Genomic DNA, 233,514 nt, shown 5'->3' with positions numbered 1-233,514 from the left:
TGCGAGGAGGCTGAGAGTTCTGTAGATTTCAGAGAGGTGAAGAAGGAATGTGTGACCTGAACTCTGTCTGAGCTGTCCACCTTGAGGACCTAGAGTGTCCTCGCAGTCAGACAGGAGAAAAACTCAGAAAACCCAGCTTTGCAGCTCTCCAGGCACCCTTGCAGGGTGAAGGTGAGATGTTCCTGGTTGAAAGCCTTTCAGTATTTATTTCAATGTAAGGCTCTGGTGGTTTGGGGGGGAAAGGTCTGTACACATTAATACTTGATTTTTGATTTGTTTTTGATGGTTTCTATCTGCAATTATCGTCATGTATATTTCAGTGTCTGTTAGAGAAAACCCACGCCCACTGTCTTGTAAACTTTTCTCAAGTGTCCAGACTCTGTGTAATCACATTTTAATTGCCACCTCGTATTTCGCCTCTACTTTTGAAATCTGGCATCTGTTTCAAGCCAGTGCGTTTTTTTTCTTCGTTCTGTAATAAACAGCCAGAAGAAAAGTGCCTCTATGTTTTTATTTTTCAAGGGAGCATTCAGTACCTACAAAACCATGTCAGCTAAGCCAGCCAGTGCCTTTGGGTCTTTCAGCAGCTACTGATGTCCATCATTGTCCATCGTGTGCATTAGAAAGGGGCTACACTGAGCAGTGAGGGGTGAATAGTTTGTGTAGGCGTGCTGCAATCCTTTCACAGCACAGCATAGAAGCATGCCATTTGGACGCCAGCCCCTCGTTTTATAGAGGAGGAAACAGAAGGGATGGGGGGGCACGCAGGTTAACTGTGTGCTGGGGACACAGGGAGACTTGCATTGATAATGTACGCTCTGTACCACCATTCTCTTTCCGCTGAGGGCGGCAGACCTCGGTAAAGCGCCAACTCCTCCAATGTAAGGGACACCAATAGAGGGCAGCTGGAGGATGGGTGGGGACCCTGAGGCAGGTGGCAGGCTTGCTACATGCGACAGTGAGGTTTTCTCACTTCACAAAGACAGCCAACAAGGCCCTGGTGAAGCCACGGGGCACCCAAGGTGCGTGGTCCCAGGGCAGGCGGGATGTCCACCTCCTCCCTCAAAACCCAATTCATCCTGAGTGCTGGAGCCAGAAGAGCTTCGTGGGCCCAGGGTGCAGGGGCCACAGGGGTGCAGGGGGTGAGTGAAAGTCCCCCATGGCTTGGCTTCATGTCCAGGACCACAGTGGAAAGGGCTTTGCTCCAGTTTGTCAGGCTGTCGCACCCTTGCTGAGCTCCACACTGCCCCCTGGAGCCCTGCCCCACCCCTCCCCTCCTCCCAGCATTTGCAGCATGCGGTTTGGCTGCTGGTTATTTCCAAGCTAAACTGCACAAAAACAACAGGGACTCCTGTCACCTCACAATACGGCAACCCCCTTACAGAATGAACATGGCTTCCCGAACTTCATCCGAATTGGGCTTACAGTTGGGCCTCATTTCCAAGGGGACCCTAGTAAGATGGCTGGGACCTGTGTCTGTCCCACAGGGTGGTCAGGACGTGACATGCAGGTGACAGGCTGCAGGTAGAACCACATATCCCCAAAGGTAGCGAGGAAGCTAGTTGGGACACACGTCTTTGCCATGTGCTGTAAAAGCGCAGCTGAAGCACCCGTGAGGATCAGATGTAGTCACAATGGAGTACATCATATTTGTTCCCCTAACTGGTTGGGGCAGTTTAGATCCTCATCCTCAAGGTACAAAATGTTCCAACACCATGGCACGCTTGAGTCGCTAAGGGAAGCCCATGTACTGAGACAGGCCTGTCCTGTCCGGCAGAGCCTAAAATACTCTAGGAAGATGCCTGCGCCCACCACTCAATGGCTGTGACTGAGGGCAAAGGTTAACAAGGGTGGAAGCAGGTCTCTAGCCCATGGGCTAGTCGTTACCCAGAAGCCCTGGCTCTCAGCCCAGCTGTTCACATGGGCCCTTCCCCCTTCCTGCAGAGCGTTCCTTATAGGTCTGGGTAATGGATCTGTCCCACGGGTGGCCCTCAGCTGCAGTCATCACTCCCTAGCATGGTCTTTGCCTCCGTTCCCCCTGTCCCTCGCAGGCAGCGCCTCCTCAGGAAGCCTTCCGGGAGCCATCCTCACTATGGCTCTCGGTGTTGCTTCCAGTAACCCAGTGGTTCCTGACCATGGGCAGGCCCTGGATTCCCCTCAGGGCCACACTGAGGCACTTGGGCCCACCTCTCCTGTCCCCTCTTTCCAGTGGGCACAGGGGTAGCAGGGGTTGGGCCAGGTGCCCTTCCTTGGCTCTGTGTTGAACCCAGCTGCCCAGTGACTGTTACTCACAGCCAGCCAGTTGGGGTACTGAAGCTATGCCCTGTAGACCGCCCAGCCCAGCCCTCCCAATGGGGCTTCCTCAGCTTGCCAGAGGGATTCAGGGGTGACAGCTATCCTCACTCTGCTCTGCTGGTCCTCAGAGCCCCAAAATAAAAGCCGAACTTGGCTCACTGAGCTGGTTTCATCTTTCATTCCCAGAGTATTCACTTCCCACCCCAACCATGCGGTGACCTCAAGGCTAAGCCAGTGTGGACAGCAGTAGAGACAGGTCCCTGAGCACTTCCTGCCACTTGACTCCAGCCTGGCCTCACTGCGCCCCCAACAGTCCTTTCTCACCCCTGTTCCCACTGTGCTGTCCCAAGCTGCTCCTTCCTGGAGATAACAACACCCACCATTCTGCCAGTGTACCATGAGCCTCTCCTCTGCTGGGTTTTCCCCGGGGCTTTCAGCTGAGCTGTGTTAAAAAGCCTCTCAACACCACAGCCCATCCAGCTTCAGGCTCGCTCCCTGTAGCCTTCCCTCCCACTCATTCCTCAACCTCAAGCGACTCGGCTCCAGCCCCCTCTCCTTCCCCCAAGGAGGCTGGTCAAAATACCAACATCCTCCTGGCCATAAAACCCATGGAAGCTCTTCAGTCCTCAGTGGACTTACCCCTTCAGCAGCACTGGACTCTCCCTCCTTCCAGAAAAGCGCTGCCCCTTGGCTCCGGGATGCCACAGTCCCCTCACACCCTCCTTACCCTCTGGCCTGTGGCCTGGCCCTCTTTCCTGCTCTGAAAGCCATCCTCTCCTGCTCTTTCCATTACTTCCTCTCTCTTGACTAGGCCTTCTTCACCCTCTCCCTATCTTCCAGTTTCTGCTCCTGGGCAGACAAACACGTTCATGAGCCTGCATGTCAGCATCTCAGTCTGATCAAGAAGAGCACGGTGCATCTGGGCAGAGCCCTAAGTTTCAGTCTCCAGGGGAACGCTGCTGGACTGGGTTGTGCAGTGGCTTGAAGCCCTTTAGGCTCCTTGAATAAAGAATGCAAAAGCTTGGAGGCTGTTGGATTGCCCCTCATTCTTCTTTAGACAGCACCCTTGACGGGAGGTCCTTGTAGGCCCCCAGCCTGTACAAGTCCTTCCCTGAGAGGGCTGTGAAGTAGAAGACACTCAGTTGCCCGTGTCTCCTCGGGAGTTTGCAGGGAGCGGCCTGAAGACCTGTCCATGGGGGTTGCAGAAGAACCACAATCATTAGGGGAGAGATGCTGTCTCCACACCTTATTCCATCACCTCCTCCCTAACTCTGAGTCCAACACCAGGAAAATGCCAGAAGTCCCAAAGGAGGGAAGTGAGACCCTAGGACTTCCCTCCTCCATTAGAGCAGGCTCAAGGTCGCTGGAGGCCCCAGGGCCAAGGTATGTGGGTAAAGTACTGTCTCTCACTTGCCCTTCAACCTAGAAAGTCAGAAGATACCGCAGTGGACGTGGCGTTCTGAAGAAGCACCTACTGTGGCCTTCCCTAGTGTGTGGCCAAGGATGTGCCAGGCAGAGGGAACAGAGAGTGCAAATGCTAGGAGAAATAGAAAAGAGGTGGGTGGGTGGGGCCCAGTGATCCAAAGGAGGGGAGGCAGGATTGGGAGGGCAGAGTTGGGCAGGACCAAAGCACGCCGGGCCCTGGAGGCGGTCTTTGCCTTGGGTCACTCCACTAGTCGTGTGGAAGATGGACTCCAGCATGAATGAGGGAGGCCAGTCAGGAAGGCCTCTATCTCCCGGTTTCTCTCTGTAGACTTCCCACGGACATCTCCAATTGATACGTTCCAAACTGAACTCCTCATCATTCCTCCAAGCCTGGGTGTCCTCCTGCCCGGTGTCAGGCAGCCATCACACCCGACTGCCCACTCTTAGAAAGCCCCAAATCCACTTGGTCTCCAAGTTCAGAACCTGGGAGTCATCCTGGATGTTTGTCTTTTTCTCATCCCTTCTGTGTCCTGGAAAGATGGGATTTCTACCCCAAATTAAACTGCAAAATCTCTGTGATCACAGTAAAAATCCCAGCAAGATGATTTTCTGGAACATGACAAAGTGATTCATCTTGTGGGACAACAAAACAAAAATAGCCAGGAAATTTCAAAAAAAGAAAATGAAGGAGAACTGACTCTGGCTGGTGAACACACAATGTAATTTATAGATGATGTAATACAGAATTGTACACCTGAAACCTATGTAACTTTACTAACAATTGTCACCCCAATAAACTAATTTAAAAAAGAGAGGGCCGGCCTGGTGGCTCGGGTGATTGGAGCCCCGTGCTCCTGAACGCCGAGGTCGCCAGTTCGATTCCCACATCGGCCAGTGAGCTGCGCCCTCTACAGCTAAGATTGTGAACAACAGCTCTCCCTGGAGCTGGGCTGCTGTGAGCTGCTGGACCGACCACTGGTGACTGACTGCCTCAGCGTGGGGAGCGCAAGGCTCATAATACCAGCATAGGTCAGGGAGCTGTGTCCTACACAACTAGACTGAGAAACAACGGCTTGAACCTGAGTGGGGGTGGGGAGGCGGAAGAAAGGGGGGAAAAAAAGAAAAAAAATGAAGACAGAGTTCTTAGCCCTGCCAGATAGTAAAACGTGTCATGAAGCTACTGTATTTAAAACAACATGGCAAACAACATGGCCCTGACACAGAAAGAAACAGATGAATCAGTGGAAAGGAAATAGAAGCACACGTGGGAATTGAGGCACTGAGAAAGGAGGCATTTCAAATCAGTGAGGGAGACTCAATACACGGTGTTGAAAAAGACTAATTTGCCATTTGAACAATAAATATGTCGTCTATCTCACTCCTGACATCAAAATAAATTCAAATGATTGAAAGACTAAAATATGGGGGGGAAAAACACGAAAAACAAGAAAGCACTATAAGAAAACAAGGGTGGATATTTTTATAATATCAGGGTAGATCAAGCTTCTCCAATCATGACATGAAACCTAGAAGCCATAAAAGAAAAAACTGATGAAATTGCCCACAAAACTTGCATAAAGAAAACGCACCATGAAAGTCAAAAAATAAATGACAAATTCAGAAAAAAGGCATTTGGGGCACATGACAGACAAAGGCTGATATTCCTAATACTAACAAATAAAAGTAGTTAATTGTCCACAAAAAGATAAGTACAAGACTTTCATAGCAATTTTATTCACAGTAACCAAAACCGTCGCATAGCCTAGGTGTCTGTCAACAGGAAAATGGATAAAGCAATTCTGGTATTTTCGTGCAATGCAATAATATTCATCAGTACAAAGTGATACTCCTCAGCAATGAAAAGGAATGGACTAATGATACAGGCTACGACGTGCATAAATTTCAAATGCATTATGCTGAAAAAAAGCCAGACACAAAAGCATATGTACTGTATGACCACATTTATATAAAGTGCTAAAATAGACGTAAGTAATCTACGGGAGAAAAATGACAACAAGGCTCTTTCAGTGGATGAGGCTTATGAGTAGTCAGCAGGTGGTGTTAGGCCTCAAGGTGCCCTGGCCCTTTTGCTGAGCTGCCTCAGTCCCGGTACTAGTGGCAGCCAGCCTCTGTTTGCAGCATGACCTCTCCCACATGCCTCCAGGTCCAGTGGCCAACTGCAGATCACTTTGTAGCTCTTATCGGGTAGCCTGGGGCTGGTCACAGGCAGTGGCTGACCTTGGCCTGCACAGGAGCCCCTGCCAGGAGGCCCCAGAAACAACACACCCAGAGGCTGGCTTTAGACCACAACAGAGCACCACCCGAATAGCCCCACAAGCGGCACACCTGAAGGGTGGTCTTGGCAGGCACCAGAGCCCATTGGGGCAATCCCTGCTTCATGGGGTCAGCCCCCGTACAGCAGCTCATATGCTGTTGTCATGGCCAATCCTTATAGCCAGTCATCCTAAGGGTCAATCTCACCCACTGATGTGCCAATAGCAATCAAGGCTCAACTACAACAGAAGGACGCACACAACCCTCACAAGGGACACTCTTGGAGCACTTCCCTAATCTGGCAAAGGAAATAGACATACAAGTCCAGGAAGTGTAGAGAGTCCCAAACAAGATGAAGTCAAAGAGGCCCACACCAAGACAACATCATAATTAAAATGGCAAAGGTTAAAGACAAAGAGAGAATCCTAAAAGCAGCAAGAGAAAGGCAACTAGTAAATTATAAGGGAGTTCCTCTAAGACTGTCAGCTGATTTCTCAACAGAAACTTTGCAGGCCAGAAGGGATTGGCACGAAATATTCAATGTGATGACAAGCAAGGACCTACAAACAAGATTACTCTACCCATAAAGTCTATCATTTATAATAGAACCGAAGGACAGATAAGGAGCTTTCCAGACAAGGAAAAGCTAAAGGAATTCATCACCACCAAACAAGCATTACAAGAAAAGTTAAAGGGACTTCTTTAAGAAGAAGAATGGGAGGGGCAGAAATACATAAGGATGAATAATAAAATGGCAATCACTATGCATCTATCAATAATCACTTTAAATGTAAATGGATTAAATGCTCCAATCAAAAGACATAAGGTAGCTAAATGGATAAGAAAATAAGACCCTTACATATGCTCAAGAGACTCACTTCAGATCGAAAGACACACACAGACTGAAAGTAAAGGGATGGAAAAAGATATTTCATGAAAATGGAAATCAAAAAAAGCTGGGGTAGCAATATTCATACTTGACAAAATAGACTTTAAAAGAAAGGCTATAACAAGAGACAAAGAAGGACCCAGCAATTCCACTTCTGGGTGTTTATCTGAAGAAACCGCAAACACAAGCTTGAAAATACATATGCTTCCATATGTTCATTGCAGCATTATTTACAGTAGCCAAGATATGGATGCAACCTAAGTGTCCCTCAATAGATGACTGGATAAAGAAGTGGTACATGAATATTACCCAGCCATAAAAAAGAATGAAACCTTGCAACATGGGTGGACCTAGAGGGTATTATGCTAAGTGAAATAAGTCAGAAAGAGAAAAAAATACCATATGATCTCACTTATATGTGGAATCTAAAGAACAGAATGAACAAACGAAAAAAAAACAGAAACAGACTCATAGATACAGAGAACAAACTGATGGTTGCCAGGTGAGAGGGGGTTTCGGGGGGCTGTGTGAAAAAGATGAAGGGATTAAGAAGGACACACAAACTGGTAGTTACAAAATAGTCACAGGGATGTAAAGTACAGTATAGGGAATAACTATGTATAGTGCCAGGTGGGTACTAGACTAATCAGGGGGATCACTTCGTAAATCATATACATATCTAACCACTATGCTGTTCACCTGAAACTAATATAAAATAATATTGAATGTCAACTGTAATTGAAAAATAAAATAAATAAAGCAGCACAATAAAAACTTTGGAACATAAAAAAACTTTCAAATATGGTAAAAAGCTAAATCTTTGATAAAATAATTTGTGAAAAGACTAAACAAAAATCAGAACAATGGGAGCCTCAGGACAGGTATGGGGGTTGACTGAAAAGGGGCACAAGAGAACCTTCTGTGGTGATGGTGAATTCTCTATCTTGATAGGAATATGGGTTACTGTGGGGACAGAGTCCCAGAGAGCAGTTTCCAGGCTCGCAGCCTCACGTGCAAAGGTGCTGGCTCAGGTAGTAAATGGCCATCAGCTGTTACCAGTTAGCCATTAGCCACTAATATAACTGCCATGGGTAGGCTGGGGGTGGGGTGGGTTGGTTGGCAGAGAAGCAGACGGTGGATTGCGGATCGTGTGGCTCCTGCTTCCTGTGTCTCCAGCCCAGCCGCCAGCGAGACCATAGTGGTATGACTCCCCTATCTATGGCTCCGTGCGTGTTCCTTTTTGGCCTCACCATGTCCTGCGTTCTTGTGCGGGGAGCGGGAGCTGAGTCCTTGCATGACACTGGCCCTGGTGCCTGCCTGGCCCTTGGTGTCTGCCTGGCCCTGGGTACCTGCCTGGCCCTGGTGTCTGCTTGGCTGTGGAGACAGAGTCCCAGAGAGCAGTTTTCCAGGCTCTCAGCCTCACGTGGAAAGGTGCTGGCTCAGGTAGTAGATGGCCATAAGCTGCGACTAGTTGGCCGTCAGCTGTTACAGGTTAGCCATTAGCCACTGATGTAACAGCCGTGGTTACGCTAGCAAGTGCGGATTGCAGTTAGCAAGTGGGGTTGGTTGGCAGAGAAGTGGACGGCGGATGGCGGATGGCGGATCGTGTGGCTCCTGCTTCCTGTGTCTCCAACCCAGCTGCCAGCGAGACTATAGTGGTATGACTCCCCTATCTATGGCTCCGTGGGTGTTCCTTTTTGGCCTCACCATATCCTGCATTCTGGTGCGGGGAGCAGGAGCTGAGACCCTGCATGACAATTACACAGGTGTATGTATTGCCCAAACTCAGAGTATATTTCACTTAAGATCCAGACACTTCATTGCAACTTAATTTTATCTGAAACAGAAAAATCTCAAATAAATACTGAGCTCTAGTTAATGATCTGCTGGAGTTAGAGGTGATGTGTACCCATGTCTGCAACTTACTTTGAAACCATAAAATAAAAGATGATTAATGAATGGATAGAGAGATGGGTAGAGAGAGAGGGATGTGATAAAGGAAGGAGAGTAACATGTTAGTGGTAGAATCCAGGAGGTCGGTGTGTGACGATTCAATGTATATTTCTTTAAACTTTTCTGATTACTTGAAAATTTTCATAATAAAATACTGGGGGGAAATAATTTTTAGAAGTACAGAAGTACCTTTAAAGTACAAGTCTAGCAATTTGAGGTGGAGGGAAAGGTCACAGTGACCAAATTTATATTTGGGAGGAGGAAGAATAGTGTTCAGTTTTCCTACAGCCTCTTTTCCAGGAGCCAGTTTAGCTTAACACAAAACCATAGGGAGCGCAACAACCACTTGCTATGTGAGAAGACCAGACAGATAGGTCTTATCTCACCTATTCTAGCAACAATTTGCAGAAACTGATTGCTCAAACCATTGTTCACCTGTTTTGCTCAACTGAATTGTCTCTGTATTCTCAATATTTTGGAAATTATTCTTTTTAAACTTTTCCATTTTCATCTTTTTAGTTAAATTACTTACCTTGATAAACATGTATTCTTTTGTATGTACTATGTGAAAAATAAAAATGGAGCTCTTTTAAATCACTAAGAAAAATATGAATTACCCAATAAAGAGCTAATGAGGAAAGAACATGAATAGTCAGTTAATAGAAGAAATGCAAATTGCCAGTGAACACAGAGAGGATGCTAAGCATCCCTCATAATGAAAGTAATACCAATAACACCAGTGACATTCTGTCATGTCATCTTGACAAGATTGGCCCCAAATGTAACAACTGACAAAAGGTGCTGTAGCTGGAGTATGGGCACACAGGCCCTTTCTCTCCTTCACTGCTGGTTGGAGGGCAAACACATGCAACTCTTGTGGGGGGCAGTTTGGCAATTCCCAGTAGAGTTTCAACTTTGGCTGTTCATCAGAACCACCTGTGGCACTTTTGAAAACTATCCCTGTTTGGACCCTAACCTCAAAACATATCACGTAGAGGGGCTAGGGCCCAGATTCCAAGACTGAGGATAACTGGCTTGGATTTTGACATGAGAGGAATCTGTTATAGGAAACTCACATGGGTGTTCAGAAATGTGTGCACAAAATCATTGGGTACAGATTTGTTTGACCTAACCAAACGTTGGGAATAACCCAAGTGTTAAAAAGCACGTGGGAATTCCCATTTGTTGGAAGTCTGGGTTCCGCTGCCCAAACTGGAATCCTTTCCAGGCCAACTTGTACCAATTTGAGACCTTGAACATCACCTTCCGAATCAGACCCGATGATTCAAATTGTGATTGGACTTCCATGGAGCCACCACAGAAATTCAACCCAATCTTGGATCCTGAGTCTTCCCAGAGGACTTCAAGAGGAACTTCTCAGGAAGACACAGCGTCGTGTCACCCTTCCTCCTCAGAAATGCTGATAGAGGACTTCAGTAACTTGACCCTTAGTCCTGGTACCAACTACCCATCCCCCGCCCACACCTGAGTTTACCCCAAGAGCAGGACAGTGAAGAAAAGATGCAACAAAAGACACCCTTAGAGCAGCCACAGTTACTTTGGACATTGAAAGACTAATAAAACAGAAAGCCCTTGCTTGGCGCCTAACCCTCACAAAGCATTTCTATTATCAGAGTCAACTGAGATTTTAATTTGAATATCATCATTTCACAAAACGTTCTTCAAACCTTAGAGTAAGGAAAGCACCCTCTCACCTGTCCGCCACATGAATGCCAGTTAAGGGCCTCAGTGACTTGACTGTCAGTCCTTCTACTGTCTTTAGAAGAGTTCTCCCAACAGCAGGACAAAGAGGAAAATATCCAACCAAAAGGGCAGCGAAAGTAGGGCTTGGCATTTCTCCATGGAAAAGAAACTCCGAAGTGCCTGAGATTTGCATTGAAAGGCTTCTCTTGCACATAAGGTGGGGATGCAATTGAATACAAGTGTGGATGTCCATGGCACCTTGGCAAAGACGCTTTCTGGGAATTGAAAACAAGGAAGAATGGGCAGGTAGCAACAAGAGGCAGAATTATGCCAAAAAATTGGGCTCATTAAAGTCATTGGCCATTCTTTTGGCACATCGCATGTTTGTCTTCAGATTCTAAAGACGATGATAACAAGAAACCCAGTAGTAAGGGTGTGAAGCAAAAGAACGTTGAAGCAAAGAGATGTAGAAATAGACATTGGTGGTTTTACATGGTACTGTTTAGGTAAAACACGATTGCAATAAGGTAAATATTTTTCTGCTCCGTACCAATTATCTCAATTTTCGGTACTAAATAAATGTGTTTAAAGGAACCTACTGAAAATAATCAGTTTTGCTTTTAAAAAAAAAGTATGTGGCAAGAGTCCCACCCGCAACCCCACAGACCTGATACCCATCGCAGTACAAGCCCTTCTGCTCTGCCCAGCCCAGCATCCTGCATCTTCGCTTCAATGCGCTTTTCAGATGGTAGGAAGGAAAGTGGGCTTCAAGGCCCTATTGCTTGTTTTCTAACTTCCCCTGAGGCAGGGATGCCTGAAGAAGCTACGCCAGGCCCCCTGCCTCAAATTGGGTGCTGTAAGGAAAACAAGCACACATACACACACACACACACACACACACACACACACACACGCTGATGTTTTCATGAGGTTCTTGCTCCCTGTAGTAACCTAGTCTGTCCATCAGGAAGAAGGCACCCAAGGCTGTTACCAGAGGTTGTCCCCGAAGTGGGGGCAAGGAGGAGTGTGCTCCTGCTTATGTCGTTGTGGTTTCTGAAATGGAGGAACTCTGCCCCCAACAGGTTTCATTTATCCCAGAGTCACCTAGCCCACATCTGAAAGGGGTTCAGGCTGGACTTTCCCAAGGCTGAGATGACAGCGGAGCTGTTGGTTTAGACGCACAGCTTTCCAAATCCCAGACTGCGTCAGAAAACTCTTACCGGCCCCATTTGCCTGGCTTTGGCTCCGGCCCCCAGGCTACCTTCATGGGCACGGTCAGCTCCATTTTTCTTACAGCGGATTTTTCTCCTTCTCTTTCCAACGCCCCCCTCCATGTGGCCACAGGAGGGGGCTTGTCCATTAGAAGATCTGGAGGCTCACCATGGCTGCCGAAGCATCTGCTTGTTTGCTGTACATTGAAATCCTCTGGTCATTGACGATGCAAAGCACAGAACATGGAGCCTCCTCAGGCCTGTTCTCTGGGTCTTTTTGCCTTTGAATTTGATAAATCCGTCTTCTCGCACTCAGTAACGTGGCCCACAGTCAGCAACAAATGAGGAGACTTGGGGGCCTTTCAAAGAGTCTCCCAGAGCCCTGGCCACCCTGTCTGCCTGCCCACCTAGACTCCTGCCTCCTTCTGAGTGTCTGTGGCTGCAGAGCTCCTCTGGGGACAAAGGAAACAAGCTTGGCACGTTGATCACTCTGGCCTGCAGGCAGCAGTGGGAGGACTCTGCAAGTGTGGACTCAGACCAAAGGCAAAGACCCAGCTGCCCCAGGGCCTTATGGGACTTGGACACAGTCTGTGAGCCAAGGGGCAGCACAGGACAGGAGTTAAGCCAGAATCCGGAGCCAGAATCCCTGGGTTCAAAACATGATTCCTCCACTTGTTGGCTGTGTGGTCTTGGGCAGGTCAGCAAACCACTTAGCCTCTTTGTGCCCCAGTTTTTACATCTGTCAAATGAAGATCATAATGGTATCTCCCCCTCACAGGGCTGTCGTGAGAGGGGAAAGAACGAATACATTCCTCAAAGATTAAACCTAGAGTTACATACTACATGACACTCCCAGGCAAGAGCCAAGAGAAAGTTAAACAAATGCCCATACAAAAACTTGTACACAGATGTTCATAGCAGCAGTATTCATAGCAGCCAAACGGTGGAAACAACCCAAATGTCCATCGACATTAGTAGCTGAACAAAACGTGGTCATTCCATACAATGGAATATTATTCATCCATAAAAAGGAATTCAATTCCGATCCATGCTTCAACTTGGACGGACCTTGAAAAGAGTATGTAAGTGAAAGAAACCAGACACAGAAGGTCGCATATTATATGATTTCATTCATTTGAAAGTCCAGAATAGGCAAATTCATAGAGACAGTGAATAAAGTAGTGGTTGCCAGGGGCTAGAAAACACGGAGGGACAGAAGAGTGACAGGTAAAGGGCATAGGGTTTCTCTTTTACGGTGATAAATACGTTCTAAAATCGACTGTGGTGATGGATGCCCATATATGTGAATACGCTAGAAACCACTGAATTGTATACTTTAAATGTGTAAGTGTATGCCACGCAAATTCTATCTCAACAATACATTTAAAAAGAATTGATACATGGAAAGCCTGGAGAACAGTGCCCAATACCTGGCTGCTCTCCTCTCCTAACCCTGTCCCCTGGAGGGGATTCGAATGTAGAACCCCAGCACGTGGTTCCCTGACTCTGGGCAGAGCCTGCACTGGCTGGGCTGTGAGGATCAAGGCATCAGAACAGGGCCTGGCCCCAGAGGGGACCTCTGGTTGGAGGGACAGAGGCCTGCAAGAGAAGAGACAGTGATGTGGGTTCAGGGAGGCTCAAGCAAGCATCTGGTTTGGAAATCCTTCTTTATATTTGCAGAGATCAAAAACCACTTTGGGGGCCAGCCCGGTGGCTCAGGCGGTTAGAGCTCCATGCTCCTAACTCCGAAGGCTGCCAGTTTGATTCCCACATGGGCCAGTGGGCTCTCAACCACAAGGTTGTTGGTTCAACTCCTCAAGTCCCACAAGGGATGGTGGGCTCCGCCCCCTGCAACTAAGATTGAACACCGCACCTTGAGCTGAGCTGCCTCCGAGATGTCTCAGTTGGTTGGAGCACGGGCTCTCAACCACAAGGTTGCCAGTTCGATTCCTCAATTCCCGCAAGGGATGGTGGGCTGCACCCCCTGCAACTAGCAACGGCAACTGGACCTGGAGCTGAGCTGTGCCCTCCACAACTAAGACTGAAAGGACAGCAACTTGAAGCTGAATGGCACCCTCCACAACTAAGATTGAAAGGACAACAACTTGACTTGGGGGGAAAAGTCCTGGAAGTACACACTGTTCCCCAATAAAGTCCTGTTCCCCTTCCCCAATAAAAAATCTTTTTTAAAAAAACAAACAAACAAGTTTTACCGTGCACAGGCAAACCACATCACTTCCTCCTCAAGTCTTCCAGGAGCCCAAGGTCATGAGCCAGGGTCACTCTGAGCCTGGAGACAGACATCCCTGAGGGAAGCTGGGGGTTGCTGTCCACCCCCTCTGCCCCACCATTCTTTTTCTCAGGTGGCCATTTCTCCCTGGTGACTTTAGCCAGGCCCTTTGCAGCATGGGCTTGGGTCTTGGATGAGAAGTAAATCAGGAATTGAGATGTTTTTGCTACATCTAGCAGCTGGTACTATTAGACGTGCCTCCTTAAGCAACAGGCTCATCCCTTCTGGAGTCACCAAGTGTGAAGCAGGGCTGAAAACATGCCCTTTGCTCTGTCCTTGACGTCTTCCATGCCCCTCATCTCTTTCTCAGCTTTGTCACTTCTGGCGCCTTTCCAACAGTCTGTGCCTGCCATGCCTGGGGACAAGCTCCACCTCCCACCCTCATATGTGCTCTTTTCAAATGGGAGCTCGCTGGTTTCATTAGTTGTTTCTTTTTATTCTCTAATGAGATGATTTGTAATTGTAAAGACAAAATGTCCTTTCTTGGGCATTGTCACACTAAAAATTTATTAATGTGTTTTTCTCATTCTCATTTCCTTGTGGGTGATATTCCACCCACAGTATTCCAATCACAGGAAGAATATAACAAGAAATATAACAAGAAAGATAGAGTCGGCTTTTGATACCCAAAATAAGATTTTTGTGTCCAAGACCAGATAATAATCTTGAAAGCCAGGTTTTATCTACAGAGAAAAGATTTTTCTTCTCAATTCCTTTGGCTCCTATGATGGTCTGTTTTATGTGTCACCTTGGCTAGGCTGTAGTCTCCAGTTATTTAATCAAACACTAATTAAGGTGTTGCTATGAAGGTATTTTGTAGCTGTGGTTAACATCTCCACATCTGGATGGGCTGCGATCAGTTGAAAGGCTTTAAGAGCAAAGAGTAAGATTTCCCTGAGGAAGAGGAAATTCTCCCTCAAGTCTGAATCATTAACTCCTGCTAAGTTTCTAGCCTGCTGGCCTGTCCTGAAAATTTTGGCCTTGCCTAGACAGCCCCTATAATTGCATAAATCAATTCCTTACAATAAACACACACACACACACACACACACACACACACACACACAAAAAAAAAAAAAAAAACACACACACACCTTACTGGTTGTGTTTCTCTGGTAGAAGCCTGACTAATACAATTTTCATTATTATCGTATCAAGAACCAAACACATTTTCTTTCATGCCAGGAGTAGCAAAAACTCAGGATATGATGAAAAAGACGTGGAAAGCACTCCTCTCCCCACCCCACTCCACTTCAGGCCAAAAGCATGGTGGGAAAACGAAAGAAAAAGGAGAAGTAGACATATGGGTCTAGAGTCCGGTGAGGGCTGTGTGCTGACTAAAGGCACATCGGAAGGCGGCTCAGGAAAGCTGAAAGCTAAGAATGCTGTCCCACTCTCTGCTGTCTGAGAGCCTAGGAGAAGCCCAGAGATAGCTGGAGGCTAGGTTAGGAGATCTGGGCCTGCCTCGGATGCCATCTTAGAGACGGTGCAAGGAAGGGCGCATTCACCTCCAGGTGTGGCTGGGGTGTATAACCTGCCAAGGCCGTGGTACCATCGCTTAGCAAGGATAAGGCTCATGAGCAAGAGTAGAGCTGATATGTCACCTGATGAAATGCCCTTTTTCTTCGTATATGCACATACTTTGAAGAGTTGCATGGGTGTACATTTACAATACCACTTAGGCACTTAGAATATCCCAGACCCTGAGCTCAGAGCCTTAAGGGTATGTGGTCTTCCTCACTTCTCTTACTAACACTCAGGAGCTGGTGCTATAACGTCTTTTTCACACAGGAGGAAGCTGGCACTCAGAAATGTAGAGTGGCTTGCCCAAGGTCACGTAGTTCATAAAAGTAGTCAGGAAGCGCCCTCGGGTGTGCTCTGTCCCCCCACTCTTAGCCATTAGGCACCACAGCTGTGGAACAGCCAAAGACCATTTTGATGCTCTGCTCCGCCCAGGCACAGGCATATAGAGCCACCACCTGCCCACTCCTGCTCAGAATGTTCACCTTTGGGCGTTGTTCCAGATACAGAAGAGTTACAGTCAGAATGGTGACCACCATTTCCTCCTTTACCAATAAAGAAGCTGTAGAACGAAAATGAAGTGCTTTAACTAGGGCCAGAGAAGTCATTCTCCCTTTTCACAATCCACTGGCCCAATGGAGGATGATTGTGCAAGGGTGTGCTACCTCTGTGCCAGGACGTGCTCGGTACCTGGATAGGGAGACCCCGCCAAGTTGTCGGTCCAGGGCACCATAGTTCTGCCAGCCTGATATGGGGACAGTCTCTGCCTTGCCACACCCTGAAATGAATGGATAGCTTCACTAGGCCAGGAATTTCAAAGGCCAGTGGGCATTTCACCACAGCCCACCAGGCCTGCTGTTGTGACAGGATTACTGGGATAATTGGGATGGGGCTACCAGCTCAGCCAAGGGAGAGCTGTGAGGAAGACCCTTGTCTTAGCTCGGGCTGCCATAACAAAATACCATAGATGGGTGGCTTGAACAACAAGAATTTATTTCTCACAGTCTGGGAGCTGAGAATCTAAGACCAAGGTGCCAACAGATTCTATTCCTGGTGAGGGTCCTTTTCTTGGCTTGCAGATGGCTGCTATATTGCTGCGTCCTTACATGGAGGAGAGAGAGAACTCTGATGTCTCACCCTCTCCTTATATGTAAGAGCACCAACCCCATAGGCTTAGGGCCCCATCTTTATGACCTCATTTCACCTTCATCACCTCTTCAGAGGCCCTACCTCCATAAACAGTCACATTGGGGGATTAGGCCTTCAATGTGTGAATTTGGGGCACACAAATATTCCATCTACAACGGAACATCTACCTGTCATTGTGATAGTCCCAGGTTGTCAGTGTTCCTGTTGGAGGCTTTCCCAGGTAGAACACAAAACACAAGAGCTTTGCCAAGCCCCAGCAGGCCAACGTGCTCCATTCTGTAAACGCCCTTGCTCAAGGCTGTCCCGTTGGGACAGAAACAAAGCCCATAGGTGTGGCCAGACTTGATGGTTTTTTCACTCTTGTTCTAACCCTAGCAGGCAAATCTGACAGTCCTCAGCATGTACCCACACAATCACATTGCAGTGTGGGGGACATGTTCATAAATGTCAGCAGAACAGAATTCTGTCACCATCAAAATGGCCTCCCACAGACTAAAAGGAAGACAGGCAACACTAGAACATCAAAAGGACTCCAGACAGTCTCTACAAATCCTCCCCGATGAAACAGATCTTCAATTCACCCATCCAGTCTACTGGACCCCTCTGGGATTCTTTTGGGTTCTATGAATGTCTTAAAGACATGGTGGCCATCGTCTCCAAGTCTCCAAAGGGGCTCATGCTCTGCTGGCAGGAAACTATGACAAGGGCCTGGGACACTTCATATGGTGTTTCTGACTTGAGTTCATTGCCAACATTTTTTTTTTTTAAAGTGGAAGATTTCACCCAAAAATTCTGAGAGAGATTTTGTCTTTGGCCTAAAATATCTTTGCCTCTAAAGTTCTTTTCAACACCAATTATAGTGCTTGCTATGTTTTCTAAGTGAGCACCCAGCACCAAGCCCAGCATTTTTAATGGGTACCTGGTGGGGTGGAACTAGAAAACCTTGCCCCTCTGCCAGTGTCTTCGAGATCCTGAGAGCAATTTGTTTTTGATCATCAGAGAGTCCCAGGCCTGGCCCCTCTTAGTTCTGGGAAAGTGAGGGAAGGATCCCACAGAGCCTGACAAAGCCTGCCTCTCTTCAAAACTCTTGATGCACAGAGCTGAGCTAGACTGGGATGGGTTCCAGGCCCCAAGAGAGGGGCTTGTAGGTGCCAAGGACAAGTTGCTCAAGGGTTGGGGAGAGGAGAAAAGCAGAGCCTGGGAACCTGGCAGAGGCAGGCCAGGGAGGATCCCATAATCTCTCAAACCCAGGCTGGAATAACCAGAAATGAGCACGCAGCAAACTACAGGGTCCCCAAAGTCACACTTTCCCAAGCAATATCTTAATGGCAGAAGTGTTTTGGCTATTTCTTGATATTTTACATTTTCTCTGGTGAACAGAGGCCACATGGCACAGGAGAAAGGCTGGAGGCTCTGATGACAGCTCAGTTGCTTTCTGCTTGTGTGATCCGGGGTGACTTAAGTAATTCAGTCAGGGTTCCCTAGCTAGGAAAGGCCAACCCAAGAAGCAAACATTCAAAGTCAGTGCTCTTAACCATGATACCACATTGCCAAACAACAATGTCTAGAAATGGTGCTATTTCAGTCTTATAACCATAACCATATACACCATGTGCGCCCTCAACAGTGTCCAGTATCTTACTGCACTCCTCAAGTACAGGTGCTTTTCCACTTCCCTAATCAATAATTTCACATTTTCACCATCCTGTCACCTGAAAGTAGAAAGAATCGGACCAGAACTGTCTCATCTTCTGGCGACCATACCTACCAAGGACTCGCATCTTTACCTGATGTGACCACAGAAGACATGTCCCTGTGCCTCTCCATATGCCTCCTGGCATCCCAGGCACCTTCCCTTTGCAAGGCCTTTTCTCCTATCCCCTTTCACTGCTACATACTGAAGTTCTCCCTTCTCTGGATCATTCTCGTTCTATTACCCCACCCCATCCGTATCTCCTTCGAGCTAACTGCCTCCGTTCTTCAACTTCCCTTCACAGCAAAAATTTTTGAAACAGTTATTTATACAGGCTACTGCAATTTCGTCATTCCCATTGTCTCCACAATTCACTCCAGTTGAGTTTCCATCAAGAGTTCTCACAAAAGCCACCAATGCCCTACATCTTGTCGAAACTACTGGCTAGTTTTTTTTGTTGTTGTTTGTTTGTTTTAAAAAAGCAGTCTTAAATAAATAAATATAATAAAATGTACCCATCTCTGAAGAAAAACAAAAACAGAAAACTACTGGCTAGTTCTCAGTCTGCATCTTCCTTGATCTGTCAAGAGCATTTGTCCATTTGCTGGCTGCTGTTCACCAATTCAGTCTTTAAATGTTGGAATGCACCAGGGCCCAGTTCTTGGACTTCTCCAATTTTCTATCTACACTCACCCCTTTAGATAATCACACGCAGTCTTGTGACTATCAAAATGTATCATTTCTCAACTCTCAAAACTCAGCAACAACAACAAAAAAAATCCCAAACAACCTTAGTCAAAAATGGGCAAAGGACTCAAATAGACATTTCTCCAAAGGAGATATTTAAATGGCCAATAGGTGCATGAAAAGATGCTCAACATCACTGGCCACTAGGGAAATGCAAATTAAAACTACAATGAGATATCACCTCACGCTCATTAGTACGGCTGCTATTTTGAAAAAAGAGGCAGAAAATAACAAGAGTTGTCGATGATGTGGAAAATTGGAAGCCTTGTGCATTGGGACTGTAAAATGGTGCAGCCACTGTGGGAAACAGTATGGAGGTTCCTCAAAAACTTAAAAATAGAACTACTCTATGATCCAGCAATTCCACTTCTGGGTATATACCCCAAAGAATTGAAAACAAGGTCGGAATGAGATGTTTGTACACGCATGTTTAAAGCAGCATTATTCATATTAGCCAAAACAGAGAAGAAACCCAAGGGTCTATAGATGGCTGAATGGACACGCAAAATGTGGTATGTCCATACGATGGAATGTTATTCAGCCTTAAAAAGAAAGGAAATTCTGACACATGCTATAACATGCGTGAACCTTGAGGACGTTATGCTAAGTGAAATAAGCCGGACACAGAAAGACAAATACTGCATGAGTCCACTTATCTGAGGTACTTAGAGTAGTCAAATTCAGAGAGATGGAAAGTAGACTGGTGGGTGCCAAGGGCTGGGGGAAGGCATGATGGGGAGTTGCTGTTTAATGGGGATGAAATTCCAGTTTTACAAGATGAAAGAGCTACAGAGGTGGACGCTGGCGATGGTAGCACAACGTTATGAATGTATTTAATATCACTGAACTGTGCGCTTCAAAGAGGTTAACACAAGATGGCCACGGGGCTTGAAAATTAATCTGGGGAACGTAATTTAGTGGTTACCAGAGGGTAAGGGGCTTGGGGGGTGGGAGATGAGGGTAAGGGGGATCAAATATATGGTGATGGAAGGAAAACTGACTCTGGGTGGTGAACACACAATGTAATTTATGATTTATAGATGATGTGATACAGAATTGCACACCTGAAATCTATGTAATTTTATTAACAATTGTCACCCCAATAAATTAAAAAAAACTATAAAAAAAATAAATTTTCAATGAAATTCAAAAAAAAAAGAGGTTAAGATGGTAAATTTTATGCATATTTTACCACCATAAAAAAAAATACTGAAAAAAAGTATATCATCTTACAGTGACAACTCCCTAAATCTACACACCCCCGTCAAGGTCCTCTCCTAATTCCATACTCAAATATCTGGCTGCCCCCTCAACCTTGCCTGGATGTCTAACAGGTATCTCAAAGCTGACCGGGCCAAACACACTGTCGACTGGCTTCTCCCAAGGCTTCCCCTCCCAATCTTCCTCATCTTGGTGCACGGCACTGTTGTTCCTCCAATTACTCAAGCAGAAAATGTTGGGAGTCTTCTAGGATGACCAGTTCATGTAGAGTGCCCATTCGAGATTTGTAACTAGGAATTTCCTCCCTTTCCCTCATCCCTACATCCAATCCAGTTAGCAAGTCCTATCAATTCTGCCTTCAAAACACATCCCAAGCTTGTCCATACCTTTCCAACTCCACGACTACCATCCTGCTCCAAACCACCATCACCTCTACCTGGATTATTGCAACAGCATCTGTATGAGTGTCCTAGGGCTGCCATAAGAAATTACCACAAACTGAGTGGTTTAAAACAACAGAAATTTATTCTCTCACAGTTTGGAGGCTAGAAGTCCAAAATCAAGGTATCTGCAGGGCCACACTCCCTCTGAAGACTCTAGGGGAGAATCCTTCTTTGCCTCTTCCAGTGTCTGGTGGCTCCAAGTATTCTTTGACTTGTGGTAACATCACTGCAATCTCACATGGCCTTTTGTTCTCTTTGCTTTGTAAAGATACTTGTCTTTGGATTTAGGCCCACCCAGGTAATCCAGGATGGTCATTTTGAGATCCTTGACTTAATTATATCTGCAAAGACCTTTTTTCCAAATAAGGCCACATTCACAGGTTCCAGGTGGACATATTTGGGGGAGGTACCATTTAACCCCCTACAGCATCCAAACTGGTCTCTCTGCTTCTACTCTTGCCTCCTCCACCAGTCTCTTCTCCACAGCCATCAGAGTGATCCTTCCCCTGGCTTACAAAGCCCCACAGGCCCAGCCCTTGTTCAGTTCTCTCACATCTACCACCTGCCCATGTTTGTTATGCTCCAGCCACATGGGCCTTCTCTCTGTTCCTCAACACAGCACGCTCCTCTCCATGTGGGACCTTTGCACTTATTGGTCCCTCTGCCTGGAACGCTCTTGGATGTCCTTGTAGCGCTGGACTCTTCTCAGTTTGCAGGGCAGCTTGTTGAAGCCGTTCCGGATCACCCAGTCTACTTATCCTCTGCCACTTCATACCACGTTTGGTCTTCACTTGGGCCTTTCCTTTGTTTCCCAGCTTATTCTTGTCTCCACACTAGCACATACACCCCATGAGTGTGGGGGCTTGTATCTATCTTTGTATCTTCCCTGGTATGTAGAACAGTGCCTGGCACATATTAGGTGCACAATAAATATTGGGAGGATTGAATAAATGCACAGGTATGAAGATGGAGCAAGGCCTGCAGGAATAATTTTCTGGGTTTCTGTCCCTTTCAAAGAAAGCAGGATATTTGAGAAATGATTTAAAAGTCTTGGGAATGGTTAGAGCAGAAACAACTCAGAGACAACTCTGAGAGCAAATGGCCTCTCCTTTAAATCTCTGAAGGGCTCACCTCATTGTCCACTGTGGTAACTTGTGAAATCACACTGGCCTGTGTCTCCAACTACTCTATGAGCTCAGGAAGATTTCTTTCCCTCCCTGGGCATCAGTTTCTCCACCTAGAGATGAAGGGGTTGGATCATATCGTCAAGTACTTTTAAGCGCCAACACTCAATTTAGCTGAGTCATTCTATTCTGTGGCTCTGGAGCTAGACTGCCTGTGTTTGAATGTGGCCACTGCCACGTCCTAACTACATTATCTCAAACCTACTCACCTCCTCTGAGCCTTTGTCTATTCATCAGGAAAATGGGCATAAGACCTGCCTTGGAGGGTAACTGCAAGAATCAAGTGAGATACCCCATCACAGAGGAAGCAGCTGGCCCGGTGCCTGACACGTGGTCAGTGCTCAGTGAGTGTTGTCTTTTAGCATCTTATTTTCACACACTCTTGATTATCCTTAAATGCACCTAACACTAACAGGATCACTGAAAACACTGACCAACTTAAAATCCAAAGCTGCTGTGCAGGAGAGGCAGCCTCCCTTCAGAAACCCTTTGAGAAGGATCCAATCAAAACTGATTTCATTTTTCACAGTGGCAGGACCTGGGGATTGGAAAGCCCACCAGGCACAGGTCTCCTGAGGTGTAGGGTAATGTGGCTGGAAAGAGAGGACTGTTTGCTCAGCATCTGGGCACTTGGCTGGATTCTGTTTTCCTGGGGAGGCTGTTTCTTGATACAGAATTGATTATTCTAATTAAGATACTTCAGTGTTCAAACTGTTAAATATAAGTAGGTTAGAGCAGTGTGAGAGTGTGGCTGAAAGGAATTAAATCGGACCTTGCTTTCCTGGGATGAGTCTAAAATAAACGCATGGTTAGTGTGCAGAAATGGCAGTAATAGAAACCTCAGGCTCTGACTGACACAGATCACAGCAAACAAGGAGGCACGTTTCCAGGGAAGGACTCCACCTGGTCCCCCAAGCAATTGCTCTTCAGGATGCAATCTGGAGGCTTCCAACAAACCCAGAAACCTGGGCCAGAATGACATCTCTCCCAGTCTAGAGAATGCCAGAAATGGGTGTGACAATGAAACGCAGTAAGGGTGCCCATGGCAACCTAACCTGGGTGCCACCAGGGACGCTCTGGGGCTCTGGGTAGTAGACCAACAACAATCTTTTCTGCATGGGGGCTCTCAGGCCTCCCTTTTGGAAGAAAGGCTGGAATACCAAGATTAGGACTCTAAAACAGTAGTTGGCTGGGGTTGGGGTGGGAAGCTTACAGGACGCAGGAGACCCAGGCATGTGAAGCGGCAGTAGGCGGCCTTGAGCAAAGTCATCATAGGAGGGCTGTACTGGGTGATCACTCAAAATCCCTGCCCCCGTTTGCACCAGTGGATACCACGTGAGGTGCTGCGTCTCACTCTTTTCTGTTGTTAGGGAGACTCGGTGGCAAAATGTGGAACATAGCAGCATGCTGGGATAAAAGGTGGCCTGTGGCATCAGATGAACTTGAATTTGCGTTTTACTTCTGTTACGGGTTGAATTGAATCCCTCCCCTGTATTTTCATATGTTGAAGTCCTAACCCCCAATACCTCAGAATGTGACCTTATTTGGACATGGGGTTGTTGTAGATGGAATTAGGACGAGGTCACAGTGAAGTAGGGTAGGTCCCAAATCCAATATGACTGGCGTCCTTATCAGCAGGGGAAATTTGGACAGAGATGCGCACAGAGGGGAAAGACGGCCCTGTGAAGATGAAGGCAGAGATCAGGGCGGGGGATGTTTCTATAAGGCAACGAATACCAAGGATGGCCAGTAAAGCACCAGCAGCGAGAGGTATGGAACAGATTCTCTCTCACGGCCTCAGAAGGAGCCAACCCTGCTGACAGCTTGATCTCAGACTTCTAGTCTCCAGCCCTGTGAGACAACACATTTTTGCTGTTTACAGTTTGTGGTATTTTCTGAGAGCAGCCCCAGAAAACGAATATCACCTCCTTCCGTAGCTGGACCTCACCATTGAGATCGTCGGGGCCTTGAGCAGGTGATGCTAATACTTAGGAATGATGACACCTGCCTTAGAGATCGCTGTGAGAACAAGTTACAAAGGAATAAAAGCAGGCCCTGTTCAGACCGCAGCCTGGGTTCCTGAACCTGACGACCACCCCACGTGGAGACCCGAGAGTCAGCATGGCCAAGTAAGTGGAGTGGGGTATCAGGCTGATATCTTGGGGTCACAGAGAAGCCAGACCAGAAAAGGCTTCCCCACAAGCTGAGTTTGCCATGGAGGGGAACCTCTCCAAGGCTGGGAGCAGTGAATTGGCACTCAGTGTCCAAGCTAGAACCTTCCTGGGCTGTCAGGGCCCTGCCTACTCGCCTCCCCAACGCCCCAGAGGTACCCGGTGTCTCCTGTAGCTGGTGGGAAGATGGCAAAAATCGTGGGGGTCAATTGCTCATCCCAGTGCCTGGCACGGTAGACACAACATAGGTTCAGGAATGCCCATGGCCCCACCAGGTGACAGAAGAAGAAGCCAGGGCAAGGCTCTCAGAGCAGTGCTGCCCAGAACAGTAGGCACTTCCAATCTGTGCCCATGTGAGGAGGTCATTGTCAGGTTCATGGACCAGGTAAGGGTCTGATAGGGGCTGCTTTCCTTCCTTTGTCCCTTGTCTTCACACCAGTCTCTAAGGCAGGCATCACCGTCCCCTAGTATTAGAATCACCTGCTCAAGGTCCCAGCAATTTCATCAATGGGGAGGTCAGGCTATGGAAGGAAGTGGGATGGAAATTCAAGTCCATCTGATGCCAAAGACCACCTTTATTCCCCATCAACGTGCCCTTGCTGCCCAAGTTTGTCCACTGGGTCTCCCTAACAGCCGAAGAGAATGAAATGTGGACCCCAAAGATGGTCTGTCGCCCTTTTGGTACTTTATGTTATAGCTCAAAAATTCACACGAACCTTTCATTCAAAGGCATACTACATCCACGTGTGTTGAAATATAATAAAATAATCTTTGTTACCAGTTAGAGTAACTATTGCCCCCACCCCAGTTTTGGAGCAAAATTGACCTTCCAGGAAGACAGGTTATAGGCTGTAGGGAATCCCAGCTGGAGAGGCCTGGAGTTCTACCAGGCTGCCATTCGATACTAACAAGTGCTCACCGCTTTCCCTTTCCCCAGGGAATAGGAGGTGCCTCCTTGCACACTGTCTTTAGGACGCAGGCCAAGAGGGTCACCGCTTCCCCAGCCGTCCTGGCCTTGCTCACTCCCCCTCCCAGAGCTGGCACCAGTTCTTCCAGCAGGCCCCATGCTGTCCTTGGCAAGCCCTGCGTGTGTTCCCTGTCCCTCTGAGGTCTCAGGGTCTTGCATACCTCACCCAGGTTCAGGGATCTGTGGGAAGAAGAGAGGGTGTGGCTGTGTCACTGGTGGGGCATCCCCCCTAACTCCAGATGCCCATGTCCATGGCAAGGGAAAGTGGTTGCTATGTACGGAAAGTTTGTGCTCTCCCCCCAGTTCATATATTGAGATCCTAGGCTCCAATGCGATGGTGTTAGAAAGTGGGGTAATTAGAATTAGATAAGGACATGAGGGTGAAGCCGCATGAATGGGATTAGTGCCCTTGTAAGAGTGACGAGAGAGCTTGCTTCCCCTCTCTGCTCTTGGCTGTGTGAGCATATAATGTGAAGGTGGCCATTTATAACCCGGAAGAGGATTCTCCCCAGAATGTCATCATCATGGCACTCTGACCTTGGACTTCCAGACTCCAGAACTGTGAGAGATACGTTTCTGTTGTTGATAAGCCCCACCCCCTCAGTTTGTGGTACTTTGTTATAGCACCCTGAATGGACTGAAACAGAGAGCCCAGAGAGCCCAGAAAGCCACTCCAGGCTGCAGGACACAGATACATCAGCAGTTTTGTAGAGCAAATGTTCTCTTCCCCTCAGCCAGAGTAACTGAGTCGAAGGGATTTCAGATTCACAGTGGAGGGAGGGGTTCTCCAGCTGCCTGAGTCGAGCCCCAAAGGGCTTACCCAGAGTGGCCCCAAGAGGGCCCCCTGGGCTCAGGACTGGCCAGCATGTGTGGGCATTCCGTAACCGAATGGCTGAGGGCACCAGAAGAACCCTGGGAAAAGCCTGGCAAAGGGAAGGGTTAGGAGACTGGCATCATTTGCCTTCTCCCAGCAGCATGAGGGCGCATTCCAAAGCCTCCCCAGCAGAAAGTGTGGGAGCCGGGGAGGGGGGGCTGGGTCTCCATCATCCGTTTAACAGCCTGGGGAGATGTGAATGGATTTGTCCTGTGGTACTTTGTAGGGGTGAGGGGTGATGCTTCTCTGGTCCAGCTCTCCTGACATGGAATGGTCACAGCTGCACCATGAGGGCAGAGACCTGGGGGGGTCTTCAGGGTCCAGCTTGTTGTCTGGCACATAGTAGGTGCCCAGTGGATATTTGTCACATGAATAAATGGGTGGGTGGATGCATGGATGGGGAGGTGACTGGGGTGATAAAGGGCAGGTTGGGACATGGTAGGAAGAGCTACAACAGAAAAAGTGGGCTTGCATTCTGAAGGGAATCTGCTGTTTTTACACTGTACCGAGCCCTGATCTTGGCCTCAGCTAATGTTCTTTCTGTCCAGGCCCAGCAACAGAATCGCAACCTCTCAGGCAGCCCCTCTCTGTCTGCCCCCACAACCTCTGGGAATTGGGGCGATGATTCCTCTGTCACCACACGGTTAGGAGGAGATCCAGAGCCTGATGCAGCCCCTAGTACAGGGCCTAGCACTGAGAACGCACTCTGGGAACAGGCACTGTTAGCATGACCCTTGAATATTATTAGTAACGAGATAGAGGGCACCAGTGTGTATGAAATCCACGGGGTGACACAAGGACAGGCAAATGAAGGAAGGGTGAAGTCAGTGGCCAGGAAAGGCCAAAGGGAGGGAGGGAGGATGGGTCAGAGCTGGTGTGGGTCCAGCTGCTTAAAGGAACCACAGCAGGCCAGCCTCTGGTCACCCAGAGGTGCCTGTGGCTGCAGCTCAAGACTTGCAGATGGAAAGAGGATGCTGGAGACTTTGAGCTGCTCACACATAGGCACATCCTACATGACTCTAACCTCTACACACCAGAACCTGCCTGTAGTAATGGCCTTCCCACACCTCCGCTCCATCCTATTGCATCCAATGCTCACACTACTCAAGGTTTACACCCATCCGACCATTCATTCACTCATTTTCTCATTGACTCATCAAATAATACAAAGCAGCTCTTTTAGGGCAGCCCCCAGGGCCACAGAGCACCCAAGACAGCTCCCTGCCCCCATTTTCCCGGAGCTGACAGTCAAAACAACCTCAATGACCACACAGTGGCAGCAGTGCTATGACAAAGAAGGCACAGGGACCAGGGGAGCCCTGAGAGGGGACTGCCTGACTCGGCCCGGGGGTGTGGGACAGGGACTGGGCAGGGCCTGGTGACACACAGTTCCACAGTTCAGGGTGAAAAGTAGGAAACTAGGTTTAAACCCAAATGCACGTGGTATTTCCTTCCATGACAGTCACTGATCTGGTGGTGAGCCTGTGAACTAAGTGAGCCCATCAAGACTTCTCTATAGGCTCTCTTGCCCAGTGGATGCCAACACGAAATCAGCAGCCAAAACTGCTATCAGCAGCCATATTAGGGCCACCAGGGGAATCAGCCTTTGAGTGAGTGCCGTGGATGACAGCAAAAAGAGGCAGAATCAAATCTGAGTGCTTGATGGTATTGTGGGGCCTGCACTATCTTTGGACTTCCTGTTATGAGTTAATAACTTTCCTTATTGTTTACGTTGTAAAAAGTGCGTATAGGGACATTACAAGCTGAGACCATGGACAAAGGCCAGGAAGCCGTGGTCAGGAAGGCTCCAGAAGGTTGTCACACTATTAACAGTGTGACAGGGCCTCTGTGCCAACTTTAAGATGAGGCAAAGTAAAACCCAGTAGCCCTCTACCCAGCCCGGCAAGGGCAGCTCAGGGCAGACCTTGAGCATACCTGCGCTGGCTTCAATCACCAAGCCTATTGTCCTAGGGCCCAGGCCACGTCTCTGCATGGCTGGCAGCCTCTCCCAGAAGCCTCACGCCTGCCTGGCTCACCAAGGCCCACTCTCTGCTCTTCCACTCCAGATCTGCAAGCTTTAGCTGGAGTTCTACCAAGCTCCTCTTTGGGGAGGTGGTAGAAGGACGGACTTGGGGGAGGGAGTCAGGCAAGTAATGGAAGACGAGCCTAGAGCCAGCGGGATGAACCCAGGATGTACGAATGTTCTGAAATACAGGCTGGGGAGCTTGCATTTGACCCTGAAGGCAATGGGAAGGCCTAGGAGAGTTTTAAGCTAGGGCTAGCTAGACATGTTGAGACCTATACTTTAGAAAGATACTTTAGAAAGATCTCTAGCATCAGAAGGTATGATTGAAAGCTATGTTAACTCATGTCTGAATTAGTCCCTATGTGCTTTTAAACTGGATTCAAGGTGGAGTTCCAGATTCAGAGCAGACCTGGGTTGAAGGGGCCCCTGTTGGCCTGAGCAGGTGGGAAGGATTAGCCCAGCATTGGGAGATTCCAGTTTCCAGTTCAGGGTTGACCTGAGGACTTGGCAAGGCTCTGGCTTCTAACGAAGGTGGCCTTTTTTTTTTTTTTTTTTTGAGAGGGATTAGGAAAGATTTATTTTTATTTTTATTTTATACTTTGCTGTAATGTATCAAGCAAATAGATTAAATAAAAACCGGTCTGGAAATAACTGACACTATATGTTATACAATATATCATTCCACCAATCTCTTAGGAATTCAGAGCATTTTGGATTGATGGGCATTTAACCAACTTTTTCAGTTATTCGGCACCTGGGAAAGTAAGTAGTACTGAGTCAGTATCAGGCAGTCACAGGTAAGACCAGTGATAGACAATGATCCCAAGGGACACACACACACACACACACACACACACACACACACACACTGCTTCTCAAAGCTTGGCATCTGTTAAAAAACTCATGTGAAGAAAAAAAAATCAGCATGGATGGACTCATAGTCTCCAATTCTAAGAAGCAGTTTCTGTCTCTTTAGCTCAATAAATGGTGGGGAAAAACAAAATAAAACAAACAAACAAACACTAGAGGAGGATGAAATACCACTTCTGTTTTAATATACCAATTCCATGCTGTTAAACAAGATCCATCAATGGTCTATTAGTTTTCAATGGCTGTTGTAACTAAGTTCCACAAACGGGATGGCTTAAAACATGAGAAAGTACTGTTTGACAGTTCTGGAAGCAAGACATACAAAACCAAGGTATCAGCAGGGCTATGTTTCCTCTGAAATCTGTAGAGGAGAATACTTCCTTGCCACTTCCTAGCTGATGCTGGTTCCCAGATAATCTTTGGCATGCCTGAAGGTGGCCTTTTGAGGCCTGCAGCTGCCTGAATGCCCTGGGAACTTCCCTGTGAAGGGAGGGTGGCCCCTGAAAGCCTAATTGCTCTTTTTGCACTTCAGAAAGCCTTAGGGAGAAACAGAGCCTAGCTTAATAGCTCCGCTCATCTGAATAGTTGCCCACTAGTCAAGACCATGCTTCTCGACTATTCCTCATGCTATGAGTCTGGAGCAGAGATTGCTCTCTGAAGTGACTGTGTCCACCTCCCAACAGAAGTTGTCTTTCACTATTTTCCATGGCCAAATTGAACGTGAGCCTTTCTACACTTTGGCTATGCGCCAGCCCCAGAAATCTCCTAGGGGTTACCCAGATGTGAAAAGCCATAGGTGTCTCCAATCATGTATTTTCTGGACACTGGCTCACAAGGGTACATGCAATAGGTATTAATTTGGTTACCTCTCTCAAGAGTGCAAATTCCAAGGGAAGTTACCAGAACAGGACAGTGGGCCCTCTCTTGTACTCTGTGGGCACTTATGCCAATGCCCAATGATTCCTGCCTAGAAGCTGCCTACCATTTTCTTGCCTTTGCCTGAAACTGAACCCTGATGAGGATTTGCAATCCTAAGGCCTAAAGGGGCATGAAGTAGAGAAGACTGCTTAAAAAAAAAAAAAAGAGGTGATATTCACATAACATAAAAATTAGCAATTTTAAGTGAACAATTCAGTAGCATTTGCTCTATCCACAATACTGTGCAACCAACATCTCTACCTATTTCCAAAATATTTCCATCACCCCAAAAGGAAATCCTGTGGCCTTTAAGTCATTAGTTCCCATCTCACCCCCAGTCCCTGGCAGCCAGCTTTCTGTCTTTGTGTATTTGCCTATGCTAAATATTTCTTATAAATGGAATCATACAATATGTCAACTTTTGTATCTGATTTCTTTCACTTAGCATAATGCTTTCAAGGTTCATCCATGTGGTAGTATATATCAGTACTTTATTCCTTTTTAAATTTTGATATAATTGACATATAACATTATATTAGTTTCAGATGTACAACCTAATGATTTGATACTTCATTCCTTTTTATAGTTGAATAATATTCTGCTGTATGACATTATCACATTTTATGCATCCGTTCTTTCATGGACATTTGGGTTGTTTCCACCTTTTGGCTATTATGAATAATGGTGCTATGAAGATTTGAGTACAAGTTTTTGTTTGAACATCTGTTTTCAGTTCTTTGGAGTATAGACCTAGGAGTGAAATTGCTGGGTTACATGGTAACTTTACGTGCTTAACTGTTAGAGAAACCACCAAAGTGTTTCCCGAGGACTGCCTTTGGAAATGCTCATGGAATGCCTGTGTTTGTTGCAGTGCCAGGGAGCAGGGGCTTGACATCTGTGGGCTGTATGGGACCTGAGGTACCCAGGATCTGCAGCCTACAAGGTCCATCATGCCCCATCCTAGAGCATGGGACAGTCAAGCCAGGCAGGCTAGAAGAAGCCCCAGCATCACCAGCTCCCCCTAAGCCATCTCCCTCCTCCACCAGGCAGTGGGAGGAGCCCCCACCTGTGTCTTTGCAACTGAGGGACAATGACCAGGAGCTACACCTGAAGAGGTTCAGTCCCCCAGGCCATTAGCCCAGAGTCTGGTCTCCAAATCCCAAAGGAACATTCATGAGATGGGGAGGCCAGGCCGGAAGGAAATACCCAAGAGGCTACTACAGAAGGAGTTAAAAGGAGACTGCAGAGGAGCCCCTGGCCTGTGAGCCAGTGCTTCTGGGGTGCCTTTGCCTTGCTTGCTCACCTCCCTGTAATCCCCCACTTGGAGCAGGTCAGTCCTTGTCATGGGCTGAGCCCCACTCTCGTTCCTGCTTCATTACTGCAGGTCCCATGGAAGCAGGACCTGCTCTGAGCCCCAACCCACATGGCTAGGATCCCTCCCTTTGGGTGGTCCTGAGAGCCTCTTCCTCTGGAGGCCAGATCACTTCCCAGGGTCATTGGGTCAGGATATGCAATGCACTGCCACTGCGGGCCTTCTCTATGCTAGGCCCTCAGCTTTGAGTCCAGGATTCAGTGAGAACAAATTCACTCATGTATTGGCTCAACCTCCATGGGTTGAGAACCCACCATGTGCCAGAGGTAGGTGCTGGGTATAACAAAGAACAGGCCAGACATGACCCCTTGGCCTCATGGAGCCAACACTCGGGAGGGAACGACAAGAAGAAATAAAAACAAATACCACAACCAGCTCGTACTTGACACCCACTAGGATGGCTATAATCAAAATAATCAATAATAGTAAGTGTTGGTAAGGATGTGGAAACAGTGGAACCTCTGTACACTTCTGGCGGGAATGTGAAAGGGTGCAGCCACTTTGGAAAACAGTTTGGCATTTGTTCAAAAGTTAAACACTTAGTCATCATTTCAACCAGCAATTGCACTCCTAGGTATTGACCTAAAATAATTGAAAACAGATGTTCATTCAAAAACTCGTGCACCATGAGGGTAAGGGGGATCAAATATATGGTGATGGAAGGAGAACTGACTCTGGGTGGTGAACACACAATGGGATTTATAGATGATGTCATACAGAATTGCACACCTGAAATCTCTGTAATTTTACTAACAATTGTCACCCCAATAAATTAAAAAAAAACAGTGGGGGTAAGGGGGAAGGTGAGGGGATTAGAAAACAATCAGTAACCACAAGATGGCCACGGGGTTTGAAAATTAATCTGGGGAACGTAATTTAGTGGTTACCAGAGAGTAAGGGGGTTGGGGGGTGGGAGATGAGGGTAAGGGGGATCAAATATATGGTGATGGAAGGAGAACTGACTCTGGGTGGTGAACACATAATGTAATTTATAGATGATGTGATACAGAATGGTACACCTGAAATCTATGTAATTTTACTAACAATTGTCACCCCAATAAATTAAAAAAAACAAAACAAAACAAAACACAAAAAAAACACATAACCTAAAATTTACCATCTTAAAAAAAAATGGATTAAAGATGTAAATGTAACACCCCAAACCATAATTCTGGAAGAGAACATAGACAGTAAGCTCTCTAACATTTCTCTTAAAAAAAACAAAACAAAACAAACAAAAAAAACAAAACAAAACTCGTGCACCAATGTCCATAGGTGCACTTTTCGCAGTAGCTAAAAGGTGAAAACAACCCAAATGCCCGACAACTGCTGAATAGACAAACAAAATGTGGTCTATCCATGCCATGGAATATTATCTGGCCATACAAAGGAATGAAGTACTGATCCATACTAAAACTTGGCTGAACCTTGAACACCTTATGCAAAGTGAATTAAGCCAGCCACAAATGACCACATAGTATGTGATTACATTGATATGCAATGTCCAGAATAGGTAAATCCATACAGACAGAAAGCAGATTAGTGGTTTCTACGGGTGGGGGAGGGAGGATTTAGTAGTGATCACTAATTGCTATGGCGTTTCCTTTTGGGGTGATGAAAATCTCTTGGAACTAGATAGAGGTGATTGTTGCACAACATTGTGAATATCCTAAATGTTAATGAATTGTATACTTTGAAATGGCTAATTTTGTATTATGTAAATTTCACCTAAAAGAAAAACCAATATATGATTTGACTTCAGCAGTGATGCGTGCTACGTAGGCACTGAAAGAGAATAACCAGTATGAGGTTTTAGCCAGGGAAGTCAATAAAGGCGTCTCTGAGGTGATATTTAAGCTAAGACTTGAATGTCATGAGCCTGTCATGTAAAGAGCTGGGAGAAGATCACTTCAGGATGACAAGGTGAAAAAGACTTGGACTCCATCTTCACAGCCCAGTGAGGGAGAGAGATGCTGAGACAGCGAAATCAGCACTCCTCTGAGAGTAATAGGCACAGGGTATCAGGGGCACCCACAGGAGGGCGCCGACTACCTGGGTGAGCATGTAGGGCAGGGCAGGACACCTGCGATGATTCCTGAGCTGGGCCTTAAATAACGGTTAAGAGTTAGCCAGGGAAAGGAGGAGAGGGGAAAGCTATGAGCTCCTGAAACCACAATGCTGCCCCCACTCAGAAAGAGCACCACGTCCTGGTCCCCAGCCTGCCCAGGCCAGTTCCAGTTGCCGCCCTGCTGTGTTGCTGATGAGCAGGTACATGGTGGCATCTGTGAAGAGTCTTGGCCACTTGGTGCACGGAAGCAGGTCTCGGAGGGGAGGGCAGAGCAAGTCTTTCAAACTTGTGCTGTCCTTTATTCTCCTGATGGCTGAGGGAGTGTGGAGTCCAGGTGCAGAGGCCCATGCTTCATAACTTATAAGTAGGTTACGTGTATTTTTTGGCACTTAGTTAACCCTACTGCCCCATTCCTATTCAGACCTGGGGACCAAGGGTTCCATGCAGCGGCCAGCAGCCTGCAGAGGAAATACTGGCAGCCCTTGACATTCGGTGCGAATATACAGCCACTAGGCCCATGCTACGGGGGACAGGCAGCCCACTACTTGCTGGCCGAGCTTTGCAATATGAATGTTCACCAGTGTTTTCACTCTGGAGCAAAGAATAATATCCTCAGAAGTCTCTGTGTCTGCAACAAGCACATGCATGAAAATGGTGAGTGAACTCGTGTTTTTGGTGATCTCCGTGAAAAGAGAATCACTAGAGAGATCTCAGGGGTCACCTGTCTATCTCCCTCTAATTTAATTAGAATGGGGAAACTGAGGCCTGGAACAGGGATGGATTAAGCTGGCGGGCACAATATTTCACAGAGAGGATAATGGGGGAGAGTTTAGATACTGGATTCAGAGAGAATAGAGTCTGGTCCACAGCCTCACCACTCACTTGCAGTATGATCGCGAGCAAAATGTTTTCCCTATGTGGGCCTCAATTTCCTCATCTGTAAAATGGGAATAATAACATGGCCTCTCAGAGTTGTGAGGATTAGAGATCGTGTAACATAAAGGGCCCAATACTTCAGAGGTGCTTGGAAAATTGAACTATCCTTTTTAAAAACTAATGATAATAGCTGTACCTTAGTCTGTGACTCAGGCCACTTAGGAGCCTTGTTCTCGGAGCATCTCCCCCCAGGAGAACAGGGACCTCTGGAGAGACAAAAGGCCGCTGCGCATCCCATCCTGAGTATATTCCAACTGGGACCCAGAGTAGTGGGCACCAACCATTAGAAGGAGTGTTACAGAGAAAAATGAAAGAGCCACTTGTCTAACAGTCAATGTCCCTTTCAGAATCTAGGCATGTTCCGGGTCAACATCAATAGAGCAAGGCAGAGAGCTGAAATTCACCGTTCTGTTTTCTTTTGAGTGACATGGAATGCTTTTTTTCTATGCAAAGAAAAACAGAACAACCCATGCCATTGTTCTGACATCAATTCAAAGTGATTTCGGTGGGAGCAGTTCCCTCCCACTCCACCCCCCAAGGTTGATTCCCTTCCAATCCCCAGCAACTGGACAAGCTCCAGCTAGATTTGCCAGGGAAAATGCAGGGAGTCCACTTACATGGGATTTTCAGATAAACAACAAATAATTGCATAGTGTAAGTATGTCCCAAAGATTGCATGGAACATACTTATACTACAGAACTATTCGTTGTTTGTCTGACATTTAAATTTAACTGGGCATCCTGTGTTTTTATTTGCTAAAACTGGAAACTCTATCTCCAGCCAAACCAGGCGGGAGTTAGACCGGCGCCTGGGCACAAATCTGGGTCACTAGGCAAATTGCAGCAGGGGATAAAGCCTGCCTGAGCTCCAGCTCTGTGGCCCAGACCTCCAGAAGCAGCCATCTTGTGGACAGCACTGAAAGAGGGAGATGGCCAAGCACGCTGATTTCTGTCTGTGCTGGGCTGCAGAGGTGAGCCCTGTCTCCTTTCCCTCAGCTGAAGGGAGTTAATCCCTCTGGACACCCAATGCTAAAAGCAGTTGGTTTTGGTGGCAGGTAGTTTTCGAACTACTACCCCCAGACTGCCTAGCCCCTGCCTCCCTCCCCCAGCCCCAGGAGCAGCCTGCAAGCACAGACCTGCCCAGTTTTAGAACCACTCCTCGCCAAGTAAGACAGTGCAGCGACAGCTCACTCAACACATTTTCCTGGAATGCCTATTCACACTGGGCTGTCTATGAGGCACCAGAATGAAGAAGATACAGCCCTACCCTGCCGAAGCCCGGACTGCCATTTGCCGAGGACCATTTCTGTGCCAGACTCTTTATATGAGTCACTGTGTTCGTAATAACGTTAGTGCTATTAAGATCACCCCATTTTAGAGGTGCAGGTGAAGTGGCTCAAGGCGTAAGCTAGCAAGTGAGGGTGCCAGGATTTCAAACTAGGTTTCTCAGACTCCAGGAGACAGGACGTGCCCGGGGTGGAATCACAACGCATTGTTCAGGGAACATCGAGGGTGAGGGAGAGGTCTGTTGCTTTTGGTGGAGGGACGCAGGAGGCTTCCTAAAGGACTGCGCATGTGCAGCTGGCTTGGCAGAACCGGAAGTGTGGAGTTAGGGACCCAAGGCATGCTCCCTGAGTGGAGAGTCCCGCAGCCCTGCTAGAGGACAGCAACGCTGGGAAGAGTGGACATTGGGACAACAAGGAGATTTATTTCATCACATTGTTCAGACTTATGATGTCCCCCCAAAGTGGGCACTGTAATTATTTGGCTCGAGCTCACCCTTCTTTGGCCTGAGAGAACAACAGGTTCCTTTTCCATGGCCGTGTTTCAAAACGCACACTGCACTGGAGAATTACACAGCCCCCCCTCCCCCCATAAAGGCACTCACCCCAAGGGGCCAGTCCTCAGCCTCAGCAACAATTGCGAGGCTTCCGTCATTCTGTCATTTCTTCAGCAACAAACATTCCTGCAGCCCCTACTAGGTATGAGATCCCATGTTTGGGGTGGGGGACTGGTCCTGCCCTTGCTGTGTTGATAGTAAAAGACAGTGGGGCTCCCTCATAAACCATGCTCTAGGGTTTGGGTACCTCTCCTGCCACTGTTTCAGGTTCCAGGTATGTGGAACCGGGCAGGAGGGTTCTCAGAAGCTGCCCCTGGCACAGCATGACGGTGGGCTTTGGAGCTGTGACTTTCAGGGGCCGTCCCCAGGGGGAGGGCAGGCAGGCCTACAACCTAGAGCTCCCCGGACAGGCCCGCCTCCGCCTCCCCCTCCGCGGCTGCACAGGGAGTGTCCTGTTCTCTCCGGGCTTGGCTCGAGGGGAAGTCCCACCCGGGTTCCTGGCAGTCACTCGCGTCCCGCTCCCACCCACGCAGCGACCAACGGAAAGCTCGGCCCTCCCAGCTGGGGTGGGTGCCCAGGGGTCCAGGCGGCCGGACAGCCCAGAGTGCTTCTCCAGCGCCCCACGCCCCATCCGAGGACCCGAGGGCTAGGCACCCCCATGACCTCCCCAGTTCCTGCCGGGGCTCCAGGCTCCGCGCCCCCCTGTGCCCTTGACCACAGACCTCGCCGCCTCGCCATTGGCCAAGCGGCTCACATCCTCGCTGCCGATCCCAGCTGGCGACAGAGCAGCCGCCGAACCGGGTGCTCGCAAATCCCCACCGTCCTCGGGCCGGCAGCGCTGGCGCTTAGCCTCCCAGCGCTCCCTTTCCCAGCGCAGGGCGGCCGGGAAAGCCAGCCTGCCGCCGCCCTAGCACCACCGCCTTCCCCGCGGTCTCCAGCCGCCCCTGGCCGGTCTCTCAGGACCTAATCGCGCTGCATCAGGACGGGTCACTGCTTGCGTCCAGCCTCAGTGAGCCCGGTCTCCTTTCCGTCAGCTGAGTGTGTGGCCTCCTCCAGGAGCGAAACTCCCTCCAGATGTCCTCTAGCCCTTGTGACTGCTCTGTCTCTCAATGCCTTAGAGGCAGTCACTGTCAACTCATTCCTCCATGGGAGATGCCGCCGGGCACCTGTGAAACGTTGACGGAAGTGGGCAGGAAACAAGAGGAACACAACTGCTACTGAGTGTTTACTGAGCACCTGCTGGGTGTTGGGTACCTGCGAGGTGCTGGGGATAGAGTAGGGAGTGAAAGAGAGAAGATGCCGGACGTTAGGGACCCGCCATTCTAGTGGCTAAAGCCGGCCAGGCCAGGCTTTAACTTTCACAAGTCCGCCCCTTGGTCTTTAGATTCAGTCAGAGGCATTGGCTCTTTTATCCACGCATACGTTCCTCTAAGCTCTCCATCCTGGGTCGCGAATTCTGCTGGGCACCTGGTGCAGGGGGACAGAGTGGGACATAAGCGCCCGGATGAATCAGCCCCAGCTCCAGCCCTCAAGAAGCTCAAAGCCCAATGGAGACTCAAGTGTGAAAACCCATAATTATACTGGAAGCCAGTAAGTGCTGTGCTCAAGGCATGACTCTGGGCACAGAACACGATGAACAGGCCCAGGCTTTCTGTGGAGAGCGACAGCAGAGCCATTTACTGAGAAGGGTGGGAAAGCGCAAACTGTTTACAAACACCACAGTCCTTTTATTCTCCATTGCAGGCTGGGAGCCTGACTTGCTGCCTCGTGCCAATACCAGTGGGGATGTGAATCTCGCGGCTGCCAGGTGGGGGTGTCAGATTAAATTCAGGATGGCCCGTTCACATTTGAAGTACAGATAAGCAAACAAACAAACGGGGGAAAATCATTTTTGATATAAGTGTATCCCAAATATTGCATGGGGTATACTTATACTAAAATAATCGTTGTTTACACGAAACTCAAATGTAACTGGGTGACCTGTATTTTCACCTTCTAAATCTGGGAACTTTGGGGAGTGAGATGTGGGAGTGGCCCAAAGGGACCTGGTCTGGGAAGAGGGGAGCCCTATTGACTAGAGTCCTCAGGCTGGTGCCCCCTCAGATGAAAGTGTCTCCCCAGTGTCTTGGAGCTCTGGATCAAGTGACGGTTGGTGTGCAGCCTATTGTTGTTCCCTCAAACCCGTGTGATAAAGGAGAAGCAGCCTCCAGCGGGGGAGGGGAAGAATAGAGGAGGTAGGACGAGCCACACCCAGGGAATAAAGGCATAAGAGCTAGAGGCTTCCTGGAGATGATTTCTAAAAGGGTCCCAACCTCCACACCAGGCAACATGCCCTAAGAGCCCCCAGAAACTGTGAAATGTATCATTTGCCCCCACGTGGGAAGACGGAAGACACTGGCTGCCTGTCTGCCTCCCATGGGGGCTGAGCTATGAAAAAGGGAGAGCAAGCAAGGGCAATGCTAGAGTGGACTTAGGGTCCAGTGGGAGAGGGGAGTGTGACAGCAAATCGAGGCTCCCTCCCGTAGTGCAGATGTGACACCCCCGCAACTGCAGCAGCGCCTGAGGACGTTATCAGAGGCCGTCCCGCTTGACATCCTAAAGCCCTGCTCTTTGTTGGTCATACTCGGTCCTTGTGTCTCATCTCGTCCCTTCTCTCCAAGGCTACCTGCGGGAAACCTGGCAGGCTTTCCCTCCAAGCTTTCCTCTTGCTGGTGGCAGAGCAAACTGCGGGTCCAAGTCTCAAAGACAGCAGCCTACGTGTTTCCCATATTAGGGCTTCCTGACCGAGTGTCTGACATCTGATGAACCATAGCTATGACCACCATGTACCCGGCCAAGCAGCTACCTAAACCTGGAGAAAAAGGGGTTTGGGGGTTCATCAGTGGGCACCGGTGTTCTCTGGACATGGGTTATTCAAGGCCCAGGCCACACAAAGTGTACACAGTTCACATAAAACCAGAACTTAATTTGGCCTAAAATAAATACGCTAGCCACTGTAAACAGGAAGAAATGGGAAACTAGCAATGATTTTGTTTGCTTTTTTACAAGTTAGAGACATTTGGGGAAATTATTTTAAAGCTCCAGATCTCTCCTGAAACAGGCAAACCCCCAGGATGGTTGAGGCAATGCCTTCCTTTTAGCTCCCATAAGTTTCCTGAATTGGAGGCCTTGGGAAGCAGCCCATCAGTCTTAGAGGCGAATATTAAAGTAACAACAAGCAAAGAGAGGCAGCTGCTCACTGGAGCTGCTGCTGAAGCTCATCCTCTACAAAGCACATCTGAAAATGAGGGTGCAGCGGGCAAAGTGCCAGCACAGGGGCCCTGGACCTGATCGGCCCTGGGTTCAAATTTCTGTGTGCCACTTAAGAGCCATGTAACCTTAGGAAAGTTCCCAAACCTCTCTGAACTTCTGTTTCCTCATCCCTAAAAAGGGTATAGTAATCCTCCTGACCTTGCAGGGCAGTCGTGAGAATTTAATGAGGTAACATATGGGAAGACATGTTCAGGGCTCACATTTGACTGAGATAGATTTCTCAAAAGGAGTTGCCTGACAAATCGCTCCCACAATTAGAACAACCCAGACCCACGTGGTGTGGGCTTGACTGCACCCCCCTTCCTGTTGGCCTGTTGCATGCCATGCGATAGAGGGTGCAGAATAGATGGATGGCATGTGGTGGGGGGAGAGAGGAGTGGGGCTGCCTTGGTTAGTGTTTGTCACCAAGGTCGTGCTGTCAGTCTGGGTTGGTGCAGCTGGGGTGCACAGAAGAGCTAGGGCTGCTGTGGAATGACTGTATGTGAGACCGGTGTGCCTTGAGAAAGGAGGTGTGGGAAGCAGAAATGATCCAGATTTGCCTTCCCTCTTTGTCTAGACTTTTCTCAGTGGCGTTCTGGAGCTGAAGGACCCCCAGCACTCGTGGCCAGCCCTTGCTGAGAAGGTGAGAAAAAGGATGAGGAAGCGAGAAAGCAGCCAGTTTCTCTGTTTCTGCAGAGCTGGTGGCTAGGCTACAATATGTCACGAAGTATATGGAAGCTGCTGTGCTCTGTCCCTCCTCTTCTGAGAGGAGGCTAAATAAATGGTCTGGAAAACCTTGGTACAAGGCCTTTCTAGAGCTGCTGGTACCACAAACTGGTTGGCTCAAAACAGCAGAAATTTATTGTCTCGGTTCTAGAGGTTAGAAGTCCAAAATCAAGGTGACAGGTTGTGCTGTCTATGAAAGGTTCTAGAGAAGAATACTTCCGTGTCTCTTCCAGCTTCGGGTAGCCTCAGGGGTCCCTTGCTCTGTAACCACATCACTCCAATCTCTGCTTCCCTCTTTATATGGCCTTCCTCTCTTTTATGTCTCTCTGTGTCCTCTCTTGTATAAAAACACCAGTCTTTGGAGGTGAGCCCACCCCAAATCCAGGATAATTTCATCTTGAGATCCTTAGATAACTACATCTACAAAGATCTTATTTCCAAATAAGGTCACATTTTGAGGTTCTGAGTGGACATGAATTTGGGGGCGACACCATTCAACCCACTACATGCTCCTCACTGAATTTTGTGCCTAAGGGGGCATTTCAGAAGTGATCTTTATTAGATATTATTTATGACGATATTTTTGATTGAGAAAAATGTGCTTCCATGTAGCTTCCATTATCACCAAATTGCCCTCCAAAGGGGTAACCACAGAAACACACCCTGCTCACTGCTGTATGCTAGTCCCCAGAGCAGTGCCAGGTGTGTATATAGTAGGTGCTTAATAAATGCTTGCTAGATGAATAAATATAGTGCAATTCATTCAATGGCCAAAGGGACTTGCTCTTCAGCTGAGAGAAGGGGACCATGAGCACAAAGTCCCACATTTCTCAGCTTTTAACAAAAGAATGCAAGTCATCTTTCAGACAAATCTGACAAGCACAAAAGCAGACTATGCTGAGCCCCAGGGTACTTACGGGGGCTCCAAGAGCCATGTGGAAATCCCTGTTGTAGGTCAGGAACCAAAGGTAAATGAGAAGTTTAAGTGCTGGTGATACATCACGCACAGCACTAAGGCGTTGCCAACCATCCCTAAAGTTCTCTCCGTAAAATTAAACAGCTTTTTATTCTACCCCACAATCATTTACTGAGAGTCAGCCTATACACTGTGTGTTCTAAGAGAGAGCACAATTGTTATATTGCAAGCTGGGTGGTGAAAATGGTTTGAGGGTGAGGAAATACCCTTTCTATTAAAGGGATCCCATTGTTTTCAGGATGCATATTTTGCTTTCTTTGATTTTCCAAAGGGAAACGCAATACGAAAAAAAGGTATTTTTGTAACTGTGAGGAGGCAAAAAAAAGAAAGGCCAAGAAAGTATTGTTCGTCTCTAATTGAACTAAATTGGGAAGCTGGTAATAATTCCTCATGACCTTCAGAATAGTCTCGACTCGTAGTGTGGCACTCTTTCACAGCTGTCACCATCTTCTGCTTCAGTGTTAAGGACTGAATTATGTTCTCCCCAAAGATGCTGAAGCAGTAATACACAGTACCTGCAACTGTGACTTTATTTGCAAATAGTGTCTTTTCAGGTGACCAAGTTAGGATGAGGTGGTTAGGGTGGTCTCTGATCCAATAAGACTGTTATCCTGTGATAAGGGGAAATTTGGACACAGAGACCCATGCACAGGAGAACACCGTCTGAAGATTGGAAGTTTGTTACCACAGGCCAAGTAACTAACAGAAGCTGGGAGCGAGGCCTAGAGCATATCCTTGCCTAGCACCTTCAAGAGGGAGCATGCCCCTGCCAACAGCTTGATCTCAGGTTTGTTGTCCTTTGTTATGGCAGCTCTAGCAAACTCATACACTCACCTTCCATCCTGACCCCTCCCTCCGCCACCAATCCTGTATTCTAACTGCTCCGTTCCCTAAATGCTCCCTGGACACTTCCCTGCATGTGCTTTGGCTAGTAGCCTAGGTTTACCAGGGGCAGTCCCAGCTTACACCTGTTATCCCTGCATAATCACCAATAGTTCTCCCTTTCAAAGGCATCCTGCTTTGGACAGTATATTCTGTGGTCATCTTAGCATTTGTCTGTGCTAACTCCAGCTTTCCGCGGTCTTCGTCACCTTTTCTTCTGGGTAAACTTCTACTCACTGGTCAAAGCCCATCCCACACATCACTGCTTTGGTGAAACATACCCCACCTCAGCCAAGAGTTCATCAGTTTGTTCTCTGGGTTCCCAGGGGCACTTTATACATCTCCAACCCACAGTGCTCATCCCTACATCACGTCAGCTCAACGGTGCCCTTCTCAGATATGCCCCTCTGACGTCCTGACTGGCCTCGGGCCCTGGTTACTACTCTCATAGCACCCTGGACTCCTCTCGCTTCGTGGCCTGTAGCCCGGCTATAATGAGGTATTTGGAGGAGTTCATATTCGTTACAGTAATCCATTACTTGCTGTTAACCAGTGATGGTGGGGACCATGTCTGTGTCCTGGCACACGATTTGAATGAAGAAACATCACAGGCATTCGTTTAAGTGCTTGTCCTTGTAAAGCTGTCATCTTTTGCCTGTCTTGTCTGCGTCTTAATCCTCTCTGTCCCCTCACTACTGTGTCTAGAACATCAGAGGTGTTCAATGCCTGTTTATTGAGATAGTGTTTGATTGAAAAAGTGTAACTCAGTGGCTAAACAATGACTGTGAGTCAAAAAAGGATACTGTATTTACTTCCCTCCCTGAAGGACTACCATGTGATATGGGGATCACCCTGAACAATAAACACAAGTGGGACAATAATGGGTCTCAGAGTGACTGTTGTACTGGGACACAGAAGTGATATATTACAGTAGTCTGCTGTCCAACAATAGCTGCAGTGTGGGGGAAGGTGTGGGAAACGGCCCATTTCAACCTCTGATCTAGATGATTTCAGGCAAGAGCTGTTGTAGAAACACACGACTAATAACTCCTAGTGTGTATTTAGTCCTTGAGAGTTTCTAAAAGGTTTTCACTTACATGAGCTACACTGAGTCTTACAGCACTTCTATAAACTAGCTAGGGCAGGGAAAGGAGCCCTGGGAGTTGCCTTTATTTAAAAGGGTCAAATCGCCATTTAAAGAGAGGTGTGCTATCCAGGAAGAAGCTTGAATTTACAGTGGAAAACTGGGGTTCTGGTCCCAGCTCTGCCATCTACCAGCACAGTTTCCTTGAGCTACTCACAGTCTCTCTGAACTTTGCTTTCCTCATCAAAAGAAGGATGATCTCCTTAATTTTGTCTTCAAAGGCTGTTGTGTGGGCCAAAAAAGAAGAGGGGTTGAGAAGGCTTGGGGAACTTGAAAGGACTGGATATATTAGGGGCCATTTCAAGATAGGCCTTCCCAATGAACCTGGAGAGAAAAGAAAAAGAAAGAAGTGTGGTACGGGCATTTGGATAGGCATATAGATCGATAGAATAGAATTGAGAGTTCAGAAATAAACACATATGGTCATTGATTTTCCGCAAGGGCACCAAGCCCATTCGGTGGGAAAGAACAGTCTTTTCAATAAATGGTGCTGAAACAATTGGATGTGCACATGCAAGAGTATGAAGTTGGACCCCTACCTCACATCATATAAAAAAATTAACTCAAAGTGAATCATGGACCTACATGTTAGAAGAAAGCATGGTAAATTTTCATGACCTTGGATTTGACAATGGTTTCTTAGATATGGAAACCAAATCACAAGTGACAAAAGAAAGAACCCATCTAGAAAGCAAAAATACCACCTACAGAATGGGAGAAAATTTTAGCAAATCATATATCTGATAATGGATTTGTATCCAGAATACATAAAGAATTCTTACAACTAACAATAGAAAGACAAATAATTCAGCTTTTTTTAATGGGCAAAAGATCCGAATAGACATTTCTCCATAAGTGATATGCAAATATCCAGTGAGCAAATGTAAATATGGTAAATATCATTAGTTATCAGGAAATGTAAATCAAAACCACCATGAGGTACCATTTCACACCCACAAAGTGGCCTAGAATTTAAAAAGATGGACGATAACAAGTGTTGGTGAGGATGTTGAGACATTGGAACCCTGACACATTGCTGACGGGAATGTAAAATGATGCAACCACTTTGGGAAACAGCCTGGCAGTTCTTCCAAATGTTAAGCATAGAGTTACCACAGGACTCAGCAATTCCAGTCCTAGGTGTATATATCCAAACAAATGGAAACATAGGTCCACACAAAAAATTGTGCGCAAGTGCTCATAGGAGCATTATTCATAAGAACCAAAAGGTAGAAACAACCCAAATGTTCGCCGATGGATGAATGGATAAACAAAATGTGGTAGTATATACCGGGGGTGCCAAAAAAATGTATACAAGTGGACATTTGGTCAGCGTTGCTCAAGCAGTAGTTCGCCATAATCAGGAGTGTCTGGACGCTGATGGTAACCACTTTGAGCACCTCTTGTCATTGCAGAAGTCAAACGTGACTTGTATTCATTTTTTGTTATCGGTATATATTGAGTATTACAATTTTAATACAGTTTTCCTTTCTTAAAATGTGTATACTTTTTTGGGCACCCGCTGTATATACAATGGGATATCATTCCGCCATAAAAAGGAATGAACTACTGACACATGTTATAACATGGATGAACCTTGAGCACATTATTAAAGATGAAAGAAGCCAGATACTAAAGGCCACGTATTATATGATTTAATTTATATGAAATGTCCAGAAAAGGCAAATCTATCTATAGAGAAAGAAAGTAGATTGGTGGTTGCCAGGGCATAGGGGGGAGGAATCAGTAGGGAACCACTGTTCATTGATAGAGGTTTCTTTTGGGGTGATCAAATGTTCTGGACTTAGCGAGTGATAGTGCTTGTACACCTCTGTGAAAATACTAAAACCCATTGAACTGTATACTTTACATGGGTGAATTTTATTATGTATAAATTATATCTCAATCAAGCTGTTAAGAGACACAGAGAGCACATGCAATGTTCTGTGTTGGGGGCAGGGGCGAAGAGGGTGAAGGCCGAGGATTTGGGAGGGAGAGCTTAGTCTAAGCAGGTTTCTACCTTGAGCACTGACTTGGTGACTTGAGACTTGCCTGGTGCTCTATTAGCAGTCTGAAAAGTTGCCAATGCTCTCATTCCCCAGAACTTCAGCTTTGTTCCCATGAGCCCCATAGTGAGGAAGGGCAGCTGGTTGGTCTACAGCTGTCACTAGAAACACTGTTGCTAGAAACAGCACATATTTTACTCCGTAGGGGCCTGACAGGTCGAGAGCTGAGGTGGCTGAGGCTCCATCCTGCTCATAGTTACCCCTGGATGCCCTCACTTGAAGACTCATAGGATTAACAAGTTTCTTTGAGGGATACACATGCCACCCCCCTTAGTTGATGACCTCTTTGAAGTAATCCCTAGTGGCTATAATTGGAAAGGGACCACCTATCCCAGATTCTCTCTGGGCCATTTTCCCAAAGAACTCCCCACCCCTCCCGTTCCTTACCCCTGATGGCTACGGTTCTTAAGAGGTGGTTTCCAGGGCGGATTCCATTTGTATCCTGCCCCCTCCTCAGCACACCTTAGCCTTCTCCCCAGCTTTAGGAAACACTCTGGGGAAGGATGCCCCTTCACAACTCTCATGAGTTTTTGGCAGTCACACAAAGAAGAAAGAGGTGGTAGTATTTCTTTTGGAAAGGACATGTGCTCTTGCTTCCCCCATCCTCTCAGCCACCTGGGACTTGAGCTCTTGGTGAATTCTGGCCCCCTGTGGGAGGCTTTGTTTCTGAAGAGGGACCCGAGATCCCTGTCCTGGTGGAAGCAGACCTTGAAGGGTACAATCACATCCGAGATGAACCACGTAGGACCTTGTCAGCGAGCCTAGATTCTTGGTCCTCCTAGCTCGGGCTACTATGGGGGCATAATTAATCTTTTTTTTTTTTTAGATTGAGGTAATTACGAGGTCAGAGAATGAAGTTCACGAACTCTTCCTGGAAAAAGTGCTACATACCTCATTGCTGAATATCACTACGGTCACCTTCGAAGTACCCCCTTTGGGAAGCTATGTACCGACGCCAGCACCTAGTCCACCCTTCAAAGCAATTTTGGAACTCTTTTTCTGGAATGGCCATCAGAGTTGTCGTCGTATTACCCTTGATGTCCTGAATGTCATCAAAATGTCTTCCTTTCAATAGTTCCTTTATCTTTGGGTAAAGAAAGAAGTGATTGGGGGCCAGATCAGGTGAGTAGGGAGGGTGTTCCAATCCAGTTATTTGTTTACTTGCTAAAAACTCCCTCACAGACAGTACAGTGTGAGCTGGTGCATTGTCGTGATGCAAGAGCCATGAATTGTTGGTGAACAGTTCAGGTCGTCTAACTTTTTCACGCAGCCTTTTCAGCACTTCCAAATAGTAAACTTGGTGAACTGTCTGTCCACTCGGTAAAAATTCATAATGAATAATCCCTCTGATATCAAAAAAGGTTAGCAACCTCGTTGCAACAAGTTCGCGAACTTAATTGTCAGACCTCATGCACATAATATCAAATTTACCATGTTAACCATTTTTAAGCATACAGTTCAGTAGTGTTAAGTACATTCACACTGTTGTGCAACCAATCTCTAGAACTCTTTGCATCTTGCAAAACTGAAACTCTGTCCCCATGAAGCAATAACTCCCCATTCCCCTCCCCTGATCCCCTGGTAATCACCACTCAACTCTCTGTCTCTATGAATTTGACTTCTCTCGGTATCTCATATAAGTGGAATCATACAATACTTGTCCTTTTGTGAGTGGCTTATTTCACTCAGTATAATGTCCTCAAGGTTCATCCATGTTGTAGCGTGTGTCAGAATTTCTTTGCATTCTAAGGGTGAGTAACATTCCATTGTAGGGATGGAGCACTTTTTGCTTGTTCATTCATCAGCAATGGGCACTTGAATTGCTTCCGCATTTTGGCTACTGTGAATAATGTTGCCATGAACATGGGTGTGCAAATATCTCTTTGCAACCCTGCCTTCAATTCTTTTGGTAAATACTCCGAAGTGGAATTACTGGATCATAGTAATTCTATGTTTAATTTTTTAAGGACCCTCCATACTGTTTCCCATAGCGGCTGCACCACTTTGCGTTCCCACCAACAGTGCACAAGGGTTCCAATTTCTCCACATCCTTGCCAACACTGGTTATATTCTGGGTTTTTGTTTTGGTTTGGTTTTGATAGTAGACATCCTCATGGGTATGAAGTGGTGTCTCATTGTGGTTTTGATTTGCATTTTCCTAATAATTAGTGATTTTGATCATCTTTTCATGCGCTTATTGACCATTTGTATATCTTCTTTGGAAAAGCATCAGTTCAAATCCTTTGCCCATTTTTTGATTGGGTTATTTAAGTTTTTGTTGCTGAGTTATAGTTTTTTATACATTCTGGATATTAATCCTTCATCAAATATGTCATTTGCAATATATTCTCCCATTCCACAGGTTGCCTTTTCACTCTGTTGATCGTGTCCTTTGATGCACAAAGGTTTTTAATTTTGATATAGTCTAATGTATCTATTTTTACTTTTGTTGCCTTGCTTGTGGTGTCATATCCAAGAAATCACTGCTAAATCCAATGTCAAGAAAACGTTCCTCCATTTTCTTCTAGGAGTTTTATAATTTTAGCTCTTACATTTCGGTCTTTGATCTATTTTGAGCTAATTTTTGTATATGGTGTACCATAAGGGTCCAATTTCATTCTTTTGCATGTGAATATCCAGTTTTCCTGACACCATTTGTTGAAAACATCGTCCTTTTCCCCATTGAATGGCCTTGGCACCTTTGTCAAAAATCATTTGACCCTATTATGCAAGGGTTTATTTCTGAGCTTTCTATTCTATATGGAAAGCTATATGGTCTATATGTCTCTCTTTATGCCAGTACCATACTGCTTTGATTACTGTAGTTTTGTAGTATCTTTTGAAATTAGGAGGTGTGAGACCTCCAACTTTGTCATACTTTTGAAGACTATTTTGGCTATTTGGGGTCCCTTGAAATTCCGTATGAATTTTAGGATGGATTTTTCTATTTCTGAAAAAAAAGTCATTGGAATTTTGACAGAGATTTTGTGAAATCTGTAGATTGCTTTAGGAATATTGATATCTTAACAATATTAAATCTTTGGGTCCATGAGCCCAGCATGGCTTTTTATTTATTTATCTTTAATTAGGTTTTCAGCAATGTTTTGTAGTTTTCAGTGTACAAGTCTTTAATCTCCTTGTTTAACTTTCTTCCTAAGTATTTTATTCCTTTTGATTGAATAATCTTAAATAACAAAATTTCATTTTGGTTCAGCAAATATTGCTGACATTCCAGTTTTTCCTCTTTCATCTCTCCTTTTCTCATTATATTCTCTTTCAACTTTAATCTTGGGTCTCCAAATCTTTCAGTGTTTGAGAAGTAGCATACTCTTCACCTCAACATGAATCAGGCCAACCCCTTCAAATAAAAAGATAAAGCTCTTTTTAAAAAATCTGTTTTGAATAAAACACACATGAATGTATCATGAAACAGTTCCTCATGGGTCTTACTTCCTCAAAAAAGTTTAGTGTAAGAAACTGAGATTTTAAAAATAAAACTCATAATCGAGGACAGAGGGAGGTTATCTTGTGAGTTGGCCTTTCTTCTGAGTGATTTTGGTTTGATTTGTGATCTGACTGGGACGTGGGGCAGTTTTCTCATCATGCTGCTTGTGGACTAAACCTCAAATCCATCCCTGAACACTCTGTATTTGCCTAGCAATGAGGGAGACAAACAGGGCTGGCCCTTGGAAACATTGTGATGTCATAATAATCATCCTTGTGTGTCTGGCCCCTGTGTCCAAAAGGTCCTGGGACAAAAAAAAAAAAATCTGGGTTTTTCTCTGTGTGTGGGTGTTTGCATGTCCCACTACTTGGCTCCAACTTCCACCCAGCACCTGGGAAAATAGACCCTGCTGACTGGTGGGGCCTCTCCGAGGAGGCTCCAGCTCAACACTGAGTTACTGAGTTCTATGATTAAGTGGAAGAGAATCACCAGCAAAAAGCAATAGCACTCTCATCTGTACGTGAACACAGAATCCAGGTGGACCCCTGCTGTGTTCTAGAGCCCCACCGTGTGCCCACAGGTCACTGGCAGTTCCCAGAGAGAAAGTGGGAGAAACTTCTGATCCTTGGGGTTCACAAGTGTCGTGCTGTGTCGGTCCAGACTCGGCTCCCAGGCCTCCTCCATCCAGGAAAGCACTCCCTGTTCTGCCCCCAGAGGGCTGGGCCACCATCTTCTCCTGGTGGGTGCTTTCCCCTAGCCCCACTCAAGCTTTTGCTTTGTAGCACACCGTGGGGATGTGTAGGGCAAACTTCACCCCTTCTCCCCTCAAGGCCCTGGGCCTCTTAAAACTGATCAAACAACCAAACAAAAACAGATTGACAATTGTGGGCAGCCTAAGGAAACTTAAGTGAGAATACATCCTACCCATTTTAAACCTCAGCTTTATTGAAATATAACTTATCTGCACTGAAATTCACTCATTTCATGTTTAGAGTTTAATACGTTTGGGCAAATGTATACAAGGTCTGACAATTCAGTTTGTGAATTTGTTGCAACAATGTTGCTAACCTTTTTTGATATCAGAGGGATTATTCATTATGAATCTGTACCAACTGGACAAACAGTTCACCAAGTTTACTATTTGGAAGTGCTGAAAAGGCTGCGTGAAAAAGTGAGACAAAAACTACCTGAATTTTTCGCCAACAATTCGTGGCTCTTGCATCACGACAATGCACCAGCTCACACGGCACTGTCTATGAGGGAGTTTTTAGCCAGTAAACAAATAACTGTATTGGAACACTCTCCCTACTCACCTGATCTGGCCCCCAATGACTTCTTTCTTTACCTAAAGATAAAGGAAATATTGAAAGGAAGACATTTTGGTGATATTCAGGGCATCAAGGGGAATACGACGACAGCTCTGATGGCCATTCCAGAAAAAGAGTTCCAAAATTGCTTTGAAGGGTGGACTAGGCGCTGGCGTTGGTGCATAGCTTCCCAAGGGGAGCACTTCAAAGGTGACCGTAGTGATATTCAACGATGAGGTATGTAACACTTTCTCTAGGATGAGTTCGCGAACTTAATTGGCTGACCTCGTATGTCACTCATCACCATCACAATCAAAGCTTAGAACACGTCCGTCACCCCTAAAACTTCTTTCTCTGCCCCTTTGCTGTCAATCCCCTTCACACACCTCAGGCTCAAGTCAAGCACAGATCTGCTTTCTATCACTACAGTTTGGCCTTTCTCCAAGTATAGCAGTGTAATTTTGCCTTTTCCCCATATAAGTGGAATCATACAGTATATAATATTTTGTGTATTGTTTATTTTACTTAATATAATCTTTTTGAGATTCATTCATGTCGTAGCATGTATCAATGAGTCTTCCTTTTTATTGCTGAGTAGTATTCCACTGCATGGACATATCACCATTTAGCCATTTATCCATTGATGGGAATTTGAGTTGTTTACCTTTTTTACTACTATTTTTAAAAGGATGCTATGAATATTTTAATGCAAGTCTTTTATGAACCTAAGTTTCCATGTCTCTTGGGTAAATACCTAGGGGTGGTATTGCTGGGCCGTGTGTACATTTAATTTTATACATCACTGCCAAACTGTTTTCCAAAGTGGCTGCACCCTTCTGCTGGGGCTACCTTTCAAATAAAGGGCGGGGGTGGGCACATCCGTCTTGTGGTTCTAGAAGCAGAAGTTAGTCCTAGGCATTCGTGTGGTTATTCCTCATAACAAGCTCATGAAGTAGATAGTAATATTCTTATTCCACAGATGAGGACTTTGAGGCTTAGAGAGATATCCTTCCTCAGGGTCACATAACAAATGGAAGAACTAGGAGTTGAGTTCAGAGGCCTTCATGCCAACGCCCAGTAGCTTGTACCCTGCTCTCTCTCACCTTTCTTCCCATTAACCAGCCTGGCAGCTTGGGAATGCTGCTATCTTGTCTTTCTGTGTGCCGCACTCACCTCTGTCCTTGCTGTGCTAGGACACAGCAACCCTGGGAGGTGGCATATGACTCCTCTTTTTCAGAGGAAACAGGTAATGATCAGAGGGATGAAGTAACTTTCCCAAGGCCTGCAGCTTGTCTACAGAATTGCTGGGATTGGAATTCAGGCTTCTTGTTTACATGTGCTTTCTGCCAGGGCACAGTGCCCCTAGCTACATTTAAAGTTTTCATTTCTGACCACCTCTTTCTTCAACTTTCTCCTTCCTCTGTAAGAATGTCCTTCATTTTCCTCCACCTTCCTCCACCCCAGGCCCAGCATAGTGAACCAGGTAGAAGCAGGTGGTGGCAGTCCCCAGCCTGGCAGGGGTGGGGACTGGGAGTTAAGAGCACCTGCACTAGGGTCCATGTGGTGAGTGTGCCAAGGGAGAGAAGCAGGACACAGGTAACTTCCTTTCTCAGGCCTTCTTCTCAACCAGGAGGCTAGGGGTGGGGGTAAGAGGTGTGCCTGGCCAGGCCAAGGGTGGCGGCCCATCCTAGTCCTACCTGCTCCACTTCCCCCAACTCGGGAGAACAGAATGGAACCTCAGAGGATAAGCGATACCTCCAACCTGTGCCTTAGCAAAAGCAGGAGGACACTGGGGGAATGGGTGAAGGATGTCCCACCCAGAAAGATTATTGAAGAAGCAGCCTTATGTCACATCTATTGCTGGCCCTCCCTATTGTTCAGGAGCCCCTGGTTGGGAGGCTGACATCTCTCCCCAGGCCCCCTGCAATTGAGGTGTGTGTGCACTTGTGTGTGTGTGATGCAGGGAAGCCTGAAGAACCCCCGACATACACAGAGACACTCATGCACATACTTTGAACGATGAGATGCAGCCCCAGCCTGAGAGAGGTCAAGAATACAGCGACCTGGCCAAGGGCAAGGTGGGAACTCCTGGATGGCACTCAGCCTTTATAGTTTTCAAAGTGCTTTTATCTCCATTCCCTGCTTGATCCCTACACCTACACTGTGAGGCAAGCAGGGCAGGACTGACTGTCTCCATTTCACAGGCCAGACACTGGTCTTCTACACTGGCCCTTTCTGCTTTGGTTGCCTCTTTCTGGAGCTGGTGCTAGACTGGGGCTGGACCCAGATTGGAGGTGCTGGAGAAATCTTCTCCAGTAACTGCAGCCTTGGGATGAGAAGTGTCCCTGCTCCCCCCAATTCCACCCCCATGGAGCAAAGGGCTTCAGCCTCATCCTTGAACACAGTGCCTACCATGTGCAGGTTCTCCCACCCAGCTGCTGCCCTCCCTCCACCCACCCACATTTTCTTCTCTCCCTCTCCTCCAAGACTCAGAGAGGTGGGGATCCACTTATGCAGTAGCCCACCAGGGAGACTTTCTGGCATGCAACGTACGCAATCAAGAAGCTCTTACTGAACACTCTTTCAAATCAAGTACCAATGTGAATGTGATTAAGGAAGTTCACAGCCTGGGGAGGGGAGTTGGTGTGGCACACAAGTAAACAAATGATGACAAAGATACTATGAGAAGGGCTCTGGGGACAGCTTCTAATTCTATCTGTCCTAGGAGCATGTGCTATTCTGCCACTTTCTAAGCCACTCTGGCCACTTTGGCCAATCCAGGACAAAGGAACAACATGTGTGAAGGGTTGGAGGGAGGAAAGAACCTGGTGCATCCAGAGAGTAGAAACAAGCTCCTTGTGACTAGACCAGAAGCTGGGGTGAGGGGAGAGAAGAGACGCGTTAGAACTGGCTAAAGAGAAGGTGGGGTTGGAGTCTGAAGGTCCTGTTACCCATTTAAGAAGTCTGTATTCTTCCACAGAGTTAATATTGTGTGTGTGTGTATAATGATATAGGATTATACACACACTCACACATACATATATTGGTATCATGTAAAAGAGCTGCTTTAAGATGCTAGAGTACTAACAGATATAAGAGGGAAAAGGTCATGTTAAAGCAGTCCTATTTATCATCACTTACCAGAACTGCTTATGTGTAATTATCGTGCGGCACAAGAAATATTACACATATTCTTCTGTGCCCGAGTATTTTTTTTTAATTACATACTGAATTGTCTTCTGAAATTGTCTTCCTTCTTTCTCTTTTTTCTTTCCCTTTCTTTTTACTGTATTAATGGTCGCCTGCTCCAAACTTCAAAAAGTGGAAGGAACTCTGTCCTGAAATGTTTCCTTTCACTAAGTCTCAAGAGAGTTCTTGTAAAGGTGCTGGCACAGCATGAAGAATGCGTCAGCTGTTAGCTGGGTTTGTGAAATGCAAATTCTGTATCAGTCAGTGAAATTTCTTTTTCCCTTATTGTATCTCAACTTCACGCAGCCAACCGTATGTACCCAATATTAGCTAAATTTAGTAACATCGCTAAAGTTTTATCTAGGGAAGTTTTCCCTCTCGGTTTCCCCTTTTTGGAGAAAAACAGTGAAACACAGCCAAGAGTACTAGGACTACGCTTCCCAGCGGCCTCTTCTGTGAGCCTACTCCAACTTCCCTTACAGGGGTGGGTCCCTCTAGCATCTTGGCCCTGCCCATTCCCGGCACCACATTTAGAACTACAACTCCCAGCGGCCTCCACGAGCCAGAACCTTCAAAGGGTTTCCCAGCAGCCTCCCGGGCGAAGAGCCCCGCCCCCGAGACTGGCTCCCCAGGCTCCCTGGCGCCCTCAGCCCGCCCCAGCCCCTGTCACGTGACGCACCCTCGCCAACCAACGTGCGGAGGAGGGCGGCGGGCGGTGGCCAGGGGCGGGGAGGCAGCAGGGGGCGGGCTCTGGAGGGGGCGGAGCGGGGCCCGGGAGCCGAGCAGCCTGGCAACGGCGGTGGCGCCCGGAGCCCAAGGTGGGTGCGCGCTTGCGGCTGTCCTGGCTCCCAGCCGGACTCTGCGGGGATCCGTGGTGGGGGGGCCGGGACGAGGAAGTTGGAACCCCCCTGGGCGGGCGGGTCCCGCGGGGCCTCGCAGCACCCTCGGGGGTGGGTGAGTTCGCCCGAGCGTCTTGGCTGTCCCTGCCGGCCAGGGCTGAGGCCGGGGAACAGCAGGCAGGTGCCTCCGGCTTCCCGGTTCTCCTCGCCCAAGGTCCCGGGCCCGCGGCAGGCGAAGGTCGGGTCTGGAATCGGGGCTGTGGGGCCGGGGAGTGGGGGGAGGGGGCGTCACGGCCGCTGCCCTGACTTTACTTCCCGGTCCCGGGGCGGCGAGCGCGCCGGGCGACCGCCCTGCCTCCCCGGAGACGCGCCTTGGCTGGTCATTGCCCTGGCTCTCCGCGCGGGGTGTGTGCCCGCCGCATCCCCTGTGGGTCCTGTCGAGCGGCTGCAGCCCGTCATTGGCCGCAAAGCCTCGATCGATCGGCGTTCTCGGCCAGTGTTTCTGTGTCTCACACGGGAGGTTTAACTGTTTTTGCAACAGTTGAGGGAAGATCTGAAAGGGAACGGTTAGTTCCCTGATACGCAGTCGGAAGTATGCACAGGCACGAGCAAGCGCCCTTTGCCGAGTTGCCTCCCTTAACTGTCTTTTGCTGCACTCAGGAAGTGAAAACTAATTTTAGTTTTTGCCTAAGCAAAGATGAAATGAATCTGCTGCAAAAATTGCATTATGGGCTTTTTAGACGCATACAAAGTATGAGGCGAAGTGGATTGTAACTGGCTTTGAAACATACTAAACCTTCACAAGGATGGACTCATGGCATATTAGAATTGATTGGGACCTTGAAGTTCATAGAGTTCATTTGTTTCTCAGATGGGGAAACCAAGGCCCAGAGAAGATAACGAATGTGACCCAGGCTTCCTGGCAACTTCATGGCAAGGCTAATATCATAAGCCAGGTCTCTAGGGGATATCTTGGTGGCTGTCTAGCCTGGGTACTTTTTTTTTTAAAATCACAGCCCAGTTTTTGTTCCTTGTAAAGTATCCACCTTAGAGTCTTGAGACTGAGCCAGCGATTTTGCTATAGTTCATACTGTTTTGAATTTCCTTCAAAACCAGTTTACCAGCCTTATAAATAAGAATCAGGCCTGTTAATTTATAGACACATTTTACTTGCAGCCCACATACCACCATTAGGTCGTAGGCATGACCACTTGATCACCAAATTTGACTCTGAATGACTTTTGGCTATTTCATAAAACCAAATCTACCCTTGAGAGATTTCATACCATGGAGTAGATTCAAACCATTGGTGCTGCCAGGGTATAGCAGCCTCCTGAGGTGCTTGAAAGTGGAGAACATTCATTGGGGCTGTTAGATTCCAGTACAGTTATTAAAGGAGGATTGGTCTCCTTCCCTTAAAGTTCTAACACATTTATCAAGTTGCCAGTGGTTTCATTCATTTGTTCAACCCAGAATGTCCATGGTCTTCCCACAGTGTCCCACACACTGGGAAGATGGCAGACAGCACCACTGATGAGGTCCCAGCCTTACAGAGCTAATGTGTGGGGAAGCAGACAATTACACACACACACACACACACACACACACTGCTGTATATTCTAGTGGAGATGAGCAGTATGATGAAAAATAGAGCTCTGGAACTCTCTGATGACAATAAAACAGGCTGGCATGAATGAGAGTGACTTGGGCATTACTTTGAATGGCTAGTTTTAGACTATCAACTGCTGCTCCATGACAGCAAATAGATCGCAAAGTAAATCTGTCTGAAAGAGATTCTATGGAGTCCATCATTTCTCCAGCCATTGCCTTTTGGAGGATAGGTTCATCACAGCCTCATTTTTACTTGGATTTTCCCCCCTTACATGGAAACAGTGAGTAGTTTCAAACACCTAGAGTGGTGGTCTTCGAGTCCCTTGCTATCTGAGTAGTTACCTCACTCTAGCTACAGAAGACTGCTGTGGTCCGTATGGCTTGTTGATTCCATGCCAGTGTCTGCTGGCCTCAGGCTATCTTACATGAGGATTTCTTTTCCTGCACACTGGTTTGTACTGGGAACCTACTATATGATATGCTTGTCAATCTTCATATTGTGTGGTTTGTAAAGAAACAAGTTCATTTTGAAATTACAGGCATACCTCGGAGAAATTGTGGGTTCAGTTCCGGACCACCGCAATAAAGTGAGTATCGCAATAAAGCGAGTCGTCATCTTTTTGCTGGTGGAGGGTCTTGCCTTCAATTTGTAAACAAATACAGCATCTGTGAGGCATGATAAAGGGAAGCACAACAAAATGAGGTATGCCTGTAGCGCTAGAGGAAAGAAGCACTCAACTTAAGAACAAGAGTGCCAATAAAATGGCATTAAGGATAGCTTACTATGAAAGTTTATCTATTTAGTGCCTTTTCAGTTCTCTCATATGCTGTGTGTTCATTGGCTTCAAAGCAAATGCTTTCATTGTACAGGTTCTGAAAAATGGTTCAAGTTACATAAAATACTCCAGTATTCTTTGTTCCAAAGTGAAAGGAGGATTAACAAAGTGTAGTTACTTTTAAACACACTGAAAGAACATGTGGTTCTTGCTCTTATTGAAGGCTTCAAAATAAGGAGAAAAGCTAGCGCCTCTTCAAAACTTAATAGGTGACATTTTGAACTGGTCGCCAAAGGATTTCAAAGGCCAGAGATTGTTGTTATTTCTAAAGTTTTTAAAAATGTTATAAAAGAATAAATAAGAGGTTGTTTTCATTATTCTTTAGTAATTTCCCTTCCCTGTTTTTGACCTCTTTGAAGTTCTGCTTTCTTTATTTTCTGGTTTCTCAGTTCATTATTCCTTTTTGGCAGATGGCGGTGGGCAGGGGCTGTCATTTGCCTAGAAGCTGTTGACTCCGGATTTGAATCCTGGCTCTAATATTACCTGTGTGATTTTAGGCGAGTTACTTGCCCCTGTGCCTCAGTTTCCTTATCTGTAAAATGGAAATAATCATAGTACCTTCCTCAGAGTGTTGTTGGCAGCACTGAGTGATACTCCCTGTTAAGTGCTTAGAATAGCATCTTAACATAGCAGACACTAAAGAAAAGTTGAACTTGAACTACACGGAACTCCATTCTTTAAAAAAAAAAAATGATTCCAGGCGTGTTCTAATAAACTTTTGGGAATCTAGTAAACCTGATTTTCTGGACATTTCTCTTCATTTCATTATTGACTCGAGCTTTTAGTTTCAGGTGATGCTGGTAGCAGTGTTCACAGTTCTTGCAGTGTTAAGTTCCTTTTACTGTTTCGACTTTAAATTACTTGAGGCCATATTTTGTTTGTTTCTACAAACAAGAATAGAGCAAGAGAGGGCTTCTTCCAGTTCCTCTGCTTTGAGAGCGAGAGGTACCAGGAGACCCAGCTGGAGTCCGTCCGATGAGATCCAGTTGCCGCCCGGTAGTTGGAGGCTGGTTTTTCATGTTTACAATGCATTTTAAAAATGCATTTAAATGTTTACAATGCATTTTTCCATAGGAGCACCAGGACCGTTTCATCTTTTTTTGTTTTGAAGAATGTGACAAGCTTCTCTTTAGAAAATTGGCATCCTGTGCTAGTGCTTTCTTTCTGTTTCTACCTGAGGAACAGGAGTGGGAAAGAGCCTTGTGTCTGTGTGAAGTAGAAAGCTTCCTGAATTTGGATTTCAGAAGCCAGGTTCAAGTCCTAGTTCTGCCTCTTCTTAACTCTATGACATGGGACAAGTCATTTCACTTCACTGCTGGTGAGTCTTCCATTTGTACGACAGAGCTAAGAAAACCTGCCCTACCAAACTCCGAGAGCTCTTCAGAGAGTCCAGTGCGCCTCAGTACTCTTTGAAGACTATGTGGTATTATTATTACTGCACTCATGTGTTACATAAGCCATCACTATTTGGAGAACTGGTATTAGAGGGCAGTGTCCTTCCTGTTCTTGGCCCATCTCCCCTGTAGCTGTCTGTGGAGCCTCTGCCTTCTCGCTCTCCCTCTTCTGTCAGCATTGAGATATGCAAGCGTTTGTTTGCCTCTCTCAAATGAACCTGAAGCCACTGGTACACCTTCCAAGCTTCTATGTTCTTTATTCCTAAAATGATAGCACTCTATAGCCAATAGTCAAAAGGTGAGCAAGGCCTCTGTCAGGGAATATTGCCTGCCTTTTTCTGCAGGGCCTCAGAATGAAAGTCTCGCCTTATTTCGAATCAACACCTTCCCTGAGCTCCTCAGTGCAGCTTGAGGCCCTGCCGAGTTGCTCCGTCCATGTTAGACTAGATGCTCGCACTCCTGGGTCTGGGACAAGAAGAAAGCCAGGGACTTGATTGTTCTCCAGGTCCACCTTGTCTTGCTTGTCTGAACAGGGCATGCAACGAGTGCTCTTTTCGTGTTATTTGAATTTGTTTCTCCATATCTTGAAATGATTCCATATGTAGTTCCTGGAAATTTCGTGTACTTACGTGTATATTCGTTTGGTATTGTGTTGCTCAACTCTGTGATACCTGCGTACTTCAGTATTAATTTTGTTCATCTTTCAAGTTTGTAATAAAGACGACTGAGGTTGGAGACGTTGTTCTGGGCAGGTGAAACCTAACATGGCCTTCCTCATGCCGTAAACACTTAGGAAACATTCTCTGACTTGAACTGGACAAGGGGGGATCATTTAGAACTTGTTTGGATGTGTTCATTTCAACGAATTGTTTTGTCTGTCTGGGATCATATTCCCTGACTGCAAGATGAAACAACTGAGCTCATGCTTAGCCTTTCTTTCCACGGGCAATTAGCAAATGAATAAGAAAGTTCTTTGAGTCCAGTGCTGGGAGAGGTCTCACACATTGCTTTCCCACCCTTTTCTTCCCAGCTTCTGGAGTTTTAGGCTATTGTCGTGAGCAGTTTGTGTTTAGGTTCGTTTTTCTTTTTTGCTTTGCTTGTGGGTATGTTGGGGGCGGGAAGGGCTATGGGAAGTTGAAGGGTAATAATTGAAAGTAAAAAGAAAAGTGACTTGTTTGTAACTCATGCGGCTTGGACTTCCTGGCCTGCAGACCTTGACAACAGAGAGATAGCCTTTCTTTAGGTTGTCATCATCGTTAACATGTTGCTATCACGTCCTTGAGCTTTCTGTGAGAAGGAAACACTTTCCCAGAGTCTCTTACAGTGCAATGGACTGCGGTATCAGGGTGTCCTGTGCTCCCCTTCAGGGGAGCGCTGGAGGCAGAAGTGGGTCCTGAGGGGGATTCTTGGCATCAGGTCATGGTGCTTGCGATATCCTCTCACTTTTAAGTGGCTTTATGGCCCTGAGACGGTGTAGGTGGGGACGGAACAGAATGGGCTGTGCTGTCACGGTTCATTCCAGCAGGGCTGCAATGGGCCCGAGCTGTTTCACTGAACTAAGAAATGTCCCTGCACAGCAGTGACCCCCGGCCATGACATGTCCGTCTATTTATGGGTCACAGTGAGAAGGAAGACTTGTGCTGGGTTTCGGTGAGACTCCAGGAGGGCACTGCCTTTGACACTGGTTATGTGGCAGGTAGGATAGAAGAAACCCCAGTCAAGATTCCATTTTGAGCTTCCTGGTCCCGAAGTGTCCCTTGCACACATCGGTGGTGCCGACCTGTGAGAGTAAGTATAAGGCCCTGTCACCATTACACACAGAGGACAATTGGAGCTCTTTGTCGCCCTCACTTTGAGACATGATAACTGATTTTTGAAAGTTGAGGCTGAGTGTAACCCTGCTGCCCATTTCCTATCTTCATTGTTCTCCACTCTGAGATGACGTGATCATTCCTCCAGAGGTTCCCATCACTTCTGTACCACCAAACAGTGTTTCCTTTTCGATAAAGAGTGTCCTGATGCTTCTTCTCGGCTCCTGGGAGTGTAGGAGAAATGCAGAATCTTAGGCCGCCCCCAGACCGACACAGCCAGAAGCTGCCTTTTAATCAGCCCACGAGGTGATCTGTACGATCTGTACGTAAGCAAAAGTTTCAGAAAGCTGGACTAAGTAGCAGTTCACATCCTGGCTTCCTGGCCGATTGTGCTGTCCCCTGGAAACATAGTTTGAGCTACAGGTGTCATCCGTTTTCGTAGCAGTCCCATTAAAAAGTAAGGAAGCACATATTTGAACTGACTCTGGGTGGTGAACACACAATGGGATTTATAGATGATGTAATGCAGAATTGTACACCTGAAATCTATGTAACTTTACTAACCATTGTCACCCCAGTAAACTTTAATTACAGAAAAAAGTGAAGAAGCAGATGAAATCGATTTGAATAATAGATTTTGATTTAACCCAGTATATCCAAACTATCATTTCAACATGTAATCAGAATAATAATTACTGAGCTGTCGCTCCCTTTGTGTGTACTAAGTTGTGGAAATCCGGCATGTACTTTACATTTACCGCACTCCTCAATTTGGACTAGTTCAGGAGCTCCACGGCCTAGTGGCTCCAACGTGGGACAGCGCAGCTTGGACATACATTTTGGCCTTGATTTGCTGGTGGTGCCAGCAGATTCACTGGCAGCGGCACTGCCGCCGCAGGTAAACGTGGTTAATGGTCGGTGTAATCCGGGCCAAGCCCTTTGCTCAGTGCTATGACATACATTTGCATCCTCACTTGCATCCTCACAGCATCCCCACCGAGCTCCAGAGAGTACTTTTCTGGGATTCAGTTTGGTGAGCCATCTTAAGAAGTCACCATTGGTCTACATGTGAAATGTAAGCTTCTTTCTTGGGGCTATCCTCAAAAAGTGCGAGGACCACCTCCTTCTCTGGCTCCTTGGCGAGGACGGGAGTTCCTCAATAGAAGTTTCCTTGGGCTGGAAAAGCCTGTGGTTTGCCTCGCTGGCTGCTCTAACTTCACCTAGGGAGGTTTAAAGATCTGCTCCTCAGACCCCACCCACAGACCTTCAGATTTTGTTTGATCTGGGGGCGATCAGACATCTACATTTTGAAAGTACTCTGGGTGATTCCCGCATGCGGCCCGGCGGGAGAGCAGCTGTGATAGGAGCCCAGGACGGCCCTGCCAATCACCTGGACTTCCTGTTGAAATTCACTTTCGGACTCTGGGTCTGTGAGGGCGGTAGAACCCTCCGCAGTGGCAGCACGGTCCCCCGTGAGGCTGGTGTGCTGCTTTGAGTCACACTTTGACTTTGAGCAGCCAGCCCAGCAGAATCACCTGAGGGCGTGGGCCAACCAACGAGTTCCCTGGCTGGGAGCCTGGAGTGTCTGATTCAGTAGGTTTGGGTGGGGCCCAGGATCTGTGTTTGGAAAGGCGCGATGTTTTCTGTATTTCACCAGAAAGGATCATGTTTACTCTAGATTTTGTGTAGGCTCACTTCTAGTGCACATTTTTTAAGATGTTGAATTTTATCAACCCCTTTTTCTGCCTTTACGGAGATACTTTTTGTGCACCTCTTTAAACCTGTGAATGCATGAACTATTAGAAGGGATTTTCTAATATAACTTTGCAGCATTCACCAGGTTTGCACTGCTGGTGTGAATCCAATGTGTTTCTTACTGATGGATTTGTTTGGTAATATTTTCTTCAGGATTTTTACATCTGTATGTGTGAACGAATTTAGGCTTTAATTTTCCTTTCCTGTGCTATCTTTTTCTCGTTTTTGCTAGTCTTGTAAAGTGAGTTGAGAGTACTGGATTTTTCTGGTCTCTGGAAGTTTGTATAAGATTGGAGTTACCTGTTCCTTGAATGTTTGGTAGAACTTGCTCTAGAGCCACCTGGGCCTGGTGTTTGGTGTGGGAAGATTTTAAACTACCAGTAAATATCTGCCATATCTGTAGTTACGTCTGTCTTTTCATTCTTAAATCGTAATATTGGTCACTTGTGCCTTCTCTGTTTTTTTCTTGATGAGTCTCACCACAGATTTGCAGTATGAGGTTTGTCAATACGTGGAAATGAATGAGGATAATTATGTTCTCAAGGTGTTTTGATTGACTTTTAGTGAGTAAAAACTTCATATGATTTTAAAGTCAAATTTATATCGAGGTGTATTCTGAGAAGCCTTACTTTCAGCCTTGTCTCCTGCCAAGTGTGCTGTCCCCTCCCCCCACGATATTATTCATTTTTAGTTCAGTCTTCTGTTTCTTTTGCAAATTTGAGCACGTATACACACATTTACATTTCTCCTTTTTCTTACACCAAAAAACAAACAGAAAAACACAACAAAAACCCACACACTACATACACTATTTAGCCTCTTGCTTTTTTCACTTAAAATATATCCTGGAAATAATCACTCTTCATTTTCTCCTTCCTTCTTTCTGTCTTTGGATTTATTCTGCTGTTTGGATGTTTCAAAACATAGTATTTTTATTATTGCTTAGTTGTAGTATGTCCTCATGTCCATTGTAATTATTTAATTCTCCTGTTAGTCGTTTAGTCTCATGTCAGTCATTTAGAAGTCTATTTTTAAATTTAAATTTACATTTTCTAGCTATTTTAAAAACTGATCTCTAACTTAATTGCATTATGGTCAAAGCATGTGGTCTGAATACTTGTAGTTCTTTGAAATGTACTGAGGGTAGGTTTATATAGTATTTTGTGGTTTTCTTCTTTTCCTTAGCAGAATGCGTTTTGTATCCATCCACATTGTCTCATACATCAGCAGTTGGTGACTTTCTGTTGCTGAGTAGTATTCTGTAGTGTGGCTGTAATAGAACTTGTCCACGTCGAGGAACGGTTGAGTTAATTCTTTTTGGTTTTTGGCCAGTATGAATAGAGCTGCTGTGAACATTTGGTTACAGGTCTTTATGTGGACTCGTGTTTTCATTTGTCTTGTGTAAATATTTAGGTATTGCTGGGCCATATGCTTAGTATATGTTTAACTTTACGAGAAATGTCAAACTATTTTTCCAAAGAGGCCGTGCCATTTTGTATTCCCACTGGCAAAGTAAGTAAAGTATAAGAGTTCTGCGTGGGCCGTATCCTCACTGACACGGTATTGTCTTTTTTTTTTTTCTTTCTTTTTTTTTTTGGTGAACTAGATTGTTTCCCTTATTATTCAAAGCATAATTTCATTTATTGTTATTTTAATTTTAGTTTTTATATTAATTTCAAGTGTATAAAACAACATACTGGTTAGACGTTTACACCCCTCACAAAGTGATAACCGCCCCAATTCTGCTACTGCTCTGACATCGTATATAGCTGTTACAGTACCGTTGACTATATTCCCTATGCTGTACTTTACATCCTGTGACTATATACATATATTAAATTATAGTTGACATTCAGTATTATTCTACATCAGCTTCAGGTGTATAGCACAGGGGTCAGGCATCTACATAAACTATGAAGTTTTCCCCAATAAGTCCAGTACCCAGCTGACACCCTACATAGTCTTTACAACATTAGATTATATTCCCCATACTGTATTTCACATCCCCGTGACTGTTTTGTGACTGCCAGTTTGTACTTTCTAATCCCTTCACTTTCTCCCCTGCCCCCCAAACCCCCTCCCATCTAGCAACCAGCAGTTTTTTCTCTGTATCTCTGAGTCTGTTTCTGTTTTGTTTACTCATTTATTCTGTTCTTTAGATTCCACATATAAGTGAGACCATTGGTATTGTCTGTCTTGTTAAATTGCAGCCATTCCAGTGGGTGTGTAATGGTAGCACATTGTGGTTTTAATTTGCGTATTCCTAATGACTAATGATGGTGAGTATGTCTTCATGGGCTTATTGGCCATTCATGTATCTTCTTTGGTAAAGTGTCTGCTCAAATCTTTTGCCTGTTTCTTATTGGATCGTCTGTCTTATTATTATTATACAAAGTCTTTATCTATTTTGCATACCTTTATCAGATATGTGATTTGTAACTACTTTCTCCCAAACTGTGGCTTACCCTTTCATTTTCTTAAGTGTGCCTTTGAAAGAGCAAAGGTTTTCATTTTGATAAAAATCTAATTTATTATTTTTTTCCTCTTATGGTTTATGCTTTTTGTACTCTAAGAAATTTTTGCCTAACCTAAGTTCACAAAGATTTCCCCCTATGTCTCCCTCTAGGACTTTCGCAGTTTTAGCTCTTGTGTTTAGCTCTGTCATGGCAGACAGACCCTAGGTTGGCCCCCCTGATTTGCATCCCTCAGTGCTCGTACCCTGTGTAATCCCCTTCCTTTGAGTTTACAGCCTTGTGAGAGCTGGACAGAGCATCCAGCTAAGTGGTGCTCAGACTTCTGACCCACGACCCACGGAAACTGTGAGATCATTAATGCGTGTTGTGTTTAGCTATTGAGTTTGTCATGCAGAAATATAAAGCTAGTATGTCTGTGCTTCATTTCAAGTTATTTTTGTGCATTGTGTGAAGGGTCAAGATTCACTTATTTTTCCATATGAATATTAAATTGTTCCAGCATCATTTGTGGAAAAGACGAACCTTTTCCCATTGAGTCTCCTCAGTATCTTTGTTGAAAATCAATTGATCGTTGCTAGGACCTCCAAAACATAGCCTAATTCTGGACTCTATTCTGTTGCATTCATCTGCATGCCTATCTTTATGCCGGTACCACACTGTCTTAATTACGGAGCCATTATAGGAAGTCTGGAAATTGGGTAGTGGAAGTACTCCAACTTTGTTCTTTTTCTTTCAAGATTATTTTGGCTATTCTTGGTCCTTTGTCTTTCCATATAAATTTCAGAATCATCTTGTCAGTTTCTGTGACAAAGCCCAGTTGGATTTGGTAGGGATTGCATTGAATCTATAGATTGACATCATACCAATATTAAGTCTTCTGATTCTTGAGCATGATACATATTTCCATGTGTTTGCGACTTCTTTAATTTCTCTCAGCAGTGTTTTATAGTTTTCAGTGTGTGGATCTTATACGCATTTTGTTAAATGTATCTCTATTTCATTTTTATGTTATGCAAACGATATTTTTATACTTTAATGTCCATTTGTTCATTGCTAACAGTGTAAATACAATTCATCCTTATGTTGACCTTGGGTATCATGCAACCTTACTAAATTAACTTACTAGTTCTAATGGTTTTCTGTAATAGTCTTAGGATTTTTTACATGCATGCTCATGCCATCCACAAATACAGTTTGACTTCTTCCTTCCAATATGTTACACCTTTTGTTTTTCTTTCTTGCCTTATTAAACTTGCTAGGATCTCTGAAAGATATTGACTGCAAGCAATAAGAGCACCAACGTTGTGTTGTTTCTGCACTTAGTGTGAAAGCATTCCAACTTTAACCATTAAATCCGATGTTACCTATAGGTTTTTCATAGGTGCCCTTGACTATTCCTAGTTTGCTGAGAGTTGTTGTTATTGTTTTAAATCATGATTAGATGTTGAATTTTGTTTGTAGAAGCCATGTCTCAGATAACATCTTCAGGAAGATAGTATACCTCATGAGTAGCCCTGTTGGGAATTCTTTTTATTCTTCTGTGGAGCTACATATATTCCTCCTTCAAAAGCCATGCAAATTGTGTCGGATTCATACGTGTCTTTGTTATAGTACTGGAATTTCTTCATCTTGCCTTTCTTTGCCATTCTTTTGACACTAGTTTTGCTTTCTGTTCATCTCCTTGCCTTTTTTCCTCCTCGCTTTTTTTATTTCCGCCTTTTAGATTTCATTTCTTCCACATCTGTGAAAACTTCCTCCCTGCTAACAGTGCCAAGTTCTAGAGGTGCGTGTGTGGGCGCATGCACACGGGAGCGTGCACGCGCACGTGTGCACACGCACAGTCGTTCATTCGGTTCTTTCACCTAATTCTGTAGCAGGGATGGGTGGCCACTTGTATTTATGGCGGAAATAATACGAAACTGCCCCTGGTAGGAAGATAACCATTTTCCATACTCTGGGTCACTGTGAGTCTTTCTCTTTCTGAATTTCCAAGGCTTTTAATGAAGCCAGGCTTTGGAGATTCCCTTTGGGCACTCCTCTAACTACTATGGCAAACTGCCTATTGGGCCGACTACTAGTTCTGCCGCTGATCACTGTGAACCTTTGCTGTCAACCTGCTCTTCTAAATTAGGACTAATTAAGATGTATCAAACCTACCTAGCATTTTCAACAATTGGGAGACCTTAGGCAACATTTGAAAACCTCACTTGCTGCTTTATTACTTCTAGCCCACGAAGAGAAGGGACAGGAAGCTCCAAATCAAAAGTAGCCAGCTCATGTTTGGAACTCGTCTTTGGAATTGCCTTAAGAGACCATGTCACCATTTAAAAAAAAATACCCTCAATGGTGTCAAATCTTTGAGTGAGGACTTCGCTTTTGGTTTTAGGCCAAAATCATTTTGAGGCCCATCTATTAAATAGAGAGAGTGGGCATTCATGCTATGGGAAACATCGTTTTTCATTTAAAAATTGAGATATGGTAAAATGCATGAGATGGTATCTTGTGTGGCTTTAAACTCTAAAGGCAGTTTCAAAAGAAGAATTGGAGGAGTACTTGGAATAGTGACAGTGTTGCTGGAATAAGTGTATTCCATCTAAAGGGACTGCTTTGAAGAATAACTCGACTAGCTACATATGCACTGATAGTCATTTTAACAAAGGCCTCATTATGTCATAATTGTGCCTCATGGGGTATTTTACTCTATTGTTGTCCATTAGTAATCAGTTTTCCTTCTTTTTAATATAGTTTGAAAAAAACTTTTCCATGCCACAAAGTAATATTGCAGTAGACAAACAAGAAGGAATGTACTGGTTCAGTGCCTCACAGACATGGATTTGGGGGAAAAAGTCACTATTTGTTTACTTGTCTTTAAAATGAAGGCTACAGTTCTTTGTGACCATCTGATTTGGTAACATAGAGATGGAATTCCAAAAAACCCAAACCAAAAACAACCACCAAAAAAAACCCCTTTTTTATTCAGCTGTGTAAGCAGAAAACATAATGCCCTCATGTTTTATTTGCTCATCTACTAGATAATTAGAGCAACAACTGTCTGTTAGTAGATAGGACGGCCAGACTGAGTGGGTTTGAATTCTAACATTGGCAGTTCTTAGGGGACATGTTGTTTAACCTTCCTGTTCCTTGGGGTTGTGTGGTTTAATATTAGTTGCCTTATGAGCTTGTTGGGGGGATTGAATGAATTCATCCATGCTTAGAACAATGCCTGACACACAGTAAAGGATTAGTAAATGGAAGCCATGGTCGTTATCCATGAACGGATGTTCAGTTTTGCCTTAATTATATAGTATCACCTGCATTAGTGTCTTTACCGTGTCTCCCCGAAAATAAGACCTAGCTGGACAATCAGCTTTAAGGCGTCTTTTGGAGCAAACATTAATATAAGACCTGGTCTTATTTTACTATAACATGGTGTTATTATTATTTATTTGATACCTACCCATTTTTAATTGCTATTTAACTTGTCTCATATTTAGTCATCTCCCCAACTCAATTGCTAGCTCCTTGAAGATTTATCTCAGTTTTTTAGAATTTCCCACTTTGGACTACAGCGGTTACCCAGTATACATTTACTAACTGATTTTTCACTTCTTTGGAAACAGAATTAAACAATTATGTATGCTGAGTGAGGAGTGTCTCAGAAATGATTGGCCTGATGTCATTTCATTATTTCTTCTAAGAAGCTTATGTTAATCTTCCAGTGCTGGTTAATTTAATAGATGTTCAGTGAATGCTTATAGGTGGATTGACAAACTGGATTATTGTGAATGTAATCATGTTGACATGACCATTTTGTAGATTGTTAATTTCTATAATGAACCTCTTGTCTCTGTTGTTCATTGGATTGTGCCCCCCAGAAAGATACGTTGATAGGCCTAGCCCCCAGTACCTTGGAATGTGACTTTATTTGGAAATAGGGCCATTGCAGATATTACTGGTTGAGGTCATACTGGAGTAGGATGGGCCCTTAATCCAATATGATCGGTGTCCTTAGAGGGGAATACCATGCAGAGAGACAAAGAGAAGGCCATGGGACAACAGATACAGAGATTGAAATGCTGGAAGAGGCAAGAGGGACACACCCCTTGAGCCTTCAGGGGACCATGGCCCTGCTGACACCCTGACTACAAACTTGTAGCCTCCAGAACTGGGAGAGAAGAAATTTTCTGTTGTAAGCCCTCCAATTTGTGGCACTTTGTTACAGCAGGCCCAGGAAATTCAGATCCTGCCCAGCCATTATTTTGCCATTTTCCCTCTTGCTGCTCAAATTACAGTGTTGACAATGCTGGATTTTGTTTCATCTCAAATGGATGATGTGCTCACATTTTCATCCATTTTCTCCAAAAAATTTGATTTATATATATCATGTTTCCCTGAAAATAAGACCTAACTGGAAAATAAGCCCTCGTATGATTTTTCAGGATGACATCCCCTGAACATAAGCCCTAATGCATCTTTTGGAGCAAGCCTTAATATAAGACCCGGTCTTATTTTCGGGGAATTCACAGTATATATATATATATATAAGTATATATATATATATATATATATGTATATATATATATATATGTATGTATGTATATATGTGTTTGTGTGTATATATGTGTGTATTTAGTACTGGAAAACTTAGCACCAAATACAGTTGTAGTTCTCACACGTGTGCCAGAAGCAGGAGACATTTATACGATTGTTCATAACAGCACTGTTGGTAATAGTGAAACGTGGATCCAGTTCAAATGACCATTGAGAAGAGAATGGAAGCGCAAGTGTGGAGTAATGAACTACTATGCAGCCATGAAAATGAGCGGAGCCCCACTCCACACATCCACATTTATGGCTCTCTCAACAATGTCATGTGAGAAAGTAAGGGATAGAAAAATGGGTAATGATTCTGGTTATATATAAAAGTTCCAAGCCACACAAAATCAACATAATATTTAGGGATATATATTGCATATGTGGAAAATGATACAGATAGGCAGAGGAGTTACAAATTCAAAGCTCAGCCCTAGGGAGGGAGGCTGGAGTACCTTTAATGACTGAAGTCTGATGTCTCCAAAGCCATGAAAGTTTCTGGGGGTGATAACTGTGTTCATCATTCATCGACTGGGGGCTGAGAGCTCAAGCTGCTCTGTGCTGGTGCCACCACATGAAACAGCCTTGGCCGTTAGGAAGCTCAGATCGAACAGAGAAACCCAGAATTTCAATGGATAAATACAGTACAGCATGAGAAGTGAGCCAGTAGAAGTTTGTGCGACGTACAGAGAAGTGAGGGGTGTGTGTGTGTGTGTGTGTGTGTGTGTGTGTGCACACGTGTGCGTGTACGTGAGGAGGTCTGGAAAAGCTTCCTGTGTCTTGAAGTGGGTAAATAAGGACCCCCATGCCAACAAAGCTCCTGTTTGTCCGCCCACTGAAAGTGCCTGGAGGAATTGGTCCGAATGACAGGTTATCATCTCCAGCCTTTTCTCCTCGCTTTATTTTTCTAGAAGCTGCACACCTGCTCTTTAGTTCCGTTCTGTTCCTCCGCCTCCACCATTGATTGCTGGAGGAATGTTTGTCAGCAATGCCCAGTCTGAGAAGGTCCTTGGAAAGTAAGATGATTTGAACTGGCACCTCCTTACTATTACAGCTATGACTGTATAGCATATACGTATATTTACTCTTGCCACCAACAATTACCATTTCACTTTTGTTAGGCTACTTTTTACTTATAAATTTAAAATGTACTTTTTGGGAACAGTTTCTCACAGGGGAAAATAGTTCCACAAAAGACAATTTTATCATGGAGCAGATCAGCTGGGTTCATGAGTTTGGGAATTGGCAGGTGGATGGGGAACTTGATCTTGTTCCTATTTTAAAACTTTGTTTACTGGCAGGTATCTGATGGTTACAAAATCCATCGGTGAATTTAAAGATCTGTTTAAATGTATGTAATATCATTACTAGGCAGTCTTTTTACATTGGAAAAAAGCTAACCTGGTGGTGGTTGACTTTTCTAATGGTTTATTTCGCATACCAATTTCAATTTATGAAGCGTTTCTTAAGTTACTCTTTTCCATGGCCACAGATCATGCTGCTAAAGCCAATCAGCTGTCTTGAAGATATGCCATTTGTCTGGAGGGGACCAAGTCATAGGGTGAATAGATCAGCTCAAATCCATCACTTAACCACTGGAAAAAATGATTCAAAATACATTCTCCACTGGGTTTGAATAATATTGTTTTTAGCCAGAGATCTTTGCAACATTTAAAGAAGTAGAAGTAAGTGTAGTGTGATCTTTAAAATGAATAATAAATATCAAAAAGATTCGAAGAGTGAGTTTCTAAATGAAATGCTGTTTACTATTGCACAATTTCCAAAGAAGAATCATCAAAACAAATCCCCTCTAGCCCTGAGGTTTGATGTGGCTGAGACAAATTGAGAAGCTCTAATGCATATGTGTTGCATGTGTCTCTGTGGACAGAAGCCACTTACTTTGACGGGGGTACTGTTTTGGAATAAATCCAGTTAGATTTACTCTAAGAAACCTCTCGTGTATTTCTAGATCCTTGAGCCAGAATCGAAGGTAATGAGGCGAGGTCTCCGTGTCAGAGATCCCATGGAAAGTTTGCCTGGGCTAGGCGTCAAGTGTTTTCTTTTTCTAATGGAAGTAGGCATGCTTTGAGGGTATACTTCTTGAAGGCTGTTGGAGCCTTGCCAAGATTATATGGACCATCTTAGACAATATGCATGCATGGCCGCTAAGCAGTGTTACAGATGCATTTTATGAGGAATCCAGCCAAGTATGTTAGTGCCAGCTTGAGGAATGACTTAGAGTTCATCAGAACATCTTGTGTAGGAGGAAGGGACCTGGAATGGGAGTGTCTCTGTGTTGCCATCTGCTGTGCCAGCATTTTACACGTTTGTCATCATGACTCCGTGAGGTAGGAAGTATCATGCCCATTTCATGAACAGGGAACTACAGTTTGTCCAGGCTTGCATGACTGTTATTATTAATCAGGTGACAAAATTGGGATTTGAAGCCTAAACTGGTCTGAATACAGAATCGCCTCCTTTTTGCAACCACATCGCACAGTGTTGCAAGTGATCGTAGTGCGTTTTTACAAGGTATAAGCTCTGAATGGTGGAGTTAATAGCTTATATTTTAGTTTAAGAGGACATAATTATTACTTGCTTTGGTCGAAGAAAGTTCACTTGGAAATAACTTATTTTCATAGTTTAAGGCAGAGGGTGACAGCCTGTTTTTGTAAATAGTCTTACTGGAGCACAGTCACACCCCCCTTCATTTCCGCATTGCCTCTGGCCCTTTTCATGCTACAACACAGAGTTCAGTAGCTACGTGGCCCACAGAGCCTAAAATACTTACTATCTGCCCCTTTACAGAAAAAAGTTTACCCGCCCCTGTTCAAAGGAAAATGTAGAGAAATGAAATACACCCCTGGTGTTGCAGATCGTTTGTTTTCCTGTGGGTTAGGCAAATGTAGAAGACGAATTGCCAGTATATCGATCTTAAAATGGCCAGGGTGAACATTTCTGTGCTGAGATTGGTTTGGTTGAGGGCATCCTTTTCATTCTTTTGCCTCCTTGGTGGCCTACAGTCAGAGCAACCTGAATGCAAAAGTCAGAATACGCTAATTTAGTAAATCCTGTGTTTACAGGTACTCCAGGTACAGACTAGAAAACTCTGCTAGTGGTTCTCCTTGGGGGTAGGGAGTGACACTCCCCCTAGAGGCCACATTGCAAAGGGGGGGGGGTGATTTTGTTGTTAGTGTAATGTATTGAAAAATATTATGTATCAGTGTCCTTTTATTTCTCCTTTATATTGGAGTTAAGGCATTATATTATTTTTTGAAATTGTGTTTAGGTTGATAATATCTATGATTTTCATTTCCGGCTAGCAAAGGGATTTACAGAAATTTGTTTTATAACAAAGGGAGCATTCCTAAGTATTTGGCATTTTTTTCAAAACAGACTTCCAAGTAAAGAGAGCTCCCTTAGAAAGACCTAGAGTTCTGGACTCAGAGGCTGCTCATGCATAACTTCTTGCTCACTGACCGGCTTTAGAAGTCAGTTTTCAGACTGGGTAGGTTTCTGCAGCTTTCAAGGGAGCGTCCAGAGAAAGACTGTCTTTAAACTGCATTTAAACATCAACACAGAATACGAAAGCACAGTAAGTAAGATGCAAAGAGGAGGCCTGCATACCTTTCATCGCTGTGCATGGAAAGTTCAGAAGAACCACAAATGCAGGGCCATTGATCTCAGATCAGGTGACCATGGGAACTAGAGCTCCCCTTGGAGTTTAGATTTTGCTCGAGAAGGCCCTGTGAGGCAGCGGTCCAAATCATTTTCTGATTCTGCTTTTAGATGTTTACAGTAGGGCAAACATGGCCTGCGTGTGTTTGAAAGTGTTTACAGTTATGTCTGCTGCAGGTATTTTATGGAATCTTGTCTTTCATGGTCAACAGAGAGCGAAACAGTTTCTCAGTCTGGAAGGAAGGGCGTGGTGGAAGAGGTTTTTGTACCTTAATTTGAAATGTCTGTTTCTTGGGAAAAGTGTGGAGCCTAGGGCGGAGGTGGTCAAGTTCTTTTTGGCGCAGATTGCCTCAAAGCAGCCTAAGTCACTGCTGCCCAGAGCCGTCCAGCCTTGAGTTTCTTGATTAGCCCAGGGTTTGTTCTACCCTTTTTGAAAGCTTGCATGAATTTCTGGCTTAAATGAAACATTGAACAAACAGCAGTTAAGTTCTTTGGCCAAGTCTTTATTGCCCAGTTCATTCATTCATTTAACAAATACCTATTCAGTACCTACTGGGTGCCAGCTTGGCACTGTTACCGGTGTTGGAAATGAAGCAGTAAGTAAAACGGACCAGAATCCCCGTCTGGTGGGGGCTTGTATTCTGGTGGGCGGAGGTAGACAGTAACAACAGATACCTGAAAGGTGGTAGGTAAGTGGTAGGCAGAGGAGATGGAGAGGGGCAGAGAGGGAGGGAGACACAGAGGGAAAGGGGGAAGAGAGGAGGAAGGGGGACTTAGCGGGGCAGAGAGTGGGATAGCATAAGACCACTGAGGTTAGTTGTCTTGAATTTAAGGAGAGACACGATTAAGGCCATGTTGTGACTTAAAAATTTGATGTGTTAAATAATACCACCATTATTTGTAGGGGTTTGGAGGCCCCAAAGATTGCTTGCCTAGATGAATCGAGTTTTCTTAACTATGTTTCTTAGTCTAAAAGTCCTCATCTGCTGAGCTTGAGACCAGGCGTATCCAACAGGTTTTGTTTGTTTGTTTGTTTGTTTGTTTTTTCAAAATAGAGACCACTTGGAAGCACTTTTCCCTGTGTGGAAAGGACACTGCAGTGTTGGTCAGAAGGCCCGAGGCCCCTCCACTAACTCGCACGGAGCCTCGTCAGACCCTCTAGGCCAGCGTTGTCCAAACTGTGGCCTGCGATCCATTTTTTATTGGCCCGCAGCAAATTCCAAAAATAGATTTAGTTTACTTAAATAAACCAGGTGAGGCAGTCCATACTTCACCTCGAGTGAGCGGCCCGGCTGTTTGTGTATTTTACCGCATATGGCCGTTGGTGAAAAACGTTGAAAAAAGTTTGGATACCCCTGCTCTAGGCTCTCCTCCTCATCTTCTCTGTAATAGGGAGGATTGGCCTTAAATCATCACAAAAGGTTTTTGTTTTTTTTTTTCAGGATCAAAATGATAAAAAGCTACCTTTGGTTAGAATCCTCTAATTAGCATATATATAGGGAATTAAGTTTCAATTTTCACTTTAAAGCCGAGGTAGCCCAAATTCAATGTTTTTTTAAATAAAAAGGATTAAAACTTCATCTTTAGGGGTTTGGGGCAAAATACTCTATACATAAACAAAAGGGTCACTGACTTTTGTAAACTTCACTGCAGATTCTAATTATTGAACTGCATTTAGACCAACATAGACATTTTATAGACGAAGATACGGATGAACTTTCTATATCTGATAAGTTTGAGGCAGCGTAGGGCCTGCACTCACCCTTCTGGTACATTTTCCTCAGCACTGCACTGCTTCCCCTGGTCCTAACGACACATGATTTTCATGTCCTTTTTAGAGAGAAGCTTTATAAGGAGGTCAGCACCAGCCACGCACTATCCCTGTGGTAGTTAACTTTCTGCCTAGTACTTGTAGCATTAGGACTGATTTATAGACGAATTTGTGACAGTGTCAGCATTCGGTAATTATCCTTTCATAATTGAAAAAAATGCTAATCGTTTGTTAACACATATACCGGGCACTGTCCTAAGCTCTTCATAGGTATCACTATGTTCATTTTGTTCCCAATTATGTTGCAGTAAAATAAAGATAATAGCTACGTAAGGCCAGAGAAGTGACATAACCTGCCCCCGATCCAGGGGTGAGTTGCGGAGTCAGACTTTGAACATCTGTGCTCTCCAGCATCATGCTGTTCTTGCTTCTGTACATTTCAGGGATCAGTGGGAACCACTCAACAAAGAGAGGTTCACTGATAAGATTTTACAGCTGACCTCATCATGGAATTGACCATGTTAACCGAGCCTTTGGGTTTCTCAGATTGGTACTTGGTCCAACTTTTAATAGTCGTCATTTCTCGTGTACCTCTAAAAATGACGGCTGTAGACATAAATAATTGCATATTATAGGAGTCCGTTTATACGAAATGTCCAGGACGGGCAAGTCTACAGAGAGCAAATTCGTGGTAGCTTAGGGGCGGGGGACTGGGGAGTGATGAGTGACTACTCATGGTTTGAGGTTTCTCTTTTGGGGTGATGGAAATGTTCTAAAATTGATTGTAGTGATGGTTGCATAACTGTGGATGTACTAAAAGCCATTAAATTGTACACTCGAAAAGGGTGAGTTGTATAGTGAGTTATATCTCAATAAAGTAGTTTAAAATAAAGGGAAAGCGAGGACTTTCCTCTGTTACATTTAGTTCATTTTAAGTTGAAATTTTAAAATGAGGAATGAAGAAAACAAGACGACTCGCCTTCTTTTATGGTTTATAAACAGGAACAGGAAGGTGAGGCCTGAGTTGACTGAATAACCCAGCATTTTAAATTTTTTCTGTTGACTTGACAGTAATAATTTAACTTGTGTGAAAACACTGACTTGTTAAAATGTGTTAAATATTACAGGATCTGATTACTAAAAAGGAATTTTATATCTGTTACTGAGAAAATTCCCCTAATATACAACCATGTCTAGTGAATAGAATAATTTCGTGGCGAAAACATCCCGACTTGCTCTATCTAGCACGTCTCATCCCTTTCACTGTCTCTGAAAATACTGCATTATTTTGCTTAGATTCGAATTTAAGATTACAGAGGTTTTTCAGGGCTGTTTTGTCTGAACTATTTTGTCTGAATTTAATTCATTATAGAGTCATTGTTCATTAATCTTTTTAAAAAGCTATTTCTAATTTTAGGTTGTGCCACGTCTTAGTGGTTTCAGGTTTTTGAAGTTTAGTATCCCTTTCTGTAAAGTATCATATAGTGCCCTAATTGTTCATTTTTAAGCCTCAGCAGTAGTCCCCTAGTTCCAGTGTTCTGGGATTTGGTGAACCAATATACAAGCTAACCCCATCATGATGTTTCACAATATTGTGCATTTTGCACATAATCATTCATTCGTTAAATAGTTAAGAATGTCAGCTGTGTGCCAGGATACAGACATGACCCAAACGGATCCCCTAATCGGCCTTGCTCTTGGAGGGCTGAACTCTGGTGGTGGTGGGGGAGGCCTAGCAGTCCTAATCTTGTAAGATTGTCCTGGCCATCTCTCTGCCACTTCATCCGGTATCTGCATCTTTTCATCTCTCTTGGGCCTTACTTAAGAACTGACCGGCACTGCGAAGCTATCGCATCACTAGGTTTGTGCCAAGGTGTGTGAAGATTCTCCGTGCCAGGTTTTGTTAGCAAGTGGTTGCTCTTTCAATGAGCCTACCAAAAAGATCCCATAAATACCAACAGACCTCATTGGATTGGATGTGGTGTACCTCCCTGGGACTTCATGTGTTTCTCTGTCATTAACTTTGGTAAATACAAAAACCAAAGCATTGCTTAGTTTCCTGTTGTTGCTGTAATCTTCACAACTGTAAATCTTGCATTAAATGACATAGTGTATGTTCTGAGTATGATGCTTTCGTTTATGTCTGAATTGTGATAAATATGCATTATTTAAATGAAGTGTATACCTTCCCTAGAAAATACTGATTAAATCAAATCTTACTAATTTGATTTCTATCAAATCCATGCCACTGTAAGTTGCCTTAATTTGGAGAAAACAGAATTCTTAAAGGGGAAAGACTGTGAGTTCAATTGTCTACCCTTTTTATCACTCTGCCGCCTCTAAATAACCTTTAAAAATTAAGAAGTGTGGAAATGTGAGGCCTAGAACTTAACTAAGCATTAAGTTCTTTTACATGACAATTTTATTTGCTTTATTTATTTATTTATTTATTTTAACTTTTTTTCAATTAGTTTCAGGTGCACAAAACAATACACTAGTCAGACGTTTATCATTTATATCCCTCACAGTGATACCCCTCTCCCCCATCCACTACCCCTCTGGCATCGCACACAGCCATTACATTTCTACTCTCTATTCCTAATGCTGTGCTCCGCTTCTTGTAACCATATATATATACACACACATATATATGTATAAAATTGTAGTTGACAATTTGAATGCTATGAAGAGAACGTCCAGGGATCTGTGTGCTGTCTGCCGCTGAGCTCCCCCGTCCATGCGTCCTTAGCTGCTGTTCTGCGTTCTTCCATAATGCCCTGCACCTTTAGCAGAGCTCTGTCACGTGACCTGTGCTGTGCTTCTTCCTATGTGTGTGTCATTCCCACTGGAGACTACTGTGGAAATAGGGCCTGGAAAGTGGAGTACCGTTGGTTTTCAATTGCAATATTTAAATATCAGGTATCACATATGTTTGGCATTTCGTACAATTCGGTTGATATTAAATGTTGTCTTTCTTGGTAGAATTTCCAGTATGGCTTCTGCACCAACTTCTAAATATAATTCACACTCCCTGGAGAATGAGTCTATTAAGAGGGTAAGTTGAGTTTTCAGATTTATCCTATCTCTTTCTCTGTATTTCTCTTTTCATAGTTGAATATTAGGTGGTTATTTTCGGTTTATTGAATTCTTAATTTCATTATTCATTCACATACTATAAATATTTTAATACATGTGGTTTTATTTATAATCGTACCTTGTTCTAGAAAAGACAGATTACCTTATATGTGTTACATGAGTTTTGTTCGTAAATCCTTTCACATAACTTCATTTTTGAGAACCTCTGTCTTGTGAATTTTACATTTGAGGTAGTAGGCAATTCCTCACCCCTGAAAGTTTTCTGAAAGAGATATTGGAAGGCCAAAGCCCACTGAGAAGCCTTCCTAAATATTGGCATTATTTTCTAATTATGATGATAAAATAGTTACATGACCAAGACTAACGCTAACAGAAAATGGTTCAAAGTATTGAGGAGAAAACTGTGTAATTAAAGGGAGATTTTAGAACGTATATTGAAAGGAAGGGGTGAAATTAAAATAAGCTTTATCCATGGCCCTTTAAGTTTTTGATACACATTGCCAATTATCCAGCAGAAGGTTAATTGACACTCCCACTGGCAGTGTAGGGAGGTGCCCATGCAATCAGAAGGGAGCAAACTGGTGTGTTTTAGTTTGTATTACTCTGATTACTAACGAGGTTGGCCTTTTTAAAAAAGTAGACATCATGTGTTTATTGTCCATTTGTATTTCTTCTGTGAAGTGGCTGTTTGCGTGCTTTGCCTATTTGCCTTTGGGGTGTTTGGGGGGGATTCTCTTTTATTGATTTATAAGTATTCCTTATATATTATAAACAACTCTTTATAATATACAAGTCTTTGCCCTAGTTATTTTCTTTGTTTTTTTATTGCCTGTGTTCCCTGAGCTGTATACTGCATCTTTGTGGCTTCCTTATTTTATAACTGGAAGTTTGTATTAATACCTTTTATTCCCCTTTACCTTTTTCTTTTTCACTTAGTTTACTGTCAGCCTTTTAATGATAGTTATAGTATTTTGTTTTGTTTTGAAAGTCACAGGTTTAAAGTTTTTATGTAATCACGTCTATCAATTTTTTCCTCTATATTTTCTGCTTTTGGTGTCATGTTTACAAGGACCTTTTCATCCCCAAGATTACCTGAGTGTTTATTGTATATTAGTAATGTTATGGAACAAGAATCAGTTCTAAACACAAGAGTAGCTTCAAGAAGGTAATTCTTCAAGATGGTAATTATAAGTCCTTGTGTCATATTAACATAAAGTATATCTTATGTGAATTCCATGTTATCCTGTGTTAAGCAAACATTTGTTTCCCTTATTTTGTGGTGGAATTATGCTTCCTTCTGACCCAGAACTGTGGTACTCATATTTGAAAGGTATACTGAATATTAAATTTGCTCGTTATCCTTGTTTTTAGTTAGTACGAGGCGGTGTTAAAGGATGATGATAATTTTTTTCCAGTTTTATTATTTACATAAGGTGTGTGGTTTTGCTCCTTCCTGAGGAAGGCATTCCTGGCTGGGGACTATTTGTCTTGCCCTCCTAGTTTAAAATGCTTAGCTTACAAGTGCTAAAACATACTGAAAATGGGCTAGGAATTTTTATTTTGTGCCCAAATTTTAAAAAAAGATACAAACATTAAAAAACCAGCAAAGCACCCGTCTTTGACAGCTTATATTTTACCTAAATACACAATGCGCATTTCTCTTGTTTGATAATACTTTACATTTGCATAGCCCTTGATAATTCATAGACGTGTGCTTGTTGCTTGTGTGTTTGGTTTCACTTAATAGTCACAGAACCCCTTTGAGGGAAGTTTTCACACATGAAATGATTGCAGTGTGACTTTGGAAATCAATTAGAAAAAAGTGAATGAAAAGTAATGCTGAAAAAACCCTTGGCCCAAACAGATGTTCATGATTGTGCCTCACACGCCCTGCCGTGGACACGGGCAGCCCATCAATTGGTGCGGCTCCGCTAGGGCAGCTGAATAGACTGAGAGACACCTTTCCAGGCATCCAGCTCGCCATGGCCAGCTATGGCAAGTTAGACTCCCAGATCTCCCCGGGCGAGTGAGTACTTGGCTGCCTGGGAGAACCACTGTGGCCATTGAAGGAGGCGCAGGCAATACCTCTAGACCCAGGAGACTTAGAGACAGTACAGCAATGGGAAGGACTTGTCTAAATGGTTCCTACGGCCCTTGTCAGAGCCAAAGTTCAATGACAGACCACCCTTTCCTCTTACCAAGTTACCTATGTGAGGAAGGATCCTAGTAAAATAAGAAACCCAATATGTACTAACGGCTCTTTTCTGGCATTGTAAACAGATTCTGTGATTACTGTTGCTCAGTTAAGGCCCCATTGAAAGTTTTCATTCCTACTCTTAACAAAAGATAAATGACTAAATGTTTACTATGAAAAAAAAGCTGTCACGGTATACATGTAGCCATAGAATATACTTAATATTTACTTTACATCATTTTCCTGAATGCTGTGAACTGTAAAGTGCTTAGAAGGGGTGTTTAAAACTTAATATTATTAAACAGTGTGCTAACATTATTGGCAGACTAAATGTGAACACAGCTGATGAATTTTGAGGGTAAGTTGTATTTTTCAGTTGTTTGAATTTTCTGTGCCAATTTTCTCTAATGGCAAATCTCACTCTAACTTTTTTCTTTGAAAGGTGTATTTCTGGTCGGTTTTGTGCCACGTCACTTAAAAACATGTGCAAATGTAATGTCCTTACTTCTGATGCCACTGTTTCGTTTCCAGACTTCTAGGGATGGAATTAATCGGGATCCCGCTGAGGCTGTTCCTCGACTTCCAGGAGAAACTCGCATTACTGGTAAGGGTCGTATGGAGTTAGGATTTGCATCACTTGATGAGAGGTCCAGCAGGATGAGCTGGCTTCAATCCCTCATACTCTTTAGAAGTCAAGTTGAAACAAATAGGCTAGCTTTGTTTAAAAGTGTTCATCTAGAGAGAACTTTCTGTGTTAGTTTCTTAATCGAAGAGTTTTTTCAACAGCTTCACGCTCTCCAGGAGAGTAATACATTTTTCTCTGTACCAAAGACAGAATTATTTTAGAAAAAAACAATGTGTATTATCTCTTGAAAGTATCTTATTAGAGCGATAAGCTCTTATGGTTTGAGGTTATAAGAACAAAACGTTATTAAGGTTTTTCAATCTGTGAGGTACGCTTTAACACGGTCAAGTTAAAGGTTTAAAGTCTCAGTATTCTCTTTTGTGGAATATAGGAGACCACATTGCTTTAAAATATCTTTCTTTTGCCAGATAACTGAAGTTAGTAATGTTGATGTAACAATTTGATATTTGGCTTAATTTTTCATGATAAATTCCTATTAAGAGGATGGTATCGACTTTCGAAGGACACGATCATTGTGGCTTAAGAATACAGAAGCATCTGACAGCTTCTAAGCCCAGGGCCGATGTTACGGGCTTTCACATTTTACATTAGGGTCGACCCCTCCTCTCATTCCCATGTATTTGGAGATGATACAGTTCCCACTGTTTCAGGGAACCTTTTGGTTTATTGACTCCGATCTGGGTTGTTTTCGCTTAAATGGCTAAGACATGGCGCTAATTAGATTAAGGTCATAGATATGGTGCTTTTGTGAATTAGTTAGCCATGCACCACGCGAAACTATTCTAAGTCCACAGACTTGCACGCATGATCCCCAGTCTTGAAAAAGAAAACATCCTGATTTCTGGATAAGAGCGAAGAGGGTAGCTGCCCTTTGGTGATCTTCATGTATGAAGTTTTGGTGCTCTGCTCAGTGCCAGAACCTTAACTGACATGTTGTAACTGATTGACTTAGCATGAGGTAGCCTTACTGGGTATTTTTTATTTAGCACCTGAGGAGAAAGGAATTTCGAACTTGTTTAGAAAAATGAAAAGCCATTAACACATTCAAAAACCTTCCTGAAAGATAAGAGAAAGATATATTTTTATACCAAATTAGCTCTGCTAATTTAGTTTCTCCTTATGTTTGAGCCTACCAAAGATGTAGTAGCCTCTTGCCCATCTGTTTTATATCATTTAAATGTTTGAAATGAATCTAGCGAAACTCTTGTCTGCACTATTAAAAGAGAAAGAGTAGACTCTAGAAACAGCTCTACTGCTGACATTCATTTATCAAAAACATCACAATGCTTGTGTGATTAGAGGTTGGTAGTCCTCAAACCCTATCTGGCGGTTAGTCCATGAGACTGTCCTACGGGAATTGCCACCCTCTAGTTGAAGTAGCTCACGTTACCTTGGTAACCCCCTGAGGGTAGCAGCAGCAGTACCCTCATTCACTTCTGCTTTCCAGCTGTTTTCCCCTTGCCCCAGGTAGTGACAGCTTTGTGGGCAAGCTCAGGGAGCTCATGCCTGGAGGTGACATGTGGCCCCCGTAGTTCCCTCACGGCCCCACTGGACCCAGGCCCACTCGACCTAGCATGGTAATGCAGAAACATTGCCAGTGCTTGCTTTCAACCTTTGCAGTGATTTTTTTTTTTACTGTAGTTATTCATAGCCAAATAGTTTATATTAAATTAGTGCCATTTGTTGTGTATCTTGGTATATATTTCCATTATTTTAGGGTACTTTTTTTATCTTAATAGACAAAGAAGTTATTTACATATGTCCTTTCAATGGCCCCATTAAGGGAAGAGTTTACATCACAAATTATCGCCTTTATTTAAGAAGTTTGGAAACGGTAAGTAGAATCTAAGACCATAAAGATGACCCTAATTGTTAAAGATAATGCTAAATTGTTTCTCTTCTCCCTCGCAAGATTGACTGTGGATCAGATTAACATGGGGGATATATTTGCTGCTCAACTCTTAATTTTTGGCTTATGCAAAGCTTATTTAGCACTAACACCTGTGTATGTAGGAATAGAGTGAATTAAAAAAAATAAGTTTTGTCTTGCATAGTAGTGGGGAGGGGTTGGTAACTACCCGTTTGCTTGTTTGGAGAAGCTAGGCCTAGGACAGTGGTTCTTTAGCAGATGCACAGAGGAAAACACTTGTGGAGCTTAAAAACACGACAGATACCCTAGCTGTATTGCATCAGAACACCCAGGCCTATGGTTCAGGCACACATGTAATTTTTAAAACTTCACAGAGAAGGATGTTGATGTGAATCCCTTGTTCAGACTCACTGCTCTAGAACTTTCCAAGTGTTCAATTACAAAGCACCAGCGAGCAGTTTAGAACTAGGCTGACTATGGTGTGGCCTAGTGCCCCTCTACTTTTTCATTCCATGGCGATGAAATGTTTGCCACAACATTTCAAGGAATGTCCCTTCGGTAGAACAGTGAGGTGGAGACGACATGCTCCAGAAGGGAGAGAAGGAGTGAGTAGCCCCTGTGGATGTCACAGAAGGACCTATGCTAAATGTGGTGGTGGGTCACCGTTGCCTGGGCTGGCCTGAAGGAACAGCTCTGTTTTGATGAGATGGACCAAGGAGGGGTAAAAAGGTCCAGGATACATGGAAGAGAGCCCAACAGAAGCTTGTGCACAGGAGACATTGAGAGTGTTGAGAGAATCTAGCTTTTGTTTTATTGCTGTTACTCTGCAATTTCTTCAAGATGGTTCTAGTCTAGATTAGTTTGCATCTTTTGATTTTTTTTTTATGTTCAGCATTGTATCAGTATTCTGAAAACTGCTATGTATTACTCCTATTGCCTTAGCTGTGGAAGCCCACTTCTATAGTGTTTATAGACCCACGGGGTCCTGAGATGGGGATTTTATTTATGTGAATCTATTCGGGCCCCTAAGTCAGACAGGAACCGAACAAATGTTCTAGTTTCCCAAAATGCCAAAGGAGAGTCTGCAAATTGACAGCAGTGTGAGCTGGATGTCAACCCTTGACCACAATTGGCAACAGTTCTAGAATTAATCATTTAAACAGATGATTTTTAAGTACCTAGGAAAGAAAGAAACCATTGGGAGTGTTACTCACCTTGCCTTGATTAAGTCAAGGCGTGTGAGAGACCCCGGCAAAGAATCATGGGCCGAAGGGTGGCGGTACGCTTAGGTGGGGTTATAGACTGTGTGCGACAGGCTTGACGCCAACCAGAAAGGGTGGTCATTCATGTCTTGCACTACGGGCCCTTTATCTCCAGCATATTTAATGCCGTGCACATGAGCACGTAGAAACCATGTGTGTCCAATATGTGAAAAACACCCGACTAGCCAATGCACTAGATGACCGAGTCAGGCTTTGAAATGATCTCAGTCAGCTAGGATATTGGCGTGAAATGAATAATATGAAGTTTAGTGTAGATAGCATTTACTTCATAAGAACGACTTGTGTCCACAAAGGTCAATAAAGGATGGAGGAGGTCTGTCTTAATGGGGCCTAAGCTTATTTGGTCCAGTGATTGGACATGATTGACTAAAAAGTTAATAGACCTGTAGGCTGAACTAACAAAAATATAATAACTGCCAGATGAAATGAGATGGTAGTCCCATCTGAAGTGTGTTCAAATCGAGGTGCCATGTTTTACGAGGGACATTGACAAACTAGAGAGAGTTTCAAACAAAGGAAACTGCAGGAGGAGTGATGATCGAAATAAAGGTTGACCTTGGATCTGAAGAAAAGAAGATGAAGGGAGACATGATAGCTATCTTGGAATATTTGAAGTGCCTTCTGTGGAGCAGGGGTTAGACTCATTCTTTGCAGCTCCTGAGGGCCAAATTGGGACAGATTGAGAGACTTTATGCTAATGTGTGGGAGACTCATCAAAAGTTAGAATTAAGGCAAGTGTTGCGGTGCCTTTCACCTCTGAGACTCTCAGCTCGTTGACCAGCCACATGTGCCTGCTTCTGTTTTATGCTGTCACTGATGACGAACAGGGGAAATTATTTCAACTGTGGTGCGACAACAAGATTATGTATCCTGTCTGATCTCAACAACGTAAAACAAACAAAAACTGTTTGTAGAAAAGAGGCCAGAAGGAAATCCATCAAAAGTTTTAGTACTTGGGATATTTGGAGAGTCGAATTGGGCATGCTTTGTTTCCTCCTTTCCACTTGGAAGGAGCGTGTATTCCTTTTATAATTGGGAGAGCACTTAGCAAGCTTTATTTTGTTCTTATATGGCACTCTAGAAGGTGGGTGTTAGTGCTGAATGGGTGAATGAAATGCCCATTGGACACTGACCATCAACTTTTTTCTTCTTCCACTAAGTATTACATAAACATTTTACCAATTTGCCACAACATTTAGTCCAAGTATGAAAGCAAGCAGCTAATGGCAGAAACCATATAAGGAAAGCCATTTAAGTGTTTATGAAGAAGCCTAAAACATCATCATGATAGTGTTTCTTACTTACTTAAAGTCCCAAATAAGAACATTGATTGTGGATTCTGCTGCAAAATGTGACTTTTGTGTGTGCGTTTGACAAAGAGCTAACATCTCACTGGCATTTTGAAGTGGGCACCTGTTTGTTTCAGGTATGTAAACACTGCAGTGGAAGTGCGGTCCGACTCAGAATCCACTCTCCAAGCACAGGGGTCGTTTCCTTAGATTGGCACAGGGGTCTTCTTCCACCTGGCCCTCCTTCATGGTCTTGCCCTGCACGCTGCCTCTGGAGTGGTCCTCCTTAGAACGAAGCTGACCAGCTTACTTCTCAGTTCCAGAACTCTTGGTGGCTCTCGATTGCCCATTGAATAAAATCCACTCTCCTTTATATGGCATAAAAATCCTTCTGACTTGTCTTTCCATGTCTCCCAGACTTTTCTCAAACTACACAAACCCTTTTGCCAACATACGAGGCCCTGCTGTGCCTCTGTACCTCGCATGTGCTGTTCTCACTGTATCTGAATGCCCTTTCAGAAGCCACTGTTCATCCTTCATATTCCACCTCCAAAATCATGTCCTCTCTGAAGCCTTCTCCAGCTTCCCTTGAAGTAATCACTCCCTCTTTGTGTCCTCACAGCCCTTTTTTCACATGTCTACATTAACACTTGTTATGAAACCTGACCTGGCCACCCTATCTAAACTTGTAATACCCCTCCCAGCACTTCCTCTTCCCCTTCCATGTTTATTTGTTTCTTCTGAGCACTTGCCACTACCTCCAATTTTATATATGTTACTGCTTCATCTTATTCCTTATCTGTCTGAGGACAGGGATGCTTGTTTGTCCTTTCACTGGTGTCCCCTCAGCACTTAGGACAGAGCCTGGCACATGGAGGTGCTCAACCAGGAATGCTATCTCACTTCTGTGCTCTTTGTGTGTGGTTGTAACTCATGGCGAGTCCTTTTGGTCCTCTGTGCCTAGCTAGCAGTGTCCAGTAGACAGGAGGTGTTCAGTAAAAGTGTATTTAACGAGGAACTCAGGAGAGAACAGACCTCGTCACTGTGGTTTGACCTCAGCGTGGACCCTGCCAAATGGTGGTGCCTTGAAGACCCAGAGCCACCTTTTGACCTTGAGGGTGCTCAGAAATTTGGCTCGCAAGAAAGTTGATCTCGTGAGTCCAGTAGGGGCTACTTAGGCATGTAAGGAGTGGTAATCTGGTCGACTACCACGGGGAACAGTGCTTCCAGACTCCCTTCCAGGAACACTCTGGGTTCAGCCGCTATCTATAGAGGATGAGAAAGACAGATTAACCCTTTGACCATTCGTGCATTCATCTCTTTATTCCAAAAACATTTGGCGAGTCCCATGGTGAATCTAAACGCCACGCTAGGTGAATGATGTGGAGGTGAGTAATTGGGGTATAATGTGGCCCAGCCGGCGGCGATTGCATCATGCTGTGAGGTTACAAGGGAGAGGATGAATAACCGTGTGATGAGTCAGAGAATGCTTTAGAGAGGAGGTGATATTTGAACTGAGTCTTCAAGAATGGTAACAATTTCCTGGACAGGAGGAAGAGAGGGAGGAGCCTGTCAGGTAAAGAGTTTCCACATCCCATGTGGAAAAATACCATGTACTGCGGAAATGGCTAAGTGATCTGTTGGAACTGGAATATAGAGGGGAGAGGCAGGAGTAGGGAATAGGAGACAAAGCTGTTTGCACGTTACCTGGAGAGCAGATGTGTATTGCGGGAAGAGAAGTCAGGTTGCAGCATGTATGATGGATTAGGGACGGGGAGACTGGAGGCAAGGAGTTACTGTAGCTTTCCAGGTAAGCAGTAAGGGCCTAACATAGTCATGGTGGGATGGAAAGGAGGGAACAGCCGTGAGAGATTCAGGAGGGTTTGAATCTCTCAGGTGGTCGTTGGAGGTGGGAGTTGAAGGAAAGACTCGAGCCGAGAATGACTTCTGTGATTTTTTGGGCTTGAATGGTTGGAGCTGCTCCCAGTCATCGAATTAGACATTACAGGAGAAGGAATGTGTTGGAGATAAGCCCCCGGGGAAATAAGTCTGAATGTGTGGACTTACAGCTGTCCGACTACCAGGTGGAAATGACCCAGAAGCAGTCGGAGACGTGACTCTGAAGCTTCCAAACGTATTAGCATATCACTGTTGGGAAAATTGTGTACATGCACGAGATTACCCGCTAAGAATATGTGACCAAAAAAGAGATGTGGGCTGAGGAGAGACCCCGAGAGGGCATGGACATTTTTCCGCGGTGGGGAGAGAAAGAAGAGTCACTGGAGAAGAGAAAGAAGCCACAGTAGAAAAATCTCCTGAGAGAAGGCTTTGGTGGAAGTCACTAGAAGAGAAAAATCAGAAGAAAGGGAGCATGGTGTGAAATGTTGCAGAGTTCGGTACAAAGAAAGAATGAACAGGGGCCATGGAACGTGGCCATTAGGAGGCACTGGGACCCCCGGGGAGAACAGATTGTATAGCGACAGGAGTCTGATTGGTCTCTCTTCGTTCTCCTATCTCCTGGTGGAAGGTTCGCCAGCACCGAGGCCTGAGCACACTTCTCTCTATTCATTCTTCGCCACATGCCTTCCTCTATCCCCTGGCTTTAGTCCCTTCTCTACAGATAACACCAGTGTTAACAAAGCTTCTTGAGTTTCCCGCGTCCTTTCCCACACTGTCATCCCACCTGACCACAGCTGACAGGCAAAGCAGACACTATCCTAGCACATTCCCTAGTCCTCCCATGGCTCTGGTTTCTAGTGCTGACCTTTCTTCTGACCCCAGTTTCTCATATCTTCCTGCTTGCTGGAGATCCCTTGACTTTCCACCTGGCATCCCAGAGGCCAAGCCCAAATTCTTCAGCTCTTTCTCCCTTCCCAGTCAGTTCCTTTTTCTGGCTGTTCTTGTTTCTCTTGATGGTGCTACTTTTCTTCCTGTCACACTGGGGTCACCTCTCTCTTGCCCTTCTCTCTCCTTTGCAGGCTTCTTCACATTCGCCCAGTTCTCTCTAGTCCTGTCGCCCCACTCTCGTCCAACGTCTTATCAGCAGCTATCTCCCAGGCCATTCTCGCTAGCTCCATAAGGCATTCTTACATTCTTACCATTGCCCTGCTCAGAAACTCTGTGGCCCCTTTCCTCCCTCATTTCAGATTCCTTAGCTAGGTATTTACATCCTCTACAACCCACCCCTGACTCATCACCCCTAATCCATCATACATGCTGCAACCCGACTTCTCTTCCTGAAATACACATCTGCTATGTTGTTCTCCATGTAACGTGCATACAGACAGCCTCGTCTCCTCCCATCCCCCACTCCTCCCTCTCCCCTCTGTATTCCAGCTCCAACAGATCGCTCAGCCTCACCCCACCACGCTCTGGCTCAAGTGCACTACTCGCTTTCCTACAAGCCCTATGATTTCTCCCCTCTGGACTTGCCTTCAAGCCATTTTCTCCACCTAGGACACCAGTCAAACCCCAACCCCCGCCCATACACACACTTTAAAAACTTATTTTGAAATATTTAAGATAAGAAAGTTTATAAAGGATAACATAAGCATCTGTGGGTCCACCACCCAGCTGAGGAACTCCCATCTCCCCTTCACTCCCGAGGTAACCGCCATCTGAAAATTGGGATTTCTCATTCCTGGTCATTCCATACACCCGTTTTTAAAATCGAATGGAATATAGGAGCTGTGTAGGACGCTAAAGGAGTGGAGGCTTTTCAGCCTTCGGAATAAGCAGATGACAACACTTGGCAGTATAATTTGGTTCTCGGATTGACCGCTGATGAGATGGGAAACGCATCGGGTACACAGTTTTCGTTTTCTGGTGGTAAGTCAGAATTAGTACATTCTTCCTGGATTAAATTCAAGGAGAAATTTGTTGTTAGGATTTTTCTCTAAAAGATAGGAACATAGTGATTCAGTTCTTCAGGTAGATTATCACCCATAGATTCTTCAGTACCATTCAAGGGCCTCTGTAAAGACAGAACGCATGTTAACTTTTATCCAGTCAAGGTATTTCTATGAGGAACTGGATCAGCAGGGTCTCTTTCCTTTGCTTTTGGATGGTTTACCAGTGCAGAGGCTAGGGCTGGAAAATTGAGATGGCTGGATGGCCTGCATGTCCATCAGACTCTCTCAAGTATGTGGTTCTGAAATGAGCTTTGGACAGGTGCTACATATGCATCATGCCACCTAAGAGCTGGGCATCTAATAAATGTGGCAGCACTTAGGTCCCATAATTTCTTTAATTGGCTGCAATTGCAGCTATATGCCTTGGACCCCACCCTGAAGGGAGGCAAAGTTAACCTTCCAGTGTGGACATTTCAAAGCCAGACCTGTATTCTTTCCCAGAGGGAAGCCGCGCCCACATCATTACAAGCATGAACAAAGAGGATTCCTATAGTTTTCAGGAAAATGCACGGAAAACTTTTCAAGACTGTTCTTTTTTTAGGTTCTTCTGTCTCGTGGATTTGGTACGTCTTTTCATTTTAAAGGAGGTGAAATAATTTTAAAAAGACTAGAATAATAAAACAGTCTAGTGTGTCTTAGGTAAGAACATCAGTGGGAATATAAAATCCATACTATAGGTATTCTTTTAAACTTTAGTCTTGAATCATCTCCTTATATTGCTGCTGCAAAACGAATGCTGTTTTGGGGTTAAAACAATTCCTATTAATACTCTAGGTCCCCCTTGCCCCTTCTTGTTGTACCATTCCCAATTTGTCAGTTTCTAAACTTGAAACCCTGGGGGCTACTGAGTTCCGCTGAAAGTTGAAAGTCACATAGTGGATTTAATTATTTCCACTACAAGTTCAGGCTTTCAGGCCTCGGAAAGGGTCCCATCGCTGCTCTGGCAATTCTTCTAATCTCAAATTGACTTCTCGTTACATCCCCCATCGCATCAGTGAGAAATCCTCCATGTTCATTAGCTGATCGAATCTCTTCGAAAAGTTGCAAGTCGTCCTCATGGAGCTCCCATAAAATTCCCCTCGGTACCTGATGATGTCTGTTTTCACTCATCCTTTCCTCATCCTCTCCCACCTGAGAGGAAGGAACCAGACGTCTTCTCATCCAAAGCAAACCCCTCTACTTGAGCTTTTCTCCTTTTATTGCCTCTGGAGCCTTAGTACCCCACCATTCTTCTGTGGTTTACATTTGTGGTTTTCATTGCCTCCTCCCCTGTCCCCACCCCACCAGACCTGCTCTAATGTCTTTATTTTAAAGCACCTTCTTGTATCCCTGCTACCACCTGATACTACCATTCTCTTTCTTCCCCTTCTTTGCCAGATTTCTTTTAAAAAATTACTCCGCAGATGCTGTTTCCCCTTCCAGACTATTAACTCCTTCACTTCTTGTGGTCTGGCTTCTATTCCCTATTGAAATTAGGCTTCTGCTCAATTCCAGTGGCCTTGGTTGAGTCCTCAACTTTTTAATTTCTCTGCAGCTGTGGATATTTGTTGATTACTCCTTCCTTTGTATTTTTCTCCACGCATTCTTGACTCTTTCACTTCTTTCTGCCTTTTGCCTTTATTACAGTTCATTTTTTCCTTCCTACATCCTTAGTGTATATTTCCCCAGAGTTCTGTCCTCACCTTCATCTTTCTACATTGTCAGTTGCTTTCCAGTTCCATGGCTCCAGCTCCAATCTTTCATTTTTAATTTATTGACTATTTGAGAGCCTGCCATGTGTCAAGCACTGTGCCAGGCATTAGGATATAGTGGTGCACACAGCCGACGCAGTCTTTCCCTCATGAAGCTCTACTTCTGATGAGACTGGCAGACATTAATCAGATAACCTCACCAGTATATGAGGTGTGATCAAAAAATACAGGGAATGTTTAAAAAATGTTATTACAGTAAAAGACACATTGCCATTAATCTCCCTCAAAATACTCCCCCTCGCTTCGAACACACTCATCCCATCCTTCTTGACACTTTCTAAAGCAGTTCTGGAAGTCCTCTTTCATGAGTGCTTTTAGTTGCACTGTCGTGGCTGCCTCGGTGTCCTGAATTGATTCAAAATGTTTCCCTTTCATGGTCATTTTGACTTTGGGGAAGAGCCATAAGTCACATGGTGACAGATCCGGTGAATAAGGTAGATGAGGACACACTGTAATGTTTTTATTTGACAGAAATTGCCATATACCAGAAGCGATGTGTGACACAGAGCGTTGTCATGATGGAGGATAAAGTAAAGACACTCACGAAAGAGGACTTCCAGAACTGCTTCAGAAAGTGGCCAGAACGATGGGATAAGTGTGTTCAAAGCGAGGGGGAGTATTTTGAGGGGGATTAATGGCAATGTGTCTTTTATTGTAATAAATTTTTTATTGAAACATTCACCACATTGTTTGATCACACCTCATAGTAAGCTGTGATAAGTGTCGCATGGGAGTAGTACAGGGATGCAACAGTTTGAGGAGCCTGCACAATTGTCCTGTGACAATGAGGCTTCACCCCTGGTCTGAAGAATGAATAGGAGTTGTCTAGATGCTGGGCAGGGGCTGAGTTGGAGAGAATAAGCTGAGAGAACAGCACATGAGAGGTTCTGAAACCAAAAGGATCATGAAAAGATGGCAGTGTGGCTGGGTGGGGCCAGGGGGAATGGCGAGAGATGAGCAGGAGAGGTGGGTGGTGGCCAGGTCATGTAGACGTCACGGCCTGCTAAGGATTTAGGTGTTTAGAGGGAAGCAGTGAGAAGCTTCAGAAGTGGTTTAAGCAGAGGGATGATAGCATCAGAGTTACTTTTATAAAAGATCACCCCAGCTGCTGTGTGGAGGGCAGATGGGAAGGGGAGCAAAGAGACTGCTGTGCCTATTTCAGTGGTCCAGAGAAGTTGCTGGTAGAGTTGGAGAGGTTGACAGATTCGAGATCGACTTAAGAGGTAAACATGGGAGGTTGGCTTAAGGATAATGGAGCAGGGGCGGTCACTGCATGGATGGAGTGCCAGCCACGGAGATAGGAAGATGGAATTCAGAGAGAGACACAGCACATGTTTAATTCTGGACATTATGAGTTTGAGGGGCCGTTGGGATCTCTTCCAGTTCTGTATTTCCAGCTGCCTCCTGGCCCTATACTTGAGTCATTTATCATAACCTCACACCTAGTGTGTCTAAAATGGACAAATGTTAATCTTTCTCCAAAACCCCCTCCTATGTTCTTCACATCTCTTGGTGGGATACTGTTGTCCCAGACACTCGAGTCTAATCTGAGTTATCTTTGATTCTTTCCCAGTAGCTCATCTTCTGTTGCCTTCCACCTCGGTCACTCTCCACTTTCAGATCCTTGTAGCCTCTCACTTGCACAAAAACATTAGCTTCCAGGATTCCAAGGAATGAGTGGAGAATGCTCAGTGCTCCTAGATGAAGCTTCGTAAGCCATCAATCTGTCATTGACTTCCTCTTCTCCAAACACATTCCATGGGACACAGTCACGCTGATCCAAGCCCTGGGGTACTCCCTGGGAATTCCCCTGCTACCCTATCTTAAACCCGGCACACTTAAAAAAAATAAAATAAAATTCCCATGCTTTTCCCCATGTGTAGCTGATGTCACCGTTACCTGTTTATGGCAGGCTATTCTCCAGCTGCTGTATTCTGTTTTTTAAGGATCGTCTTGAATGTGACCTTCACCACAGAAACTTCATGTGACCCAATCAATAGGGAATTGTCTTGCCCTCCTCTGACCTCTTGGTCCACTTGGTCTGGACCTTTTTTTCTGGCTCTTGGCACTTGCACCCTAGCATTGTGGCTGTTTGGGTACATGTGTCTTGTCTTGTAGGCTGAGCCTTGAGCTCCGTGAGGGCAGTGTCCGTATTTTATTTAATCTCCATGGTCCCTAGTGTCCAGTACAGTTTCTGTGAGTGTACACTCAAAAGAGAGTGAATGAGTGTACCTTTCTAGATTGTTATATTTACTGCTCTAATATTTTAGATACTTAGAGGTCCACAGGCACAGAATTTTGAGTTAGAATGGACCTCTGAGAATACTTAAATATTTAACGGTATTTAGATAATGATGACTCAGGTTTCTAGAGAGTTAAGCTAATTTTCCTATTCCTGGATCTCCCAGTTGGGCCTGCTTGGTTATCTGATCTTGGACCTGTCATTCAAGGAGAATGTGGCAAGTAGACTCATTAGACTGTGGGTGCTTTTGGTCAGGAGCTGGCTGGTTTTCCTCAGTGTCCCATTTTCAGTTTTGTTTTGGGTCAGGGCAATCAGAGCTATAGAATCCTGTCTATACAGGGACAAGAACAGCACGGTCTCATCTCACTTTAATTCTTCTTCTGCCTTTTTTTTTTTCATTCTTGCTTCCATGTTAATACCAGAGTATCAGACTTTTATTTAGTGTTTACTCTGTATTTTTAGGTATAAGTTTGACATTTAGGAGTGCAGTTATAAAGACACTCATGCATCTCAGTATAATCAAAGCATCATAACAGACTGCCTGATAGTATGTTTTTAATAATGAGACTATATTGAGAAGTAAATATGTTGTAATATGCAGCTGTATATGTACAGTTACTGAATAGTGTCTTTTTCCCTAGGGATTTGGATTTCAGTCATGTAGTGAGGTGTTTCACCCCATGACAACAGCTAACAACTGCCTCCTTCTAGGTACAAACAGAAAGACCTATAGCTGCTGCCAGAGCATACTGACCCATTACAGTTACAGAGCCCAGTTATGTTTTCCAAGTATGTTTTCCAAGAGAGTCTTTGCTATAATAATAATAATAACTTCCATTGTTTTGTAGCTACCAAGTGACAGGTACCATGCCAGGTGCTTTAAGTCCATTATCTCTGATCATCCCTACTTTCCAGGTATACGTGGCTGAGAGATACAGTAACTTGCTGAAGTCATCCAGCTAATAAATGCCAAAACTCAGATCTGAACCATTTTTGTCCAACTTAAGCACTTGCGTTCTTTTCTCTACACCATGACAACTATCCTCTTACACTTTTTTAACTTTTTCTTTTGACATAATTATGAACTCTCAAGAACTTGGAAAAATAGTAGCAGTCCTGTACATATCACCCAGCTTCTGCAATAACTATACTGCTTTACCCAAACCAGGAAGTTGATTGGCACAATGTAGTTAACTCTGTACTTGAATTTCATCAGCTTTTCATGCACTCATTTTTCTTACGTTTTTACATACAATTCTGTGAGATTTACTCCCATCTATAAATTCATGTAGCTACTACCAACAGTCAAGATATGCGACTGTCACCACAAACCAACTTCCTCATCCTGTCCCTTTATAGCCACGCCCTCCTTCCCCTCAACCCCTGGCAACCGTGTCTCTATTTTCCATCTCTACAATTTCGTCATTTCAAGAATGTTAGAAATGGAAGCATGCATCACATGACCTTTTTAGATTGGCTTTATCCACTTGGCATGATGCCCTTAAGATTCTTCCAGGTTGTTGTACGTATCCATAGTTCTTTCATCTTTGCAGCTGAGTTGTAGTCCATGGCATGGATGCACCACAATCTTACACGTTTTGAATTTCTAGACTGCCTGTGAGCTATATTTATATTTTATGAAGAAATGCTTAATTTTTTTAGTATTGCGTTTGAAGGGCAAGGATTTAAAGTCAAAGGAAACAAACCTAACTTTATTTGTAGCCCCCCCCAAAGGACATCTTTTAAAGAACAACAATTTAATAAGCACCTTTAAATTTTTTTTTTATTATCGAAGTCACCTAACACAGCATTAAAGAAGATATTGGATTTAAAAAATAGTGTAGCCCCTCCTATCTGTCCATGTGAATATGTATTTTACCTTATTTTAGTCACAGTGTATTTTGTATGTTGCTTTTTTTCCATGTACCATAATTATTTGAGTAGCTGCATGCTAATTCCATCAAGTTGACTAAATGTAAATTTCTACATCCCGATGTCCACCTCTGGCTCCACTGAACAGCTTCACGCATATAGCATTTCCTCTGGTTGCACACTAGCTGTAATGTAAGTTCTTAGGAGTGCAGTTATGGAGTCAAAGGGTAGGACCATTTTTATGGCCCTTTTGATGTGTATTCCCAGACCTCATCTTGAATCTCTTCCCCATATTTACTAAGCAAGTTACTGAAGCTTTTAAAGCCTTGCTTGTCACATCCAGAAATGGGAATACTTCACCTCCGTTCAGAATGGTTGTGAGGATAAAATGAGACGATGCACGCCAAGCCCCTTGTTGCAGTACCTGGCACAGACGAGGAATTCTGTACATGGAAGCTGCTGTTAACTTGTTGCGAGGATTGTGGTATGACTTCACTAACATGATTCCGTCATGCCAGCAGCCTTATGGACCCCTTGCAGCCAACATTGGATAAGAAACGATGGAGAAGTATTCCTATGCATTCAGGCCCTTCCGCTTTGGGAAATGCACTCATGCTTAAGATAGACAAACCTTCCAGATGCATGGTTTGTCGTGTGGGAATACAGACATGGAAATTTGTGGTAACAAGACAGAGTGAAGCAAACGGTGTAACAGCCATCTGAATCAAGTGTTGTAGAACTTCAGTGGAGAAAGTGGTCAGTTCTGTCTGATCTAATTGAAAAGCAAGGCTTCGTTAGAGGTGATGCTTGCTGAGCCAAGATTTAAGCCATGGGAAGTATTTTGGTAGTTGGGCAAGATAGATATCCTGGGCAAAGGGAACACCATGCACAAAGCACATAGGCCTGATCATACATGAAATATTTGCAGAATGGTGAAGGCATTCACTTAGTTGGAGCACAGATGTCGTGGGATAGAAGCCTGCAGAGACAGGCTGGAAGTGACATAACGGGTCCCTTGAATTGTGTACCTAGGAGTTTAGTCTTCACTGCTTAGGCAAGGCAGAATGGCACGTGTTTGGGGATGCGTTTTGGTTGCATACCTGATTATTTTAATGCTTGCTCTTTCATGTGTGATCTGTATCATATTTTTGTTCATAAGAAGTGGTAAAAGGGCCAAGGTAAAAACGCCCTGAAAGCATATGATTGTTTTAATTTGCTTTTGATGTTTTAATTATACTGACAGAAATAGTGACTTTTGTGTTTTTGTCCATTACAGGATTCTGCTCTAATACTTGATGTTCCTCTGGGTGTGATCTCAAGAATTGAAAAAATGGGAGGCGCGACAAGTAGAGGAGAAAATTCCTATGGTCTAGATATTACTTGTAAAGTAAGAGATTCAGTACTTTCTTGCGCGAAAAAGGGCACATTCATGTTGAATGATAGATAAAAGTTAAATGTGGGTTTATTGAGCATCTATGTCAGTCCAAACACATGCTACATGGTTTGCATTCAGTCCTCAGGGCAATTCTCTGAGGTGAATAGTGGCATCGCCATTTTATAGATGGGGAGCCTGAAGATAAGAAGAGTTAGGTAACTTAGCTAAGATTACCCAACAAATGTCAAAGTTGGGATCCGAATACAGTGAGATAATCATTTTGCAAACAACAGAATAAACCTTCTGGGAAGAAAACTTGTTTTCTAGGGATTGAGTATCAGAAGACTACCAACTGTAGAAGAATGCTCAACCCTAGAAAGAGCTACAGGGGTTTAGATGTCATCTGTCCAGTGGATTTTACACCTAGATATGCATCAGGATAACCTGTAAAACCTCTTTAAAAATGTAGATATTTAGGTTCTGCCCCAAATCCTGCTGTAAGATGATCTCTGAATGTTGGGTTCCAGAAGGCTGGGACTCTTTCAAGTGTCTCCAGTGACTGAACCATCAATCTAGTGCAGGATGCCCCAAACTGTTGCTGTAAAGGGCCAGATAGTAAATATTTTAGGCTTTGTGGGCCAATGGCATCTCTGTCATATGTGCTCCTTTGTGTTTTATTTTGTTTTAACCCTTTCAAAATACTTAAAAAAAAACATTTTGAGCTTGAAGACCATAACAAGCACTGACCAGGGTTGAAGTTTGGTGACTCCTGGCCGGTCGTAGTCCTTTAGTCTATGGAGGAGGAAATGAGGTCTTCGCTAAACAGGATTACTTGCCTGGGGTTGCCCAAGGAGCCAGTGGAAGAGCTAGAATGAAAACCCAAGTCTCCTTGTCCTAGTCTCATGCACTGTGATTTCTTAAAACCAATCTCCTACACTTTTGTTTGGATTATGAATATGATATGATTTTCTTGTCTCTGGTTTATAAAAGATGAAGGCTAGTACACTCTATCAGAAACCAAAGGATTATGTCATTATTACACTTAAACTGAAATTCTCCATGACTCCCCACCTTCTTTTTTGGTTTTGGTTTAATCCAAGCTATCTATGACCCCAGCTGCTGTCTACCCTTTGGGGCCTAGAAATATGGGGAATTACTTTTAAGGAAGATTTTTGCATTTTGCGTAAAAGGATCCATGGGACTAGAGTGTTAAGTCACAGTACTCAAGGGAAAATGGGGTTGCGATTTTGATGATTTTGAAGTGACTTTCATGCTAATAGAGTTTTTTTAACAAATTCTATCTGTTTTCTTATCAATAGGAAAAACTTGTGTTTAAATAGTAATTTCTGAAAAAATAAGAGAAACACACTCTTACCTTTTGACTGTTTATTATAGGAACAAAGGGCTTAGGAACACCTCACCAGGCATAATTCTGAGATGTTTTATATATATATATATATACACACATACACACACACACACACACATGTATTTCTTGGAATTAGCATTGAACTCAAAGATGATGGCTGAGAACAGTGTTGTAGCACAACCTTTTAACTCATTTATCTCCCCGGAAACACCAATGTCACGAGAGTCAAATTCTGATTTCTCAGTAACAGATCTGAAGTTGATAAAAGGGGATCTGCTGCAGTGGGATAAAGTCTCTCTCTCCTGCCTTCACAGGTCAGCTGTCATCTGCAGTCAGTAACCATAACACAACTGTGTTTTCTACTGAAGCAAGTAGTCGTAAGCCCTACACATTTGGTTCTACCAGCTCTGAACATGGGGATTTCTGTTTGCCTGTAGCAATTTCACATGGTGGATATACATTCCAGTGGATGTTGTCCAGCCGCAAAAGCAATAGGTGAATTCTGAACCCCCGCCCCAGGTCCCAGGCCAGCCACTGCTCACAGCTTGGAGCCTAAAAATCAAAAAGCAAAGCCAAACCATATCCCCAGAAAGCCTTCTCTCTTCTTGCACGCCTTGCCCCCATTTGCTCAGTTTAAAGACTGTGGTATTTTAAAGTCAGCAGTGATGGTGTTGTTTCTTTAGAAGTGCGTTCTAGAAATGATACCTCAATCAGTCAGCCCTTCCGTGTTGTTACAACTGGGGTGTGTTTCCTTCAACTCATTTATTACAGTGAGGCTTGGCACATCCGCATGTGACCCAGTTGTTAAACTGGCCGAGGGTCTGACTGGGAGACTCTGATGCCATAAGGCTCTTTCTCAGGGGTCCTTCCCTGACGAGGCAGTTCTGAGGAGACCAGGTAGAACTTACCAGTTAGTATATGCTCGTATTTCTGTGACAGATGTGATCATCTGCTGCCTGTGAGTCATTTGCCTTTTCCACTTCAGTTTTCTTATTGGCAAGATAAGGTGATACCCTGTTTCCCTGAAAATAAGACCTGGACGGGCAGTCAGCTCTTATGCGTCTTTTGGAGCAAAAATTAATATGACTCGGTATTATATTATATTTACATTATATCATATCATACTATATAATATTATAAAGACCCAGTCTTATATTAGAGTAAAATAAGACCGGGTCTTACATTAATTTTTGCTCCAAAAGACGCATTAGAGCTGATTGTCTGGCTAGGTCTTATTTTAGGGGAAACACGGTAGTTCTTTCTGTCCTTTCATTATATCTACATCAGATGGCAAAACGAAGTTTCTGGAATCACTTCTACTTTGGCACATTGAAAGTAGTTGCTGGAATCACTGATAGGTCAGAATAGTATTTATTTAAAAGCGGTCTGACGGCTAAGTGGTTAAGAGAATGATGGTAGAGAGTTCTCATCTGACCCAAGGCCGTTAAGAAGAAAGCTCCTCACAGCTCTTTGAGCCCTGAGACTCCTTGTTGATCTAGTGCTGTACGTGTGGCTCACGGCAAACCTTTTAAAAGCATATCATCTTATTGAAAGTATAAAGAACCAGACTCTGAGACCTCTTGGTCTGCCATTTGCATTTGGGGATGTCTTATGCATGGCAAGGCCTTTGCTGGTCCTTCACATCGGAGACTTAGAAAGCTTGAAGAGTCCTCTGGAGGTAACAAATGAAAAAGCACTTTGAAAAATCTGGTGACATCCAAGAGGGCAGGGACCGGATCTGTCATACTCCTGAGTTTCTGTATCCCCAAGGTCGAGCACAGGGCTCCCTTTTCTGATTGAAAGTGCAGTGCACAATATAACTTTCTTAGCGCCATGATTGATTTAAGCAACAACCTGAAAACTCCAGCTTTCAAAATAAGATAGAATGTTACTTTGATGTGAAATACAAATTGATATTTAAGGGAGCTTATTTTGTTTGGATTTGGTTTAAAAGAAGGGTTCCGTGCTTGTTAAAGAGACATGGATTAAAAGCTACTCTTAAAATCTGGTTTTGAGCATTAATTTTTAGTTCCTGGAAGCATAGTTATTCCTAATATGGGTACTTGAATGTGGTTTATATAGAACCCTGTGAAAGTACAATTGTATAGTAAAAATGTATTGAATTCCTTGTATGAGAGATTAACTTGCCAATGATTTCCTAATTTTTAAGAATAGGACTTTAAAAGCATGAGGAGAGGAGACGGCTTCTGTATTTTAATGACATGTTTGACCATTTTGAGATTCTGTTTGATAACAGATACACATTCGAAAAGTTCCATGAGTAAAATACAGTTTCATAGTTAAAAATACCCCCAGAAACCAGTTAAAGTAGATAGGCCTGGTAGAATGATGTACAAGGCAAGGTTTGACTTGTTTTGCAAAATGCATTTCAGCTCTGTGTTCTCTTTAGCACTTGTTGCTTTTTTTTTTTTGCATTCGTGACTCTGATGGGATATTTTCAGGGGTTCTCAAACTGGATATTTCCAAGCATCATACCAAACAAAGTGTTTTTTTTTTTTTAGTAATTTAGGTTAATGACCCTTTCAGGTAAGTGAATCTTTTACTCCCTTCATTGACTAGAAGGGTTTTGCTAACGAATATGACCTTATTTGAAGACTGAACTGTCACATTGCTCCTCTGCTCCCTAGGACATGAGAAACCTGAGGTTCGCACTGAAACAAGAAGGCCACAGCAGAAGAGATATGTTTGAGATCCTCACGCGATACGCCTTTCCTCTGGCTCACAGTCTGGTAAATTCCAGGGTTCTCCTCAGCATTGGAACGTTCTCGAGTGTCTCCTCTTTCATACACTCTCTGTGCTGCACTTCCCCATGTGGTGTGTATGTGAGGGTGTTTATTAGAGATTATTGGACCACTCCCAGAGGGACCAGGCCTGTCCTCTGCCAGTCTGTGTAGGATGGCTTGCCCCAGGTGACTGCAGGGCAACCCTCGAGGCAGTTTAGAGCCCCGAGCGAGCCTGGGAGCTTGACCCGGAGCAGCTTGTGTTCTCACACTGCTGAGCATGCGCCCTATAGAAGTCCTGGCCAGCACTCTGTAAAAGGCATAAGGTACTGAGGTGGGCTGTGGGGGCCTTAGTGCAACACCGTGACGTCACATCCCAGAAGTGATTGCTCTTAGCTTGGGAGCTAATGCATGATGCGTGTCAGGCTGTTTTGGCACCAGTTATAAGTGGGAAGAAGTCCTCTGGGCCTAAACGCACTTCTACAATCAGGTACTTTGTCCAGGTACTGCAGGCAGTTGCTGAATAAGGCAGGATTCTTTTTTTTTTTGAAGGATGACATTTTGAATGTCATTTAGCATTTAGTATATATTTGGCAGGACAGACTTATGTGTGCATTTAATTACTTAAATCTATCATTTGGTTCATAATAAGATTTGGGATGTGTATACCTAGAACTTTTCCTTCCTGTTCACCAAACTATTGGAGTAATCTAACTCTATTTTACCACATGATTGAAATAAGCGTTCCGTGCATCTTGTTCTTAAAACAATCTATGTATCCTGTCTTGGTCTTGCCTTCTTTTTTTCTGTCATGCCTTCCCCGCATCTTCTTACCCCTCTCTTCCTCTGCTTGACTCTAAAGAAAGTTGGAGGCAAACACCTACTGAGGGGTAAAAAAGGAAATACACTGTAAGTCTTTTAAAAATACACACACACACACACACACACACATATATTATATATATATAAAACACATTATATATATTACACACATATTATATACATATAATACACACATTATATATATATTACACACACATATATATATAATACACATTATATATATACATTACACACACACACACACACACACACGTCTGTATTTTAAGTATAGGGTAAATACACTGTTGGCTAGACTGAAGGTGATGAAAGAGGTCATTAACTAGAAGAGCCGCTTTGTAATGTAGCTCTTCTTCCTTATGGCTGTCTTTTAATTAATGAATGTATTTATTTGCAATAAATGCCTCAGATTGTTTTCTAGGAGACAAGGCTTCTCTCTTCCCAAATTTCATCAGCAGTTGTTTCAGTCAAAGGAAATTCATGGTTGATAAAAAGGACAATGACACAAAGGCTGCGGAGGTCTGGAAGGATATGAAGTACTCGTCATGAGTCATGTGCTGATTATAGATTCAAATGTGATGCTTAAAACAAATGCAGTGAAATCACAGAGTTGAATACATTTTCAGCCTTTTCTCAGTTTCTGATGAAATATGTGATTTAAGAGATACTTCTGTATTAGGAGAAAAATAGTTTTATGGGAGCACGTCTTTGAAATTATTATGAAAGTGAGAATGTAAGTCTAATCCATGAAAATTCACTTAGGGAAAATGTTTTGTCTTGGGTTTTACATATCTGGCTCCAGTTCATCTCCTACAAGACCTTGCTAGATCACCCAACCCCTTTCTCTGGCATCTTCTGCCCCGTTTAGGGTTTACTCCCCTCAAAAAATAAGTCAAGTATTCAACCAGCTTTCCCCTAAACTACTGTCCCATCTCTCACTTCAATCCAAACTTCTGGAAAGAATATTCTAGCCTGTCCTCATCTCCAGTTCATTCATTCCTCCAACCCATTCCAGTATACGAGATCTGACAATGAAGTTCGCGAACTTGCCACCATGCGCTTACATTGGCAGCACTGTACAAACAGCTTGGTAAGGTGTATCAGTGGTATATCAGTGTCTCACAGCTGTGTTTGTGTTGACGTGTGGCGGTATCTTGCTAAGTGACGTTCATTGTTGTTGCGTGTTTTTGTGTGCCGTCACGAGAATAGCTGAGCTTTACTTAGATCGATGAATAGACATTAAATTTCTTGTTAAACTTGGCAAGAGTGGAAGTGAAATCAGGGACATGTTAGTCCAAGTTCATGGGGATAATGCCATGAAGAAAATGGCAGTGTACAAAAGGGAGTAAACGTTTTTCTGAGGGGAGAGAATGCGTCACTGATGAAGAGAGATCAGGGTGGCCAGTAACGAGCAGAACTGACGAAAACATTGCAAAAATTAATCGAATTGTGCGTCAAAATCGTTGGCTGACTGTGAGAAGCATGGCAGACCAAGTAAACATCGATAGAGAAACAGAAAAATCTTAACTGAAAATCTTGGCATGAGAAAGGTGTGTGCGAAAACGGTCCCGAAGGAGCTCTTGCATCACGACAATGCCCCAGCTCACACGGCACTGTCTGTGAGAGAGTTTTTAGCCAGTAAACAAATAACTGTATCGGAACACCCTCCCTACTCACCTGATCTGGCCCCCAATGACTTCTTTCTTTACCCGAAAATAAAGGAAATATTGAAAGGAAGACATTTTGATGACATTCAGGACATCAAGGGTAATGTGATGACAGCTCAGATGGCCAGTCCAGAAAAAGAGTTCCAAAATTGCTTTGAAGGGTGGACTAGGTGCTGGCGTCAGTGCATAGCTTCCCCAGGGGAGTACTTCCAAGGTGACTGTAGTGATACTCAGCGATGAGATGTGTAGTACTTTTTCTAGGGTGTGTTCGCAAACTTAATTGTCAGACCTCATACAGCTTTATTGCAGGTAACTTCTTAGAACTTGGAACCTCTTACTGGCCAAATCTAGTGCCTCACTTCAATCTTCATTCTGTTTGCTCTCTCCCTGGCATTCAGCATTTTTGACCATGCTCTTGCAAGTCTTGATTTCTATGTTTCTCTACCATCTTGACTATTCCTTCCCAGTCCCCACTGCCTCTTGTTTTTTCCTTATAAACATCTCATTAGTGGTCCACTCTCAGCCCTCTTCTCATGTTACTCGCTTTGCCTTGATGGTTTCATTTAGTCCTATAGCTTACGCTGCCACTGCTGTATGGGTGATTTCTAAATCTAGCCCTGACATTGGCCTTGAATGAATCTAACAAGCCTAACTCTCAAACACCTTCCTCTGGAAGTCCATGAGGATCACGAGGTCATTGTGTCCCTACCCTCTCTTCAGCTCATCAGCCCCACTCTTCTACCTACACGTCCCTCAGTTTGGATGATCCTTAGTTGCTCAGATTTGAGAACTTGAATTCAAGTTGCTTATTCTTTCCCTGCCTTGCCTCCCATAACCACAGCAATTCTAAATTCTATAGGTTCTACTTACTAGTAACACTCAAATGTTCCTTCCCATTTCTACTTGTCCTTTCTAATTTAAGCCACGCTTCCTAGCTGGCCTCCCTTCTTTCAGTTTCCTTCCCTTCCAACTTACCCTACACAATACTGCCAGTTTTTAAAAAATTGTTATTACTTAAGAATGATCATGTCACTCTGTGTCCCACTCCGTACATAAAAATTCTCAGTGATTTCCCATGGCTTATCCCCTATACTCCAACCACACAGGACCATGCTACGCTCCTCTGGTGTACGTAGAACTGTCTCGACTTGGAGTCTTTGGTTTTCCTCTCCCCTTCACCTGCAGTTCCCTCGTCTCTTTCATGCCCATCCTCCACCATCTTGTGCAACCCTAGCCTTTTCCACGCCGTGCGCATTCCCCTGTTGGGAGTTTATCTCACCTCTCACTTGTTAGACTTGGCAGGTGCTTCTATGTGAGCACTTACCTCAGTGTGCCTTATATAATAATTATGTAGTAATTGCCCATCTCCCCTGGTATACTGTGAGCTTATCAAGGCGGGAATCAGCCTTCCTTTATCTCTCTAACCTCAGCATAATGACTTCTGCATGAGAGTTGTATAATGATGGCTTTTTTATTGATCTCAGGTTTAGTAGAAAATGAAGAGGAAATCCATTAGAGGGGAACAAATGGGATGGATTTCTGGATGTTGTGGATCTAGCACCAGAGCCTAGCATCCTAAGTTGCTGTCCTTGGAGTGGTCCACAGAGGGGTTGATTTCTCAAGTCTGTGAACTTTGCCTTATTTCTCATATCTGTGCCAGGAATCCCTACTTCTTCCTCTAGGAAATCAATAAAGTAACGAACTGGAGAACAAATATGAACTGAATTGCTCATACAAAGTTTTGGAAAATTACATTTTCTGATTTTTAACCACTAAAAGTCATCTTTTTTTTAAAAAAAAAAGTTGAACTAGACACCACAACAATACAAGATACAGATAAAAACAGACCAGGGACTGGCATAGGTTTTGGAATATCAGTCCCTGCTATTCAAGTCAACATGTGCAAGTGTTTCATCAGTTGAGTTCATTTCAAAGTACTGTGTGGCGTGGTGTCGGGGAGCATTGAAGGCAGGTGAGCAGAAGTAGTACAGGATGAATGATACCTAGTCCCATTCAGGGATGTGACAGACGTGATATGACAAACATGTATTTCAGGCATGAGGCAAGACCCTGACCCTCGACACAGTGGAGGGAAAGCTGGAAGCATTGCAAAGTGTTTCTGAGGAGAGCCAGTGATGTTTGTTTGGCTGGAGCGCAGGGAGGAGGAGATCTGGGTCATCCAGTGACGGGCCTTGGTAGGTTAAGGAGTTTGTACTTTGGGAAGTAGCAGAGACCACTGAAGATTTTGAAATAAGTGATAGGACTGCATACAACATCATGAAGAATAGACCGGAGAAGACAGCTCCTGAAGACAGGGAGGGGAGAGGTCCATAGTACTGAACTAGGACGCCGGTGGTCCCATCTAGGCTGAAAAGCAGGTGTATTGTTTGTGTGTGCGCGTGTGTATGCGTGCGCGTGCACGCGTGCTCGGCGTTGCTTCTCATTTCATTTCCCATCTGAAAATGAACTGTGGCTTTTCTCTAGATCACACCCTGTAGGTGCTCCTCTCATCTCTCTAACCATTCTTATTCACTTTGCTGGCTCCTTTCCCATCTTCACTCCCTACAAGCTGCAGAGGGCCAACAGCAGAGTGAGGTTTAAGAAGACCGTCATGGGTGTGTGCTGCTGTGGAGGGTTGAGGAGAGTCCTTTGGGTGGAATGATGACAAGGTCTCTGGGGACCGGACCCCCTAATCGACCTGCTTGAGGTTGGGATCTTTCCTTTGTATCCCTGGGGCCTAGTACAGTGCCTGGCATCCATGTGTTGAACTTTTTTGAATCCAGGAAAATGATCTGAGCGAGGGAACAGAAGGCAGTCTGTAGGGTTTTAAAGGGAGAGTAGGTGGTATTTAAAAGAAAAAGTCGTGGTAGCAGCCAGGTCGAGGGAAGAAATGTTTTCCTTAGAGTCTGAGAGAGGCGAATGAATCTATTTGTGGGTAGGTGGAAGGAGTCTTGCCTCTTTTCAAGGCGAGAGAGAGAAGGGATCTTTTCTTGAGCGGGATCCTGGGGAAGGCAGCAGGGGATGGGATTAAGCCCAGTTTGTAGGGTAGTTGGAAAGGAGAAGGGACAATTATTCTCTGAGACAGGAGGGGAAGAAAAGTTTCCAAATTGCCACAGTGGGGAATGCGAGGGTGTGCCAAAAAGGGATTTCCTGGAAGCATAATCTAAGCCTGATTGCATTGAACAATACAAAAGGCCCTGATTGAAAAATATCACTTTGTTAATAGTATTGAAACTGTTCAATCAGCTGCAAATTATCTCAGTGATTTTTATTGGCATTTGAAGTCAGAAGTGAACTTGCTGTTGTATCCATGCAATGGTGCCTGGAGGCCGAGAGGTGGGTTCCAAATCCTGCTGTGGGGTGAATGGTGTATGAGTGGGCTTTTTTCTTTCAGACCACCTCTTTGGCTTCTTCTTGCCTACTTCCCCATTAGTATTTTTACCACTCAGTGTGTTCATGTCGGGATTGAAACTTTGAATTGAACTTGAGTAGCTTACCCACAGAGCCGACCCCAAACCATTAACTTGATTGTTTTTGTATTATGTCAGTCCAGTAAGACTTGAAAATTGTTTAGATAACATTTTCTATTGCAGCTAAAGCATTTATTTTCTTGTTTTATTTTTGCTTTGCTTTTAAAGCTGCATTGAAACTCAATACTAGTTCTGGGTAAATGATACATTTTATGATAAGAAATGTGGCAGCGCTTCTCGTATGATGGTAGTTTTTTTTTAACGGCAGGAACAGAAATTGCGTATGTAGGAATAGAGCCTGATAGTGCTACAGAAAAATAAAGAGTTTGATTGTTGAGGTGGTGTGTTCAATGCCAAAGTTCCTCCTTCATTGATTTCCTTTTTTGTTTGCTCATATTTTACTCAGTTGGGATAATGAGGGCTAATATAAATTTTGATGAAAGTTTTTTTTGTTTTTAAACTGTGAATCCTAACCTATTACTGAATCGTGAAGTCAATTTACTAGGTTGCAACCAGCATTTTAAAATGGAATAGAAGAGAAAATATTAAGAGGATAACACGTAATATGAATAAGTGTGGTTTTGTGAAATGTTTCTGTCACTTATCTGTGTGTGTATGTGTGTGTGTGTGTGTGTGTGTCTGGGTCATGGTGTGAAGTGTATGGTTTTCTGTTAAGCATGATCTAGAAAGTTTTAAAAGCAGTTTTAGATAATGGCAGAATATGTTGAAAATGTGTTTTAATTTAGACATTTATAAAGTCACTTAAATCTATCTTTAGAGCTACCATGTTTCCCCGAAGATAAGACCTAGCCGGACAATCAGCTCTAATGCATCTTTTGGAGCAAAAATTAATATAAGACCTGATCTTATATTATATTATATTATGTTAGATAAGACCCGGTCTTATATTATAGTAGAATAACACTGGGTCTTATATTAATTTTTGCTCTAAAAGACGCATTAGAGCTGATTGTCTGATTAGGTGTTATTTTCGGGGAAACACGGTATAGACACGCATGGATTTTCGTGAATTTTGTCTAAGTGAAGGGCTTGCGTTTGTGACTAAACTCATGGGACGTAGACTCACGTAAAGGACATGTAGAGCTAGGAGAAATGGAGCTGAAGATCCAGCTGCCGGGTTCTCAGCAGCCACTGATGAGGGAGGTCCAGTGAGGAGACCTGTCTATTGAGCTCTTCTGGTGTGTGGTTCCGAGCCCAGGTCATGCAGTCCAGCAGCCCATGTCTGAATCTGCCTCAGTCACTTACCTGCTTGGTGACTTTGAAAGTCACATAATATTTATGTGCTTCAGTGTTCTCATCTTTAATGGGGATAATGATAGTCTCAATCCCATACGATTTTTGTGAGGATTAAATGTAAAGTACTTACAACAGTGCCTGGCATGCAGTAAGCGCTTGATAAATGTCAACTGCTCTGTTATTAGTACACCATTTTCCCAACAGGTGCAAAGAATAAAGGATGATTACCCCAACACTTTTTCCTAAGAGTATTAATAAAGTAATTGTGATCATACGTGGGACACTTTAAGCCCTTTAAAAGAAAGATGCTATATAGCTAAAGGTCGATATTCTTATTAACAAATCATTGGTTGAAAGGCTTAAATTTCAGAATGTTCAATCCAGAAAGCATCTTAACTAGAAATGTGAAAGATGGGCAGCAGTGATGTGTAATAAACAGAAATCGTTTTCTGTGTTTTTTTTTCTTTTCATCCTTTGACTCTGTGCGGGCCTACTGCTTTCAGGGCCACGTGGCTCACTGAGTTCGTGTTTCGGCACTTTCCACTTTTCTGTGCCGTTCCACGTTAAGCTCTTCAGCATCACAGTATTTCCTACTGCTTGTTATTCTATGAGCTGATTAGCAGTCATAGAGTGGCAAAGTTTTTTTTGTTTTGGTAAATTTGACTTTTTGGGTAGAAGAAATAGGCACAGGAGAGAAGACTAGCTGGTTCTAATTTTGAGTGAAGCAAGCCAGTGGCAAGGCCTCTTCTGTGGAGACTGGCGGCCTTCTGCGAGTGATTGGCATACTGCTGTGTGCTGTGTGCAGAGGCTGGAAGCAGTGTCATCCAAATAGCGTGGTGGAGAGCTGGGCTCACCTGCACTTGCAGGGGTTGGTTCCTGCTGCCTTTGCTTTTCAGTCTTTGTTGCTTGTTTCTTTTCGCCCAGCTTTGGTGAGCCACATCAAACCCTGCTGTGTGGCTTAAGCACTGTACCATTTCTACCTGCTTCTTTTCTTGCCCTACTCCACTTGTGCTCACTTGTAAAAATAATTACATACAAATGCCTGAAGTGAGTCATAGGGGTGTACATCTTTTTCGATCATTTGAATGAGTGTTATAAGTGATTCTATGAATAGAGAATTAGGTACATAGGGTGCTTTTCCCTGTGCCTTCATTTTTTTTTCTTTTTAGTTCAGAAATGGAGAAATTTTTATAAATTGCTTTGAGATTTTAAATCAGACTGAAATGTAGCGGACTCTTACTTTCTAGGCTAATCACAGAATGAATAGATAAAAGCAAATACCTTCTTTTCAGATGGGAATTGACATGAGCAACATTGTGTGCTCACACACACACACACACACACACACACACACGCACGCATGCGCACCCCTACTTCTCAGCCTAGATGTGGCCTTAGGACTGAAGTATGTCTTAGTTCTCTATTTTCTTTTTGGCCAGGACTTTATTTCCTGAATAAACAGTAAACTTGGCTAATTGACGGTCTAATCATGCTTCTAAATCTCCTCCCTTCCTGCCTCCTGCAAGACTTGGCCCTCTTCTCTTTCCGTCTCTTTCTCGCTCTCCCTGCTGCCCTTTCCCCCTAGCTTTGGGCATGCTCGGTTCTTCTCCCCGCTCCCCATCTCCTGGAGCTGTGGTCCCAACTGGGCTGCCCCCTGCGTTGCCACCCTGTTCAGAAGCAGAGTGTCCACTGCCTGCCTGCATGTCCTCAGCAGCCACCCGTTTCAGAACTCATTGTCCCACTTCTCGCCCTCCCACTCTTTTGAAAGGTAAAAGCCACTGTGTGCCTCTTGGCTTTCTGCATTTCTGTTTGCAGTTAGTGTTTGGCTTCTGAGTGTTTATTCCTCCCTAGCCAGCTCAAGAGTGCTTTTTTTTTCTGTAGACATAAATGCTTTTATTGTTAAAAAATAAAATTGAAAATAAAATGAAGTCAAATCTAAGAAAATAAAAAGGGAAAGGGACAACAAAATGAATGAAAAGAAAATATGAGAGAAATTAATAAATACCAGTACAGGGTAAGATTAATGCAAGAGAAAAATAAAACAAAGTCAAACAGCAAATAACACATCATAAAATATAAGAAATAACAAAACTGGTAAATTTCTTGGAAAAATACATAAAATATAAAACCACTAGCAGGTCTTATTAAGAAAATAATAATAAGTAATATTAGGAATAAGGAAGGTGACATAATACACATTCAAGTACATTAAAAGGGTAAGAAAAAGAGGAAAAAGAGCCGTTTCTGATTTTTAAAAAAATTGATGTAAAATAGTATTAAAGGAAACTTTTTCTTTGTGATAAAGAATATTGAGCACAACAGCAAACAGTAAAATTGACAGTAAAACGTTTAGAGTATTAACACTAAAATCAGGAAAAAAAAGAACAAGTTGGCTACTACCCCTACTATTAGTCAGTGTTACTTTGGCAATTCTAAGAAATACACTAAGACATAGTAATGGCATAAGTGGTACAACTTTTTACTAAAATAGTAGGAAATTGAGCGTTATTCGTAGGTGACACCTTAGATTACTAGAAATTCTAAGAAAGCCAAAGTAATACACTGAGAGACTAGTGAATGATCTGGATAAAAGAGTCAATAGTCAGTATAAATGTAAAATTGAAACAAACAAAAATATCCAATATGTTCTATTTACAGACTTCATGAACCTATGCAAACAACAAAGCCTTTCAATCTCTCTGAGCCACCAATGAGTGCGTCTTTTAAAAGGATCAAGTGAGAAGATAAATATCCCTTAATAGCCCAGTGCCTCACACATGGAAGAGCCTTCATTAGTGCATTTTTAAAAAGATTTCTGTTTTATCCAGCATTTTTAGGGGTTTTCAGGAGGAAAAGTCTCAGTTAGGGCATCTAGACTACCATGCTTCTAGACACTTCTCCCTGTGGCTTCTGAGACCTCAGTCTCCCAGCACACCTACCGGTCTAGCTTCTTTTCTTGTTGCTCTGCTTCCTTCTGCTGTCTACCTTTGTGTTTCCTGGAAAAGTCCGTTCTCCCCCTCCTTGTTGCTCTATACTACCCCTTCAGCAATCTTTCTCACTCTCGTGTCTCAGCATTGCCTTTCTGGGCGTGACTTCCAACAGCCTAGCTTCCTATTTCCCTGTAGCTGCTGTATGACTTCTGCTGACACTTACATGTTTGTTTACAATGCTTCTCTCATCTTTTCCCCAGACCTACTCCTCTGCTTTCAGTTTCTCTGGTGGTGTCTCCTCTCCCCTCTGCTCCCTCCTCTTCCTTCTCCTCCTCCAAAATCCAGGCCATTGAAAGATTTCCCTTTGTTTAACATTTACTGTATCGAGGGGATTCTTCCTCCCCAGTCTAACTCACTTCAGGTTTTCCTCTTTTGTCTCCTCAGCCTTGGGGATGGTGCTTTAACTCGTTTTCCTACCTCGGTTCTCTCTCTTTTCCAGTCCTCGCCACGTGTGCCCTCTATCAGATTAACGTCCCTGGGATGCTGCTCTGATGGTCTGGTTCCTCTGCCCCCGAGACGTCAGTGGTTCCTGCCTTGCTGTCAGTGTAAACGCAAACCTCTCTCGGCCAAAGTGTGGCTCCACCTTTCAACAGTTTCCATTTTTTCTACCCCTCTATACTCTGGCAGTGAGACCGAGGTATTTGCTGATGGCCACATATCCTCAGAGTCTGGCTCCCATTTGTGGCTTTTTGTCATCACCATGTTATGTCCAAAGTTGTCTTATCCTTCCAGAGTCGCTCAAATGCCATCAACGTCCCTCCAGGCCCATCCATCTGTCCTTCTCTGGAGCCCCATAATGCTTCATCCGTACCGCTCACGGACTTTATCACTTTCCTCCTCACGTGATCAGTAGTTGTTCCCTCCTCGTCTCCCTCCTTTAGAGAACTTCTAACTTCTTAAAGACAGTGGCTGCGTTGTCTTCCTCATCTTTTTATCCACCGATAACTTGTTCATAGTAGGCTCTTGGTATTTGTTGAGTAACTATGCTGTCAGTAGAATGAATGAATAGGAACTAGCAGCAACCAAGTCATCAATAAGAATATTCTGCTGTTTAGAAAGGGCATTGATTCAACAAGCATTTACTTAAAAAATTTTTAAATAGCTAATGTATGCCCACGATTGAAAAATTCAGGAAGTATAAAAGGGTATTGTTATCGACTGAATGTTTGTGTCCCCCCAAAATCGTATGTGGAAACCCTCATTTTCAGTGTGATGGTATCTGGAGGTGGAGCCTTTGGGAGGTGATTAGGTTTGGATGCGGTCCTGGGGTAGAGCCCAGTGATGGGATTAGTGTCCTTATAAGAAGAGGAAATGCTCTTATGGAAGAGCTCAGTCTGTCCACCAGGGAGGGTATCGCAAGAAGGCTGCCCTTGGTAAACCAGGAATCAGGACCTCACCACAACTGGACCACGCTGGCATTCTCATCTTGGACTTCTAGCCTCCAGGACTGTGAGACACGAATGTTTGTTGTTTTAAACCACCCAGTCTGTGGTATCTTGTTATAGTGGCCTGAACTAGCTAAGACGGGTATACAGTAGTCTCCCTCCCTCCTAGCAGCCTTCAGCCACCCTGCTCCCCACCTCACCGGTGTGTTCAGCCCACTACTATCCACCCAGTGGTAGGTTAGACCTATGCAGGCGACTTGGGATTTATATACGCTTTTCCAATTCACCAATAGATAGTGGCTAATGACTGGGTGTCTTCACTCTATTTATGACTGCATGGTACTCTGTTGACTGTCCCCTACTTTCTCTGTTCAGTCCTCTATTGATGGATATTGAGATTCTTTCCAAGCATTTGCTATTCTATAAACTACTGCAGTGGATAACCTTGCATGTACGTCATTTTATATGGGTTCACGTGTATCGTAGGAAAAATTCTTAGAGGTTGAATTACAAATTCTTTTTTATTGAAGATGTGCAGGCTTTCACTCCCACACACAGCGTGTCAGAGTGCCTGTTTCTAGATATCCTCTCCAACTGCATTACTTTCCTATAGCTGCTGTAACAAATTACCAGAAACTCTGTGACTTATAAAAACATGAGTTCTAGAGGTCGGAAGTCCAAAGTGGGTTTCATTGGGCTAACATCAAGGTGTCCACAGGGCTGTGTTCCTTCTGGAGCCTCTAGGGGAGAATCCATTCTTTGCCTTTTCCAGCTTCTAGAGGCCACCACACCCCTTGACACGTGGCCTCTTCCTCCATCTTCGGAACCAGCAACAGTGAGTGAAGTCCTTCGAGTCATTCTGACTTTCCTTCCATCATCACATCTCTTTTGATTCTGACTCTTCCGTCTCCTTCCACTTCTGAGGGCCTTTATGATTACATTAGGCACTGGGGATATCCAGGGTAATCTTCCGATCTTAAAAGTCAGTTGATTAGCAATCTTAATGCCATCGGCTACCTTAATTCCTCTTCGCATACTGTGCTTTGGTGGCATAACCCAGGTTCTAGGAATTAGGACGGGGACATCTTTGAGCACCACTATTCGGCCTACCACATGAATCCAATATGCTTTCTAATTTTTTTTTATTAGTTTCAGGTGCACAAGACAAAGTAATACTTAGACGTTTATCATTTATATCCCTCACACTGTGTGAACCCCCCTCCCCCACCCACTATCCCTCTGACATCGCACGGAGCCATTACATTTCCACTGTCTCTATTCCTAATGCTGTACTCGGCTTCTTGCTTTCCAATTTTTTTTCTTTGCTGATCTAATAGGTGAAAATGTAGATTCATAGTTCTATTTTGTATTTGTCTTATTTGAGTGAAATTGACTATCTTTTGGTTTGAACTATTTGTATTTCTGCTTCTGCATTCTCTGTATCTTCTGTCCATTTTTCTTTTGGGATTTTGGTCTTTTTCTTGTTAGTTATAGGAACTCTTTATGTGATAGCCATACTGACTTATAAAATAGTCTGCAAATATTTTTCCCACATGCCTTTTGGTTTTTCTTATGGTGGCTTTTGCTATGAAGAATTTTTAAAAATATTGAATTGGGAAAATTTATCTTTTTTTCTAGTCTCTGTGTGTGTGTGTGTGTGTGTGAGAGAGAGAGAGAGAGAGAGAGAGAGAGAGAGAGAGAGAATGGGGTGACACAGGTGTCTAAGACCACCTCAGGTTTGGTGATTCACTAGAACTCACAGGACTCAACAAGTATGATTTATTGCAGCAAAAGGAAAAGTCACATGAGGTGAAATCTGAGGGGAACCAGACATAAGATTCCAGAGTCCTCTCCCAGTAGAGTCCCGCAGGATGCACTTAATTCCCCCAGCAACGAATTGTGACAACACTCAGTGCCCATGGTTTTTACTGGGGGCTGGTCACGTAGGCATCCTCTCTGCCTAGCATGTACCAAAATTCCTAACTCCCGGGAGGAAAGCAGAGATTAAGCATAAAATACAGTTTAGACACTAAACCACTCTTGCCAGTTAGGGAATGGTGAGAACGCTCCCAAAATCCAGGTCCCCAGAGGCCAGCCAAGGGTCAACCATGTAAGCAGGCCTTTTTAAGCAGGGCAGTCTCAGACCTGCTAGGTTAACTCTTGTCTGCACACTTTGATAGCTTCTGGGTTTTGCATCCCAGTTAGGAAGGTCTTCCCCACTCAGAATTATAAAAGAATTATCCCTCGTGCCTCTAATACTTTAATTTCTTTTTAAAAATTTAAATATTTGATCACCTTGGAATTTATGTGGGGTTACCATGGAAGGTACGGATCAACTCGTTCATCCCCTGTTGTTGTGACACCATCTGTTGACTAATCCACTGATTTGAACTACCACCTTTATCACACACTAAATTCCTCTGTGTATTTGGTTTTATTTCTGAATGTTTCTTTTCTTGCATCAATCACACTTTATACACCAGTAGCACTCTCTCTTCACTATTGAGGCTTTAGAAGATATAATGTCTGGTAGGGGAATCCTCTCCTTGCTTCTCATCTTTTTTGTTCCTTTCCTCCCATTTTTTGCTCAACAGACGTTACAGAATGCCTACATTATGGCAAGTCACGGGGAGCTGATACCCACCCCCTGTCCCCAAGGAGCACAGTTTTCCTGGGTGATGTGGACAGACAGACATATATGTGCAGAAAGTAGGGGGGGTTGGTGTCGAGGAAAGCTTCCTAGAAGAGGCAAATTCTGAGAGATGAGTAGGAGCGTTTTCCAGGCAGAAATGTACATGGCAAACTGCAGGAACAGTATGTACAAATGAGAAGCGGCCAGACACAGGCTGGGCCCTCGTGGGTTGGTGTCTGGGGTTGGTGGGCATGTGGATATAGCGGCGAGAAATGGTGCTGGAGGGCAAGGCTGGGCAGAGCTCACAGAGCCTGACATGGCCCACCAAGAAGTTTTGTCTTTTATCTGAAAGTGAGGCGAGCCATTACAGGGGTTTAAGCAGGAAAATGCCATGATTCGATTTCTATTTCAGAAACACTGCTTGGACTGCAGCATGCAGCGTGGAAAGAGGGGGCAGGAGAACATTTATGGAGATGGTGTAGTCACTTCGGGGGGTGATGATGAAATGGGGCGCTGGAGAGGGATAGGAGGGAACGGACTTGAGAAAGGTCTAGGAGGTAAGATGAATATAATTTGTTGATTGACGGAATGTAGTTATGAGGGGGATGAGATGATAGAGTGGGAAGAATCTAGCCTGGATAACCAGGTTGATTGGGGGGCCGGTGGTGGAGATGGGGAATGTAGGAGGAGAATGAGAAGAGGTGGCGAGTCCCAATTTGGCTACACCGTCACAAATGGCTGGGGTACAGTGAGGTACCCAGGAGGCAGGTGGCTACAAAGACCTGGGGAGAGGTTTATTTGGTAGGCCTGGATGTGATCATCATTTTCTTAGATGTGGCCAAAATTGCCAGGAGAGAAAATTACAGTGAGAAGAGGTACAGTGGGCGAACTCTGAGAAATGTAAGCCTTAAATGATTATGATTGTAGACAAGGTAGTATGGAATGCTCTTTTCCCCAAATGGTTTCAAATGACATTTCAAATGCCCTTTTGTGGGCCCTTCTTGAATAAATGAATATGTACATTTATAAACGCAAGTGGTGCTGACCCAGGAATATGAAACCATTAAACCATTTTCCCCAGGGAAAGTGGTAGAAAAGGGACCAGGAGAATTATTTACACAAACCTATGTGTAAATGGTAATTTATGTGCTCGCTGCTTTTAACCTATGAGTCTTGTGCCTGATTTTTGGATTCAGTTACTTTTGATGCAGTTACATGAATTAACTTACCGAGTCAAGTCACGTGAAATAGGCTCAAATCACCATGTAGCATGAAGACGTTACCTAGAATTATATAAACTTTGCCAAGTTTAAGTACCTCCTATGATTCTTCCTAAAAATGTTAGGCTTTGTTCTCAACTTTAATGAAAGCTTGTTTTCCCTCCTATGAAGGGGTCTTATTCTGAAGTGTAATCTAAAAGATGAAAACGAGGTAATTTCACATCGCTGCACCCTTACGTGGTCGATCGAAGCCTTTTAAAAAGGCTTCAATTTCTTCGATTCAGAAATCAAAGGTCTTCGCTTCAAGGTCTTCGATTTCAGAAATCAAATTAGAAAAAATGTTCACTGAAATTCCTGTTCAAACATTGCAAAATTCTATCAGGAAAGAAGTAGTGAGCGGTCCCCTGAATTTTTAAGGCTAAGTATTCAGAGTCATAGTTTATTTGCTGCATAAAAAGGGTCTGCTCTTTCTAAAAATCTTGTCCACGGATGACCGTGCCATTGCATAGTGGCTATATCATTTGAAAGCACTGTTAAATCTACCTAGCTTATCAATTTATTGCCCTGAATACTATGAAAATGGTTTTCTTCTGTCACTGTCTCTCTTTTGAATGAGATTTGGTTTTTGTAAATCTGACTCTCAAACATCCTGTTCTGAGATACAACTTGATAAGTCTTTGGGGGGAAGGGGCTCTTCAGGGAGGGGGCTTCGTGAGCTCTACGAATCCTGATTCAGTGACAGACAGCCCTCCCTCCTCAAAGAAGGAAACTCATGAATCGCTTGCCATTTAGAGATTCTACTCAATAAAAAATCCAATCTAGATGTGTTTGAGGCAAATGGGTGCATCATTATATAGGCGTCATTTTTAAAAATGGCTAATTAAATGAAAGCTAAAATCTGTTGTCATTTCATATTTTCCCCCCACAAGACACAACAGTGACAAATGTAGCTAAATTGAAATGACAAGTTGTATTCTCTTTGTCACAGCCGTTTTTATCCCTAGTGTGAAATCAGAGATTTTCATCTCAACTTTGTCCTTTAAGATTTTTCAAATGTTACATTGTGCTATTTTTAATACTGGAAAAATGCACATGATTGCTTTTTTTAAAAGTCTGCATGCATGGTGTGTCTTGACGAGTAGGAATCTGAGTTGGTGAAATGCCCAAATACTGATACAGAGCCAGATAAAGGAAGACCCACTCACTTGAAGCTAGGGGTAAGCACTGGAGGGTGTGTTTTCTGATGTCAGTTTCCTGGTTTTGCTGCTGCGCTCTAGTCATATAAGACGTTCACATTGGGGAGGCTGAGTAAAGGGTGGATGGGGCTTCCCTCTACATTTCAACTTCCTATAAATCTATAGTTATTTCAGAATAACTTTTTAAAAAGTAAAGCAGCCCCCAGAACCCTTAGGCTAGCCTCCTAAGTGTTCTGGCATATTCCACCTGCCCGTTAGGATCAGGGCAATCACCCCCTGGAGATTCCGGCCCAGTGGGCGGGAGGTGGGGCACAGGCATTGATTGGCACCTCGGGAAAGTGCCCCCAGCACCACCACCCCTATCCTGAGGCAGAGCCCGGGTGAGGGACCAGGCCCTAGAGGAAAGCCAAGCCATGGAGGCCTTCCAGTCAGAGCAATGACTGGAACCTAAGGTTTGGCAGAACACTTCTCTGCTCTGAGGCTTTGCTCTGCTAGGACTGAGTCATTCTTGAGTTGTCCACAGGCCATGAAATGAAATCGGTGCTGGGCGGGTTCGTGGAGTGGACTTTATTACTCGTTTTGCAAACCCGACTCCCTTCTCGAGCCGCATAAAGGGAGGTTCTCTAGAACCCGTTCTGTCCACAGAATTTCGATTTCCCAAAGAGAGGGTCCCAAGTGACCCAACGTTACAGTTAGGGATCACTGGCAAATGTCAACCTGCTAATAAAGCACTAAAAGACTCAAAGCCTTCAAAATGTATTATCTATAAGAGAAAATAAATGACAGTTATAAACCTCAAGACATGTAATCCATTAACTTTAGGTTTTAACAGTTTTCAGACAGGAGCTTTAATTAGGCTTGTAACAAGTTTCTACTTGTAGGGAATTTTGTACGTTTTAATAATGAGGTACAGATGAATGAGGTTTGTTATTCTTGCTTTAAAGCTCAGTATTTTTATTTCTTTTTAAATTGTCCATCTTTATGTTACTCTGTTTGAGAGCTTGTGTTTTAAAGTTCTTTGTTCTCTCATCTGAATCTTTTAGGGAAAAAAAGCAAAAATTAAAATATCTGGGAAGTAAGTTCTGGTACATTCAACTTATAAAAATTCTGGTTCTTTTAGAATGTTTGCCTCAATGGAGCCAATTAATTTATGGAACAAAATAAATGACCAAACAAAACAGAAACAGACTCACAGACACAGAGAACAAACCGATGTTTGCCAGAGGGCAGGGAGCATGGGAGGCTGGGTGAGAAAGGTGAAGGGATTAAAAAGTACAAATTGGTGGTTACAAAAGAGTCACAGGGTTGTCAAGTACACCCTAGAAAATATAGTCAGTAATATTATAAAAACTATGTATAGTGTCAGCTGGGTACTAGACTTATGGGAGGATCACTTCATAAATTATATAAATGTTTAACCACTGCACTGTACACCTGAAACTAACATAAAATAATATTGAATGTCAACTATAATTTAAAAAAAAATAGTCATGGGGATATATAGTACAGCAGAAGAAATACAGTCAATAATATTGTGCTAACTGTGTACAGTGTCAGATGGGTGCTAGATTTATTGAGGTGATCACTTTGTGAGGTATAAGAAATGTCTAATCATTATGTTGTTTTGTACACCTGAAACTAATTTTAAAAATGGAAGAAAAAAATACAACGTGAACACTAAGAAGTAATGCTTTCTTAAAAATATGTTTTCTTATAGTTGGATGGTTCAAACATTGATTTAATCACCTGGTCTTTCCCACCTTAAGCTCCACTTCAATATTAGATGTGTTGCTGTGTGTTTCGTGACAGGATATCTGGCTGTTACGTGATTCATCAGTTTTGCTGAATTATTTGAGGTCCACGTCTGGCTCTTAGGATCAGAAGTAGCTTAGGAGCTGTTCCCGTCGTCCAGTTCTCATAGACATGTTTCAGGGGTAAAGGATGCCAGGTCCTTGACTCATCCTAATATCTGGATGTCGCTCAGAATGGGAAGTGTCATTCCAGAGTGATGTCATGAGAAAAGGCCACCTGATGCGTCGCTACATGAGGACATTGCATCATTTTCATATTAATGACAGTTTTAAAAATATTACTTGTATTCCGAGTTCTTTCAAATCAAACATTAAGGAAAATATGGTGATAATTTTGGTTTGGGCTAGCTGTCATCTTCTGATGATAACAATCTGGCAAGCTTATATTACATGTATCAGTAATTTTTAATATGAGACACAAGAGCATATTTGAAGCAAAAAAAGGAGTGGTTTTATTATTAGTGGTTGAGAAATAGTAAGTTACATTGAAAATGCTGCTGGCAAGTCGAAGGATATGGATAGCATTAATACATGTGATGATTTTCTGGAAAGAAAGCTTTATCTGGCCTTTGAGTTAGCAATTTTATTCTTTGTTTTTAAAAGGCCAGTGTATTCACTTGAGCTTCATGGGAAAGATGGAAATAACTAAAAAAGAAAACAACAAAACCCTCAAACCGTGTTGAGATCAGGGACTCATTTCAAGAAAGCAGACTCTAGGTTTTCTTCTAAAGCGAGTGACAGTACAGCGTTACCTCTCAAACCATCTGCCATCTACAAGTATGTGAACAGCATAGCAGTCAGCAAGATTCAGTATTTACTTGTGCCACGTACTGGCCAGTGTAGTATCTGGTGCTCAGATGTCACTAAGATAATGCTTAGATACGTTCTATACATTCTGTGTATGGATAAACCAGTTCATACACTTTAGTGCTGTTTTCTCCAAAAGCCACTCTGCCTTTGAGTTATACTTCAGTCAACAGAAATCCCTTGTTTTCCCCGGTATTGCTCTGAATTCAATATAAGGCTAAAAGCCTCAGTGAATTGGTTAGCTAGGTCAGCGTCATGACTAATGTGTGCTCTGCATGCTGCCCCTCGTAGAATACACAGCACTTAGGCCCAGCACTGCTAGAGTTCAGACCTGCTGAGGGTGCCACGGGCTTCGAAGAGTTCAAGACGACAGTCTGGAGAGCATGTTCTTGATCAGTCTTCACCCTAAGGTTCTTGCCACTTAAATAACAGAACTGTTGACGCTAAGAGATGCGTTTCCAGAAATCATCTGTAATATAGAGGAAGGAACGCTGGCATTCAAAGTGGTGGGCTGGTAACAGAGGAAAATGGATGCAAGGAAGATACCTAGAGGAAAAGCGCCCAGACATGGCACCCCCCAGGGAAAGTAGTTGTGCAGGGGCTATAGAAGGCTTCCCATTTTCATTCGGTCGCCACGTGCGTATCCTGCCTACTATGAGCCAGACACTGTTCCAGTGACTGGGGGGTACAGGATACGAACAAAAGGGTCTGCTTTTGTGGAGCCCATGTTCTAGGGGAGGGAACAGTGGAGGTCCAACAGTAAAGAAAGAAACAAGTAAATCTGTGTCAAATGGTCATACGTCATAGGGGGAAATAACATGGGAAGGAGAATAAGGGGTGTAGTTGTGGGGGTAGCATGTTGTTTTTTCCACAGGATGTCAGAGAAAGTCTCATTGATTAAGATTACATTTGAGCAGAGTTGTGAAAAAGGTAGCGGGGAAACCTTGAGGGAAAAGGATTTCAGACAGCTGGAACAGCAGGTGCAAGGGCCCAGAGGTTGGTATTTGCTTCGTGCTTTTGGGGAGCAGCACTGGAGGCCAGTGTGGCTTAGAGTAGAGTGAGCAAGGGCGAGAACACAAATGCAGCAGAGGATGTGGCCAGATGGTGGACAGCCACATAGGTCATTGGAAGGAATTCCACTTTTACTCCAAGCAACATGGAAAGCTAACTATTACTGTGACTTGAGAGGTAAAGATGAAAGCAGGCGAGAGTTAGGAGGTTATTATAATAATCCAAGTGGACGATGGTAGAGGCTGAGCCCAGGGTGGTAGCAGTGAGCTGATGTGGCTAACACCAAGATTTTTCGTGCAATCAACTAGAAGGATGGGCTGTCATCTGCTGCAGTAGGGAGGCTGGGGGAGGATTGGGTAGGGGGGAGTCAAAGGTTTGGCTTTGCATGTGTTAACCCAAAGTCCTCAAGGCGCCTCTTAGGCAGTCTGGGGTAGCGGAGTGGGCGCTGGGATAGCCGAGCCTGGGGATCAGAGTGGGGGCTGGAGGGCAATAGATATTTAGGAGTCACTAGGGTGTGGATGGTATTTGAAGCCATGAAATTCATCAGTATGGCCTCCTCGAGGGTGAGCATACATAGAAGAGATGAGAAGTCTGAATCCTGTCATTTCAGACATCAGGGCACTGATGCAGAACTCACAAGAACAGTTCATTAAGAATTGCCCTAATGTCCTGTCTTTCTTTTTCACTTAACATGTCATTGTTCCCTTTTGAGACAGTTGCACTGTTTAATAATCGTTCCTAAGTGTCCTTTTTCTTTTTTTAGTGGCTTTTACCTGATTGATTACTAATGCTATTTAAAATTGATAGGTATTTTTTGGTCTGAAAATCCGATTTTTGTGGAACATCATTTTTAAAAAACTTAAAAGAGATGTTTGTAGCCATAGAAAATTGACGTCTCCAAAGTAATTACTGAAGATAGAAGGTAGCATAAGTTTAGTCTAAATTTTTTCAGTTATTTCTTTGTTAAAAGTCTCAGATTTGGTTGTGATTTCAAATCTGGTGAAAAATCAAACGATGTAGTATTAGTAGACTATTTGTTTCTTCACACTGAAATTTAAATTCTCTTCTTTTGCCTTGTCTAGCCAATATTTGCATTTTTAAATGAAGAAAAGTTTAACGTGGATGGATGGACGGTGTATAATCCAGTTGAAGAATACAGAAGACAGGTAAGCCAGTAGGTGCTATGGCATGTGGTGAATCTGAAACATACATGGTGACAGTATTTCATCAGTCATACTCTTTGAGAATCAATAACATCCTTGCTAAATATGTTTTTAATGGCAGTAGTATAACATAGCTTATTCTATCAATTATTCTATAGCCATATTCAAGCTTCATTGAAAACTGACTGGCTAAGTTCTATTTCCTTCCCTTACATGAAGAACGGTAGGTATATGTTCATGAAATGAAACAAATACTTGGAGTCTAGAAAAATCAGACTTCTTTAGCTTCCTATTTAGGAATCGATGTTGCTAAATATTTATATATCTGGGAGCTTAACTCTACTGGCCGTTAGATTTCAATTATATGCATTCTCGTTTGCAGATTCAATTGAATTAGAACTGTTTTCCTGTGATAATGTCTTTTCCAAGAAAGCTTTGATGAATGTATATTAGAATTGTCTTTACTGCTCTCTTATGTAAGCTATCACCTACATGTGTGTTTATTTGCTGTAATAAAGGTAACAGTCTTGGAATAATGTTCCTGTTCAGGGACAAAGGTCTCTTGTGGCATGTTTGTGAAAAAGACCCTGTGCATGTTATGTAACAAGAGTCACAATTTGACCGCTGGTATAATCAAATCTATAGGACAGCTAAGAGTTTTATGGTGGGATTTTTCATAATTATCATTCTGCAAAGCTCTTAAAATAATTGGGAAATTTTGTTCAATGAGCTTTGAGAATCGAATCAGGCCCAATTGCGTTATATGAAAAGACAGTAACTATAAAATAAAGTAAAATTACAGAACCCTGGACTTGAGAAGAACCTTCTAGCCACCACCTCCACTCCTAAACACCTTGGTTGATTTCTGTTTTCAGTCTTGATGAGTGGTGTGTGTATTCATAAGCAGATTCAATGCTCAGGAATGGGGCTGTGGGAGTTTATCTCTAGAGCACATGTGTGAGGTTGTATGTCCTATTGCTTCTAGAAATCCGCTTTAGACTGTTGTTTTCAAAAGCTTTGTATACCTGTCACTTTAATGACCGTTGTTTTGGGTCAGTGATTGAAGGGCAGATGAAGGACCATTGAAATGTATTGCATGTTTTGGAGATCTCTGCAGCATTATGTATTAAAATATGTATACCTTATTTTTAGAGTGTTATTGACAATCTTGAGACTTAGTTTTTCAGTCAAAGCTTCTAGCTTGAAACAAAACAGTTCCTGTTTTTAAGATTGCATGCATCTCTGAACTGTTGAAGGTATTTTGTTCTAGACTGTCATTATATTTCCATCGTTTTTTCTTATAACTTTCTGAGGGGACTACAGCTCTCTAATTGGACTCAGCATCAGACTCATCTGTTTGGTCCATGGCTTATAGGGCCAGACCTAAAAAAAAGCTACGATGTCTGTCCCAAAAACTAGCACCCACCTAGCTCACTTTTGTGTATGTATTTGTGAGTATGGGGAGAGAATATTCCACCACCTCTGGCTCTTGTCCACACTAGACACAATTTTGTGGGTAGATGATAGGGTGGGAGGTATCTTCATTGTGTCCCTGTCATATTAGCAGTCTGCTTAGACCGCAAGTGACTGGATTTCTCACACAACCTGAAGGACGATCATCGATCCCAAACAACTTGATTGAAAAAAAAACAAACAAAAAAAAACCTCTTAGGAGGTGGCGAAATGAGCCTCCCCAGAGGGGTTTTCCTTTACTTCCCCTCTGTGACTTTCTTCACACACTTAGCCTCTTTCTACTTTGGAGCAGACTAAAGCATTCACTCTGTTTGGAGTAGGGAGAGGGAGTTGCCCGATCACTTTTCTACCCTCAGTTAGGCACCGATTAAGATGACAGGAGGTACTTTTCTCTAGGGAGGGCGGGTGCATGGATGGGGGATGAACTTGGGTTTATCTTTGTTGTACCAGTAGTAAAGAATAGTTCGACATGAAATAAAGGGAGATCTCAAATTCAAGAGAATCTGTATTTGCCAGTGATAGTTTAGAGTTATGGAAACTGCCAGTGTTTTGTCTTGTGTTCTTACGTTGTCTGGATTATTGATTTGGCTCCCTTATAAATTGGTAGACTATCACTACACTGTGGTCAGAGAGGCATGTGCAGATTCTGCTAGAAAGAAGAAAGGAGGTCCAAGGCCAAATGCAGAGATGAAGTTGTACAGTACTGACTCGGACCGACTTTTCTTCCTGCAGGGCTTGCCCAATCACCACTGGAGAATAACTTTTATTAATAAGTGCTATGGACTGTGTGACACTTACCCTGCTCTCTTGGTGGTTCCATTTCGTGCCACAGATGAAGATCTCAAGAGAGTTGCAACTTTCAGATCCCGAAATCGAATTCCAGTGAGTACGGCAATTAATGTTTTTCTCAAAGAGTGCCTTTTATTCCATAAGAATGGTAGTCAAGTGATTCAGGGAAACACTCTTGGATTTCAGTCCAACAAATAATTATTAAGTGCCTCTGAGTGCAAAGCACCATGCCAAATGGGAAAAGATGAAAGACAGCACCTGCCTTCCCAGAGCTCACAATCAAGGATGGAGAATGAACACAAGTAATTCTTATACAAAAAGAAAGTCCAAGTAATGCTGTCATATGTAAACCAAATGCTAGGTGGAACGAAAGCAGGTAGGACGGGGTCTTTGTGGTATTTCTCTTTGTAGCATAATACCAGACATCTGATAGGCTCTTGATAAATATCCGCTGAGTCATGCTGGAAGCAAGGTACTACCTTATATTATAAAACGCATAAGTACAGGCTTGTGTACATACTCACCTTTATTAGGATGGGCTTACCCTCGGCACATTTGCAAGCTGCCTTAATACCATTAGCATATTGGAGTCAAGGGCAGATCATTGCAGACAGTATACTTAACGGTATCATTGGACCTAGTAGTAGTAGTCACAAAGTTCTCTTGGCTTCTTAAATATTTATGTTCAAGTCATACTGTCTAGTCTGTGTACATAAATTTTATGATGAAAAGTTTAAAGAATTTCCCCCTTTGTTAATATCAGGGCATGTCATAATAAGTACTCTGTTTTGGTTTATAAATAAGGGTTGAACAAATTAAGATTTAATGTCACCTTGCTTTTAACTTCTAAGTCTAGATATTTTTGTCCTTAAAAGGATATTTGTGTGAAACTTTTTTTATACTGTCAACATAATATGAATTGTAACTTGTAAAATTCACTTGCTTCACTAACTGTGAGTGTCCATATCTTCATGATATATATTATACTTGAAAGTATGTTCCTTAGCTCATTTTGTTAGAACACAGTGCCAATGAAGCTAGAGTTACAAGTTCATTCCCGTGCTCTTTTTGGACATACTTTTCTGTGCCATAGCCACAGACTCCACTTCTGCCCTAGCCAGCTGTCTTGCTAACACATGCCTTGCCTACAGGAGAACTGGATTAGGGTAGCATGGATCGATTTTGTTCACCCCTTCATTCAGTTAATGTTTATTGAACATCGACTGTGTCAAAGGGTCGTGTGTGTGTGTGTGTGTATGTGTGTGTGTGTGTGTGTGTGTGTATTTATTTCATGGGATTTGGGATGGAGAGGAAATGAAATAACCGTGCCCAGTGAGCTATGCTGAGGCTGCCGTCTTGATCCAGCAGTTCCCACTGTTCTGAATGAATGAGAGCCCACTCACTGTAGAGCAAATTGAATGCGTAACTTTTTACTTATGTAGCCATTTTATTGATCCTTCTTACTTTGTGGTGGCCGCCAATTTGCATTTATTTTTGCTAACAAAGCTGAGGCTAAGCTGTCTGTCACCTCTGTATCTTTATAGATTATGATGCTTAACAATATCTAATAGTAGGTAATGCGCTTTTGTTAGTATACCTTCTGCCCACCTGACTCTTGACTATAACCCAGAAAATGTATTTGCTTTTAATGTGAAATTATTAATATTTGATATTTAGGGTTTTGTAAAGTCCATATAAAAGTACAAAAAGAATTGGTGAGAAAGCAATCTTATTTTGTATGTAAAGAAGAAACAAACACAAAATATCACTGAATAGTGAAATAGTCCACGTGCATTAATGTTCCCGTTAATAGATACATATTCCTTTGTTCTCAAACAGGTTTGTCATAATGTCATGGAAGTCTTTAACATATAAATAATACATATTTATTTTAGACATTTTAGGAAATAGTGTTAAGCAGAAAGGAGTCTGCCACCTTGTGAGAACCAGTTGACATGTTGGTGTATGTCCTTTGAGACTTCCTTCTATGTATACATATTTGTATTAGAAAAAAATACGTATTTTATTAGAAAAGATTAAATTATTCTGTAATTTGTGTCCCGATCTGCTTTTTGTACCTAGCATTATCTTGGAAGTCACTTTCCACACTTGCCAGTGCGTAGACATACCATAATGTATTTGATCAGTTTTCTATTGTGAGACATCGAGGTTCTTTTTCATCTTTTGCTATTATAAACAATGCTGTGATGAACGTCTTTTGGCGGTTAAATCTTTGTGCACATCCTTAATTATTTATGGCTTCTAAATGGTAACTTTAATAAGAATAACCTGATATGATGCCATATACTTTAAAAGCACTCATAGTAGTTGATATTATGAAATTAGCATTATTTGTACCTGGTCAGCTGTACAGCAAGTATCCTTTTTAAAAGGTAGCTTTAAAAGGTAGAGATCCCGAAAGAAAAAGAAAGTAAGAGGTGACACAACTCATAAGAGTAGCATTTCTTAACAAGGCATGGTAATTCTGGTCTTGAATCTCCCAGGCACAGAGAGGAGGGGTGGAAGAAAGGAGGGCATTGGTGGCACGAGGCAGTTTCTTGCATATGACCTCATTTAAATGTAAAATGTGATGAGGGTCTTTATCAAATAATAAGTCTCTTGTATGTGCAGTGATTTGCTCTTTTGAAAGTGATCTTACATCACATCACTAAGCTGGACACCTTAAACTTACACATTGTTATATGTCAATTATATCTCAGTAAACCTGAAAAAATTCAAATTCATACATGTACATACATAAAAGTGATCGCATGTCTTTTATCACTCTCTAAGCAAAGGCTATAGAAAGTAGGTGGAGAAAAAGGAGCCTGACGAAGGGCCAGTGCTTTTCCCAGGCTTCCCGGTTCTGAGCCTTTGGACTCTTAGGGGCCACAGTGGTGTTTTTTAACTGGTCTCGGGCATGGCACAAAGACTCAGTGAATGAGTATTCGTATGATCACAGGATCTTTCTCACCAAGCCATTGTCATCTTCACGCACATCAGTTTTTGGAAACATCAGTGGTTTTCGTTTGCCATCGTGGAGGTGGTGACTTCAAAGACAACAGCGTATTTGGCCCTGTAGTAAGTGAGCTCAAACCGTTATGCTTCTTGAATTCCTATGTCTGCTTTTCATAGTTTTTTGTATCTGACTTGACTGGCCGTCCGGCCTGCCTCTAGCAGATAACTCGAGCCAGCGCCCTCTACAGCACTGGGTACTTTACCTGCATTCATTCTTCCTTCATCCTCCCGGCAGCACCATGGGATAACCCTATGCCACGTTCGATGAGGGAGGAGCAGGAGGTAACAGAGGCTGTGGGCTCAGTGCACAGTTAGAGCCACGGCAGAAATGTGCCCCCCCACCCCCAGCCCACACTGCTACTCAACACGCTCGCCTCCCACTTCCCTTTTTTCAAACAACTTTATTGAGTTATATATCAAACAATTCACCTATTTGAAGTGGACACTTCTATAGCTTTTGGTGTATTACATTATTAGTTGCCTTTTACAGGTATTTTTCTCCTGTGCTATGAGCTGGGAAACCAGGTATCAAATGTGCTGGGCGTGTGTATTGAATTAGAGAAGACTGAGTGCGAGTAAAGGCTCGAAGAGCTCTCCGAGGAGTTGGATATCCACACTTCATTGTGGAGACTCTGGCAGCCCTTTTGGCTGTCCTGACATCTTTTTGCTTCCCTTGGGTTATCGCCCCCTGTGTTAGATTCTAGAATTGACAATGTTGGGGAAAACGACCTGCAGATGTGAGCTGGTATTGTAGAAACATGTTGTGTCAGAGGTGATTTCCTTTATCTGTCACTTTTTGCTAAAGCTGTTTCTTTGTGATGGTAAATCTAGTGCAAGTTACAGAGGTGAAATAATATCAGAAGCTTTCTTTTTCCTTTACATGATGTAAGTATTTTTAGGTAGGCATTTGACTTCTATTAGCTATGGTGCTAATTAAGACTAGTAAAGCAGTTGGTTATTCTAATTATCTCTGAACAGCCATCATTGTTAAATGTGTGTTTCTGGGCACGCGGAGTGAAATCATGGTGAATAAGTATTCCATTTCAGCAAAAGCAGAATCACCTCATCATGATTGTTAGTGCTTTATTTTTTTATAATTTTCATTGTTTTGAGATTTGCCTTTTTCTTGATAGCTTAAAATTTCTGAACTAACTATAGGTGCTGTCATGGATTCATCCAGAAAACAAGACAGTCATTGTGCGTTGCAGCCAGCCTCTCGTCGGTATGAGTGGTAAACGAAATAAAGATGATGAGAAATATCTCGACGTCATCAGAGAGACTAATAGACAAATTTCTAAACTCACGATCTATGATGCAAGACCCAGTGTAAATGCAGTGGCCAACAAGGTGAGTATATTTAATGATATGATAGAAATTTAACCTTACATACAGCGTATGGTGTTTCTTTTCACATGAATGCTTTGCCACACCATGTCAACATGTGGGCTTAAATTAATTGGTAAACTTAGTTTAAATAAGAGAACTAGTTCACTGAGGCAGAAAGTGGTTTTAATCACAAAATGTATCTTAAAAGTTGAATACATTAAAATCAAATGAAGGTAATCTTTAGGTAAATTAGGCAGGTCTAGAACTGTAATGAACTAGGGTTTTGGGCAGAATCTCAGGCAAAAGTCAGAATCTCTTTGAAGCTCTTTAGGCTGTTGATGGTCAATTTCAATGTCTATATTATGGAGGCATCTGTGAGGAGTTGCGGGAAGGTGTGTTTGTTAAAATCCTAAATTTGGAACTTTATCAAAACAGTTTCTTCACTATGCTCATCAATGTGTATTCTCATTTATATGATTCAAGAAATAAATAGATCTGCGTATGTGAATTTTATAATCACAGACTCACACACACACACACACACACACACACACACAATATTATTCTTTTCCAAGAAATCTATGTCAATTGTCTTCTTGGCCTTCTTACGCAGAAAATGTCAAGTGTCCCTGACGTTGACTGGGATTGTCATTGTGAACTTCAATGACAGCATACTGTTACCTTCGGTAGCTGTTCGGAGTCTGCTGCAAGGTGTAAGGCCATTTGCCCAGACACTGAATGGCCCCAGGTCATGCTGTGCTGTTTCCATTCGAGTTCTCCTTTCTGTCTTGTTGTTTTCCTTCTCCCATTCCTGCCAGCTATCACAAGTGCTGCAGTGAGCTGGCCTGAGTTGCTCATCCACATTCCGCCTTTCAGATTTCTTGTTTCTCATCAGCTGTAGACTTCGATTTCATCATCTTGAATACTTTGCTTGTCCCGAGGTCATTTATCTGGCTTCTTCAATTATTCAGAGCACAAGGCAAGAACCTGAAAGCAAAACAAGTCCTTGAGCAGCTCAGACAGACGCAGCAGCTTTCTAAGTGGGGCCTGTGGCGTCTGTCTGCACGCACGTGTGTCAGATGGCATGTGGGGGTGGGCACTCCACTCACAAGGTTGTGAGTCTTATGCACTCACTCCTGGGGGACCCCTCTGCCTGTTGTGTGCTCCTGGATCAGCTGTTTGTTACTATAGGTGGTTTGTGTTTAGGGAATGAAAATGATCTTAAAATGATATGTACAGCAATCAGGAAGTGAAATCAATAAGTAAACTAGGAATTATAAGTAAAACATTTAGGAAATTAAATCTAAATATGAATGTCTTCTTGGATTATCCTTAACTTTGGATATTTCTTTTCCTGATATCCTTCATATAGAATTCAGACTTGAATACGCGTATAACATGCAATATTTCCATGTATACATTTAGCGTGAAATAGATATAATGTTAAAATGCAGTATTTAGAAAGAATATTTTGAAACACTAAAATATATAAAATGCACACATCGTATTAACTCTAAATCTCATTGTTTATAGCAGTAGAATTCATGAATGCCTTTTAACACTCAGGAAATATGCCTGTGTTTCTAGTCCTCTTAGGAATGAAGGGAAGGAAAAAATTAAGGAAGAAGAACCAAGGCTTTCAAGATCTCTGCATCATTCTTTAAAAAGCACACTCAGGTTCTCCGCCCTCAGCTGCATCTCTCTCCTAGTCATCTATATCCATAGCAACAGGCCCTTGGACCTTTATATTGTTGTACCGGGCAATCTGGGTTGTTCTTTTTTGTTGAAGAGAAGAAAATTGAAAAGAAGACTTCAAAACTACCCAGAGATGGAGAATTTGCACTTTTGAGAACTCAATCTATGCTTGACTAATTGATTTTACCCTCCTGACTTCCGTTCTCTTTGGACCTAATTGTTCCTCCCTTCTGGGTATTTAGAAAGTTACCACCCTACATGTAACAAGCAACGCCACACCATTTTACATTTAAAAAACAAAACCCAGGGGTGGATAAGATCCAGCATCAAGCTGCTTTAATTTTGCCGCAGTACACTGTGATGAATTAAAGTGCAACTGTATTAATGTCTGTTTTTGCCAGAAATTTTGGCAATGAGTAATTAGTATGTTTTTGCTTTTATTTTTTTCACGTATCATCTTCAGTTACTTATGAAAGAAACTCTGGCGTTGAGAATCTCTTTGAAAATCACTAACTATTTAAAAGCTACATGTGAAGAGAATCAGGTCGTCCGTGTATGGCGGGGGTGACATGTGTCGTCACATTATAGGCGTGTAGATCTCGCAAAACTTAGGCTCTCTCTTTCCTCCCAGGCCCTATGCCTACAGTTTACAAAAGGGACAGCTAGGTGAATAGGAGCACTTCTGTCGTGACCACTGATCAGAGCTGCCAGGTGTCATTCGCTGAGGCGTGGATAACCAAGAGGAAGGGAAGATTACCCGTCTGTCTATTTACTCATTAGCTAATTAATCACTCTTTAAAAACAACAAAATGACTGTTGTCTATTTACCACTGATGCTATTTGTAGCAAGCTTGAAAAATATATTTCTCAATATATTTATATTTCAATAAAATATATTTTCTCACTTAGAGCCTGTGGTGACCAAGGCCTCTGGCTTGTACATAGGTCTCCAGGTTTGAAGTTCAAGTGGCAGCCTTATTTCTCCTGCAAGAGACCGTCTCTGTGACTAATTCCAGAAAAATCCTAGGATGTACTGGCCCTTCAAGTTTATATTCCTTCTTTTGTTAGGAAGAAGAAGGAAAGGGATGTAATGTAGTGAGGCCACATCTGTCTGGGGCTTGCCCCTTTGCTCTTCAGTTCCAGGCACGTTTCCCTGTCCTTTTCCCACAGGCATTCTGAAGTTAGTATAGTGTTGCTTTGACGATATGTTGACCTTTCTGGTGAGTTCACATATTCATATGTTTTTATGATGTTCGTTAGCATTCTTTCATTTCGGCTTACAGAACATTGCTTTCTTCGCAAAGCCTCTGAATTATTTAATTTTTTTCTTAAAGAGCCAGAGGCCACATGTTCCGTGGCATTTTAAAACATTGAGGAGCATGCGGCCAGGTTCCTAAACAGAATCGTAGCATTTCTTCTTGACTACGTGGTAAGCAGGCCTCTTCACCATGCCCTAAAGGTGAGCCAATGGCTGCCCTGGCAAGTTAATACTTGTAGGTGCTGCGGTAGGCGGCAGCTATGTTGTCTCCTCTTGAAACCTTTTGTTCTTTAAGGGCCCACTATGTGCAGTGCTCTGTTCTTGGCGTTTGCATAGCAGGCAGACAGTCATGATACACTAGGAAAGGTTCGGGTGTTGAAGTTGGATGACTTAAATTCTACTGATTAACTGTGTGACTTTGGAGGTAGTTAAATAGCATCTCTTCTGGTTTGCAGAATGGGGATGGTAATACCTCTCTTGTAGCATTGCTATAAGAGTTAAATAGAATTATGTAAAGCAAGAATCACAGTACCTGGGACATCATAGGGGCTCATTAAATGGTGGCTGGTGTTAGCTGTAATAGAGTACTAATGTGGCTTCTTTTAATTCTGGGAGACTTAGGTGGCATTATCCCCTATTCTACGGGAAAGGACGTTGAGGCTCAGAGAGGTTCAGTGCCTTTCCCCAGATCACACAGCAATGAGGGGCTGAAGCTGAGCTATCAATCTGGGTTTGTCTGACTCCAAAGCCTGTTGTTTTCCTCTAGCCCATTGGATCTCGTGTGAGCGCTATTACAATGCCAGTGCCTCCCCCTGCAAAGTAGTCTAACAAAACTAATGGAGGATGAGGACCATTCAAACCCCGCTCTTGCCTTTCCAGATCCGGAAAAAAAGCTAGTCATTATAGAACATTTTGAAAATGATTGTTTTCTCGCAAATACACATCCCCAGGAAATTGCCAGCCTGCCATTCTTTTTCTAGCTCAAAGTGTGACTCATGTTGTTGAGGCTTAGTGTTAACTAGGAAATCAAGTTCCCTCAATCATTGTATCTGAGTGGCAAGGTTTGGGATTAAGATTTGGAGTACAAAAAAAAAAAACAAAAAAAAACAAAAAAAAAAGATTTGGAGTACCAATAACTTTTCAAGTATTTGTGTAAGTTACTGATGAAATACAAAACCCAACTGATTGTATGTGTATCTTGTTGTTTCTTAGGCAACGGGAGGAGGATATGAAAGTGACGATGCATATCACAACACCGAGCTTTTGTTCTTAGACATTCATAACATTCATGTTATGCGGGAATCTTTAAAAAAAGTCAAAGACATTGTTTATCCTAATGTGGAAGAATCTCATTGGTTGTCCAGTTTGGAGTCAACTCATTGGTTAGAACATATCAAGGCAAGTATATTTTTTAAAAAAACAGTAATGTTTAATGAAACAGGAATTTTTTTAATCCTTAAGTTAAAAGAAATTGAACAGTGAGAGATGAAACATTTGTAGTACAGGGTTCTGCAAGTGACAGTTGTGTTTCCTTATAATTTGCTTACCTAAATTAAAGACTTCACAGCATCATCTCCAGAATATTTGTATAGTTTATAGAGATGTCACTTTCCATCTGGTCAATAGTAAGTGGTTAAATCTTTCACGCAGGTTTATTTCAAAAGTCAGTTTATTGTCTAACTACTACTGGGTATGACCCTCTAGTGAGAGATTGTTTTTATTAAAACGAATCTCCAATTGACTTATTTTAAAGAATAAATTATGTTTTTACTATATTCAGACCTTCATCTTGATAAAGGCATCAAAAACCTGTATTCTTTTAAAAATAAAAGTACTTGAAGCTATCTGAGGGAACTAACACTTTTAGTAGTTGCTATTTGGTTCTATAAACAAGCAAACAAACAGAAAGCCTACTTTAAATAGGTGAATTACTGGGCGGCCGGATGGCTCAGTTGGAGCGCATGGGATGGTAGGTTGCGCCCCCTGCAACTAAGATTGAAAACGGCGACTGGACTTGGAGCTGAGCTGCACCCTGCACAACTAGATTGAAGGACAATGACTTGGAGCTGATGGGCCCTGGAGAAACACACTGTTCCCCAATATTCCCCAATAAAATTTTAAAAAATAAATAGGCGAATTATTAAGACAGATTGTTTTCTAGTCAAATTTTATTTTCCAACTCGATAGGAATCTTATTTTTATTTTGCCCGTCTTTCATTTTTTTCTTAATTTATCATCCTCAAAAGTGAATTGCAAAAATAATACTTGTGACAATTAAATGTAATGTGGTATCCTGGATTACAAAAGAGGTCATTAGGTAAAAAGTAAGGACATCTAAATAAAGTATGGACTTTATTAAAAATAAGTTTATTAATAATTTAATAATGTATCAACATTGTTTATTAGTTGTGACAAGAGAACTATACTATTATAATATGTCAGTCGAGGAAACTGGGTCAAGTATATGCTAAAAGGTGATTTCCATTGCATCATGCCTTAAGGTCTAGACTGGATGCACCTGTTGGGCTAGTGATTTTTCTAACATGATCAAAATTCATGTTGAAATCCTGACTTCCAATGCCTCCGAACATGACCTTATTTGGAACTCAAGTCATTGCAGATGTGATTCGTTAGGATGAGGTTCTACTGGAGTAGCGTGGGCCCCTCATCCAATAAGACTGGTGTCCTTGTAAAGGGGAAAATTTGGACACAGAGACACATGTACATGAGAACACCATCAGAAGATTGGAATTATGCTGCCACAAGCCAAGGAACTAACAGAAGCTAAGAGACAGGCCTGGAACAGGTTTTTCCCCTAGAGCCTTCAGCAGGAGCGCGGCCCTGCCAATAGCTTGATCTTGGACTTCCGGCCTCCCAGTTCTGGAATGTCTGTTGTATAAGCCCCCAGTCTGTGATAGTTTGTTATGACAGCCCCAGCAAAGTAAGACTATCACGTACACGAATACCACTTTGAAATGCAGTTTGGCTTTTTGTGCTTGGTTTCATTTTGAATACCTAGTCGCATTCGAATGCAGTTTCTGTAGAGGAAGAACAGATCCTGCAGCTCCTGGTGTTCCATTTACAGAAACCTTTCTGTTCCAGACATCCCTAGTATTTTAAAGCAGGCCTTTTTCTAGGGTTAAAACCTGTCATTTCAGATGGAAGCACTACCTTGCAGCTCCTTACCAACTCGCATGTGTTTCTTTGTCAGCTTGTTTTGACAGGGGCCATTCAAGTAGCTGACAAAGTGTCTTCAGGGAAGAGCTCGGTGCTCGTGCACTGCAGTGATGGATGGGACAGGACCGCCCAGCTGACGTCCCTGGCCATGCTGATGCTGGACAGCTTCTATCGGAGCATCGAAGGATTTGAGATATTAGTACAAAAAGAATGGATAAGTTTTGGACATAAATTTGCATCTGTAAGTAAACAATAAAGCTCATGATTAAAATGTCCGGTCACTGCTATTTGAGATTTAAAAACTAGTTGTTCAACCATATCTTTGCTTTTAAAAAGAAAATCTAAGGAGTGTTCATAAAAAATACTCTACAGGTTTGAAAACGTGTGATGCCTTGGGCTAGTGAAAGTCTCCTTAGGAGACCTGTTTATCCTTCTGCATTATTTACAATTTCACTTGAAAGTAATAGAGTCTGCATAGAAATGTTTAAATCAAAATTGCAGAAAAGAAGAAAGATAGGCTGACAATTCTTTTTCAACGAATATTTTAGCTATTAGAGCCAAATCTGTTTTACAGAAATGCTAGACTTTCAGTTAAGGCTTTGGTCATTATTATTCTCTGATACACATTTTTGAAATCAAGAGGATGTATTCAAATTCCTATTTCCAGGTCTTGTTTCAGACACCCTTTGAATAAGCTTTTTTCACAAGCTCCCCGATGATACTCAGAAATGCTCCCGTGTAGCCCTTTAGCCTTCATCCAGGTTTCATAAGTAGCGTGAATAACATGTTCAAGTACAAAGAATCATTGTTTAGTAAATGAATAAATGGTGAGGCTTTTGTCTTGTTTTTAAGAGAGAAAGAACTTACTTTCAATTATAATAATCACACCCTTTTGTGTATGGTTTCGAGCCTTGAATCTTTAGGACTGGCCCCTTAGCAACTGTTAACATACTCTGCACGGTAATCGGGTCCAGTCTGCCTGCAGCTGCCCGGGGCTTGGACAGAATTCCAATCGAGTGAAATAGTTAACACTCATATACGATGATGCTTTGTCAGTTTGTATTGGTATTTTATATAAGTTTATATATACTTAATTTTCATTGTTTCCAAACCTCATATTATTTTCTATATTGCCAAGGAAAAATATACTATTTACTCTCTAAGAGACTTGGCATTTGGAAAGCACATTGCTGAGTTGTATCGTCACATTTTGTGGGTTATATGTCTTCTCAGTTTTGTACCTATAAATTAAAACAAATCATCTTCATCAATTTATTTCAGAGGATAGGTCATGGTGATAAAAACCACGCCGATGCTGACCGATCTCCTATTTTTCTCCAGTTTATTGACTGTGTATGGCAAATGTCAAAACAGGTAAGGGATATATAGGATACAAATACAATTGACTTAATGTTTAAATATTTTGCTATAATATATGGGATTTGCCTCCAAATAATACAGGGCAGAGATAAGTTTGGCCATGTGTGAATAACTGTTGAAGCCCGGTCAGGGTACGTGGGGTTCCCTTTTCTATTCTCATTACTATTTGTCCAGGATTTTCCATAATACAGTTTTAAACATTCAATATTTAACTATTAACTCCCCCCTAATGGAATTGACAATAGCAAGTTGTCTTTTCCATCCATTCTTCACTGGCGTTTGTATATCGGCGTGTGTACTAGCTTATATCTTAAATAATTAAACTATCGTGTATGCCCTGTACACTCAGGAGAGCCCAGATAATCAGCTTGTTTTCCTCCTTTTCCTCTTTATTCCTTTACTTGGCCCTTCTGTTAAACTCCTTGGTCCTATGCAAAGTACCAATAAAGGAGCAATGGGGCATGTGCCAATTGTAACCTCTGCTGTCCTTCCTGGAAGGCAAAATGTGGCAAAGTTTATGCACCTCTTTTCAGTTCTATAGAAGGTCAGCCGAGTTTTCATGCTTTGTTTGCTTGTTTGTTCTTGTCTAGTTCCCTACAGCTTTTGAATTCAATGAACGATTTTTGATTACAATTCTGGATCATCTGTATAGTTGCCGGTTTGGTACTTTCTTATACAACTGTGAGTCTGCTCGAGAGAAACAGGTGAGTGAAAATACTAATCGTTTTAGTTAACTGTGTCTAGTCTGCCTTGAAATGCAAAGAATTTGATAGCTCGGTTTGTGGTAAATGCGAAATTTTGCATTTTTTACTCCAAGCTTGCGTGTTTTCACTTCAACCAGGGTTATTGAGTATCTAGGATTTACTGCAGGGGAAGACATTGACTTTGCCCTCGGCAGTAGGAGTGACTTTATAGATATACAAGGTCTCCCTCCTAAAACGTCACGAAGAGGTCAGTAAAGAGAATGTGTTTAAAGATATTCTATAAACCCACAAGAACAGGGAACATGAGAAAGGAGGCAGAGCAGCAAACTTTGGGGAGCTGGAAAGCTAGTAGGTAAGAGGTAAATAAGTTATTGTGGGAAAACCGACTCTTAAACCAACAGCAGGAAAGCCAAGAACCAGCCCACTTTACATCACAGGAACCCCAGATGCCGTGGCTTCTGGGGCGAAGGTGTACCAGGTATATGGGATGAAGGGAGGAGGGTAAGATAACTGGAGGTCTGTTTAGAATATACAGTTAACTTCCTCAGGTCTCCGTCACCCCTCTCTGGAGCTGAGGACTCGGACAGAGGTTTCTTTGTGAGAGAGGTGACAGTAGTCTCTGGGCTGGGGACCTGAAGTCATCAGGGTGAAATGAATGGAGATGAGCTGGCTTGTGAGAGCCCAGATCACTTCCTCGACTGACTCCCAGCATTCTGGTAGCAGGTCCTTATCTTCCAGGTGGGAGCATGAAAGAACTTTCTCGGTTGGCGAGGATGGGGAGAAAACACAGCCCTCATTCATTGCTGGTGGGGGTGTAAAATGGTGCAGCCCCTGTGTAAAACTGTCTGGTGGTCCCGCAGAAAGCAAAATGTAGAATCAGCATGTGACACAGCGATTCCACCCCTAGGTGTACACCTAAGAGAATTGAAAATAGGGGTTGAAACAAAAGCTTGTACACAGGTGTTCATAGCAGCACTACGAACAATAGCTAAAAGGTGGCAACAACCCCAATGTCCATCAGCTGTTGAGTAGATAAACACAGTGTGGTATATTCACACAATGGAATAGTATTAAGCCCTAAGAGGGAATGGAGTTCTGACACACGCTACAACATGGATGAGCCTGGAGAACATTATACTCAGCTAAAGGAGCCAGACACAAAAGGCCACATATTGTATGATTCTGTTTATATGAAATATCCAGAATAGCAAGTCCATAGAGACAGAAAGAAGTCTCTGGTTGACAGGGGCAGGAGGGCGGGGAGAATGGGGGCAGTGACTGGTTAATGGGTACGAGGTTTCCATTTGGGATGATAACAGTACCTTAGAACTCGATAGAGGTGATGGTTGTACAACATTGTGAATGTACTAAAAGCCACTCAATTGTAGACTTTAAAATGGTAGATTTTCAATTCACCAGCTCAATTAAAAAAAAGAAAAAAAGAATCACCTCTGGGGAACCTGACTGCAGGCCCAGGAAGAAAGACCTAGACGTACCAACACCTAGGGTTCCTTACAGTGAATCAAGTTGACAAGACTCATGATCTCAGAGTTTTCAGTCAGCTCTTCAGTCCTTCAATCTTAAAAAAGAGCAGACAACCAAGAGGGAGAGAAAGCAGGTTGGAGAAAATAGTTAGCAGGTAGGGAAGGGAGAAACGTAGACAAAACGCTAGCATTCACTATCCCACGAAAGACAGCATATCGGTACCATGAAATAATAACAGGATGTTATTTGGAAAGAATATTTAGAGATCAAAAAAGAACTTGACGTTAAGAACATGATATCAACAGAAGTCAAAAACTCAGAAGAAGAATTGGAAGATAAAGTGAAAATCTCCCAGAAAGGAGAGTGTCGAGACAGTGGTAAAACATGGAGACCCGAAACTGGAAAATCCGTCCTGGAGTTCCAGGATCCAAATAATAAGACTTCTAGAAAGAGAAAAATAGGCAAACCAGAAGATAGGAAATTACTGAAATAATATGAAAGTATTTCCCAGAATTGAAGTACTTGAGTTTCCATATTGAAAAGCCTGCTAAGTGCCCAAGTACAATGGACAAAAATAGACCCATAATAAAGCACATCTTTGTGAAGTTTCAGAACACCGGAGACAAAAGATCCTTTAAGCTTGCGAATAGAAAAAAAAAAATGGATTCTTTTGCGAAGAAACAGAAATCAGGAAGACTGAATTCTTCAACAGTAATATTGGAAGCTAGAAGTCCGTAGAGCATTGCTTTCAGAATTTTAAAGGAATATGGTTTCAACCTAGAAATCTACAGCCACCAAACCATTAACCAAATGTAAAGGTAGACCAAAGATAGTCTCAGACATGTATGGCATCAAGAAAGATCTCCCACACACACCCTTTCTCTGGAAGCTACTGTAGTATGTGCTCCATTGTAAACAAGAAAGAAGACTGTGGAATTGAGGAAGTAGGCGCTGCAGCACAGAGAGAGGCAAGTGGGGATCCTCAGGGTAAAACAGAAAAGAGATCCTAGATGCAAGCGGGGCAGAGTGACCAGTGCAGCTTTCCTCTGAAAATGAAACTGAGGGCTCTCGATCTGCAGTGTCTTGACAGAAGCTTGAGGCATTGGAGGAAGAGTTTGGGGTTCAGTTACTGATAAGCGCCAAGAAAAGGAAGCAAACAGACAGTTTGTTCAGTCAAGGGAAAACAACAACAACAAAAATGTGCTGGAAAAAAAATCACAGAATAGTAACTACATGCCTTACCTGGGAACAGCACTTGCTTCATCCTAGGAATCTAAACACTAAACATCAATGTGATCAAAGCTACGCTATATATTGGGAGTATGAGGCAGAATGGAGAGTGTGTGAGTGTGTGTGTGTGTGTGTGTGTGTGTGTGGCAGTGTCATAGTTAATGCCTATAACTGGATAGGCAACAGGTAGCAAGAAAAGCATGTTATTTAGAGATCTGGAGGTAAATACCAAATAATCAATCCATTTCAAAAATCAAGCATATTTGCTTCCAGGAAGAGAAGTGAGAGGCTGCTTTTTTTCATAACAAGCCTTGTAGAGCAATTTGACTTGTCAAACTATATGCATGTATAATAATAAAAAACAAGCATGTAAATAAACACAATGCAGCATAGATTGTGGCAGGAGAAAGGTCCAAATGAAGTTTTAGGTGGATTCTAATGACGGCCAAATTATGCTGCCGTTGTTATCATTCACATGAACGAAGTACGTAGGTTAAAGAAATTTCTTCGATCACTTATTTCAAGCTGTTCTTTTTAGCTTCCAGTTTTAGCTAATTGGTCCTTTCTTATCGAAGTGATTAGTAGTAAGGGTTTTAAATTCTGCCTTTAGTAATTTTGATACTTGTATTTTCATTTCCCAAGCTTTGGTTTTTCTCTAGTTTATGGGCAAAAATTGGTAAAACTCTGTAATAATACAAAAAAAAAACAAAAACAGAAAACAATGAAAATGTGAATATCCATATGAGATAAAGGACACCAGACTAAAAATGAAGATTCAGTGAAGTCAGTTACCCAGCTGTTTTCCGATTATCTGGATGTTGGCATGATATAGATTACACATCTGGATGGTTGATTAAAAGAACTTTATTATCCAGATGCCTACTGTCAAATGGATATAGGTTAAGATTTCATAGTTCTAACAAATACAACAATGAAAAAAGTCGGTGGGATTTTATGATCATTTTTCTTTCTGCTGGATTAAAAAGAGCATACTGCCCATCTGTTCATAAATGTTTTACCTCCCCAGGAATAGTCTTCTTAGATCAGTGGATTCCATTTGATGTTATAGCACCCTGCACCTCTATCTTCCCGCAGAAATAATGGCTCTCAAGCTAGGCCATTATCTATGCAAATTATCAGTAAGTGGCTGCAGAGCAGTCACTGGCCCATGAGGCTTTTTGAGCTATTATGGGGATAATGTAAATGTGTGACTCAAGTTGGTGCTCAACTGTCTTTGCCACAGGCTGTAAAGTGGTTTGTGTACTTTTCGTGTGTTTTCACTTAGGCTTTCCATTTTCTCTTTCTCTGTAGAAAGTTACAGAAAGAACGGTTTCTTTATGGTCGCTGATAAACAGTAATAAAGACACATTCAAAAATCCCTTCTATACTAAAGAAATCAATCGAGTTTTATATCCAGTTGCCAGCATGCGTCACTTGGAACTTTGGGTGAATTACTACATTAGGTGGAACCCCAGAATCAAGCAACAGGTAAGTGAACTGGCATGGTTAAAAGACAGTGATGTCAATTGATTAGTACTTCTGAACTTTAATAATGTTATTTGGTAGTTGTTTTTAATGTTATGGGGTTGGAAATAGGAAACGAAAAAGTCACACTTGCTTTCAAATGCAACTTTAATTAAAAATTGTTTATAATTACTAAGCCATTTATTTTGATTGGGGTTAAACTTACATTTTTTTGGGTCAACGTGAATAATATAAAATTTTCACTAAAATGCAAACTGATTTAAGGCTCTGGAAAATTGCTGCATTTTGATAGCCAAGGAGTTCCTTTAATCACTGGAAGTTGTCGCACATCATAGAAAAGAAAATGTTTTCTGCTGTCTGGTTCAGCGGTATGTACCAGGTCAACTAACATCACAGTGCTTTTTTTTCCTGAGGGTCTTTACTTCTAAAATAAAGATAATTGTTCTGTCAGTGGCTAGTAAATTCAATTGGCCATTTATCATTCAAAAACGGAAACATTTTTGAAGCGAAGGATGCCACATTTTATTAAAGACACACTGAGCCTTTCCATTTTCCCACCCCCACTCCATCCAAAATCAGAAGGAAAATACAGCCTGTTTATAAAGGCTCAGAAGTGCCTCCATTTAGTGATTTGTTCTCAAGGCTATAAATATTCAGTATTTGTGATTGCTTATTGTAAAGGTTTGTACATTTTCCTGAGGTTTGGATGGTTGACTACCTGTTCTCATCGTCCAGTCTTGCCTAAGTACTAGCTGTAGTCCTGCTAGGAATCGGTGGGCAACAGCAGGGGCCCTGGGTGCCGCAGTCTGTCTCTTAGATTGTTTATTCCACTCAAGCAGCTGGCCACACGCCAATCTGTGCTCTTGCTTCTCATCGGGAAAATGCCCGCTTCAAGCTGGCACTCTCATTTCAGGGTCTCTGCTGCGTGCATGAAAGGCTCTTGCGTTTTAGTAATGGTGGAAATGTGTAATCTTTTGGAAAGTGACAGATTCCAGGGCTGGAGAACATTCACTTGTTTAGTTTGGGATTTGAGAAGCATGTTGAGGGCATTTATTTAGCAGTAGTTCTAGTGAGTGGAATATCAAGTAAAGAGGAAATGGGAATTTTTCCAGCGTTCTAACAGCCATTACAGAGGACATGTCCCTTTTCTAATTAAAAAAATATATAGATGAGCACTGTGTTTGTCCTGTATATTAAGCCTTTTCTGTATTTATTGTGGCTGTTTTTATTAATTTCAGGTGTACAAAACAACATAGTGATCAGACATTTATATACCTTACAAAGGGGTAACCCCAATAAGTCTATTACCCATCTGACACTATACATGTTATTACATTATTATTGACTATAATATTCTGCTTTTTTTAAACCACTGGTAATTAGAAAGTTTCTGTACAGGTTACATAATCTCCCCTCACCTATTTGTACTTGGAAAAATTCTTGAAATTCAAGGAATTTAATGCAATTTATTTCTGAATATATAAAGCTGTTAATAATTGTGTGACAAGGCAAGTTGGAAGGGACATCATCAGAAGAACTTGCTGTAATGTATCTGTCCCCTCATTCTCATACATTAGCAAAATGAAACTGGGCCAGATAGAAATGAACATTCTTTGGTAGAGGTTTTCATTTTGAGACAGTAATTGATCTGTATTCCGATCTGTGAAATTTACTCAAAGAAGAAAATAACTTATCCTTTCGATATAGATTTTCTGAACATGGAGGGTCCTACACTTGCATATCTTTATGTCCCGCAACACTTCGTATTTCCATCCCCCAAATACTGAATGTTCCCCATGAGTCAGGCGCTGGAGGGGGACACGGAGATTAAAAACGGGTCATCTCTGCCCACACACAAGGAGCTCCCAGGCTGGCAGCAGCACCCAGGAACATAAGCCAATAATTATAATGCTTGGGAGAAATACGATAATAGATGTGTGAATTAAGTGCATTAGATTTCCTTAAGGATCTTATGTAGAACATTATTTCGTTCAGAAATAGATTAAAATTCGATCACATAGGACTTTTTACATTATAAAGTATAAACCTAAAAGAATATACTTCACCACTTAAAAGTTAAATTCTTACTCAGTTGTGTGGCCCAGTTGGTATCCAAACGATTCCTAGAGTGTTCACAGCACTGTGGTGTCCAGACAGTACTGGATGACCCTGAAGCATACACAGCCCCTCCCTCTAATTAGCTGTTCACCTAGAAGAAGGCAGCTTAATGTGCTCCTAAAAGCAAAAGCCACCAACCCTTAATATGACATGAAAACTCAGCAGAGTTGATGGAAAAACCAATGCTTACATTTGACAAGCTATCAATAAGCACATTTGGTATTTTTGTTCAAGATGAGGAAATGGCTCACGCCAAAAGCAGAAGTATGATGAATTAGTCACATCATAAACCTGAATGGGGCCTTCTGCTGCTGGTAAGCCTCATGTCATACTTGGGGAACCACTACACCCCATGTAGCTGTCAAGCAGGGTTGCACTGGGCAGGTTCTCATTTTGCATCGTGGTAACTAAAGGATGAGAACAAGTCAGATATTAACAGGTGGCCTGGGTGGTGTTTAAGTCATTTCTGATAAAAAAAAGTTAAAAGGAACACAAATATGAAAATCATTGGAAACCAAAAATACTTCCATACCTAGCTGATTGCTTATTTTCTATTCTGGGCTGAGTTAGCCTACTCTTTCCTTCATAATTCATTTCCCAAGTAAAAAGTTGAGATGTAGTATTTAAAGCCACTTGACTTTAAATTCCATTTCTCGTTATTTTGTCTTTTGGTATGCTATCACAAATGGACACTTTTCTTCTATTATATCCTCTAACTGAGTTTTGTTTGTCTATAGGCTAATGGCTTCTATATATGTTGTACCCATTACCAGACTGAATTATCTTTTCATTTCTAATAGTTTTTCTGTCTACTCTCTTGAATTTTCTAATTAGACAACCTTGCCATCGGCAAAAATGATTGTTTTAACTTTGATTTCTTTTTCTTATCTAATTATGCTTGCTGATACAATAATAAACTGATTCTAATAGTCATATGAAACAGGGAATGTCTTAAAAATAGCCAACATAATTTTGGAGGAGAATGTCAAGGCAGACCTTGCCCTGCTATATGTCAAGACTTATTTGAAACAGCAGAGCGCCCAGAAACAGACTACGTAGATGTGGAGACTTGGTGTAGGATAAGAAGGCAGCATCGTAACGCATAGGGAAACGATAGACTGGTTGTAAACTGGTGCTGGCATAGCAAATCACACTTAACCTGTCCAAACCTGCTCCTTTTTCTGCGTTCCCCTTTCAGTTCTTGGCAACTCCATCCTACTCACTCTGGCCAGAGACCTTAGAGTCATCCTGACCCCTTTCTCTCTCACACCCCACATCTAATCTGCCAGGAGAGCCTGCTGGGCCCGGCCTTCAAAACCCACACAGCCTCTGAACACTTCTCGCCAGTACCCGCCATGACCCTGGGCCAGGCCACCTATTGTCAGCCGTGTGTTCCTGGACTCCCTGATTTCTAGTCTTGCTTCCTTCTAGTCTGTTTTCAATGTGGCAGCCAAAGCTGTCCTTGAAAGACCTCTTTGCCTGGCCTCCTCCCCAACGACTTTTTCACGCATTCTGCTTTGGCCACGCTGGGCTCCTTGCTCATCCTCAAACACTCTTTAAATATCCGCCTGGCTCCTTCCCTCCCCTCCTTCAAGCTTTCCCTTAGGAGTCACCTCGTCAGTGCACCTACCAAGACCACACTGTTTGAAGGATAAGCACGCCTCGCCCGTCCCCATCCCTCTTACCCTGCTCCACTTCTTTCCCATAGTGTTCATCCCCTTTGAACGGTCTACATAACTCAGAGGATTGTTGTACTCATTGTTTGTCTCCCCCTGCTGGAAGATAAACGCCATAGAAACAGAGTTGGGCCTTCTTGGTTCACTGATGGATCCTGAGCGCCTAGAACCATGTCTGGACCTCAGTGGAATGCATAAAGAGAAAATGGGCAAAGGGTATTAACAGGCAGTGTACAGCACTTACTGGGCGCCAGGCACTCTGCCAGACATCCCTGTTCGGATGCTACATATGCATTTCTGAGAAACCTCACATTCTGCAAAGTCACAGTAAGAAGAATGAGGCTTCCAGGAAGAAAAGGATTTGGAGGAGACCTCTCCAAACCTGTGGACCTTTGTAAGCAGAGCTCTAATGAAAGCAACAATGGCAGTAGAAACGTGGTATCTGGCCTCCATTGATCACTCCTTGGCAGCCTGTAGTGGGGTGAATAGTGGCCCCCATAAGACATGTCCACTTGGACCCTGTGAATGTGATCTTCTTTGGACAGAGGGTTTTTACATATGTAATTAAGTTAAGACTCTCCAGATGAGATCCTCCTGGATTTAGAGTGGGGCCTAAATCCAATGACAGGTGTCCTTGTAAGAGAGAGCAGAGGAAGATTTGAGACACAGACACATATAGAGGAGAAGGCCATATGAAAACAGGAGTAATTGGAGCAATGCTGCCATAAGCCAAGGAAGCCTCGAGCTACCAGAGGCTGAAAGAGGCAAGGAAGGATTGTCCCCTAGAGCCTCCAGAGGGAGCACGGCCCTGCTGCCAGCCTGATTTTGGGCTGCTGCCTGCCGAACTGGGAGGAAATAAATTTCTGTTGTAAGCCACCAAGTTTGTATTAATTTGTCACAGCAGCCACAGGAAACTAATACAGTCTTAAACCCCAGGCCTCGTGCTCCTTTGTCTCAGACACAGGTCCGGGAGGGCATCTGCTTCTACTCCAGACTGTTGTCAGCATGAACAGTCCGATCTAGGGAGTAGCCTTCTTCATCAGAGAATCGGCTTCACAGCTTCATTGTTGGTGCTCACAGCTTGGGTGGATAGATAGCTTAACGCATGGGAAAGCAGGACAGTTCTGGAAGCCACTAGCGCTCAAGGAAGGCACTTCCGTACACTTGTGGCTTTTTTGTTAATGTCTTCATATATTGCTCAAGCTTTCGAGAAGCCTGTCCTTCATTACTTCAAAACATTAATGTGCTGGTGAGGGAATCTTCTGGGGGCTGTTCTGTTATCTACATGGGCCTGGGTAGTGATCACATTAATGTCTACGTACGTCAACATTCGTTGAGCTGAACATTTTAAGATTTATGCACATGAGTGTGTCATTTATATATCAGTCCAAAAGTTTGAAAAACTAACATGCTGGGGAGAACATATTCTGTTCCAGCCTGAATTCTCTCTTTACACTGCCGTCAGTGTGCTATTTATCGAAGCAATCGGCGTTGTAACAAGACGGACTGTGTTGACTGGCTTCACTCTCACAACAACCCTGTGAGGTCCATGCTGTTTTTATTCCCATTTAACAGATAGGGAAGTGGGGGCACCCAAAAGGTTAAGCCGCACAGCTGTTAAGAGGCAACCTGAGATTCACACCGACGCCTGCAGGCCTCAGTCGCTGCCGTCAGCCATGCATTACTGTGGCCAATAGCACACGAAAAGATGTGTGAGAGCAGAGCACTGCGATCGAAAGCCCCCACGTTACTGTTCTCAAATTGGCAAAAAAAAAAATAAAATAAAATGACTCCTCTATTCCCAAGTTGTGGGGATGTGGGGCAACAGGCACTGCCAGACTCACTAGTGGGTGCATCAGGTCACATCACCACCTCAGAGAGCCATTTGGCAGCATCTAGTTCTACCCCTGGGCAAATTCCTTTGAGAAACACTAGCAAACGTGCATGAGAAGATGTGTCCAAGGAGAGTGGAGCACTACATGTAAGAGCGGGGAGCATTGGAAATCGCCGATTATCCATCAGTGTGGGAATGGATGGATAAACTGGTTTATTCGTTCAGTGGAACTCGACAAGGGTCAAATTCAGAAACATAATGTCAGGTCAAAATATCAATCGATAACCACAGGACACCACCATTAATGTAAACTTTCACAGAATAGAAGTTAATAGCGTGTTTTGTTTCTGGCTACTCATAGGCGAAGTGTCACAAATCTCCGAAAGAAGGAAGGCCCCCCGCAAACTTGGGAAGACCTGTTGCCTCTGGGAGCAAAAGGGCAGTGGGCCTGGGATCGGGCAACACAGGAGACAGGAGCTGTGCCTAGGCTGAGAAACTAAAAAGATGGTGACGCATGTGGGAGGAAATGTGTACATTAGTTATTTCTTGGTGGTATTTTATTATTCTTTGTCCTTTTCCGTATTTTTAAGTTACACAGTATTGGAGGAAACTGTGTAAATGTTAAAGCTCAATAAGGGGCCTTATTCAGAAAGCAGGACCTGTGGCAGATGTGTACAGCAGGTGAATTTTCGAGAAGTGGCCGGCGCCAAGTGGTAACTCGGGTTTGTGCTTCTCTCCAGCAGCCGAACCCAGTGGAGCAGCGTTACATGGAGCTCTTGGCCTTGCGTGATGAATACATAAAGCGGCTGGAGGAGTTGCAGCTCGCCAACTCTGCCAAGCTTTCCGACCCCTCGACTTCACCTTCCAGCCCTTCCCAAATGCTGCCCCACGTGCAAACCCACTTCTGAGAGGGAGCCCTGCGTGGCGCTGTGTTCGAGTTCTGAATAAAGGAAATAGTTGACTTGCATTTGGGGCCTCTGTACAAAGTAGATGAAAATATTTACCTCCATGTAGAACTTGAATTAACATAATCTTAAACTCTTGAATATGTGCCTTCTAGAATACATATTACAAGAAAACTACAGTGGCTACACGGCAATCAGAAGAAAGGAGCCCAGATGGGGTTTGGGAAAATCCTGACACCTTTCAAAAGCAGTGTTCAAAAAATATAAAGTATAAATTTAATTCACCTCTTTAGAAATGTTGTGTATATAATGTGTAATTTGTGGGCTTAATTGGAACAACATTATTTTAAAGTGAAGGGGACAAAAAAGTGTATAAAATGATTTTTCCTCAGGTTGCGTATAAGCGTTGCTTCAGATTATCTAAACTGAACCCAGATGTGAAAGGTGTGTTACTGCCAAAACCAAATTGAGCTCAGCTTCCTAAGGCATTATCCAAAAGCTCGGTGTTTCAATAATTGCCAAATTTTATACCACCGTTAAGTGGTGACTTAAGAAGAAATAGCAGTGTAGATGAGTTTTTCATTATTTTGAAATTTTGGAATATGAAGTGTTTTCCCCTAATTTTCAAGAGAAGCATATTTTTATATTAAAAAAAAAAAAACCTGTGGGGCCCAGTTAAATATGATTTGATTTTTTTTTTTTAACTTTGTCAGTTCTAGTTTCTAAGTTTCTCCATGAGCTTGCCTAAAATTCTGAACCATTTTCAGGTTGTGGGAAACCCCTTACATAGCACTGTGCGAGGATGTCAGATGCATTATGCTGCTGAGGTGAATGTTTTCGCAAATGTTGCTCTAGTCAAACCAGCTTCTCTGCCAAAGCGTAGGGTTAACCATCTCGGATGTTTGAGCTGTTGCTAGAGCATCATTTTTTGAAATAAAAGCTGCAGATGTACATTTGTTGAGCGTATTCTTAAAAGTATTACGTTTATTAATTTCAATTCAAGTGGTGTTGGGTGCCCCTCCCCACAAGCATACGTAAAAACTAGTTCCCCAAGTTTTACTTGAAGTACCCTGCAGTTTGCTTTTTCAGGTGTTTTTGTTTTCCTATAGTATTAAATGAAATTTCAAATGCAGTTCTATTTGCTATCTGAACTAATTCATTTAGTAAGTATATTTGTAAAAGTTAAGGCTAGAGTTAAAACAATTAATGTGTTTTACAATGATCTGTAAAGGACTATTTATAGCTAATACGGTTTTGTTTTCAATGAATTAAGAGAGATTAAATATATCTTTGTAAATTATTTTATGTCATAGTTTAATTGGTCTACCAAATAAGACATCTCAAAAACAGTAGTATAATGTATAAATTTTGTATGTATAAGAAATTTTATTAGACATTCTCTTGCTTTTTGTAAACGCTGTAAATATTTCATAAATTAACAAAGTGTCACTCCATAAAAAGAAAAAAATTAATGCTAATAGCTTAAAAGATTTTGTGAAATTTCATGAAACATTTTTCATGGCAATAATGATTAAAGACCTGCTGTAATAAATATATTAACAACATAGCACTCTATTTTCAGGGATGTAACCGTATATGTGTCTTAAACATGCATGGTGTCATTCATCTTCTATTCGTTCCCTGGCTTGACTTCACATGCTCTTTGTCTTACTAGCAACCTTGTAGGGCTCTCCCCAAATGCCAACAATATTGGACATTTAAGTGCATTAACAATGCAGATTTTAGGAGTCACACCTGTCTTTATTAGTGAGGATAGCTCTCAAAAAGTGCTGGGATGCATAGACACAAGACTTCAGACGGGATGGAGAACACAGCACTTGATATTAAGGGATGATAAGACATCGGTCGAATAAGACATACTGGACGTCTCTTTAGGAAAGAATTTAAATAGTACTGCCAATTGGAAATTACATTACTTATCTGTGGGCATCTGAAAAATGCTAAATAGTTACACTAAATTAACCATTGTTTTAAAACCTGATGGACTCTTAAAAGATTGAGTGTATCTTTTAAAACTATGAGTATTTGAAATGCTTTGCGAGATTCTTCTTCAGACATTGCTGTGTTTAAACTTCACTACATCATGGGCTACTGATAGTCTGTTATCCCTAGTTTTCAGTTGAGAAGGTTATTGCTCCAGGGGTTCACTGACATGCCCGAAGTCCCACGGTATCAAAACAAATGTATGCAGGAATTACACTGAATTCTGCCTCTCTCGAGTTCCCACTGAATAGCTTAGCTCTGCCTTCTGGAATGAAATAGAAAAATCTGTCTTCCTGGGGCAGCCCTTCAAATAATTTGGAATCACATACTTTTGATAATACAACAGTTTTGTTTCCTAAATATAGTGGCACTTCCTGATCTATTTTTGGTAATGCAATAAAGCCCATCCTTACGCTTTTTTGGAAGGAGTAATACTCAAAAGTTTCAAAATAAGCTGACTAGTAATTCATCACCCAAAGCCCTTTCTACAAGAATGCAGGTTTGTGGTTTCAGTCATTCAGACAACTCTTGTGGCATTTGGGGGCATTAGGCAAAAGCAGGACTATATAAAGGGAAAGTTCTTAACATACAGGAATTTTATTAGAGTGTACACACCTGTGACTGGAGGACATAGCTGTTGGTCATAAAAGCAAAAGCGGGACACACAAGGGACCTAAGAAATGAATACAGCATGTAGCCCACCAACAAAAATGAGGATTAGCACATTCGCAGAAAAATCTTACATGGTTGTAGATTGCAGTTGAATTTCTTAGGTTCACCATCACTGAAAAGCATGATACTCGAATACCAATATTTGAATTAAGACAAATACTCCAACCTCTATTGGTAGGTTTATAACTTAGTTAAGGAATTATTAGCAGTCTTTTGTATTAAACATATTTGGAAGATGGAAGATCAGCAAAACAAAATATTCTCATTTCCTTATGAGGCTTACATTTAGATACGGATTATTCCTTATTAGCAATAATTTATCCTTTAAAAGCAAAGGCGGGGGTGACGTCATAGGAATGGCGGCAGCAGGGCGCACTATCTGAGTTCTCCTCCAGATCTTGTTGCAAACGGGAACTATAACCCATCGAGGAAATTTTCGCTCACCACACAATATTGTGGAGAGATTCGTGGATTGCTTGAAGCTAAGAAATTCTTGGGGGTAAGCTAACTGGACGGAGCAAGGAGAGGAGGAGGAGAAGCGGCGTGGGAGCGCCCGGCCGGCAGCGGCGGGAGAGCCCAGCCCCCAGCGGAGCCTCAGCTGGCGGGGGCGAAAACCGAAAACCACGGAGCCGGGCAGGCGCGGGATCCCAGGCGGAGTGGAGAGCGCAGAGACCGGGGGTAGGCCCTTTCCCTGCTCCCACGGCTGATTTCTCCCGCCGGGAAGGCGGCGCGCCCTGCGGCGGTCGGGGGCGCAGTCTCCATACCTGGGCCCCTCCCCCCCTGCCCTGCTCTCCCAATCCTACCCCGCCCTTCCAGAGACTGGGACTGGAAACCGCGGTGCAGCCCCGCTGTGCCGGGCGCGCAGAGCGCAGAGACCGGGAGGCGGGCGCTTTCCCTGCGTCCCGCGGCTGATTTCTCCCGCCGGGAAGGCGGCGCGCCCTGCGGCGGACGGGGGGCGCAGTCTCCATACCTGGGCCCCTCCCCCGCCCTGCCCTCCCAATCCTACCCCGCCCTTCCAGAGACTGGGACTGGAAACCGCGGTGCAGCCCCGCTGTGCCGGGCGCGCAGAGCGCAGAGACCGGGAGGCGGGCGCTTTCCCTGCGTCCCGCGGCTGATTTCTCCCGCCGGGAAGGCGGCGCGCCCTGCGGCGGACGGGGGGGCGCAGTCTCCATACCTGGGCCCCTCCCCCCCGCCCTGCCCTCCCAATCTTACCCCGCCCTTCCAGAGACTTAAACCGGCCCCTGAACTGAGAAGTGGTATCTAACGCTCACGCTTTGGGAAGCCTGACGGGCAGCCCTGACCCAGGCAGACTGGGCAGTGTGCGTGATTTTGGCTGCGCTAGGAGAGAAGAGACGCCTCCACCCCCAGCCACCACCTTTTCTGGCCTGCGGGAAGAGGGCGACGCACGGCTGGGCTGGGAGAGTGAAGACCCCTCCATCTCCAGCCCCCACCCTTCCTGGCTTGCCTAGGGTGGGGTGGGTGCAGCGGCCGAGACACACCCGGAGATCAGCAGTGAGGCAGGCGCAGCTCTGGGCTTTCAGCAGATCAGAAATCTTCTGCCCGCACTCACACACACACACTGAAGAGGTGCCTTAAGACTCAAGAGTTTTGGTCACATATCTGGTGGTGCCACTCTCAGTGTGCATTTGTGCAGGCAAGGGCAGAAACTGCACTGATATTGTAAAAACTATCATCCAGACCCCTCAGGCCCACGCTTTTAAGTCTGCAGTCCCAAAGTCTCTCTGGGCACCAGGTGACCGGCTCTGCCTGCGCAATAAGCAGGGGGCTCCTTGGTACAGCAGAGAACAACCTGGACATTGCTTGGTGGGCTTAGGCCGAGACTGTCGCTGCTTTTTGTATTGCTTTGTTTTGTCTTGTTTTGCTTTGTCTTTATATCTTTGATATCTTTGCCTCTGTCGAGTGGGGTTATCAGGTGGTTTTTGCATGTGAACGTATTTGATATTTTTCTTTGTTGTTGTTGTTGTTGTTGTGCTTGGTGATTTGCTTTGTTCTGAAACTGCCCTGCCAGGGCCCAGCTTGTGAGGCACGGTCAGCAGATCAGAAATCTCCTGCCCGCACCCATACACACACACTGAAGGAGTGCCCTAGGACTCACGAGCTCTGGACAAAGGACTGGTGGTGCTCCTCTCGGTGTGCATACGTGCGGACAAGGGCAGAAGCTGCACTGACTTTGTGGAGACTATCATCCAGACCCCTCAGGCCCACGCTTTTAAGTCTGCAGTCCCAAAGTCTCTCTGAGCACCAGGTGACCGGCTCTGCCTGCGCAATAAGCAGGGGGCTCTTTGGTACAGCAGAGGACAACCTGGTCATTGCTTGATGGGCTCAGGCCGAGACGGTCGCTGCTTTTTGTTTTGCTTTGTTTTGCTTTGCTTGGTTTTGTTTTGCTTTATCTTGTATCTTTGATATCTTTGCCTGTGTTGAGCGGGGGTTATCGGCTGTTTTTTTTTTTTTTTTCTTTTCTTCTTCTTTGCTGTTGTCGTTGCTGCTGTGCTTGGTGATTTGCCTTGTTCTGGGACTTCCCTGCCGGGGCCCAGCTTGGGTGGCACGGGACTCGGCATATCTGGGGGCCAACTCCAGACCAAATCGGAGTGCAGCCGGGGTTGACCTACAGGTCACATACCTAGAGGGGGTTCTCGGCAGGCTCTGGAGCCCATAGAGGCCAAATCACATTGGGGTGGTCAACCCTCACGCAGCAGAGTGCCCTGCGGGGGGCAGAGCCAAGTCTCACGGCAGGTCAGCCCAGGAGTTGACCCCACCTGCTCATTAGCGGGAAGCAATTAAAGATCTTCTTGAACGGGACAGTGTACACAACACAAGACTCACCTTTGGAGCACACGCAGAGGAGGACGACGTGGTGCGAGTCAAATATAAAGGACACATACTACACAAGATAACCTAGCAAGAACTAAGAACTCTAGGGGATCTACCTAATATATCAAAATAAACACAGTCAGCCAGAATGGGGAAACAAAGATACACGTCCCAAATAAAAGAACAGAAGAAGCTTCCACAACTGGAACCAAATGAAGCAGACGTAACCAACCTCTCAGAGACTGAGTTCAGAACACTGGTGATAAGAATGTTTAAGGAGCTTAGAGAAGACATAAAGAAGGATGTAGAAATCATAACAAACGAGTTTAGAGAAAACATAAAGAAGGATGTAGAAATCATAACGAAAAACCAGTTGGAACTAAAGAACACAATTACCGAAATTAAGAACTCACTTGAAGGAATTACCAGCAGGCTAGATGAAGCAGAGGATCGAATCAGCGACTTAGAAGACAAGGTAGCAGAGATCACCCAAACGGAACAACAAAAAGAAAAAAGAATAAAAAACAATGAAGATGGCCTAAGAGACCTCTGGGATAACATCAAGCGCAACAACATGCGCATCATAGGAATACCAGAAGGTGAAGAGAGCAAGCAAGGGATTGAGAACATATTTGAAGTAATAATGTCTGAAAACTTCCCCAACCTGATGAAGGAAACCAACATACAAGTCCAGGAAGTGCAGAGAGTTCCAACCAGGATTAACCCAAACAGGTCCACACCAAGACACATTATAGTTAAAATGGCAAAGCTTAAAGACAAAGAGAGAATCCTAAAAGCAGCAAGAGAAAGACGGAGGGTTACATACAAGGGAACTCCCATAAGACTATCAAATGATTTTTCTACAGAAACATTGAAGGCCAGGAGGGAGTGGCAGGAGATACTTAAAGTGATGGAAAACAAAGGCCTACAACCTAGATTGCTTTATCCAGCAAGGCTATCATTTAAAGTTGATGGAGAGATAAAGAGCTTTCCAGAAAAAAATAAGCTAAAGGAATTTATTACCACCAAGCCAGCATTGCAAGAAATACTAAAAGGTCTTCTGTAAATAGGAGAAAGATCAAAACAACCTAACTACAAATTTAAAAATGGCAATATCTATGTACCTATCAATAATCACTTTAAATGTAAATGGATTAAATGCTCCAATCAAAAGACATAGGGTGGCTGACTGGATAAGACAGCAAGACCCTTGTATATGCTGTATACAAGAGACTCACCTCAGAACAAAAGACACACACAGGCTGAAAGTGAAGGGTTGGAGTAAGATATTTCATGCAAATGGAAACGAGAAAAAAGCTGGAGTTGCAATACTTATTTCTGACAAAATAGACTTTAAAATGAAGAACATACTAAAAGACAAAGATGGGCACTATATAATAATAAAGGGATCGATCCGACAAGAGGACATAACCCTAGTAAACATCTATGCACCCAACATAGGAGCACCTAAATATATAAAACAGGTACTGACTGACATAAAGGCAGAGATCAACAGTAACACTATTATAGTCGGGGACTTCAACACACCTCTGACCACAAGGGACAGGTCTTCCAGACAGAAAATCAATATGGAAACAACAGCCTTAAATGATACATTGGACCACTTGGATTTAATCGATATTTTCAGAACATTTCACCCCAATGCTGCAAAATACACCTTCTTCTCAAGCGCACATGGAACATTTTCCAAGATAGATCATATGTTAGGCCACAAAACAAGTCTTGATAAATTTAAGAAAATTGAAATCATACCAATTGTCTTCTCTGATCACAATGCTATGAAATTAGAAATGAACTACAGGAAAAAAACGGGAAGACACACCAATTCATGGAGGCTGAATAACTTATTACTAAATAATGAATGGGTCAAGCAGGAGATCAAGGAAGAAATCAAAAGATATTTCGAGATAAATGAAAATGAAAACACGACGACCCAAAATCTTTGGGATGCCGCGAAAGCAGTCCTAAGAGGGAAATTCATAGCTTTGCAGGCCTACCTAAAGAAACAAGAAACATCACTAATCAACAGTTTATCTTCACATTTAAGGGATCTGGAAAAAGAACAGCAAAATAAGCCCAAAGGGAACACAAGGAAGGAGATAATAAAGATCAGAGCAGAATTAAATGAAATAGAAACCAGAAAAACAATACAAAAGATCAATGAATCCAAGAGTTGGTTCTTAGAGAAGATAAACAAAATCGACAAACCATTAGCCAGACTCATTAAAAAAAAGAGAGAGAGGACCCAAATTAATAAAATCAGAAACGAAAGAGGAGAAGTGACAACGGACACTGCAGAAATACAAAGAGTTTTAAGAAGTTACTATGAGCAACTATATGCCAACAAATTTGACAATTTGGAAGAAATGGACAATTTTCTAGAGGCGTACAACCTTCCAAGGCTAACTCAAGAAGAAACAGAAAACCTGAATAGACTGATTACCACCACGGAAATTGAATCAGTAATCAACAGTCTCCCAACAAACAAAAGCCCTGGACCAGATGGCTTTACAGGTGAATTTTACAAAGCGTTCAAAAAAGAATTATCACCAATTCTCCTCAAGCTCTTCCAAAAAATCCAGAAGGAGGGAAGACTCCCAAACACTTTTTACGAAGCCACTATCACCCTGATCCCAAAATTAGACAAAGACACCACAAAAAAAGAAAACTACAGGCCGATATCTTTAATGAACATAGATGCAAAAATCCTCAACAAAATATTAGCAAACAGAATTCAGCAATACATTAAAAAGATCATTCACCACGATCAAGTGGGATTCATTCCTGGTATGCAGGGGTGGTTCAACATCCGCAAATCTATTAATGTGATACACCACATTAACAAAATGAAAAATAAAAATCACATGATCATATCAATAGATGCAGAAAAAGCATTTGATAAAATTCAACAGCCATTTATGATAAAAACCCTTAAGAAAGTGGGAATAGAGGGATCTTATCTCAACATAATAAAGGCCATATATGACAAACCCACAGCTAACATCATACTCAATGGGGAAAAGCTAAAACCATTCCCCCTAAGATCAGGAACAAGGCAAGGATGCCCATTATCTCCGCTTCTATTCAACATAGTTCTGGAAGTTCTTGCCACAGCAATCAGACAAGAAAAAGAAATAAAAGGCATCCAGATTGGTAAGGAGGAAGTAAAGTTATCATTGTATGCAGATGATATGATACTATATATAGAGAACCCTAAAGACTCCACCAAGAAGCTATTAGAGCTGATAGATGAATTTAGTAAAGTGGCAGGATACAAAATTAATATTCAGAAATCAGTTGCATTTGTATATACCAATAATAAAACATCAGAAGGAGAAATTAAAAAAACAATCCCATTTACAATCGCTCCAAAGACTATAAAATACCTGGGAATAAATTTAACCAAAGAAGTAAAAGATCTATACTCAGAAAATTATAAGACACTGATGAAAGGAATGAAGGAAGATATAAATAGATGGAAACACATATCATGTTCATGGATAGGAAGAATTAATATAATTAAAATGTCCATACTGCCTAAGGCAATATACATATTCAATGCAATTCCTATCAAACTGCCAACGTCGTTTTTCACAGAAATAGAACATATAATCCTAAAATTTATATGGGACCATAAAAGACCCCGAATAGCAAAGGCAATCTTGAGAAATAAGAACAAAGTGGGAGGTATAACAATACCTGACTTCAAATTATACTACAAGGCTACAGTAATCAAAACAGCATGGTACTGGCATAAAAACAGACACATAGATCAATGGAACAGAATAGAGAGTCCAGAAATAAATCCACGCCTATATGGCCATTTAATCTACGACAATGGAAGCAAGAATGTACGATGGAGTAATGACAGTCTATTCAATAAATGGTGCTGGGAAACCTGGACAGACACATGCAAAAAAATGAAGTTGGACCACCTCCTTACACCATATACAAAAATAAATTCAAAATGGCTTAAAGACTTAAATGTAAGGTCTGAAACCATAAAATACCTAGAAGAAAATATAGGAAGAAACTTCTCAGACATTACCCGGAGTAAGATTTTTACTGATATACACCCTCGCGCGAGGGAACTAAGAGAAAGAATAAACATGTGGGATTATATCAAACTAAAAAGTTTTTTCACAGCAAAGGAAACCATCAATAAAACAAGAAGGGATCCTACTGAATGGGAAAAGATATTTGCCAGTGATATATCTGATAAGGGATTAATATCACAAATCTATGGAAAACTTACTCAACCCAACTCCAAAAAAACAAACGATCCAATTAAAAAATGGGCAGAGGACCTGAAGAGACATTTTTCTGAAAAGGACATTCAGATGGCAAACAGACATATGAAGAAATGCTCAACCTCACTAACCATCAGAGAAATGCAAATAAAAACCACAATGAGATACCACCTCACCCCAGTCAGAATGGCTATCATCAATAAATCAACAAACAACAAGTGCTGGCGCGGATGTGGAGAAAAGGGAACGCTTGTGCACTGTTGGTGGGATTGCAGACTGGTGCAGCCGCTATGGAAAACAGTATGGAGGTATCTCAAAATTCTGAAAATGGAACTACCTTATGATCCAGTAATTCCACTCCTAGGTATCTATCCGGAGAAATCCAGAACTTCAATTCAAAAATCTCTATGCACTCCTATGTTTATTGCAGCACTATACACAATAGCTAAGACATGGAAACAACCAAAATGCCCATCGGTAGATGATTGGATTAAGAAACTGTGGTACATTTATACAATGGAGTATTATGCAGCCATAAGGAAGAAAGAAATCTTACCATTTGCAACAACATGGATGGATCTAGAGAACATTATGTTAAGTGAAATAAGTCAGACAGAGAAAGATAAGTTCCATATGATCTCACTTATTTGCGGATTCTAAAGAAAAGAATAAGTGAATGAACTAATCAGAAACTGGGAGACAATGAGGAAAAACTGAGGGTTGCTAGATGGGCGGGGGGAGTAGGGGGTGGGGGGGAGGGTGAGGGGATTGGAGGGCAGTCGGTGACCACAGGATGGCCACGGGGTTTGAAAATTAATCTGGGGAACGTAATTTGGTGGTTACCAGAGCGTAAGGGGGTTGGGGGGTGGGGGATGAGGGTGAGGGGGATCAAATGTACGGTGATGGAAGGGGAGCTGTCTCTGGGTGGTGAACACACAGTGTGATTTATGGATGATGTGATTCAGAATTGCACAACTGAAATCTATGTAATTCTACTAACAATTGTCACCCCAATAAATTAAAAAAATAAAAAAATATTAAAAAAAAAAAAAAAAAAAAAAAAAAAAAAAAAAAGCAAAGGCAATAATGTATTTAAACCATGTAGGGTAGCTAAAAGTTTAGACATGACCATTAAGGCCTAACAGTTTGTTTTTCTAGTAGCTTTGGAGAACATGGCTTATTCATTTACAGTGTTTAATGTTTATGTGCTTTTGAAATTGACTACGATTCACAGTGCATTGTACATAAATTACAAAAGAAAGTTGTTCACCTCACTTCCAGAGCTTTAAGTCACAAGCCCGTATTAGAAAGAACCCTGGTCGGGATGCGGAGACACCTGGATTCTCATCTGGGCTCTGCACTACTTGGATGGAAGGTGTGAGGCCTGGGAGGAGACCTCAGTGTCCATCCGTTCAGCAAGGGTATGGGCTGCATATTTTCAAAGGTTCTTTACACCCCCAAACACAGCCCTTCTCAGAAATGCATTTTAATCGCTTGTGCACATAATATTTATGGCACAAGATGGCATTTGCCTCATGTATTAGTTTTCTGTTTCTGCTGTAAGAAATCACCACAAACTTAGTGATTTATTATAACACATTTAGTATCTTAACAGTTCGGGAGGTCGGCAGATGATCGAGAGGTAGGCAGGAGTCAGTCATGGAGCTCCTTAGGGGCCATGTTAACTTACATACTTTGTTCTCCATGCCCTAAAAGCTATTGAAGGCTTTGGGGCATGGGAGCTACATGATAAAATGTAAGTCTCTGGCAGCCATTTGGGGGGTGACAAGAATGGGGACAAGCCAGCTTCAGGCTATTGTAATTGACCAGGTGTGGAAGACAGCCTGGAGTACAGATGAGTAGAGATGCAGATTGAAAAATAACCAGGAGTTGGTGATTGATTGTAAAGAAGAGGTGAGAAAGAAGTCAAAGATGATACATTTTTGTTAGGGCACTGGGGTGGCAAGTGGTAGCATTTCCAGAAACGGAGTATCAGCGGAGGAGCAAACAGAGGCGGTGCTGAAGCCAGTTTGGGACATGCTGAATATGAGGAGGACAGGCATCCAAGACGTGGTTGAGTATAAAGGCCTGAAGCTCACAAAAGAAATCGGGGATAGAAATACAAATTGGGGGATAAAACCATGGAGTGAATGACAGTGCCCAGGCAAGTGAGTGAAGAAAAGTGATGAGCCCCAACTCCAGATTTTAAGGGGCAGACTGAGGAAGAGGAGACCCATCCAGAATGAGATGGAGAAGGAAGGTCTAAGCAATGTAGAAGCAAACAGTTGTATTATGGGAAGTAACAGAAGAGATCATTTCAAAGAGCAAGTGCTTAGCCTGAGAGAGCTGGTAAATTCAGGATGAAAAAAATGTCTAATCAATTTGGATAGTAGGAGGTCCCTGGCAGACATATGTGAGAGCTGTTTCATTATGGCAGAAGCCAAATAACGGAGTTAAAAGTCACTGGCCCAGGTTCTAGGTCAAGCAGCTATGGGAAGCATGAGCCCAGTTTGAACAACTCTGTGACTTTGGCAGCAGGCCTGCTCTAGCACCACTAAGCAGCAAGGAGGTGCTATGGCTTGTGTTCCAAATCCCAGGGCAGGGGGGCCACGCTACAGTGAAGAGAGGAGAAGAAACTGAAGAGGAGTAGCCCCGCCTCCTGCTGTCATTCATTCAACAAATATCAATAGAGCTCTATCAGCTTAAATGTCACTCAGTTATGGAAGTCTTCCCCAATGCCCTGCCCCTCAATACTGTCCTTCGTCCCCCCACCCGAAGCTTCCCTGGCACTCTATATGTCCTTTATCATTCCATTTGCCATACTTGGTTGAAATTATTTGTTGAATGTCTTTCTTTCTCATTACACTCTAAGCACAACAGGGTGCCTGGAACATGGTAGGTACACACAATAGATAATTATTTGAATGTATGAATGACTAAATGAATGAAGGGTAGGAAGTGTGTGCTGATCTTTCTGGAGTGTTGCCTAGAAAGAAAGGAGGGAGATTAGATAATAGCTATTGGGAGAGAAGACCAGGAAAATGGGCTTTTTGAAGGAACAGACTTAAATGTGATGATGTATGGGGAGGAAGGAGCCAGTGAGAGATTCACGATAGAGGAAGAGAGCTGTTGCCTGATAGAACAAGGCCTCCGAGTGGGCATGAGCCCAGGGATATAGGCAGAAAGGGATTGGCCTTGAACAACACAAGGGACTTCTGTTCTTCGGCAATACAGAAGAGGAGAATGGGTGCTGATGAGAAAACGTTTTATGGAGGCGTGTGGTAACCGAATAACGTCTCCCCAAAGATGTCCACATCCTCGTCTCCAGAACCTGGGAATATGTGAGCTTACATACCCTGTTTCCCCGAAAATAAGACCTAGCCGGACAATCAGCTCTAATGCATCTTTTGGGGCAAAAATTAATGTAAGACCCGGTATTATTATAGTATATTATTTATTATATTATTATTTATTATATATTATTTATATTATATTATATTCCCAGTCTTACTTTACTATAAGACCGGGCCTTATGTTAATTGTTGCTCCAAAAGACGCATTAGAGCTGATTGTCCGGCTAGGTCTTATTTTCAGGGAGACACCATAGCGAAGGGCAATTAAGCTTGCAGATAGAATTAAGGGTGCTAATCAGGTGATCTTGATATGGGGAGATCATCCTGGATTGACAATGTGATCACACTGGTCCTTAAAAGTGGAAGAGGGAGGCAGAAGAAGATTCAGTGTCAGAGCGATGCCATGTGAGAAGGACTCACCTTGCCATTGCTGGCTTTAAAGATGGAAGAAGGGGCCGTGGGCCAAGGAATGTGGCGGCCTCCAGAAGCTGGAAAAGGCAAGGAAATGGATTCCCCCCAGCGCCTGCAGAAGGCACTGATACCTTGATTTCAGCCCAGTGAGACCTGTGTCAGACTTCTGACCTACAGAATGTCAGAGAATAACTTTATGTTGTTGAAGCTACTATGTTTGTGGTAATTTGTTACAGCAGCAATAGGAAACTAATGCGGTGTGGATAGAGACTTTGAGGGAGTCCATGCCTGATTAGCTCAATTTTCTTACACGCACTCCTCTGGGTCTGTAAGGTATTTCAAATTGGCCCGAAGCAGAGGAGGGGGAAGAAGATGAAAACATCCCTAAGAAGTGGGGATGAACAGCGAGCTCTCTGGTGTACACAGTTCAAATTCACTCTACCTCCGCAATTCAGAAATCCTCAGGCACCAGTCTTGTGGCGCCCCCAGGTGCTTGGTAGGAGCAAATGCAAATACTCTCTAGAGAAACATGCCTTCATTCTAGGCCTCTAAGATTTCTCACAATTTTCCCAAGAGAATGAATCACTCACAGTAAGAAATAGCAAAGACAGAAAGCCCTCAGTAAAAACCTACAGAAACAGCACACAGCAGGAGAGGACTTGTAAAATTATTTGGATTATCGGATACAAGCAGTGGTGTGCTGAATTGACTCATAGGGGCTCAAGAGAACCAGTGGTGAACACGGCTCTCCAACTCCTTAATCAGTGATGTCAAGGTGGTAGTTTGAAATTGGCTAGGGTGGGAGTTTTTACACCACAGAAATCAGCAAGTGCTCTAAACCATTTTTGGTTTTGTTTTTCCCTTCAGAGAGCTGATAATGAAAACTTTACCAGCACACCACTAGATACAGGTTGTAAAATTATCATGCATATTATCTTTAAAGAAATAAAATGTAGGAGGCCTTGGGTTTAGCAATGAGGTTTTAGAAACAACAACAAAAGCATGATCCATGAAAGAAAGAAATGGACAAGATGGACCACATAAAAATGAAAAACTTGTGCTCTGTGAAGCACACTGTTAAGAGAAGAAAAAGACAAGCCACGTACTGGAAGAAAATCTTTGGAAAACATATCTGATAAAGGACTGTTGTCCAAAATATATAAAGAACTCAAAATTCAATAATAAGAAAACAAAACACCAATTAAAAAGTGGGCAAAAGATGTGAACAGAACACCTAGGAAGATACACAGATGGCAATTAAGCATACGTGAAGGTGTTCAACATCATGTCATTAAAATGAGGTACCACTATACACCTATTAGACTGGCTAAAATCCAGAACACTGGCAACACCAAACACTAGCGAGGATATAGAGCAACAGCAACTCTCATTCATCGCTGATGGAAATGCCAGATGGTACAGCCACTTTGGAAGACAGTTTGGCGGTCCCCGAAACTAAACATATTCATCATGCCCCCAGCACAAGCGCTCCTTGGTATTTTCCCAAAGGTGTTAAAAATGTACATCCATTCTAAAACCTACATAGGGGTGTTCATAGTTTTATTCATAATTTTTTACAACTTGGAAGCAACCAAACTGTCCTTCAGTAGGTGAGCGGATTAATAAACTGTGGTCCACCCAGAGAGTGGAATATTCTTCGGTACTGAAAAGAAATGAGCTATCAAACCATGAAAATACATAGAGGAAACTTAAATGCGTAGTACTAAATGAAAGAAGCCCATCTGACATGGCTACATACTGTATGATGCCAACTATATGACATTCTGGAAAAGGTAAAACTATAGAGACAGGAAAAAAGAGCAGTAGTTGTCGGGGGTTGTGGGGAGACAGGGATGAATAGGCAGAGCACTGAGGAGGTGTAGGGCGGTGAAAATGCTCTAGATGATACCTTAATGATGGACACATGCCATTACACATTTGTCCAAACCCACAGAATGCACAACACAGAGAATGAGCACTAATAGAAATGATGGATTTTGCTTAAAAATGTGTCACAATTGGCTCATCTGTTGTAACTAGTGTACTACACTAATGCAAAATGTTGACAATAAAGGAAACTAGGGGAGGGTGAGCTGTGATGGAGTAATAGGAACTCGGTACTTTCCATTCAATTTCTCTATAAACCTGAAACTGCTCCAAAAAAGAAGGAAATCTATTAATTTTTTAAAAGGCATCCCAGGTAATTTTGTATAGCTATTCCAGCACCAAGTGTTTAACTACGATTTTAGGCAATGCCTGCATTTTGGTCCAATTGCATCCTTAAATAGATGCCATTGAAATGATTCATCACTGACTGTGGAGTCAGCTTCCTTTGGAACACCTTGGTGGTGTATCGATTGAGGCTTCAGACAACAGTATGCTTAATCTCTTTCTTCACCTCTACACCTGTAGGAGCAGTGCCTGACGGGATCTTGTAGCGGGAGTTCAATCATCCAGTGGGATGTGGATTGGAAATGGGAAGAAATGTGAGTACTGTAGTGTGTCTTCCAACCCAGCAAGTTTGTGAGTCTCTGCCCCGGTTTTCCATTGCCTCTCAGCTCTAAATCCACCCGTGCTTAACTGCTCTGTGATGGAGGTGGGCTTTGTAAATATGTCTCCCTTACCAATGGACACAATGTCAATCCTTGTCTGGAGAGAGTGCTGGAGAGATGCTGCAGGAGAAAGGGCTTTGTTTCCCTTCCAGGTCTGCTGTGCCTCACTTGCTAGCCTCCTGCAGAGCATAGTTTTCTCTAGGGCTTGGCTCCTGAGCATGCAGTGTCTTCTGTGCTGGGCTCCTGCATGCATGAAGTATGTCTTTTATTTTCTGTATTCTGATGCTTTCACATCCCGTGCCCCTCTCAGGTTGGGAGATCCCTGTGGGTTTTGTTTTTGTTTTCATTTTATTGGTCCATAGAATCCAAAGCTCTGGGACTAACTGGTTTGCACTCAGTGTCTCCCTTTCTTCCCCTGTGTGATGGTTAATTATATGCATCAACTTGACTGGGCATAGGATGTCCAGATATCTGGTTAAACATTATTTCTGGGTGTGTCTGCAAGGGTCTTTGGAAGAAATTAGTATTTGAATTGGTAAATCAGCAGACTGAGTAAAGCAGATATCTCTCCCTCTCCCCAAGGGCCGGTGGCGGGGGAGGGGTCTCATCCAACCCACTGAGGACAGAATAGAACAAAAATGTGGAGGAAGGTGGAATTCTCTTTCTGCCTGGCTGTAGAGCTGAGATATCCATCTTCTGCCCTCGGTGCTCCTGCCTCTCAGGCCTTCAGACCTGGACTGGAATCTCTGCCAGCGGCTCCTCAGCTCTCAGGTCTTCAAACTACAGCACCAGCTCTCCTAGGTCTCCAGCTTGCAGACGGCAGAGCATGGGACTTCTTGGTGTCCATGGATTGAGGGAGCCAATTCCTCATGATAAATCTCGTTACAGTTAAGCTCTGCATAACAACGTTTTGGTCAAGATGGACTGCATAGACGAAGGTGGTCCCATTAGATTGTAAGGGAGCTGACAAATTCCTTTTGCCTAGTGACATCGTAGCCATAGTAATATCGCAGCACAATGCATTACTCACGTGTCCGTGGTGATGCTGCTATAAACAAACCTACTGTGCTGCCAGTTGTATAAAAGTCTAGCAGATCCAATTGTGTACAGTACATAATTGTTGATGATAATAAATTACTGTGTTCCTTGTTTATCTATTTACTGTGCTATACTTTTTATCATTGTGTTAGAGTGTCCTCTTTCTACTTGCAAGGACAAAAGTTTGCCGTCAAACAATACGCCGTGTCACCCCAGCAGCAGCCTCGTACGTCTCGTGTTTACTGCCTCTCTTGATGGCATCATTTTCTCTTGTGCTCGATTTAATCGCATGTTGGTTTGTATACTAACATACTGTGCAGGTTGGTAGCCTAGGAGCGATAGTCTGCACCGTGTAGCCTGAGTGTGCAGCAGGCTGGACCATCTAGGTTTGTGTACGTGCGCTCTGATGTTTGCACAGTGACAAAACCGCATAGCTACGCCCTTCTCAGAACGTATCCATCATTGAGTAGCGCATGACTATATAGATATAGGGGTAGAGACAGAGAGATAGATTCTGTTTCTCTGGAGAAGTCTCACTTATACACCCTCCCAGTCATTTCTGAACCCTCACCTCCCGCTCCAATTGTCCCCTGAAAATGTTCTCATCAAAGTCCATACCACTTCTGTATGGTTGATTGCAGGGACCACTTCTCTGCCCCTTCCTACCAGATGTCTCAGCACCACTTGACACTCTGAATCATTCCTTCATTAAAACCCTCTACTCTCTTGGCCGCCAGGCTCTCTCCACCCTGGCTCTTTTCCTTATCTCTGGCAATGCCTCAAGCTCCTCCAGGGCTCCTCTCCTTTCACCTGCCCCTTGAGTGCCGGTGTTCTAGTATCTCACCAGCATCGGCCTGACAATTCACTCCTCACCTTGCCTTCCACCACACAGGCAGACAGCTGACCCCTTAAGTGATTCCTGGGAAGGCAGATAGTCAACCCAACAACTCTGGGTAGAACCTGATGTGGCCGTGCAAGGCAGAGGGGCTTGGGACACTCGTGTATTGGGAAACAATTCTCCATGGCGATGTCAGGTTTCTGCATGTGCCAGGTCCTCTGAGCAACTAAATGTATAGCCAAGTTAAGAACATTGGTATAAGGAGACAATTCCACATAGTCAAACTTACAGAAGTCTCCCTCCACGGAGCCAGTTCAGTGTAGTAAAGGTAAAGAGATTTGATTCTAAGGCAATTGCTCCCTCTGAAAGGGAGAACACACTGGTCATTAGCAACCCCATAGAAGATCAGACTTCCCCACATTTGGGCTTCCTCTTCTGTCATGCACCCCATTGCATGTGCAGATACCATCTGGCCCCCTATGGACAAACGAGCTCACAGGGCCAGGCCACATTCAAGAGGGGAAAAGAGTCCAAGACAATGCCCTGGCTGCTGCTTTGGCTGTGAATAATAAACCGCCTTTGTTTCTGACCCAGAGACTTCATGTTCTCTGTCAGAGTATCAAAGTGTAGTGGCAGGCTAAATTTTTCAGCTTTCTAGTAGGGAAAAATCTCAGGCCCTCCAGAGCTTCAGACCAAATAGGGGGAACCACCTTCCTTACAGGGCGGGGAGGGTTTGGGCCTGGATTCCCAGCTGAGTGAGCAGACGGGCACTAAAAAGGGGGGATTACTTCTCTGGGCCAGACACCAAGAACAGTGTTTGGGTGCTCTTTGCTGTACCAAAACAAACAAACAAACCACCCTAAAACCTAGCAGCTTAATACAACAAATTATTATTACTCAAAAATCTGGAATGAGTCTCCAGCTTCACATAGTGTTGGCTGGGCCTCTGGAATAGCTGGAAGGCCTGAAATGGCTTCATTACATGGCTGGCTGCTGCCTGAGGAACTCAGCTGGGGCGGGAGGCCGAGAGCCTTGGTTCTCATCTGCCTGGGCTTCTCCATGTGCCTGGTTGGGCTTTCTCACAGCATGGCAGCTGAGTCCAAGAAAGTATTCCCAGGAGTCAAGGTGGAAGTTGCAGATCCCTTCAGGTCTAACCTGGGAAGTGACGTAACATCCCTTCTGTCACATTCTATTGATCAAAAAAGGGTACAGGGCCAGTCCACATTCAGAGGGAGGGGACATAGACAATACTATACCTTTTGATGTGGGAGTGTAAGGTCACATTGCAGAAGAGCATGGGGGTGGTGGATATTACTGAAATTGTCTTTGCAGGTACAGTCTACCACAGAGGGACTATGCAGTAGTACTTCTCTAAGTGCAGTCCAAACCCTCCTTGCCCCCATGGATTGGGCTAGGTGTTCCCACAGCCTGCGTGCTCACCCCCATCATAGCATTTACCCACCTGTAATGTCATTGTTAATGTGTCTGTCTCCTTCCCTTGACTGTGAGCTTCTTAGGCAGGGATATGTCACATTCTATCGCTGTCCTGTAAGTCCTAAGTTTGCTTAACTGAACAGAAAGTCTGATAGTGTCATAGTGAATTCTTCTTTGGTCTAATCCTCCTCGAAAAAAGTGGTCCTTAAAATATGTTTAAAAGTTCAACATTTTCTTTCTGAGAAATCTCAAGGCAGCCAGGATGCTTGCAGCTCCTTGTAAGAAAGTACTTGACTATAAGTGGGTGTCGGTCTGCTTGGGCTGCCATAACGCCATACCATACACCAGGAGGCTTAACCAATCAACATTTATTTTATTACAGTTCTGGAGGCTGGAAAGTGCAAGATCAAGGTTCTGGCAGGGTTTGGTTCCTAGTGAGAGCCCTTTTCCTGGCTTGCAGACAGCTGCCTTCTCACTGTGTCCTCACATGGCCTTTCCTTGGTGCCTGCTCATGCACAGTGTCTCTTCTTATAAAGGCACTAATCCCATCATACCAGGGCCCCATCCTAATGACCTAACACCTCCCCAACGCCTCATCTCCAAATATTATCAATTGGGAGTCAGGACTTCAACATCTCAATTTGAGGAGGAGGGACATAAACATTCAGTCTATAATAGAGGGTCAAACATTTGACTTAACAATTTTGGAAAACCAGGACACTGCAGGAGGTAGGTCTGCAGTGTGTCTGGAGATCTTCCCGTCCTTCTTCTCAGCCCTCCTCACCCTGTTGCCCTTTCACCCCAGGCTCACCCCATCTTGTATGTAAGATGGCTGCTGAGGCTCAAGCATCACATCCTCAAAGTTCCGTTTGAAGTTATTAAGCTGGTCGGGCAAAATGGGTGTGGGCTGGGAAGTGGAAACGCCATGTCTTCAGGTCTGCTTTTTAGCAGGGCCCTAGGTCTGCTGTCCATAACCAGGGTAATCATGGGCTAAGGGGCTTAGTCATCACTGCCAACAAAATCAGGGGCGAGTTGACAGAGGATGAGAAGTTGGATATGTGAACTCGAGTGAAATGAGCAGGGAAATAAGTCTAGTCCAGGAATCAAATGTCCTAAATGCCTTTATCATCAGATATTGCCTTGATTTTCATAGTGGTGATTTAACCGACAGAAGTTAAATGTTAGTCTTCATATAAATCTAGGGCAGAAGTTCTGAGGAGGAGGGCTGCATCAGAACACTTGGTTGCCCTCCAGATGCTGGGGAGGTGGCTTTTGTGGGAGGGAGGGAGGAGCAGGGTGGGGAGGAATTGCTAAACTGTATGGAACTGCTCCTGCTTGGAGATGTCAAGACCAGGGGTCTGAATTTCCCCCACCCCAAAACTTTTCTGGGACGACAAATTGAATGAAAACAAATCATTTGTAATCCTTGAATTTCCCTAAACTTGTTTTAAACACCCTGAATCTATATAGTCAATCTGGTAATAGTTTCCTGCGCAAAGCACGTTCTGCATCACCCCTTGGTAGACTTTGACCCCAAGTGGCTTGAGCCGTGACCAGGTTGCTCAAGCCCGCAGGCCTCTGCCCCGCGTCCCGGCTCCCCCGGCGGGCTCCCAGGTGGCCTGATGCGGGTGGGGGGCCCAGCGCTGGCCCCAGCCGCCCGCGCAGCGCACCCCCGCCCCACCCCAGCCTCCCCACCCCAGCGCGCGCGGCCTTGTGGGTAAGCGGGGCCACCAGGTGACAGCTAATGGCGGCGGCCGCCTGAGCCGGCGGGCTGCGGATCTCAGCGCAGGAGGTGCGCGGCGAGACCCCCCAGGCGCCGCTCCCTCCTGACTGCGGCTTCCCGGCGGCGGCGGCGGGCTCGGCGCGCCATGGACCGGCCAGCGGCGGCGCCGGCGGGTGGCGAGGGTGCCGGGGGTCCGGGCCCGGGACCGGCGGGCAGCTGGAGGCCGCCGCGGGTCGCGGGGGGCCCGGCCGCTGGTTCCCGGCAGCCCAGCGTGGAGACCTTGGACAGGTAAGCGGGGCCCGGCCTGCCGCGGCCCCCCGCGCTCCGACTCCCAAGGGCCCCTCGCGAGGCCCGGACTCCCGGCCCCGCGCGCCGGGCGGTTGCCGGGGTGCGGCGTCCCCCTCCCGAGTCCCCTCCCGGGTCCCTCCGGAGGCCCCAGAATCCCCTCCCAATACCCCGGGCCCCGCACCTGGCTCACTTCCGCCTCGCGCGCAGGAGCTCCCCGCACCCCTGAGGGTCTTGGCAGCTGTCAAATCGTTTCCCCTGCCACTTCCTATGGCACCTTGGAACTGCCTGAGCTGGCCTTGCCGGGGCCACGAATCACTGGGGACAACATTTCACCCGGCCTCTCCTCTTGTAGAGGGACCTTGCCTCCGTGTGATTTGAAGACCAACATCCTGCCGCAGCTGCTTGGGGTCTTTGATGTTGCGGTTGGGACTGGGGAGGGGGGTGCGGAACCCCGCGGGTAGCGGAGCCAGTGCCGATGGAGGCAAACACACCCTGATTTGAAAAACTGGGAGGAAAAAGGTCCAAACGGCTCCTGATGGAGAACACACAATCGTTTACTTTCAGTTTTTCACTCTTGGAAGGAACCGATTTATTGTTTTCGTGAACACAGAAACCTACTGCTTCTCACGCAGTTGTAAGACTAAGATCCATCAGTTAGAAGTATACTCTGACCGCGTCCAACTGGGAGGGCCACCCTAAGGCCTCCAGCAAAAGGGGCAGGTATTCCACGCCCAGAGTATCCAGCTTTCCCACATCTGGGCAATGTCGCTGACAGCAGAGTGAAGTTAGGCAAGAGTGACAGCTTGGTCAGATTTCAGTCAAGTTCAGATGTTGGTTCTTGCCTGTCTTCCACCAGTGAGATGAACTTTTGGGAGTTTCCAAAGGCATAAGAACGAGAAACACTCCCTTTGTTTCTACCCCAGGGTAATTACACTGTGTTTCAATAAGTGAATCACCCAAGTGGTCAGCTTCACTGAAAACTAATCACAGCTAAGACCACTTGGAATGGTCAGGATTTCAGTCGTTTGTGGATACTCTACAATATCTTGGGGCTTGGAGAGTCAGCGAATATTTGCAATCTGGCTTGCTATCTAGTAAAAACAGACAAACCAGCAGTTTTAATTGACTGTGATAAGTGCAAGGGTAGGGTGAACACGAAGCATGCGCCCCCTCTGGATGGGGTGTGAATGAGTATCATCTGAGAAGCTATTTCAAGAGCTCCAGGGGGCTGGACTCCACTCCTGAGGCTTCTGATTCAGGGGGTTCACAGGGAGGCCCAGGAGTTAATAGTTTCTAAAAAGCTCTGCAGCCTCGGTTGTGATCTGCTACGCTGTGGGTAGACGGAGGTGGGGTACTTGATTTATTTGTTAGTGGTGGTGGTGGCGGGGTGGGGGGGTCGGTGAGTACGGGCAGTAAGAGAGGGCCTCTGAGGAAGCTGACATGTGAACTGAATGGTGAAGAATGAGAAGTTAGCTGTGGGACAGGGTGGCGAGGGCTTTTGTGGCGTGGGAAGTGGGATGTGTAGTCACACAGGTAGTGCTAGACGTGGGGAACTGGTCAGGGAGAAGACTCCTGGGAAGGCAGAGGCCAGATCTCCAAGGGGCCCTTGTGCCTTCCTAGGGAATTGCCTTTATCCTCTAGGCCAGTGCTTCTCAGGGCACAGTTCTGTATAACCTGCCACAGAGTCACCGCCAGTGCTTGATGCAAATGCAGAGTCTTGGGTTCCACCCTAAATGGAGTCCGTCCATCTCTGGGGTGGAGCCTGGGATTCTGCATTTGTAACAACCACCAGCTCGCCCGGTAGGTTGGGCCATGTGGTCTCTTTGGCCCAGGTTGGTACTGATTTACTGGTTGGGGCAGTATAATTAATAGTGTCCTTCTTCAACTCGCAGTAGTGTCTTGATTTGGACGAGAAATTATATGGTTGCACTAGCTGCAGGGACCACAAAGGGATTTCCATCAGATGAGCTACAGGATGGGGTGATGTTTGAGAATGATTGCTCCGCAGTAGCGTGGCAAATGGACTGGAGGTGGGGAGTCATTTAGCAAATTACGGAGTTGCTGGTCACTCAACTCATTTCTTCTGTGAATACGAGCGCCTCTCTGTGTCAGGTACTGTGTTGTGCTGAGGGTATAGCAGGGAACAGACATGAATTTCTGCCTTGTGGAGCATATGTTTGGTGGGAGAAAGACAAAAAGCAAGGGGAATGTGTTCTGTTAGAGGGTGATCAAGTGCTAGGGGTAAAAAGTAAGTTGGGACAGAGGTGGGAAGTGTTGGCAGTATGCATCTGGGAACTGGTTGGAATTTGATGTCGGATGGTCAGGGAAAGCCTAGCTGAGAAAGGTGACATTTTGAGTAATGCCCCCCAAAGAGATGAGGGATCCAGTCATACAGATATCTGGGGCGATAGCCTTGTAGGCATAGCGTCCTGTGCATCCTGAGGTGGGCGTGTGAGCAAACTGTCCCAGGATCAGTAAGGAGAAGTGTGTCACTAGTGGGGAGGGAGCTCGGGAGAGAGCAGCGGGGCAGAGAGGTCACAGGGGTAGATGGTGGAGAGTCACAGGAAGCTACTGGGGGTCTTGGAGCAGAGGAGTGACTTAATTGGTGTGGATTTCAGTCAAATCTCCATGGCTGCTGTGTGGACAACAGACCGAAAGGGGAGGGGCTTGGAACGGAGAGACTAGCAGGTAGGAGGCTCCTGCAGTCATCCGAGTGAGATAGGATGGGGGCCTAGACTGGAGCAGTGACGTGCAAGAAGGGAGAAGTGGGTAGACTCTGGATATAATTTGAAGAAAACCTGTAGGGTGGAGCCAATAGGGTTTGCCGAATAATGATTGTTGGGTACCAGAGAAGAAGAAGCCAGGACGATCCCAAGGTTTCTGGCTTGTAGGAAGTGGTGTTGCCACGATGGAGAAGCGTCTAAGTGGAGCAGTTTTAGGAGATTGGCAGGCTCTCAGCTCTGGATATATCAGTTATGAGATGCCAGTTACATGTGCCAGAGGCAGCTAGCTTATATGAGCCTGGAGTTCAGAGGTGGAATCTGGGCTGCGGACCTCAATTTGGGCGTTATTGGCATAGAGATGGGGCTTAAATTCACGAGGCAGGAGGAGAACACAGAAGAATGATGGGCATCTGGAAAGGGAAATTGGAAGAGGAATCGAGCAGGGTGCATTCTCATGATACTTATCAGATAAGAGCAACAGGATTTGGTGAGCATTCAGATGAAAGAGTGAAGTGGGGGGTGGGCTCGAAGGTAAACCCCAGCTTTCGGGCCTGGGGGCCCTGGGTAACTGGCTGTGCTTTCCCCTGAGTTAGGAAACATGGGTCTGATGCTGGTTCAGACAGGTTGAGTTGGCAGAGTCTCTGAGACTGCCTAGTGGAGCTGTCTTCTAGGATCATGGGCATTCGGATCCGGAGGGAGAGTCCAGGTTGGAGAAACGAGGCTGGGAGCCCCCAGCCTGCAAGTGCTTGCTGATACCGGCGTGTGGAGGGAGATTGCACAGACTAAAGAGAAAAGTGGGGGAGAGGAGAGATGGCCTCCCTTCTCAGTTCTATCCTCGTGACAAGCTCTGATTCACGCTCTTAAGAGGGACCCTCAGAGTGAAACCTGGCTCTCCAGGCGTGGTTCAGCCCTTTCCTGTAGACTGTGGGGCCCGCCCCATCCCTTGTGAATACTGTACTTCTCTTAATGATTCAAAGCTGTGGTCCTGCAAGAGGATGTGGCTTGCTCAAGGTCACGGAGCTAGCTGGTGAGAGACAGGACTCAGGTGCAGGCCTCCTCTCTAGCTGCCCACGGTAGCACACTGTTTGTAACCATGTTGGCCAGGACACTTCTGGTTGCAGGTGACGAAAAGTACCCATCTTTCCAGCTGAAGCCAGAAAGGAACTCTCTTGGCACACATCACTGCTGCAGACAGAGTGAAAGATGGCCACGGGCACGTTTGGAGCCAGAGTTGCAATGTTGTCAGCCCCCTGCCCCATCTCTTGTTTTTTTCTTGTCCTACTCTTTATGTCTGGGGGTTTCTCAAGGTGGTGGGGGTAAGAGAAAAGCTTGGGATTGGCCTGGCCTGGGTCACTCTCCTGCAAGTGGGGACAAGAGGAGCAAGGGGTCAGCCCCCCTCCTTCGTCCACCCCTTCCTCCTCCACAGAAGCCTATGAAGTGGGGAGGGGCCATTCCCCACAGTAGAGAGAAGTGTCCTTATCAGCAAAAGGGGGTACGGATGCTGGGCAGATGCTAGCAACAAGTCACCCACAGTGGGTGAACAGGCGGGGTTCCTACTGTTAGATTTGCAAGCAGAGGTTGGTGGTGGCAGAGCAAAAGGCCACGTGACAAGAAAAGTATGCCACACCAGGCGATAAAGGTGATTTAGCCTTCAGAAAGGAGACTAAAATCCCTCCCATTTCCCTCCTTCTTCCTTTTAGTTAGAAATTGTGGTAAATGAATTCTTGGCATAGGAATACCTGCCCATTCAGTGAACGCTTTGACTTATATTTTCATTCCCATAGATAACCACTGGGCTATGTTGATCAGACTGCAAGTTACATCACTAGCAGGGGACATCAAATACCTTTATTTTACTAATTAAGTTATTTTGCATACTGCCTAGGGAATCCAGAGTTTTCTATCCTTCCAACACAGGAGTGTGGATTTAATTAGTACTGAGAATTTTAAAGGTCTGGAACATTCTTTACAGTGAAAGCTCCCTGCAGGGTAAACTTCCATTAGCATCTTTCACCCTTTTTCTTGAGTTCTTCAGTGCTTGGACCAGTTGAGAGAGAAGCCTAGCCCCTGGAGGCAATTTTTAATTCCCTCTCTGCCTCGTTTGCTTATGTGGTCCTTTAAGGCAGGTAAGCACAGCCTGACTGCTTACTAGTCATGCTACCTTGGCCAAACACTGGGGCCTCAGTTTTCTCATCTGTAAGATGGGTCACTGTGAGGCTGGAGTGAGCTATGTGGAAATGTGCTAAACACTTCAGAGCACCACGCAAGTGGAAGGTGCCATCTCTGTATTGTGTTCTTATATAAGACAGTGGCTAGCATCTATGGTGCTGGCCTCTGTTTCACTCTCTAGCTCAGCAAGTCAGGTCACTACTGGTTGTGCCATGTTCTGGAAAGCCAGCCCTAGTGGTGCTGGAGGCAGGCCTGCCACTTTCTGATGAGGCATGTCACTGCTGCACCTCAGTTTCTCACCTGAGAAACAAGTTCCCTAGTCCCTGTTCTGTCTTCTTATCGCATCGTGGTTTGAGGCTGTGATGTAATAACGGACTGAAAGAACATTTTTGTAAGTCGTCAAAGCACTTACAGAAATGTAAGGTAGCATTATGACTAGACACAGGACATCATTTTTATGGTCTGTTCTTTTGAAAATCACATAATCAACTTTGCTGCATTAAGAGTCATGTTGATTCACTCGAAATTACATTATTTTCTGGGTTTAAAGCTACCAACGCGAAATTGATTGAATGGTTTTTTAAAATCATTTATTTATTATTTTCCAAAGAAAATTGACATTCAGTATCATTTTATATTAGTTTCAGAGGTACTGCATAGTGGTTAGACATTTATATAATTTATGCAGTGATTTGAAAAGCATATGCTGTAAGATAAATATTTCACTTTAGGATTAATTTTCTATATATATTACATTAAGAATATTCACTTTATATAATTGTAATTGTAAGAGAGTAAAATTCGATTAAATGATAGAGAATACCATGCTTAGAATCTTAAACTTAAAAAAAATTGTTGATTCGTGTAAAATCAACCTGGAAGCCAATCTTATTTCCCAGTTGTCAGTCAGTATTTCAGTTCTTATATTAAATGTAAAGGTAACCATTAGGCTAATAAAAGTTCATTTTCTAAAAAACAAAAGTGTTCCTCTTTCTCCAGTCAGTGCTCATTTTTCACCGAGAGCCTATGTCTTGAAATATTTTAATCACACTATTTCTTTTAGTCCTACAGGATCACATGTTGAATGGTGTAAACAGCTTATAGCTGCTACAATTTCTAGTCAGATTTCAGGTTCAGTGACATCAGAAAATGTATCCCGAGATTACAAGGTAAGCAGCATTGAGTCCTTAATTAACTTTCAATGTGCTAAGTAGCCAAGAAGCTTTACAGTTTTAATTCAAGTGAGACTTTGGCCCCTTGTTGCTGGATGACAATTTGCTTGGGGACAAGACTGAAAGGTTCTCTGTTGTTAGATATGAACTTTAGAAGAGAAATTTTACCAGGATCTGGTTTGTGTGGTCATAATTCTGTAATTGAGAGGAAAAGCTGTCTTTAGATTATGATCATTCTTTTAAAAGTCCAGTTCCATTTTATGATTTATTATGTATTTTATTATATATTGTATTTTATATTTTATTATAATAAATACCTATATTTTCTTTGCTAATATTCTGAATTTCAGAAAACATCTGATATACAGTATTTCCCTAACGTCACAATTTGTTTCTGTATTTAGATCCTACCTGGGGGTATTTAGCATTCACATGTGATACTAGGATGCAGAAAACTTACAAAATCTCAAGAATATTTATGGGCAGCCTGAGTTTTTAGTCCTTATTGAATTAAGAAATCTCTTCAAAGTTCCTGCTTATTCTAAAGTTAAGAGTGTCTGCTCCTTGTCAGCAGGGGGGGCTGGGTTCTTTCACTTACCAGTGCTTCCCCAGCATGATGCTGGAACTTAGCAGGTGCTCAATAAATATTTGTCGAATCAATTAACAAATAAAACACTTGGGTGCCCCACCTTTGTTAAGGTGAAAGACTAACATTGTTTGAATGTCAATAAACTATTAACAGGTACAATAAATGAAACCATGTTTACATTTCAGGAGTAGTGTTTGCTTGAATTGGGGTTTCAGTTTATTGTAGTCATTTTTGCTGCTAGTAAGAGGTAATTGATTTTCACAAATATGTGCGAATTACATTCAGAATCCTGAACTACCCTCAGTCAACAGTCTCTCAAAATCTCGGTCCTTGCCCGGAGTCAATCTTACAAACAATTCAAGAACTAGAGTAAAGATCCCATTCACTCCTCATTTAGCTGCTCCTTGTTTAAGGGTTTTGGCCTCAGTTGTCTTTAGCTCATAATATACAAGCGCAGACTGACTCAAGAGGCCGTGTAATTGAGATTTGGCTGTCTTGCTGTACTTGTTTCATCCAAGCCGTCGGATGCTGTTGATCACGCCTACCGAGGAAAGCATGGCTGCGGACTAGTAGAAAGTGGGTGGTCTGCCCGGCCATAAGAGTAACGGTATATTCCTTAACAGGAGTCCCTGCTACCTAGTTTTCGTGTCTGCCCATGTAGGAGTAGCTAGGCCTCCTGCTTCTCAAAACCCAGCTGGGCGAATATGCCATCTCCAGGTGGGAGAAACATCTGCTGCATGACCGATGCCTGAGTGGCTGGTCACTGAGCAGCTGCAGACCGCACCGGTCCCAGTTGCCCTATTGCCCCACCTTAGCTAAGAAACTGCCCTGCTGAGTGAAGAGGCTCAAGGACCCATATTACCAGAAAATAGCTCTCAGACCTTGGGGTGATTTTCTTTAGGGACAATTATGAGTTAACTATAATGTTTTCATTTGGTTGAATATCTGTTAGTGATGTAGGTGATGTTGGATCTGCCGACAGTTTCTGAGTGTGGGCCGGGATCGTGTCTCGTGAAGCCGAAGAATGGAAACACGGACCAGGGAGAGGCAAAAAGTTTTAACAAGAGGATAGGTTATTAGAGGCGGGAGAAGAGGTTGCAGCTTCCGAGCGGGAGGGGTCCCGAATGGGAGGTGCCCCGTGACTGAGGCAAAAGCTCTTACTTTTATACCTTCCCTAGCCTGCTTGGGGAAGGGGAGCTGTTTGAAGAAGGGAACTTGTTTGAAGAAGGGAACTGGCACCTTCTAATGAAATTCGTCTACCAGGTTTGTTCTGCTTGCCCATCCTGAAGGAATTAGCAAAGTAACCCACTCTTTATCTATCAGATCTGCTCCGTTTGTCAGGCCGAAAAGAATTTTATGATTAACCTCAAGGCCTTGTTACATTATGTCCTGGAGCAAAGGAGTGATTTCAAAACGTGAAGTTTTAGGATATGGCTGTCTTTGTTTATTCCACCAGGGACCTCCCTGTCTACCTAGGGTCATGCTAACTCTCCTGTATCATTAGTGCTGTGTGGGTTCTGTAAGAGAGGGAACATTGATGGTATGCATAGCTTTTGAACCTGTACATTAACAGATCAGACTGAATCAGTATTTGAACATTTAGCAACTAAGCTTTTTTTTTTTTCAATTTTAGTCTATTTACAAATTTTCTGTAGCAGAATTAACTCATATTGCAATGGTTTAACAGATGGTGTTCAGGAAAAAACTAAGGCTTTTCTATATTTTCTAAATTGAATTTTAAGTACCTACATCAGATCATAGCTAAAGCCTTTGATGAATTACTGTAAGGGAGTATGTTTTTTAATTGTCTTTGTTATATTTTTACCCTCTAGCCAAGTCTTCAAAGTTGGCATTAAAATTAATTTTCTGGAGTTGTTATGTTTTCTTCAAGGAGAGAGTTTTGTTTTTTTTAAATCATAAATGTTTATTTATTCTAAACCACAAAGGTAATTTTATATGCTACTTATAAAGTAGTTCTTAAAATCAGAGTAACCGAGACGGTTACTGTGGGATACCTCTGGCCTGAGAGCCGTTGTGTGGGGTTTTCCATGAAGGTCCAGACACAATTCCTTGAGGATTTAATTTGCAGTCATCAGTTGATAATATTTGAAATTATCTATTGTGTAAATATCTTATTTGAAATACACACTCAATTTGGGGGTTAATTTATTCTAGGTTAAACACAAGGTCAGTAATTAAATGGGAGCAGATGTTCCTACAGAGCAGAGAGCACTTGGATCTTTTGTTTTCAGTTACAGTTGCTTGCATCTTGATTTGAAACACTGATTGTCTTCTGAGTTGCAGGCTGCTGAGAGTGGTTCCACGTCACCATCCTCATCAATCCTCTAGCACATACAGGGCTCTATGGTGGTGTAATACTTTTTGACATATCATCCATTTAAGCCTTAAAATAAGCTTTTATTATAGTCATCATTTAACAGAGGAGGAAACCAAGCGTCAGAGAGGTTACGTGACTCGCTTAGTATCACACAGTCAGAGTTGGGATTTGAATCCAAATCATTCTGTTGAAAAGCTAGAGTGAGTTTTAAAATTTTGTCCCCCCTGTCCCCGCTCTACCACTGTTTTTCAAAATGTGGCCCTCGGTTCTTCCCACATCAGCCCTCCCTGGGGTGCCTGCAAAAATGCAGCTTCCTTGGTCTCCATCCCACTCAGTGAATCAGAATCTCTGAGGGTGGAGAACGTTATGCCTCATATCTTTCTTATGGACAATAAAATCTGAAAAGCTAGGCTTCCGAGGTTTATATTTGAAATTGGTGGTGGGGCCATACATTTCTGGTACATGCCCACAAGTCTGAATAATTAGCAACTCATGTCAGATTTTGGAGAACCGTTGTTTTATTATTTATTCATATCATAAACTGACAGTCAGCTCAGGATAAGATGACCCAAAGTATGGTAAGAATATCACTGGTATCACATGCGAGGAGTTTAGATGGTATGTCCATGGACATGTTTTACCAGTTAGGTAATTATTTTAATGTATATTAGGCAAAACTAGCACATCAAACTTGTGAGTCAATGGATATTCCTGCTTAGAGCTAAGCCAAGTATGAAAAAGGAGTGGATTTAAAGTGTCTACAAAGGTAAATACTAATATTAATACAAGCGATATGCAGATACAGCAAACCAAACTTGTAGAGGTGGTATGTGAAATGACAGACGTGTGGGAAACATTGTCCCAGGTGAAGCAGTAGATCACTATTCTGTTGATTTGTGAATCAACTAAATTAATGAAGGTATGCTTTAATACCAAGTCATCCTGAAGATTTGCCCGATAATTAAGACTACTGGAAAAAATGTAATAAAATATTTTGTTTTGTTTACCCCCTCCCACTGCCAGCTCAGTTTTACTGGGCTAACAGTACAATTCCCTGTCTTGAATTCATCCATACATTTAAAGACAAGATCGGAATGTAATGTTCCATAGATTAGACGAAATAATACAGTCACAAATTGTAATGGAACATTTTTAGTAACTATTAGTAGAAATGACACAGTTGATCAGTTTCCATTGTTGGGAAAGTAGAACTAGGCCAGGAAGAGGGAACGTGATGGAGTAGTACAAACAGTACTGGTTAGCTTTGTGACCTTGTATAACCTCTGAGTGTCAGTTTCCTTATCTGTAAGGATAAGGAAGTTTGGATTAGATTGTAAGTGTCTAAATTCCTTTCTGTCTAGAACATTTTTCAATTCTGTTTGGTCCAAAAGGATTTGATTCTGGCCAGCCTTCAGCAAATTAAGACACTAGTTTTAATGTAATCACCTCCCTTCCTCTGGCTCCATCATCATCATTATCATCCTCACCTCTCTGTACCTCTGCTCCCGTCTTTCCTCCCCTCATCCATGCACATGCAGTAGCTAGGCCTCTTCTTTAAACACTCTGAAGAAAAAGGGGGAAAAAATAGGGTCCTGTACTCAGTTTCATCATTTAATAGGTTAGTGCACTGATTAAATTCTGCTTCCTGAACAGAAATTTCCTGAAGGGCTTTGGAGGGAAGTAGGATGCAGTGTGTGAGAAGGCTTCGGTGTGCTTGAGCCAGGTCTTAGTTACTATTTCCTAAATTGAGTACTAGTCTTTGGGAAGGGAAGCTTGAGCAGGATCTTTCAGAATCCATGGCTGTAATCTGTTGTTGACAGCTTGGCCTCGTGGTCTGTTTATTAAATCAGAGTTTGCAAATGCATGGGAGAGTTGACAAGCTAGGCAGACATGGGAGGGGCTGTAGAGAACTGGAGAGTACAGCATGTCCCCCTAAAAACAAACTAGGAAGAAACCCTGCTCCTGCCTGTTTGAGCAATAGGCCTCCAGTTTATAAGCACTGTAACAGAAGAGTGCTATCGTATCTCCCAGGGTTCTGTGTGGGGAAGAATGATTGTTTAAAAATATCAAGATTTGAGCTTCTGCTTCTGGAAAGGTGGAGCAGATGTACTTTTTCTTATTCTTCACAGTAAGTACAACTTGAAACCCTGGACATTATCTGTAAAGTAAAGCTAAGAATTCCCTGAGAAAGAGAAGAAGGCAGACTGGTCAGGGACTTCAAGACCCGAGGAGTGGCAGGGTGGTGAAGTCCCTGTTTTTTTGTTTTTGTTTTTGTTTTGTCACATATGTCCCAGATTTATTGCTGAAGAAGTCAGCAACCCAGAAGTGCCAACAGAGACAGACAACAAAAAGCTACTCTCTGTAGCCAAAGGAACAGCAGCCTAGCAAAAAGAAAACTCTTAGACACCAACCGCTGTACTTCAGCCAAACAGCACAGAAAAAGTTGTGGCTCTACACCCACCCTCCAGTGAGGCCAAGTGGAGAGCCTGGATTCCACCCTTGCCAGGCTGTAATGAGGTAGTGCCCCACCCTGCCCTTTTCCTGCTGGGGCAGTGTCAGAGAAAGCCAGCTAAAACAGAAGGTTTAAATAAGATCTCATAATATAATACTCAGAATGTCCAAATTTCCATTACAAATCACTCATCATACCAAGAATCAAAAAGATCTTAAACTGAATGAAAAAAGAATCAATAGATGCCAGATCTGAGATGACAAATATGCTTGAAACAAGGAAAACATAAAAAGTGAGAGACAAGAAACAGAAACACTACACCAAAGAAACAGGAGATAAAGGAAAGCCAAATGCAAAATTTAAAACTGAAGAATACAATAACCGGAATTTTAAAAACTCAGTGAATGGGTTCAACTACAGAATAGAGAGATAGAGAAAAGGGAATTACACTGACCAAAAAAAAATAAAAAGGCCACTCCCAGAAGGTCCCATACTGTCTGTTTCCATTTATAGAACAGTCTTGAAATGACAAAATTATAGAAATGGAGAACAGATTAGTGGTTAATGGGCTACGAAAGAGAGGAGCAGAGGGAAAGTGGATGTGGCTACATTGGGGTCCTGGTGGTGACGAAATTGTTCTGCATCTTGACAGTTTCAGGGTCAGTATCCTGGTTCTGATACAGTACTATGTTTTGTAATACACTCCTGTCGGGGAAATCAGGTGACAGGTACATGGAATCTCACTGTAGTGCATATAAAATTAATTTTGATTAATACTTATAACAACGATCAGAAGTATGAAGCATATAGTTATGCTGTGATTTGTAAAGACAAACACAAGAGAAGGACAGCATAAGTGCTGAGCACCAACCCGCATTCCAGAAATGTGATGTGAGCACCTGTTACCGTGATTCCCGGAAAATAAGACCTAGCCAGACCATCAGCTCTAATGTGTCTTGTGGAGCAAAAATTAATATAAGACCTGGCATTATAGTATAGTATAGTATAGTATATGTTATATTATTATAAAAGACCCAGTCTTATATTACAGTAAAATAAGACCGGGTCTTATATTAATTTTTGCTCCGAAAGACGCATTAGAGCTGATGGTCCAGCTAGGTCTTATTTTCGGGGGAACACGGTATGTGCAAGGGGCTGAGCTGGGCTGCGTGGAATTCATAGTAGGGAAAAGAGACACCAGAAAATGCAGTACACATTGGACTGTTGTGAGCGTGAACTAGACTTGTAAACAAGGTGTGGTGGGAGGAGGGAGGAGGGGCAGAGGAGGGCATGCTGGGTATTAAGCCTGACTGAGGGCCTTTATCAGCCTCCTCCTGAAGGAAAACAGACTCAGGTGTGACCATTTCTAGATTAAGAGCATGTACGTTAACACCAGCTAGCTCAGGTTCGAATACCCTCTCTGCTATTGCTGACTTTGTGACCTCCTTGGATATGTGACTTCACCTCGGGCTGCCTCAGTTTCCTCATTTGTCGTATGGGGATCGTGGTAGAATCTCTTTCCCCGGTGGCTGCGGGTGGGGGAAGGGTTCAGATAACACGCAAAGCCTTTTACACAGTGCCTGGCGTACAGTAGACCTGGTTAGTATTTGTATTACTGGTACTGGCTGGGTTTGAAAAGTTTCTGAAATATTGTCACACTGTTGGGGATTTGGGGGTGCCAACTCTTACCTTCTGAAGAATTCAGACAGGAGCTGAACAGATTGAGACCACAATTATGGATCAAAGCTGGCTTGGAGGGCCTGGCTCAGGTGTGAGGCCACAGTGGGCCCAGAAATAAACACTCCCCCAAAGGCAGCCCTGGACAACTGTGGCCTCTGTCTTGGGGCAGGGCCCACACAGGCAAACTTCTCATGGGCTGGGGAGACCAGACTACCCACTGGGCAGGCTGGCACACACGTCCTGGGGAGCCCAGACAGGTAAAGGGGAACACACTGGCTACCTTACCAAATCCACCTAGAGCAAGTGGTCAGGCTGAGCCCTCTGGTGGAAGCTGCCCCGAAGGATGGCTTACATGGGACCTGAGGGCAAAGGAAGGGAGTTTTACCCCCAACGCAAACTTTTATACAAAAGTAAATTTGGATGCTTGTCTGGGAAAAAAATTCACTGTTTTCCTCTCTGCTATTCACACCACACTCCTAGAACACCTGTGACATCGGATGTGTGTTTTCCCCACACTGACCACTTCTCCAACACCAGCTGGGCGTGCACTGTTCCGTTCTGACACTCATGAGTTAGTGCAGACCCTGCCATTGAAGGGCTCAGTCCCATGAGACTGTCCCTCATTTCAGACACTAATTGCAAGTCGTGGGTGTCCAGGTTCCCTACCTCTTCTGCCAGGCTTGTCTGCAAATTGGGAGTTCCCCACAACCCCCTCCTTGAATTTGATCATTTGCTAGAACAACTCACAGAACTCAGGGAAACACGTAACGTTTACCAGGTCATGAAGGGTATGATGAGGGACACAGATAAACAGCCAGGTGAAGAGGTACATAGGGGTAGGTCTGGGAGGGTCCCGAGTGCAAGAACTTCCATCCCCAGGGAGTCGGGGTGCACCACCCTCCCCGTATGTAGATGTGTTCAATCCAGAACCTTCTCTACGCCATACTTTTGGGATTTTTAGGGAGGCATCCTCACATACTCGTAGGCATGGTCAATAAACTAATGTCCCAGCCCCTCTCCCTTCTTCTGAGGATGGAGGGACGGCACCGAAAGTTCCAAGCTTCTAATAATGTCTTGGTGTTTCCCGTATCCAGGAGCCCACCCAGACTCACTTCATTAGAACAAAGACTTTCCTGTCATCCAGGAAATTCCAAGGGTTTTAGGAGCTCAGTCAGGAACTGAGGTCAAAAACCAAATATTAGAACAAGACATGGTCTCAGCACCCTTATTTACCATGGTTTTCGGAGCTCTGTGTCAGGAACGGGGGTCATTTCACAGTGCTTTTTCTTGATTTAGTGAAAGCCATTTAGAAGTAGGTAAATTTTAGATTTTAGTTAACTTCTGCTTGCTTTGGTAAGTAGACTAAGCTCATTAACTTTTCTGCACCTTCTCATAGGTTCTTGGCTTGGATAGGAGTTGAGAGAGTGGAGGTGAGGCAGGTCAGGAGAGTCGTGGTGCATGTTGGGGAGGCTGAGCCCCATCAACTAAAAAAGGGTACCCAAATGTTAGGTTGGTGCAAAAGTAATTGCAGTTTTTGCCATTATTTTTAACTTTTTAAACCGCAATTACTTTTGCACTAACCGAAGAGTACTGGTGCTGACCACTGCTTCTTCAGTACTTTTCCACCGTTATGTTACCCAACTCAACCCTCCCAACAACCTGCGAGGGACGTGTTCCCAGCCTCACTGAGTAAGACAAGCGGAGACTGGGACACTAAGACTGCTGGCTTGTGTCACTCGTCAAGAGTCTGGCAGGCAGGAAGTGGTAGAGGCAGGATTTGACTCTAGTGCTCATTCTTTTAACCACTCTGCTGATTTGCCTCCTGAAGCTTTGGTTGGGAAGATGTTTTCTGAAGTCTTCGCATGAGGCTTAGAGAAATGACTCCTGTGGTTTTAGAACTGGTCAGGTCCTTGCAGTCATTTGGTAGCCTCCTCTGCTTTTCGATATGTAAAGACTGAGGCCACGTGCAGATATGAGAAGGCCCTAGATTGGCTGGAGAGAGCTGGCCCCAGGTCTCCTGACATAAAACCCCTGTTCTTTTCTCCAGCTTCGATGAGAATCCGATTCAAGGGAAAAAAAAAAGAACCCCTCTGTGTGTCTCAAATGGCTTATTTAGGACAGGTGTAAACTAAAACGGAGAGGAACACTTAGGTATCAACTTAGAGACTTTCAGGAGAGCCTCTGTTGACCTCCCCGGTCTCACACCAAGAATACTGAGGATTTCATTACAAGTAGGTAAAGAATTGTGAGTGTAAAAGCACATTATCATCCTCCCTCTTTCCAGACTTTCCAGTTAGTTACTCCTTCCAATAGCAAAGGCTTATTGGCAATGGTGTACAAGGTGTGATCAAAAAATACAGTGAATGTTTAAATTAAAAAAAACTTTATTACAGTACACATTGCCATTAATCCCCCTCAAAATACTGCCCCTCGCTTCAAACACACTCCTCCCATCGTTCTTGCCACTTTCTGAAGCAGTTCTGGAAGTCCTCTTTCGAAAGTGTCTTTAGTTGTGCTATCGTGGCTGCCTCGATGTCCTGAATCGATTCAAAACGTTTTCTTTTCACGGTCATTTTGACTTTGGGGAAGAGCCAGAGGTCACACAGTGCCAGATCCAGTGAATAAGGTGGATGAGGACACACTGTAATGATATTATTTGACAGAAATTGCCTTATATCAGAAGCGATGTGTGGCACGGAGCATTGTCATTATGGAGATGAAGTAAAGACACTCACGAAAGAGGACTTCCAGAACTGCTTCAGAAAGTGGCAAGAACGATGGGATAAGTGTGTTCGAAGCAAGGGGGAGTATTTTGAGGGGGATTAATGGCAATGTGTCTTTTACTGTAATAATTACTTTAAATGTAAACATTCACCGTGTTTGGTGATCACACCATGTATGTCCTACATGTAAGGCCCAATTACACTACTTATGAGTGCTGCTTTTTCATTTTCAATTGTTCCTGTCACTTAGAGACAGTGTTAAAAAACTAATTGTGGTGACAGAACAAATGTGAAAATAATGGCTTGCTAGAGCAGAAGTTTGGAGGTAGCGAGTGGAAGTGACGGAAGGGGTAGTGACACCACGCTGAGGCAGTATAGCAGACCGCTGGGCTTAAATACTTGCTTTGCCACCTTGAACATGGCCAGATTACTTACCTGCGCCTTGGTTTTCTCATCAGAAATGGGGCCAATAATAGTTTCTATCTCACAAGGTTGTTTAGAGAGTAAAATCAGCTGATGTATGCAAAGGGCTCAGAAGAGTGTCTGGCACCTAAAGGTCATTTCATGAGTATTTTTTTTTTTTATGATGCAGTCGCTGCTTAAGGAAGACAATAAAAGAACTAAAACTTAAAATTTCAATTAGCAGAGATTAGGAAGAGGGAGGTGGTAGTTTGAAAAAGCTTATTTTCTCATCTTTTAAAATGGGGGGTCACTAGCTACTGTTTAAAGTTGACAAGTCAAGAAGTCGAGGTGGAACCATATTTATGTTATGGAAGTGGTCCTCAGAATTAAAAATAGGTCTATTAAACATGGTTATCACTGAGGAATGACGTGCGGGGAGCGGAGACTTTCTGTTTTGAGTTTTTATTGCCATATATGTCCCATTGTGAGTTTTTATTAACATAAGTATGTATTTTATGCTAACTTTATTGAGGTGTCATTAACAAATGATAAACGTCACATATTTAAAGTATACAATTTAGTAAGTTTTGATAGGTACACACTTGTGAAATTTTCGCCACAAATAAGATGATAAACATATCCATCACCCATCCACCAAAAGAGCTAGGTTTAAGCTTCTTAGTCTAAATAGTCTATATTTAGGAATGTATGGGCTTTAGTTCTCTTTGAGCTACAGCATCACGTAATTCAGAAAACTTTTTTTTTTACTTCAAATGAGTATTTTCTTTTAATGATGATTCAATGATGAAGCCTATATCCTCCTATTCATTCGTGTGATCTTATCTAGCCCAAGTAAAACCTTTACAGCTAATAAGAGCCTCCGGTGATTTTTTTTTAAATGATCTGTTTTCCATAGGACATCCAGTTGGTTGGATGATCATATTTCAGACTTTGGAATAGGGAACAGATGATTCGGGTCTTCCTGGGACAATTACCACTATTTGCTTTTCAAAAGTTCCACCCGTTCTCCAGGGTGTCTCCTCTGACCCAGGTTTCCTGAGTGCATATGCTGCATGCTAAAGTAGCATTCAAAGGCTACGAAGGAAGAAGGTTGCTGAAATCAGTGTCTGCATTCAATAAAGCTTGGCTTCCCCTTGCAGGGACAGCAGCTGAGGCCTCCCCTCTGCTTCCCTCTTCTCCCCTGCCCTCCCAGACAAGCCAGCTACCTCTTCCCACCTGGAACTGCCTTTCCCCAGGACAAGCACCCTTCTCTCAATGGGGTGGCCTCATCAGGGAGTCTAATTCTGGAGTCCCAAGTGCGAGTTGGAAATATAATTTCTACAGAAACCTGGGTAACGTTTGTGGTCAGCTAGATTTTATGATACCGTTAACGCTACAGCTGAGCTGTGCCCTGGATCAAATGTGGGAGCTTTTGTGGTTTTTTTGGTTCAGTTTTGTTTTGTTTCTGTGGGCTGGTTTGGGAGCAGAACCGCCTTTTTATATCATTGTTTCTATGGGGAAAATGCATTCCGTATTCCAAACAGACACACAAATGAACTTTTCAAACACTGCCTGTTCACAATGGCTTGTAATAGCACTTGACAGAAGGGGTTTGTGTTTAAAATAATGTCGCTTGTCTTAGCCTAAGGGCAATAAGTTTCTCCAAACCATAGACTTGCCTGAAAATTATAGGACAAATGTGTTAGGATTGATTTGATATTGACTAAAACTTAGAGGGCAAATGTGTTAGGATTGATCTGGTTGGTTTTATGTAGAGAATTATGATGTTCCTTCGGGAAGGGGCTGGTGAACTTCATAGCATCTTGTACAGGTCAGTAGTAACATATTTGTGATGATGTTCTGTATTTTGACTAACAGGTTTTCAGGAGGCCTGACATAAGGGTAAGGATGTTTGGCTTTCAGCAGATGGGCCTCCTACTTGTGTGTCTCTGTGCTTTACGGAACACTTGGTCTATTTAGTGTTCTTTACCTTCTCACTGGTTTTTATGAGTCAGATCAATTTGCTCTACTGTGTCATAGCTTTCAGTGTTCACTAGAAATGCTTTATTTGTTAACAATGTTTGTATGTATAATAAAAGCCAATGTGTGTGAGGGCAGGATGCTAAAATTGTTAACTACAAGTGTGTAATATTGACTTTTGTTGTGTTTCATGAATTCTGACCAAATGGATCTCTGTGGCAGGGGCCTACAGAATCCTATTTTAATGTTGTCACTCATTAATTCATGCTAAAGCATTTAAGCAACCATAACAAAGTGGTCAGTTATTCTCCATCCTATCTAAGTAAGATTTTCGTGTCTGCATGCTGAATCCAAAAAGCAGAAGTGCTAACCCTGAAGATAAGTTTAGCAAAATCAGTCCCATTTGGTATTTCTTAAACCACAGATGTAGCTGTTACATCTAGTGGGTTTTAGCTTATATTTTTCTCATGATTTTTCTTCCCTTTATTTCAGAGTATTCATAAAGCAAGACAAAGATTGGTAATGTGCATGCATTTAAGCCTGAGTATCAGATGTTGAAAATTAACCTATTTCCATTCAATGAAAACAATGTGGATTTTGACAGAATAATTAGTGACTTTGGTGTAAAAGTTTTAATCTCACTGAAGCCAATGAAGTCATGCAAAAAGAAGCAGGTTAAGTCAAATTCTTAGGAGTCTAGTTGGTGTATCTTTGTTTAATCTTGTTTTCACCATGTTTCTTTCGCTCGTGAGAATCATTTTCCTTGACTGATTCACATTGTTAAATATTAGTGTTTGGCTTTACATCTGCATGGACTTTGAAATGTTGTGTGGGTTTTTTTTGTTGTTTAGTCATTCATTTTTCTGATTCAAACAATTTTATCAAAGATGATTCCATTTTCTTTGTATTTAAAAAAAATGGAAATTTCAAAAACACTGGCTTCATTTAAAAAATTACCCTGTTTTGAGGGGTAGCAGTACCAACTGTGTACTGAATTCAATCTGATAATAAAGTATAAAAGTGTAGTAAGTAGCTGTTTTACTTGATTGACAAAAATGAAAGGTAGGGAACAGTAAATTCTTTTAAAGCTTTGCTAATTCTTCACTGATTGCCTTTCAAAGGAATATAGTCATTGTATCCAAAGTTTCATGAAGGAAAATATGTATCTATGCTAAATTTTAGTACTGTCAGCCTTAGAGACTTGATACAACTTTTAAAAGGGGTTGTGATCTTGTCATCTTCAGTATTCATATTCTTTATACCATCTGATGAACTAAAAGTCCAATTTTTAAAGTTTCAAAAACTGAATCTATGAAGAAATTAAGAACAGTATACCTTTAGAAGGATTGGAAAATAAATTTAAATAAAGATATGTGACTTTTAGCTATTTCTCTGAAGCATGTTGATACTGTAATTAGAAATATCTCATATGGTATTGATTCATAATTCACAATATTGAATTAGCAATGAACAATAAGTACCAGATTATATGTATACATATACGTGTATGTATATGTATGCCTCTAGCATGTGATATGTGCATGCGCATGTTTGTGGAAATTTTGGTAAGACCACTGAAGTTGACCCCTGGACAATATAATAATTCTTGAGAGTATATGAATACTTACTGTGTTTAAAATACATGTGTATGAACTGCCTTTGTACTTTGGCTTGATTTTGCCCTTCATCTGGTTTCTGTGGTGTGCTTTATTTGCCATGAGTATATCATGTGTCTCTTATTTTGTTTCTTTGCTATATGGTGTAGTACGTATTGCTTGATTTTCAAAAGACAGTGCCTTCTTTGGAATCCGTGATGTTTGCTTTTCATTTTTCTACCCCAACACAAACACAGAATAGATACTCCATTTTAGGCTGAGGATACTATAGGTGGCCTACACGTTATTCCCTTACCTCCAAGGGCTGAAATGTTGTGATTTGCAAAGCCGTGAAAGGTGTGTCAACTTTTACATGCTTACTGTCTCTTTAAAAAAGAACTTCTGTCCTTTCACCTGTCTGTTTGCACGTGTTTCTCTTTCTCCTCTTTGCCTTTTCTTGTCCATGCACCTGGTGCTGTGCAGGAGATTCAGGAAGAACACAATGGCTACCCTTCTGAAGCTGAAGCTGATCAGGTGGCAAGTTCTACGTGTTCATCTGTTTGTAGCTGCAGATCGTGTATTTAGAAGCCATTTCATACTAGATTTCTAGACGATAAGCAAATGCTTTTACCACTATAGTAGTGCCCTCCTGTCCAAGTTTGGTAGATTCCACTATGACATTATTTGCAAAAATTGGTTTATCCAACATTTTGTCAACCAGAAATTTGTTCACCTGTACTTCTTGGTTTCCCCACATAGGGTTTTTGATGAGTTAATGAACGTCAGTCACGAAAGGATTCTGAAATGCTGTTACAAAGACTTAGAGGGGACAGATGCATATGCTGAGGGTGCTCCTTGACAGTGTGGACTTTGCTTTATTCAAATGTGCATGGTCTGTGCCAAGCGCAGTCCCTGGTACTTTGTAAGTTTCGTGGATTGAGTCCATGTAGTTAGTATTTATTGATCAGAAGGAAAAAACTCATTTGAGTATCCTTGAGTGCTTACTCAGTACCTCTAGACCCTCTACAGTCTTTTAAAGCAACAGAACCTTCCCCAAAGCTTATGGAGAAACTCAATATGTGAAAGTGGTAGACGTGCACTCCAGGAAAATGTGGCAAGGCTCTGTGTTCAGCTGTGCCTCTGCTTGGCCCACCCTCCTTTGGTGACTCTGGAAGCACCTTGAAGCACCCGATTTGAAAACCACTGCTTTCAGCATGCAGCCATTAACTGCCCACCCAGCATATTAGAATCAGATGAGGAGAAAAGTAGTGGAGAGGCTAGGGACATCCCGTGGGCTCGAGCATTTGGGGACAAATTCAGGGAGCTGGTGGGCCTTCAGCTGGACTTTCAGGATTGCAGGAACAGGGTTTAGATGAGCTCATCAGAGGGAATTCCTCAACTGGGCAATACTTGGAGCAAGGGCACCAAAGAGGAATGGGTGTGTTCCTGAGATCAAATTTCGTTCATAAGAATATTCCATTCTTTCATTATGCTGTGCATGGGTTGGATAAATCAAGGGTCAAATCATGTCCTATGCAACTTGGTAGTTGCAGTCAAAGCTTAATGTAGCACAAGTGTGAGTCCCATTTCCTAACACCAGCTTTATAAAGCTGTACTCATAAAACGATGAGACTTTAGAAACCATTATCTTCTTGAATTCCTATGCTAAAGCTAAATGTGTTTCCTGTACAAAATAAACCATATATGGGGAAATCTGAAGCAGTGGGATCATTTGTTTGTTTTGTTCTGATGGTTTCTTTCTCATCAATTAAAAAGCATGTCCCAGAGTTAATTATTATTAGCGAGAGGGTTGTCTCACTGTCTCACAAACACAGTCGTGCTTCATATAAATGCACAAGAATTTCAAGCCAAATTCAACACGGCTTTCAGAAGAGAAGAGAAACGTTTAATCCTCAAACTCTATCTTGAGAGCCTTGTACATTCTCAAAATGGTCCCATTCACTGCTGTCTCCCATCTGCAACATTTTGCTTCCTAGTCCTGGGTTGAGGACTTCAAAATATTCGATGTGGCTTGCTATCAGGCTTCAAGTGAGCCACATTTCCCCAACCCCTTCCAGGCAAAATTGATGCAAACAGCTTGCTTTAGTAAATATATTTCAAAATAACCTATCCCCGTTTGTTTTTAAATATGAGTTAAGAAATTGAAGTCTATATAATGTATGATAATATTTGGCCATTAAAATGAGCTTTAACAATGTAATATTTGAAGTCATATAAAACTTGGATATCGATTAAAGTGGCTTTCTCACTTTGTAACTATATTATAAAGTTAGTCTTTATTTCAGGTAGTAAATGAAAGAAAGCTGACTTTCAAATGAAGGCTTCTATTAAAATTCGTGATTTTTTTTTTAGTGTTTCTAAAACTTGACATTTAAAAGAATGAATATTGGTTTATGCTTTATTGTGTAAAAGATGTGTTTCCAAATCAGGTGTGAGTATAAAAATGAATGAACAAACCCCTTTCCACGTCCCCTTTAACAGTTCTCTACATCCCTAACATTTTTGGCTGAAAAGTATTTTAAAAACCAATCTGGACCAACAATTCAAGTGGAATAAAATTCTTGGGAGGTAGCAATGAACCCTAATCTGTATTATTTTAATTGTCTATCCTGACAAGGAGGAAGATGGATTGTGTCCTATTGGGTACTTCCCATGGAACAGACATACCCTGAGCAACATTTAGCATTGATTTTCCTCGTTATAGTTTGACTTTTCCCCTTTCTTTATTTTGAAATTTTTGATGAAATTACTATACATAGTGTTTTTAAATTGACCCCCAAGTTCCTTTAATAAAACAATGACATATTCTTATAAGTATAAAAAATAGTTATTTTGAATTTTCAGTAATTTCTGTTAGAATTATCAAAGTTACCACTTTTTTAATGTTTTGTTTCACAAAATCATGCTGAAAACTTAGTATTGTCCACTCTGTTTTCCACTGAACACTAGTGGCCTCCTGATGTTAACAGGTATTTTTTTGGAGAAAGCAGCTCCTGATCAAATAGGTATGGGAAAAGCAGCATACTCTAGCGCCCTCTTGCTGATTTGGCTCACATTAACACACTAAACACTCACACAAAAATAAAAATAAAAAGTTTGTTTTCTTTAATCCTGTATTTCCCAAACTTAAAAAAGACCTATTCACATCTCTTGGGAATTTACTGTTCTATGAAACACAGCTTTGGAATTGCTGGGGTTTTGAACACCTTGTTCTTCTTGGTAACATATTGTGTCAGATGCCAAGGAGAAAGTGACCACTGTTTTTGGCAGCATCTTGGGGGGGGGGGTATCTTGGAATGGGCCCCGAGTTCAGACTCTGGTCCCCAGTTTTTTAGTTCTAAAGCCCCATTTTCTCAGCTCCCCTGAGTTCTCTGGCACTATGTGACCAAGCTCACAAGAGACTGGGTATTGGGCGTCTGTGCCAATCTGGACATTTAGAACTGTAGGCAGGTACCCACATTTATACCCAGGCACCGTATAATAGCCATCCATCCAAGACATCCTTTTCGTAGTATCATGGTAGCCAGGAAACTTAGTACCTTCTTAGCAATTTGCTGGCGAGTGTGGAATCAGCACCGAGTGAACTGGCTTGGGAGAAGCCGAAGGAACACACTCGGCTTGCTCCACAGTCGTGATTGAAATATTCTCGTCTGCCAGATGAGGGCACACTGTCGTGGCCTGGATGAGATACACACTGACAAGCTATCAGGCTTTGTGCACCCACATGTAGTCCAAAAGCCTAGGGCTTTCCTTTACAATAGCACTGCCCTGAGACCCCTCCCTGGCAACTTTACTTACACTTCGGGGTTTCCCATGCTATCTCATAGGCTGGGCCATTTCTACAGCACCTACATCTAATGTTGATTTTATTTGTATTAGTTTCATGCTCAGAAGGTAACCTTTTAAAAATTTTTTTTTTTACTTTATTTCTGAATTCTGGAGGAACCTTATAATAGCTGTCTGTGTAGTGATTATAGTATCTGTCATGTCAAGCCATTTATGTATTAATGCTTTCTAACTGTGAACTTGAAATATGTGTAATAACTTGCTAGAATATGCAGCATGGTGTCCTGTGATGCTGAGCTTTGAAATTGTCTTGTAAGGGGAGGGGGCATACATTTCGCACGCTTCTGTAGCTGTGTAGCGCGAGCGCAGAACAGCACAATTCTTTCCAGGTATACAGATGGAAAGTGAGATTTACTCCTGTTTGTTTTTTTGCCAGGCTCTAAGGGATGGGAATAAGCTGGCACAGATGGAAGAAGCACCACTTTTCCCAGGGGAATCAATCAAGGCCATTGGTAAGTTTAGTGCGTACACTTTGCTTATAGAGATCCGCAAAATGACGTGGCACTTTCCTTGTGAGCACAGGTGATGTATGTGCTGAAGATCAGCCAGGCCCATTTAATTAAGGGACAACTGGACTAAAGCTAGTCATTCTTATTCATATCCATATGACCTTAAGAGAGAGAAAACTATAGAGGATCCCTTTAAACTCCAACTGGGTATTAGTTGGCATTGCCAACACAACAGGGGCACAACTTTTCCTGATGAACTGAAGGCAGATCAGATATTCACTGTATGTCAGGTCACTGCTTTGTTGAAATCCTTCACTATAAGGCAAACGTATCAAGAAAGGACAATTTTAGTGCAAGAAAAAGGCGTGTGCTGCCACCCTGGATGGTAAGGGCGATGGCCTGAGGACTCCCACGTCGCCCCACGGTGGATTAGCTGGCATTTCAGCAGGTAGTCCGCTGTACCCTGGGTGGATGGGAGGGCGGTTGGGTGCGACCTTTTCACCTCACAATTGCTGGGGTTGAGTAGGACAGCCTGCTTTGCTAGGCTGAGTGTTACCTTCTTCCCTCATGACTCTCTTCCCAAGGATGTGTGCTCGGTTTCTGAGTACAGTCATCTTGTGTCAAGAACATTTGAGTAGCTGGTCTCTCCTACCAGGGCCTGCAAACAACCACCCCCACTGAATATCCTTGTCTGTGGCTCTGGACCCTACTTATCCTATCCTTGGTTTTGAAACTCTTTCCCTCTTTGGCTTCTGGAACTTCTCTTGCTGTTCTTTCTCTGGGAGTTCTTCTAGCCCTGCCTCCATGCTGCTTTGGGAATGATCTGTTTAAAATGCAGAGCTAATTATGTCGTGCCTCTGCTTCTCCTTCTGACAGCAGACTACACAGATTTAAAGTGGATGTGAAGAGTTTTGACACATTATACGCCTGGGAAACTATCATCACCGTCAAGATAACGAACATATCCATCATCTCCCAGAAGTTTCCTTTTTAACCCCCCCTTCTATACCTTTTCCCCATGCCCAAGCACTGTAGACTAGATTATATTTTCTAGAGTTTTCTAGAAATGTAATCATTGAGTATATTCTCTTTCTTGTCTAGCTTCTTCTACTCAGCATACCATAGTTTGCTGTGCATAATGAGCTCCTGTGTATATGCGCACCCACATTTTTGGCCCAAACTTTCAGGGGGGAAAAATCTTTTGCTTTATTATTTTAATTCAGATTTTTATTTGTTTACATTTAGGTACTTGTTTTTTGTACTATAAAGGAATTTTACCATTTATTTTTTAACATGTGGTACAAGAAATTTTATGGAACAAATAATTACAAAACACAAGAACAGATATAAGGTACAAGAAATTTTATGTGTAACAAATTTACCATATTTACGCATCATAGAAGGCCAAGAAGTCGTTGCAAGTTCATTGTAAGTTCAACAAAACCGATGATCGTATTCCAGCGTGTTATTTTGCATATGGATATCGTTATTGATTTCTAGAGTTATACTTTTAACTCATAAGCATAAATAAAATAACTAAAAACATTTATATAGGTAGGGAATTATACCCATGTATAATGTGCATCCTTATTTTTTCCTCACAAATTTGGCACAAAAGTGTTCATTATACACGGTAGAATATGGTAATTATGTTGATATTCATCCAAATTGTAGCTTGGGTCAATAGTCATTCCTTTTTATTGCTGAATAGTATTCCATTGTATGGATGCACCACAGTTTTTTTTTCATCCGTCCATCTATTGGTGGACATTTGGGTTGTTTATACCATTTGGCTATTACAAACAATGGATATTCGTGAACATTTCTTCTCTGGCCTCGTGTCCCATCATCCTCATGCGCTCTTTGGTCTCGTCACATTAACCTCCAACAACTGGCTGCTCTCTCCTTCCTCCCTTCTGCCTCCACCTTCTCCTCTCCCCCTCCCCCTTGCTTACCTGCTGAGTTAAGTTGATCCTTTTCTAAGCTCTTATCACATCCTGTCCACACAGTTACGATAGCATTTATCAGGCTATAGTATAATGCTGATTTCCTGTGTAGTGTCACTCACAGGTCATGGGGCTGCTTGTGGACAGGAACTGTGTCTAGTCATACCTAGAACCCCAATAATAGAAGTCACTCAGTACATAATAACTTCTAGAAAAGTTTAATGGAAGTGTTTGGCCAGATGACAGCTTTAGTACCTTTCATCGTTCCACTTGGACTCCTGTGTAGCTATGTACATTCCTGTCATTCCAATGGAATGACACTTGGGGAAGATCATCAAGATGTAGTATCTTTGTGATAGACGTGAGGTTCTTACCCCTCAGGAGTCCAGTATGTCATTGATATTATATTACATATTCTGATACTGATATTCACAATAAGCAAATAAAAATTCATATGGAAGGTGATAAAGAAATTGAAGCAAAGTCTTTTTCCACTCCAATTAATGTGGTTCTAGTTTTTGTCATCTGTGAAAAAGTTGCTTTGGGAGGGGCATTAGGGGGCAGTTTTTAGCTTTAGTTAGTTTTCATTAGCAGTAATTTATTAAGTGGTAGCCCAGGGTCTTCAGAGTTTAATTAATATGTTTGTGATGTGATTAATTTATCACTCAGGGGAAAAGTTAACCACCTGGAAATAAAATGACAAAATGTAGCTGATTATGAGGCCATTTACTTAAAAACTTGTTAAGTAGCAAATTAGAATATTGTTTTATAAAATGGAATTTTATTAGAAGAATATCCATCTATGTCTTTATTTCAAGTAATAACAAATTTAAAATTTAAAATTCCTAGAAAACTGGAATCACAAATGCACACACACACACACATACACAAACACACACACACGGTGCCAAAAAAAAGTATACACATTTTAAGAAAGGAAAAAACTGTATTAAAATTGTAATACTCAATATATACCAATAACAAAAGATGAATACAAGTTACATTTGACTTCTGCAATTACAAAAGGTGTCATTCAGCATCCATCAGCATCCAGACAGTTCTGATTACTGCAAACTACTGCTTGAGCAACATTGATCAAAGTGTCCACTTGTATACAAATTTTGGCACTATGTGTATATATATATATATGTATATACACATAGTGCCTATATATATATATATATATATATATATATATATATATATATGTCTTGTATTCATCTTTTGTTATCGGTGTATGTCATTACAATTTTAATACAGTTTTCTCCTGTCTTAAAATGTGTATACATTATTTTGGTACCCTCTGTGTGTGTGTGTGTGTGTATATATATATATATATATATATATATATTTGGAAAGTCGTGTTAAGATTTATTGAAGCACAAGCCTATGGCAGTAGTTGCTACTTTTGAGTTTTTTCTTTCAGTGAAAGATGTCATGTATATCTGCCCATTTATGGGAGCTGTGAGTGGAACGCTGACGGTGACGGACTTTAAGATGTACTTCAAAAATGTAGAGAGGGTGAGTTTTTAAAAGCGTGTGTTATTTTTTAAAAACACTTCAGAAGCAAGTAAACACTACAGAAGAAAGTAAGAAGTAACCTAAAATTTTATCACCCTGAGAGAACCAGAGGGTGAGTCATAAAATGTCCACATTTGCAAACAGATTTTGTATCTTGGAAAAAAGGCCATTAAAATAGCACTTACACCGGGAAGGGCAGTTTAATTGTACTCTTATCATCTTCAGAAAGCATGCTGTGAACCAGGCTTCAGTGTCTTGGCTGGGACAAAGAGGAAATGCAAAGTAAACAAATGTGTTTTAAGCGAGTGAAGACATAAAATATGAAAAGTTTGTTCACTGACACTAATAGGCATTCTTCTTAATTTGTAAACTCAGGACCCACATTTCATCCTTGACGTTCCCCTGGGAGTGATCAGCAGAGTTGAGAAGATTGGGGTGCAGAGCCATGGGGACAATTCTTGTGGTATAGAGATCGTGTGCAAGGTATGGTACCAACACCATTAAAATGAAAGAAGCAGTCAGCTGGGAACTTTCTCGGAAGCATTTTTCCTGGTCTTTGAACGGGGTAGTTTGTATTGTTAGTGACTCAAATGTTTTCAGGACAAAGACCTCTTCAAATCTTATATCAACCAATTCATACCTTTATGTAAGCCATTGTAGTAAACCTCTTCTTTTCTATTGAAGTATTCTAATTAGCATAGACCAATGACCTATGTGCTGACATTATTTGTTACATTTCAGAAAAATCAAGTGGAAAGCAGAGATCCATATTTTTTCCAGTTTGTTGTTTTAAGACTAACCTTCAGAACAGTGGAGGGTCAAAGACTTCTTCAAGGGACAACAATACAATGACCCTTGAACAATGTGAAGCTTAGGGCATGAACCAACTGCCTGCACAGTTGAAAATCCATGTATAACTTTGTTTAAAACCATATTAATCTTTTTATTTTATTTTTTTCAATTACAATTGATATTCAATATTATTTTATATTGGTTTCAGGTGAAGTTCTTAGTGGTTAGACATTTATATAACTTACAAAGTGATCCTCCCGATTAGTCTAGTACCCACCTGGCACCACACATAGTTATTATTATACAATATCATTGACTATATTCCCTGTGCTGTACTTTACATCCCTGTGACTATTTCATAACTACCAACTTGTATTTCTTAATCCCTTCACCCCACATGTAACTTTTGACTCCCCCAAAACTTCACTACTGATAGCATACTGTTGACCAGAAGCTTTACTGGTAACCATTGATTAACACATATTTTGTATGTTATATGTATTATGTACTGTATCCTTACGATAAAGTAAGCCTAGAGAAAGAAGACGTTATTAAGAAAATCATAAGGAAGTGAAAATACATTTACAGTATTTATTGAAAAAAAAAATCTGTGTGTAAGGTGGACCCATACAGTTCAAACCCATGTTGTACAAGGGTCAACTGTATTCGTAAATTCTGTGATTAAAAACACAGTTAAGTTTCTTGGCTATGTTGGAATTTTCATCCGAGCCATGGTCATTTTTGGTTTTGTACCCTTCCTCCAACAGGTTAAGTAGAAATGTGTGTGATAACTTTAGTTACTTAAGATAGCTAGTCACTTAAGAAACACCTTAACTGATGTTTTTATTGAAAATACAATTTATCAACAACCCTGCCCAAAGTACTGGGAAACAGGTCCTGCCTGCAGAATCATCGAGGTTCCTTCCAAACATGGGTTTGGGATCCCTGCCCATCTGTTTGTGTTGGTTGAATCTCTTGAAGACAGCTCCCTGTGGCGGACCCTAGGTTACAGTTGAATCCCCCTTTTTCAAAGAAACCTCTACTATTCCTGGTCACAAATCTCTGGCTCACTAGGCTTGCTTTGGGCACTACCTGGCCGTGGTGGCCTTTGATAAGGGACAGGTGTCCCTCGCAGGCCAGGCTTCTACATTCGGAGCCATGTGAAGCAGCTACAGAACTGCAGCCGGCAGGTGACTTAGTCAGCTCTGCAGTTTTGAAACACGTCATCTCCCGAGGCAGAGCTCTTCAGTAGCTTCCCACTGTCCTTAGGCTAGAGAGAAAGCTTATCAAGACCCCGTGAGTCTGAATCTGACTGGCTTTCCTCTGCAGCTTCATCTCCAGCCACCCTCCTCTCAGTCTTGCCATTCTAGTGTCTTCAGTTGCTCACACTCAAAGCCCCTCCCACACACACACACTCTGTGGGGTCTTCACACGTGCTGTTTCCTTTGCTTGCAACATTTTTCTCTCCCCAGCAATCCTAAATAGCAAATCAGCTCAGTCGGGGTGTACATGTGTAGCCCGTGGAGCTTGGAGGGAGAACACACCAGGAAGTTAGGTCACGTAGGCAGGTGTCCTGTGGCTGTTTTACTAAGATATTTTTAGGGCTGGGGTGAGCAGTTCTAATAGCTCCTTTCAAATGTTTTTCAGCCTAGCATTACTAGGGCAGTGCTCCAAGCCTTCTCAGCTCATGCCTGAGAGCCTTGCAAGGTGTGGGGTCTGTGTTTTGAAACAGGCGATATACAATTAAAAAGGTACAAAAACTGTGTGTAAGAAAAAGTAAGTAAACCCTGTTGGACTCCCTGTAGGCACCCACTGTTACCAGTTCCCATAGATACCCAATGCATGTAAGATGTATGTATAGTCTTTGCAAATATTTTATTGATCTCTGCAGCATGGCGTCTGCCTCATAGGTACTCAGTACACAGTGAATAAATGAGTTCTGCTAATTGTTTAACAGGATATGAGGAACTTGCGACTTGCTTATAAACAGGAAGAACAGAGTAAACTGGGGATATTTGAAAACCTCAACAAACATGCATTTCCTGTTTCCAATGGGCAGGTAGGTACACCAAAATAAACCGCTTTTGCATGCCTTTGTGGAGGTCCAAAAATTTCATGTTTAATTATTTCTTTTTCCAGTGGTTTCCTTTATCTCTTTTCTCTCTGCTGGGAACTAATATTAAAGTATTTAAAATGTGTCAGTTCTGTGTAATGATTAAGAAAACTGCCAATTTGTTGCTTTAAAATTTACAGATTAAAATGGGAATCTTACTACATTCAGCTCATAACTGAATGAAAAGCTTTAACATTGTGTATATGACATAGCAAGGAAATACTGACATATGTATTTTGTGGTTTTTGTATCCAGATGCTCTTTGCATACAACTATAAAGAAAAATTTCCAATTAATGGATGGAAAGTTTATGATCCAGTAGCTGAATATAGGAGACAGGTAAAGTATGCTGCTTATCAAACTGAAAATAATAGGTTGGGCATCTTTTTATTTTCTAAAAGGTTAGCAATATTGTGCAGAAGAAACCTGTTGAAACAAGTTGTACGTAGGTATAACTCACCTAGCTTGTAGGTTCTGATACCCTGGACTCCCTATGCCAAACCTTTGACTATGCCACGGTGTGTTCATCCGTTTTCCAGAGACAAGTGGAGAACAAGGACTAGAGTTTAAAAAGCAAATTGACTAGATGGCTTTTATTAGTTATTGTGGTAATGAGTTGATGCGTAAGGATGAAAACCAATGGCTTCAATGATATTTTAAGTATATGACGTGACTACATCCGTCTGCTGTGGTATTCCTCTACCAGAAGCTCTTACGTGCATTGTCAGTTTCAGTATATTCCAGTAAGATGATTTTCATGACATTTAATGTCTGTCTCTACCTGGTATTTGCTATGGTGATTTATATTACTTATTTGAGACATTTGTAAGAAGTTTCTGTGTCTCTAAAGGGCTTTCATGAGCATTTTCAAAAACAACACTATGTTCATTCGTTATAGAAAACATGGTTAAGAAATGTATAGGACTGGGATTCTAGTATATAATTTTCATTCTTAGTATGTTTGGAAATTCCCATGCTTCGTTAGATTTTTTGAAATGGGTTATGTTAGGTAAATGTATCTAAACTATTGTATCTAAATGTATCTAAACTGTATCTAGCGCTGAACAAATTATAAATGGTTGTTAGTAGAATATAAGAAATGGATGTGGTTCATACTTAGTACTTTTTGAAAGTGTAAAAGTATGCTTCCCACCCCCTCCTTTCTTCTCTAACACTCTGCAGGGCTTGCCAAATGAGAGTTGGAAAATATCCAAAGTCAACAGTAATTATGAGCTCTGTGACACCTACCCTGCCATCATCGTTGTACCAACTAGTGTAAAAGACGATGACCTTTCCAAAGTGGCAGCCTTTCGAGCAAAAGGCAGAATCCCTGTAAGTAACAAACATTGTCATTTAGGTATAAACATCCACCGTATTAGATCTAATATGGAAAGAACACAGAAAAAAATCCAGTGAACAAAGTGGAAAGTAGGAAAATAAGCCCCAAAAGCTGAGCATACCTTTGATTGTCAAGAGCCACCTAATTATATAAACATTCCCTTTGCTGACTCCGCTTTCTATGACTTCACATTACTAAGTACAAGGGTAACTTCACCTATGGACTCAAAATGTAGTAGGGAATAATGGAGGAATAGCCACAAGGAGTTAGCATGCTACTGTGTTAACGGTTTATGTCACCGGTTTCACCATCTCATCCTAGAGAAAAGATATATCCTTCAATGTCGAGTGAGTGCAAGGCTGCAGCTGCATGGGAAGGACACCATTAGGAAAAGCAACATACCGTGTTTCCCCGAAAATAACACCTAATCAGAAAATAAGCTGTAGCATGATTTTTCAGGATGCTCGTAATATAAAATAAGCCCTACCGTATTTCCCCCAAAATAAGACCGGATCTTATATTAATTTTTGCTCCAAAAGACGCATTAGGGCTTCTTTTATATTATGAGTATCATGAAAACTCAGGCTAGTGCTTATTTTCCGGTTAGGTCTTATTTTCGAGGACACATGGTAGCAGCCAGCAGGGGGTGGATTTTTAAAACAGCTTTATTGAGGTTTAATTGATACACAAAAACACTGCACGTGTTTAATGTATACAGTGGGATGAGTTTGGACACATGCATACATACCCCCGTGATACTATCGCCACGACCCGGGAGGGAGTGAACGTTCCTCAGCTTGGAGTTTGTGGTCTGGGACAATCCTGAGTCACTTGGCCACTGGAGGAAAACGGGAGGTTTGGGGACATAGCTTTAGATTTTCTAAGAGGCTGTATATTTACTTTGTCCTCATCTGGCCGCACGTATCATTATTAAGATACAAAGAGGTTTGAAAATTAGGAGACAAAATAAAACTAGTCAATCAAATAGGAATGGGGTTCGATGTTAGTAATCTGTTGTCTTACTTCCTGGTTTTTTTGTTCTGTTTCGGTTTTTGGTTTTTTTTGTTTCGTTTTGTTTTGTTTTTGAGACTCATAGAAGTTTGGAGGTAGAAGTGGATTTTCAGAGCTCATCTAGTTAGACTTCTTTCAACCTGACCCAAACATTGAGTCCCATGGCCACTATCATGCTGTGATTGGCCTGACCCCTCATTTTGGAGGAAAATATGCAGAAGCTGTGGTTGACAAGAAAACTTATTTTTACTGCCTGGTAATTATAAAATATGTTGTTTTAGGAACTGAACTCATATGTGTTGCTTACAAACAGGTATTGTCATGGATTCATCCAGAAAGTCAGGCAACGATTACTCGTTGCAGCCAGCCACTTGTGGGTCCCAATGATAAACGCTGCAAAGAAGATGAAAAATACTTGCAGACAATCATGGACGCTAATGCACAGTCTCACAAACTTATCATCTTCGATGCCCGGCAAAACAGTGTCGCCGATACCAACAAGGTACATTCTCGATGACATTGCAGAACCAGTGGGTCTTGTCTTATGTACTGTCTGTAAATCATTATGCAGTTCAAATGGCCCACCGGCTTCTTCCCGCCCTGAAGGTGGAATCTTTCCGAGTAGCCTATCGTTATCCTTCTCTGGCATATTGCCTGTGGGGGTCTCATGTGGGTTGGAATCTTGTCTTCCTTATTGTTCCTCCACAATCCTGTCTGCTGAATTAATTAAGCAATGAGCCAGAAAGAGAATTATCACCCAAAGAATCAAGTAAATATTTTAATGAAATGATCGTGAGGCCCTTGGAAGTCCCTTTAACCTGTGAAATATGTATGGTGATGCTTGATTCATTCCTCTCTGGTCTGAAGCTGTTAGAATGGAATCACGTATGTGAAGGTAGACAAATATACAGTTTCCATAAATCACATGGAGCAGTGGCATCTGCAGACCACCCCATTTGATCCCTACTCGCTGATGGGAACAGGATCCTTCGTACCTAGTGACAGCTATGGTATCAAGCCTTCAGAACCCGCTATCCAAATAGGAAAGGCTCTGAACCGAGTCATTTCTATTTCCCATGGATGACTTTCCAGCAGTGTGTTACTACAGACAGGCATTTAGCAGTCAGAGGGCTTGGCCCTCTCACAAGTAATTTCAGGTATCAGGAAGGTGGTGGCAGCACTTACCATCTCATGCCTACTTATAAAATGCTATCTGAGTAACAAACATGTCATGGACACCTAGTGAAGGAGATACCACAATAGACCAGGTGAGGTACTATATACAGGTGTCAGCTCAGTGCGCTGAGGGAGCCAGGAGAGGGATTGGCCAGCCCTGCTAATGAAGCTGGGTAAGGCTTCATGAAAGAGGCCCCATTCAAGCTGGCTTTGGATGGTTACCAGGAAGAGACAGGAAGGACATCCTAGAGAGCACGAGAACCTATCCACCAGTGTGCCAGAGCACGTCATTCACAACAGTGACAAGAGGAAGATGTCTGAGGGTCACCCCCCACCATGTCCTCCTCAGCAGTGCTTGGGGAGGTCTTTGTTTCTCTGGGTCGCTTGAGTTTCTTCTTTCCTCAGTGATTATTCCATTGACCACAATCTCCAAAAAGCTACCCTCCTACTCCCCCATCTCACTCTCAAGAGAAGCCATCACCTTCTCCTCCAAGGAGCAAACAAGCCATCGGAGACGTCATTTTCCCTCGGTACCTGAGGACCTGCTGTGGGCCCAGCACACGTTAAGCACTGGGGACAGGTGCATATTAAACAAGCAGTCGCACCAACTGCCATGTGCTTATACTCCGAGAGCGTAAAAGGAACGTTGTTATTTGCTACATGACCCTGGGCAGTTACTTCATCTCTCTAGATCACGATTGCCTCGTCTCTAAAATAACAATGACAGTAAACCTACTTCCTGGAGTGGATGTGTGACAACAGGAAAGGACCCAGGACAGTGTCCCTCCCTGAGAAAGCATTTGGTTCAAGTTAACTGTCATTATTACTGACCTCAGAGTGGACCGCTCCATTCTCTTGACTTTCATGACATCTCACCCCCGGGATTTCTCTCTCTCTGGCCTCCTTCACTGGTTCCTCTTCCTCTTCCCAACCTACCAATGGCAGTGCTCCTCAAACTCAATCTTGGGTCCTCTTTTCTACTTTGCACAATCTCCCTGGGCCATGGCCTCCAATGCCATGAGTTTAAACACTCTGTATGTTGAGTCTGACACCCAAGTTTCTGTCTCACCCTGATCCCTCCTGAGGCTGAGGCAGAATTTCCACCCTATTGTCCAGTTGACATCTCCACTTGGCTGTCTCCCAGGTAACAACCTCAGCGTATCCAAACTGGCCTGAGAAGCAGGGTGGTAAGAAGCCTCGGCTTGGCAATCAGTTACCCCTGGGTTTTCCTCCAGATTCTGCCACTCAGTGCTGTGTAGAACCCTGAACCGGTTACCTCAGCTCTCCGTAAACCTCAGGTTCCCCTTCTATGAAATGGGAACTAACAGTATCTTGTGTAGAGAGCTGTGTAAGGGTCAAAATTAAGTGGGAAGAATGCACATAATGGACTCAGCACGGTGCTGGGTGCATCCTCAGAACTCAGTACCGGATGCTGATGAGCTCGCCCCCAGGTGTCTGGCCTGAGGGGTGAATGGTGGTGTCGGTTACTGAGATGGGAAAGACTGAGAGAGGGACAGGCCACGGAGGCAGAGGGGTGGTGTATGAGTTTCCTGAGGCAGCTGTACAAGTCACCACACACTTGGTGTTTTAATACAACACAGACTTATTCTCTCCCAGTTCTGGAGGCCAGTATCTGAAATCTGGCAGGGCTGTACTCCCTCCAAGGGCTTCCGGTGAGAGTTGTCCCTTGCCTCTTCCAGATTCTGGTGGCTGCCCTGTGCAGGGAGCCACAGCGCTGCAGTTTCTGCCCCTGTCTTCACATGGCCTTCTCCCCTCTGTGTCTGTGTCCTCTCCTCTGTTCAAAGGATACTTGTGATAGCATCTAACTGCCACCCAAGATAATCCAGCATGATCTCTTCATCCCAAGATCTTTAACTTAATCACACCTGCCAAGATGCTTTTCCCAAAAAAGATCATGTTCACAGTGGCCAGGATTTGATGTGGATATCGGGGCGGAGGGGGGGAGACATTTTTTGGCCTATCATGGGGAGTTGTCCTTGACTAGTCAGTGCCCCTTGCTCTGCACATCTGGTGGATCCTTAACCCTTGTCAGTCTTTTTTGTCTCTGCGTATTTCCTGTCACCGCTGCAGTACTATCCCGATGAAGTAAAACACGTGAGAAAAGCTATATTCACAGAGGCAATCTTGTAAACATCCAACCGAGCAGGGGTAGTTCTGTGTTTTATCGAATGCAGAAGAAGGACACCACATTGCATGTCTGGAATGACTTTACCTATAGCGGTGTATGTGTCTAGGAACCAGAGAAAGATGCTACTCTGTTCAGATCCCCATTAGCTCTTCTATGTAATATCGTGTCATCTGCAAGTAGAGAGAGTTTGACTTCTTCCTTTCCACTATGGATGCATCTTATTTCTTCTTGCCTAATTCCCAGGCCAGAACCTCTAGTACAGTGTTGACTAGAAGTGGTGGAAGCAGGTATCCTTGTCTTGTTCCTGATCTTAGCTTGAAAGCTTTCAGCTTTTCACCATTCAGTACATTCGCTGTGGGTTTTTCATACGTGCCCTTTACAGGTTAAGGAAATTCTCTTCTACTATTAGTTGGTTGACTGATTTTTATCCTGAAAGGATATTGGATTTCCAAAGGCCTTTTCTGTATCACTTGAGATGATCACATGTTTTATCTTTCTTCTTCATTCTGTTGATGTGGTGTATTACACTGACTGATTTTTGTATGTTGACCACTGTAGTGGGTTGAATAGTGTCCCCCAAAAATCCACGTCACTGTGGAACCTCAGAATGTGATCTTATTCAGACATAGGATCTTTGCAGATGTAATTAGTTAAGAGGAGGTCATACTGGAGTAGGGTGGGGCCCTCATCCAATGGCTGTCCTTCTAAGAAGGCCAGGTAGAGACACAGGTACACACAGAGGGAAGATGGCCATGTGATGACAGAGGCAGAGATTGCAATGCTGCAGCCACACACCAAGCAGTGCCAAGGATTTCCAGAATCCACCAGAAGCCAGGAATGAGCCACGAACAGATTCACCCTCAGAGCCTCCAGAAGGAACTAACCCTGCCGTCACCTTGATCTTGGACTTCTAGCTTCCAGCACTGGGAGGGAATAAATCTGGGTTGTTTTAAGCCCCCTACTTTGTGCTACTTTGTTACTGTAGCGCTAGGAAACCCAAATAATCCCCTACGTTACTGGGATAAATCCCACTTGGCCATGGTATATAATCTTAATATGCTGCTGGATTCAGTTTGCTAGTATTTCGTAGCGGTCCCCTTGAATCTAGTCTCCACACCATGGCCCATGTAATCTAAACACACAGCTCTGTGCACGCCCTCCGTGCCCTGCAGCACTGACATACAATTCCTGAGCAGGGCCTCTGAAGCCCCCCCCACGGGCCCTTTCCTTTCATGTCTCAGCTGTGGGAGGCTCCTTTCAGTTTCTTAAGCACGTCTCCTTGTCATCTCCGAGCCTGTGCCCCCAGAGCTAACCATTCCCCCAGCCTTCACATGACACGTCAAATGTCACTTCCTCAGGGAGGTCTTTCCAGATGAGCGGAGGCCTTCCTGTGCCGTGGCGCTCTGCACTTCCTTTTCTATAACCCTCAGCACACTTCTGATTCCTCATTCAGCCTGTGTCTCGCCACTCGGCCTTCAGCTCCCTGACAGCAGGGACTGTAAGGATCTTGAGTATACCTGGGTCCCCAGACCTGGGCCATCACATAAGAGCTGCTCCATAGACTGTGGAAGACGGTCTGGCTGGCTGGCAGGTCAGGTCAGGTCATCTCTCAATGGGTAGTTGCCATTTAGAGGACCTAATGGCGAGTGGCGTTGTATATTAATTCAAAACTCCAGACTCCATTATGGAGGCAGTGCGATAGCACCAAAGGTTTTTAAGTCACATTTCTTTTTCAGAAAGTGAACATGGAGGGAAGGAATTTAGCTTTAACCTGTAGCATTCGAGGAGACTGAGTGGGGAAAGATAAAGCTCTGGAGCTCAGAAAGTGGTCAGGTTGAGTTTGAGATTGGGGCCCAGTGGCCTGTTGGGTGATGGTTGCAGCCTGCGTGTGTGTGTGGGGGAATCTCCTTAATATGGAAGGACTCTAGGTCTGGTGAGCAGGGGCCAAGCAGCAAACCCTCAGAAATGTCGTCTGGTGGGCAAGAGAGGGACTGTCTGTGAAGGAAGGCGTGGTCTAAGCGTTGGGAGGAGACCCCGAAGAGGGAGGGAGGGGTCCTAGATGCCAGAAGAGAAGGCGTGCCCAGGGGGAAGACTGGGAGGGAGGGGCCGTCTTAGCTCCAGCTGCTGTAACAAAATACGAGACTGGGTGGCTTATAAACAACAAACATTTATTTCTCATAGTTCTAGAGGCTGGAAGTCCAAGATCAGGGTCAGCAAATCCAGTGTCTGGGGAAGGCCTGCTTCCTGGCTTGTAGCCTGCCACCTTCTTGCTGTGTCCTCACATGGCTGAGAGCAGAAAGAAGCAAGCTGTCTCCTATCTCTTCTTCTTAGGGCACTAATCCCATCCTGAGGGCTCCACCCTCATCACCTAATTCCCTCCCAAAGGCCCCGCCTCCCAATCCTATCACCTTGGAGGTTAGGATCCCAACATTTGGATTTGGCGGGGACAGATTCATGTTGTCCACAATGAGCAGTGTGTGGATTTCAGAGTCTGGGGGCATGGGAATCCTGACCTGCCACTTTGTGCCTTTGGCCTTTGGGAATTGTCAGCCCTCTTGGAGGCTTCAATTTTCTCACCTGGGAGCCCTCCCTCCTGAGGAGGACTGGCGTGCTAATGGGCAGAGAGTGGCAGGCTTTCAAGGAGCCCTCAACAGCCGGCTTGAAATCCAGGAAACCTGAGTCCATCCTTCAGGTGGCTGCTGGTATTCGGGTTTCTTTTTCCTAAGAGGGTTGAGGATTGCCCTGTCACCGCTGGTATCAACTTATTCTTGCAGACTTGGGGGCTAGTGGCCCAACGTCACCAGCTTCTTTCTGGAACCCTGCTTTGCCCCCATAGAGAGAGGTCTGGCTATGAAGTTCTTGTCTTCTAGAACTCTCTGGAACCCTCCCCGTATTCCTGCCGGCGTAAAGGTGGATCTGCCTCTCACCCTCCTTCCCCTTCTTCTGTCTCAAGACCTCGAGGTGCCTGTTCTCTGCATCCTGGCTTGGAGTAGGTGCTCACACTCTTTGCCTCCGTACCCCCATTTTCTGATTGCCATTTGTCTTATCTGAATCCTTGGTAATTGGTTTCCAGGTAACACATTGCCCTTAAATACATTCTCCTGGTTAAAACCAACGTTTAGCCCTGGCTTCCTCCCGTGCTGAAGAGCCTGATAAATACGAGGCCCGGCACAACCCCTCAAGCCCTCTCCCAGCCTCTTCCTGCCGCTGTGCTCCGCAGGGCCTGGGGCCCATTCCTCTGCTAGCTCTTGGCTTCCTACGTGATAGGTGCTTGTGAGGTAATACTGTAACAGTGCTGGAGTATCTTTGGTGAGTAGTGAGAAGGCACCAAGGCGTGCGTGGATTAGCTTTAATTAACATCATTTATTTTATTTTATTAATTTAATTAGAAGTTAATCCCCACAGTGACCCTTGGAAGTTTTTACAGGTGAGAAAGCTGAAGTGGTATTTGGGTGGCAGAGCTTGGATTACAAATCCGCTCTCCCTGCCACCCAGGCCTGTGCCTTTATGCGCGACACTGTGCTGTTCTGACCTCAGTCAGCAGCGTCTTCAGTGGGCTCTGAGGTTAATTTTGTTATGAAAACTATAATTATTCCATGGAGGCAGGACCGTGCTCTAAACGGCTTTGTCCATAGTTGGTGTTCCAACAGTATATTCTTCAAGTTAAGTTGTCTCATATAATTCTGTGGAATAACTTGGAATATAAGCTGGTATCTACATATGCAAAATTTTGTTGTTCTCCTGTCAGTCATGTTTGCCACTTGCAGACTTTATCGGAAACTCAGCAACTGCAGCTACATCCAGGTGGGGGGGCTTTCAGCCGCAGGCAGGCTCTGGTCTTCCCCAGAAGTGCTTTCCTTCTGAATTCTCAGGTGCAAAGTGCCCTCTCAGACCTCAGCCTCCTCTGCAGGTGTCCGCAGGCCGCTCCGCTCCGCACGCAGCTTGTCCTCAGTGCACGACCCCCCTCCAGCCTCTCCTGGCCCCTTCTCAGCCCTGCCCGTACTCATGTGCTCCTGCCCAGCCTGTCCTTAGGCTGCCCCTCCACTGTCCTGCAGCCAGCACCTTGGCTCCTTAGCCCTTCAGCACCCTTGCCTGGCCCAGTTCACTTCTGCCTGCCTTTCTCATGCCCACAGCCAGGGCTGCTGACTGTCCCAGGAAGACAGAAGGCTCACATCATGCAGGTTGGAGTCACTCCAGAATCAACTCTGCCCCTCCCAGGGGCCGTTTTAGGCCCTTAAGGACTCTTTTCTAATGTACCAGCCTGTTCCACCACCTTCAGCTGACACTGCTTCCTTCACAGAGGATACACCAACCCTCAAACAGGAACTTCCTCTGCTCCTGCCACCACACCTGGGAACAGCTTGTATTCCTGTCCATGGAAGCCTCCTGCCTCCTGTTAAGATGGAAGGGGGGGCCTCCTCCCTGTGCCCTGCATGCAACCCCCACCTCCCCTACCTGCTCAGTCATCCCTGTTCCCTCTCTGGGGTCCCTGACGTTTCCTCTCCACTGCCTCCTTCTCATGAAGTTTTCCCCATTTACAAATAAACGCCCCCTGGAATCATCGTCACCGTCCCCTTCCAGCTGGCACCTTCCCCTGCCCTTTGGAGGAGCTTAGTGTTCACTGCCACTTGCTCGCCCCTTAAGCTATCTCTTCAGACTGTTCTTGGTAAAGTCGCCAAGTACATTCTAGACACAAAATCCAATGTGTGTTTTTCAGTTCTTATTTTCCTTGCTCTCACAAGCTTTGGACATAGTTGAGTGCTTTCTGCTTTTCAAAATAGTATTTTCCCTTTTTTTTTCCCTTCAACCTCTGGCTACTTTTCTCAGTCTCTTTTGCTGTGTAGCCCTGAAATGCTGGCCTTCTTCAGGTGCCCAGCCTTCACCTCTCACATTGGAGATCTCTGTCCTCCAATATCATCCATGGGCCCGTGATTTCGTGTTGATATGCCCAGCTCAGCCCTCTCTACTGAGCTCCGACCTGTGTGTCACACTGCCAGTAGGCCTCTCCCCTTGAATTTCTCACCGGCGTTTTGTGCTCACTATGCTCAAAGCCAAACGCTCTGTTCCTTCTTCAGTAGTCTATATCCCAGTAAAGGATGCCACCATCTCTCAGGTCACCCAATCTAGAATCATGGGTATCACTGTCACCTGCTGTGCTATCCACGTCCATTGCCCCGACCAGCCATCTTGTCTTGCCTCTTAAATATCTCAAATCAGATGCGTGTCTCTGCCCTGCTGCCTCTGCCATGATTCCTTCAGCCAGATGACCATCGGTCTCCAAGCTGGTCCACATGCACAAGGTTCCACCCCTCTCTAGCCCCTCCCATCCCCTGTAGCCAGTGATGATTTTACCGTGCAACTCTGATCCAGGCCCTGGCCACTTTCTGGCCTCCTCTCTCCCTGCTCTTGCCATTGCCCTAGTGTTCTCTGCTGAATTTGTTGCCTGTCTCTCGGGAAGCCATATCCTTGCCTATCTCTGGGCATCTAAACATGATGGCCCTTTGCCTTGCATGTTCTTGACCTTCCTTCCCACAGCAAAGCTTTCCTGACTTGGGTTCTCTTCTCAGTGTAGACATCTCTTCTGTCCCCCTGGCAGCCTCCCAGCATACCCTGTGCTCTCCTACAGCAAAGGACTTGCCTCCTGTACTACACTTGCGCCTTCTCCTCACCTGCTTACCCCACTATATTTTGAGGGCCTTGAGGACCAGCGTCTACACTTGTTCATAATTGTTGCCCCAATATTTAGCTCAGGGCCGAGCATTAGTACCCACTTGGTAAGTGGAGACTAAATGAAGATGCATTGGGCTTATAGATGCATTGATTATTGTTTTTATTGAGATAAAATTCACACAACTTACAACATGCCATTTTAACCATTCCAAAGTTTACAATTCAGTGACTTCCAGTATATTCACAATGTTGTGGAACAGTTACCGCTGTCTAATTCCAGAATGCTTTCATAGCCCCAAATGGAAACTCTGTGCCCGTTGGCAGTCACTGCCCATTCTCCCCTCCCCCAGCCCCTGGCAACCACTAATTTACTTTTCTGTCTGCATAGGTTTCCTTGTTTTGGATATTGCAGACAAGTGGGATCATACAATATGTGGTCTTTTGCATCTTTCACTTAGCATAATGTTTTCAAGGTTAATCCATGTTGTAGCATGGTATAACTGCGTCATTCCTTTATGTTGTTAAAAGGTTGTTTCCACCTTTTAACGATTGTGAATAGTACTGATGTGATCATTCGTGTACAAGTTTTTGTTTGAATACCTGTTTTCAATTCTGTGGGACTAGAATTGTTGTGTCATATGGTGATTCTATATTTAAGTTTTTGAGGAAGCACCGAACTTTTTTCCACAGACTGCACAATTTGAATTCCCACTAGCAATGTATTTGGGTTTTAGTTTCTCTACATTCTCATGACAGATGTGTTTTGAATGTTGACCTCTACTAAATATAAGCTAATTGCACACTAGATTTTGTTGAGATTACCAAGGGGTGAACCATATCCCCCTTTTTTGTTACGTTTGCTTAAGTTGCTTATTTTATTTTACTTAAGTTGCTTAAGTCTCATTGTTAGGGATTTACAAACTATTTTATTATACAGAAATTGTGTGGTAGTATATTTTTTTCTATTCAGATAAATGGCACTAACAGACAAAACTTTTTCAACTTAATTTGTCTTGAGTAAGATCCATTCATTAATGGTTTAAAACCTGACGATCGGTGATGGAGAATTGTTATGGGTGAATTGTGTCTCCATTTAAAAAGTATGCTGAAATTCTAACCCCAGTACCTGTGAATGTGGCCTTATTTTGAAATAGGGTCTTTGCAAATGTAATCAAGTTATAATGAAGCCATATTGAAGTAGGCTGGGCCCTGATCCAATCTGACTAGTGTCCTTATAAGAAGAGAAGAGACACATACAAGGAAAAGGCCATGGGATGATGAGGCAGAGATTGGAGTAATATGTCTATAAACCAGGAACACCTGGGACCATCCAGAAGCTGGAAGAGGCAAAGAAGTATCCTCCCCAAGAAGCTTGAGGGAGTGCAGCCCTGCCAACATCCTGTTTTTGGACATTCCAGCCTCCAGCACTGGGAGAGATGACACATCTGTTGTTTCAAGCTACTCAGCTTGCGGTATTTTGTTCCAGCGGCCACAGGAAGCTCATACAAAGATTTAGGAGGTTTATTATGGGCAGATGAGTGTGTTGCTTCTTTAATGGTCTCAATTTGGTAACACTAGAAAGAACAGAAGTTAACTCCGATGAAGTGATGTCTGTCTGTTGTCTTTCACAGGCCAAGGGTGGAGGCTATGAAAGTGAAAGTGCTTACCCGAATGCAGAACTCGTGTTTTTGGAGATCCACAACATTCACGTGATGAGAGAGTCACTACGTAAATTAAAAGAGATCGCGTACCCCTCGATCGATGAGGCACGGTGGCTATCCAACGTGGATGGGACACATTGGCTGGAGTATATAAGGGTAAAGAGGGCCAGTCCCTTACATGCTTTCTGGATAAGATTTCTCTGTGTCAGTGCCATAAATCTGTCTATCCAAGTCGTTTCTCAACATTGCAAATAAGCACATCTTTGCTGTGTACTTGTGCTTCCTTAGTTTCCACGGCAGCATCCAAACTGTGGTCTTTGTTGGGGGGCTTTTGTGATATAATAAGGGATAATGCTTGCCTCACATCAGGATTTTAAAGTACTTGGTGGCCTTTTTAATAAAGGACCCTATTTACTGCCGTAGCTGTCCTTAGTATAAGGTTTTTTCTTCCTTCTACAATGCTGTTTCCTAGTGATTCTCAATTGATTGCATTCTTGTTTCATTTATTGACCTGAACTTTCAACATTCTCCCCAGAATTGCTTTTGGTATCATACAGATTAAAGCTTGCTCTAACGTGCCTTCTTTTCTGAAGATGCTTCTTGCTGGGGCAGTAAGAATTGCTGATAAAATAGAATCTGGGAAAACGTCAGTGGTGGTGCACTGCAGCGACGGTTGGGACCGAACAGCCCAGCTGACGTCTCTGGCTATGCTGATGCTAGACAGTCATTACCGCACCATTAAAGGATTCGAGGCTCTCATAGAAAAGGAGTGGATCAGTTTTGGACATAGGTTTGCACTGGTAAGTTGAGACAGTGGGGTTCATGCTTTGACTGTTTGGCTGTGTCACATGCTTGTGCGTAGCACACGAGGCGCATACACACACATGCACACGTGCACAGGCTTTGTGCTGTGTATCAGACCTGAATCGCTATAATAGAACACTATGGATCTCGGCATTGTATGTTGCTGGTAGGGCATTCTATTTTATTGTAGTTTTTAGTGTAGGTATGCCTTTAAAAAATAAAAGTTGAGGTTAAATTCATATAACATAGAATTAACCATTTTAAAATGTACAGTTCAGTGGCAGTTAGTACATTCACAATGTTGTGCAACCTCTGTCTAGTTCCTAAACATTCATCACCCTAAAAGGAAACCCTGTATGCATTAAGCAGTCACTCTTCATTCCTTCCTCCCCCAGCTCCTGGCAACCACTGATCTGCTTTCTGTCTCAATGAATTTGCCTGGTCTAGGTACCTGATATAAGTGGAATCATACAATATTTGTCTTTCTGTGACTGGCTTGTTTCACTAAGTTTTCAAGCTTCATCCACGTTGTAGTTTATATCGATTTAATTCCTTTTCATGGCTGAATAGTACTCCACTGGATGTATAGACCACATTTTGTTTATTCATCTGTTGATAGACACTGGAATGTTGGCTATTGTGAATAATACTGCTATGAACATTGGTGTACAAGTTTTCCCATACAAAATACCACAGACTGCGTGGCTTAAACAACAGAAATTTGTCTCATAGTTCTGGGTGCTGGAAGTCCAAGATCAAGATTGTGGCAGGGTGGGTTTCTCCTGAGGCCTCTCTCTTCGGCTTGTAGATGACTGCCTTCTCTCTGTCCTTGCCTCTGTATCTGGTCCTTGCCTCTGTATTGTGGTCTTCCCTCTGTATCTGGTCCAGGTTTCTTAAGGATACCAGTCAGACTGGCTTAGGGCCCATCCTAATGGCCACATTTCAACTTTATCACCTGTTGCAATCACCTCTTTAAAGGCTCTACCTCCACATACAGTCACATTCTGAGATTACTAGGGGTTAGGATTTTAACATGTGAATTTAGGGGGCACAACTCAGCCCATAATAGCCTGCTCTCACTTTGGGATATGTATCTAGGAATGAGATGGCTGGGTCACCTGGTAGGGCATTCTTGGGCTGCCAGGTGTGTTTTAGTCCAAATGGCAGCTAATTCCCTGTCTGTCCAGGCTGTTGAACTGTTGGGAGTTTCGTCTGATCTATGTGTTGAATTGCAACCCCATTCAGACTCACTTGTGAAAAGCAGGAGGCTGGGCAGTTTGAGGACTTCCATGTCCCCAGCCGTAAGGGTGCTGAGTGTACCCACTGTGCCTGCATTCTTGGGGCGCACAGGGAAGGGCAGTGCTATGGCATCCCTGTGGGAGCTGTTGTCACATTTGTGGACACACCCCCTTCACTCTCTGTGCCTTGGTTTCCCTTCTCGGAAATGGAGTGCTGTGGGGTGGGAATGAGTTTATATGTACCGGGCGTGGAGGATAGTTCCTGATCCAGGCCGTGCAGGTAAGGCGTAGCTCCTGTTACTATTTTAAACCTTATCACAAACTCCTTCGTTGCGTCTTCCCTCAGCAAAAGCTGTTGTGGGCACTCATTGTCACTTTCTCTCCTTCCGGTCTGTCTTGAAACTACTTCAGCCAGACTTGCTTCTAACAATCCCCCTTCGAAACTGCTCTTGCCACAGTCACCAATGACCGCCACTCCGCCATGTCCTTCTCTTATTTGGGTTGAGCATTTGACACTGTTGCTTCTTCCCTTCTTGTGGAAACACTTTCTTCACCTGCCATCTACAGCCTTTTGAATTTCCTCCCACCTTTTCTGGTCCTCCCTCTCTCCCCAACCTCTTAATGTTGGGGTGCCCCAGGCTCAGTTCTTGGGCTGATCTCAACGAGTCCCATGACTTTAAATACACATATTTCAAATCTGTCATCTCCTCGCCATTGCCACCAAGGCCCCTTTAATTCAGGCCTGGCCATCTCCCTTGAGGCTATTATAGCAGTCTCTTAACTAGCCTCTCTGTTGCCTATATCCTTCCAAACTGTTGTCCCAACTGCAGCCAGATAGAGCTTTCCAAGCAGATCTGAGGCTGCCACTCCCCAGTGTGAATCCCTTAGAGCCTGCCATGGCCCATGGGATTGTGGGCAGATTCCTCAGCACAGTATTCGAGGCCCTTGGTGGCCCTTAGTCCACCTTTTCAGCTTCATCTTGCCTCCCTTCCTTTGCCTCATCCTCTGAGCCTCAGCTGTGCCCAGCGACTAATAGCATCCCTCACTGCTTCTGATATAATATGTCCCTGGGCAGCCAGGAAGCAGGCGCCTTCCTGTCTTTCGAGGTTTATCTCAAGTGAGACCTCCTCCATGACCGACCTGTGTGACTTTCCCTCCTTGTTCTCTTCTCCCCATCTTAGGACAACCACTTGCTCTTCTGTGGTCCCACTATACTCCTTGGAACACTTTACTATCCTCGTTCTTCATAGGTCTTTCTCCCACAATTAGACCAATAATGAATTATTCATCAGGCACAGGTACTGTGTCTCATTTGTCTTGGTACCCCGGTGCCTAGCCAAGGGCCTGGCATCTACTAGACCTGGCATCTACCGTGAAAATGCCTGGAATCCCGAGGGCCAGGCAAGATGCATTAATGACAGACACCATAGGAGTTCAGTGAATGTCCGTTGAAAGAATGAATCCTAAATTGTGAACTAGCGGTGTAAAACTGTTCCCTGGGTGGCTTAAGTACTGAAGAGCGGGCTCCACAAATCATTTCACAAAGGCAGAAGTACAAAAATAAGGCAATGCATACGCCTGCTATGGAAAACAGTATAGCAGTTCTTTAAAAAATGAAAAATGAAAAATGGAATTCCCATATGATCCAGCAATTCTGCTTTTGGTATATACCCAAAAGAAGTGAAAGCAGAGACTCAGATATTTGCACTGCCATGTTCATAGCAGCACTGTCCACAATAGCCCAAACGTGGAAGCAACTGAAGTGTTCATCAGCAGACAAATGGATAAACAAATATGGTCTCTACAGACAGTGGAATGTGATTCAGCCTTAAACAGGAAGGGAATTCTGACACCTGCTGCAACATGGATGAACCCTGAGGACATGATGCTAAGTGAAATAAGCCAGACACAAAAGGACAAATAGTGTGTGATTCTGATTATGTGAAGACCTTAGAGCAGCCGTCAAATTCATAGAGACAGAAAGTAAAATGGTGGTGGTTGGGGGCTGGGGGCGGGGAAATAGGGAGTTGTTCAATGTGGACCGAGTTTCAGTTTGGAGAGATGAAAAAGTTCTATGATGGATGGCGGGGATGGCTGCGTAACAATGTGAATATACTTAATATAACTGAACTGGACACTTAAAATGGTGAAGATGGCCAATTTTATGTATATTTCACCACAATTAATTTTAAAAATAAAGGCAATATAATGTTACTCTGAGGTGTTGACAGTGAGTTGGTCATTTGCTTGTTTTTACGTCTTTCCTGGTGGCAATTTCAGAGATCCAGTATTCTCACTCTTTCTGTGTTGTGATTCCGTTATATCTTCACGATGTGTTTTTTTCCTCTTCCTTTTGCTTAGTTTATTTGAATCCTCAGATTATTTGAAGCTTGTCTTAAAATGCTCACTCTTAAGCTGTTTTTTACCTTGACATTTTCAATGCTTTTTATCAGTCCTGTTCATGTGTTTTAAATGATCTTTTACTTTTTAGTATGAATCTATGAATATCTTCTAAAATATCAAAAGGTATGAAATGCAATTGTAGATGTCAATTATATCTCAATACTGGAAAAAATGCAGCATCGGATTGCCTTGAGCAAGGACTCTACTCATTGCCATTTTAAGAGTGAGATTTTGGGGTTCTCTGAGTCATGTAGAATTGCTTAAAATTTGTATGTTGTTAATCACTATTTTTAGTCTCAGACTACCTGACATTTTGGAACAATGGGAAAAACTGTTTTTACACTTGTGGAGAAAATGGCAGTCATGATGTTTTATGGGGTGCTACCTGGTAGTCTCACAGTGACACTGTGCCCTTGGTGTGGTGGCTGGGGTTGCCCCCATCCTGTGGACTGAAAAGTTTGCTAGCCATTTGCTTTGAACTCTTGATCCCACCTATCTGAAAGAAAAATTATAAAACAATCAACATGTAAAACTCTAGTACACTGAAAACTTGTTTCCTAAGAGTAATGGAAGTCAGTTCAAGTCAGGGAGCATTTTTGAGTTCCTATTATGTGCCAGGGATTCCGTTAGGTCGTGGGACATACAAGTGAGACACGATTCTTGTCACCAGGCAATTTAAAGTGCCTTTTGAGAGGACCATGGCATACATTAAAACGTTTAACCTGTTTCTTTTCAGCGAGTGGGCCATGGCAACGACAACCATGCCGATGCTGACCGGTCCCCAATATTCCTTCAGTTTATTGATTGTGTTTGGCAAATGACAAGACAGGTAAGAGATTTCAAGTATATGTCTGACCAATATAGTCTGATTCAAACGTATGTTAAAGTTGAAGATTAGATGAACTTTCATCTTCATTCAAAATGAAGATGTGTATATGTGTGTGGAAAACATGACCCCTTCTGTTATAGAATTCATTTTGATTCTAATTCATTTAGACAGATAAGCAGGAAATTAGAAGCAATCAAGTTCACATCAAAAATTCCTTTTTTTGTGCAAGTGTTTTTTGGCAGTCATCCTGTCCCCCTGCCCTGCAAACCAAGGCCTGCTTCTCAGTCATCCTGCCTCTCTTGCTCCCTTTCTGGGCTGGAAATGTAGGATCCTGCCAGGTGTTAGAAATGGGGATGGGACCAAAGGCCACCAAAAGGGGATTTTACCAGGGAATCCAGGAATCTCCACACCCTGCCCCAGCCCACAGTCACTCCCACCTGAGGACCCATGGTGGAGAGGAAGCCGCAGACTATCTTGTACTCACCTGGTGCTTAGTTCCCAAAGCCAATGTATGGGACCCTGGTAAGCAAGGAGGCCATGCACGGTCCCCCTTCCCTTCCCTAAGCTAGTTGGGCCCGGAGGACTTCAGTTCAAAGCAGACCATAAGGCATGCGCTGTTTCTCACCTCATCTCCAACATGCAAACCTGAGTCTGGGGACTTAACCTCATGATGGGATATCGTGCCAGAGAAATGGATGTGGCATCAGAGAGAAACAGAGTCAGAGCCAGACAAAGAGACAAAGCGACGCAGTGGGGTGGCAGGAGGCAGGTGTGCTCAACACCCAACACCCAACACGATTTCACAAGCCCTCCAGAGGATTCTACCCTAGACCAGTACAGCTCAAACTTTCACAAGCACACACATCCCCCGGAGATCTTATTAAAATGCAGATTCTGATCCATGGTCTGCATTTCTAACAAGCTCCCAGCTGGTGCTGCTGGCCCACAGATCACACTTGGAGTAGCAAGGGTCTTAGCATAAACATACCTTCAGAAATAAGGAAGAGGGTGAGCGGGAGAGGTCTGAGCAGCCAAAGTAAATGCCCGGAGTCCTCGGGCCTCCCTTAGACCAGCTGCCCAAGCAGATTGGGCTTAACCAGCATCTGAGTGCCAGGTCACAGCTGACTGAAAGCAGCCAGTTAGAGGGATGATGGGGTAAGAGGGGTGGTCTCAGAGGTAGGCACCCTGGTACTAGTGACAGGTATCAGTGGGCACATACTCCAAAGGCGTGGAGGGTGGCCAGAAGTCGCACTGTTTTGTGTGCCATGCACTTCTTGCTGTTCACATCGATGCCAGGCCAGTAACAAAATTAAATGATGGTTACATTCAAGTTAAACGATAGTTGCATTCAGGTTAAGGCAAAGTATGAAATCCATCTTAGAAAAATTGCATAAAAACGTTGAACACAAAAAATAATTCTGATGCTTCTGAAGGGATAAGCAGTGTTTTTGTAGATGTGCCTAGGTAAATGTGGATGTGTTTATAAAATCGTCAAGGCGACTACCACTTTTCATGTTGATTAGTGCCTATTTTCATGTCTAATCTCTATCATTTTTGTACCATTTATTGGTTTTTAGGAAAGAAAATGAGGGGTTTGATTTAGAAGATTTCCTATGCCTCTCTCCGCCCTAACACTCTGTCCATGAAATGTGTATAATTATTTAAAAATAACATCATTAATGCATTAGAAGCAGAAACATGAATGATTAGTCTTTATCAATTAAATCACACGTGAATGAGATATAGCTTGTTAGAAAAGATGTGCTAATATAACAAGATTAGCTTATTTTTAGGCTGCGTACTGCTAAATCAAGTAAGCTAAATCAATGTAAAATTGTCAGAAATCTCAGAATCAAATGAACTAGTTTCTGTGCACAAATTGATATAAAAAGAACTAAAGGGAAAAGTAATTGAGGGACTCTTTAGAAAAGAGTCTCAAAGACATTCTAGAACAGCCATACTTTGACAGACTCTCTATCCTTTTGGATAGGTTTAGTAAGTTGTTGATATTTTTGTCCCTCAAGAGGTGCAGAATTTCGTTATGGATTCCTATGGGGTGTTTGAAGCCATACTTTTTAGGTAAATGACATAGTTTCCAGGTGAAGAGGCCCAAGCAAACTGTAAATTACAGACTTAATCTTTCATTTGTATTATCCTATTGTTGTGTCCCCTAATGAAATGTTTTCTGAGTTGTATTTAATGCCACAATGCCCTTTGAATGTGAACAGTAGTCCTGAGCCAACATTATACAGATGGAGCCCTTGTGCCCCAGTGTCATGGATGCTGAGAGGCTTGGGCTAAGCTCCAGCCACCCTCACCTCCCATACCTGACGCCCACTAGGCCACAATAAGGCTCCAAGTCAGTGGTGCTAGAATGAGCCCAACCAAGCTCCCTGATCCAGAATGCAGGCTCAGGTTAGGAATGAAGACTCATCCGACTTTAAAACTACGTCAATAAAAGCCTTCTTGTCCTGTTAGTAAACATATTTTTTGTTCGTTTATTTTATTCTTTAGATTCCACATATAAGTGAGATCATATGGTACTGGTCTTTCTCAGTCTGACTTATTTCACTTAGCATAATGTTCTCTAGGTGCATCGATGTCGCAAATGGCAAGATTTCATTCTTTTTTATGGCCAAGTAATACTCCATTGTATGTATGTACCACCTCTTCTTTATCCAGTCGTCTCTTGATGGGTACTTGGGTTGCTTCCATATCTTGGCTCTTGTAAATAGTGCTGCAATTAACAAAGGGGTGCACATATCATTTCGAATTAGTGTATTGGATTTCATTGGATAAATACCCAGGAGTGGAATTGCTGGGTCATAAGATTCTATTTTCAAATTTTTGAGGAAACTTCAAACCGTTTTCCATAGTGGCTACACCAATTTGCAATCCCACAGTGCATGAGGCTTCCCTTTTCTCCACATCCTCGCCAACACTTGTTTGTGGACTTACTGATGATGGTCATTCTGACTGGGGTGAGGTGATATCTCATTGTGGCTTTAATTTCTCTGATGATTAGTGATGTTGAGCATCTTTTCATATGTCTATTGGCCATCTGTATGTCCTCCTTGGATAACTGTCTACTCAGGCCCTCTCCCCATGTTTTTAATTGGATTGTTTGCTTTTTTGGTGTTGGGTTGTATGAGTTTTTATATATTTTGGATATTAACCCCTTATCTGATGTATCATTGGTGAATATCTTGTCCCATTCAGTAGGATGTCTTTTTGTTTTGTTGATAGTTTACTGTGCAAAACCTTTTTAGTTTGATAGAAAAGGCTTCGTTGGGATTCTCTAAAACCCTAGTAAGAATTACCTAAAACAGCAGTTGAGATGATCGTGTGATTTTCTTCCTTATTTTGTTAATGTGGTGAATTACAGTAATTGATTTTTTCTAACATTATTGATTTACAAATGTTAAAGCAGCCTTTCCTTCCTGAGATCAACCCCACTTGGTCATGTTGTGGTACCCTTTTTAATGTATTGCCAGGTTTGATTTGCTTATATATTGGTAAGGATTTAGGGGTGTGTGTTCACGGAGTTGTCTCTGTGGGAAGGTTTTTAATTATGAGTCGTTTCTTTAATAGATACAGACTTTCTGCTTTTTCTTGAGTCACTTTTGGTATATGCTGTGCCTGTGGTCCCCCTGCCCACCTCTGTGGCTCAGAATGTACCTCCAGGTGCAAAGCTGGGACAATAGTAGGACTCTCCTTCTTGTTCCCCTTCTCTTGGGGGTCACAGTCCCATGCTGCCTATTGCCAATTTCTGAAAACAGCTGTTTCATGTATTTTGTCCAGATTTCTAGTTGCTGCTGGCAGAAGGGTGAATGTGGGCTTTGTACTACCATCATGGCAAGAAGTGGGAGCTCCATAAGCTTTTGTAGGCATTGAAAAGTACAGCAAGTTTTGTTGCTTCAGGTTTAGCCAGATCTATAAGCTTGGGCTTGAAACTCTAGATAGTTAAGTGGGCTCCATCTTCCTTTTAATCTTTGACTATATTCCAAGTTGCAGTTTAGCTGACTTTCACCAAAATATCTGTACCAAGGTTTTAGAAATTGAACTTTAACCTTGTTTCTCTCTCCATTTAAGTTTCCTTCAGCGTTCGAGTTTAATGAACTCTTCTTGATTACAATCTTGGATCACCTTTATAGCTGTCTCTTTGGGACTTTCTTGTGCAACTGTGAACAGCAGCGATTCAAAGAGGTAAGTGCGCTACAGCCTGTCCATTGTTTTCCGCTGCTTGGGTGCCTTTCCCATGAAGTGCCACTGTAGAAGGGGTACTGAATGGAGAGGGGACTTGGGTCTAGCCCTGCTGCTGTCTGTAAAAGGGGGGGTTGCACTACATCCCGCCTGACTTCACCAGGCCCGGCTCAGCTGTCTGATCTTCTACGTTATCTGATCCAAGCCCCTTACTTTTGGGTTCACAGCTCTCTGAGTTCTGTAGGGTCAGTACTAGATCCTGGACCCCCTAAACTCCAAGCTCGTACTTCTCACTATACCAGCTCCAAAATGATACGATTCTGCTTGTCATTTTCTGTGCTGTTGGGCAGAAGGGTACATGGAACCCTGGGAAAATGAAGTCTGTGGATGAGTCCCAAACCTCCCCCTGGGCAGCATGCTCTACTTTCTTCTCCAGCAAGCTGGTAAAGAGCAGCTATCGAGACTCTGTGTTACATCTCAGCTCTTCTTCCTTTCCTCCTCACTCTGGGATAAAAGAAATGATCAAAAGTGCGGAAGTGTTGGAGGAAAGCAGCTTATTCTCTGGGTAATAGAAGAGTATACTGCCTGCGGGCAGAGTATATTGAAACATTTAGGAGGAAAAAGGAGGACACCGGCGCCCACATCCCTCTCTCCGCAGCCTTGCCACAGCTGACAGCCCGCTTATTCCGTACCCTCCCTCCGGCTCCTCCAGGTCTCACTGGCCTCTCCCGCTTAGGCTCTTCCCTTTGAACCCATTTCTTTTTTTTTTTTTTAATTTATTTTTAATTTATTGGGGTGACAATTGTTAGTATAATTACATAGATTTCAGGTGTGCAATTCTGTATCACATCATCCATAAGTCACACTGTGTGTTCACCACCCAGAGTCAGCTCCCCTTCCATCACCATACATTTGATCCCCCTCACCCTGAACCCATTTCTAAACTTGGAGTCATCTGGGCCCAGTCCTGGGTCCTCTTCTCTAGGTGACTTCCTCTGTCTCAGGGCTTTCAATGACATCTGGCTCCTCCCCTGCTCTTTCGCATCTCAGTAAATGGCACCTCTGCCCACTGAGATGCTGAAGCCAAATACAGAGGGGCCCGTCTTCAATTCCTCTCTTGCCCTCACCGCAGCTGCCATCTCCCGTCCGTCAGCGTGCACTGCTGGCCCTGTCCCTGTCCCCCAAATACATTCTTAATCTGAGCAGTCCTCACTGCTTTACAGCTACAAACCTAGTTCAAACCCCCTCATGTCACATCTGGACTAAGGCAGCTGCCCAGAAACAGACTTTGCTCCCTCCACGTGATCTCCTGCAGTCCACTCAAACATGGGACCCCGGGTGCCATTCCCAAACTTCAGTCCCACCACGTGCCTCTTCTCTGCTCGAAACCTCCCCGTGGCTTCCCACTGGGGTCAGGTTAAAATCCACGCTCCTGCAGGCCTGTTAACGTCTGAATAATAAAAAATAGAGTGAATTTTATGGTATGCAACTTATAACTCAATAAAGCCATGTTAAAAATCTACAGGAGAATGAAGTTCATATGTAGAATTTAAACCCTTATGTTTTGTTTTTGTTTTTTTTTTTGCCAAAATGTACTCTTAAAAGTAAAAAACAAAACAAAACAAAAAAAACTCTCTTTGTGTTTTACATTTGCATGCCATATAATTCACCCTTTTAAAGTGTGCAGTTCAGTGGTTTTCAGTATATTGAGTATGCAGATATTATCACCATCTTTCATAAAATTTTCATCACTCCAAAAAGAAACCCCATACCTATTAGCAGTCATGTCCCCGTCCCTCCCTGTCCCCAGCCCGTGGAAAACACTAATCTACTTCCCATCTCCATGGATCCACTTCTGGGCCTTTCATATAAGTAGATTCATAAGATATTTGTCCTCCTGTGGACTGGCTTATTTCACTCGGCATGTGTTCAAGGTTCATCCACGTTGTAGTGTGTGTGTGTGTGTGTGTGTGTACCACATTCCTATTGATGGCTGAATAGTATTCCATGGTACGAGAGACCACATTTTGTTTATCCATTCATCAGCAGATGGATCTTTTGAGTTGTTTGCACTTTTGACTATAATGAATCATGATGCTATGAACACTCATGTATAAGATTTTGTGCGGACATGTTTTCATTTCTCTTGGGCAGATACCTAGGAGTAGCATTTCTGGCTCATATGGTAACTCGAGGTTTAATCTTTTGAAGAATCCCAGACTGTTTTCCACAGAAGTTCCGACATTTGACATTCTCACCAACAATGTCTGAGGGTTCCATTTTCTCCTTGCAGACACTTGTTAGTGTCTTTTTGATTGTAGCCATCCTAGTTGGTGTGAACTGATATCCCACTGTGGTTTTCATTTCCATTTCCCTGATGATTAGTGATGTTGAGCATCTTTTCCTGTGCCTGTTGGCCATGTGTGTATCTTCTGTGGACAGATGTTCATTCAGATCCTTTGCCCTATTTTTAGTTGGCTTATTTATCTCTTTATTACTGAGTTGTATAAGTTCCTTATGTATTCTTTATATATGCAAGTCCCTTATCAGTTATGACTTGCAAAACTTTTCTCCTGTTCTGTGCATTGTCTTTTCATTTTTTTTAATGGTGTCATTTGAAACAAGTCTTTAATTTTGATAAAATACAATTTATTTTTTTCTTTTGCTTGTGGTTTAGTTGTCATATCTGAGAAACCACGGTCATGAATATTTGAGCCGGTGGTTTTGTTCCTAAGAGATTTATACCTTTAGCTCTTAAATTTAGGCCTATGATCCATTTTTGAGTTATTTAATGTATATAAAGTGCAGTGAGGGTCTAATTTCATTCTTTTGCATGTGGTTATCCAGTTGTCCCAGCACCACTTACTGAAAAGACTATCTTTCCCCCATTTTTGGCACCCTTGTTGAAAATCAGTTGAGTGTAAATGTGAAGGTTTGTTTCTGTATCCTTTTCTATTCCATTGATCCCCATGTCTATCCACCCTTGCCAGCACACCTGTATTGATTAGCTTAGCTTTGTAGTAAGTTTTGAAACCGGGAAGTGTGAGACCTTCAAATTAGTTCTGTTTTTTCAGAATTATTTTGGCTAGTGGAGGTCGCTTGAATTATTGCTGGTGTTTCTCTTATAAATAAAAAATATGAAAAGGTCCTAACTGAATTTTCTGAGTCTGGATACCTTGTGAGGAAGTCCGCTGGCTTGGGAACAGCAGAGTGGTAGAAAACCTTCTTGACCTCATTGTTTTCTTGTTTGGACTTTGTCACTGTGCTTGATGCATATTTCATGTTTACCTGCCCCACAATACCTGTGAGTTTGGGTGTTTTCGTTCGGATGAGCAATGTACATAACATTTCTAAACAATGTACTGTAACATTGGGTGGTGGGGAGATACATTTTAATATTTACTTCTCTATATAAGGTCACTCCAGCCTGCTACCTGGCATGTTTTCCCCAAGATAGCCATGATTTTCCATTGAAAAGAATCTTATCTATAAATTCTACCCACAGTCCTTAATAGTAAGAGTTACAAAAGCAAACTGCAAACCGGAATTTGAGATGCACTCGTATGTTATTGATGAACTCCCTCGTCTCATGGTTGTTAGAAATCTCTCATTCTGGCTTCACACAGATGCAGTCGCCGGATGTGACCTAACTCAGCAATACGTTTTCCAGCACAGTAATCAGTGTGTGTTTTCATGTCATTCCCAGCATGAGGCGATGCATGGCAGAGGGATGGGGGTGAGGCCTAGTAAACGTGCCTGAATGTTCACCGCTTGAACTCACTTCATTCCTTATTCAAGTCCTTTTCTTATGTAATATGAATTCTTCAGGATATGAAGAAAAGTTGAATTTATCTCAAGGTATTCCTTTTTCGTTTTTCAGGATGTATATACGAAGACTGTATCTTTATGGTCTTATATCAATAGCCAGCTCGATGAATTTTCTAATCCCTTCTTTGTGAATTATGAAAACCACGTCTTATATCCTGTTGCAAGTCTGAGTCATTTGGAATTATGGGTAAACTACTATGTGCGATGGAATCCACGGATGAGGCCTCAGGTATCTTTTTGTTTTGCTTCTTTCCAAAAGAGCATGTCTTTTTGTCCAGGTAAAGATGGTGTTACAGCCATGTGTGCGTGCTATGTGTTAGTGTATTATACCGCAGCTGTCTGCCCTCTGCGTCTTGCGTTCCCCTGTACCTGTGCCTCTGCTCCCACCCATCCTGGGCTGATGGACTTCATGTCCCACAGGCCACCCCTCAGTCCCCTGCCCCACTGACTCGGGAAACATTTTCCCCGCCCTGTGCCTCTCAGCAGTGCCAATAGCTGGTGCTCCGAGAACCTTCTTTAGGAACCTTTCCTGACCTGAAATTCTCCTCCATTTACTATATGAGGGCCCTATTGCTATTACCGTGTGCCAGGAAAATGTCTAACGTGGTGCGAGGGGCCACTTGCTGCTTCCTATGTTACAACAGTAGCAAGGGCAGTTAGCACTGCCACCCTGGTCAAATACATTGATGTGACGGGACCTTAGCACTAAGGTGGCCAGAGCACATAGTTCTAAGTACCACCTGGGCTCTGGGTTTAGTGTGCGTTTTGAGTAGCAAAAATGCTAACTTTTAAGAGTGGTAAAACTATTTTCTTTATTAAAGAACTTCTGAAGCTGGAGAAACCGTTTCAGCTCTTTACCCCGTGAAAACAAACAGTATACATTTAGTCCACTTCTGTGGTCAGTGGTCAATGTTTTCAATACAGATTTTCAACTCGATTTGTGGCCAGTAAGCCATTAGTAACCATGTCAAATGTTTATGGCTTATCCCTGTACCGATGAGCATCCAGCCGTGGCTCTCTGGTGTCTGCCGGGAGTGCGATGGCATCAGTTAGCAGTCATCGGTGGCCTCCAGAAAGCATCCTCAGAAACACGGTCCCCAAATCCTCTCCCCTTTCCTCTTGGGAGTGGCCCATGCCTCGTCATGTGACCCGAGTCAGTCACACCAGGCCTCCTGGTTTGTGCAGTCATGGAAGGAAACGCTGCCCCCAAGCCAGGGCCAAATCCTGTCTCTGGTGGTGATTTGATGCCTGATGCGGGGCAAGGTCTTGAGCCTTGCAGAGCCCTTGTACAGGGTGCGAGTGTAAAATGAATGCCTGGCTGGGAGAGTGGTAGGCAGGTGGTCCAGCTTTTTGTATTCTCCATGCACCGTGCTACACAGAAAGGAGAAGTGGAAGGCAGTCCAAGGGCCACAGCATTTTATCCTCAATGCAACAGGCACGTTTTGGAGACCTCCTAGGTGCAGGACACACAGAGCATGTTGGGGAGTGGGCTGGGCCTTGGTCGCATTGGAGGCCGGAGGTCAGCAGGCCCAGGCTGCAGAGGGCCGCGTGCAGCATCTCTGGGGGTTTGCACTTGATTCCAGGGTTGTGGGCGCCACCTCCCCCCGCCACCAGGGTTTGTAGAGCAAGACCTGGTGTATGCTTTAGAAAGCTCGTTGTGGTGGCGCTAAGGTGGACAGGAAGGGAGACAGGGGGCAGTGAAGACTGTGGCAAAGGGACCAGCAAGAAGGCCGGTGTGGGTGTCCATGACAGGGGACAGTGAAGCAGGTTGGGCAGACAGGAGGAGCGGGGACAGGGAGGACAGGCAGGGGCCACAAGCCGGTTGCATCTCTTTCCTCTGAGGAAGACAGGTGGGATTGGCTGCCTGGAGAGGATGGCTGGGTAGGGAGGAGGGCCCAGCAGACAGCTTGTGTCCTTTTGTGTCTCAGACATGCCAGCCTCCAGGGGTGACTGGCCCCTCGATGGGCATTTTCTTGAGGAAGCATTTGACTTATTGTCGGTGAAGACGTAAGAGAAAAGATCTAAAAGGCTGCGTGGAGATGTATGGTTGTCTCAGGCCCCGGGTGTGTGTGAACAGTCTGCTCTCTGAGCTCGCATGCCTGGGTGTTAGTAATGGGAGCCTGATTGCGAAGCGATCCATCATCTGATTGGAACCGAACGATCCCACAAATAGGCAACAGCATCCTTCTTGACCCATTTGGTATTTTCCTATCTCACAGCAGCCTTAGGATCAGCAGCAAATAAGGCAACTCTCTTGTTGTGGGGGTCTTTGCCATCAGACTCCCACATTGCTGTTCCCCCCACTTCTTCCTCTGACCTGCCCAAGTCAGGAGTTTCCCGGCCTCTTCAATGCTGGTCACCAAGCCACCCTGCCAGGTGTCTTGCTTGCACCCCCTCCCTCTCGTCTCTGAGTCTTTCAGAGTATCTGTCCCGCTCTCCTGTTTCCCATATGTCCCTGCTCCTCTCATCTGTTTCACCTTCTTGTCTCGGTCTCTCCCTTTCTCTAGTGTATGTCCCTCTCATCTGTCCTTCTCTCGTCTCTGTCCTTCTCGTGTCTGTCTCCCCCCTTCCCTCCACACAGGCTGATCACCATTAGCATCCCTGCTCAGTTTTGGGGGGATGCAGATGATGAAACAAACAAGCCTGGTGAGGGTGGAGAGTCCAAAGGCCCCCAACCCAGAGCACACACTCTTTACACTGGTCCCTGTGGGCTGAAGTGAGCATGTGTGTGAAAAGGGTGGGGGGAGAGTGCCCCAGGAAGAAGGCACAGCACATGCATGGCATCTTTCAAACTTGGAAGATTCTGGAATGCAGGAGGGGAGTGGAGGCAGGACCTGGTGAGCGGTAAGCCGGAGAGGCAGCCTGGGGTCAAACCACACAGTGCCTTGAGGCCTGGCTGTTGCCGAAGCCATTGGAGGGTGTGCAGCAGCGGTCACGTGGAGGGGCGGAGAACCAGTGTTCCCAGGGGGTTCCCCTCCAGTGGCCCTGCCTTCTCCTGGGGCTTCTGCCAGCTCATGAACACAGCTTCCAGTTGTAGAAAATGCGATGTAACAGAAATATTTTTAGCCAGCAGAACTCTTTATAAAGTTGCAAAATTGGAGGTGTGTGTGCACGGGGTGACGGGCATCCATGGAAACACGGCTCGGAAGCCAGTTGCATTTCCCACCCAGGTTGAGGACTGACTGTCCCTTTGTCAGCCTGCACCGGTGGCCTTGCCTGCCGGTGGCCTTACCTGACGCACAGGTTGCGCTTTCACCTGAACCCGCTTGTGCTCTCCGGGAACTTGGCCAAGCCAGGCAGGACAGCACAGGGGGACCAAAGCATCCCCACGAGGTCAGCTGACGCCCCCGACTCATGGGGAGGGGGTCCTTGTAGCCTGGTGCCAGGTGGGTCAAAGGCCGAGGAGACTTGGGACGCTCGGGGGCGTCTGGGTTGTGAACTCATCGTGCAGTTGGCAGCGCCCTTGTGCTGACAGGCTGTGTTAGAAACACAGTGCCCGACGGTGGCCCACTAACAGCTGTGTCCTGGAAACCCACAGATGCCGATCCATCAGAATCTCAAGGAGCTGCTGACCATCAGGGCGGAGCTGCAAAAGAGAGTGGAGGACCTGCAGCGGGAGGTGGCCACACGCGCCTCGTCCCCATCCGAGCGGGGCTCTTCTCCTTCCCACTCGATCACGCCTGTCCACACCTCAGTCTGACGGGCTCCAGACACGGCAGTTCCGGTGAGTCCAGCCATCAAGGCCATCCTGCGGCTCCTCTGCTCTCCCCGGTGACTCAGGCAGGGGTCCTGAGACCCGTCTCGGCTACAGCTTGTCATCTTGTCTTTTAGGATTAGGCCCAGTTCCCTCCGCGTCTGGATGGCACTTCCAACCAGTGACCATGTGTATGACTAGGTGACAGCCCCCTCTGTCATGTACGCTTTGTTTTGCGAACACCCAGTTTCCCTCCTGTCGGGTTTCTCAGGGTGGCTGTCTGTCCCATTGACCCGTCTTTCTATCACTGGGTCGCTTGGGAGAAATCATAGTGAATGGAATGCAGTGCTTAGGTTCAAGAAGGCCTCATACCATTTCTTTCCAAGGTAGACCCGTCATTAAAACCACCACCGTCACTTAGAGACTACGTTGCCAGCCACGTGGCTTCTTTCAGCTCCTTCCTACAACTTGAAAACTTTTAAAATTAACTATGTGGGGGTGGGGGGTAGACAGAGCATTGCCCTCTGTTCTAGAATTCTCTTCATGCACGGGGGCCCCTGTACCAATTACTCTTGTGTACATATAAGGTATTTTTAAAAAAGAGAAATGTGCCTTTATTTTCCTATGTCCTTTTTTATGTTTAGACTAGTCACCCAAGGAGGTATCTGCTTAACTGGACTGTATGAGAAATACTTTTCAAACAAAGCTCGTGCTAACTTTTATGTGGTACATTTGAAACATGATTTGATTATAGTCGTCCCTGCAGAGGGAAAACCGAGGACTCAGGCAGCTCTGCGCAGGTGCTGACGTCCCCACGGGCTCCTTCAGGGAACTGTCGGCAGCTCCTGGCCTGTCTGACCTTGAGCCTCCCGCCCATTTGTGTCAAAGTGAGTCTGGCCTCTCCTGTTACCTGCCTGTCTGAAATGTCTCATTTTCCTGAGATCCCTGCAACTCAGTGTATTCGTGCGACTTCATGTCAATTATTTTAAAGCAACCACTGTGCTGTCGCTTCAGTTGCCAAAAGCATAGCACGCACACCCCTTGGTTTGCTCATCTCAGAGCCAACCTTCGCCAGCCAGGCCTCTCCTCCCAGTTTTGCGCCTTCACTCACTGACTTGGGGCTCCACCAGGATGGGCAGGAAGTGATTTGCAATCAACTGGTCCATCCACTAGCCCTGAAGCGCTGAGCTCCTGTGTGTGGCGTAGCACAGAATCTTGCATATTTGCACCCACCCCAGCAGGCCTCGCCCCTGCCCATGTCTGCTACTGGGACCCCCATCCCTACTGTAATTAAGGTTGCCTTCCGAGGCAGGGGCCTCAGAAGCTCATAGGGTCAGATCTAAGTACAACTGCATTGGAGTATCTGGTTGGTTTCAAATGATTGGGTACCATGCAAAGTCCTACAGATTGACCTTAGTTTTGCAAATATATTCTTTAAAAAGGGTTTTTTATAGTCAAATACTTACAGAATAGCTGTTTTTTCAACTTGGAACTTTCTGATTCTTCTAGTAAATGATCTGGTATCCGTCAGGTATCAGAAATACTTCTTCAAAGTAATTTGATCACCTAAGATGAAGTCTCCATTTTTATCAGCTGGGGATTTGTTTCTAAATCATAGTTTGATTGATGTTAGCTTTTGATTTATGCTTCCAACATATCTGAAAGCTTATTTATGAATGGAAAATCTGATTATTCATTGATACAGTTGTTTTTAAATGAGGACATTTCCCATTCCCCTCCCCCCCAGAAATATCCTTCAATCCCCCAGCTGCACTAAGACTACTCAACTTAGTGTGGACTGGAGGATGCTATTGACAGAAGCAGAGTGGGCTTATTCTTGCTGAGGTCAGCTAGCCTGCATGCAGGGCCCCAGAAAGTCCCATTCGATTTGAAAGCAGCACAACAGACCATTTTCCTTTGTATGTTCCTAGCACAGAACTGTTTCTAAAACAACTTGAAGTATAGTTTTGTTACTTAAGCAATTCTTTTTTTTCGGTTTTATTTAAGTGTACTAGAATGTAAAACCTTTAGGGTTCATATTTTTGAAAACTGGTACAGTATCGTATTTGCCTCGTCTGATGCACTATATTTCAATCTAATTAAAGTGATAATGTTTGTTCTGTGGTCTTTTTTTGTTGTTGTCTCTGTTTTTAAGTATTTTGGTAGATTTCCTCCTTGGGGAAAATTAGGAATAGTAAACATTCAACACATGTTATTTTATTATGTGTCAAGCATAGTTAATGCCCTGTTTCCCCGAAAATAAGACCTAGCCGGACCATCAGCTCTAATGTGTCTTTTGGAGCAAAACTTAATATAAGACCCGGTCTTATTTTAATATAAGACCGGGTCTTTAATATAATATAATTAATATAATATAATATAATAATATAATATAATAATATAATACCGGGTCTTATATTAACTTTTGCTCCAAAAGACACATTAGAGCTGATGGTCCGGCTAGGTCTTATTTTCGGGGAAACATGCTATGTGTAAAGTTCCTTTCATAATTTAATTCATTTACTAAATCATATATGCAATTTATCATAAGTCTTGAGTATCTTGGCTGAAATGGGTAAGTAGTCTGATTTTCAAATCTGAAATGCCCTTGAACTTAACCTGCAGAAAATGTGGACATGGAAAGGACTGAGACACCTGAGTCAGGTGCAGCTCTGAGGAGGCAGGGCCATCTTTTCAGGCCACAAGTCCTAGCGCCTCAAATGGGGCTGACTTCTGAGAAGCCTGGCATCCCTACCAGGAGTCTATAGCAGAAATCCTGGTCTTGGGGGCGGGTGCTGTAAGGGCTTGGATGAAACCACAGCGCCCCCTGCGGGTCACTCTTACACAGGCCCGGGGTCCTTGTCCATCTCCATAGAGCACTCACTGCAGCTATAGTCCCAAGCAGTGACACCTCAGTGGCAAGGCTGGGAAGGCCGCTGTGCCAGGCCCCAGCTGGCCGTGCAGAACTACTGCACAGAAGAGTCACTCGGTGGGTTTGGGTTGGAGGACGTGGTGCTATTTCACTAAAATGACAAAAGTGCCACCCACCTCAGTGTGCAAACCTTCCTAGTATCCACCGCATCTTGCTCAGGCTGAAATGTCCGGCTGTCTTTTCAGTTTGTAAGTCAAGCTGCAAGGTCATGACAAGAGCGTACTTTACCCCAAACAGGCCACTCCGCACATGGCTGCAATGAGTGGCAGGGCCCCCGTCCCTGCTTGGCTTTCTCGGGCTGAAACCACTGCGCGAGCTCACATCCACCCTCGATACTGCCTTTCTTTGAGAGTCGGGGGCCTGCCTCTGAACCCCGGCTCTGGGACATCAGGTACTGTCATAAATTAAGAAAAAAACAGCATCACTGACAAAGGAACAACCTTAATACCGTCACAATGCAATGATCTGTGAGGTTCCTTTTAATTTAATGCAAACACGAGACAGTTTACAATTCACACTTAAACACAAGCACATAAGAAATAAGGGGATTCTGAGATCAGTCTCTATTTCTTCTTCCTCAGGGAACTGGTACTAAAACCCAACCCAAGTGGCCAAGGCAGTGGGCCTGGCACTGTTCTATGGGTTGCACCCAGGAGAGCACCCCACACCACAAACCTGCCATGTCTCCTTCCTCCACGTGCTCGGAGTGATCGTCCACACTGAGCTCCCCATCACCACATTAAGCTGACACAGATTGGCTATGTTCAATCGGCCCATCTAGTTCATTCACTTTATCTCCGCTATCACCTGGGACAGGCCTACACTGGCCAATGCAACTTGGAGAGAATCACAATTGCAAGAGTCCCGGAGAATTATGCAGGCGTCAGTGCTCCCCTGGTACGAGGGTTCTGCAAACGGGTGTGGCCAGTCCTTAGGGGCAGGTCTGAGCACTGGACTGTGGCCACTGCAGAAGTCACCCACATAGCTAAGGAGGAACAAGATGGGTCTGTGAACTGAAGTCACAGCTGCTGAGCGGTGGCTTCACCGTGCACGCTGACTTCTCATGACAGCTGGAGGCTTTTAGCCCTCACAAGCCTCAAAGGGAAGCGAAGGGAGCTTCCGGTGTCCCAACAGCGCCAGTGCCCGCACCATGCCTGCCATGCCAGGCACCACACAGGTCCCATCACTCCTCCTCGGCGCTGCCATGACGGACTGCTCTGTAAAGGTCCACACTCCGTGGGGGCAGGGAGAGAAGTATTCTACCATCTGGCCCTGTTTTTCTTCCTTTAAAATGCCTCGGGGGCCTTTGGCACGCGATCCTCCCCTGACTCCGGTTCCTTAGGACACTGGCCCTCCCCGGGCCCTCAGGTCACCCTATCTACGAGGCAACAGGCCATGGATACAAAATCCTTCATGGCTGCCTCCAGCCCAGCACCGGTGACGGGGTGAGGCCATCAGCCCTTGCCATCCTTGGGAGGAATAAGCCTAGCAAAGTTGACAATCTGGCCACTGCAGGCAGGGAGGGGCTGGAAACAGGCACACCTTCCAAGCAATGCAGCCCCTGCACAACGTCCTGAAGCACGGGGAGGCCACAGTTTCCTTCCTCCGCGGCGCTGTGCACAGGTGTGTCCTCAGTAGGGGGTGCGAAGGGGGTGCTTCCCACCCCCTCGTACACATACACTCCTGGGCTGTCTGGCATGTGCCCCCATGCAGGGAGGGGTCTTTCAGGGCCCACAGGCCTGTACGGGGGACAGATCCAAAGGGCAGCATCAAGCCACGTACTACACCTGATTACCACCCTGCAACGAGCCTGTTTTCTAAATAAGTGCTAAAAGGAGCACACCAGGCATGAATTAGATAACCTGCAGGGTCTGCTCAGATTTCAACTGTTTCCTTAACAAGTTGGAGTTGCCTCATCCCAGTTTGGCAGACAAGGCGCTAATACACAGCCGTGTGGGGCAAAGAGGCATGTGAATTCATAAACAGGACCCGAGCTTTCTGCTGACCTACATTATGCTTTCAGAAGTGCTTTTAAGCACTGCAAACTGATTATCAGTAGACACGGCTCTAGCTCAGCCTCTGACGGCAGGGCTCCCAGGGGCAGGGCTCCCAGGGACAGGACCACATGGGGGCTAAGGGGAACATTCCAGGGAGCCAGCTCTGCTCCAGCCCAAATCAGA

General features: G+C 43.6%; 2 protein-coding genes and 1 long non-coding RNA gene across 15 annotated transcripts; 2 read left to right on the top strand and 1 right to left on the bottom strand.

Annotated features, from left to right (window-relative positions):
• The first annotated feature begins 53,809 nt into the window (after positions 1-53,809).
• On the top strand, positions 53,810-148,037 carry MTM1 (myotubularin 1). Of its 7 annotated transcripts, XM_033111166.1 has the most exons (16): positions 53,820-53,885; positions 56,057-56,104; positions 76,812-76,884; positions 79,651-79,723; positions 81,505-81,599; positions 95,260-95,370; positions 99,376-99,477; positions 120,837-120,920; positions 123,123-123,272; positions 127,356-127,544; positions 131,689-131,874; positions 133,688-133,894; positions 134,935-135,027; positions 135,624-135,737; positions 139,764-139,940; positions 146,306-148,037. In XM_033111166.1, exons 3-16 carry the CDS (start codon positions 76,822-76,824, stop codon positions 146,471-146,473), a joined length of 1,812 nt encoding a protein of 603 aa, XP_032967057.1. In that variant the 5' UTR covers positions 53,820-53,885; positions 56,057-56,104; positions 76,812-76,821; the 3' UTR covers positions 146,474-148,037. The 7 variants fall into 7 exon arrangements, with proteins under 7 accessions (XP_032967080.1, XP_032967065.1, XP_032967052.1 ...); XM_033111174.1 differs by lacking the exon at positions 56,057-56,104 and having other exon boundaries at positions 53,812-53,885; positions 146,309-148,037; XM_033111161.1 differs by lacking the exon at positions 56,057-56,104 and having other exon boundaries at positions 53,812-53,885; positions 146,306-148,031.
• On the bottom strand, positions 128,246-168,172 carry LOC117025341 (uncharacterized). The gene is made up of 3 exons (XR_004423583.1): positions 168,068-168,172; positions 165,424-165,596; positions 128,246-128,510 (listed from the first exon to the last, which is right to left on the bottom strand). It is a non-coding gene; the product is annotated as an uncharacterized LOC117025341 (long non-coding RNA).
• Positions 167,729-230,518, top strand: MTMR1 (myotubularin related protein 1). 7 transcript variants are annotated; one of them, XM_033111108.1, is made up of 19 exons: positions 167,729-167,886; positions 173,842-173,947; positions 186,013-186,036; positions 186,607-186,633; positions 188,193-188,243; positions 191,953-192,028; positions 195,398-195,492; positions 195,868-195,975; positions 198,242-198,343; positions 198,653-198,736; positions 199,580-199,729; positions 201,061-201,249; positions 211,374-211,559; positions 211,997-212,203; positions 216,585-216,677; positions 220,770-220,883; positions 224,761-224,937; positions 228,247-228,432; positions 228,540-230,518. In XM_033111108.1, the coding sequence occupies exons 1-18, from the start codon at positions 167,744-167,746 to the stop codon at positions 228,406-228,408; spliced, it is 2,094 nt and encodes a 697-aa protein (XP_032966999.1). In that variant the 5' UTR covers positions 167,729-167,743; the 3' UTR covers positions 228,409-228,432; positions 228,540-230,518. The 7 variants fall into 7 exon arrangements, with proteins under 7 accessions (XP_032966999.1, XP_032966990.1, XP_032967015.1 ...); XM_033111099.1 differs by having other exon boundaries at positions 228,247-230,518; XM_033111124.1 differs by lacking the exon at positions 188,193-188,243 and having other exon boundaries at positions 228,247-230,518.
• Positions 230,519-233,514: the final 2,996 nt, after the last annotated feature.

This window comes from Rhinolophus ferrumequinum, chromosome X, assembly GCF_004115265.2.
Source record: "Rhinolophus ferrumequinum isolate MPI-CBG mRhiFer1 chromosome X, mRhiFer1_v1.p, whole genome shotgun sequence".
NCBI classification, from domain to species: Eukaryota; Metazoa; Chordata; class Mammalia; order Chiroptera; family Rhinolophidae; genus Rhinolophus; species Rhinolophus ferrumequinum.
This window is presented reverse-complemented; position numbering and strand designations above follow the sequence as displayed.

Excerpts from the sequence above, each read along its gene's own strand:
- MTM1 (XM_033111166.1), top strand. The coding sequence starts at position 76,822 with ATGGCTTCTGCACCAACTTCTAAATATAATTCACACTCCCTGGAGAAT. Across the intron at positions 81,600-95,259 it reads ATTTAAGAAGTTTGGAAACG|GATTCTGCTCTAATACTTGA; the intron begins GTAAGTAGAATC and ends TGTCCATTACAG. Across the intron at positions 135,738-139,763 it reads AGTCTGCTCGAGAGAAACAG|AAAGTTACAGAAAGAACGGT; the intron begins GTGAGTGAAAAT and ends CTTTCTCTGTAG.
- MTMR1 (XM_033111108.1), top strand. The coding sequence starts at position 167,744 with ATGGACCGGCCAGCGGCGGCGCCGGCGGGTGGCGAGGGTGCCGGGGGT. Across the intron at positions 195,976-198,241 it reads GTATAGAGATCGTGTGCAAG|GATATGAGGAACTTGCGACT; the intron begins GTATGGTACCAA and ends ATTGTTTAACAG. Across the intron at positions 198,344-198,652 it reads TTCCTGTTTCCAATGGGCAG|ATGCTCTTTGCATACAACTA; the intron begins GTAGGTACACCA and ends TTTTGTATCCAG.